Genomic DNA, 281,754 nt, shown 5'->3' on the forward strand with positions numbered 1-281,754 from the left:
GTGAGAAGTGATGATCCTGTTTTTATCTATCTCTATGTGTAATTAAACATTGTTTCAAATATTATTAACAATTCTGAGTGGTAAACATGCATTTGAGTCATATAAGCTAGTCTGGACATGACACCATGACTTCAGCTCTTTATAGAACATGCTGAAACCGACAGTAGGCCTGTACTTCCATCTACGAACATCCAGTCCTTTGCTCTGGGATTGACTCTTAGCTAAGCATGTATGCATGCAGTTTCTACTGATAATTGTGACAGACTTACCAGTTGGAATTTGTTGTACTTTTGAAGACAATGGGTGTTAAATTTTGGACAGAAAAAAAAAATGAGCAGTTGCTCATTTTTAATCAGTAACTGATTTAATTAGCAGCTGGCAAGCTAGCTAGTTAACATTTTCTCTAAGTTGGTTGTTGACATTGTCTCTAGTTGAGTTTTTGTTGTTAACTCATATGAAACCTTGCAAGGGTCCTGTTTGCATGTGTGCATTGATATGGATTCAGGAAGACATTAGACAGCAAACCTGATATCATTGTAGTGGATGCTGGCAGCGGCGAGCGCCAACCAGCGACGGTTACAGTACACAGCGTTGCCGTCCAAATTTAAAATACAAAAAGCTATTAATAGAATAAGTGATAAGTGCATAAAACAATATTGTATAATATGTTTGAATCCATTTCTTTAAAGGACCTTTTTGTAAGAAAAGTTGATTTTTGAGTCTCATTCCCCAACTGGTCAAAAACTGACGCTGTGGGATTATAGGTCGGGTCAGCCGCCATCCAAGAGAGACACTTTTTTACAAATTGAGTGAGACTTAAAAATCATATATATTTTTTTTACAAATAAAAAATGTAAAAAATAACACATCTCCACAGAAACATATTACAATGCCTGTTTTATTTTGCAGTTGAACGCTTTAGTCACACTATTTGTCTTTCATGTACCGTCCAGAAGGTGTTGTCTCTCTGTCCTACTGAATATATTACTCCATGTTTCTTAGCATCCTGTTGGTCCTCGCATGTTTCTATATTTCCTCTTTTTAATTGAGAAATTTGGCAGTGCACGATAGGAGACGTGTACTAGAGTAATAAGAGCAAAATTTAGACAGGCCACACCACAGGCCGCTATAACACATCTTTGTGAAACCAGAGCCAGGAGCTAGTTTATTGTCAATGCCTTAATAGCATCAATAGCCTACAGTGTGCCGAAGAAATCATTTTTCAGGTGATGAAAATTATACGTTGAATGGTAGTTCAAGAGTTCTGCTCTACAAGTGCCATAAAGGTCTATATTGTTATTTTCATGCGCTGCATTTACAGTAGATTGCAACATCCTGAAAATAAGAGGATTGATTGGCTGGTTTGATTTCTAAGCGTGTGTGTTGATGTAGTCAGACAAGATATTAAAAAGTGAGGAGAGAGAGCAGACACTGTGAGGGACGGAGTTATCCTTCACAGGAACAGCACGTTTTTTAACCATGATGGATAATGTTTCTCAAATAAGAATGTTTTTTCTTTCAGGTTTAAATGAAACAAATAACCACAGATTTACTCTCTTCTTCCTCACTTTACTGTGTTACTGTGTGATTTTGCTGGTAAATATTTCTGTTATTGTGATCATCATCATGGATAAAAACCTGCATGAACCAATGTATATTTTACTATGTACTTTTTGCATGAATGGACTTTATGGGACAACAGGTTTCTACCCCAAGCTTCTCTGGGATCTTCTTTCTCCTGTTCATGTTATCTCTTATTCTGGATGCCTTGTTCAGGCTCAAGTAATTAATTCATTCGCCTGCACTGATCTGTCTATTCTTTCAGTCATGGCATATGACAGATATGTTGCTATATGTCGACCACTGCAGTACCACTCTGTCATGTCAAAGCAGAGACTCGTTATATTAGTCTGGTTCTCTTGGCTTACGCCTTTTTTCATCATTGCCGCAAATATTTTTCTAACATCTAGATTAAAGTTATGCAGCCCATATATCACCAGATTTTTTTGTCTGAATTGGACGATTGTTAAACTCGCTTGTTTCCCAGCTGAAACTGTTGTTCACAACATAGTTGCATACATAACGATAATCATTTATTTATTTCATGGTATATTCATAGTTCTTTCCTACATGTATCTCATGAAAACGTGTGCAGATTCTATAGAAAACAGGGCAAAGTTCATGCAAACATGTGTGCCACATTTGATCTCCTTACTCATTTTTCTTGTAACTATACTTTTTAATGCAGTTATTATGCGATTTGGTTCAAAAGATTTCCCTCAAGCCTTTAAAAACTTTGTTGAAATGGAAATTGTCATACCTCCCTTAATGAATCCATTAATTTATGGTTTCAAATTGACCAAAATTCGAAACAGGATTCTGGTTGTTCTTACGTTAAAAACTAAATGACTTCTGTGTTATATATTAAGGAAACTTAAAGTCCTATGTCTAATGTTCTTCATTATATTTGCACTGTTCAACCAGGTGTTTGCTGTGGCTGTTGGAGTTACATGTAATATCCTCAAGAGTGTTTGCACATTTAGCAAAAGTGAGCTTGTTAATCCTTGAAGAATATCTTTTTAGCTGAACGTTTTAATTTCATTTAACTGAAATTAGCATTGATTTTTGGGGATTGGATTTTTTTTTAGATTTAGAGTGTTGAATCATATGTATCGGTCTTATTTGGAGACACTCTTAAAATGATCATGATTCGATGTTGTGCTCTTTATTAGCTTTATTTTGAATATCCACATTATTCACATTTAGCCAATGGTCTACTCAGTTGTATAGTGATTGCTGTTGTTGAACATGTGTGTGCACATCTCAGGTAATTCATGCAAAAACTTTAATATGTCATTATTAAATTGTCATTCATCATGCTGTACTGTGTGCAATGATGTGTCTACATGTATTTATACTGCAATACAAAAACAATCCTGCTCCTTTACTTCAAAGTCTTCATAATTACATGGATCACCAACTGATGACGATGCTGAGCTTTTGCAAAAGACATCAATACTTTATAGCCTCAGTCTTTTAACATGATGTCATGTATGTAGCAAATGCACTTTCAAGACATTTTCTTCATCGAGAACTTTTTTTTTTTAACAGGGAAGTCATTTCAAACAAAAAGTCACCTTGACACAGTTTCCAACTATTAAGAAATGGTCTACTTAGCAAGCAAGCTACAATAAAATCTGTCAATGGCAAAAGCAACAAGTCATCTGAACTGGCTGTAAACTGACGATCACTGGTGAGAAGTGAGGATCCTGTTTATATTCATCTCTGTGTCTAATTAAACATTGTTTCAAATATTATTAACAATTCTGAGTGGCAAACCTGCATTTGAGTTACATAAGCTAATCTGGACATGACGCCATGACTTGAGCTCTTTATAGAACACGCTGATGCCGACTCAGTAGGCCTATACTTCCAGAAACGAAAAGAAACGAAAGTAGGAAGCGCAAAAAAAATACCACACTCAAGGTTCAACATCACACACAGTTGAGTTTTTGTTGTTGACTCATATGAAACCTTGCAAGGGTCTCTTATGCATGTGTGCATTATCATGGATTCAGGAAGACGTTAGACAGTGTAGTGTCTGAGTGTTTCTTATACCTTCTGAGCTCTGAGTGACAGGACAGGATGGGACAGGATCAAATGCTTTCCTTTAAGTATATTTGGGAAGGAGACAATGTAGAGGTCTTATGTTCAGGATAACAACACATTAGTTCTGTAGTGTGCTTCAGAGAATAGCTAAAGGAAGAGGCCCACACCAAGGACTGACTAATTCAGAGGTTCAATGTATACATTTCCATCTAAGGATAGGAAGAGGACTCAGGGTTGATTTAATGTACACATTTCCATTTAAGTATATAGAGACTAACATCAACATAGTCATGCACACACCTCCATGTACACATATTCCCTTGAGAGAGAGATGTTATGCAGACCCATCCTTTTCTAATAGGATAGATGGGCCCTCAGTTCCCCAAAAAGGAAACAATTAGAGAAACAGGCGGGCCTGAGCGAATAGACTCTAAAAAGACACACACACCAGAGAACGGGGGTGATTTTGGTTGATCTCCTAAGACTGAGGGTCTGAGAGGAGTTCTGATAGAGCAGAGGGCAAAGTATTTTGGGCATCACTTTGCCAAGATTTGAGAATACCAGGGAGTGGCCACACTCTGGTTCGGACGCTGGCTTGAAATCTGTTTCAATAAAGATTGCTCTGTCAAATCCATCCCAGCCTTGCCTCCGTAGAATCTTTACCAACATACTACACGCCGACACCTTTCGAGGACGACAGCCCATACACTTCAACAGCAAACCTGATATCATTGTTGTGGATGAGAGCAGAGCAGTAAAATTAAGTGGGGCCGGCAGCGACGACTGGGAACAGTTACCGTCCAAAGTTAAAATACAGAAAGCTATTAATAGAATAATTGCATGAATAATATTATATAATTTTTCTTTAATCCATTCTTTTTAAAGGACCTGTTCATAAGGAAAGTAGGTTTTTGATTTTATTTCTCATTCCCAACTCGTCATAAACTGACGCTGTGGGATTGTAGGACAGGTCGGCCAGTTGGTACTAGCGTGTTTCTATATTTCCTCTTTGGATTTTAGAATTCTGCAGTATACAATAGGAGACATATCTGGACTAATAAGAGCAAAATTAAGAGTGGCCACACAACTGGCCGCTCTAAAACATATTTGTGAAATTGAAGCAAGGAACTAGTTTGTTGTGAATGCCTTAATAGCATTATAGCCTACAGTGTGCAGAAGAAATCATTTTCCAAGTGAGGAAAATTATACATTTGATTGTTCTCTAAGAATTCAGCTTTACAAGTGCCATAAAGTTCTATATTGTTATTTTCACGCACTGCATTTACAGTAGATTGCAACATCTTGAAAATACGAGGATTGATTGGCTGGTTTGATTTGTAAGCGTGTGTGTCGATGTAGTCAGACAAGATATTTAAAAGTGAGGAGACAGAGCAGACACTGTGAGGGACAGAGTTACCCTTCACAGGAACAACAAGTTTTCTAACCGTGATGGATAATTTTTCTCAAATAACAATGTTTTTTCTTTTAGGTTTAAATGAAACAAATAACCACAGATTTACTCTCTTCTTTCTCACTTTACTGTGTTACTGTGTGATTTTTCTGGTAAATATTTCTGTTATTGGGACCATCATCATGGATAAAAACCTGCATGAACCAATGTATATTTTAGTATGTACTTTTTGCATGAATGGACTTTATGGGACAGCAGGTTTCTACCCAAAGTTTCTCTGGGATCTGCTTTCTCCTGTTCATGTTATCTCTTATTCTGGATGCCTTGTTCAGGCTCAAGTAATTGCCTCATTTGCCTTCAGTGATCTGTCTATTCTTTCAGTCATGGCATATGACAGATATGTGGCTATATGTCGACCCCTGGAGTACCACTCTGTCATGTCAAAGCAAAGACTCACTGCATTAGTCTGTTTCTCTTTGATGACACCTTTTTGCATGGTGGGTATAAATGTGTTTCTAACATCTAGATTAAAGTTATGCAGCCCATATATCGCCAGATTGTATTGCATGAATTGGATGATTGTTAAACTCGCTTGTTTCCCAGCTGAAACTGTTGTTCACAACATCGTTACATATATAACAATAATCTTTTACTTATTTCATGGTTTATTCATAGTTCTATCCTACATGTTTCTCATTAAAACATGTGCAGATTCCATTGAAAACAGGGCAAAGTTCATGCAAACATGTGTTCCACATTTAACCTCCTTACTCATTTTTCTTGAAAGTATACTTTTTGATGTCATGTTTATGCGATTTGGTTCAAAAGATTTTCCTCAAGCCTTTAAAAACGTTGGTGCAATAGAAATTCTTGTCATACCTCCCTTAATAAATCTATTAATTTACGGTTTCAAATTGTCCAAAATTCGAAACAGAATTTTGGTTGTTCTAACGTCAAAAACTAAATGACTTCTGTCTTATGTATTAAGGAAACTTAAAGTCCTATGTCTAATGTTCTTATTTAAATTTGCACTGTTTAACCAGCTGTTTGCTGTGGCTGTTAGAGCTACATGTAATATCCTCAAGAGTTTTTGCACATCTAGCAAACGTGAGCTTGTTAATCCTTAAAGAATGTCTTTTTAGCTGAAAGTTTTCATTTAATTTAAATAAAACTTGCATTGATTTTTGGAAATAGGACGTTTTTTTAGATTAAGGGTGCTGAATCATATGTATTGCTATCTCATTTGGTGACGCTCTTAAAATGATGATGATAAGGTGCTGTGCTCTTTATTAGCTTCATTTTGAATATTCACATTATTCACATTTAGACAATGGTCTACTCAGTTGTATAGTGATTCCTGTTGTAGAACATGTGTGTGCACGTCTCAGGTAATTCATGCAAAAAGTTTGTTATGACATTATTAAATTGTCATTCATCATGCTGTACTGTGCGCAATGATGTGTCTACATGTATTCAAACTGCAATACAAAAACAATCCTGCTCCTTTACTTCCAAGTCTTCATAATTACATGGATCATCAACTGATGAGGATGCTGACTATTTTTCAAAGGACATGAAGGTTTATAGCCTCAGTCTTTCAGCATGATATCATGTATGTAGCAAATGAACCTTCAAGACATTTTCTCCATGAAGAAGTTTTTTTTGAACAGAGAGGTCATTTAAAATAAAAAGTCACCTTGACACAGTTTTCAACTATTAAGAAATGGGCTACTTAGCAAATTAACTACAATAAAATCTGTTAACGGCGACAAGTCATCTGAACTGGCTGTAAACTGACAATCACTGGCAAGAAGTAAGGATCCTGTTTTTATTTATCTCTGTGTGTAATTAAGCATTGTTTCAAATATTATTAACAATTCTGAGTGGTACACCTGCATTTGAGTCACATAAGCTAGTCTGGACGTGACACCATGACTTCAGCTCTTTATAGAACATGCTGATGCCGACTCAGTAGGCCTATACTTCCATCTACGAACATCAAGTTCTTTGCTCTAGGATTGACTGCTAGCTAAGCATGTATGCATACAGTTTCCACTGATAATTGTGACAAACTTACCAGTCCGAATCTGTTGTACTTTTGAAGACAATGGGTGTTAAACTTTGGACAAAAAAAAAAAAAGAATGAGCAGTTGCAAATTTTTAATCAACAACTGATTTTATTTGTAGCTAGCTAACATTAACTCTTAGTTGGTTGATGATATAATCTCTAGTTGACCAATATGAAAACTTGAAAGAGTCTTGTATGCATGTGTGCACTGATATGGATTCAGACAGTCGTCAGACAGCAAACCCGATATTATCGTAGTGGATGAGAGCAGAACATTGTATGATGTTTTAATCCAGTCGTTTTTAAAGGACCTATTTGTAAGATGAATTGATTTTTGAGTCTCATTCCCAACTGGTCAAAAACTGACCCTGCGGGAGTGTAGGACGAGTGGGCCGCCATCCCAAAGCATCAGTTTTTTTACAAATTGAGAGTAAGACTTAGAAAATCATATTTTCTTTTTACAAATACAACCTTTAAAAAATAACAAGTCACCACAGCAACATATTACCATGCCTGTTTAATTTTTCAGTTGAACAACATAGTCACACTATTTGTTTTTCATGTACTATCCAGAAGGTGTTGTCCCTCTGTCCTTACCATCCTGTCACAGTTTTCTGTAAGTCAGGCCACACCACAGGCAGCTCTAAAACATCTTTGTGAAACCGGAGCAAATTGCCAGTTTATGGTCAATGCCTTAATAGCATAAGTAGCCTGTACTGTCCTTAAGGGTTAAAATGTTAAAATGTTGAAGTTCATAAGTTAATAATTAAGCAGGTCTAAAAAGTATATGTTCTTTGGTTCAGAGAAACCGCATCAGAGTGAGTGCTCGGTTCATCAAGTCCAGCTATGCTGTGTTTTTCCGTTGCATGCTCAGTACTCATGCTCAGGTGAGAAAAGTGAGCACAGACAGCTAAACAGACTGCTGAAATCATATTGTTGGAGTTTTTCTACGCTTTGCCTCGGAGAATATTTATCTGTAAGTATTATATGTGAACAGTGTTACATGATTGTGTATTTTTGTGGTGAAGGCCTAATTAGTTATGTTTTCAGTGAATATACGCTACTAGCTTTCAGTAGATGCTAACTCTTCATTTTGTGGATTGATGGATGCTAATTGAAATGTACTCATACAATGCTACTTGTACAGTGTTTAAGTAAATTGTGTTTCTATCTCTGTAATAATTTTCAGTTTTACGGAGAAGTTGAAAAAATAGAGGACTTCATTAAAGGACAAGAAAAGTCAAGCCTTGTGGTTTTTTGAAGGACTTCATCCGTTATCTGACTGTCTAGCTCTGCATAAGCACACACACTGCGAGGACAGTACATAGCCTACAGTGAGCCGAAGAAATCATTTTCCAAGTGATTTGGACTAATGAGAGCAAAAATAAGAGTGTCCACACAACTGCCTTAATAGCAAGCATACAGTGTGTTGAATAAATCATTTTCCAATTGATGAAAATTATACATTTAATGGCAGCTCAAGAGTTCTGCTCTACAAGTGCCATAGAGGTCTACATTGTTATTTTCTTGCACTGCATTTACAGTAGATTGCATCATCCTGAAAATAAGAGGATTGATTGGCTGGTTTGATTTCTAAGCGTGTGTCTATGTAGTCAGACAAGATATTAAAAAGTGGGGAGAGAGAGCAGACACTGTGAGGGACAGAGTTACCCTTCACAGGAACAACAAGTTTTCTAACCATGATGGATCAATGTTTCTCAAATAACAATGTTTTTTCTTTCAGGTTTAAATGAAACAAATAACCACAGATTTACTCTCTTCTTTCTCACTTTACTGTGTTACTGTGTGATTTTGCTGGTAAATATTTCTGTTATTGTGATCATCATCATGGATAAAAACCTGCATGAACCAATGTATATTTTACTATGTACTTTTTGCATGAATGGACTTTATGGGACAACAGGTTTGTACCCCAAGTTTCTTTGGGATCTTCTTTCTCCTGTTCATGTTATCTCTTATTCTGGATGTCTTGTTCAGACTCAAATAATTGCCTCATTTGCCCTCAGTGAACTCTCTATTCTTGCAGTCATGTCATATGACAGATATGTGGCTATATGTCGACCACTGGAGTACCACTCTGTCATGTCAAAGCAAAGACTCACTGCGTTAGTGTGTTACTCTTGGATGACACCTTTTTGCATGATGGGTATAAATGTGTTTTTAACATCTAGATTAAAGTTATGCAGCCCATATATCGCCAAATTTTATTGTATGAATTGGATGATTGTTAAACTCGCTTGTTTCCCAGCTGAAACTGTTGTTCACAACATAGTTACATACATAACAACAATCATTTATGTATTTCATGGTTTATTCATAGTTCTGTCCTACATGTATCTCATGAAAACATGTGGAAATTCTATAGAAAACAGGGCAAAGTTCATGCAAACATGTGTTCCACATTTAACCTCCTTACTCATTTTTCTTGTAACTATACTTTCTGATGTAATTATTATGAGATATGGTTCAAAAGATTTCCCTCAAGCCTTTAAAAACGTTGTTGCGATAGAAACTCTTGTCATACCTCCCTTAATAAATCCATTAATTTACGGTTTCAAATTGTCTAAAATTCGAAACAGAATTCTGGTTGTTCTTACTTTAAAACATAAATGACTTCTGTCTGATATATTGAGGAAACTTAAAGTCCTATATCTGATGTTCTTCATTATATTTGCACTGTTTAACCAGTTGTTTGCTGTGGCTGTTGGAGTTACATGTAATATCCTCAAGAGTTGTTGCACATCTAGCAAACGTGAGCTTATTAATCCTTGAAGAATGTCTTTTTAGCTGAAAGTTTCATTTCATTTAACTGAAATTTGCATACATTTTCGGGAACAGGAAGTATTTTTAGATTTAGGGTGCTGAATCATATGTATCGCTATCTCATGTGGTGACACTTTTAAAATGATGATCTTTATTAGCTTCATTTTGAATGTTCAAATTATTCACATTTAGTCAGTGGTCTACACAAAAAAAAATTGATATGACATTGCAAGCCACACTGTGCAGTCAGTTCACTTTTTGCCTTCATGTATTTAACAACAAAATAGATGGAATAAAACCCAAAAATGTATTTAATCCTTTTTTGCAGGATACTTCTCAATGACCTGTTCGTGATTTAACACAAATAAATTGAAGGCACAGTGTGTCAGATTTAATCACATCTAGAGGTGATGTTGCACATTGCAACCATTTTAAGGTTAAAATACAATAATGAAAGCATAATTATGAAGATTATATTACATTTTTGCCAATATATCCCCACTGAGTCTACACACAGGACCTTTGGTCTGGATGACTGAGGCCAAGATTTCAAAAAAGTCTCTAAGAACAGCTCCCCTTCAAAATAACAAATGACCACTAAACCTGTGAAACTAAGATCCAAAGCTTTAAGAAAATACAGTTTGGAAAAGGAAAATGTATAAACCTAGCCCTACCCTCTAACCTTAAAGTTACACAGGCAGAATGTGGGGGCACTTTTTAATCTGCCAACGGAGGCAATAACGAAGTTGTAACAGGCTGGGGTGGTGTTATGCCAGCGTTGCTGGGTTCAGTTTAAAAAAACAAATACACTATTGTAGAATCTCTGTGTAAAAGAGGCTCATGATAAAATAAATATCAGTTGACAGGAGACGTCCTGAAATAACGGTAGAAGTTTTTATCACACTTCTGTCTCATTATCCCTTGTCTGCAGTGCAACATAACTAAAAATGTGTTCATCTTATCCACTCCCCCATATATATTAGTATAAATAGCCTACTACAAAGTGCCTGTTTTACCACTGCTTAAGAACTAATGTAGATCTGGTTTACACTCCATCAACCCCAGCTCACTGTGATCCAAGTGTCCTTTGATAATAAATGTGATGTGTACGGCAGATGAATTGCATAAAATATTATATGTTTTAATCCAAGCAGCACAGCGGCGTAGTGGTGAGCGCTGTTGTTCCTATTTGTTGTTCCTGTGGCATCCAGAAGGTGTTGTCCCTCTGTCCTACTGCATATATTACTCCACATTTCTTAGCATCTTGTTGGTCCTCACATTTTTCTGTACTTCCTCTTTTGAATTTTAAATTCTGCAGTGCATGATAGGAGACGTGTATTAGACTAATAAGAGCAAAATTAAGACAGGCCACAACACAGGTCACTCTAAAACATCTTTGTGAAACCAGAGCCAGGAGCTAGTTTATTGTCAATGCCTTAATAACATAAATCGCCTACAGCGTGCCGAAGAAATCATTTTCCAAGTGAGGAATATTATACATTTAATGGTAGTTCAAGAATTCTGCTCTCCAAGTGCCATAAAGTTCTATATTGTTATTTTCATGCGCTGCATTTACAGTAGATTGCATCATCCTGAAAATAAGAGGATTGATTGGCTGGTTGGATTTCTAAACGTGTCGATGTAGTCAGACAAGATATTAAAAAGTGAGGAGAGAGCAGACACTGTTAGGGACAGTTACCCTTCACAGGAACAACAAGTTTTCTAACCATGATGGATAATGTTTCTCAAATAAGAATGTTTTTTCTTTCAGGTTTAGATGAAACAAATAACCACAGATTTACTCTCTTCTTTCTCACTTTACTGTGTTACTGTGTGATTTTGCTGGTAAATATTTCTGTTATTGTGACCATCATCATGGATAAAAACCTGCATGAACCAATGTATATTTTACTATGTACTTTTTGCATGAATGGACTTTATGGGACAACAGGTTTCTACCCCAAGCTTCTCTGGGATCTGCTTTCTCCTGTTCATGTTATCTCTTATTCTGGATGCCTTGTTCAGGCTCAAGTAGGTGGCTCATTTGCCTTCAGTGATCTGATAATTCTTTCAGTCATGGCATATGACAGATATGTGGCTATATGTCGACCCCTGGAGTACCACTCTGTCATGTCAAAGCGAAGACTCATTATGTTAGTGTGTTACTCTTGGATGACACCTTTTTGCATCATTGGTATAAGTACGTTTCTAACATCTAGATTAAGGTTATGCAGCACATATATCTGGAAATTTTTTTGTGTGAATTGGATGATTGTTAAACTCGCTTGTTTCCCAGCACAAACAACAGTTAATGGCATAGTTGTATACATAATTATCATCATTTATTTAATTCATGGTTTATTCATAGTTCTATCCTACATGTATCTCATTAAAACATGTGCAAATTCTATAGAAAACAAGGCAAAGTTCATGCAAACATGTGTGCCACATTTAACCTCCTTACTCATTTTTCTTGTAACTCTGCTTTTTGAAATAATGATTATGCGTTTCGATCCAAAAGATTTCCCTCAAGCCTTTAAAAACTTTGTTGCAATAGGAACTATTGTAATACCCCCCTTAATGAATCCATTAATTTATGGTTTCAAATTGATCAAAATTCGCAACAGTATTATGGTTGTTCTGACTTTAAAAAATAAATGACTTCTATCTTCTATACAGTATTACAGAAACTTAAAGTCCTATGTCTGATGTTCTTTATTATATTTGCACTGTTTAACCAGCTGTTTGCTGTGGCTGTTGGAGTTACATGTAACATCCTCAAAAGTTTTTGTACATTTAGCAAAAGTGAGCTTGTTAATCCTTGAAGAATGTATTTTTAGCTGAAAGTTTTCATTTAATTTAACTGAAATTAGCATTGATTTTTGGGAATTGGATGTTTTTTAGATTTAGAGTGTTAAATCATATGTATCAGTCTTATTTAGAGACACTCTTAAAATGATGATGATTCAATGTTGTGCTCTTTATTAGCTTCATTTTGAATTTCCACATTATTCACATTTAGCCAATGGTCTACTCAGTTGTACAGTGATTCCTGTTGTTGAACATGTGTGTGTACGTCTCAGGTAATCATGCAAAAACTTTAATATGTCATTATTAAATTGTCATTCATCATGCTGTACTGTGTGCAATGATGTGTCTACATGTATTTATACTGCGATACAAAAACAATCCTGCTCCTTTACTTCCAAGTCTTCATAATTACATGGATCATCAACTGGTGAGGATGCTGACTATTTTTCAAAAGACATGAATACTTTATAACCTCAGTCTTTTAACATGATATCATGTATGTAGCAAATGAACCTTCAAGACATTTTCTTTATCAAGAACTTTTTTTTAACAGGGAAGTTATTTCAAACAAAAAGTCACCTTGACACAGTTTCCAACTATTAAGAAATGGTCTACTTAGCGAGCAAGCTACAATAAAATCTGTTAACTGCAAAAGCGACAAGTCATCTGAACTGGCTGTAAACTGACGATCACTTGTGAGAAGTGAGGATCCTGTTTTTATCTATTTCTGTGTGTAATTAAGCATTGTTTCAAATGTTATTAACAATTCTGAGTGGTAAACCTGCCTTTGAGTTACATAAGCTAATCTGGACATGACACCATCACTTCAGCTCTTTATAGAACATGCTGATGCCGACTCAGTAGGCCTATACTTCCAGAAACGAAAAGAAACAAAAGCAGGAAGCGCAAAAAAAATACCACAGTCAAGGTTCAACATCACACACAGTTGAGTTTTTGGTGTTGACTCATATGAAACCTTGCAAGGGTCTCGTATGCATGTGTGCATTGTCATGGATTCAGGAAGACGTTAGACAGCAAACCTGATATCATTGTTGTGGATGAGAGCAGAGCGGTAAAATTAAGTGGGGCCGGCAGCGACGACTGGGAACAGTTACAGTACACAGCATTACTGTCCAAAGTTAAAATATAGAAAGCTATTAATAGAATAATTGCATAAAATAATATTATATAATATGCTTTAATCCATTCTTTTTAAAGGACCTGTTCACAAGGAAAGTAGGTTTTTGATTTTATTTCTCATTCCCAACTCGACAAAAACTGACGCTGTGGGATTTTAGGACAGGTCGGCCAGTTGGTACTCGCGTGTTTCTATATTTCCTCTTTGGACTTTAAAATTCTGCAGTATACAATAGGAGACATATTTGGACTAATAAGAGCAAAAATAAGAGTGTCCACACAACTGGCCGCTCTAAAACATATTTGTAAAATTGAAGGAAGGAACTAGTTTGTTGTGAATGCCTTAATAGCATAAATAGCATACAGTGTGCTGAATAAATAATTTTCCAAGTGATGAAAATTATACATTTAATGGCAGCTCAAGAGTTCTGCTCTACAAGTGCCATAGAGGTCTATATTGTTATTTTCTTGCACTGCATTTACAGTAGATTACATCATCCTGAAAATAAGAGGATTGATTGGCTGGTTTGATTTCTAAGCGTGTGTGTCGATGTAGTCAGACAAGATATTAAAAAGTGAGGAGAGAGCAGACACTGTGAGGGACAGAGTTACCCTTCACGGGAACAACAAGTTTTCTAACCATGATGGATAATGTTTCTCAAATAAGATTTTTCTTTCTTTCAGGTTTAAATGAAACAAATAACCTCATATGTATTGTCTTCTTTCTCACTTTACTGTGTTACTGTGTGATTTTGCTGCTAAATACTTCTGTTATTGTGACCATCATCATGGATAAAAACCTGCATGAACCAATGTATATTTTAGTATGTACTTTTTGCATGAATGGACTTTATGGGACAACAGGTTTCTACCCCAAGTTTCTCTGGGATCTGCTTTCTCCTGTTCATGTCATCTCTTATTTTGGATGCCTTGTTCAGGCTCAAGTAATAAATTCATTTGTCGGCAGTGATCTGTCTATTCTTGCAGTCATGGCATATGACAGATATGTGGCTATATGTCGACCCCTGGAGTACCACTCTGTCATGTCAAAGCAAAGACTCATTACATTAATCTGTTATTCTGGGCTAATGCCTTTTTTCATCATCACTGCAAATATTTTTCTAGCATCTAGATTAAAGTTATGCAGCCCATATATAGACAGATTCTTTTGTCTGAATTGGACGATTGTTAAACTTGCTTGTTTCCCAGCTGAAACTGCTGTTCACAACATAGTTGCATACATTACAATAATCATTTATGTATTTCATGGTTTATTCATAGTTCTATCCTACATGTATCTCATGAAAACATGTGCAGATTCCATTGAAAAAAGGGCAAAGTTCATGCAAACATGTGTGCCACATTTGATCTCATTACTCGTTTTTCTGGCAACTCTGCTTTTAAATGTAGTTATTATACGATTTGGTTCAAAAGATTTCCCTCAAGCTTTTAAAAACTTTGTTGAAATAGAATTTCTTGTCATACCTCCCTTAATAAATCCATTAATTTACGGCTTCAAATTGACCAAAATTCGAAACAGAATTATGGTTGTTCTTACTTTAAAAAATGAATGAATTCTGTCTGATATACAGTGTTAAAGGAACTTAAAGTCCCATGTCTAATGTTCTTCCTTAAATTTGCACTGTTTAACCAGCTGTTTGTTGTGGCTGTTGGAGTTACATGTAATATCCTCAAGAGTTTTTGCACATTTAGCAAACGTGAGCTTATTAATCCTTGAAGAATGTCTTTTTAGCTGAAAGTTTCATTTCATTTAACTGAAATTTGCATACATTTTTGTGAATAGGAAGTTTTTTTAGATTTAGGGTGCTGAATCATATGTATCGCTATCTCATGTGGTGACGCTTTTAAAATTATGATCTTTATTAGTTTCATTTTGAATATTCACATTATTCACATTTAGTCAGTGGTCTACACAGTTGTATAGTGATTCCTGTTGTTGAACATGTGTGTGCACGTCTCAGGTAATTCATGCAAAAAGTTTGAAATGACATTAAATTGTCATTGATCATGCTGTACTGTGTGCAATGATGTGTCTACATGTATTTTAAACTGCAGTACAAAAACAATCCTGCTCCTTTATTTCCAAGTCTTCATAATTACATGGATCATCAACTGATGAGGATGCTGAATATTTTTCAAAGGACATGAAGCTTTATAGCCTCAGTCTTTCAGCATGATATCATATATGTAGCAAATGCACCTTCAAGACATTTTCTCCATCAAGAACCTTTTTTGAACAAAGAAGTTATTTCAAACAAAAAGTCACCTTGACACAGTTTTCAACTAATAAGAAATGGGCTACTTAGCAAGCTAACTACAATAAAATCTGTGAACAGCGACAAGTCATCTGAACTGGCTGTAAATTGACGATCACTTGCGAGAAGTGACGATCCTGTTCTTTTTTTATCTCTGTGTGTAATTAAACATTGTTTCAAATATTATTAACAATTCTGAGTGGTAAACATGCATTTGAGTCACATAAGCTAGTCTGGACATGACACCATGACTTCAGCTCCTCATAGAACATGCTGATGCTGACTCAGTAGGCCTATACTTCCATCTACGTACTTCAAGTACTTTGCTCTGGGATTGATTGTTAGTTAAGCATGTATACATGCAGTTTCCACTGATAATTGTGACAGACTTACCAGTCCGAATCTGTTGTACTTTTGAAGACAATGGGTGTTCAACTTTGGACAGAAAAAAACATGAGCAGTTGCTCATTTTTAGTCAGTAACTGATTTTATTAACATTTTCTCTAAGTTGGTTGATGACATTGTCTCTAGTTGAGTTTTTGTTGTTGACTCATATAACCTTGCAAGGGTCCTGTACGCATGTGTGCATTGATATGGATTCAGACAGACGTTAGACAGCAAAACTGACATCATTGGCGTGGACGAGAGCAGAACAGTAAAATTAGGTGAGGCTGGCAACGGCGGCCGGTGACGGTTACGGTGGAGGGCGTTGCCATCGAAATTTAGATTAGAAAAACCTATTAATGAAATAATTGCATAAAATAATATTATATAATATAATTTTATCCATTTTTTTAAAGGGCCTATTTGTAAGAAACGTAGATTTTTGAGTCTCATTCCAGACTGGTCAAAAACTTACGCCGTGGGATTTTAGGACGGGTCGGCCGCCATTTCAAAGTTTCACTTCTTGATGCATTGACAGTGAGACTGAAAAAGTGTATTTTTTGTGACAAATACATCCTTCAAAGAATACGATGACACCACTGCAACATATTACCATGCCTGTTTTCTTTTTTTTTTTTTTTTTTTACAATGGATCGATTTTGTCAAACTATTTGCTTTTCCTGTTCCATCCAGCAGGTGCTGTCCCTCTGTCCTACTGATTATATTACCTTTTAGCATCCTTTTGGTCCTCACATTTTTCTGTATTTCCTCTTTTAATTTTGAAATTCTGCAGAGTACGATAGGAGACGTGTATTAGACTTAAAGGGGAAAATTTAGACAGGCCACTCTAAAACATCTTTGTGAAACCGGAGCAAACAGCTAATTTATTGTCAATGCCCTAATAGCATAAATAGCCTACAGTGTGCCGAAAAAATCATTTTCCAGCTGATGAAAATTATACGTTTAATGGTAGTTCAAGAATTCGGCTCTCCAAGTGCCATAAAGGTCTATATTGTTATTTTCATGCGCTGCATTTACAGTAGATTGCAACATCTTGAAAATAAGAGGATTGATTGGCTGGTTTGATTTCTAAGCGTGTGTGTCGATGTAGTCAGACAAGATATTAAAAAGTGAGGAGAGAGAGCAGACACTGTGAGGGACAGAGTTACCCTTCACAGGACCAACAAGTTTTCTAACCATGATGGATAATGTTTCTCAAATAAGATTTTTTTTTCTTTCAGGTTTAAATGAAACAAATAACCACAGATTTACTCTCTTCTTTCTCACTTTACTGTGTTACTGTGTGATTTTACTGGTAAATATTTCTGTTATTGTGACCATCATCATGGATAAAAACCTGCATGAACCAATGTATATTTTAGTATGTACTTTTTGCATGAATGCACTTTATGGGACAACAGGTTTCTACCCCAAGCTTCTCTGGGATCTGCTTTCTCCTGTTCATGTTATCTCTTATTCTGGATGCCTTGTTCAGGCTCAAGTAGGTGGCTCATTTGTCTGCGCTGATCTGTCTATTCTTTCAGTCATGTCATATGACAGATATGTGGCTATATGTCGACCACTGGAGTACCACTCTGTCATGTCAAAGCAACGACTCATCATGTTAGTGTGTTACTCTTGGATGACACCTTTTTGCGTTATGGGCATAAATGTTTTTCTAACATTTAGATTGGAGTTATGCAGCCCATATGTTGCCAAATTGTTTTGTTTGAATTGGATGATTATTAAACTTGCTTGTTTCCCAGCACAAACAACTGTTAATGGCATAGTTATATACATAAATATCATCATTTATTTAATTCATGCTTTATTCATAGTCCTATCCTACATGTATCTCATTAAAACATGTGCAAATTCTATAGAAAAAAGGGCAAAGTTTATGCAAACATGTGTGCCACATTTAACCTCCTTACTCATTTTTCTTGTAACTACACTTTTTGAAATAATGATTATGCGTTTCGAGTCAAAAGATTTCCCTCAAACCTTTAAAAACTTTGTTGCAATAGAAACCATTGTCATACATCCCTTAATAAATCCATTAATTTACGGTTTCAAATTGACCAAAATTCGAAAGAGAATTATGGTTGCTCTTACTTTAAAAAAATAAATTAGTTCTGTCTCATATACAGTATTAAAGAAACTCAAAGTCCTGTCAAACGTTCTTCCTTAAATTTGCACAGTTTAACCAGCTGTTTGCTGTGGCTGTTGAAGTTACATGTAATATCCTCAAGAGTTTTTGCACATTTAGCAAACATGGGCTTGTTAATCCTTGAAGAATGATTTCAATTCATTTAACTGATATTTGCATTATTTTTGGGGAATGGGAATTTTTTTTACATGTAGCATGCTGAATCATATATATCGCTGTCCCATTTGGTGATGCTCTTAAAATGATGATGATTAGGTGTTGTGCTTTTTATTAGCTTCATTTTGAATATCCACATTATTCACATTTAGCCAATGGTCTACTCAGTTGAATAGTGTCTCCTGTTGTTGAACATGTGTGTGCACATCTCAGGTAATTCATGCAAAAAGGTCTAATATAACATTATTGCACACCACACCGTTCAGTCACTTCACTGTTTGCCTTCATGTATTTCAGAATAAAATAGATGAAATGAACAATCAAATGTATATAGTCATTTTTTGTAGTGTATTTGTCAATGAACTGCTAGTGATTTAACACGAATGATTTCAAGGCCCAGTGTGTCAGATTTAGTCACATCTAGAGGTGAGGTCGCACAATCTAACCATTCTTAGGTCATTATACACAAACGAAAGCATAATTATGAATTATATATATATATATATACATTCCATTTCTGCCAAAAGATCCCCATAAATCTTCCACACTGGACCTTTAACACAGAAAAATAAAATAAAAACTGGATGACTGAGGCCAAGATTTAGAAAAGACAATAGCTTCAGTCTTCTAGCATGATATCATGTACGTAGCAAATGCATTTTCAAGACATAAATTACCAGTTTAAAACATCAATGCATTTCTTCCCAAAAGACAATATCATTTTAAACTAATCAATTTAGCCCTTTTCTTCCAAAACTCCCTAACCTCTCCCTCATCCATACCACACTTTGCACAGTTCCCCAGGAACTTGACCATAAAAGCATTCTGAACAGCCGAGGACTGTTTTGGTAGTTCCTGGGTCCAAATCTGAGGAAGGCCAGGTACCATTTCCTTGTACCTGTTATGATCCAGTTCAAAAAAAGTACCTGATGTATGCCTGTGTTTGTGTGTAAAAAGATGAATATGTTATGAAATATGAATTTGAGGTAATAACTTTTATAATAAGATATAGAAATGTGGTCAATGTGTGTATATATATTATGTATACTGTATTATAAGCTATGTATGTATGTGTGAGGGTATGTACGTAGATGTGTGTGCATATAGGTATGTAAATGTACATGTGTTCAGCACATATGCATATATGGGTGTTTATGTAAATATATTTATATATAATATGAGATTCATGAATTGTACATATACACAAGATGGCAGTCGTAGAGAAAGAGAGCTAAGGCCTGCCCTCTTCCAGGTCACGACGGTGGAGAGGAGGTCGTGTGGCTCGGGCACCACTTGGCGATGCCTTGGCCTGCTCAGTCGTCTCCTGGAACCACACACTTTACATATATTATAATTTGTATCAGATATTCTGTCAATGCAACTTGTAAACTGTGATTTTGTTGTTCTTTTCTGTACATGCGACATCTATTGCATGTCTGTCCATCCTTGGAGAGGGATCCCTCCTCTTTGGCTCTTCCTGAGGTTTCTTCCATCTCCTTTTTTTCCCCGTTAAAAGTTTTTTTTTCCATCAACATGGCAAGTTTTTCCTCACTCGAATCGAGGATCTAAGGAAAGAGGATGTCGTGCACTGTACAGATTGTAAAGCCCATTGAGGCAATGTGATTGTGATTTTGGGCTACATAAATAAAATTGATTTGATTTGATTTGATTTGAAATATGCGGCTCTCAGGTACCTATAGTACTCTTTGGGAGGCTCATGCTTCTTTTGCATGATGGCTAAGACAGAAAGGGTGGCAGAGGCAGGGTCGGTGTACAATGAATACTTATCCCACAGAGCATGACAAAGGGCAGAATAGTTGTCTCAGGTTCCTGGTGGGAGTGTCTCCATGAAGACATGGATGCTCCTGGCTGTAGTCTTCCAGACCAGCTATAGTTTCTCACGTGTTGGGCGTGAGGAAGATTGAAGAGACAATGCTCGAGCTCTCGAAGATGATCAACAATGTTTGACTCTGGGTTAAAGCGTTCTATGTCTCTTGTGAGGGACTCAATCTGACGAATGCGCATGCCATTTTCCAAGGCTGGACTTGTGTCATCTGAGTCTTCTGAACTGCTAGAGTCCCTCATATTGCTAAAGATAAGAGAAGATAAGATAAGATGTTCCTTTATTGATCCCCCTTGGGAGAAATTTGCAGGTAACAAAGCAGTACAGAGAGAAATAACAAGTAGCAGCACAAGAGTAAGTCTCAAAAAATAGAGACAATAAAAAAGAGAATATTTGAAAAATAAAATAATTTGAATAGAAAATATAATAAAAACTCTTAGAATAAAGATAAACATACTATATACAGTAACTGTCCTTGTATGTACATAACTTGTGCAATATATGATAAGTGTGCCTGTGCAAATGTGAAATGTGCAGGGTTCCTGAGATAATAAATAACAACAATGTGCAATGTGCAGGGTTCCTGAGATAATAAGAAACACCAGAACAGAAAACAGTCAGTCTTTGTGACATAAAGTGTATGGTTGAGTCCTTAGTCAGTGGAGAAAGGAGGTGTTGGGAGCTGTGGTGGTGGTGTTGTGTAGTCTGATCACTGACGGTATGAAAGAGGCCCCCAAGCGCTTTGAGGCACGTGGTTGGATGAGTCTGTGGCTGAACGTGCTCCTGAGTTGCCTCAGCTCGGCGTAGAGAGGGTGAGAGGGATTGTCCATTATAGCTTGCAGCTTTCCTCTCATCCTCCTCTCTGTCACCGCCTCCACACTGTCCAGTTTCATCCCCACCACAGAGCTGGCTTTCCTCACCAGTTAGTTCAGCTTGAAGGCACCACCGCTTCCGATGCCACCTCCCCCAGCACACTGCAAAGAATATGACACTCGCTACCACAGACTGGTAGAACATTCGTAGCAGCCTAGTGTACATGTTGAAAGACCTGAGCCTCCTCAGAAAGAACAGCCTGTTCTGTCCCTTCCTGTAGAGGGCCTCAGTGTTGTCTGACCAGTCCAGTTTATTGTTCAGATGCACCCCAAGGAACCTGTAGGTGTCCACCATCTCCACCCCCTCCCCCTTTACGGAAACAGGTGTTGGGGGGCTCTTCCTGTGGCAGAAGTCCACCACAAGCTCCTTGGTTTTCCCGATGTTGAGCCGAAGGTGGTTCCTGCCACACCATCCCACAAAGTTCTCGTCTAGTTCCCTGTATTCCTCCTCCTTATTGTCTGTGACACATCCAACATTGGAGGAGTCGTCAGAGAACTTCTGCAGGTGGCATGTCCGGGAGTTCTAGCAAAAGTCAGAGGTGTAGAGGGTGGACAAAAATGGTGAAAGAACAGTTCCCTGGGGTGTGCCAGTGTTGCTCGTCATCACATCTGACAGGCAGTGTCGCTGCCTGGCATACTGTGGCCTGTCCATGAGGTAGTCTGTAATACATGCCAACAGGTCCTAATCAACCTGCATTACTGAGAGCTTCTCAGCCAGCCGGACTGGCTGGACCGTGTCAGAAGCACTAGAGAAGTCAAAGAACGTGATCCTAACCATGCTTTGTGGCCTCTCCAGGTGCGTGTAAGCTCTGTGAAGCAGGTAGATGATGGCATCCTCCACGCCGATGTCAGTCTGGTATGCAAACTGCAATAGGTCCAGGCAGCCGTGCACCAGGGGCCTGAGATACTGCAGGACCAGCATCTCAAAGGTTTTCATGATGTGACGTTAGAGCCACAGGTCTGAAGTCATTTGGAGCATGGGGGGTCCCTTCTTTGGCACCGGGACAATGCAGGATGTCTTCCAGAGCGTTGGCACCTTTTTCAGCCTCAGGGAGAAGCCAAAAAGATCCGTGATCACACCTGCCAGCTGCTCCGCACAGACCTTGAGCACCCTCAGGCTGATGTTGTCCGGTCCTCTGGCCTTGTTGGTCCTGGTCCTGGCTAGCTGCCGTCTTACGTGGCTGGTTTTGATGGTTGGGATAGTTGTTGTTGTTGGAGGGGGGGTGTCGTGGATGTGGTGAGGGGATGACTGTCCTCTGGTCTGGACAGAGACCTGAGAGAGGGAGAGGCTGGTGGTGTTGGGAGGGGAGGTGCAGAAGCTGTCATGCCCGGGTCATGTGACGCAGCAGAGAGGTGGGCAGTGCGGGAGGGGGAAGGGTGTGTAAGCCTGGCCCCAGGTGGTGAGTCAAATCTGTTAAAAAACAGGTTTAGCTTGTCAGCACGTTCCTTTGTCCCCTCCACTGCTCCTCCCTCCCTTTTCATGCCTGTGATGCTTCTCACCTCCGCCCACACCACTCAAGGGTTCTTCTGCTGCAGCTTCCCCTCAATCCTCTTCTTGTAGCAGGCTTTAGCCCTCCTCAGTTCCCTCCTCAGCTCTTTCTGAATTCCCTTCTGTGTGTCCTCATTGTCCTCTGCCATGAAAGCTCTCCTCTTTCGGTTCAACAGGACTTTGACGTCCCTGTTGATCCATGGTTTGCTATCGGGGAAGCAGCAAACCTTCCTGGTGGGAACAACACTCTCCTCACAGAACTTTAGGTAATCGGTGACACACTGAATGAGACACACACAATGTCGTCACCGTAGTCCTCTTGAAACATCTCCCAGTCAGTTATCCTGTAACACTCAACGAACAAAGCGATCAGAATGATGGTCCCCCCTTCACGGTGGGGACGAAGTCTGTTCAAGAAGCAGGCGTGAGCCACAATGTGCATGCAGCTCGCCCGTGAATGGGGGTCCAGAACCAGTTATGCTGTTCCAGACATGGTGGTAACCTTGCTCCCTTTGGGGTGTGGTTACAGTGTCACAGCATACGGTGGTGTGGCTGAGAATGGACTCGCGCACCCTATGCTGGAGTGGGGCACCTGTGTCCACCAAACGGGCCAATGGTGGCGCTGGATAGCCATCAAGTGTCATGGGGTCAGGGGCAACACCACTGGGAGCAGCTGTGATCCCTAAGTTGACTGGGGTTGCCTGGATCTGTGTATTGGAGTTTATCTGTCTGTTGGACTCCAAACTGTTCTTCCCGTGTGTGGGAGGTCTCATCTTTCCCGGCCTGGACTTCCTGTCACAGGTGGGAGTTGTCACGCTGCACAGCGTGGTAGCTGTTCTACAGCTGGGCAAGTCGTTCTTAGTTCACTACGGCTTGCAGCTGAGCTTTGCAGTGGGATAGTAGCACTATTTGACCAAGCACCTCTGGTATGGTGTATTGCAGTTTTCCAGCTGGGTCATTAACATAGCTTATTAGCTCCTGTAATTTGTCATTGCAGGTGCTAATGTTATAGCTATTTCAGTGGCCTCTGTACTTTATGGAGAGGCGAAGGAGACCAGCGGCCGCATCCTGCAGGGCTGGGTCGTCTGGCTCGTGGGGAGCTCTGGCTCCTATCACACTGGGGTTTTGTCTACTCATTTTACTGAAGTAGTGGCAGGAGCCAGTGGGTTCAATAACTTATATGATTGCTGCCACTGATGCTGATGCACAGATGAGAGGCTTTACCTGTGACTTACAATCCTTCCTGTTAGTAGATGTTATGCTAATTACTCTCATGCAACCTATCCTGTTAGGATGTTAATGAGGTGACTTCAGCACCTCTGGGGGAGTAATAGCCAAGTTAAAAGTATTAGTGACCTCAGAATTGAAAAAGCATGTCAACTGTTTAGGACTAAAAGAAAACTAATTACTAATACACTACAGCAATCTACATCTACCTCACACGGGGCACCATGGTTGGGATTGATGGTAGGGCAGATGTAGTTATCAGAAATTAAAAAATATTGATAGTAATTATTCAAATTAAATTAATCAAAGTTAATAAAAATTAAGAATCAAATCATTAAAATGGGGAACCACCCTGGAATCAGGGAATAATAACCAGACCAAAAACAAACTCAAAAGAAGGGTTTACTTAAAATGTAAATATTTGTAAAATATTTAGAATTAAAGGAACAGTGAAGGAAATGAATCCGAGCACTGACCATCACAACCAGTAATTACCACAAAACAAATACACAAAATAATCACAGAAAACTGCTCTATACAATATAATAGAATTTATTAATGTTAGCAAATATGTCAAATCAATAATACTTCAATCAACAAAAATCCATCATTCAACTACAGCAGCTAAACTATGAAACTAAAACAATAAGACAAAATCAAGCAACAAATAACAAACAAGCATGCGGTGTGTGTGTGTGTGTGTGTGTGTGTGTGTGTGTGTGTGTGTGTATGCACACAAGGAAAGAGCCAAGATGGTGGTCATAGAGAAAGAGAGCCAAGATGGCCGACACGATCTCTTGGAAGATGATGTCACAGAGTGTTCAAGCATGCACGAGGCTTGAACAAACCATGGCAGAACACCGTTCTCTCACATGCTCTTTTGAATACACACAAGATTCTTCCACAAAGCTAGCTGTGCTACCACTCGAAAACAGTATCTAATGTTATGGTGGTCATACATCGAGACACACGTATCTAATGTTATAGCGATGTCATTAACCATAAGTCTCCAACAAGTCACTCATAAGATTATGTGTATGTGTCACTCGGAATGTATGTGTGTACGTGTACATGTGGGTTAGTTGAGAGAGAGAGGGGGAAGACAAAGACAAAAAAAGCTAATGCTAAAGCGGAAAACTAACAGCAAATAAAAAGGACTCGGCAGTCCACAAACTCACAAACATTGTAGCTTAGAAGCATACAATACACACTAACTTCTAGTATCTGCCCAGACACTAATTAAGCCTCAGTCGTAGTCTTCTAGTCTAGTCTTCTTTAATCCAGCTCACTTGCTCACCGTGGATTAAAGGCGTTGCAGGATCCTGTGGTGGCTGTTTAAACAGTGGAGTCGACGTGGTCATTAAGAAAACAGGTCAAAGTGGACATTTTCTGAGGGGAAATTCTCCTTCTGCAGGGATATGAGAGACGTTGCGCCACTCTTCTCTTGATCCAGAACGTGTTTGCTAAACACAGGGCAGTTTTGGCTCGTCCAGCGAGATGAAAGACTGCAGCCTAGGCGGGTAAAATCCAAACATTTGTGTGCTACCTTTTAGCAACAGTTGCGCAGACGAAAGCTGATGCTTCCAGCAACACGTTATGATGGGCCTGGCAATGAAACTACCATGCATCTTCTATGTGTATCTGGTCACTGCAGAACTGAAGATGCGTTCAGGTGCACTCTCAGACAATGGGAGATGGGAGTTGTCAAACCTGGTGGGACTGTGACAAGCAGGCGCCACCGACTGGACACTAGGGTCGGTGCACTTTATTTTGCTTACCAGGCTTTATTAGTGCAATGAGGCCGCTTTTAAGCTTTGGTCTACATGCAGGCCGCTCTATTGTTGGAACCATGGGGTGAGGGTCCCAACAATGTCGAATAGTATATAGTTAGATGGGAACATACGAAGCTACAGAGGTCAGGAATGGAAGTAAATTGATTATGATTAATTACTGAGTTGTGGAGAAGGGGTAAGATTAACTAAGTGTATACCCCTTCCTACTCCATTCCGGGCATGTCAATGCTTGTTAATGGAATATACTTTGTATCATGCTTTTCATTTTATTATGCTTATTTGTCGAACTAATTTAACTTTCTGGTTTGTTTTGTTTTGTTTTCACATGTCCGAAATAAATTTGCATTCATTCAGTCTGGAGGATAGGTGAGAAAACAAAAGATTAACTAAAAATAAAGATATTTAAACACTTCATCTTGTCAGATGTTTCTTTTGAATATGATGTGTTTTTTGTGACTCTGGAAGTAATGCCAAGCAACTTAACATATCACAACCATTAAGGTTTCACAGCTTCATGTTCATTAATCACCAAACACCTCAGCCACCTGGCGGCTAGATGGTAGGATTCAAGTAACCAAGTGTTGTATGATGATGTGTGATGTTTGATGCTTTACCAGTCAGCAAAGGAATTAGTCGGATGGACCAAACCGCATGAAGGTCTCAAACATCCTGGCCAGGTTGGAAAAACTTGCCTCTGGGGAAGTGGTTGTGTCCACTATGGGCTGGAAACCTTCCTAAAAAGCTCCCTCTGTGGCACCCTTTTCTGTGCTAGGCTCCACTTGCTGCTGCTGCTGTTGCTGACATCACTGCTGGCCTTTTGGCAACATCTTAAACTATCCTTTACTTCTGACACCACATGTAAGGTTGGTCCAGGGTTGAAGGCAACAATGAGTTAACAGTTAACTGTTTAGCAGTTACTTTAATTTCCCTTTTCAGCAGCGGAAGTGTGTAGCATATTTACACTGGTGATCAGCTTGACCCAAACCAATGGAAAAAAAAATATCATGACTTTCAAATAGGAAAATGAGGAAAACCAGCCAATTACCAGCCAATCTCCCCTTGAATTTGGGGCCCCTTCAGCTCTGGACCCTGCAGCCTGTTCAGCTGCATTCACTGACTCCTGCGCCTTATAAGCAGAAAGTCTTCCTACTGCAGGAGATGACAGTTAGCCAACCAATTAACTAACCATCAGCTAATATCAGTTCTTTGTCTATCATCTGATAGAAAACATCTATAGATTTCCAGCAACAACAATAACAACAAAAACAACAATACATTTCTTCCCAAAAGACAACATTATTGTAAAATAATCAATTAAGCCCTTTTCTGTAAGTTGAATGCAGAACTCCCTAACCTCCCCCTCATCCATACCACACTTGGCACATTCCCCCAGGAACTTGACCATAACAGGATTCTGATCAGGTGAGGATTGTTTTGGTAGTTCCGGGGTCTAAATCAGAGGAAGGCCAGGTGCAGTCTGGAGGAAAGGTGAGGAAACAAAAGATTAACCAAAAAAAATCAAGATGTTAAAATACTTAATCTTGTCAGAGGTTTCTTTTGAATATGCTGTGTTTTTGAGACTGTATTGACATACACCTTAACATAACACAACCATTGAGGTTTCAGAGCTTCATGTTCATTAATCACCAAACACCTCAGCCACCTGCTGGCTAGTTTGTAGAATTAAAGTGACTGAGTGTTGTATGATGTTGTGTGATGTGTGTTATACTAAAAGGTTATGAGGTATCCCCATGATAGACCTATTTGTAAGGAAAGTTGATTTTTATGTCTCATTCCCAACTGGTCAAAAACTGACGCTGTGGGACTGTAAGACATGTCGGCCACCATCACAAAGCGTCAGTTTTTTATATTACCATGCATGTTTTATTTTTCAGTTGAACGATTTTGTCAGACTATTTGTTTTTCATGTACCGTCCAGAAGGTGATGTCCCTCTGTCCTACTGCATATATTATCCCTTGTTTCTAAGCATCCTGATGGTCCTCGCATGCTTCTGTATTTCCTCTTTTAAAACTGAAATTCAGGAGTGCACGATAGGAGACATGTACTAGACTAATAAGAGCAAAATTTAGAAAGGCCACACCACAGGCCACTCTAAAACATCTTTATGAAACCGGAGCAAGGAGCTAGTTTATTGTCAATGCCTTAATGGCATAAGTAGCCTACGGTGTGCCGAAGAAATTATTTTCCAAGTGATGAAAATTATACATTTAATGGTAGTTCAAGAATTCTGCTCTCCAAGTGCCATAAAGTTCTATATTGTTATTTTCATGCACTGCATTTACAGTAGATTGCATCATCCTGAAAATAAGAGGATTGATTGGCTGGTTTGATTTCTAAGCGTGTGTGTCGATGTAGTCAGACAAGATATTAAAAAGTGAGGAGAGAGAGCAGACACTGTGAGGGACGGAGTTACCCTTCACAGGAACAACAAGTTTTCTAACCATGATGAATAATGTTTCTCAAATAACAATGTTTTTTCTTTCAGGTTTAAATGAAACAAATAACCACAGATTTACTCTCTTCTTTCTCACTTTACTGTGTTACTGTGTGATTTTGCTGCTAAATATTTCTGTTATTGTGACCATCATCATGGATAAAAACCTGCATGAACCAATGTATATTTTAGTGTGTACCTTTTGCATGAATGCACTCTATGGGACAACAGGTTTCTACCCCAAGTTTCTCTGGGATCTGCTTTCTCCTGTTCATGTTATGTCTTATTCTGGATGTCTTGTTCAGGCTCAAGTAATTATCTCATTTGCTTTCAGTGATCTGTCTATTCTTTCCGTCATGGCATATGACAGATATGTGGCTATATGTCGACCACTGGAGTACCACTCTGTCATGGCAAAGCAAAAACTCACTGCGTTAGTCTGTTTCTCTTGGATGACACCTTTTTGCATGGTGGGTATAAATGTGTTTCTAACATCTCGATTAAAGTTATGCAGCCCATATATCTCCAGATTGTTTTGTATGAATTGGATGATTGTTAAACTTGCTTGTTTCCCAGCTGAAACTGCTGTTAATAACATAGTTACATACATTACAATAATCTTTTACTTATTTCATGGTATATTCATAGTTCTATCCTACATGTATCTCATTAAAACATGTGCACATTCTATAGAAAATCAGGCAAAGTTCATGCAAACATGTGTTCCACATTTAACCTCCTTACTCATTTTTCTTGTAACTATACTTTCTGATGTAATTATTATGAGATATGGTTCAAAAGATTTACCTCAAGCCTTTAAAAACTTTGTTGCAATAGAAATTCTTGTCATACCTCCCTTAATGAATCCATTAATTTACGGTTTCAAATTGACCAAAATTCGAAACAGAATTCTGGTTGTTCTTACTTTAAAAAATCAATGACTTTTGTCTTATATACAGCATTAAAGAAACTTACAGTCCTATGTCTAATGTTCTTCATTATATTTGCAATGTTTAACCAGCTGTTTGCTGCGGCTGTTAGAGTTAAATGTAATATCCTCAAGAGTTTTTGCACTGTTAGCAAACATGACCTTGTTAATCCTTGAAGAATGTCTTTTTAACTGAAAGTTTTAATTTTGTTAAACTGAAATTTGTGTTTCATTTCATCACTTGGGGGAGGAGGAAATAGATAGCCGGCAATACTGCAATACTGTGTCACTGTGCAATAACTTATTTATCTATTTATCTATTTATTCACATACATACCTGGACACTCTTACTTTCGTGCAATAATTTCTGTACAATAACACATATACAGTCCTCTACATTTATATTTATTTTATTTTATTTTATTTATCCTATTTTATTTCATTTTATTTTATTTTATTTTTATTGTATTCTATTGTATTTTGTTCTATTCCTATCTTTATTTTCTATTTTTAGCTAAGAGTTTATTGTGAACTGTATGCTGCTGGAAATTCAATTTCCCTGAGGGAGTCATCCCAACGGGATCAATAAAGTGAAGTCTAAGTCTAAGTCTAAGTCTGTGAATGTTGTTCTTTCTTTCTTAAGATTTAGGGTTGCTGAATCATATGTATTGCTTGATATTCGGTGTCATTTTTTAAATGATGATGATTACGTGTTGTTACTCTAAAATATGTGCTCTCAATTTGCATGTTCATATTCATGTTCACAAAAAAATATATTATTTTCACAAACTCTGTGCGGTCAAGTATACTGTTTGCTGTCTTGTACTTAGATATAAAATAGATTGAATAAAAACTTGAAATGTATATCGTACTCTTTTTGTAGCATATTTGTCAATGACCTGCAAGTGATAATTTCAAGATCCAGTGTGTAGGATTTAGTGGCATCTGGCATTGAGATTGCAGATTGCACCCAACAAGAAGCGATTACATACTAGTGAAAACAGCTCCCCTTAATACAACAAATAACCACTGAACCTGTGGAACTAAGACCCAGAGCTTAAGAAAAGAAATAAGACTGTATGAAAAAGGAAAATGTGTTGAAGTTTATTAAAGAGGTCAAAAAAATAAAAATAAATTATGCTCAGCTTTAAACGTAAAAAGTTGTATGGTCAGCCCTTGGACCAACTTGCCATTGAAGGCAAGGTCAGCCATTAAAGCGAAAATGTATTTAGAGGTATCTAAAAACTAACGTGTCAACTGCAGAATTTGTTTTTTCCGTGAACACTTACAAGGACTCAGCCTGCTAGCACAACCCAGAAGTATTTATTACATTTACAATAAAATACGTGCTGAAAATATATCCGATATGAAAGTTATTATGAAGATATCATAGCTTGTCTGTCCATTTCCTGTGTTCCTACTGCATATATTACTCCATGTTTCTTAGCATCCTGTTGGTCTTAGCATGTTTCTGTGTTTCCTCTTTTAAATGTAAATTTCTGCAGTAGACGATAGGAAATGTGTATTAGACTAATAAAAGTAAAATTTAGACAGGCCACACAACAGCCATCTTGACACAGTTTTCAACTATTAAGAAATGGGCTACTTAGCGAAGTAGCTACACTAAAATCTGTTAACGGCCAAAGTGACAAGTCATCTGCACTGGCTATGAATTGACGATCATTGGCGAGAAGTGACGATCCTGTTCTTTTTTATCTCAGTGTGTAATTAAGCATTGTTTCAAATATTAATAACAATTCTGAGTGGTAAACCTGAATTTGAGTTTATATAAGCTAGTTTGGACGTGACACCATGACTTCAGCTCTTTATAGAACATGCTGGTGCCGACTCAGTAGGCCTATACTTCCATCTACAAACATCCAGTACTTTGCTCTGGGATTGACTGTTAGCTAAGCATGTATACATGCAGTTTCCACTGATAATTGTGACAGACTTACCAGCTGGAATTTGTTGTACTTTTGAAGACAATGGTTGTTAAACTTTGGACACAAAAAAACATGAGCAGTTGCTCGTTTTCTAATCAGTAATTGATTTTGTTAGCAGCTAGCAAGCTAGCTAACATTAACTCTAAGTTGGTTGATAAAATGATCTCTAGTTGACTCATATCAAACCTTACAATGGTCTTGTATGCACGAATGGATTGATATAGATTCAGGCTGATGGTGGATAGCCAAACTGATATCATTGTAGTGGATGAGAGCAAAACGGTAAAATTAGGTGAGGCCGGCATGATGGCCAGCAAAGGTAACGGTAGACAACGTTGCTGTCCAAAATTAAAATACAAAAAGCTATTAAAAGAATAATTGCATGAAATAATATGATGTCATATGTTTTAATCCATCCTTTTTAAAGACCTATTTGTCAGAAAAGTAGATTTTCTAGTCTCGTTCCCAACTGGTCAAAAACTGACGGGTAGGTCGCCATCCCAAAGCTTCACTTCTTGACGTATTAAGAGTGAGACTTAAAAATCTTTTTTTTACAAATACGAACTTTAAAACATACGACGTCACCACTGCAACATATTAAAATGCCTGTGTTATTTTGCAGTTGAGCGATTTTGTCCTACTACTTGTTTTTCATGTACCGTCCAGAAGGTGTTGTCCCTCTGTCCTACTGCATATATTACTCCATGTTTCTTAGCATCCTGTGGGTCTTCACATTTTTCTGTATTTCCGATTTTAAATTTAGAAATTTTGCAGTGCACGATAGGAGACGTGTATTAGACTAATAAGAGCAAAATTTAGACAGGCCGCACAACAGGTCGCTCTAACACACCTTTGTGAAACCGGATTGAGGCGCTAGTTTATTGTCAAAGCCTTCATAGCATGAATAGCCTACAGTGTGCCAAATAAATCATTTTCCAAGTGATGAAAATTATACATTTGAACATTGTTGGAGAATTCTGCTTTCCAAGTGCCATAAAGTTCTACATTGTTATTTTCATGCGCTGCTTTTACAGTAGATTGCACCATTCTGAAAATGAGAGGATTGATTGGCTGGTTTGACTTCTAAGTGTGTGTGCTTATGTAGTCAGACAAGATATTAAAAACCGAGGAGACAGAGCAGACACTGTGAGGGACAGAGTTACCTTTCACAGGAACAACACATTTTCTAACCATGATGGATAATGTTTCTCAAATAACAATGTTTTTTCTTTCAGGTTTAAATGAAACAAATAACCACAGATTTACTCTCTTCTTTCTCACTTTACTGTGTTACTGTTCGATTTTGCTGGTAAATATTTCTGTTATTGTGATCATCATCATGGATAAAAACCTGCATGAACCAATGTATATATTAGTATGTAATTTTTGCATGAATGGACTTTATGGGACAACAGGTTTCTACCCCAAGTTTCTCTGGGATCTGCTTTCTCCTGTTCATGTTATCTCTTATTCTGGATGCCTTGTTCAGGCACAAGTAGGTGGCTCATTTGTCGCTGGTGAGCTATCTGTTCTTTCAGTCATGGCATATGACAGATATGTGGCTATATGTCGACCACTGGAGTACCACTCTGTCATGTCAAAGCAAAGACTCATTATGTTAGTGTGTTACTCTTGGATGACACCTTTTTGCATGATGGGTATTAATATGTTTCTAACATCTAGATTAAAGTTATGCAGCCCGTATATCGCCAGATTTCATTGTGTGAATTGGATTATTGTAAAACTTGCTTGTTTCCCAGCTGAAACTGCTGTTAATAACATAGTTGCATACATAATGATAATTATTTGTTTATTTCATGGTTTATTCATAGTTCTTTCCTACATGTATCTTTTTAAAACATGTGCAAATTCCATAGTAAAAAGGGCAAAGTTCATGCAATCATGTGTGCCACATTTGACCGCCTTACTCATATTTCTTGTGAGTATACTTTTGGAAATAATGATTATGCGATTTGGTTCAAAAGATTTACCTCAAACCCTTCAAAACTTTTTTTCAATAGAATTTCTTGTCATACCTCCCTTAATGAATCCTCTCGTTTACGGTTTCAAATTGACCAAAATTCGAAACAGAATTATGGTTGTTCTTACTTTAAAACATAAATGACTTCTGTCTTATATACAGTGTTAAAGAAACTTAAAGTCCTATGTCTAATGTTCTTCCTTAAATTTGCACTGTTTAACCAGCTGTTTGCTGTGGCTGTTGGAGTTACATGTAATATCCTCAAGAGTTTTTACACATTTAGCAAACGTGAGCTTGTTAATTTTATTGAACTGAAATTTGCAATAATTTTTGGGAATAGGATTTTTTTTAGATTCAGGGTGCTGAATCATATATATTGTTATCTTATTTTGAGACGCTCCTAAATGATGATGATGAGGTGCTGTGCTCTTTATTAGCTTCATTTTGAATATCCACATTATTCACATTTAGTCAGTGGTCTACTCAGTTGTATAGTGATTCCTGTTGTTGAACATGTGTGTGCACATCTCAGGTAATTCATGCAAAAAGTTTGAAATGACATTATTAAATTGTCATTCATCATGCTGTACTGTGCGCAATGATGTGTCTACATGTATTTAAACTGCAATACAAAAATAATCCTGCTCCTTTATTTCCAAGTCTTCATAATTACATGGATCATCAACTGATGAGGATGCTGAATATTTTTCAAAGGACATGAAGATTCATAGCCTCAGTCTTTTAGCATGATATCATGTATGTAGCAAATGAACTTTCAAGACATTTTCTCCATGAAGAACTTTTGTTGAACAGGGAAGTCATTTCAAACAAAATCACCTTGACACAGTTTTCCACTATTAAGAAATGGCCTACTTAGCGAACAATAACATCTGTTAACAGCAACAAGTCCTCTGAACTCGCTGTAAATTGATGATCACTGGTGAGAAGTGATGATCCTGTCTTTATCTATCTCTGTGTGTAATTAAGCATTGTTTCAAATATTATTAACAATTCTGAGTGGTAAACATGCATTTGAGTCATATAAGCTAGTCTGGACATGACACCATGACTTCAGCTCTTTATAGAACATGCTGATGCCGACTCAGTAGACCTATACTTCCATCTACAAACATCCAGTTCTTTGCTCTGGGATTGACTTGTGACAGACTTACCAGTTGGAATTTGTTGCACTTTTGAAGACAATGGGTGTTAAACTTTGGACAGAAAAAAACATGAGCAGTTTTAATCAGTTACTGATTTTATTAGCAGCTAGCTAGCTAACTAACATTTACTCTAAGTTGGTTAAAAACATTGTATCTAGTTGAGTTTTTGTTGTTGACTCATATGAAACCTTGCACGGGTCTTGTACACATGTGTGCATTAATATGGATTAAGACAGACGTTTGACAGCAAACATGATATCATTGTAATGGATGAGAGCAGAGTGGTAAAATAAGGTGAGGCCAGCAGCGACGACCAGCAAATTTAAAATACAAAACGCTATTAATAGAATAATTGCATAAAATGATATAATATAATACAGTATGTTTTAATCCATTCTTTATGAAGGAACTTTTTGTAAGGAAAGTTGATTTTTGAGTCTCATTCCCAACTGGTCAAAAACTGATGCTGTGGGACTGTAGGACGGGTCGGCCACCATCCCAAAGTGTTAGTTTTTTACAAATTGAGAGTGAGACTTAAAAATCTCTCTTTTTTTTGTTTTACAAATACGACCTTTAGAATATAACACGTCACCACAGCAACATATCACCATGTCTTTTTTTTTTTCAGTTGAACAATTTATTCAGACTATTTGTTTTTCATGTACCATCCAGAATGTGTTGTCCGTCTTTCCTACTGCATATATTACTCCATGTTTTTGGCATCCTGTTGCATGTTTCTGTATTTCCTCTTTTAAATTAAAAAATTCTGCAGTGCACGATAGGAGACATGTATTAGACTAATAAGAGCAAAATTTAGACAGGCCGCTCTCAAACATCTTTGTGAAACCGGAGCAAGGGGCTACTTTATTGTCAAAGCCTTTACAGCATGAACAGCATACAGTGTGCCGAATAAATCATTTTCCAAGTGATGAAAATTATACATTTAATGGTAGTTCAAGAATTCTGCTCTCCAAGCACCATAAAGGTCTATATTGTTATTTTCATGTGCTGCATTTACAGTACATAGCAACATCTTGAAAATAAGAGGATTGATTGGCTGGTTTGATTTCTAAGCGCGTGTGTTGATGTAGTCAGACAAGATATTAAAAAGTGAGGAGAGAGAGCAGACACTGTGAGGGACAGAGTTACCCTTCACAGGAACAACACATTTTCTAACCATGATGGATAATGTTTCTCAAATAACAATGTTTTTTCTTTCAGGTTTAAATGAAACAAATAACCACAGATTTACTCTCTTCTTTCTCACTTTACTGTGTTACTGTGTGATTTTGCTGGTAAATATTTCTGTTATTGTGACCATCATCATGGATAAAAACCTGCATGAACCAATGTATATCTTGGTATGTACTTTTTGCATGAATGCACTTTATGGGACAACAGGTGTCTACCCCAAGTTTCTCTGGGATCTGCTTTCTCCTGTTCATGTTATCTCTTATTATGGATGCCTTGTTCAGGCTCAAGTAGTTATCTCATTTGCTTTCAGTGATCTATCTATTCTTTCTGTCATGGCATATGACAGATATGTGGCTATATGTCGACCACTGGAGTACCACTCTGTCATGTCAAAGCAAAGACTCACTGCATTAGTCTGTTTCTCTTGGATGACACCTTTTTGCATGGTGGGTATAAATGTGTTTCTAACATCTCGATTAAAGTTATGCAGCCCATATATCTCCAGATTTTATTGTGTGAACTGGATTATTGTTAAACTTGCTTGTTTTCCAGCTGAAACTGCTGTTAACAGCATAGTTGCATACATTACGATAATCATTTATTTGTTTCATGGTATATTCATAGTTCTTTCCTACGTGTATCTCATTAAAACATGTGCAGATTCTATAGAAAATCAGACAAAGTTCATGCAAACATGTGTGCCACATTTAACCTCCTTACTCACTTTTCTTGTAACTATACTTTTTAATGTAATTATTATGCGATTTGGTTCAAAAGATTTCCCTCAAACCTTTAAAAACTTTGTTGCAATTGAAATTTTTGTCGTACCTCCCTTAATAAATCCATTAATTTACGGTTTCAAATTGTCCAAAATTCGAAACAGAATTATGGTTGTTCTTACTTTAAAACATAAATGACTTCTGTCTTATATACAGTGTTAAAGAAACTTACAGTCCTATGTCTAATGTTCTTCCTTAAATTTGCACTGTTTAACCAGCTGTTTGCTGTGGCTGTTGGAGTTACATGTAATATCCTCAAGAGTTTTTGCACATTGAGCAAACGTGAGCTTGTTAATCCTTGAAGAATATCTTTTTAGCTGAAAGTTTCATTTCATTTAACTGAAATCGGCATTCATTTTCGGGATTAGGATTTTTTTTAGATTCAGGATGCTGAATCATATATATTGCTATCTTATTTGTAGACGCTCTTAAAATGATGATGATTAGATGTTGTGCTCTTTATTAGCTTTATTTTGAATATCCAAATTATTCACATTTAGACAATGGTCTACTCAGTTGTACGGTGATTACTCTTGTTGAACATGTGTTTGCACATCTCAGGTAATTCATGCAAAATGTTTAATATGTCATTATTAAATTGTCATTCATCATGCTGTACTGTGTGCAATGATATGTCTACATGTATTTATACTGCAATACAAAAACAATCCTGCTCTTTTATTTCAAAGTCTTTACAATTACATGGATCATCAACTGATGAGGATGCTGACTATTTTTCAAAGGACATGAATACTTTATAACCTCAGTCCTTTAGCATGATGTCACCTATGTAGCAAATTCCCTTTCAAGACATTTTTTTCCATCAAGAACTTTGTTTTTAACAGAGAAGTCATTTCAAATAAAAAGTCACCTTGACACAGTTTTCAACTATTAAGAAATGGGCTACTTAGCGAATTAACTACAATAAAATCTGTGAACAGCAACAAGTCATCTGAACTGACTGTAAATTGACGAACTTCACTGGCGAGAAGTGACGATCCTGTTCTTTTTTATCTCTGTGTGTAATTAAACATTGTTTCAAATATTATTAACAATTCTGAGTGGTAAACATGCATTTGAGTCACATAAGCTAGTCTGGACATGACACCATGACTTCAGCTCCTTATAGAACATGCTGATGCGAACTCAGTAGGCCTATACTTCCATCTACGAACACCCAGTCCTTTGCTCTGGGATTGATTGTTAGTTAAGCATGTATGCATACAGTTTCCACTGATAATTGTGACAGACTTACCAGTCCGAATCTGTTGTACTTTTGAAGACAATGGGTGTTAAACTTTGGACAGAAAAAAACATGAGCAGTTGCTCATTTTTAGTCAGTAACTGATTTTATTAGCAGCTAGGAAGCTAGCTAGTTAACATTTTCTCTAAGTTGGTTGCTGACATTGTCTCTAGTTGAGTTTTTGTTGTTGACTATATAACCTTGCAAGGGTCTTGTTGATATGGATTCAGACAGACGTTAGACAGCAAACCTGATATCATTGTTGTGGACGAGAGCAGAACAGTAAAATTAGGTGAGGCTGGCAGCTACGACCAGTGACGGTTACGGTGGAGGTCGTTGCCATTGAAATTTAGATTACAAAAACCTATTAATAGAATGATTGCATAAAATAATATTATATAATATAATTTCATCCATTCATTTTAAAGGACCTATTTGTAAGAAAGGTAGATTTTTGATTCTCATTCCCAACTGGTCAAAAACCAACGCTGTGTGATTTTAGGACGGGTCGGCCGCCATTCCAAAGTTTGTTTTGTGACAAATACGTCCTTCAAAAAATACGATGACACCGCTGCAACATATTACCATGCCTGATTTCTTTTTTTTTTACACTGGATCAATTTTGTCGAACTATTTGTTTTTCCCGTTCATCCAACAGGTGCTGTCCCTCTGTCCTACTGAATATATTACTTTTTAGAATCCCGTTGGTCCTCACATTTTTCTGTATTTCCTCTTTTAAATTTGAAATTCTGCAGAGTACGATAGGAGACGTGTATTAGAGTCAAAGGGGAAAATTTAGACAAGCCACTCTAAAACATCTTTGTGAAACCAGAGTGGGGAGCTAGTTTATTCTGGATGCCTTGTTCAGGTTCAAGTAATTGCCTCATTTGCCCTAAGTGAACTCTCTATTCTTGCAGTCATGTCATATGACAGATATGTGGCTATATGTCGACCACTGGAGTACCACTCTGTCATGTCAAAGCAAAGACTCACTGCATTAGTCTGTTTCTCTTGGATGACACCTTCTTGCATTTCGGGTATAAATGTGTTTTTAACATCTAGATTAAAGTTATGCAGCCCATATATCGCCAAATTTTATTGTATGAATTGGATGATTGTTAAACTCGCTTGTTTCCCAGCTGAAACTGTTGTTCACAAAATAGTTACATACATAACAACAATCATTTATGTATTTCATGCTTTATTCATAGTTCTATCCTACATGTATCTAGTTAAAACATGTGCAAATTCTATAGAAAACAGGGCAAAGTTCATGCAAACATGTGTTCCACATTTAACCTCCTTACTCATTTTTCTTGTAAGTTTACTTTTTGATGTCATGTTTATGCGGTTTGGTTCAAAAGACTTCCCTCAAGCCTTTAAAAACTTTGTTGCGATAGAAACTCTTGTCATACCTCCCTTAATGAATCCATTAATTTACGGCTTCAAATTGTCTAAAATTCGAAACAATATTCTGGTTGTTCTTACTTTAAAACATAAATGACTTCTGTCTTACATATTAAGGAAACTTAAAGTCCTATGTCTGATTTTCTTCCCTTAAATTTGCTCTGTTCAACCAGCTGTTTGCTGTGGCTTGTGGAGTTACATGTAATATCCTCAAGAGTTTTTGCACATTTAGCAAACGTGAGCTTGTTAATCCTTGCAGAATATCTTTTTAGCTGAGAGTTTTCATTTCATTTAACTGAAATTTGCATAATTTTTAGGAATTGGAATTTTCTTAGATTTAGGGTGCTGAATCATATGTAATATCGAATATATTGAATATACAAATATTCACATTTAGACAATGGTCTACTCAGTTGTATACTGATTACTGTTGTTGAACATGTGTGTGCACATCTCAGGTAATTCATGCAAAAAAAGTTTGATATGACATTATTGCACGCCGCACTGTGCAGTCAGTTCACTTTTTGCCTTCATGTGTTTAAGAACAAAATAGATGGAATAAAACCCAAAAATGTATTTAATCCTTTTTTGTAGGATACTACTGCTCATGATTTAACACAAATAAGTTCAATGCACAGTGTGTCAGGTTTAGTCACATCTAGAGGTGATGTTGCACATTTCAACCATTTAAGGTTAAAATACAATAATGAAAGCATAATTATGAAGATTATATTCAATTTTTGCCAATATATCCCTACTGAGTCTACACACAGGACCGTTGGTCTGGATGACTGAGTCAAAAAAGTCTCTAAGAACACCTCCCCTTCAAATTAACAAATTACCACTAAACCTGTGAAACTAGGATCCAAAGCTTTAAGAAAATACCGTTTGGAAAAGGAAAATGTATAACCTAGCCCTACCCTCTAACCTTAAAGTTACACAGGCAGAATGTGGGGACACTTTTTGGTCTGCCAACGAAGGAAATAACCAGGTTGTAACATGCTGGGTCGGTGTTATGCCAGCGCTGCTTGGTTCAGTTTAAAAAAACAAATGCACTATTGTAGAATCTCTGTGTAAAAGAGGCTCATGATAAATTAAATATCAGTTGACAGGAGACATCCTGAAATAACAGTAGAAGTTTTTATCACACTTATGTCTCATTATCCCTTGTCTACAGGGCAACATAACTAAAAATATGTTCATCTTATCAACTCCCTCATATACATTAGTATAAAAAGCCTACTACGAAGCGCCTGTTTTACCACTGCTTAAGAACTACTGGTTTACACTCCATCAACCCCAGCTCACTGTGAGCCAAGATAGTGTTAGGTTTGCTACAACACATTTGTTATTTTAATTAATTTTTACTTGTGTTGAAATGTTGAAATTAGCGTTGTAACAATACCAAAAGCTCACGGTATGATATTTATCACAATATTTAAAAAAAAGAAAAAGATGACTTGAACAGTGTCCTTTGATAATAAATGTGATGTGTACAGCTGTTCATGTTATCTCTTACTCTTGATGCCTTGTTCAAACTGTAATAATGTACTCATGTGCCTTCAGTGATCTGTCAATGCTTGCAGTCATGGCTAAGACAGATATGTGGCTATATGTCGACCCCTGGAGTACCACTCTGTCATGGCAAAGCAAACATTCATCACGTTAGTCTGTTTCTCTTGGATAACACCTTTCTGCGTGAAGGGTATGAATGTGTTTCTAACATCTAGATTAAAGTTATGCAGCCCATATATCACCAGATTTTTTTGTATGAATTGGATGATTGTTAAACTTACTTGTTTCCCAGCTGAAACTGTTGTTCACAACATCATTACATACATAACAACAATCATTTATGTATTTCATGGTTTATTCATAGTTCTATCCTACATGTATCTCATGAAAACATGTGCAGATTCCATTGAAAACAGGGCAAAGTTCATGCAAACTTGTGTGCCACATTTAACCTCCTTACTCATTGTTCTTGTAACTATACTTTCTGATGTAATTATTATGAGATATGGTTCAAAAGATTTCCCTCAAGCCTTTAAAAACTTTGTTGCAATTGAAATTTTTGTCGTACCTCCCTTAATAAATCCATTAATTTATGGTTTCAAATTGTCCAAAATTCGAAACAGAATTATGGTTGTTCTTACTTTAAAACATAAATGACTTCTGTCTTATTTACAGTATTAAAGAAACTCCTATGTTGACCACCAGCAACAGTTACGGTAGACAGCGTTGCTGTTCCCAAGTTATAATACAAAAGGTATTCAGAGATTAATTGCATAAAATAATGCACACAAAATAATATTATATGTTTTAATCCGAGCAGTACGGTGGCACAGTGGTTAGCGCTGTTGTTCCTATTTGTTGTTCCTGTGGCATCCAGAAAGTGTTGTCCCTCTGTCCTGCACTGCTTATATTACTCCATGTTTCTTATTATCCTGTTGGTCCTAGCGCGTTTCTGTATTTCTGCTTTTAAATGTAAAATTCTGCAGTGAACGATAGGAGACATGTATTAACTAAAAGGACCAAAATTTAGACTGTCTACACAACAGGCCGCTCTCAAACATCTTTATGAAACCTGAGCGAGGAGCTTGTTTATTGTCAAAGACTTAATAGCATAAATAGCCTACAGTGTGCCGAATAAATCATTTTCCAAGTTTAATTTTTCCAAAATTAGACATTTAATGGTAGTTCAAGAATTCTGCGCTACAAGTGCCATAAAGTTCTATATTGTTATGTTCATGTGCTGCATTTACAGTAGATTGCATCATCCTGAAAATAAGGGGATTGATTGGCTGGTTTGATTTCTAAGTGTGTGTGTTGATGTAGTCAGACACGATATTAAAAAGTGAGGAGAGAGAGCAGACACTGTGAGGGACAGAGTTACCCTTCACATAAACAACAAGATTTCTAACCATGATGGATAATGTTTCTCAAATAACAATGTTTTTTCTTTCAGGTTTAAATGAAACAAATAACTACAGATTTACTCTCTTCTTTCTCACTTTACTGTGCTACTGTGTGATTTTGCTGGTAAATATTTCTGTTATTGTGACCATCATCATGGATAAAAACCTGCATGAACCAATGTATATTTTAGTGTGTACCTTTTGCATGAATGGACTTTATGGGACAACAGGTTTCTACCCCAAGTTTCTCTGGGATCTGCTTTCTCCTGTTCATGTTATCTCTTATTCTGGATGCCTTGTTCAGGCTCAAGTAATTATCTCATTTGCCTTCAGTGATCTGATAATTCTTTCAGTCATGGCATATGACAGATATGTGGCTATATGTCGACCCCTGGAGTACCACTCTGTCATGTCAAAGCGAAGACTCATTATGTTAGTGTGTTACTCTTGGATGACACCTTTTTGCATAATTGGTATAAGTACGTTTCTAACATCTAGATTAAGGTTATGCAGCCCATATATCGGCAAATTTTTTTGTGTGAATTGGATGATTGTTAAACTCGCTTGTTTCCCAGCACAAACAACAGTTAATGGCATAGTTATACATATAAATATCATCATTCATTTAATTCATGCTTTATTCATAGTTCTATCCTACATGTATCTCATGAAAACATGTGCAGATTCCATTGAAAAAAGGGCAAAGTTCATGCAAACATGTGTGCCACATTTAACCTCCTTACTCATTTTTCTTGTAAGTATACTTTTTGATGCAATGACTATGCGATATGGTTCAAAAGATTTCCCTCAAGTCTTTAAAAACTTTGTTGAAATAGAAATTCTTGTCGTACCTCCCTTAATAAATCCATTAATTTACGGTTTCAAATTGACCAAAATTCGAAACAGAATTATGGTTGTTCTTACTTTAAAAAATAAATGACTTCTGTCTTATATACATTAACGAAACTTAAAGTCCTATGTCTAATGTTCTTTATTAGATTTGCCCTGGTTAACCAGCTGTTTGCTGTGGCTGTTGGAGTTACATGTAATATCCTCAAGGGTTCTTGCACATTAAGCAAATGTGAACTTGTGAATCCTTGAAGAATGTCTTTTTAGCTGAAAGTTTCAATTTATTTCACTGAAATTTGCATTGATCTTTTGGAATGGGAATTTTTTTAGATTTAGGGTGCTGAATCATATGTATTGCTATCTTATTTGGAGAAGCTCTTAAAATGATGATGATTAGGTGTTGTGCTCTTTATGAGCTTCAGTTTGAATATCCACATTATTCACATTTAGAAAATGGTCTACTCAGTTGTATAGTGATTGCTGTTGAACATGTGTGAGCACATCTCAGGAAATTCATGCAAAAAAGTTTAAGATGACAATATTGCACACCACACTGTGCAGTCAGTTTAAAAAGTTTAAAGTTGGTTCAGTTTAAAAAAACAAATACACTATTGTAGAATCTCTGTGTAAAAGAGGCTTATGATAGATTCAATATCAGTTGACAGGAGACGTCCTGAAATAACGGTAGACGTTTTTATCACACTTCCGTCTCATTATCCCCTGTCTGCAGGGCAACATAACTAAAATGTTGTTCATCTTATCCACTCACCATTATATATTAGTATAAATAGCCTACTACAAAGTGCCTGTTTTACCACTGCTTAAGGACAACTGGTTTACGCTCCATCAACCCCAGCTCACTGTGATTCAAAATAGCGTTAGGTTTGCTACAACACATTTGTTAGTTTAATTCATTTTCACTTGTGTGGAAATGTTGAAATGAGGGTTGTAACAATACCAAAAGCTCACGGTATGATATTTATCATGATATTTTAAAATAAAGGAAAAGATGACTTGGACAGTGTCCTTTGATAATAAATGTGATGTGTGCAGCTGTTCATGTTATCTCTTATTCTGGATGCTTTGTTTAAACTGTAATAATGTACTCATATACCTTCAATGATCTGTCTATTCTTTTAGTCATGGCATATGACAGATATGTGGCTGTATGTTGACCACTGGAGTACCACTCTGTCATGTTAAAGCAAACTTTCATGAAGTTAGTGTGTTTCTCTTGGATGACACCTTTTTGCATGATGGGTATATATATGCTTCTAACATCTAGATTGAATGTATGCAGCCCATACATCACCAGGCTTTTTTCTGAGAATTGGATTATTGTTAAACTTGCTTGTTTTCCAGCTGAAACTGCTGTTAACAACATAGTTGGATATATATAAAAGGTCATTTACTTATTTCATGTTTTATTCATAGTTTAGTTCTACATGTATCTCATTAAAACATGTGTGAATTCTGTAGAAAACAGGGCAAAGTTCATGCAAACGTGTGTGCCACATTTAACCTGATCAGAAACCTGGTAACCAGTGGAAACCAGTGATCCATTCTTGGAGTAATCATCCATTAGCTTGCTAACACTGGGTTTGCCTATGAGAAAGGGCATCGCTTGCTGTTCATTGTCAATGGCCACCTGTTTGTTATAATATACAACTCCATCTGACAAATAATAGAGTACCATTATATCACCCTATGTTGGAGTTGAAGGTTTCACCACTCGATGTCACTGTTGGTACTTTGCACTAGCTGTAGATTAAGGTTGTATACCTCAATCACTGGTTGGTTGGTTGGTTGGTTGGTTGGTTGGTTGGTTGGTTGGTTTGAATTCCCAGCTCATGTGCTGTTGTACTCAGTCAACATATTAATAACAGGGAGATGAGGGAACAGAGACTGGGTTAAGCATGGGGGTGCATGACAAAGAGAAAAAGTGCACAGCTTTCTAACAGTGATGGATAATGTCTCTCTTATAACAACTTTTTTTCTTTCAGGTTTACATGAAACAATGAACTACCGACTGGCTCTCTTCTCTTTCACTTTACTGTGTTACTGTTTGACTTTGCTGATTAATGTAACTGTTATTGTGGCCATCATCTTGGATAAAAACCTGCATGAACCCATGTATATTCTACTGTGCACTTTTTGCATTAATGCACTTTATGGGACAACAGGTTTCTACCCCAAGTTTCTCTGGGATCTGCTTTCTCCTGTTCATGTTATCTCTTATTCTGGATGCCTTGTTCAGGCTTACGTAATATACACATTTGCCTGCGCTGATCTGTCTATTCTTTCAGTCATGGCATATGACAGATATGTGGCTATATGTCGACCACTGGAGTACCACTCTGTCATGTCAAAGCAAAGACTCATCAAGTTAGTGTGTTACTCTTGGATAACACCTTTTTGCATCATAGGCACAAATATTTTTCTAACATCGAGATTAAAGTTATGCAGCCCATATATCACCAGGCTTTTTTGTGTGAATTGGATTATTGTTAAACTTGCTTGTTTCCCAGCTGAAACTACAGTTAACAACATAGTTGCATACATAACCATAATCATTTATGTCTTTCATGGATTTTTTATAGTTTGGTCCTACATGTATCTCATTAAAACATGTGTGAATTCAATAGAAAACAGGGCAAAGTTCATGCAAACATGTGTGCCACACTTAACCTCCTTACTCATTTTTCTTGTGACTATACTTCTTGATATAATGCTTATTCGATATGGTTCAAAAGATTTACCTCAAGCCTTTCGAAATTTTACTGCAATAGAATTTCTTGTCATACCTCCTCTTGTTAATCCTCTTATTTATTGTTTTAAATTGTCAAAAATTCGAAAGAGAATTTTCTATGTTGTCACTATCAAACCTACTTAATATGTATATACATTGTATATTCTTTTGCAAATTAAGGAACCTGCGTCTCTGCTCTTAGAGAGAGTCAGAGTCCCATCATTGCCAAAAGTCTTGGCTATAATATCCATGTCATGTAAAAGCCTGAGTGTATATTTTGAAGTTGTATGCACAATGAATTCTGCATATATTGATGCCAGCAAATGTTTCACTTCTGTGTTTTTCTCTCTTTCTTCAAGATTTAAACTGATGCACTAAATGCCTTTTTGGGGTGTGTGTAATACTGTACTGCTAATGGTCTGGCAAAATGCGGTTATTCCTACTGTTTAAAATGTATAATGATATAACACAGACATTGCATCGAACATGTTTTTGCTGTTTAATCTTTATCTGTATTTTAATCGTTTTATTTGTGTTTTATACATTACGAAAAACATTGACTTTTGTAATGTACCTTAATCATAACCTTAATCTTAAAAAGATTAAGGTTATGCAGCCCAGATAAATTGGCAAAACATTTTTTGTGTGAATTGGATGATTGTTAAACTTGCTTGTTTCCCAGCACAAACAAAAGTTAATGGCATTGCTGTATACATAAATATCGGCATTTATTTAATTCATGCTTTATTCATAGTTCTATCCTACAAGTATCTCATTAAAACATGTGCAAATTCTATAGAAAACAGGGCAAAGTTCATGCAAACATGTGTTCCACATTTAACCTCCTTACTCATTTTTCTTGTAACTCTGCTTTTTGAAATAATGATTACGCGTTTCGATACAAAAGATTTCCCTCAAGCCTTTAAAAACTTTGTTGCGATAGAAACTCTTGCCATACCTCCCTTAATAAATCCATTAATTTATGGTTTCAAATTGACCAAAATTCGAAACAGAATTCTGGATGTTCTTACTTTAAAAACTAAATGACTTCTGTCTTATGTATTAAGGAAACTTAAAGTCCTATGTCTGATTTTCTTCCTTAAATTTGCTCTGTTCAACCAGCTGTTGGCTGTGGCTGTTGGAGTTACATGTAATATCCTCAAGAGTTTTTGCACATTTAGCAAATGTGAGCTTGTTAATCCTTGCAGAATATCTTTTTAGCTGAAAGTTTTCATTTCATTTAACTGAAATTTACATACATTTTTAGGAATTGGAATTTTCTTAGATTTAGGGTGCTGAATCATATGTAATATCGAATATATTGAATATACAAATATTCACATTTAGACAATGGTCTACTCAGTTGTATACTGATTACTGTTGTTGAACATGTGTGTGCACATCTCAGGTAATTCATGCAAAAAAAGTTTGATATGACATTATTGCACGCCACACTGTGCAGTCAGTTCACTTTTTGCCTTCATGTATTTAAGAACAAAATAGATGGAATAAAACCCAAAAATGTATTTAATCCTTTTTTGTACTATACTTCTCAGTGACCTGCTCATGATTTAACACAAATAAGTTCAAGGCACAGTGTGTCAGGTTTAGTCACATCTAGAGGTGATGTTGCACATTTCAACCATTTAAGGTTAAAATACAATAATGAAAGCATAATTATGAAGATTATATTCAATTTTTGCCAATATATCCCCACTGAGTCTACACACAGGACCTTTGGTCTGGATGACTGAGTCAAAAAAGTCTCTAAGAACACCTCCCCTTCAAATTAACAAATTACCACTAAACCTGTGAAACTAAGATCCAAAGTTTTAAGAAAATACAGTTTGGAAAAGGACAATGTATAACCTAGCCCTACCCTCTAACCTTAAAGTTACACAGGCAGAATATGGGGACACTTTTTGGTCTGCCAAAGGAGGCAATAACCAAGTGGTAACATGCTGGGTCGGTTTTATGCCAGCACTGCTTGGTTCAGTTTAAAAAAACAAATGCACTATTGTAGAATCTCTGTGTAAAAGAGGCTCATGATAAATTAAATATCAGTTGACAGGAGACATCCTGAAATAACGGTAGAAGTTTTTATCACACTTCTGTCTCATTATCCCTTGTCTGCAGTGCAACATAACTAAAAATGTGTTCATCTTATCCACTCCCCCATATATATTAGTATAAATAGCCTACTACGAAGCACCTGTTTTACCACTGCTTAAGAACTAATGTAGATCTGGTTTACACTCCATCAATCTCAGCTCACTGTGATCCAAAATAGCCTTAGGTTTGCTACAACATTTGTTAGTTTAATTAATTTTTACTTGTGTGGAAATGTTGAAATTAGCGTTGTAACAATACCAAAAGCTTACGGTATGATATTTATCATGATATTTTAAAATAAAGGAAAAGATGACTTGGACAGTGTCCTTTGACAATAAATGTGATGTGTGCAGCTGTTCATGTTATCTCTTATTCTGGATGCTTTGTTCAAACTGTAATAATGTACTCATATGCCTTCAGTGATCTGTCTATTCTTTTAGTCATGGCGTATGACAGATATGTGGCTGTATGTTGACCACTGGAGTACCACTCTGTCATGTTAAAGCAAACTTTCATGAAGTAAGTGTGTTTCTCTTGGATGACACCTTTTTGCATGATGGGTATATATATGCTTCTAACATCTAGATTGAATGTATGCAGCCCATACATCACCAGGCTTTGGAGTAATCATCCATTAGCTTGCTAACACTGGGTTTGCCTATGAGAAAGGGCATCGCTTGCTGTTCATTGTCAATGGCCACCTGTTTGTTATAATGTACAACTCCATCTGCCAAATAATAGAGTAACATTATATCACCCTATGTTGGAGTTGAAGGTTTCACCACTCGATGTCACTGTTGGTACTTTGCACTAGCTGTAGATTAAGGTTGTATATCTCAATCACTGGTTGGTTGGTTGGTTTGAATTCCCAGTTCCTGTGCTTCTGTACTCAGTCAACATATTAATAACAACGAGATGAGGGAACAGAGACTGGGTTAAGCATGGGGGTACATGACAAAGCGAAAAAGTGCACAGCTTTCTAACAGTGATGGATAATGTCTCTCTTATAACAACTTTTTTTCTTTCAGGTTTACATGAAACAATGACCTACCGACTGGCTCTCTTCTCTCTCACTTTACTGTGTTACTGTTTGACTTTGCTGATTAATGTAACTGTTATTGTGGCCATCATCTTGGATAAAAACCTGCATGAACCCATGTATATTCTACTGTGCACTTTTTGCATGAATGCACTTTATGGGACAACAGGTTTCTACCCCAACTTTCTCTGGGATCTGCTTTCTCCTGTTCATGTTATCTCTTATTCTGGATGTCTTGTTCAGGCTTACGTAATATACTCATTTGCCTGCGCTGATATGTCTATTCTTTCAGTCATGGCATATGACAGATATGTGGCTATATGTCGACCACTGGAGTACCACTCTGTCATGTCAAAGCAAAGACTCATCAAGTTAGTGTGTTACTCTTGGATAACACCTTTTTGCATCATGGGCACAAATATTTTTCTAACATCGAGATTAAAGCTATGCAGCCCATATATCGCCAGGCTTTTTTGTGTGAATTGGATTATTGTTAAACTTGCTTGTTTCCCATCTGAAACTACAGTTAACAACATAGTTGCATACATAACGATAATCATTTATGTCTTTCATGGATTTTTTATAGTTTGGTCCTACATGTATCTCATTAAAACATGTGTGAATTCAATAGAAAACAGGGCAAAGTTCATGCAAACATGTGTGCCACACTTAACCTCCTTACTCAGTTTTCTTGTGACTATACTTCTTGATATAATGCTTATTCGATATGGTTCAAAAGATTTACCTCAAGCCTTTCGAAATTTTACTGCAATAGAATTTCTTGTCATACCTCCTCTTGTTAATCCTCTTATTTATTGTTTTAAATTGTCAAAAATTCGAAAGAGAATTTTCTATGTTGTCACTATCAAACCTACTTAATATGTATATACATTGTATATTCTTTTGCAAATTAAGGAACCTGTGTCTCTGCTCTTAGAGAGAGTCAGAGTCCCATCATTGCCAAAAGTCTTGGCTATAATATCCATGTCATGTAAAAGCCTGAGTGTATATTTTGAAGTTGTATGCACCATGAATTCTGCATATATTGATGCCAGCAAATGTTTCACTTCTGTGTTTTTCTCTCTTTCTTCAAGATTTAAAGTGATGCACTAAATGCCTTTTTGGGGTGTGTGTAATACTGTACTGCTAATGGTCTGGCAAAATGCGGTTATTCCTACTGTTTAAAATGTATAATGATATAACACAGACATTGCATCGAACATGTTTTTGCTGTTTAATCTTTATCTGTATTTTAATCGTTTTATTTGTGTTTTATACATTACGAAAAACATTGACTTTTGTAATGTACCTTAATCATAACCTTAATCTTAAAAAGATTAAGGTTATGCAGCCCAGATAAATTGGCAAAACATTTTTTGTGTGAATTGGATGATTGTTAAACTTGCTTGTTTCCCAGCACAAACAAAAGTTAATGGCATTGCTGTATACATAAATATCGGCATTTATTTAATTCATGCTTTATTCATAGTTCTATCCTACAAGTATCTCATTAAAACATGTGCAAATTCTATAGAAAACAGGGCAAAGTTCATGCAAACATGTGTTCCACATTTAACCTCCTTACTCATTTTTCTTGTAACTCTGCTTTTTGAAATAATGATTACGCGTTTCGATACAAAAGATTTCCCTCAAGCCTTTAAAAACTTTGTTGCGATAGAAACTCTTGCCATACCTCCCTTAATAAATCCATTAATTTATGGTTTCAAATTGACCAAAATTCGAAACAGAATTCTGGATGTTCTTACTTTAAAAACTAAATGACTTCTGTCTTATGTATTAAGGAAACTTAAAGTCCTATGTCTGATTTTCTTCCTTAAATTTGCTCTGTTCAACCAGCTGTTGGCTGTGGCTGTTGGAGTTACATGTAATATCCTCAAGAGTTTTTGCACATTTAGCAAATGTGAGCTTGTTAATCCTTGCAGAATATCTTTTTAGCTGAAAGTTTTCATTTCATTTAACTGAAATTTACATACATTTTTAGGAATTGGAATTTTCTTAGATTTAGGGTGCTGAATCATATGTAATATCGAATATATTGAATATACAAATTATTCACATTTCGACAATGGTCTACTCAGTTGTATGCTGATTACTGTTGTTGAACATGTGTGTGCACATCTCAGGTAATTCATGCAAAAAAGTTTAATATGACAATATTGCACACCACACTGTGCAGTCAGTTTAAAAAGTTTAAAGTTGGTTCAGTTTAAAAAAACAAATGCACTATTGTAGAATCTCTGTGTAAAAGAGGCTCATGATAGATTCAATATCAGTTGACAGGAGACGTCCTGAAATAACAGTAGAAGTTTTTATCACACTTCTGTCTCATTATCCCCTGTCTGCAGGGCAACATAACTAAAATGTTGTTCATCTTATCCACTCACCATTATATATTAGTATAAATAGCCTACTACAAAGTGCCTGTTTTACCACTGCTTAAGGACAACTGGTTTACGCTCCATCAACCCCAGCTCACTGTGATCCAAAATAGCGTTAGGTTTGCTACAACACATTTTTTAGTTTAATTCATTTTTACTTGTGTGGAAATGTTGAAATGAGGGTTGTAACAATACCAAAAGCTCACGGTATGATATTTATCATGATATTTTAAAATAAAGGAAAAGATGACTTGGACAGTGTCCTTTGATAATAAATGTGATGTGTGCAGCTGTTCATGTTATCTCTTATTCTGGATGCTTTGTTCAAACTGTAATAATGTACTCATATGCCTTCAGTGATCTGTCTATTATTTTAGTCATGGCATATGACAGATATGTGGCTGTATGTTGACCACTGGAGTACCACTCTGTCATGTTAAAGCAAACTTTCATGAAGTTAGTGTGTTTCTCTTGGATGACACCTTTTTGCATGATGGGTATATATATGCTTCTAACATCTAGATTGAATGTATGCAGCCCATACATCACCAGGCTTTTTTGTGATAATTGGATTATTGTTAAACTTGCTTGTTTTCCAGCTGAAACTGCTGTTAACAACATAGTTGGATATATATAAAAGGTCATTTACTTATTTCATGTTTTATTCATAGTTTAGTTCTACATGTATCTCATTAAACATGTCTGAATTCTATAGAAAACAGGGCAAAGTTCATGCAAATGTGTGTGCCACATTTAACCTGATCGAAAACCTGGTAACCAGTGGAAACCAGTGATCCATTCTTGGAGTAATCATCCATTAGCTTGCTAACACTGGGTTTGCCTATGAGAAGGGGCATCACTTGGTGTTTATTGTCATTGGACAACTGTTTGTTATAATGTACAACTCCATCTGCCAAATAATAGAGTACCATTATATCACCCTATGTTGGAGTTGAAGGTTTCACCACTCGATGTCACTGTTGGTACTTTGCACTAGCTGTAGATTAAGGTTGTATACCTCAATCACTGGTTGGTTGGTTGGTTGGTTGGTTGGTTGGTTGGTTGGTTGGTTTGAATTCCCAGCTCATGTGCTGTTGTACTCAGTCAACATATTAATAACAGGGAGATGAGGGAACAGAGACTGGGTTAAGCATGGGGGTGCATGACAAAGAGAAAAAGTGCACAGCTTTCTAACAGTGATGGATAATGTCTCTCTTATAACAACTTTTTTTCTTTCAGGTTTACATGAAACAATGAACTACCGACTGGCTCTCTTCTCTCTCACTTTACTGTGCTACTGTTTGACTTTGCTGATTAATGTAACTGTTATTGTGGCCATCATCTTGGATAAAAACCTGCATGAACCCATGTATATTCTACTGTGCACTTTTTGCATGAATGCACTTTATGGGACAACAGGTTTCTACCCCAACTTTCTCTGGGATCTGCTTTCTCCTGTTCATGTTATCTCTTATTCTGGATGTCTTGTTCAGGCTTACGTAATATACACATTTGCCTGCGCTGATCTGTCTATTCTTTCAGTCATGGCATATGACAGATATGTGGCTATATGTCGACCACTGGAGTACCACTCTGTCATGTCAAAGCAAAGACTCATCAAGTTAGTGTGTTACTCTTGGATAACACCTTTTTGCATCATAGGCACAAATATTTTTCTAACATCGAGATTAAAGTTATGCAGCCCATATATCGCCAGGCTTTTTTGTGTGAATTGGATTATTGTTAAACTTGCTTGTTTCCCAGCTGAAACTACAGTTAACAACATAGTTGCATACATAACGATAATCATTTATGTCTTTCATGGATTTTTTATAGTTTGGTCCTACATGTATCTCATTAAAACATGTGTGAATTCAATAGAAAACAGGGCAAAGTTCATGCAAACATGTGTGCCACACTTAACCTCCTTACTCATTTTTCTTGTGACTATACTTCTTGATATAATGCTTATTCGATATGGTTCAAAAGATTTACCTCAAGCCTTTCGAAATTTTACTGCAATAGAATTTCTTGTCATACCTCCTCTTGTTAATCCTCTTATTTATTGTTTTAAATTGTCAAAAATTCGAAAGAGAATTTTCTATGTTGTCACTTTCAAACCTACTTAATATGTAGTCTGGGCAATTATACTGTATTCATGTCATTTAAAAGCCTAAGTGTATATTCTGATTTTGTATGCAGAATTAATTCTGCATATATTGATGCCAGCAAATGTTTCACTTCTTTGTTTTTTCTCTCTTTCTTCAAGATTCAAACTGATGCACTAAATGCCTTTTTGGGGTGTGTGTAATACTGTACTGCTAATGGTCTGGCAAACTGCGGTTATTCCTACTGTTTAAAACGTGTGATAATCTAACGCAGTGGTCGCATTGAACATGTTTTTGCTGTTTAATCTTTATCTGTCTTTTAATCGTTTTATTTGTATGTTTTAAACATTACGAAGAAAAGAAATAACTGCAGTTTAAAAAACACAGGGAAAGCTTTTGTTTCATTTTGTAACAGATTTTGTTGGTATGGTCTTGATCCGTCTTGATCGCATCATTACCTTTCTTAACCATGTTAAGTCTTTAATGCCAGTGGTGGAGGAATCCTCCACCAATACCGCAAAGTAAAAATAATCTGTTCTAAATAAGATTTCCTGCCTTGAAAATGTTACATAATGTCCCCTAATGACATGTTTTAGTTGATCTATGCACTCAAATATGATTTTGATCAACCAGAAAGCAAAAAAATGATCCCATGACACACTTTGATTCACAGCCCCCTCATTAGAATAATGAAGCAGAAAATCATGGAGATGTGAAATGATAATACAGAAATAAATAAGTTTGTTCAAGATTCAATTCAAGACTCAATTCAATCACTCGTAATGTCACTCGTTGTTGTACAGTACACTTGTGTGAAATTATTAGCAGAGACACTAGAAATAGAAATTGTAATAGGTAGATATAATGTATAAATAATAAAAACTGTATACGTCATTGGTTACTTTCACTGCTATTATACTCAGCTTCTATTACTTTATATATATGTATTGTTACTCAGGAATCTCTGTGGCTTTAAACTTGCGATATACAGTATATTGATTGTTACTCAGGAATTTCACACAAGTACACAAATTGTGGTTGAGACACTCAATACAGAAATAGTAATAAGTAAATATAATGTATAAAGACATAGAAACAAGGTGTAATAGCAGTAAAAGTAAGCAATGAAATGCATAAGTATAATGCATATGTATATATGTATACATATGTATGTATGTATGTGTATATATATGTTTATATATATATATATATATATATATATATATATATATATATATATATATATATATATATATATATATATATATATATATAAACACACACACAAAACATCTATACATAAATTGGGGAAATTCTAAGGAAAAATCAAAATAACTAATAACTAACTAAAATAAATACGTAAATATTAACATTTAAAAATGAATACGTTAATAAAAGTGATTAAATAGGAGAAATAATGCAAAGGCAGATATTTACAGAGGCAAATGTAACCAGAAATATCAATTTATGTCACATTTTGTAAATTAATTAATGCCTGTATTTATTGTTACTGTTATTTTTTGTGAATTTATGGGTACATACATTTTTTACTGAGACATTTATTATTACTCGTGTGATTTTGCGAGCTTCAGTCCTCCAAAGCCATTCATTCAGTCGGTCGATAACCGAGGCCGACTGCACTGACTCCACCACACCACTCGGGGGCGGTAATGCGCCATTTTCTTCGCCGAGCGCGGCCGAGTGTGGAGAAGAAGAGGGCCGACGGCAGACTGTGTACACTGCAGTACATGCGACCGTACAGCCGCTCTCTCAGCCTGGGCTCGTTTCTTTTTTTTTTTTTTTTTAAATTCCTCCAACGCCAGCGACGACACGGAGGACAACAGACATTTGCGTGTTGAAGTGAAGTGCCGGAGAAGATTTCAGCGTCCTCGGGAATCCTAACTTTCAACACGAACCGTGAGTAAGGCTGTTAGCGTGTTATTTTGGGGGCTGCGGAGGATGAAACAAACGGCGCTGCTAATATGATTTGGGTTCCGGTTGTGTTTATGTAATATTAGGCTTGTAATCCTCCACAGCAGCGCAGACGAGCGGGACACACCGCTCAAAATCACGTCGCTGGTTAACCTAAATATCCACTTAAACATTTGTACGCGTTGTGGAAATACATTGTGTGTATGCAGCGCGACAGTGGGATTTATGGCTGTCATCTTACCTCAGCTTTACCCTGTCAGTGGTGCCTGTTAAGGTCTACCCGGGAGACCGCATCATGTACTCTTCACACAGATACAGTAATATTAACGCTATGCTAGCTGCTGCATCCCATTAAAGTGTTATGCAGTTGTGCGTTGCAGTGTTAGAAATAGCCCTGTAACACTGTAGGCTGCATTTACATCCTGCACACAGCATCATGGTATTTACAAGTGCCTCTTTTCAGGCAGTGCAGGCTATTCAGGATGTAATTCCTGTCTGGAGGTGTAGCAACTGCTTTATTATATTATTATTATTATTAATTTAATTATTGTTATTATTCAAAGGCAGCTATTCTCTGTTCATTAAAGGGTTGCTCCATGCAAACCCACCCTGAATTCAGAACTTTCCCCAGTTCATGTCATTCATTTGGTCTGTAAACATCAATATTTGGTTGCAGGACAGTGAAATGGAAATGAAAGATTCTTCGTTAGGGCATGAAATTATGATTTTTGTTATACATTTAATTAAAGGAGCACTATTTAGTTTTGGAGAAGGAATTCAAACTCAGAATTTAAATATTTACAGTGTTAACGAGGTGATAATACAAGCTCTAATTGAATAAACAAGCTGCTCTCAGAGGAAAATAAGGTCCCCAGAACACTGTTAGAAGCTAGAATGGTGGCAGGGTCCGCCACATATAAACAAAGTTAAACAGTCTGAAATTGTCCTTTTTAAGGTCAGTTTGTTTATTCAGTCATGAAAACAAAGCATGTGTGTTTCTTTCGTTTGTTTAGGCATAAAAAAATCAGCCAATTAAAATTTCTTCCCCAAAACTACATAGTGCGCCTTTAATACCAAACATTCCAGTACAGCTACACTACTCAAAATGAGATCGGGATATTGGGATATTTTAGTGTTTCACTTGATTGTTTACTCTGTGACATATCTGAATTCTTATTTTGTGTTTTGTGAATATTTTTGGCCCCCAAAAAATAATGCGACACATTTCATTTGACTTTTTTGCATATCCAAGCACAAGCGTATATGCACCAATATCAGTAACTAATTTTGAGCAGCGTGTTTAAAGGCATGTTGCAGATCGTCCCTCGGGTTTCTTGGCTTGTCAGTAAAAATTTAAAACAAATCCAGACAGGAGTCAGCAGTTGGCAAAGCTCGACTTTTAATAAATATTTAGCTCTGAGGGCCAAATTTTCAAAAATCCTAACAAAATAAAGATAATGAAGAAGAAGAGTTGTTATTTATCACACACAGTCATGCAATGTACAATGTAGTGAGACTCTCTGCATTTAACCCATCTCACAGGAGCAGCAATTGCACCCCCTTTCCTTGTTATCCACCTTATTCTAGCCCCGGAGTGTCGCGTGGCGTTTTCCTTAGTTACAGGATGCTAATGCTTTTTCTTAGACCTGAGATATTCTTGCTTTTAACAACGCGTTCGGGTACCCATGAAGCCTGGCTCGTGTGTCCTGCGTCTGTTCGGAGCATCGGTTGTGCACGTCCACAGTAATTAACGCTATGTGTACGCAAGATGCAATATGCACATGAACGGTAGGAGCAGTGTAGCGCTGGTATGGGGATGTGACAGGGTCAAGAGTCAGTTAGCAAATCAGCAGCAGCAGGAACAACAATGGGACAACAAGCTAAATCAAGTACGTGAACAACTACGTTCACCGTGCAGCCGGTTGTCTACCCGAACATGTGGTACAACGGCAAGTACATCTCCGGGCCTAGAGTGATTGGAATGGCGAATCATTTATTCATGAAGCGACGTTATTGAGTGAATACTACTTAGCCTACTAGTAATGTTTTGCCCTCTTAGATAACGCATGTAGAGCTTTGAAAGTGCCGCTGCCGCATCAGTTATTATGATATTTTTTTGGCACCGAGCACCGGAAGTATCAGCCATAACAGTTTCCCCAGGAAACTCATGGATACAGAACGGTGAGGCGGAAGACGGCGCAGCATTCCCCACCTTGAATAGACTGTGTAAAAAGAGCCTGTGTCTCATATACTCAAACAGGGCCTTTTCCTGTAACACACTCTCGCAGACTCGCATTCAACAAGGCTTTAAGTGTTTATCCTGAATCCACAGATGCCTGTTAGCCACAGCTTAAACAGGATTTTCATAAAAAAAAAAAGTCTCAATGTTTATTCCTGGAACTGCTGCAAAGATGGAGTTCATTTTCAGACACTTACTCTCTCTGTGGCTTTAATCTTGGGATTTTGAAGGAGGCAGGAATCATGCTAATTATTGCAACTAACCAGCATGTGTTAATTAACTGGACTAGAGTCACATCACTGAAAAGCCAGGTAGCACTGCACAGTTGTTTGTGTGTGTGTGTGTGTGTGTGTGTGTGTGTCTCTGTGTGTTTGTGGTTATTCTTGTGTCACAAATGCCCTGAAGAAAGACAGTTGGAAATAATGAATGAGTGTAATGTGATGGTACCAATATTTACTCTTTGTTTCCCTTTGAAGCTACCCCATTCCCAAAGCTAACCTCCCTTCCAAGTTCGTGGTGGGGTGTGAGATTTGGCCTAAACAAGTGAAAAAGACTCACATTTTCCTTGAAACAATGCAGCGTAGTTAGATTATTTTACAGAAAAACAATGCAGGAGAATTATCTAGCTGACAAACACTTGATTTTGTTGTAAAGAAATGATGCAGGATGATTGAATCTATAATAGTTTGGGGAAAGCAATTTTGCTGATTTGCTGAGTTTAAGGAGGTAATTGAGGTTTTTGCAAAGTCCAGTAGTGGTAGTCAGCTAAAACAAAGCACTGTAGGGGGCCACTCTTCGCAACAACAGTGATCAAAGCTGAGTTAAAGGGCCAGCTACGCTCAACCTTCCTTTTATATTTCATAAAACTGCTGCAGTACTGCTCCACTTGCTGAGGTGACAAGTTTAAAGAGGAGAAAACAGCTTAGGCCAGGCACTGAGTGTGTCATGCCAAACTGCCTGTGTGTGGCAATGTGTGTGTGAGCGAGTAAAGTTCACTCAGCTCTGCTGCATTGTGCCATCTCAGGAAAGCTGCATGCAGCTGAGATGCTGCACTGGCTCTGTGTTAGCGGTCCCATGCAGCAGCAGCAGCAGCAGCAGCAGCAGCAGGAGGAGAAGAGAAGTGACGACTGCTGCTACTCATGTTAATAGATTGTTACTGGCTGTCAAAGGAAAGGGAACCCTTCTCTCCTTCAGTGCTCCTGTAATGCATAACTGGAGGCGACACAAATCGTAGCCATCACCTTCACACAGCCCCATGTGGACATAGCAGCTTCTGCCATTGATCCATATGTTCCCTGCCCCGAGGACAATGTTGTTTGAGCTCTGATGAACACGCCGTTGCTACATCGCGGGGGTTAAGGCACTATAAAAAGACAATGCATTACCTCAGGATTTGCGGGCTGATGGGTGCTGATCAGGGCTCACATTTGAAGTAGAGTCATTGTCAGTTGTTATGTGCTAAGCTGCTGGACACACATTCTTTTATTCTGTTACTGTCGTGCAAGTGTAGCTCACGTTCACCAAATATAGGCCTCCATATAATACATGATTGATGGCCTTAACGTGACCTCTAAAACTGATAATCAACCTTCAGAGACTGAGCGCGTCGTGTTGGACAGTTTGTGTAACTTCTCATTGTCTGCAGCAGCTAGTGTTGGTGTTTTAATGACTGCCACACTGTCAGGAATTCTGGTGTTTGCAAAGCAAATGAATACCTGCCAAGCACCGAATTTGGGCAAATTGTCCCTTTGGCGCGAGGAGCACCTGCTAGACTGGCCAGTAATTGTTTGCAAGCACAATATTTGTGTGCATAGGTTGGATGAAATGAAATTGCTCTGGCTACTTCCACTCTGGATGCCTTCCTGAGCATATTTGCTTCCCCCAGCAAGTTGGTGTTCGTGCTGCGAAAAAGAAATGCCAGTCTAGTCTTATCACAAGGATGGTAGAAACAAGTTTAGTTGATTTACCTTCCCTTACTAAAAAATGATTAAACAAAGTGTCATGAACAATTTGATGAATAGAAATGTGGCTGAAAAACAGGCTGCCTGTCTGCAGGGATGCATGCCACTCCAATTAACATTTCTTTGATTTTTTTTTTATTAACAGCACTCTCACACAGTTTTAAATAAATACATTTCTTAACAGAGTGGCTCTCTCTTGACTTCCCCCTGTGCTCCTTATCAGTGGACACTTACATTCCACTTTTGGCTTACAACTATTCATCCTTTGTCCCGTCTACTTTTCCTGAGACACACCAGGCATCCTGTTTTCTTCTCTCTCACTTAGTTATTGATTTAGGTGAACAGCAGCTAGTATTTCTTGGCATTGCGTCAACCAGTCAGTCCTGTGTGACACTCAGCAGTCTCCCTACATTCCTGTCTCCGCTTTTTCCTCTTAATATGAGGAAAGTTCTTGTTGTCATCAGACTCAGCTTTAAGAGGAAGGGCTGCGGGGCTCATTGGAAAAAGGAAGCGGTTGCTCTTGTCATCAGTTTAAAGATTAAAAAAGCCTTTAGCACTAAATGACAGGCGGGACAGTGTCAGCTAAGTGTGGTCCCAGTCTGTGTGCAACCAAATTGCGAGAACAGATGTCGGCAGTGTATGTTTCTGCAAGCCATGTATATGTTGAAACAACTTTACGTTTCTTTAGGTTCAATTTTTAATTTTATCTTTTCACAACTCCGTGCTTATTCTCTGGTTATGTTCAAAAACACCTCATTTCTTAAAGCTGCACTCCACTACATGGAAATTTGTGGTATTGACCTGTTAAGTTAACAAGTGCTTACAGCAAAGATGATATGTAGCCTCATTCGAATCCCTTAGCTCGCCATTTTCTCCTGCTTTAAACCCAAAATATTGCCAAAAGTCCTCCATGTCTGCATGTTTAAGCGCTGCGTGCATGCTGCCACATCAGGCTAATTAACCTGTATTAAACCTCCATATATCGCTGCGCATTGCCTCTGTTGCCACAACAGCTCAGTTAACTGCTGTCACTGGCTTGGCAGCCTTCTCGCCTTTAACTCCACCACCATCCCCTCCACCTCCTGATATGACAGTCAGATAATAAACATGTAATATGATGCGTAATATGACGATGATGAAGTTGTTTTTAATGGAAATGTCATATGGTATGTAGCCTTTGACATGTACAAATCAGTGATTTGCTTAAACGTTAAGTACCAACATTTTATCCTGGAGACTGGGCAGCCTTGTGAGAAGATACGTTGGGTTTGTTGTGGAGGACACAGAGGAGTGGTGAAACTGGTAGATCCAGCTGTACCTCTGAGTTGGTTGGGGCATGCAGAGCAATTTCTAAGTCAACCAGAAAAGCTTTAGAATAAATCCCCAGTTTGAGTCAATTCTAAAACTCTGATCTGGCAGTAACAATGGAAGTGAATGCAAGTATAATTGTTTAAAGTTGAACCAGTATGAAGTCTTGAAAGATATACTGTACACACTACATGCACATTTAATATCATTTAATGAATATTTAATAACTAGTTTAAGCAGAATCTGACAGTTGGTGGCTTGTTGTGTCACTTGCTGTTAATCAGATCTGATGTAACCACACCCAGCATCCTGAGAAAGTAGCTTAGATCAGTTTTTAGTATGAAATTCTTAAGAAATAATAGCTAAAGATGTTTTCCAACTTTGGAGTGTGGCTAATTAACAGTAGTCATAAATACTTAATGTTATAGAGAAATACTCGAGGCCAAGTTTTCAGGGGCATTACATAATGCGGTCGAACTGTCAAGTTATTTAAAATCTGTTGCTGTGCATCCAGCAGTCATGAGCCCTGATATTTCTGTGCAGAGAATAAATGAATAAATAAAGAAATCAATTTCCTTTGATCACGCTTCGATCTGTTATTCTTTTATAGGAATTCAGAAGTGACGTGCGTGGATGTGTGGGTGATTGAGAGGCTTTGTAAAGCCTACTGGGCTTGAAAAGCACAATTTAAATACAGTCCGTGCACCCTGCCGTCCACGTGAGTTTCACATCTTATCCACAAAATAATGAGGCTCCAGATGACCTTACTGTTTGACGTTTCACTGCGACTTTCAAAGGTCATCCTACAATGCTGTTGTTCCCGACCCAGTTCAAATTAGAAATGAGATTGATTTTTGACTTAATTATACATGAGTGGCCAGTTTCAATCAATTAATCAGTCTGTGTAAAACATACTGTAATAGACACTGTTTGCCCAAGGCTACTGTTAATAACTAGCTACAGTCTGGTGTCAAAGTGACCCTTGGAGAGGCATGAAGTAGGTGTGTGTCACGCAGACTCACAGCTGTGTACAGGATATATAAAAGATGCATATAATGATAGTTTAGAGTATTATAAGACTGTTAGGCAGTCATGGTTGCCTTTATTAATTTGAATTACAGATTGTTTTGCTGAACCACTGGAAAGTAAAGGGTCGAGGGTATACATTTATTTATGGTGTATTGCACAGGTATAATGATGGTTTGAACAAAGCTGTCTCCAAGGCTTTGTGCTCCCATCATATTGTAGAATCATTAGCTGCAGCTTTGTTAAGGACCAGATATTGTTTGCTATTGTGAAGTTGTAGAGCATGGCACTATACATATAAAGTATATTGCGTCTTGGATGTTGTGACATGGCATAAGTGTTTTCACCTCCTGGTTTTAAAGGCTACATTACAGTAAAGTGATTGAATTTTCTGAACTTACCAGACTGTTCTACTTGTTATACTTGCATTTACCCACTCAGTCATTGTCCACATTAATGATGATTATTTTATTAAAAATCTCATTGTGTTAATATTTTGTGAAAGTACCAACAGACAATGGAGACCAGACTTATGTTTTAAAGAGGTCATATTATGCTAATTTTCAGGTTTATACTTATAATTGGGAGTCCTAGTAGAATAGGTTTACATACTTTAATTTTCAAAAAACACATTATTTATTGCTGCAGTATCCTTTTTCAAACTGTGTCTTGAACGCTCTATTTAGGCTATAGAGTGAGACATCTTGCCTCTGTTCAATCTTTGGTGAGAGTTGCACATGCACATTACTTAACGGGCAGGATGTAGCCAATCAGAGGCAGAGGCAGAGTCGGCCTGCATGTCACTCACTTGCAACAAAGGCAGTGTATCCAAAAACCCTTAAATCAGAGTCAGTTATTTCATATCAAGCAGAAAAAAAAGCTGCAGCAGGACGTGTTCATTTGCAACATTGCACATCCTGTGATGGCACTATCATGCGTGTGGACATTGCAGTGTTGATGCTGAAATTATATATCATGCAGCCCCTAATTCATACAATATCATCGCAATATTAATATTGAGTTATTTGGTCAAAAATATTTGTTGCCCAGTCCGAGCATTAATGAAGTGCTTTTGAGGAGATTTCAAAATATTGTATGTGAGGTGTATATCATGTATCACAATATAACCTAGAAATATTATGATAAAATTTTAAGGCCATACCGCCCAGCCCTAGTTTGGTGTAATTACCAAACCGCCTTTCTTAATTCTTTCACTAATCGCTGTATGTGTATCTGTTTGTGAAGTTATTTTTGCCTGAAACACCACCAGGAGATTGTGTTTGTGAATGTGTCAAGGGTGAAAATCTGACATAGCGGTGATGTACATAAAATGTATTAAGTACATTTGTGCACAATTTTGGTACCACTCGTGAAACCCTTTCAGAAGCCACTTAGTATGAATACCTTTTGAAAGAAACGGCACTAAGCCTAGAACAAGACAGTTTTTTTATTCACCATCATTTCCAGTAAAAGTTAACTTTGTATTGAAAGGAAGAAAGTCAGCCGATATCTCCCGAGAACCTTTGCATTTTGCAGACTATCTGTCGTGCCATTTGTCAGCAACTCATTTCTTCCTTAAAGTTCCCCTTGACCTGCAGGGCATGCCATGATAAGTGCACTTTGAATTTCAACCCAACAAAAGGCAGAAATAAAAAAAGAAACCTTCCATGTGCAGATGCATTTACCCCTTCCACCTTGCAGTCTTATGCACTCTCAGCATCTGTGGATCACATGGGAATCAGACCTCTTTTCTTCAAGCTGCACTCCACTATATTGGGCTGCAAACTAGGCAGAGTAGGTACTGACTCTCTGCTAAAGCAGGACTATAAGATACAGAATCAGAAGCCCAAACAGAGGGATTTTCTCTATGAGAATCACACTTCACTTCAGGACAACAGGCTGTAATTTTGGAGGATGATGGTGCTGGGTAGGGGGTTAGTACAAATAAAGCAGCTTGACCCCGGCTTGCTTGACTGAGACATTCTGCACTTCCCTGAGGGGGGCCGCATCAATGCCGCCCCATCACCCCTGTCACCAGATTTGGGTGAGCAGAAAAGCCTCAAGGTTGTGACCATTATTCATGCAGTATACATTAAGATTGTGACACACGTGCGAGTCACTCTTTAGGTGCTGGGGTAAGGACAGGATTTTGTCACTGATCAAGAATTATTGGAGCTTCTTCTCACTTTTACTCAAGATGAGCTCTCAGTGAAAACAGAGGGAAGGGCTAATGCACATGCCAGACGAGGTTAGCATGAATGTGACACAAGTCAAAGCCGTACACGTGTGTGTTAACACTACAAAGGGCAGGACAAGGCGTCTATGAAACCACCAGGACTACACTTATATGTTTTTATTACGTTTTGTAAAAAGTGCTAGAAATAGTCAGTCAATGGGAAAAGATTTGCAGGGTTTAGGTGTTGCTGTAGGAAGAAAAAGCATATGGCACGGTGAGAAAATGCTTCAGTCACTCTGGTTTGAGAATAGCGTTCCTGCTGTGTTGAAAATCATGTGTGTGCTCCTTATGAGAGCATTCTTGTTTGGGTGTGTCACTGTTTTGCCATTACCGTGTTGCCATTTTTGGAGTCTCACACTGACTGCAGTTATGAAGCAACATTGAAAGGAGTCACTGCTTTTAGACCACGTGAATGAAAGAATGTAGTTTCATTTAAAAATGCAGCAGGACCAGTGCTTCATATTATGCAATAATATCATGCAATAATCGTAGAAGGGCCAACATGTTTATTTATGTTCTCTAACCTTTGCTGGTTGAGGCTTGTCTAGCTGAATATTTATGTCTACTTCACATTTAATGGTTGCACTCATTCATAACTGCAGGCTCCCCACTCCAACCACGACTTTGTGGCCATATAGCTGCTCCACGGGAGTAGGCGGGGGTTGTATGCAATGGTGTAAGGTATCTAATTGGTACTTTGTGAGGTTGGGAGGCATTTCAGTCATGGTAAAGGTTGATATTGGTAAATAGCTCTAAGGAGTCTTTGCTGCTGGTTATTGACATTTTTATTTTCTATTAAGAGTCTGACTTGGCATATATTTATTTCCTTAAGCGTGCTTTGCCTGAGGCAGTATAGGAAACCCCAATTTCTTCCAACACATTACACCTTTTGGATGATGATTTAAGTCGGCCCTACTTGTAAGATCATCATGCCGTGACAACATCTGGTCTACTCTAGTTTATCAGACCAATATTGACAATTTGGTGAAAAATAAAAGTGTTTCTTTTGTTACGCAGGAATAAGAGGAGACTTGCTTCTCTCAGCATTTTGTTTGATTTTAATAGCTGAATTAATAACCTTACACGGTGCATATACTCAAGTGTTGCCAGGACCATGAACATGCAGGCTGTCAGTGGATATTAGTTAAACTCATTAGGGACATTGAAAACTTATGAAAACTTAGATAGTCCAACAGAGATTGCTAATTATTGTTGCACTGTTTTCCCAAAGTTAATATCTACCTTTATTTTGTGCACAGTAAGCTTTCTACGCCAAGCTCAATGTGAAAATAGCAACTTAAAACCTGCCGAACCAGCTGAAAATGATAAAACCATGAATAAGAGAGGCAAAATCAGCATACTGTAAGTTAAACTAAATTTCTGATCAGCCAGATATAAATCATGCAACATTTAAACATCAGAAATACTATATATAAATTATTAAAATCTATTGTTGTATTACTACCTCACACACAGAATGACACAACATGTCCTCGTACCTAAATGACTGAATAGGTCGACTGCCAGTGGCTCCCAATATATATGTCCACATTTCCCACAACAACATGACCATTGCGACGTACCAGCAACAGGCATACTGGACCTTCTTTGTACACTCACAGTTAGGTTTGGGCCCAGAAGACACCTTTTATGTTGCCTGTGTCTCGGCCAAAAAAGCTGCACTTGACTACAGTTGACGGCCAATTAGGTTGTACGTTCTGCGCCTGGGTGAGAGGAAAAAACTTTCAACACCACCAGCTAGTGGTAGTCTGTATTCATTATTCAAAAAGGGAAACTGGAAGACTCAGGACTGTGGACAGACAAAGTGTTGTTATGTTAAAGCAGCGACTGCTCTTGTGGTCTTATAAAAAGTTACAGAAGATGCTGGGAAAGAGGCAGAGGCGAAAAATAAGTAGAAACTGTGCTAAATAGGTGACATCATGGCTATTACAGTGACAGGCTCAGGGGGCTTTCCCTTTCTTTTTCTGTCTCCTTTCTTGTGCACTAATTCTCTTTGCTGAACAGCCTATCAGAGTGATTTCTGTCACCGACGGGCTCCACCACAGATTCTACACAAAATTTGGTCAAAAAGCTGCCGACAAGGACTGACTAGTGCCAACAACAGTGCTTGACAAACCACAACAACTGCTAGGTGCTAATCGACGGCCCTGACATTGGCTGACTGGTGTGTTAGGGCCTTTAGATTTATGCAAGAAAACTACTTGGTTTGGTGAAGGAAAACATTCAGAGTTAAAATAAGTTAAGTCAAGATAAAATAACTGCTTTATTTATGTAACTTGCGTTACCAACCTACGTCGGTTACATATGTAACTTAAGTTACGTCATGTACGTGACTTATTTATACTTACATAATAGTAAAATAACTGACTGTTAAATTTTGGTCCTGCTCGGGACACAAACAACTTCTTCTAGCTGAAAACCTGTGCTTGCTTTACCCATCTGTCCTATGCAGACTTTTTTGCTCTTTATACTACTTCGCCTGACTTCCTCCTTTTCTTCTGTAATAATTAGTGAAGCCTCTAGAGGTCAAACGTAAATATGGGTCTCCTTAATAAAATGCTTTCACAGTCGACCTATACAGTTGTTTTTTTTCATTTTTCAGATGAGGACGTTTTGCCCTTTCACAACACATAACATGTAAAAGGCCACCCATGGTCCCTTTTAGAAGTATTTCGTCTTGCATCCACGCAGTCCATTGACTATTGTTGAAAGTTGAAAATATAATATGTATAATATGTATGGAAAGCTTTACATACAGTACATCCCTTTGAACCTGTGGGAGGTTACTCCTGCTCCATCCTCATCTCTCCCAGATGTACTTTTACTTAAGACCGAAGTGTACCTGTCATTGCCTATACATGAGCATGCAGTAGATCTCCAGCATACTGGAGTAAAAGCCACATTGCCCCAGGGTATGGCTATAGTGGGCTGCTGCAATGTCACTCAATATAGCCACTGTGTGCCTTTCCAACACTGTTTCAGGCAGGCTTTGTGAACATATGCACAAGAACAGATCCTCACATCATAGGAGTTTGCTGTGTGTATCACCCCAGAAAACATGGATTGTGTCATGATGTGGCAGTGCATGTATTCATAGTGGATTAGGCTAAGCCCATCAATAATGCAGTCCACATGGAATAGCTGTGAAAACGCTCTTTTCTTGTTTTATAAGCTCTACTCTGCGTCCTGGCCTTTAACAGAAGGTACAGTCAGACAGGAAATCCTCTGCCTGCGAATTGTTCTTTAAACTTTTGAATGTCTGAACAGAGTCTGCAGCTGGATAAATGAATGAAGTAAGACTCTTCACCCCTGTCTTGTCCTTTTCATATTCATCAACCTTCTCTGTTTCCTTCTCGTCCTCCATATTCTATGGAGCTCTGCACAGAGCCCTTGGTGATATGGCTATATATAGAAGGAAAAGGAGGAGCAAGATTAAGAAAAATGTGAGTGCCTTTTAGTGTGCTGTCCTGGAGAGCTCGCTTCAACACTCCTGTTTGAAAGGGTTAATGAAGCTCAGATTTAGCCAGGAGATTGTTTTTGCCTGTCCTAGAGTGACTCAGGGTGAAGAGGTCAAACCCCGGCAGTCTCAGATAGACTTCCTCAATTAACCACAATACCTTCTGGCTAAATGCCCTTCGTGAAAGAACAGCCTTTCCAGTTCCTAGCTTCCTTTGTTATTATGGATATGAAGTTTCAGAACTGAGCAAAACCTGTTTTGTCATAGAGCCCATTATTGATATTAATGCGTCAAGCATTTGATGGTGTATTTCTGTCTCTACCGTGGCTGACAGAGGACTCCCTCAAGGCCTCTTTGATGTCCCTGAACACCACAAGTGAAGTACCTGCATCTGTTATCAGCTTAGCACCTAGCAGCCATTTCTATACCAGCGGTTTTACATGTAATATATGTAACCGTCAACCAGATCCACTTTGCAGTGATTCGGTGCAAGATACAGTTTTTTAATACTCATGTTGAATGGTAAGTTTTGTCGGCTCTACCACCTACTTTACTTGCTTATAAGTCTTCCATTCTTCTATGGCATGTATGCAGTTTAGGGTGATAATGATGGCATATTTACTGCTCTAAATTCTTAGTCATTTTTGATCTTCGATTTCAAGACAAAAGAGTTGCAGTTGTGTAAAGCCAGTGATGAAGTCACTGACATTGACATTCGGCTAAACTCCATTAGCATCCATAATTAGCTTCCACACTGTGTGGAAATGCCACCAGTGGAAGCTCTAGTTCTTAGTCACAATGTTCTTCTTGGAAGCAAGAAATGTAGAAAGTAAGTTAGTTAGCTGGACATGCCGATGATTGCACCCGAGGTCGGAACAAATTAACACATTTTTTAAAAATGTGCTTGCCATGCTGATCTGTGGGTAAGGAATTTAGTTTCTGTGGGTAAGGAATTTAGTTTCTCTCTCTCTGGGCAGGTGTTTTTTCAACCGATAGAGATGCTTTGAATCTAAACATGATTCAGAGAAATGGGGGGGATTGCTGGGAGCAGAGCGTAGCAGGTGCTACTGGCCCATGGGGGCATATTTGTGTACTCTGCTCACTCAGTGGGAACATTTTAATTTGATCCCTTTGTTTCTATAAAACAGGTCAGGATTTGTTCTACCCCTGGGCAATTTGTGTCAGCACTTGTGCAGAAACGACTGTAGTGATGCAGGAGCGGTGCAGCCCCGTCTGTTTTCAGAAACAGTCGTCAAAACACGTGCAGGGCTTTTTGAACTTTCTGAATGAAGTGCTCTGTGTAATTGAATAAGTTTGGTCACCTAGTTCTATATGTCTTCAAAGTTTCCATTTAGGCTTCACAAGATCACACGCTGTCTGTCAGAAGCAGGCAGTAGTTGGCTCTGACTTACCTGGAATATTTAAAACATGAAACCATGCCATCCAAAAAAAATGATGCTTGGCTGATCATGATATTAATCTGGTGTACGTGCGCTCATTCATTCATTTTGAGAATAGCTAAACATTATTTCAAATTGTGGAATTTTTTTCAGCATGCAAAAGATAATGACAGTATTGTTTTTTCAGTCGTGGAAAATTGAAGTAGGCCACATTGGAATGTTCTGTTTTCTGTCTCTACGTGCCTGAAGTTGCAGGTCATTTGCTCTGCAAAAGAAAATCACCACAACAAAATATTACATTTTATTCTTCAATATCACAGTATGGGTTTGAATTAATAATTTAAAAAGAAAGTAAAAGTGAAGTGTGGTTTGCATTTCAGCAATTTAATGCAAGATTGATCATATTATTTTTGAAGGAACTGTCATGTTGGATTAGGTCTGATTTATCTGCAGCTTTTGTTATGCAAACAGTTCCTCTGCTCTTTTCTTTCACTGACATGGAGGGCTAACATTTTCTTTCCAATCAGCTGATCCTTTGCCGATGTAGTCATCACAGGAACACTTGAGGAAACCTGCAAAATCTTTCGTGTTTTAGCATTTTTGATTCAACCCATGTTCTTTTTCATTCTTTTACATGTTAATTATTTAATTTTGTACTTTTTTAATTTCTAGGGATGTTAGTGTTGGTTGATCTCTAGGTCCACCACTTCTTTCCAAACAGAAACTGACTCCTAGAATCAATATCTGATTGTGAAATTCCCAAAGATTTGTGCTGGTAGTTCTTTACTTCCTTTGCACAGCTCCTGTGTGCACTCTGCAGACTGTCTCTGTGTGTAGGAGAGTTAGCTTTGTTTTTCCAGGTTATGTCAATTTTGGCCCAGGTCTGGTGTGCTGTAAGATCAGGCTTCTGTTCTGGCTTGTTGTCGTTTGTTCAATACCACAACCACAAATTTACAGTATACCCTAGTGTTTGATATATGTATCTTGATATATTTATAGCCACTTCATTGCTTGTATCCAAATCATGTGTGACACATCTGCTCATGGTAAAAGAAGAATCTTCCTAAAGTTCCAGTGTGAGACTCTCAGTGTTGCCTTGCTGTTAGTAGTTTTGGGTGAACACTCGCCATGTTGTCAGTTCAACTCTGGCTCTCAGCCTTTGACTGCTCATCTGACAAGTGTGTCAGTAGTAGGATCACATCAAGGTTCACCACTTGCAGCCAAATGAGACTCTTTACACTGATGATCCTCTCTATTTCCTGTGTTGATGCTTCCTCAGCCAAGCTGATGGTTCGAAATGAAAGGTTCTATATTATTTGTGTATCACATGAATCATCTGTGTTTTATTTCTCTGGTAGGAGCCTTCTGTAGTGTCACTTTGGGTTTTTCCTTCTGTCAGTTTTTCAGCTGCCTGTATGCCTAAGAGACATCTCTCCATGGACAAACGCACACACACTCACAGACGCACATGCTCCGTGTTATTCCCAGGGTTGAGGATTTTTCTCTCCAGGCAACACACTCTCTCACTCAGACCGAGTGGTGATGAAAGATGTGCCTAAATTAGGATGTTCTGCTGTACCAGAGGCAGGTGTGAGTTTTTAGCACCTCTTCCAAATCTTACACTTTTCAAATGTGCACTGCATGATGCTGAACTTTTCATTAGCAGCCTTTTTTTTTTTTTTTTTTTTGCTATAAGAGGCTTACATTTCCATCAACACCTTGAAACTCAGTATGTAATTTAGCCTGCAAGTGTGTCCTTTGTGAGGGTTTGCACAAAGCTTTTGTTTTTCATAAGTGAAAATGAAAGTTTCCTTGGGAGTATTAGTGATTATTAAATTAAAGTCTTATTCCACAGGCTCGACCCATAAAGTCAGCAGTCTGTTTATTGATATCATGAAGTGGAAAGGTAGACTTGTCCTGATGGCCAGAATCAAACAAGAGTTTGGATACTTGGATACTTCTGCTTTGATGTAGCTGAAGGTAGGGCTGGGCAATATATTGGTATTCTATCATTACGTGATATCAGGCTATATATGGTATAACACTTTCTGCTAATTTGATTTCACATTGAAATATACCAACCTACCAGTTAATACTAGGCTTTTAATCAGAAAAATCAGAACTGTTGAGTTTCATTGACGGCAGCTTAACTTTTAATAAAGAAAAACAGCAAAGTAAAATCACAGTTATTTTCTGTTTAAAACAGCAGCAGTATGGCCTAACCCATCTTATTACTGCTTTAGTAAACAACAAAAGAGAAAACCTTCAACTCAGTCAAGCCTTATGTGTATGGCAAGGCATAACTAATATTATGTAATCCCTGTTGTGCTAAAAACGGTTACTGCTGCAGACAAAATGCACTTATGAGGATGATTGTCTTTCAGTTAGGTGAAACGATTGATCTGTGTTGTAACTCAACCGGATGACCTAAATAGACACAGTGGAGGAGTGCTGTCAGGCAGACAGTGACCCACACACACATGCATAATACTGTTGCGCTGCCTTTAAATGGCAGTGTAACAGCAAGGGGCATTTGAAAGTCTGGGAACAACACTTTCAGTAACACTCTAGTTTGTTTGGGATTAGCAGGGCAGATGGCTGCTTCTCTTTACACTGCCATTTAAATTACATTTTTGGCAGTTTGCTGATCCACTTGTCTGAAGAGCCTCACAATGACAACAGTAGTAAAATAAACAACCTTTACTTAAGTGAGCAGCGGTCAAAGCCACAGCAGAGTATTTTAGTCAAATACTCCTCTGTTGCTTAAATTGTAAAAAAGAGAAGGGCGGTGGAAAAGAATTGGAGTAAACAGGCTTCAAATATGCCGTGATTATACATCTGCCACTCACTTCAGAAAGGAGTGCTTAGTCTCAAGTAAAGGAATGTGTGCCACTCGGATTGTTGGCAGTTATGTTTTTGTTGTTTCTGTGCTGTGAGTAGCTTTTGTTGCAACTTGTTCCTTTTGCCTGTTGAACACAAAGCTTTTTGTATTGCTTTGACGGTCAGCCGCTGTATACTTCACATCCACAGCTGTGTGACCTTATCTGCTCACCTCTCACGGACAAAGGCTCATTTTATGTCTGGTTTTTCACCCATTTTTCAGTCATTAGATTTTCCATCATATTACTCTTTGCAAAGAAACCATGAGGCCACAGAAGAGTCCATAAATGCACCAGTTATCACTTCGGGGAAAGCTGTGCGGCTTTCTAGACTTATGCAACAATTAATTGATTAATATATCAGTCCATTAACACAAAAAAATTAGTTGCAACTATACTTTGATTCATTGATAGCGTTGAAGGCAATTTTTTTCAAGAAAAAACATCCAGTCACCTGAACAAAATGTTGTCAGTTAAGGTTTCCGCAAACCATTGAAGCCTCTTTATTTGTACATGTCATTAGCTTCGTACCATATTGACATTTCTACACGTGTCACATCGTGTTCACATTACATGTTTATGACCTGACCTTCATATCAGGAGGTGGAGGGCCGTGTTCGTAGCAACAAAGTTCTGATATTTTTGAGTGAAAGTCAGGACATCTCCAACTGTATTTGTGGCACCCCAAAGCAGGTATTTTGAGCCAAAACATGATCTTTTCCTAAACCTGACTCAGTGGTTTTGGTGCCTAAACCCAACCAAACCATAAGCAGAGCATTTTCACAACATACAATTGTAAAATTAACCGGCAAACATACATGGCCAACATTAACTCTTGGTTTGAAAAATGCCAAACATTCCTGTTTACAGCATCTCAGATTTAATGATCCTTTATGTTTAGGTTTTGGCCTTTTGTTTGAGTAAAACAAGCAATTTAAAGTAAATTGTAAGCAATTTGTAATGGGAGTTTTTCACTCTTTTCTGTCAGTTTATACACAAAGTGATTGATGATAATCATTTATGAAAATAATTATTGTTGCAGCTCCTTTTGTTTATCACCACTATTAGTGTCTATACTTGACATGTTTTTGTTTGATTTACAAAAGCATGACTGATAGCAAGAGTATTTTAACACACATTTAAACGTAGGACTGGCCCTGACGTGTTCAATTCATTTTTGGTTTATTGTTTGATAAATATACAACTCACAGCCAACATATTTTTTAATCAAGTAACTGCTTCTAAACTGTTTGACATTTTTAGAGAAATTTGGCTAATGCTATGACGAGGTCTAATGCTATGACGTGTAAGGTGAGTATAGACAAAGTGATAAAAGATCGGCTCAAACAATCATTACCATCAATTTCAAACTAATTTCCAAACCATATCTGTTTATATGTTAGCCGTAGTATGATGTGTTATAACCGGTGCATACTCTCTGTGTCTATAAAAAGGTTGCTGAGCACCCATAAGCCCCGACCTAGTGGTACACACAGAGTCTGTGCAGTAAAAAGACCTCTTAATATTCATTAGAAGCATGTCGCATTAATTCTGGCTGCTACATTCACCAGCCCATATGAAGGAGGTGTTTGTATCCCACAGAGGAGCTTTGCGTCCTCACAGTTTGCTACAGGCTGCAGAGCAGTGTGTTGCAGACTCTAGTTGAATGCGTCAGCAGGCAGGCAGGCAGGCAGGCAGGCGGGCAGGCAGGCAGCGCTCGTGGTTTTTGGAAGGAAGATGTAGCAGTCATATAATTCACCTCTGTAGCAGGGATAGTGCTGCGTTGTGCCTCCCAGGGGTTCTGTTCAATCATTGGCGCACACTTTATTACCTTGTTCTGTGGAGGTGTGTGTGTGTACTTGCTGCAGAGCCCTCTGCTCTTAACTTATGTCTTACACAGGGATTTGCTTTTTGGGTTCACAGTAGCGTTTGCGTTATTTGTGATGCACTTTTGTACGCATCCACCTCAGAAAATGCTCCTCTGTGTTTTAAATAAATAGCTGCGTCTTCCACCAGTCATATATGCATGTCAGGCTTCATCCTCCTCCGACACCAGCGCTGTGAAGATGCTGCTGCAGCTTTCTTGCTGCATTCGCCACAGATGTTGTTATGACCCCAGTGGACAAAACAGGTTTTCCCCCTAATTATTTGAACAACATCTGGGCACAAGGCGGAGAGGAGGTGGAGGAGGACGTTCGTCCTAGAGGGCGGTAGGCCGTAATCGAACCGTAAATAAGACATGGCTCAGGGGATGTGGGATGCTTGTGCAAGCAAGCGTGGGTTTGTGTGTGGGAGAGAGGCCATTTCAATAGAGTGCGTAGCAGGGCAGGGGGAGGGGAGGAGGTGGAATCTGCCATATGGATGAGAGAGAAAGACAAAGGGAGAAATGGAAGGGAGGAGAGGAGCAAGGAGAAAAGGGGGAGACTCAGCGGCCCACGTCAACTCACTTAATGCTCCCTGCTGGCCCCGGGGATGCTGACAGCACAGTTTTGTTGATTCATTCCCCCTCTCTCCAACTAGTTCACCCGTCTTTTGCAGTCAGTCTCTATTCCAGTTGCCCTTGTGCTGCTCTATTTGTGATGCTCCCCGGTCTGTGTCCTTGTCCTCTAGTATGACCTTGTGAATCTGAAGTCTTCCCTATCTGATTGTCAGGTCTGCTGATGCATATGCTGAATGTCAGACAGTGTCTGTATCCTCAGAGTTAAAACTTTGTGCAGTGAGTAATCTTCCCCACAGGCTTGGAGGTGAAGGGTGAAGTCTGTGTGCCATGGGGATGGGTTACAAAAAGCTGACAGATGGATGTGACTGCTCTATGTATAAAGTGTGCTTTCTTGCAGGCTGTGCTCCCACATTTAACACCAGGACTGGCTGGATTTCATATATTAAAAAAGCAGTGCTTTTTTAAGCATCCCATATGATTAATGGTTCATTATTAAGTACAAAGAAATCTTTAATGAATTGGTTTTATCTTGAAATCTTTTAATAAGTCCTGGTTTAATTCCAATATCCTCAGCCCCTCTGAAACTTGGTGATTCTGATATATCGATATGTAAAATATAAGATGATGATCTGACCTAAACCTCTCATTAATCCTGACTTTACTCATTTTCAAAGTCAATAAAAATCATGTTAAGAAATAATCTTATTCGCCCGCTTTCCTCGTCTCCATGTGGATCTTGTTTGCTTGAGATGCTGCATTCTCCGTATGTCAATTAGGTCTAATGAGCTCATGAGCCTATAAATAGCATTATATGCTAGAATAGTTTGCATGCTATTTCAATCCAAATCTACATCCAGTACAGTATTGTAGTCTCCTGTCATTAAAAGATTCTTAACGTGTAGCCTTTTTTTCACCCAAAATATTAGAAATGTCTTCAAAATACAAATTCTAGACTATGTATTGTATAATAAACCTACCTGTGTGGTGTGTTATTGTATTTAGCACAATATTTATTTCCCTTTTATACACTAATTATGTTTTAGAATTTGAAACTAACGTAAAACAAACAATATTCTATATATCAGTATTTTGTAATATTTAGCTCTAAGCCGGATAACAATGTCTCCCTGTTTTTCTTTTCTCAGCCTAAACATTTAGCCTGAAGCTTGAAATTAACAACCTAAACATATTACGTACTCAATAGATTCTCAGATTTCTTATTAATAAATACAAAATAATAATAATAAGATTGTATTATATGTTGACACTTGCAAATGAGAAGAGAAGAAAAATGAACACAAAAAAACTAATATCAAAAATGTCGATTTAACAAAAAATGTGAATATTTGACATTTGAGCCTGATCGATATGTCGACTGACTGATATCATTGGCCGATATTGGTCTATTACAGTTATTGGTATTGGCCTATATGTTGTTTGATATGCACCGATATGAAAGCAAATTTTTCGACATAATACTGCAGAAAACGATGCTTTGGGTGATTTATAATGATTCAATTTCCAGTGACGTTTACTGTTTCAGTGCACTGATGTCAAGAAAGCGTATTGTTGAACTGTATACGGCCTCCATTACATACAGCTCCTATTCACATGTTCAGGATCATTGCAAAAAACAGTGCGTTTATAAGCTTATCAGGTGATATATCATTATGGGAAATTTTTCACTCCTTAATATCGGCATCGGCCCCAAAAATTGAGTAATGGTTGGGCTTTGAAATTACTTCAATACTTATTTTCGCAGTATCGATACAGCGGTACTAGGTGTGCTTCCTCGTTCTGCTCTCAGACAGCGATTTGACACACACACTGCTGCAGTGCCCACACAGGCCCGACCTCCTCCGGAAATGAATTAATTTAGGTTATTTTGTGCTTTACTCACAGCACTCAAGTCCTGTCATATTCAACTTTTAATAAAAATCTAGTCAGTCCTTTAAGGTTACTAAAATATTACACTGTTCATTAAATAAGGAGCCTTGCCATTTCAATACATTTCTTGTATAAACAAAGGGTACCAGGTAGGCTCAAAAATATCTGTCTGTTGGCTAATTGTGAGGAAATAAAGTGACTCTTTTGGAAAACAAGTGAGGGTTTTGCTCTTGTTCACAAGTAGACAAAGACTCTGACCCCATTTTCATGGAATGGCAGAGGTCAAATGCCTTCCGGCTTTTATTGAAGCTTCGTATGTCGTCCATTAAGGACTGTGTGGAAAATAAAATGCCCAGTTTTACAGATGTTGATGATGATGGAAATTGAGTACTTCTGTTAACAGATGGCTTCAGTGCAATGTGGTTTTGTCAAAAAGTAGCTGCAAAACAAGAAGCCGCCTTTACTAAGGTCAGATGTGTTGCATTCTGGATGGCTCCAGACGAATGGAAACAGTCAAAACTACCAAAGGCAACTTGCCTAATGGGAGCATTCATGTAGTAAACAAGAATGGGGTTTGATGGTGCCAGTGTTATATTTGGGGAGGGTTTTGGCCTCGCGGACTGAAAGTGGATTTAGGGAACTAGACTACCAGCTGTGGAATAAAGACTAGCTATAACCCTTTACGACTTTGTTGAGTTTTGATTGTAGCCTCTCGTCACCGTCTTGGCTCAGTGTAATAAATGCAGAACTTTCCAAATGTTGGAAAGGTTGGAGCAAATGTTTGGACATTTTATGTAGGGAAAGACAGTTTTTTAATGCTGAAAGTATCTATTAGGAGTTGGCAGCAGAGGAAAATCCCCTCTCAAGGTCATAAAAGGATTCCAGTTGTAGAAGGATAATAACAAGACAACCCCCCGCCAAAGTCTTTGATATCAGGCTTCTCTTTCCTTTGATGATTTTTCCTTTTATTTGTTTCCTTTATCATTTTCTTACAGTGATTCTAGATCTAGACAGAGGATCCATGGATCACACTTGCTACTCAAAACAAGCTTACAAGGGTGACTTCACTCACGTTTTCTCAACTGGAAAAGAGCATGTATGCATACACCAAAGCACAGACCAATTAGCAGCAGGGCCAATGTTTGAGCACGTATGGCAGGAGGCATAAAGTCAAAGTGACTCTCTGTAAGTCACTTCACCGAACATAAGCTGAAGCTTTATTTAGTCCATATCCCACTTTGATTTATCAATTAAAAAAAGCAGCATGCAGGAAGCAGGCAGACGCATACCTATAACAACCAGAGGATTTTTTTTATATGTGTATTAACTTACAAGGTCCTGTCCTGTTTTCTGAATATTTGCCTGAGCCAATTGAAACTCACCATTTTAATTCATCTCTATAAGTGAGCACCAGCCTTTCGGTGATTGAAGGACACTTGCCTTTTGAAGTCTAGAAAAAAAAAGGGAAAGACATTTCGGGGGACTTACTTTGTGTCATTGAGTATCAAGTGTTGTTGCTTCAGCAGCATCTCTCAGGGCTTTAAGAACTGCAAATTATGGTTCTGACTACAAGTAAATCAGAGCTGTCTTATGGTACTTAGAGACGACATGAGGCAAAGAAGCACTTGATATTTCTAAACACTTGTTTGGATTAACTACCACTCGCCAGAGAGCTGAGCTTTGATAAGTGTTTATTACTGATAGGAGTGGGTTCCGATAGCTGGTTTCATTTTGAAGGCACACCATGCAGGTGTGTAAACACCAGGTGCAGGAAGGGACTCTGGAGAAAGATAGTTGCTTGTTGAGTCTCATTACCAAGGTCGTCAAGTACCACCACCCCAGCTACAGTCTGTTCACCCTGCTACCATCTGGAAAGCAATACAGAAGTATCCGCTTCCGTACCGCCAGACTACTGAGCAGTTTCTTTCCTCATCCTCTGCCACCCAACATATAAAAAGCTTATTTGTATGACTTAGTATTTATTAATCCATCTCTTAATTTCTGTTTTTGTGAGTAACATTTAGGGACAACAAATGAATCTTGAATCATCTTATTTATGGCCAGTGCTGACAGGTGCTTTCATCAGTTAAAATAAATAAGTGATTTGCACAGATGCTGTAGAATGTTTTTTTTATTGTGTATTCTCTCTTAAATCCTGACTAGTGGAGCTATGAGTACTTACATCATGTTGTATTACATTTGTTTATTGTCAGCGTTGTTGTAAAATGTGTGTTAAGGTGGTTGTCTTGTCTTTTACTGCAAACAAAATCTACCTACGGGTACAAAAAAGTAACCTGAACCTGAACCTGAACCTGAAATGACCACCCAGTGGTAAATTATGTAGATAATTAATGTAGATTTTGTAAAAGCTACACTGAAACTCTTGTCTGCTAGTTAATGTACTCTAAACTGTTGACTGAGTTGTGTTTTTGTATCTTAACATACGGTAGTATCACATTTAATTTTGATGGGCTTACATTCCTGATGCTGTGTTGGAGCTCTCAAAATTATTATATGCAGAGGAAGCAGCGGATACAGTCCTGTTCATGCAGTCCCCTCCATGCTTGAATGTCCTGAGTTGGCTGGGCTGAGACCACGTAATCCCTCCAGAATTTTGGAATTAATCTGTAGGTGATATCCTGCTCAGGCGCTGCTCGTGTAGAGAGTCAGGTCCCTTGTAGAAAGTGTCTCCTTCACTGCCAACTGCTCATATGTCAAGTGTTGGAAATTGTTGTCGCTACAAAGGAACGGCTGAGGATGATTTGTACAATAATATGTGAAAAGGATATTTAAATATATAGAGAGTATACCATGGAAAAAATATGCATTTGTAATAGCAGCATGGAGTCTAGTAAAATGGATGCTTATTAAGGGTTTAGATGAGTCAACGAGCCATAGCCATGTTAATCAGACTGGATAGCCATTTAATTTCACTAATTTGATGCGTAATCTTGTTAGCGGATTAATATTGTTTAAGGGTTGTTATTTTTCTCTATTTAGTCCATTAGAGGCTGTCTGTCTTCTTGCTCAAGTTTTCTTAATTTGACACCAAAGTTTATGGAGCAGTTTCTGGGATCAGTTAATTTAACATTACAGTGCCATTATTGGCAGATTTTTGGGTTGTCCATCCGTCCCTCCCAGTCTTGTGAACACGATATCTCAAGAATGCTATCAGGAAATTTCTTTAAATTTGGCACAAACATCAGCTTAGACTCAATAATGAACTGATTAGCTTTTGGTGACCAAAGGTCAAAGGTCAAGGTCACTGTGACCTCACAAAACACATAACTCTTGGCCATAACTCAAGAATTCTTGATAATTATGAAAACATTTTTACACTAATGTCTAATAGGATAAAATGGTGAAGTTATGGCATTTTATATCCAAAAGGTCAAAGGTCAACTTCACTGTGACATCATAAAATGCTGCAAAAAATGTTCTGGCCATTACCGTAGGAACAGCAACTTGACTTGTGATTTTGACTTTGATTATTCTAGTTCACTGATGTATCTAGGTAGATAGGTATGTAGGAAGACATCATTATAATTGTTAACCTGGCCAACAAAGCTCTGATTGGTCGACTGTTTTGGTGGGGAAAAATCACCAATCAGCAAAATACCAAAGTGCTGAAAAGATTCTGGTGAGTCAGAGGCCTAAAAAAAGCCTCAATTACCCAAATCAAACACAGATTTGTCTCCATGTTTGATAGCATGTGCTCTCTCTTCATATGTCTTGTTATCTAAATCAAGTTAAAAGTTTTGGCTTTGACAGTGAGCCCTTCTCTGTGCTCTGTAGGGTTTAAAAAAAATCCCATTTAATCCCATTCTGTCTAGAAATCAAAGGTTCCCTTTGCGATCCAAAAATTAGATTAAATTAACTAGTGTTTGTAATCAAAATGCTTTAAACCTTATGAACCATTTAAGCATTTTTAACATCTGCACCTTGATATTACCCTGCAGTCATTGTCCCTGTAAAAATAGGTCAGTGAGGAAAAACCAGCCCAAGGATACAAAGACAAGTTGTTGCAAAAGAAAGCTTATGCTTGTAGCTTCCTGATTGTGTGCTGAAGGAACATTCATTTAAATGTCAGTGCTAATTAATTACCAAATTAAGTCTAACTGTCACAGGAGCTGCTGAGGTTTCTGTTCGACGGTTTGAGTAAATAAGGGTTGAAATGACAAACTCAAGCTGTTTTGTGGGGCTTTTAAAGAAGACAGCGTACACAAAGTTGGTGAATTTAAAACACCTCAGTTCAGCTGCTCGCAGAGCTGTTTGAAGGATTAATGGGGGTCACAAATTTAATTTCCTTCTTTTTGTTTTTCCTCCCCGATCCCAGTATTCATTCCTCATCATTACTAATAGTGCTTATTTAAAAGTACTAATCACATTGGTCTTCTGATAATTAAAGTCCTGTCTGTGCATGTGAATATTTCCTGTTATTTCCGTCATTTATTCACTGAATCTCAGTTATGTGCACAATTGAGTTATGTGAAACTTGATGGATATGAAGCCGTTTACGTCAACATACAGCCCTACATGGAAGCCGAAACTGTAAAGGTAAATAAAGGAAAGAAAAAGAAAAGCCATTCAGGGAACGGAAATATGCAAGATCATCAAATGGGCTTTGGTAGTGTCAGATACAGCTCATGCAAGGCTGTAGTCAGCGTTCCTGTAGCTGATTTTATGTGCAGCAGGCTGGGGAATTTCTTGTCTGTTATGAAGCATCTTTTGCTTTTCTGCACTGGCTATTTAGCTTCCAAATTGCTACCACATTGCTAATGATTTATCACCTCATCTTCTACTAAATGTTTATTGTAAACAGCGCTTTTCATTTTCAGTTTTAAGGGGAAACACTGATGCGGCCTTGCAAGCCCAAACACACGCTTCCCCCACCCACTAAATGAGACTTTACTGGCGAATTCCTTGGCATTCATCAATTTGGTGTTGACTCATTGTACAATCACTTGGAAGTGCGCTCTTCACCCTCGAGGGCTTCGCTGTCTGTCTGAGAATGCTGTAATTCAAATACTTGTATTTAGTATTTACGTCCGTTCTGAGTGATCCGATCACAAGTGGACAGCTTTAAGTACGTCTGTTCACACCTGGCATTAACATGAGGCACGAGTAACCACTTATAAGATCTCACTTCCCCGCTCTAAATGCAAACAAACACATACTGGTGATCACTGGAACAAACGGATACGATGTTTTTACATGAAGAGGAAATGTCTTCATGTAACGCTTGCCAAATTCAAAATAAGGCCCAAGTAGTTAAGAATTTGTTGTAGGCAGTGTTTCACAGAGTTTATTAAATTTCTCATAACTCTTAAACTATCAAATTTGAGCGTTTTTTGAAGGGAGTCTGGGCACTTTCCTCATGGGTGTCAAAGCAATGGTCTATTTTGGTTACTATTTACCATATTTACTAAATTTGACATGTTTACCATGAATAAGAAATGTCATCTTCACTCATACATTTAGTGGAAATGCTAAACTGCTTATTGTTGGTAGGTAAGATGCACTTGAAGCCATTTGTACTCCATTTGACCCTATCGTCTTTGCTCAGCTTCACCCAACTGAGTAGTCAGAGAGACCTTATTATTACATGGAGGATGACTCCTGATATAGATGTCAAGGTCACAGCGTTATTGCTTAACCTGCGCCTACGGCAGGCCTTACTCATCTTGTTCCTTTTCCATCTCTTCCATTTGCTTCAATAGTTCAACATCGTGACTTTGTGCAGTTCTGGAGGACAGACTTTGCTTTTCAATACCACCCCCACAGGATTTGTAATAGATATTTTTGTCAGATGAACTGATGGGAGGAATTAATTTTCTCTTACTGCAGATGCACTGTTATTGAGGAATTGTGCTTGTTTGTGGTATTTATGTTTGATTTGATTTAATTTGAGGAGACGTTTCTGATAGACAAAAGCTGCTGCATCTACTGCCTGCGCTGTTAAATGAGGAAGGTTGGAGTAGAGCTCAGAACAGATTTGTGGCCATCACTTCGAACAGATCACTCAGGTATAACAGTATTAAATCATGACCGCACACGTAAAGATGTATGGTAAGACAGTGTGGTTCTGTCTTGACTAACATGAAGCCTCACCTGGGAGTGCCCTCTTAGTTTTTCTCTTTTCTGAAAAGTCGTGAAGAAAAAGAAAAGGAAGAAAAACACCTACGCCTGATTCGTGCATCGTGCAGTCCACTCAATCGTTCATAACCTTGAATGAACCCTGAATCAGGATTTTTTCTTGTTTGGATACATGCACACTGCAGTCTGTTGTTAGCATAAGGAAGCCCAAATAATCATGTATATAAGCAGTAATCCTTATCCTTAATCCATGTGCAAACAATCTACTGTGGAAAGAATTCATCAGAATAAAGAGAAAAAATGGTCTCCCGTTATGACGGTGAGATTACATCACTCAGGTCAGAGATATCCCTGAGGACAAGCTGGTGAATGTTGCAGAGGAAAAGGTCATGTTGGCTGCCCTGCTTCTGCACGACCATGACTGGGATGAACTACTGCTGCACATTTTTTTTAAATAACTAATATTTCGTGGAACCGTTCGCCCCAGAGAATCTAAGAGCCTGGCAGAGAAAGTGTGTCACTCATCTGTGCATATGAATGTGTCATGAATAAGGCACACTGACTAATTCTCAGATTAACTAGACAAGGAAGTGGTCCTCAATAACATTTAAAAAATGTTGTAGTCTATAGATCAATAAAGATGGACTTTCTTTTCAGAGTCAATAAATAGAGTTTTGTATTTTGACTTTAGACCTCTGATGTGATGTCTGAATGGAGGGGAGCTCTTCTGTATCGGTGAAACAACCACAGAGGATGAAATATTTATCTCAGTGACGCTGGCTGAGGTCTGAATCGTGCCCATAGCTCAATGACTCTTATAATATTAATTTTCCTTCCACTCGTTTGTAGTCTGTGGGCAGCTAACAGGAGCACAGACAATGATGACAGCTTTTATGATTTATGAGGCCAGTGTTTGATCGCTCTGTGGCAGAGATAAATGGGATTGTGGTTAGTCTGCCAATGAACTGGGCTCAGTATATGTGTGTGTGAGTGATTGTGTATGTGTGAATGATTTTTTGTGTGTGTGTGTGTGTGTATGTGAATGTATCCCCCCTCCATTTAAACATGACCCTTTCAGTGTAGCCATCATAAACTCCAAGACAAAAGCTTTTGATTGATTACTGAATGACAGTATTATGTCCTCTGTCATCAGTGAACAGGCTATTGCCTGGTGATTGATTATTTTTATGCCAACCAATGAATCAGAGAGGTGCTGCCGAGCATCTGTGGTCCTGAGACTGGTGTGATGTTTATGTCCTTCTGGCAAATTTTTGAGAAAACACAGATTTATTTACATTTGGTATGGTCACGCATGCTGTGAGGGTGAAAGAAAAACCATATTGTATTTTTTTCTAAAAAGCTACAAGAAACTGGTTTCCATTAAGGGCGGTTTTACACCTGTATTTCGTTTGCTCTGATTTGAGTCAGTGTCAGTAAACGTCTTGCGTTTTGTCCTTGGTTCAGTTTGTTTTTCCAACACTGAAAGGAATTCAACATACTTTTGGTGATAGTCCAGGTCAGACCTCAATTTATTTATCTTACCTTAATGTGGAAACACGAAGTATAATGTTAACATAAAGTGAGTGAGTGAGTGAGTTAACTGTCGGTCATGTTGTTTTTTTAGCCCACATTCTTGTAATCTAGCCGAATTAGCTATTACTAGGTCCGGTTTGCTGTGTATTCATAGATGTGACAGCTATCACCTAAAAATGTGATGCTTTTAAGGAAAGTTCTAAAGTTATGAGGAGAGTCTTTAGTCTTTGATTTCTAAGCTGATTTGTGACGTTCATCCATAGTTGTTGTAGTTCTGTGGGCTACGTTGTTTTTTTGGCCTACAATCTAGCAAATTTGTAACATTCAAAGTATGCTGAATTAGGTATTAGTAGTCTCTGTTTGCAATGTACCCATGGATGTACAGACATCTATTACTGAATTACTTTGATCCTGTAGGAATCTTAAAAACTTGATGATTCTAAGGCAAGTTCTGAAGTTATGAGAAGTGTCTTTTCTTCAGACATTTCTAAGCTGATTCTTGATGTCTGTCCACGATGCACATTAGATATAATGGTATCCTCAGAAAGTGTAAGTCACTCAGTCAAAAATGATGTGTGTGTTGGTCTTATTAGAGTAATGACTTTAAAAACTAGTATCATTTCTGATGCCATTGCAACAATCTTGCGCTAATGTTTTTAAGTACCTTCATGAGCAGCAACTGGATGCAGCACCGGCTGCTCACCATTGTGATAACAGCCCAAATCAATGTGTAAAACTACAATAAGTAACTTCCTGTTGTTTTTAGGACACCTACATGCACCTGTCTTTCTCACCGCACAGTTTCTTTGCGTCACATGTACTGTACATTTGCCTCTGCTGTAATTCAGAACAAGAAACGAGGGGGGTTGATTCTGTGATCACAAATCACCACCATGGCTGCAATATTTTATGCTGCGATGTTTTCAGTTCAGTGAGGTATTTATAGTAGTAGGGAAGATGTAAATAAGAACAGCCTCAGTTCACTTCATTTGTATGCAGTGCTGCTAATGAAGAGCTAATAATAAAGTCTGCATTTAATGTGTTTTCTGCCACTGAACTGGAAATATTAGTTAAGGAAACGATATACAAACGTATGTAGATGGTTCATTTGTTATACAATTAACATGACGTGCTGTAAGCTGCAGACTGTCAGAAAAAACAAGTGAAAGGCAGCAAAAAAACAATGCTGTTGTGCATTTCTGCATGTGTGCCATGTTTTCTGTAGTCTCAGTCCTGCACGTCCCACACATCTCTTAATTTGCAACGGTTTTGTAGATTTAAATGTCTTACAGATTTTTCTAAAATATTAAAGACGTGAAAGGCCAATGTTGTCTAATCTGTCTCTCTCTTGCCGTGTCTGACTGTCCTCTGTGTGCGCCCGATGAAGCAGTCTTCAACAGAGCGGCAAATTTCACACCTGCTTCTCCCAGATGTTGATTCACAGATGCAGATTCATTTTGCCGCAGTGGTCAATCTGCAATTATAAATCGGGTCCAGTGGCCATGTCTATAAATATTCGCTCATATAGCAAACGAACCGTCCACATTACATACTCGAGTCATCTTTAGTTACAGCTTTACTGTTATTATGCTAGCCTAACACCTCTGTGTAGCTAAATAGTTTATACTGAAAAACATAGTCTGGCCCTGAATTTGTGGTGCGGGCGCACATCCAGGAGCCCAATTTGGTGTTTTGTGTTGGAATACCCTCTTAACTACGCCACTTGTAATGGCTCAGGACGAAACAATAGGCAGCCAAGTGCAGCTTGAATTTGAATTGTCCTCTGAGATTCTCATTTACCCAGACATAGCCTATAGACTTCGCTCATGATTCCCTGCAGCCTAATCCAAATAGCTACAGTTTATTGATACTGTTAACGGGTATGTTTAACATGTTCTTTAATGTAGCTCAGAGGAGAAATGTTGCTTTGAGGTACAAATTCAAGTTGTGTATGTGATTAGCTCCTGGCTGAGGGTGTACAGTTCTTTTCACTAATTGATATGAATTGATTTAATTATCATGTTTGTGTTTACACTCAAGGCACTACACAATGTTGGATAGTAATTCCGATTGAAGGTTTGTCCGTGTGTCACCAATCCCACAGCTGGGGAATGTGCCTTGATTATGGTTGCAGGACATAAATGACAAGTAGTGCTTGGTGCTGCAGTGGTGTGTTTTTCCTCTGAGGGCTCAGTCACTTGTGGTTTCACTTGTCTTTCTTCTCTTTGCCTCTTCTGCATGTCAAACTTTCATCTTCCTTCTCACAGTCGGTTTTATTGTAATCCCATGTTACACCCCCCTAACCCTAACCCCGCTAACCTTTTTTTTTTTTTTTTTTACTGTTGTGATTTTTAAAAAATGGAACAACGTTGTATTCTTTTGTTTGCATGTATTTGACCTGTTCTCTTATTATACCCCTTTTTGACCAACAACAAACCGGGGGTTATTGTGACTTGGGACCAACACACACCGCTAATGACCACTATTTTTAAGTAACAGACCAAGTGTAGTGTCTTCTGATTTATCCACAGGAGAATAAACAAAAGATTTTCACTATGGATGCCAAATTGAAGTAACAGTGGTCCAAGGACCAGTCATGTTTGGATGCCAATGTAGGCATGTAAAGTCAGGAGCAACGCTTGTAAAGAGTCAGTGCAGTCCACCATAGTTGCTCCTAGCAAAGCTGGAACGTATACAGTGACTAGATTATGTAACTCTACGGTGGCTCTCATGCCTGTGGTAAAGCAAACCCATTCTTAAAAGGTTTGCAGGTTGAAGAAGCAGCACTTGGTTAGCTTTGGTTCAAAGGGGGTAGCAGACCCCTCTCACACTGGACAAAAATCCACCAACACCCACTAACATCTGGCTTTTTTGTCTTTAGTGGGAAAGCGTATAATGCATGGCCATTTGTTCAAATGACCATGCAGTAGTAACAGGTATTTAACTGCTCCAGCTCAGGTCAGCAGTGATGGAAACATGACATCCTGGTGGACATGCTAATATTTGCCCCTTTCCTGGACAATGTTATGACGCAACTTGTTTGTGTGTAAATCCTTTTATATCTGCTTAAACATCGATCAGTCGGCATTGAGTTTGAAAGAGAGACTTAAGTAAAAGATACAAAACAGTAACCACTGTAACATTGTCACTGCTTGTTCAATTACTCGCACAGACTGTATAAAACTACTCTGACATCTTTCAAACTGACTTGCTTAAAAAAAAAAGCTGAAAGTGACCGTTGTTTTGCTCTGTAGATGCATTTTTGATGAACAATAGCGTTGCTAAACTCACTGAACAATGTATTTCCTGTGACAAGCCTACTAGCCTACTGCTCGGGCAGTAGTAAAGGTTGGTTTTGCTTTGACAATAAATTAATATGCCACTTTACAGATAGTGAGCGTCTTTTCTTGTAAAATGCCTGGTGTACCCGGTAACACTGGTGTTGTCATAATCTTATTAGTCGGTGAGAAACTAATGTGGAAATGCGCTATTTTTGGTGTAAAAATGGTGTTATTGATGATATTTTAATTAAACCCTTCAAGGGATTGAGCGCTATTTTCTTCCACTCTGTCCTGGCATTCTGGCCTAAGGGTGCTCTCCATTGTTTTTCCATGTGTCACAAGTGATATCTCCAACACGGCTGACTGGACTTTGAAAGCACTTGGAGGAGTGATGCATTTTATCGTTGCATGTTGAGATTCAAGCCTGTGGCCATAATTGGTGAAGTGTTTGAAACATTCTTACACCATGTGCATGCTCTTTTTCAGCTCCCTTCATCCTATAGTGTACTTTCAATGTCATATAGAGCCACTTAGTAGAAGAAAAATGACTTTCCCTGCTCTCAAACGCTCCGCTGTAGCAGTTAGTGTGAAGTATTCCATGTAAGGGCACCAAGGCGTTGCTGATTGACCTTTCTAATCTGATTTTTGTGCTTGTCTTGAGACTCTGACTAATGGTTGTGAGCCAGCTTGACTTAATTTATTGCTGCTTGCTCTTTGACTAAACTTTGAAGAATGTTGTAATTATAGGTAAGGAGTTTGTATCATTCTCAGAGCCAGAATTACCGGGACTACCTGTGTTAGATCACAAGCAACTTGTTTTTATTGACATAAACAGACATGAACCTGGCAAGCTGAGAGCTTTATCGTCTCCATCCAGATGACTTAAATTTCCATTGACTGTTTTGCAAAAGCTTTTTTTAGTTTCACAAACTGCCACCAATTTAACTCTGCTTTTTAATGGCAGGGGATGAAAATGAGTGCACATATGGTACATCAACCATAACGATGACAACAAACAAAACCGTGGCTGCTTGGGAATGACTAAATGCTCAGACAGAAGGGGCTCCGTTTAACAGGTTTCTGAGTTCAGGCACCAAAGGATGCAAAATTTGGGGTAAACAATCTAAAAATAAACGCTACCTTGGCGAAGGCGGGAGATGCCTGTTTGTCTCTGCACATACAGTCAACCAGTGAAATACTTAATAACCAGACTAGTAGAAGAACTCTGTGAGACACTTTCTCATTTGAGGAAAGTAGTTAAAAACGATTAATCTGCCTTGAATATAGAGTCTTAAATGAGGTGTCAGTTTGCCTTTATATTTCCGTGTTCTCCATTTGATGCTCTACTGCATTGAAAATGGAGCACACCACATAAGCGTGCAAGGTAAGAAGTCATGTGACCTGTTTCTGGAGGGGTTGGAAAAACACTTTGTTTTGCGTTGGAAAAATTAGTGACATTCCCCTTTAAGCTATTGAGTCATCAACACCCGTTGCTGAATCACTGTGTTCCCATTCATGGGTAGCAAAATATAGCTGAGTAGAGTACCGCACTCAGTTACAGAATTGTAATTCAGTACCACAATGGATTAGATGTAGAAAATCTTCCCTCAGCAGCTGGTGACTTTGATATCATGCACCAAATTATACTGTTAAAAAATGCACACACACACACACACACACACACATAGGGAAACACTTAAGCACAGTGAACAAGGAAAGCTTTCTCTGCTATGTGAATGAGTAGCTATGGCTGAATGGTTGAGTGTGTCCTCTGTCTCTGTGAGGTCGACAGCCCAGGGAAGATTAGGAAGAAGCGCATCAAATGAATGAGAAAGGAAGAAAGAAGAGAGGAGAGGGAGAGGGGCTGTGGGGCTGATGGCTCAGGAAAACCCACTGCATTACACTTGCTTTAAGGGAATTATCTCTTTGAGAATTCTGCAGGGTCTGAGAGTGGACATGGGTACACACACACACACACACACACACACACATTAAATATCTCTGGGTTTAAATCTCTCATTTAATCTACATCAGTCTGATCGGCTCCAATCATTTCTTGTTTTTCCTCGTGGTTACTGTTTTTGTTTCAATTCCACCTTCCAACCCCTGTACCCAGAGTACACATTCACATTAGTCAAACCTCCGCCAAGGAAAACAATTCTGTTTGATTTTCAGCAGGAATATGGAAAAACTACTTTTTATTACATTTGGTGGAAGGGTGTGGCATGGGCCAAAGAAGAATCCTTTAAAATTTGGAGCGGTCCCGAGTCACAGGCAAGATAGACTTTGGCCTTGGTCCAACAAATGCATACCTACATCATAAAATCCAGTAGATTGTATTAAAATTAAATATTGACAAAACCTAGCCAATTGACCCTTCTTATGTCCCGCTCATTTTCGCCCTGTGGTCCAATAACATTTGAGCAAGCTTAGTACCCGGAAGTACCTCGGTCAACTTTCCCGTTTTCCCTCAATTTTCTCAAACTAAGGTGTTTATACAGAAACGTAAATACACACATCATGCAACCAATTATACTATTCCTTACATCCAAATGGGAATTGTGAACTGTCTGTAATAAACTCCATGATAAAATATATCCACACATATAGTGGCTGCGCTTGCAGTTCACAGAAGTGTTGACTACTGGACTTTGCGGAGGTCTCCGCTCTCAGAGGGCCTTTGTAGTTGTTAATGTGTTTCTGTATTATTCATTACTAGCCACGGTCTTGCCTGTGGCATGCTTCATGGGTGGCTTACATGCACAGCTTAGATGCAAAATACTTTTGCTGTTTTGTATCCTGACAGATTTTGGTGTAACACTTCTATAGCTGCTAGTTGTGAAATTGCAGTAGAGCTGTTAATAATGACAAAGGGTCTGTTGTTGACTGGGTGCGGGACCCTAGTCAAGAGAGTCTGTGTCGCTGACTGGTGGCGAGTGCGCTTGGCAAGGAAGTCAAGGGCGGGGCTGCATTGTAAATAGAAGCTGCTTGAAAATAGTCAGTCTCCCAGACATGCGTCACCACAGCCAGGCCACAACACAGCTTCCTGCCCCTTATCCCATACTGGTTCCATATGTTCGGTTGGCAGCATGCGCTACACTGTCACACAGCTCTCAGTTCCTCGTGTAGATGACAAGAAATTCCCTCTCAGTGCCTTGATATGCGAGCAAATGTTTTATAATACAAACTTATTTTGCCATAATCAGTTGTTTGTCAACACGAAGAAACAGTTTCTAACATGGTTATGCTACCATGTTGGTCCGTGATGATTTTTTTTATCTCAACAACTATCAAATGGATTGCCAAGAAATGTGGTACACACATGTAGATATACACCACATCCGGGATAAATTGTTCTGTGGTGCTACTCTAACTTTCCATCTAAAACCATCATCAGGTCCATTTGTTGAATACAAATGCCTGAAAAAATTGTGGCAATCCCATCAGCCCCCTTAACTAAATGGTAGCATGCTAACACATTAAGCTTAGATGGTAAACATGGTAAACAATAGCTTGATGTCAGAGATGCACTAGCATGGCTGTAGACTCTTGGTTTTGTTGTCAGATTTAACCTGAACCTTAAATGATGGTACCGTGTCAATAGAAAGTGCCGACTGACAGAATAAGCTGCTGTTCTAAAGCTTTCTTGACTGTAGTATACAATCAGTGGTGAGAGAACGTGCCTGACTAGTGATGGCTTGGGTGGTCCATGTGGGGATGAGATTGATGATTGTTACCATGGTTAGATTTTCAAATGATGCTTAACGCCCTACATTATAATTTTCCATATACGCTTCTGTATCTGCCACTGGAATAGTTCGCATTATGGATAGTAAAGACTTATTAATTCATCGTTTTTTCAGTCACAAAATAGGTTTTTAAACTTGCCATTGTCAGACCGTCCCTGTTTGAAAAGAACAGCAAACCCTATTCCCTCTCCTCTGACATTTGTGCTGACCTATAACTTTAGTAAACAGTTCAATCCCAGCTGATGCTCTTGGCATTTGGCAGCCACCCAAAGTCGAGCATTTAGAAAAAGCCATTGACAATAAAAGTAACTACTGTGCATTTGTTATTAAGTATATTAAAGGGCACTCTTGCTTCATTTAAGTGGACGTGGAGGTTGCTGGGGTCATGTTCACAAACAGGTACGCACAGTTATGAGATGGAATTACTGTGCATATATAGACATTTGATGTTCTACATAAAGAAAGAAAAAAGAAGTGTGCTTCAGGTGGTTTTACAGCTTGAATGCAGTATGGAAGCATTATTTCTCACAGTCTTAAAGCACGTACCTCTGCAGCTTCACCCCTTTTGGTATACCTGTCGTCGTGCCCCGTCCTTTTCTGACAGTCGAATTGGGAAGTGCCTCCGTCTCCGCTCTCTGGATAACATCTTTTTGACACTTTTTCTGAGGTTAGCTCACCTGTTCAGCACAAAGTACACTCAGCAAATATCTAGCCTGAAGCACTCAGTCCACTGCTGTCACACATCATGACATGAGTAATGGACACTCTGGAGAGTTGTGTCATCTGAAAAAAAAATGTCTCTATACAAGAGCCATGCTAAATGGATTTCAGCCGTTCAACTTCCGACGTGTTTGTATTGTACTGACCAGACTTTATCTACGGCTTATTTATTTACGTTTGTATTCTTGGTTTTGTTCGCTATTAAGTTAATGTTTTCTCTGACACAATAATAAATTGAGCCCAGATCTGAACCTGATTAGTCTGTTTTATATTTGATTTAGGTCGGGACCTCATTTGTCTGTGTTTACATGTGGTGCCGGTGCAGGAAGAGTGAGTGCTAAACCCTCCGGGCCACGGAGGATGTTGGCTAACTGAACCCATCTGTTGCATTCGCCAAGTGTATACCATGCTAATCAGAAACTTGTTCACTTTGAGTCGGAACAAATTTCAGTATTTATAGTTTCAGAGTGAAGATACAAGTTTACTGCTACAGTTTTTACCTCTCATAGAGTGATGGGAATGTCAGTTGGTTGGTCCACACTTAATGTATATGTATATATGTATTTCAACTGACTTTAAAGCCACCAATTTATCAGAATGTTCACTTATCCACTAAAATATCTCAACAACTATTGGATGGATCGAAATTTAGCGCAGACAATGATGGTTGCCAGAAGATGACTCCTCAAAACGTTCTGGTTCCTTCACGATTCCTCATCATCGTATCAAAATTTTCCCCGACAGCCAACATGGCTATGGACTCTTAATATCAAGAGCCTGCATAGACTGATTATTGGCCTGGCTCATTATCAGGGCCGAAAAAAAGAGCTACCAACAGATCAAAATGTTCACTTATCTCAAAAATACCTCACAAACTTTTGGGTGGATTGGAATTTTGTGCAGTCATGGTCCCCACAGGATGAATCCTTAAAACTTTGCTGAACTTTTCCTCATCATCACATTAAAAACTTCACAGAGCTGGCTGCATGGAAGAGTTAAAATACACTCTGATAATTCTAAAGTTACTTGAGATTGACAGATTATTAGGCTGGCCTATTATTGTGGCTGATATTCAGTATATTTTGCAATTATCAGTATCAGTGGTTTTTGTGTCTGATTGGCGATAACAGAAATGTGTTACTTTGGCTCTAATGCAGCATCTTTCTTCTGTTTGTAGCAATCAATCTTTGGTCTCAATCAATATCCCGCCCACAAGATTATCTGATTGGTTACACATCACAAGTAATAACCTTTCAACAATGAATAATCTGAATCTGCAATGTAACTATTAACTAAATTAGATAATAAATGTAGCTAAATGTCAGCTGCAAATAAACCACATCGGTCAATCCCTAAAAGTTACCATCAACATGACTGGACTGGCAGCAGCACCTCAAACAAAAACAAACTTATTTTACAAATTATGCAGTAATGTAGAACAACTTAACCTGAATGAACACTTACATTTTCATATCTTTTTACATCAGATCATGTGCAGGGTCCTCTAATTTGAATTGTTTATATTACACAGTGATTGAGTGCAGTTCTCGGTCACAAATTTATCTGAAGTGGATGTCTGTGTTTTGTGTGTTTGTGTGTTCATGCCTCGCTAGCAGCTCACTGTTGCCTGTAGTGTAGCATCAAGTCACGGCTCAGACAAATTAAAACCGCTGCGCCTGCCGACTCTGCAGTGATCACAGAGGGACAAAACCACAGCACGTACCTGACTACTGAAACCCAGATATTTTTGAAAAGTTTACGTCCTGCACGGAAAGCAAAATACAGGGGTCCTGTCCGTGCCATTAAAAGTTAACAGATGCATACACGCAGTCACACACAAAGATGCGCACACAGTTTTGCCCGTGGTGACACCTTGGGATCACAATGTATGTGATGGAGTCAGTCAACCGAGGGTGACCTCTTTTAATGCAGCTGCTCTGTTTAGTCCCCCTCTAATGAGTGGTTGTGACTCATAATCTATACTGTGGACTAAAGCCTGAGGGTTGATCAGCCTGATGGTGTGTCATTGCATTTGTGTGTACAATATGTAAAGCCCATGTCATACTATGTTATGCAAAGTGGCTCTGAGACGTAATTTGTCTTGATGGGGGTGACAATTATTTATGAAGCCTATGTGTTTCCTCTAAGCGAACAGCATGTAGCCTTTTGAGCAAATGGCAAGAGTTGCGCTATAGTGTGGAGGTGTGCCAAAAGATGTAATAAACAGTTGTGTGTTTTTTTGGCCATTGGTTAAAATAGGCTAGGTGTGTTGACAGAGTAATAGGTTTGGGCTGATATTAGATTATATATCGAATATTGCGATATTTCTCACCTTGCTGGCCCTCTAGAGTTTAGAGGGAGGGGGACCGGAGACAGACTAGATGCATCTTATATTGTAGGCTATTCCATTATGTTTGAAATTCATTCTCTGCACTGAAGCTCTTATTAAAAAGTACTTACTTAATCTTATTTAGTTATTCATAAGTGTTGTATGTGTTTCTGTAAACGGAAAGGTAAAGACATGAACAGCACATCAACCTCTCGGTCCTATGTTTATTCACACTATTCATACTGTTAATTAATCACAGGTCAATGGAAAATACTAAAACAAAGTGTAACAGTAGCACAAGTATAGAAGATTTATAACGTCATCTCAATAGTGTCTAACAGTTAAGATCATTACACCGCACATAACCTGTGTTAGAAGTTTGTTAACATGAGCTAACATCCATTAAGATAAGCTACAGGCCGCACTAAATAAGGGTTTCCTTTCTCCTTACACCATTCACCCTATTACTAGACACTGTACCATCAAAATGATTTTGAATGTTATTTTAAAGTAAAAAAAGTTTTGTTGCTTTGAATCAGGCTTAATTATGTGACTCTTTCTCTTTAAAATTAGTTATGAAAGGGGAATTTTTAGGACGTTTTCCTTTTTTTTTTAATCAGATAATAAAATAGTTTATATAGTTCATTATTAGCTGGGATTGTGCCTTATTTGAAAATATTGTTCATGCCTTCAGCTCTTGGCCCTAAATATAGTTAATGCCTTCTTTTGGCGTTTAGTCAGGGTTCAGCTGAAACTGAACCCACTGTAGCGCCTTGTGGGAGTTGGCCTGAAATGTGTCTTTTGCTGTCTTGTGCACTGGCAAGATGCACCAAGCTGTCAACAGAGGTGTCAAAAGAGTCAAAAGTTTCTGTGAGCAAGCAAGAAAAGCAGATGGGTCGGGGAAAAAACAAAGGATGCGGTTTCTCCTCGGAAAAGAGGAAGAAATAGGATATGCATTAGAGAGCTAACTGAACATGTTTAAAAAACATGCATTAGAGCTTTTAATCCCTCATTTATTTTAGCCTCAGGATGGTTCATTCTCGTAAAAAAAAATAATTGGCTTATTGCTTTGTTGTTCTTTAAGTATTTCATTATGACTCTCACTTGACACATCAACTTTCAGTCTAGTGTTGCATCAGAAATGTGTTCATGTCACATTTTGACATTAACAGGGCAGCTTTGATCACATGCCTTCTACTTCTAAAGACTGATGGGTGCTTCCTGTTACAATTCTCTCAAAAACTTTATTAACGAGGCTAAGTTTGCTGATCTCTGCTGCCTGTACAATTCACACTCACGCAGCCACTTTATAGCTCTTTGCTATTGGCTGCTGAGCAGCTCCATTAGATCGCCTAAATGTTCATTCCCTAAAGATACCTTTGCGGCGGCATTTTGAGTAAGTGTGAATGAGTCATTCACTTCTCCCTCACAAACTTAGACAGTATGTGACTTCCATCCTAATCCCTGACTTCAGTTTTCAGAAGTTAAGGCTTTTTGGCAGCTAACAGGCTCAAACAGCCATCAGCTGTCACACCATCTGCATAATGATGCAGAAGTGTGCTGAAGTTTATTGCAGTTATATTTTACCGCCGCAGCATCATCTGGCCTGTCGGGTTTACCTGCAGAGATGTGTCATGCTTTTCAAACAGAATTTTTAAAAAAGGTCACTGATTTAGATGCAGAATCCTGATGTAGTTTGTAGCTTATTGATCCAGTGAAGAATCAAATGAGCCTCTTTCAGAGATGTGAGGGCAAAACAAACTGAGACACAGAAGTGCTACGACAGATAAAACAAACAAGTACATCTAAACAGTGAATAATTGTCAGTGGAACCAGGAGGTCATGTTAAACTAAAGTATATTTATATTTGCCAACTTACATCATCAGTCATCGTTAATTTTAATTGATGGCGGCTTTTTGTTCACTTACGCGCTCCACAATTCACTTTCTATCTTAATGACACCATAGGGCACTTTCTGATTAATAAACCAACTACCCAGTTGCCAGAATAAATGTTTGCAATGTATGTTTCTGCAAACCGCTTTACATTTCTTTAGGTTCTGTTTTATGTTTTATGTTGTGAAAACTCTGTGCTTATGGGTTTGTTAGGTTAAGGCACAACAACCACTTGGTTAGGGTTAGGAAAATATCATGTTTTAGCTTAAAATTCCTGTTCTGATTTCCACAAACACAGCTGGAAACGCCGTGGTCCCTCATCAGACATATCCAGTGGTTTCACGCTTATAAATATTGAAACACAGTCTTGAACTGTGGTCACTGGCTTAGCAGCCTTTTCGCCTGTAATTCCACCACCATGCCCTCCATCTCCCGATACGACAGTCTGGTCATAAACATCTCATGTGAATGTGATATGACATGTTTTGTGGAATGTCAATATGATACATACGTAGGTCTGTAAAACGTACAAATGTGATTGTTATCTGTTGTTTGCAGAAATGTTAACTGCTTACATTTCATCCTGGTGACTGGGCTGAAAAAAAAAAAAGATCAGAAATAAATCTGGCTTTACAGAACCAACACCAATTAGTTAGAAATGTCATGAATAGCCCCACAAAAAATATTGATTGTCACAGATGACATGCTTTTCTTACAATTTGTGTGGCACTTTGTGACAAATTACCATTTTTCGTTCTGGAACATCTGTGGACATCGGGGCATAGCCTTGAAGCACATCTCTGTTTCCCTTCAAGTTCTGACTAATGCTCTTGTGTTCTCATTTCTATGATTTTCAGCAACTTTGACAAAAGGGTAAGAATACTTTCCAATGTTACTGGATACATATGAATGAGATAAAGGGAATACTTCAGGGACAATGGAATTCTTCCTTCACTGCATTGTACTGTCAAAATGACAGTCAGGACAGTCAGGGGAGAGGAGTGTAACACTGACTGCATTTTTTATCAGTTTGGTCTACAAACTTTTCTGTAAATATGCAGCATTAAATTCAAAGGTCTCGGTAAGGTATTGACTTTCTGTTCTGTTTTCCGTTTTATTTTTTCAGTCTCACAGAAAAAGAAATGTGAGTTGCTTAATCATATAGTCTGAGCTGAGAATGCAGGTGATTTGAGGATGTATGATCAGCCCAATGATGAACCAATATTACTGTTTTGTTTTCTTATTGGTAGCAAGCAACAGCATCTCTCCTTAAAGGGGAATTTTGTAGGTTTTCAACCAGCTTTGTATATTGGTAGTATATGCAAATGAACAATGGTGTACTTCTCCCCATTTTCCCAGCACCAAGAGCCCCCACTCTTTTGTCGGCTGAAATCCCTGAGGTAAGAGGTCCCCAAACTTCCTCCTTTGGAGGGCCAAAACTGAACTTAACGGCAGGATCAGGGCCAAAAGCAAACATCTATTGTATAGCATTTCTAAGGGGCAAACTGTTTTTAGGATCACACTCACCCTGTCCACCATTATCAGATTGCAAAAATGACAAATTAAATTGCGATGCTAGATATTTAAAGAACATCTTTTCTTGCAAAAATAAACAGAAATTTATATCAAAAGTATTTAAAGGTGCAATCTGGTGCAATCTGGAATTTGCTGCCTGTCTCATTCATAATTACAACAAATAGGACAGAGCATATCACCAGAGTAAGCGCTAAATGCTGCTAACAGTAGCTACCATTAGCTAGTTTACTTAGGTAGTAGTGGAGCTGGTGGTCCGGACTGAGCTTGGAACGAGGGCTAGCTGGTTAGCTTGCTAACTTCAGTAGATAGCTTGTCAACATAATACTTCACATATGGTTGATAATTTTAGTTTACTTTTGAATGTTCCCAACTAGAATTCTTATGCCCCTTTAAATATGTATTTTTATTCTCTAGAAACATCGGGTAGGCCAATGTGAACCTAATGGCAGGCCAACTTTGGCCCACAGACCCCACTTTGGGCAGCCAAAGAGATAGAGAAAGTTGTCACTTTCTTTGTTGAACTTGATCGAGTGAGAGGCGTCGCACCAACCCCTGATAAAACTTTTAAAACTAGGCTTTTTTCTAGTAAAATGTTTGTCAGAAACATATAAGTCTACTGTTTGGCTGCAATAAAACCAGAAATCATTGCAATATAGCTCCTGTTCTGTGAAAAACTATATAGGTGTAATACAATACTGTTTGTTACCAGCTAGACGCCGTGCTGTTTTCTGTTTCAAAAACCAAGCATTGTCCAACTCGCAATACATCTCCCAACAGCAGGAGTGTTTATTGTTCTGATGTGGCACAGAGCATTGTGGTTGTTGTGGGTTTTCTACCTTTTTGTGCAAAAGGTTATAACACAGCAGCTTTTTCTCAGTTTTCTCTGGTCACGTAGCACCAATTTCAAAAATATTTGCGCCTTTCTACTGCATAAACAGCCAAGTTTTAGTCAAGGTTTTTATGCAGTGTTGAAATACCTCTTTAACCAAGTGAAAGGGAGAACCACAGATCATTGAACACTGTTTTGGCTTTCTGCCTCTGGTAAATGTTATGTCAGAAATGCAAGTGAACTTTTTTCTCCCTCTATGAAAACGGGGTTAATTGCGCTGCGTTGAAAGTTTGGATCAGCTTAGGGCCGGCTCCATTAACGGCATGAGAAAGTCGCCGCATGAGAAAGTTTTTTTTTTTTTTTCACAAATTAAGGAGCGACATGACGTGCAAAAGCTCATTTAAGAACCAGAAACCTAAGCATTTTGTTCCTGCTTCATTAACGCTAAATTGCTTACCAGTTGTTGTCTTTAATGTATCACGATTGACATCTGCCAACGTGTTCGGCTGCCTACTTGGAACTGCAGTGTTAGTTGCTAAGAATGCAGAGTCTGTGCAAAAACCACTGAATCAGGAGCTGTATTCAGTAAGACTTGCAGCTGCTGAGGATTTTGAGACAGACTTAGCATCACAGTGAAAGCCAATGTCAGGCTGAAGCACATAATGCAGATTTTTTTGCTACTGCTGGGGGGAAATAAGGGTCATCTCTCTGATGCAAGTTATTCCCCTCCATTTCAGCAAACTAGTGATTCTTCATGCAGCGTTATAATGAGATTTCTTTGTTAGAGGCTTTGGTTTCACTACAGACGTCCTCATAGTTTCAGAGCAAGCAACCTTCCACCTCTGCTGTCACCATCATATTTTTAATCCACTGCTCTCGATATGTAGCGGAGGAGGCACGACTGAGGCCCCACAGCAGATAGTAGTCGTGGCTGAATATTCTTAAACTCAAATTGATGTGTTCATTACTGCTAAATTAGCAGTAGTGCCCTTAGAGATGAGGCTGCTCAAGTGCTAGCGTAGCCTTTCCTCCTCTTCTGTTGCATTACGCTGTCACAAGACACAAGAGAGAGAAAACACACAAGGTGAGTCATAGCAACTCACAGCCGACTTATGTAACAAATCTTACACCGTATTAACAAAAAGCAACCGAGGCCCTTGTTCATGCAGTACACAGATGATCCGGATCCATTGTTTTGTTGCTCTTTTGTCCAACATTGCTGCATTGTGCTCATGTCAAGCCATACAACTGGAGAATAATGAGAAAGGGGTTGGTAAATGTAACGAGACCATGTCAAGGACATTCTTAATTTAATAGTATTATGGATTCACATTATCCTTCCGAGGTTTTTCACGTAGAACAACCAGTTTTTTCTTTATTGAATTAACGCTGGAGCTTTCGGGTCAGAAACAGCTGAGTTATATGAGTGTAGAAAACTGTTTCCTGAAATAGTGTGTTTGAATTTAGGCATGTATTCAGTAGGCACAACATGAAACTACTTGCAGGGGTGGTGTTTGAATTTATGATTTATACAAGTGTGTTGAGTTATGCCGTTGGTATGGAAACAGCGCTGACCTACAGTATTTAGGCGTTTAGGGTGATATAACCTGAGCTGTGGGCTCCCTACGCATAAATATGTAAGACTCCTAATGCGTTTGGTCACTCTTCCTGAACTTGGTTCTAACACTGAAAGTCATATATGTGTTGTGACATGAACAGGCACATGGCATGGCAAAATATGTAAATTCAGGCTAACTTTGAGGAAGGTGACTCCTGGGTAAGGAATCCTCGTGGCAGCTCAGAGAGGTGTAGAGCACCTTGGTGGATGTCTTGAATACCGATGATGGACACACACACACACACACACACATACTATATCCACAGGACATTGGAGGATGTGTAAGACGGAGTGTTTTTTTTCAAGCAAGTTGCCCGTATGCCCAACCAGATAACATATGGTCTGATACACTCACCCCCACAAGCCTTTTTTTTTTTTTAAAGGGACAAGCAGTGCGGAGCTGCTCTGTTAGAATAAGATATGAGGCTTTGAGCTCAAAGAACTTAATTTGTTTGGGTAGGATAATGAAGTTTGGCAGAGTATATATGATAATAAAGGTATACGATCTTGCAATTGTCATGTAGTATGTTACCTGGTATCGATGCATTACATGTACTTATGATAAAAGTCTTGTGATGCCTGAACTTGTATCTTTTGCTCTTTTCTCTGTCACTGTTGAAGGGCAGCGGTTGGTTAGTTTGGACAGGATGAGATAGGGCTGGGTTTAAAAAATTAATTTTCTGATTCAAATCAATCTTCATTTGAATGATCTAATGCCGGCTTTTTCAGGACTGATACTGATAACGATTATTAGAAATCAAGGAGACTGAAAAACGATGTTTGGGACCGATATTCATTTGCAGTAAAACTGAAAATCTTTATTTTATTGGCAATCTGACAGAATCACTGGATTCAATTCGATCGATATAGAACCAAACCTTGTGATTGGGAACATCAGTGGCAATAGCCAGCTCTAGTGTGAGACAAGTAACCTGATTTAAATTGTTCTAGAAGTCTGCGTCTCAGTTTCAGTCGATGCTAAACCTTGCCAGAGTCACATCCATGTTTTGTTTCCCAGTTAGGTCTTCTTGTGCCTGCAACAGTGGAATCTCTGTCTCTAATGTGATTGGACAATGGGGCAGCATCTGCTCCCTTTTCCCGACGCCTCCGTGGATGTCTTGGCTGTTTACTGCCACTCTGTTTTAAGTGCTGTTTTGAAATGTTTTTGCTGTAGTTGGTGCCAGTTAGAGTCAAGTTGCTTGGAGCAGGGTCAGGAGGGTGCTGACAGGCGGTTTCTTCTTATATCCCGGTGATCTGTGACGTTCCACCGACTGCCTGAAGAGAGATCCGTGGCCTTGTTTCTTTTTATTGCTCCTTTTAAGAAATGTCGCACCCTGCACGTGACCCTCGTCGAGCCATATTTCAGCACTACGGTTAAAGCAGGACCTCCCTATTGATGGGATTTTATGCGGGATCACTCTGGACCAGATTCATTTATTAAATATTTGATGAGAAATCCGATAATCTCAAATATCTCTTCTCTTTTTTAATATTTATTTTGAAGATATTAACATAGCAGAGCATACATTATAGTGTATGAACCAGTCCAGAATACTTGATGTATAGAGCCTCAACACACATATCTAATCATTTTCCTTTTTTTCCTGCAGGAGCTGTGTGTGGCGTTTGTGGACTGCAAAGGATTGGAAAAAAGACACAGCTTTCCTCTTGACTACTCAGTGGAACGGTGAGTCCAGAACTGATATTTCTCGCATATAGCTGGCCCGACACAGGTGCAACAGTGGTCTTTCCAGATGACGAACATCTAAGATAAATCCTAAGGTGGAAATTTTCTGAGAGGATGATCGGATAAGAGAGAAGCGCAAAAAGAGAACAAAAAAAATCATTAAAAAATAGGTTTTTGAAGAGATTTTTGAGTGACGTTGTTGCAGATACACTGTGTGCGCTTGACAGCATGACAACCCACTCCTGGTTGTCCTCTTTGATCAACAGAATCGAGCCGTGACATTGATATCTCGTATGCAAAACAAATTCGTGTCTAAGCTACGGCGTGCTGACAGCATGAATGTTTCAACCCTGGAGTTACTCCAATGACCGGTGTGCCAAATGAGGAGTAACGTTACCAATCAGCCAGAAATTAATAGGGCTCATATTCTGTACGAGACAGAGTTCATAAACAGTGGTGTAACTTATACCTGTAGCTGTTGCCAACTCAGCTCACCCCTCCTGTTTCACCTTTACATCGAAAAGAAAAACATGCAGTTTTTGCTCTCTTTCTTTCTGCCTTTTGTTCTCGGAGGGCTTTGAGGAGTACAATTCATATCTCTGCTCCAGTGCTGCTATTTTTAGAATGGCTCAAATATCAGGGGATCCTCGACTCTTCCTCCATCTCTTTTAGTCTCTCACTGCCTGTCTCCTCCACTCACCTCTGTTCGATTCAGTCTCAAAACCCTTGCTTTGTTGTGTACAGATGATCAATCGTAGGCCACGGAAATGCATTTATGTATGTCCACAAACCACTTGTGTCCCTTCATGTTGTGGTGACTCATTCACTCTAGATCGGTTTACTCATCACTGGAAGCACTACTCAGCCTGCAAAAAAAAAAAAAAAAATGGTTCTATAATAATGTCTGTGGCTCTCCAGGAGCTTTCTCAAGTCTGAAAACAATAACTCAGATGATGTCATAGTGATGTCATAAGGTTTACTCTACCTTGGGCTTGAGATTTTACATTTTCAACTGAAAGCTTTCCGTACGAACTCTGATTGTAGAGTTTGAAAGACTCCCTCGGGGTGTGAGGGTATTTAACAAAAGAAACTAATCTAGTTGCATTGTGGGAAGTGTAGGATCTAGTGTTTTTAGAGCTTCAGCTAGAGACTAAAAGTCAGCATATCCTCCGAATCAATTTTGACATTGCTTTATAAAATGTTGTCTCTTACAAGTCCCTCAACTTTATGGAAGTGCAGTATTTTCTATTTTTTATGCCATGGTGCAGTTATTGTTCATGGAGAGTCAGAGACAGCTCTGACACTGCTGGTGTTACTGACAAGAGGAGACATTTACAGCCCCCCATGCACTCCTCTTAAATTGTCTCCATTTTCCTGCTGGGCGCTGGGGGGGTTGAACTGTCAGGTAGAGAAGGAGGGCCGCCTTTAGAAGATGCTGATCAACGCATGCTGCTACATGGGGGTTGTGCCCGTGAGCGTTCAGGTGATGGCACCTTGCTGCCTTTGTAAGGACTTCCTTATAGATTAAAGGTGTTGAAAAGTTTAAGAAATGCATAAAACAATGCTGTCAGCTCTGCCTGTCTCTGTAACATACTGACTCCCTCATCCTCCACTCCCATAGGGAGAAGATGCTCCTAAACTGCACACAACATGACCAGCTTCTGTATCAGACTCAACAAGCACACACATATTTTGCATTCGCCGATGTAAGCACATATTTGTTTGCTTACATCGTCAGACTGCAAAACAGCCCTTTGCATGTAGACATGTGAGCTAGAGCTGCTGTTAATTTGCGGTAGTTTTAAAGCTGAATTTTTAGATATTGTTCTCTGTGCGTTCAGACATTTCTGTGTATTACATTCCTGTAATACAACCTGTGGCAGCCTGCCTCCACCTCACCTCCATTATTGTAATAGATATTTAGCGCAGTTTTGGCAGGATAGCCAACACTCATACAGTTACAGTGTGTCATGTTGCTGCTGGGTAGCAGAGTAAGACGGCCATTTGAGAAGCTTGTGACAACCCAGTTGCATATTTTTACATGCCATTCAGTGAGTTTCTGATGCTTCTGATCTCATTGTGACTTATAACAAAGATATGCAACGGAGGCAGGATATTTCACTGGTTAAAAATAAACTTTGTTGTTCAAAATTACATCAGTACACTGAGTCAGTAAACCTTCTCTAGGAATCTAACAATTATAAATCACCCCAAGCATCCTTTTCTGTATTGAAATCACTTTAAAAAAAAATTCTACCGATATATGCACCTACAGTGCCACCATGAATACATGAATCAGCTAGCAAATCTGGAGAGGGAAACTGACAAAAGACTTTACAATCCCCACTTTATAAATGGACTGTAAAACATCATGTATGCATCCCTCAGTACATTCTGTATTCTGCTTGATGCCCATGATACACGATACAGTGTCAGGTCCTCACTGAATGATGGAAGATGAGAGCTGTGTGTGATGATAACACACCTCATTTAATCATTTTTTCTTCTTGTTGCTACAAAGGTGTCTGGCTCAGATGATTTAATCTTCATACCACCAGGAACTGGGCCACAATAACTCATCGGTGTCATGAGCACCATAGTTTCCACGTGCATCTAAGCTGTGCACCACTGAAATGAAATGGGAACTGCTGCAAGAATGACCTTTGGTCTTGCAGCTGGGACTTGTAATGAATGAATTTTGTGCGTTATGTATGGAGCTCAGCATCTGCAAGGTGGCTAAATCAGAATCCTGATTTGAGTTTATCCCTTTATTTTTTCTCTGTATGAAGACATGCACATTGACACAAACACACACAAAGATATGGAAATACATCCACTCACACTCTATTTACCATATGCGTAGCTGCTCATGTTAAGAACCCAAGGTTTTTTGCTCAATCAGCAGAAACCAGGAGCATTGCTAAGATTTCAGGCTAATGTCGGTCTCCCACTTCAGTTCAAGCATTTCAAGTCAGAGCATTTTGAAATACTGCACTAGAGAAATCATCATCATATATATTTAATACCTCTGCTAACCGTGTGCACAGAAATATGTAGATTCTGTTGAAATTTTGATAGCAAACCTGCTGGGCTGACCCACATTAGTGAAGGACCATTAAAACTGCTCTCAACATTATTGAGTTCCAGCCCGCTGAAATGATTAAAGGAATTAAATCATTTTCAGTAACAAATGATTTTACCCTCCGCCAGGATTTTTTTATATATTTGCCAATTAATGAATACCTGCATTAATGTCCCACACCAGGGGCTTTCAAAGTCAGGACACAATGGGCCCCCTGGAGACAGAAACAAGCATGTATTTGTTTAAATGTTGGACCATTAAAAGCCTGCTCAATTAACCTTAGCAGGTTTATAGGGCTGTTTATTTGTGATAGACAAATGGGATAATGGTGTCCTTGGAAAGTGTAAGTCTTACTGAATCTAGAACAGTGTGTCAGACCTATGTGATTAGATTTGACTGAGTTATGACTCTAAGAGGAGTACAATCTTTGATGAAGATTTGGGTTTTGAAGGGTTGTAAAGTAGAGCCCGACCGATACTTGATTTTTAGGGCGTAAAAGGTTATATGAGCCAATAAATGCACATTTTTTGCAATGATCCTTCATTTATGTTATCTGATTGTCCATCCCAGTCGTGTGAACCTGATAATCTCAAGAACGCCTTGAGGGAATTTCTTTCAAATTCGGTACAAATGTCCACCTGGACTGAGAGATTTTGGTGGCCAAAGGTCAAAGGTCAAGGCCACTGTGACTTCACAAAACACATTTTTGGCCATAACTCAAGAATTCATACGATAATTCTGATCAAATTTGACACACAAATGTCTAAAAGGATATAATTATTAAGTTAGGACATTTGATATCCAGAAGGCTCGAGGTTAAATGCACTGTGACATCATAATATTCAGCAAAAAATGTTCTTGACATTATTCAACACCACAGCCCTGGAGTAGCAACTTGACTGGTCCGTGGAGTCCATTCCCATTCCTGGGAATGTTTTATCTACAGATTATCCCGAGCATCTTTTTCTGCATTATCATCTGTAAAAAAGAGGATTTCATATTGTTGCATATAGGACAACATATATGCTGACAAGATATATCTGTGATAGGCCAATATCAACTGATAATATCAACCAACCAATATATCAGTCTGTGTTCACTACCATTATTAACTTCCCCTTTTTTTCACCTCCAACACCTGCATGCACATGTCCCTTTCACGCAGTATCTTTGCCTCACAACTCTCCCTCTCATCTCATAGTTTGCAAACTTCTGTCCCACACCAGTCCAAAGGTGCGCTGACCCTTCTGGCTTAGGCTGGATGTAACAGATGGTCGTGTGTTTTTTAGGTCCCCAAATTACAAACAGGCAGCAAGCGTGGTCTGGGTTGTTCAGTTGCATATGAGATTGATCGAGTCTGGAAATTGTCCCCAGGAGTCCGAGCTTTGCCGACAAGGTTAGAATAAAGTGGGAGATATTTTTACATTTTGTGTTTTTGCCCTTACTCAGAGCAGCTTGTGAGGTGTGCTTTAGTAGATTATGCCGATTAGAAAAATCCAGGGAAACAAAGGGAACAGGTTCAAGAGTCAAAAGGTCAAGGTTGAAATAAAGCTGCTTTAGTTTTATTTGTACTTTAGAGACGTGAATGTCTTAATCTGGCTTCTGTTCAAAAGACCTTTCTAACATCTGTCCTCTTTTCTTATATTCTAGTCCACATAAATCATTTCCTTCTAATGTTGCTTTTGGATAGTGAGTGATTTTGCGTCTTTCCTGTTGAACACATTCACACGGTCTAATGAGAAAATCAACATCAGCATCCTAAAATAGCTTAAAGTAAACCTTGCGTTATATTTTAATATAATTATGTTGCTGTATTTGCATTCTCTCTCCTCAGATGCTCCGTCACCATATGTTCTGTATGGTCCAGTGGCTCACAACACTGCATCACACTGATTAGCATGTATTTATATGTGAAGAATCCATCTGCAGAGTACCTGCGGGCTATCACACACTGCACCCACACTCTGCTGATCTATTTCTCACTCTCACAGTTCTTTGTTGCCCTCGCTAGCTGTCGTACAAAAGAAAATCGTACACGTACACTGGTTTCCATCTGTGCCTGTGACCAACAGGAGACGGATGGATCCGGTATCAAAGGCCCCATTTGTTTTGGAACCTGGAAGTGGAAGCGGTGAACAGATGTGAAAACAATGTAGTCACTGAGGCGAAGCCGTAACAGAGGTTGCTATCACTGATCGTGTAGATTCGACCCAGCAGAGTCAGTCTGCTTACTGTCTCGGTGACATCTGTTTTGCACTGTACAAAGTACAGATGGGACCTACTGCATCTGGATCACTGATTAAACTTCATAATACTTCAGTGGCAGCGGTTTGTTTACATGACTTAAATGTAACAGCACTTCTATGTACTTCTTGTATAAATGATTTACCCTAGGTGTTATTACTTGGTGACATGTTGTGTACATCATCTGTATTAGTATGTTTATTCATTGGTGGCATTTTGATTATGTGAAAATCAGAGTGTCCAGTTTCCAAGTGCCTGATACAGTATGTAACTCAGCCCATACCAAAGTCAATTGAAGAATAATTTTACCATATATATACGTATTGGGTAAATTTACACACACAGGACAGAAATTCAAACATATGCACCAACAGGACCTATACATATGCATTAATCTATGGAGAGGTGTCAGAGCAAAGGGGACTGCCCCACATCAGGCGTCCTGAGCAGTTTTTGGGGTTGGTGCCTTGCTCATCTCTTCAGCTACCAGTCCAAACTACCTGCTGACTGGTCCCTACAGCTACAGCTACTGCTGCCCCATATTTTGAATATGAAGCTACCAATTTTCCTATATTCATTTTTTAATACAAAAGCTGTACTATAATACTACAGAAATAGCCAATCTTTGCATATGTAGGCCACGTAGAGGCATCAGTATTAACTTGACACTGTTTCATACGGCCCGTCCTCATCAGAAAAACTACCATACCAGTCTACTGAGAGAGCAGCTTATTAAAGCCCATATTTATGTTTCTTGTTAGATGGCCACTTTTAGTGGCTATAGTAATTATTATTGCAGCAAAGAAGGAAGTCAAGTGAAGTAGTATAAAGAGCGACAAAGTTTGCACAGGGAGGAGGTCGAGGACAGATGTGTGGGTCCAGCAAGCACTTGACTTTCAGGAGACTGCTTTTTGGGTCCAGTGTGACAGCGAAGGTCAAGTCAGACAGTGAAGTTATATACGTAACATAGTTATTTTAACCCAAACCACAATGTTTTCCTAAACCTAACCTAAGTGTGAGCGTTTTATGAAGGCCTGTCGCTGGTGTGCTGCAACGGTCATGTTATCTTGGGAGCGGTGATATATGTCGTTTTCAGAATCACTGGTTGCAATCGCTCCATTCATTCATTTAGATATGAGGATGTGTTGGTTTCATAACCAGTTAGAAAGTTTCTTGTAGTACTTAAGTTTATCACTGCAGAACTGACCTCTCCCCAAAACAGCTATTTCTCCAAATGCTGAAGTGTTGCGTTATGTAGAAAAAAAAAAAAAAATACTGGTTCTATGAAGAGTTTAGAGGGACGTGTTTTGTTTTCCAAAACCCAAACTGCAGTTAACACATTTGCAGAACTTATAGCAAAACTGCAAGCAGTCTATGAAATGCAAGGAAACCAGAAGCATTCCCGACTAACTAGCTTACTACAGCAGTCACGCTAACGTGGTACTTACAAGTAGTTAACTCCCAGTTCAGGACTGTAAATAAACTATTTCGCTTCTACTGCCTTTGAGCAGGTCCTGAATGCAAAATACTTGATTGGGACATCCCTAATTCCTAGTCTTCTTCTGTATCTGGTGTAAAGTTGAGCTGCTCAATATTAAAATGGTAAACACTCGTATGCAGATTTGTTCACATGTTCGAGTTTTAAAAGGACGTATTGTTGCCAATTAACACCATCTTGGGTAGATGATTACAGTTGAGTCTACCACTAATCTGGCACTTTCACACAATGGTTACGCACATGCACACAGATAAAACAGTACAGTGCTACTTACGGAAGCAGCCATTATTAATAGAAATCATCACACATGTCTACATTAGTTATCTGCCGGTATAATCACACACAGAGCACAGAGAGATGTGTGCACAGAGAGCTACAGAAGTTTTATTCATCTATTCATTGAGGTGAAGATTGGACAGAAGTTTGATACTGTAGGTAGACAACCATTCCTCGTTGGTTACGTTACAGTCTAACAATACAAGCAGTTTTAAATTAATAAAAAGCAATTTAGCAGCCACAATGGCCTCCAGACACCAGAGATAGCTTTATTTACACACATGCTTGTACTTTGCTCCACTAATCAGCCACCATACCAAGTCAAATCAGATTGTTTTGGTCTAAATCAATTTTCCTTACAACCTCACCGCTGTCGCCACCATTACTGAACCCCCCGTAAAGCCTAGCAGGACAGAAAGGCTGTGATTTGATCTTCCTCACCTTGATCAGATTACACACTGGAATTAGTATAATTACAGCTGTCGCTGATTAATGGGAAAGCTATAATTAGCTCTTTGGATATAGGGAGATAGTAAGTGTGTGTGTGTGTGTGTGTGTGTGTGTGTGTGTGTGTGTGTGTGTGTGTGTGTGTGTGTGTGTGTGTGTGATAAAGAAAGAATGGTTGTGGTTTGTTAAAGTGTTTGTGTGTGTGTGCATGTGCTCTCTAATGTTTCTGTGTGTGTAAACTGCCGTGTTAACAACAATAGAGAAGACGTAGTTCAACTGGTGTAAGTGTAATTGGCTGAGGCCTAAAAAATAATAATACTCAACTCATTATGACTGAAATCATCAGAGAATGAGTGTGCGAGCATAGAGAAGAAAATGAGTTTTGTACACACCAGGGTGAGTTTTACTCACACTGAAATTTTTACTCTTTTATTAACTTTACTGAAATGACACACAGGAGTGTAGCTCACACAGGCGTGTTTGTTGAAGCTTACATGAATGTGCAATAACCTCACTGTTAATCTCATTAACCTTTCAGCCCTACCTACAAAATCAATCTTCATTCATTACGATCAGCTGTTCACATGGAGTGTGCTGTCTCTGGCATAGCTCTACATCAATTGATTTCTATAGGAAATTATTTATTTATTGAGCACAATTAATATCCAAAGGCTGTTTAATCTTTGCACAGCACTTAGAAGAACTGAAGTTCAAAAGTATGGTGGATAATGGTGAGTTCTGGTGAGATTCAGTCAAAGGTTGAGAAGAATAGAATAATTTTAAGCTTGCTTTAAAACCAACTAAAGTAAATGCTGCTTCTTCACGTTTGTTTTGGACTGAGGACGAGATGATCAGAGGGCCAATAGGGTTCATACTGTCTTAAACCTAAGACCTGCGCTGAAATATTGATTGATTAGCTTATACTTTGTATACACATCAAGCCAAATGTGCCCAGTTACAGGGACGCAGAAAAAAACTGCCCCGACAAATATTTATAATATACTGCAGAAACAACAAAAGGAATTTGACGGACATGACTTGTGTTTTAAAAAACCTACTTTATAGTTTGGGGTTTGTACTAAATTGGATTGACATGAAGGGCAGCGTTTTAAAATATGTATTTCACAGCCTGTACATATTTCCACTCCTCACCAAACACATTATTGTTGGTTCTCTGATGGATTGAGGCTTGTCAGTTGAGTTTGACAACACACTCGCTTTTGTAACAGTTTGTGGATGATTGATTCTGAGATGGGAATAAGTATTTCAATTGTTGTGTGCCTGCATCTGCTGCCAAAACACAGTGTCATTAAGATTTGCTGGTTCCACTTCTCTTGTGCTACAAACCAACTTTGCCACCAACTGGCAGCAGTTGCTTTCTCTCCAGTGACCAGCTTGTTTGCATCCTTTTCATTCAGTTCTAACCTGAGGAGGAGAGGTCATTTGGCTGTAGTAAAAATATGACTTATTACAGGATTACACCCTGACCTTAGTTATGTAGTTGTAGTACAGTATCCAGGGGGTTAGCTGCTAACCCCCTGGATTATAAATTTGTCCTAAATAGGCTTGAGAACGCATTTTGCAACCAGAGATGATGACAGATTCTAAAATTTCCACTTTCCACTTATATGAATCTCTGAGTAGCTCCTGTCCCACTGGGGGGCCAGTCCATACAAACAAGATGGATGGTATAGAGCTGCTCTTTTAGCAGCAAAAGGACGGGATAAAGGGAGGGATAAGAGATTGAACTGCAGGATTTCAAATATTAATAGTGATGGAGTGTGTGTATCAGACATTGTGCATGCATGAGCCATTTGTGTGCACTCCAGGTTTTCAACAAGCTTAGCACCCCCTACCGCCACACAGCAAACTGCTCAGTCAGTAAGCAAGGCTATCCAAGCAGAATGGAAGAGCAGGCAGATGGACCCAGTAGCTAAAAGAGATCACGGAGATGCTACAGCTACCTCTGTTGCAGAGCTAAAGTGGTAAACTGAATCCATCTCAACTTCTCTGTCACATTCCCAAAAGAGCTGTAACGTATCGGAGATGGACCTCCCTCTTTATGTACTATCTTTAAAAATCCCAAATTGAACATGAGTACAGTACAGTATGTGGCTTTTATTATGAATTCTGTGTTTTACCAATACTTCAACTGTGATATTATAGTACTATACAAAGCCTGTAAAGAAGTTAGCATTTTTGCACAAAGTTGATGGAATTTTTTGGTGAATGCCTGAAATAATGTCTGTGGTTAACAAGAGTTTTGTTTTTGTCTTTTAAAAGGTGGTTGCTAACAAGTAGCTCAATAAGACTACAAAATTGTCTGGGATATTAAGCGTCATTACGCCAAACACAGAGACTCATCTACTCACTAGTCCGTCTTTACAGTTGCAAACTATACTAACTCTTAGCTTTAGAATTTGTGTATTGACTAGTTTATAGTTAAGTGTTTGTATAGTATAGTGTAGTAAGACGCTTAGTGTTGTAACGTTGAAGTCATGCGATCGCGATGTAGTTCGTTTACAGCCTAACATTAGCTAGTCAGGAAGATAGTCTTCCTGAATAAACAATTAGGTATCATAAACTTGTGTTTGCCACAGATCTTATTTTCTGCAATAATACAAAATCTAATTTAAAAATCCCAGAGCCCTTATGACAAGGTGGCACCGACACCGGGGCAATGCTAACTTTTTCTTTTTTTTTAACAATTTACAAAAATGAAACTATTTTTTCCACATTTAGCCGCCCTAGATTTTGGCTGGCAGGGAAAAACCCCAGCCTAACACCACAGCAGATTGCTCTCCATAGGTGATGTTGAAACATACAGCGCCCCAAACCACATGATTCACTCCCCGACCCGTCTCTCTGACACAGAAACACAGTACTTCCTGCAGTACTGCTGGTGTTGATTAGAAAACAAATTCCCCAATGTTATGTATTTGCACTGACCAGGTTTTAATTTTATAATCGAAAGATAATGCCAAAACCAACATCAAAAGTGTTATTTTGTTTTTTGAGATGAAATACAACAAATAAACAAGCATCAGATGGGAATACAGATCGTAATGTATTGTATATGCTGTCCCTTCAATATTGTTTGTAACTTTAAAAACTAAAACAGAATAATCCCTCTGACTGAAACACAATCAAAGCGAAGGCTTGGATAGAAACAAGCACAGATGAATAAGCTTGTAAAAGACCTTTCTAAAGACCCATTTGTTGTTTCAGTAGTCTGCTTAGGGAGTGTTTCAAGTGTTTTTTATTGGATCCATTCAGTGAGTAACATTTGATCTGTAGTGATGCTGTTGTCTCCCTGCAGCAGTAGGCACTTCCAACCTGACTGCGTCATGACATGAGTTTGCTGTCACATTTATCTGAAATGATCTCTATTATATAAGGACTGAAATAAGTGGAAGAGCTATGTCAAATCGACACAGCGCTACACGCATATGCACACACATATGCACACACATATTTCCAAATGCTCCAGCTGGTTGGCTGGCACTGAAGTCGGAGCCATACTGCTGGGACAAGACGTTTACCAATATGTCAAGTTTCTAATAGCAAAGTTCATTGACTCCGTTTACATGTACAAAATATTCCAGTTTTTGCCCTTTTTTCTAAAAAGACAATATTCTTGCGAAGCTGTTCACACAAGTGTCGTTGTCCACAAAACATTTCTGGAGCTTCACAGCAAAACAGCGGTAAAGCACTCTCTTAAACAACTGAAGTAGATAGGGACTTGTTTTAAAACATAAAAAAACACCTGAAAAAAAAAACGTAAAATTGCTTCAGTAGCCCTGAGATCCCAAACAGATAATGAAAAGACATTATTTACAACCTTGACACGCAGTCGAGCTTGTGCACCCGCTAACACTTTTAGCTTAGCAGCTTTAGTGAAGATTTCAGGTTTAAAAAGGGTGTAAATAACGTCTTTTCAAATTTATTTGGGATCTCAAAACCTGTTGATATCCAAGTCTTTCTAATTGTTTAAAAGTAGGTGTGCACGCATCTCTACCCCAGCCTGTCAAACTGTGGGCTAGGCAACGCACAGAGCGGACCTTAAACAGGTGAGAGCCCAAGTGAGACTCGTATTCTGAATGGCTGTATACATGTCCAAAGAATGCCTGTATAATATCGCCATATCCCATATGTCTTGATTGGAAAATGCAATTACATTTGTAATGAGCCTGGAATGAATTTTAATAAGCTAACTTGAGCTAAATCAGATATTACAGCCAGACCAATATATGATTTTTGAGTCAGATGCTGATACCGATATTATGGAAATTGCATTTTAATCTTTAACTGTTTGTCATATTGGCACAAATCAGGCAACATATTCCCAGATACCGATATATCTGTGATATATACTGTATATATATCATATGTACTTGGGCGTTGACATTTCAGTGCACACACATCACGGCAGCTCCTTGACAATGTGACCGTGCCTGTGTTAAGCTTCATGCTGTTCACGCATTCTGCCATAGCAAGGTTTCTTCAAGCCTGTGAAGTTCGCTGATAAAATTAGCACAGCAAATTAGCACTGATGAATCACTCATTATCAGCTTTGTATATGTTGGCAGGATTGGATGTTGTGGGCTGCTTTGCTTGCTCAGGTCTTCTATTTACAGGAAAGCAAATGGTGTAAACAAAGAAGATATATGTGTGAAAATTCAGTTTGTTTTCATGATGAACAGAAGGTATGTGGTAATGATTTTTTTCACAGCTTTCAACATCAAGTTGTCCATTTATCAAAGGCAAATTCAGGATATTGCTGAAATCTTGCTGACATCTGGAGAAACAAAATTATTTTTTAACTTTTTTTTAGTTGTCATTAAGTTGTTTTTTTTTTTTTAGGTAAAGGCAATTTCTTCTACTTTTGATTTCCCATTTATAGAAGATATAATACAGCTGAGTAGCTCTGAGTTAAAAAAAAAATACACCCAGCTTTACTCTTATGGTTTCCCATAGTGTTTTGTATTGTGTCCATAGAGAGAGGAGTGTCAGTCTGAAAGTGTTGTTGCATGAAGGACTGGATACAATTTCAAACAACAGCAGCACTTTAGAGGCACGCTGCATCTAAAAAGCTGACTGAAATGAAGGCAAACACAGCGAAGCAACAATTTTGTTACTCAAAGCAGCTCTGCTTACTTTGCTGCTTGTGGTTATCATTTATTGAAAGTGCCTCCTGCAGTTTATTTGTTCGTGTCACGCCGCACTTGCAGTGCTGCACATTAGGAAATTGTTCCAGGGTTTTGAACAGAGCACTATGGGGCAGATTTGACAAGCAGTTTTACCCAGAGCCCACTTGGTTACAATAAACATTGGATCAAGAGGAGTCAGGCTTTATGGAGCTCCTACAGTTTCATTAAAATACCTCAATCAGCCCTGATATTGATTTTGCAGATTGGCTCAAGACACCTCTATGAAAACATGACCACTTGTGTCCAGATTTCAATGTCAGGAGTAGATTGACCTTCAGAGGACAGAGCTTAAAGGGGACCTATGATTCCAACGGCTTTTTCTTCTTGCCCAACAATTTGTCATCAGTTTGTCATCAGCTCGTTTGTTGTTCAATCTGCCCCAAGCACAGCACCACAGCAAAGTGCAAGGATGCAACCATCCAGCTGCTCAGTTGGTCTACTCATACCGATGTGACTGGATGGATGGATTGGATGTAGTGCTGGGCAATATTTACAATATATATTGTTAGCGTGATTTAAGACTGTACCGTCTGAGATTTTGGATCTGTTGTCTTTTCCTTGTTTTAAAGGCTGTGTTACAGTAAAGTGTTGCTGAAAGTAATTGCTAACTGCTGCTAATTGTAATGTTAGCTTAGTTAGCCATGCAGTTAGCGGTCTTACTGGTCGACTCCACACGCTGGGTGGACTCCACCGTCCCCAAAGCTAATGTGCTAGAGGTACTACAAGCTTCCAGTCCAGACAGAGTCAACTGATAGGAACGCTAGCTGCACAGCTAACTGAGCTAACTAGCTAAGCAACTAGTAAAGTGATCTGTCGATCAGGAAATCACTGAGTTATTTTCTTCATAAAATATGATCTGGTTTTACCAAAATCAGTGAATAAAGTTATAAAGTTGTGTTTCTGTAGAGTGTGCCCGGCCTCATCCATTTCAGTGCCCCGTATTACTATGCTGTCATACACACCAGCAGGAGGATGAGGCGATGCTCTGAAGCAGTGGGTGCTGCCCCTCGGTAGGCTTCTTGAAGTTTCATTTCTAAAGAAAGTGGGATTTTATGAAGGGGGGCCTTAATGTATTGTGCTGTTTTATTTATGTACTGTGTTGTTCTATGTAGTGTACTTGCCGTTCTGTGTTTTTTGCTTACCTGCCCAGGGACAACAGATGCAAATCAGCTGCTAGCTAACTCTGGTGCAATTACTTTTAATTGTGCGCTGTCCTGGTAAAAATAAACAATACCAAAAATAAATAAATGAATAAACAATCAAATGAGGAGAAAAGAGCTCACATGGCTTGTTTTTGAAAGAGGATGAAGTAAGAGGGTACAAGATGGGCCAGTATTAGACAAATAAGGATTTCCTTCAATTGTAAATCATGCTAAGCTACTCAAGTGGAGCCCCAGAATAAAAACATAGATCTGGAAATGATCATAATAATTCTCCTTACAGAAGAAAATGTCTTTCTTTTTCTGCCCCATTTTTTAGTAATAACAGATTGGCAGAGCATTCTGCCCTCCCTTGCCACTATACTTCTCTGGCTTCTTCAAAACATATGTACTGTACCTTACTTAACGTCGTGATGTGGTTGAATGCCAGGCCATTTGTGACTGCTCAGTCAATATATGAAAAATTGATGTGATAGAATGACAAATGGCCCCTTCTTGAATGTTGCATGCAGGAAATGACAGAAATTTGCTGGCATGTTTTAGTGCACTTCTAAGCAGTCAGATGACATTATGTCCCGTTGGCTGGCTGTTGATGTAAACACAATCATAATGCTTATATAACGACAGAGTTGATCTTCTGTGTTTGACTTTGCAAACTGCTCACTGGATAGGTTTGCATTAGTTTCAGTGGATGGAATCACCTCTCTGCTCCCTCCATACACAGTGGATATGACTGCATCTTCTCTTTTGAGCCTCCCTCCTGCCCCCATTTTTGCATCTCCCCTAGGCCAGTGCTGGTGTGTTTTTGACTGTGCATTGCTCCATGTTATATGGAGTGAACATCATAACCTCGGTGTCCCTTTGGGTGAAAGCCGAATGAGTCGAGGGACATTGAAAACAAGTCTCCACATCCTGGAGTAAGCCATTATCATTAAGGCTAAAGCTATGCTGCGGATGGGTTCAGGCAAAGGCCCTGGGTGAGCAGTAACAAGAACCACAACAACAAAAAACAGCCTTGGCAGCCCATGACCTCATTGTCTGCTCATGTCAAAAATGCTGCTGCCAACGGTCTGTTTGCATCTGCTTGCTTCTGCCACTGCCCACCTTTTAGATGATAGTTTGTCCCATTATGTCGTTTCATTTTAACTCTGCTCCCCGCTCCCCTCTCTCACCCTTTTGTAATTACAAGCACCATTTGTGTGTGGTGATCTCAACAGTGTATCGTGCCCACTCTTCTGGCCTGAGGACATTTATGCTAAAAATCATACCTTTTTCAGCTGGTCAGCATATTAACTACACTTAATTTCTCTTTTCCTCTTTGCCTCTTGTTCTATTGTGGCATAATTGCAGCGTGAGTGTGACCCGTTCTCATGTTAGGAAACTAGTTACATAAACATGGCCTCGAGCATTTTACCACACCAGTTCCAGCCTGTGACTACTAGCCTGACAAAGTGCACGGGGTGTACACAGAATAACCTCCCTGTCAGTTTTGTTCAAAATCTCGGATTTTGAGTGTAAGTTAATGAATGAGTACACACCGAACTTTATTTCTGAAAGGAGACATATTATGCTCATTTTCAGGTTCATCATTTTTTTTCGGGGTTACTACTAGAATAGGTTTACATGCTTTAATGTTTTTAAAAACACATCAGTTTACTCATACTGTCCAGTGCTGCAGCTCTGTTTTCCCCTTCTGTCTGAAACACTCTATTTTAGCGCCTGTCTCTTTAAGACCCCCCTCCTGAATACCCAGTCTGCTCCGATTGGTCAGCTCACACACGCCTGAGCCAGCACCGCAAACAACAATAAAAATAAATACATTTTTACATGCCAAACTAGCCGATGGACGCAAATTACGCAAATGTGTGACTCTGTGATGTTGTCTGATGTCACAAAGTCACAGAATTAAAGGCGGGACTACTGACGAGGCGTTTCAGGAGTAGTGTTTTTTGTGGGAGAGAGGAGCTTCTGTTTGCTGCTGACTTCCACCCTTTTAACTTTCGAGATCTTTTACACGCACAATAACCTACTGTATATAAAACACTGAAGGAAAGGAAAAAGGAGAAAAGGCACAACAGGTCTCCTTTAACTAATTTTAAACATCAAACCTGTGAGTGCTTTGCAAGTGAGCCAGTTTTTCTGCGACAAAGCTTTCTTTTCTGCCTCCGTAAAGGTGAATCTGATGATCACACAAAAAATGTGTCCCAGAAGGTCAAGGCTATAGCTAGAAAACAAACTGTGTGTGTGTGTCTCTCTCTCTCTCTCTGTGTGTGTGTGTGTGTGTGTGTGTGTGTGTGTCAGGAGAGAACAGATCATTGTGTCATTGAAGTCCACTCAAGTTCAATGACAGCAAATTTACCCATAATGCTTTGTAACACATCAGAGAGCGTCTCTCTGGGCTCCAAATTACCTCTCACATCTGCTGTTGCTCTGTGCCAGGAATACCCCGACACCACACACACACACACACACACACACACTCACTCACACAGTTATACTTGCACGCATACACATGGGCACCAAAAGCCATGAGAGGGCCTGTTTGAATTGATTAGACTGTCATAAGTGAAGTGATGATGTGCTTAAATAGAGATGATGGACGAAGTCTCTGTAACTGATTGTTCTGTCAATCCGGTGAATCTGGCTTGCATGCAAATTGGGCTAAAATTACAACGCATTTTTCAGTGGAAGCAGTTTGCTGTCATGTTCACTTTGAGAGATAGAGACAGGTTATTTGACAAATGTACAGTATTTTACTGTATAGAAACTCAGAAACTCCTAACTGAAATACTTAAATGTTAGTAACTGGAAGTCATGTCATATCATATGTGATGCCAGGACCAGATCATGTTGTACCAAAGCAGACAAAGGGTTGAGCATAGGTGAGTCCAAGAAAACAGTTTGCATTTTACTCTGAAGTACTAAGTACTAAGCGTCCATGCCTGACAAAAGAAGTTGGAGCAAATGGGACGAATCTCCAGACGCGCTGACAAGAAGGGTGAACCTATCCATTGCAGCTCTAATGTAGCCTTTAGGTTGTAATTTGCAGTTTTCAAAACATGAATTTGCTGTTTGTGTTGAGCAGGCTCCACTAAAGAAGATGATGATTCAGTGTGGATTTGTTGAGGCATTATGACAGTTCCATTTTTCATGTTTTCACTGCCGTCAAGCATTTGGCTTAGAGGAGTGTTAATCAGATGTCTTCTGCCAGCTTCTAATTTTGCAGATGAAAAACTATTTTTAATCCCTCCCATGTCCAAACATACACACATTAACACACACATCCTTTGCTGCATAGAATGAATTTGCAATTTTGTGTAAAATTAATACAAAACTAAACTCAAAATGCAAAAATGTCAAATCAAAAATACCACAGGATGCATTTTCTGAAGTTCTGTCTTAGTAGTTCATACCTATACTGAACAATTTCACTGTCATAGCGTGGTCTATAATGTTTGGAGCAGTCTGGGTTCATTGTCTTTTCTTTTATGTGATAGTTCTTCCAGAACTTCTCCCTGCTTTACTCTTGTGCGCAGTATTACCAAACACAGCATCTATCAGCTAATTTTAAGAAGGGTCTGTTTTTTTAAAAAGGTAAAGTGCCAAGAGGCCAAACATTTACGTCATCAGTGTCTGACCTTTACATCCAAGAAATTAAATGTGTTAGCACAATGCACTTCTTATTTTTTTCTCCTTGTTGTTCATTAGTTTTCACAATTGAAAAAGAAACCCTATATATTCAAAAGTACAGGGGAAAAAAACAAAAAAAACAAGGTTTTCAGTTTGATTCTGGTAAATTTCTCTGCTTAAATGACCTCTGTTCAAACTTTTAAATAAAGTATGAGTATTTTTTTGCTTACAACAGACATAGCTAATGAACAGGCTAATTATCCTACTAACAAATTGATCAAAGAGCCAAAATTAGGTAATTCAAGGTTCACATCCGGCCTCGGGCTGCCAGTTAAATATATCTGCTGGGGAGTTTTTGGTCTCTAGTAGAGTTATTATTGAATGTTTAATGTGTTAGGACCGGCGTGCAGCAGGACATGTGATACACATTCCTTACTGTAGGTTTCACGCTGTTCCACTTATTGTTAGTTGGTGGCAGCAACCAAGGATGAGGTCACTAAGCTCGCAAACATCCCATAGATGTTCACTATGAACAATTTGAAATCCCACAGATCCGCATCGGATTGGGATCTAAGGAATTTGGAGGCCAGGTCGAGACTTTGAGCTCTTTGTCAAATTTTCGGCCATTCCTAAACAGTTTTTGTGGTGTGGCTGGGTGCATTGTCCTGCTTGGGGGGGCCAGTGCCACCGTGGAGTGCCATTGCCACAAGGAGGTGTACTTTGTCTGCAACGCTATTTGGATGGGTGGTGTGTGTCAAGTGCCATTCACATGAATGCCAGGACCCAAGTTTTCCCAGCAGAACATTTGACTGTAATGAGATGATCCATGTTACCTACTTCACCTGTCAGTGGTTTTAATGCTCTGATCTGATCGGTGTATATATTGGCCGATGTACACGCATTTTTTGCATTGATCCTTCAAATGTGGATATCACTTAACACTTGTGAGATAGAGACAATATGTAACGGAGTCAGAATATTTTACAGTTTCACAATAAACTTGTCTAAAATGTCACCAGTGCACTGAAGCAGTAAACTATACAGGTAATGTAAGAATTATAAATTACTCCTTGCATCATTTTCTGCAGTTTAAAGTTGTCTGTCGGTGCATATTGGATAACATAAACGCCATAACCAATATATCTGTGACAGGCCAATATCTGCAGATGATATGTATTGGTTTGGCTCTACTGCACAGAGCATGTTATGTTGGCATGTCTTCTGAAATCTCTGAAGAAAGGTTACCTCCTGCTTTTCACAACAGACTGTTTTTGTGTCTTCAGTATCAAGGGCCACTTTGTTTGGTCATTGAACCTAACAGTATAGATGTTGTAAACCTGCATTTTAATGATCTAATTGTACCCACTGCTTTTCAGTCCCACTCTTTATAGTAAACAAAGTGAATTAAAAAGGTCAGAAGAATAAGAATGCAGTAAATTGTTCTTCAGTTTGTTTATCTCTCTCTCGCTGCATCAACAAAGCACTTAATTTTACATTTACCTTTGCTGCTATAGTGCCATTTCCTCTCTATCAAAAGCGCTCTGGCTCATTGTCTTCAGTGTTTATCTGCCCCCCTTGTTCTCTCTCTATTTCGGTCCCTGGTTTACCTTGAGTGACCCAACGGCCAAATGACTTTGAAACCCTCCTGAGTCAGCATGTTCGCATCACATTGAATCATTAGTCCTCCGGTCCACAGCATAACTTTCCACCAAAGCAAATGAAAATGCCTTACAGTTATTAATTAAGGAGTAAGGCTGTTTTCCAGAAGTACAGCATGCTTATTAAAACAATAAAGTATAACACAAAATTATAAAACAAAAAAACAAAACTTGAATATTGTCTCTCAGCAGTTTTTTAGGGGTACTGTAAAACTGGCCATTAGGGATGCTGCACTGGCAGAAATCTGTTCGGTCCTTCCATCAGAGGCATGTGAGTTACCAAACTAAAATAGTAACACTTATGTAACTGTGGCCTTTGCCCGGTGAAAGGAGATGTCAAATACAGTCCTGCAGCATAATGGCTAAAAATCTTTCTCAGAGTGCAACCACTATACAAACAGATAACAGAAAATGAGAGGTCATTTTTAGATGACAGTAGTCTTGGGAATATATTAAAATATTATCCTAATGAAGAGGGACTGAGTATGAAATCTTGAAGCGGTTTGATTCCAAGAACTTGTTCCTGAATAATTTGGATAGTTAGATGAAAGGATGGCACAGTGCTGACATCATATTGTCATCTTTTTCCCTTGAAAATTCTGGCAGTGATTCATTAAAACATTGTGTATTTTATTCGTAATTCTGCAGAGCTCTTCTCTTTCTCTCAAAAGAATTCCTTCAGCCTCTTGTGTTTTTTGGAAATTTCCAACATCATAGAGTTTGAATTCTCCAAGGCTACAGGCTGTCACACTGTCTGCAATAAAATAAATAAAATGTAGACATGAAGACGGATAGAAAGCAGCCCAGCGAGCAAGGAAGACCAGCTTTGTTCACTGGTCCATAGTAGGACAGGCCTAAGGCAGCTATGGCCACATGGTAATCCCAGAGAGATGTTCCACTGCTCCTTTGTATTAATACTGACTCGCTGTTGTAGCCCAGTGTGTTTTAACTGGTCTGAATACTACATCTTCTGAAACAGCCCAGTCGCCACGATACAATGTTTGCAGTTAACGTGTCTGCAAACCACAGATACATCCAAGGTTGACATGAGTACTAAATGTGGCATATCAGACTTATTATCCATCTTTCACATGGGGAGTGGGTTGGGACAGATGTGCGATTATTACAGCAAACTAGGCTGGCAAACAGCTGATTGCAGTTCGAGAGACACCAGTGGATATTTGGAAGGACACCTGGGGATATTTCCATCTGTTTTTGTCTTGTCGAAAGCGACAAGAGAGCTGTGAACATTTCCAGCGGATATTGTTGCTTCAAAACTGGGTGTTTTTTAAGGAGACCTTGCGGACGTCTCCATCTGGGATCTTGGCGACCAAAATGTTTTACTTATCCTGACCAAGTGGTTTTTGTGCCTAAACCTAAGCAGAGCATAAGCACAGTGTTGTGACAAGACATAAATAGAAAATTCAACCTAAACAGGCATAAAGAAACGTTAATATTAACTTGCAGAAACGCACTTAGCTAATATACAGTATATTCTGGTAATTGGGTTGTCTGTAATGGGCAGCCTTGTCTTTCTTCTAACATTTATCAATGGGGGAAATCACTTGAGATACAACAACATACTCTCTCACCTGATACACTTACTGCACATACATTTACGGCTGGTGCAGCCATAGTCTTCTGCTGTCGGCCACAGGGAGCAAAACATTCAATAATTTAAGGCTTTAACACTCAGCAGTAAAAGGAAACAACCATGTTTGCGTTGGCGTGTGTCAGGCAGTCAGAAGAAGACTTTAAGAAAGAGAGGAAAAAACAAAGAGCGGAAAATGAAGGAGTAGGGGGGGAGGGGAGGCCTGACAGAGGGACGGAGGCCCCAGAGCCACAGGCACATCTGCCCATGCCCCAATTCCCCCTCTGTGGTTTTCTGGCCTGGCACATTGACACCAACAACAGCGTGCCAAGAGGCTGTCACATGTTTTTGTTGCTTTCCCAAGACCATTCTACCATCGCTGATTGCTTCTTATGCAAAAGCTTGATTTTCTCTTTTTTTTTTTTTTTTTTTAACTCAGTCTGCTCCACATTGACTCAAGGGAACTGTCCAGTGCCTGAAGAAGCCGTGTTGGGCAGACTTAGTGTAGCAGTTGGTTGGGTTAAATAGGCCTAACTCAGTGACATCTCAGTGGTTTTAATCCTGAGAGGGGAGACTGTTAGAGTTGTTGTTGAGCTGACTGCACCACTAAATCTGTCTAGTAGCCATATTGTCACAGATCACGCTTCATTTATTCCCCAGATATGGATGGAAAAGTCTGAAGGCTACTTTAGTTCGAATTGGGGGTCATTCATGCAAGCCGGTCCCTTTCCAGGAAAACCGGCTGGAGGTCAGATACAGATAGAGTCCTTTTACTGGACTTTAGCTCATTCTTCTTTGGAGCTTCATTTCTCTGAGGCAATTTGTCTGGGATTACCTGATAAAGGCCATGGTAGTTATAAAAGATCTTGTAAGCGTTTTAATACATTTTTCCATTTGTGCTTCTGCACTTTCTTACTGAAAACTGGCTGCTTTCACAGAGCACTCTCTACCTTTTCCAGGCAGTTGTTCCAGTCTCACCTGGAAATTCTGAATCTCTCCTGTTAATTGATTTTACAGACAAGCTAAGACAAGTCCATGAAAGAGGCTATAATCTGTTTTGAGACCATTTATTGGGTTAAGAAACTGAATGGAGCACTTATGTCCTAAGTGTGTGTGTTTGTGTATACTCACATGCATTTGCTGGTCCTCTAAAAACAGGCCTTTACCGATAACGGCTTCCCACAAAAGGTTCTCATTTTACCAGGTGTAAGCTTTAGCCTACTTCACTGGATACCCGGACTTTAATGTTGTGTCATCTCATACACTCACAATGTACGGGCACACACACAGAAATGTGAACTCAACATGTGGTGGCCTACTTTTCCAGCACCTCTGTTGTAATCCTATCTGCGACCACTGAATTGAAGAGGTGTGGGAAAGCCTAAACCGCCATTGTGCGACAGAGAGGCTGAAAGAAAAGGAGGTTGGAGAGGTTCTGCAGCCGGGATTTGGTCTCCATCTTGAAAGTGGCTGATTAGCTTTAACACCACATTCCTGTTCAATGAAAATGAACCCAGAGTCGAAGGTTCATGCTCATTTATGCAAACATACATAAACACACAAACACACATTCCCCTATAATTGCAGTCAGAGTGGTTCTCAAGCATTTTGCTCTTGCACATGCACTCACAAAGCCCACCCTGTTCACTCCTCGACTCCCAGAGAACATAATGAGGGCTCAGGTGGCAGTGTTGACGCTTGCTTTGGGCGGTGGCAGTTGCAGATGTTACCTGGTAGTGGCTCTGTGCTGTCCTGTGTGTGTGTGGGTGCGTGTGTGTTTGCTGGCCAGCTGTGATGCCCACTTTACCAAGGCCTTGGCAACTGCCCAGATGGTTGACCCAGATAGACAGAGCAGAGGAGGAGAGGAACGTGCACACATGCACTCTCTTTGATACACACACGCTGATGTACACCTGCGTGGGCACCCTTCGCGCAGAGAGGCTCATGTAGTCCCATCAGAGCAGGTGAGGGAGGAAAGTAAGGGTTTTTATGGCTTTATTTTTGGGATGACCTCAAACTTTCCTGAGGCAGCAAAGTTTCATTTTGTTCAAAGGTGTAGCAGTCATCAGAAATTATGAGTTTGCTCAGTGACCTTCAAGTCTCGCAACAGTTTGCATACAGGGGATAACCGGTAATGGTTATTCAACGCTGAATCCAGTAAATATAAACTTCTGTTACGTCACGTAAACAAACATATGTATCCATCACCTGTGCGCTGGAGATCAGGCTGGAGAGGTAACCACTCAAGTAAAAGATGGGTGAGTTTCCTCTGATAGCTTATCTTCTTATGTTATGTACTTTTTAAAAACAAAACACAGGTTTTATATTGTGATATTTTGATGTATCTTTACTGGAAATGACAGTTTCTAACCCTAACCCAAATAATGAAAAAGGTTGGTTGTCAAGTTAAGTCCTCCCCAAGCTGTAATAGTCAGCATGATAATTAATTACTCTGTATGGCTCAGTGAGAGGCCTGTCCTCGTGAAATGCGTGGAATGTAAACATTAATGGCATCCTCCTCAGCTGAACTGTAACATAAGCTAGCTTAGTTAGCTCAGTTAGTTAGCGTCTTGTACATCAGGTGATGCACACTTCCTTCTGCGCAGCGATACAGATGACAGGTGTAGTTCGGTAGAAAAAAATGGCTCCTACATGAAACTGCTCATAACAAGGTCCATAGATTATCTTATTGTTGAGTTTTTCAGATAGTGCCATTTAGCTCCATTATATTCTAGAGCGAACAACCCAAGCCAATATCTCTAAAACTCTGCAACTCATAAAAAATCCGGATGGATAAATAGCACTAAAGGTAAGAGTAAAACTACATATTTTAGATTTTGGGCTGAACTGTCCCTTTTTAAATTAAAGGTGAAACAATCGTCCATCAGCATCAGTAACTCACTGTCTCACCGTCTATGACTCGTTTTCAATGTAATTTGTCTTCTCCGGAGAAACAACAGAAGTTTGTTCAGTCTATACAAATGAGCTGTTTGCCAGACAAGCTACCTTTAGTCATGTTACATCAATAAAACATAGCATATCAAAATTTGCAATGGATGGATGTGTGGATTTCAACTATACACGTTGAAATGAGGTAACTGTTAAAAACAGCAACTCTCGAATTGGCTTCTTATAATGGAAATGCTGCTCCTAGCAGCCATTACTGCAGCTTCTGTGTTGAATGAAAATGACCACTTATCTGTTTGAACAAACAAACAAGATACTGGCCACCAGGATAACAGCGTCAGGCTAAATTAAATACATGAAATGGGAATTCAGTCATATTCAGGGTTGAAAGATCAGAAAACACCGATGTAAGTCATTCTGAAAATTGCCGTCTGGGTCATTTTTGAAGGCAATGTCAGCAACCTTTTTTTGCCCTTTGGGTGGGAGTACTTTTGCTAATTGACAGTCTTAATGAGCGTCAGCAAAAGTCTGCTGCAGTCCCCGACACTCACCTGTCACGACCTCCTCCTTGTTCCTCCATGTAGTCCAATAACAAATGACCCCACAAAGCTTTTTAACTGAGTATTTCCTTTTAATCCGTGGAGGACCGTGTCTGCTCACCTTGACATCCCCCCTGTGTATTCACGGGTGTTTTTCTGCAGTCACATGTGTGTGTCTGTGTGTACGGGTGTGTGCGTGAGTGCAGTCATTATCCTCAATGTCACACCGCATTGCAGTGCAGTAAAACCTTTTGAGTAAGTGTGTGTGTGTGTGTGTGTGTGTGTGTGTGTGTGTGTGTGTGTGTGTGTGTGAGTGAGTGGGTGAGTCAATCCAACACTTTCAGGGCAAGCTTCCATCGGCTTTTCCATCTACTGAAATTAAAGTGAGCTGATTATTGAGTTTGGATTTTGTAGCATCTTTAATATTTCTTTAAACACATTTTACCGTGCTATCAGGGTGTCCCAGTCTTATTTCTCTGTCCATCTGGCTCTACCTCAGCACATCTATCCTTGCCCTGTTAATGAGATACCCCCTTTTCCCATCTGCACCCAGATTCATTTCTTTCCCCGTGACCTCAAGTCCTCCTCTTCTCCGCTGTAACACAGGAAATGGAAGGTTGTGCCATCAACAAGGACACACAGCAGGCTAGAAAAGATAAATTGGCTGAGAAGAGAGGCTCATTCGTCATAGGGAAAAATGCTGACATCTATGTTGTAACATATAATAAAGAGGGGGAGGACTATTAAAGGTGTGGAGAAATGTACCGTGTTTCAGCATGACGGGGAGCAGGAGAGAAATTCTGTTGTAGATTATGAGCAACTCATAATAAACACACAGTATGCTGGGATACTGCCAGTCCCACTGCGTTTATCACAACATCAGTTTACTATTAAAACCTCCTCAAGCATCCTTGAAAGAAAACACTGCTCATTGTCAGCTGCTCTGAATAACAATGTCAGGTAATTTGTGTTGACGTGTTCTGGCTCAGGAATGTGTCACTTTCACACTCTAACAGACACAATCTCAGTTATTGTTTTCCCTGAACCTGTGACCTGATTTATTAGCCAAAAATCAAAATAAAAAGTTATATATCCAAATTCACATCCTGCAACTGGAACGTGAAAGCCCAGCTCGGATGGATTTTGACCGTGTTGCCATGGCGATGTGCAAACCTTGAAGGATTTCCCTGAGATCGTTGTCAAAATGTTGCTCGCTGGAGCTCCACTGAGCCAGAGTTGACACGAGGAAAATCCTGACAAGTGAATTCATACAATATCAAAATAACTCAGCTTGATTTGTATTCAGGAGAGCACCTCCAGTTGTTCAAAGGAAATTCAAAGCAGACTGAAGAAGCACACTGTTGGAGTTAGAGGGGATCTGATGCCTGGAGGTCTGTGTATAGACAAATCTTGCCGCTTTATATTGCTAATGTAGGTTAAACTACAGCTGGGTGATATGGCCTTAAAATAATATTGCGGTATATTTAGGCTATATTGTGATGCACAAAATGTATCTTGATATTTCCTCAAAAATACTTCTTAAATACTAGGACTTGGCAACGCAGTCAAATATTACAATATCTATGACCAAATACCCCTATGCCTCATTTTCGAGTGCCCCTCAGAACAAAGATACAAGAGGTAGTGTTTTAAATCTCCCCCTATGAAACGGGGCAGCCCTTCAGGAACCTTGCACATCCTCAGTTGTCATAAATGGCATTTATGTAAACAGACTCAACCATCTTCAGCTGTGTTTATTTCTCATGTGTTACTGTGGCAATCCAGGTATTATCACAATGCCATTTATCTGCTGCAGGACAGAAGTGTACTTTCGGGCTTCATATGCTATCAAAGGGCGGTAATACAACATTGAAATATGTCAAAATGTAGGACTGTCATGCACAAATCAGCAACATTAGCCAGCTTGTTAGCTACTGAGACATCAGCAAAGCAAGGATGTTACAGTAACACCTGGATACAGCATCGGAGGACTTTCCAGATATAAAATGACTCGTGTTATGGGGCCCATAGAGCAGGCGCACTAAAGCCAGCTACTTCTGGTGTAGTGTCTGGCTAACTTGAATAGAAATTATTATTTAAGATTTTATTGGACCCAGTGGCTCAACTTATGACAGTGAAACGAGTCATTTCGCAGGGTTGTAATGCTCAGAAAATGTATCCACCATTTTACAGCCACTTCTTTTTACAGTGTAAGCTCATGGGAAAAAGTCTTCTTGGGTCCAAGTGCATCACGTGACGTTGTAATTACATGGTTTTGTCACTAAGAAAGCTGGTTTCAAAGCCTGCCGCTCTTCCTGGGGGCTTGTATCAAACTAGTAGTGTTTGTTTTATCCTTGATATAGAGAAAAGGACCATAATACACTGAAACAACAGAGAGGTCTCTTAACCCTTGGTTTGACCTCCATGTAGCCCTAACACTTCACCCTGCCTCTCTATCCCAACACGAATCATGACCCCCTCACCTTGGATAAGTGGTAGGGGCAAGGGGGTGCATTGGGATTGGGCCTCAGTGGGTAAAGGCAATTATTAGGACAAGTACAACAGTCCAGTAGGTTCAGAAAATTACATCACTTTACTGTAATGCAGCCATTAAACCAGGAAAAGACAACACTTGACGGTGTCTAAAATCTAAGACCATATAAAGTCTTGTATCACAGTAACAAAAATAATACTGATACATTGCCAAGCCCGCAGTGAAACCATATCACTTAACTATATCACTTCATAAACAATCATAAGGACCTGCAGTGTGGCTCAAAGTCTGCTGCCCTTACTTTATTACAGCCTCTTGGCATTGCCCTTCAGGTGTGTATCTTGCCAGACGGGCTAACACAGAGCCGTCCATTGTTCTCTTCAGGCTTACGTTGCACATGCACAAAGGCATATACGTACACACACATAACTGGTGGTCAAGGCCCAGCCAAGAACCCAAAGCCACAAGCAGCGGAGCAGATCTGTCCCAGGCGGAGAGCCGGCGGCTCGTTAAGGAGTGGACCACACCCAGTAGTGGGAGCCGATGGTCGGCTTGGGAACTTAAGGGAACTCCCATAGGAAGAATTAAGTCATTCCTATTTACAGGCCGTCTTATAGAGAACAGAAGCAGGCTCCTGTTTAGAGAAACAGTAAAATGTAGCAGCAGTGAGGTTTCTAAAAAAAGTGGATAATCAGATTTTTTTTTAAGCTGTTAGAAGTCACTAGAGTATTTTGGCAGTCTGATGTGTTTATAGATAGTTCTTGGATGGTTGTGTGTCCGTGTGTTTTCCCTCACATTAGGCTGTTTTTGTGGTGAAGGCAACCCCCGTCTTGTTTGGCCTTGGCTTCAGTGACAGTGAGTGCTGTTCGCATCCTCACAATATTTATGTTCGTCCATAACACCACATAGAATACACTACAGCTCGGTGCTATCTGGCAAATGTCTGTGCTCACATTTTGGCAGAAGAAGTTTAGTTATACTCTCGACATTTCCCCTATTCTCTCCCTTGATTCGGAAAGGATGTTTCACATGCAATGCAGTTTTTGTCACTGCTACCTCTCACTGTTGGCGAGGGTGTCGAGGCCATGTGGCTCCTGTGATACATGTGGAGCCACCAGCTGCTTCTTCACCTGCCAGTAGGAAGCTTCATCAGGAGGGCATGAGGTTCACATTGTCCCCTGCAGATTCCAGCCCCTTCTGCATGGCCCCAATCAACAGTAGGCGTCTTTATTGCAGTTTCAAGGGCACAATCCCTCACTGGCTGCCCACATTGACAATAGTGTTTAAGCCAATTGCTAAACCTTGAAATGTATCATTGTAAGGTTAAACAAATTACCTTATAAAATATTGATGGAGCTTTTGGATCTGAAAACCGAAGCTGATGTGGAAGTGCCTAAAACTGGCATTCTTTCTAATAGCCAGCAGGGGGCGACTCCACTGGTTTCAAAAATATGTCTGAATGTTTATGAGAAAATGACCCTACTTCTCACATTACTTATTACCACAGTAAACAGATTCCTAATGAAATTATGATCTAAATTGCTAGTTTCAAGTCTTCTTCAATGCAGCATGATTTTTATTTTGTAAATAATGCTGCCATTTAGAGTAAAATGAACGATAAAGCAGGGTCTACTACAGGCCGTCGCTACCACAGCGTGTCCTCTGGTCCTTAGCCAGACCCTATCAGGATGTCCTACCCAGCTCCAGCCTCTCTCCAATATGGTCTCTTCTTATTCCAAAAAAACAAGATGGGTGACGGCCGTAATGCTGAACTCGAGGCTTCAAAACAGTAATCCACAAACCAGTGGGTGATGTCGTGGTGGGTTGTAGTAGCATTGTCAAAAATATCAATTTATTGATAAACATACTGGAGATTGTGAAAATTTGAAACTGTTTCAATGCTCATTTTCCAAAGTATCGATACACCTGTACCAACTGCACTAACAATCTAAAATTTTATGCCCTCAATGTTGTCTCAAATACCTGTGGTATTGAAATTATATTCTTCATGGTGTAGTATCGAAGCTAGAAATTCCCAGTATTGTGACAACACTAGTTTTTAGAGACCATGCCCCTCCTTACACCTCATGCAACCAAAATTCTTTTGGCAACCCACAAAACTGCAAATATGACAAGAAACCTATAGCCACTTCTGGTCATTGTAAATTCTACCCATCGCCTCAAAGCTTTCAGCACTGAAAAATGCATCATAGACTTCTCAGGATGTCTCAATTCAGCATCACAATGTTTTCCCTGAAAATTGTGCACAGAACATGGATCTGAATACAGAAAAGTTCTGCAGGGAAACCACAGAGCCACACTGGAAATACAGCCAAATACCTTCGAACAAACCCTTGAAGGTATCAGATTTTAGTAAAATCTTTGCTTATATCCTGTTAAAAATATTCCAGACAGGAGACGGCTCACTTCAGTTAACTCACAGTTTATTACATTGAGTTTGAGGGTAGGTGTTTGGCTTATTTCAAAGATAAGACTGCCTGCACAGTGTGAAGTTTTTAGAGCGCTGGCAGCCGTTCTAAAACCCTTTCGCTCTCTTCATCTTAGGCTGTAGAGTTTTGTGACGAGAGTGCTTGATCGGATGTGTCCTCTTTGTCACCACCTTTGCTCTCACTTATGCCTACTTAACTAATTTTTACACTTTTCACAAATTCACACGTCGGAGCCGGACAAAGCACACAGCATCGACACAGACATTCAGATCCGAACTTCATCGAGATCCAAGGATGGGGCAGAATAACACATGTGAGCAAGTTACAGCACTATACTTGGAATTGAATTGGAAGTATGCAGGCAAAATGAAAAACACTCACTCACTCTGCACATACTGCATATAATGTTTGATCAGCTCGTGGCGGTGCTGCCCTCTGCTGGACGAGTGTCGGTACAACAAAAACACTGCCAGACATTCACAGGGTTGCATGGGGGAAAGAACAATACACACACACACAGACACACACACACGCTCAATAAATCACAGCACTATCACACACACACACACACACACACACACACACACACACACGCTCAATAAATCACAGCACAATCACACACACACTTTTAATTAAATGATGGATTAATTAAAATTGTGCCCCTTTGTGTGTGTGTATGTATGTGTGAGAGAAAGCTAGGTCACGGGGAGGGGTGGCATTTAATGTCTATCAGGACCCTGGCTCGCCTGTGTGTGTGTGTGTGTGTGCGTGTGGAGTGTGTGTGTGGCCAGTGGTTACCGAGCCACTGGCCTAGTTTTTGGCTTAAGGCGAGGGTTACAGTCACGCACTCCTCTTTTCATGCGCAGTTGACTGGATGTCTGTCTCTTTCATAATCCTTCTCTTTCATAATCAACCACTCTGAATTAATTTTTTGTCCGGCCTGGTCTCAGATGGCTTTTTACTCTCTCTGCTGGTCACTTCGAGTTAACCAAAGCCCCCTGCATCTCTCTCCATCCACACTCTGCACCCTACTCCAGCCTTCAAAGACCTGAGAGGAGGTCCGCCGCTATTAAACGCTAATATGACCACACCACACACACACTACACTTACATTCAACTCCCAAAAGCTCTCAGAGGCTCTCCCCTTCTGTCTCAACTAATCTCTCACACACAATCACTCCCTCCCTCCCTCTCTCTCTCCTGCCAAACTCTGTGCACAAGATGAGGTTCAGTGGGTGTTGCTTTAGGAACGTGGCTTCCTCACAAGGCAATGAAACTCTTCTCCCGCCTGGACATTTTTCATCTGCCTTCATGTTAAGGTATTCAGGCATCGCAGGACACGTCAACATGCAAGGTCTGTAGGTGTTTCTCCACTGAGATAACTGCTCTGACATGCAGCTGAAGCAACATCCTGAGGTTCGCTTCCTTGTTTGTATATTCCTCTCCAGATGTTCGTTAGTTCTTCAGCTTGTTAGTTTTGTTTTTGCTTCGAAATAGCCTGTTAGATGGATAGATTTTGGTTTGTGTTACTTGATTTTAATGAGGGCTCCTTTTAAATACTAATGAGCACTGAGCGCTGTGTAGCTGAAGGGTCTTGTTTGCGCATTGTAAAAGTGAGAGCGTCAACATATCGGTTTAATGAGGCTGCCTTATTTGACACCTGACCCCTTTTGAAGTGTCTCCTATTGCTGCAGTTTGGTTATACATTATTACAGTATTATTACAGAGAGTATTTCCCTCAATATTTTTGTGGTAGTTGAACAATATTAGGAGGTAAAGTCTCCTGTCACTACTAGTGAGCATGATTGAGCTGCAGCCTTTTCATTGGCTGCCCTCGGGCCACATCTGGCCCAGAAGCATCCCAGGGTGGCCCAGCATACAGACAGTAAATCTGATATATGGCGTTTCACACACACACACATCTATAGATCTGATGTGTATATAAGTCACTATATCCTCATATCATATACCTCATCAGACTGGATCCAGAAGACATTAAAATAATGAAAATTGATGTTAGGCTGCGCACATAGGCCAACATAACTGCTGAAACCATCGGGTTAACCATTTGGCTCCATTTTGGTGATTTTGAAAAAATTCAATATCCAGATCTTTTTTGTAGAGCTCGACCTTTTATAGGCTGGCCGATATTATCAGCCGATATTGGCCTATCACAGTTATATCGGTATGGGCTCATATGTTGTTCGAGATGCTATTTTTACACATAATAATGCAGAAAAATATGCTTGTGGTAATTTATAATTAATAAATGTGAAGTCTGCTCTTTCAGCGCACTCATGCCATTTAGGACAATAAAGGTTATTGTAGGCTACTGTAAAATATCTGTCATCTGTTACGTATCTTTCTCACAAATGTTTGATAACAACATTTGAGGGATCATTGGGATCAAAACATGTGCTTTCATGTATATATTCTGTGTATGTTTAAGAATATCGACCGATGTATCAATATGGAATTTTTCACCCCCTGATATCGGCATCGGCCCTGATAAATCGAGTATTAGTTGGACTCGGAAAAGAGCGAACAAACCACAAAGTCTGTCACTGTCCCAGGTCGTTTCTTGACTTTTCCAGCTTTTTAATTCCTTTATCATTAATTTCTCCTTTCTTCTATATCTTCCTCCTGTATCCTGTCCATCTCTTTGCCCAACCAGTAAATCAAAAATTAGCAACAAAATCTGACATTTTTAAACAATTTGTTCGGCACAATAATACTGATGTAATGTCCAGGTGTGTGTTTATAGACTATATTACAACAAATCTAAATTCGTAAACAAAATGCCAAGCTTTTTGGAGCTGGCTGTTTATATCAAACATTATTTTTTTCTATATCTGTATGTACTTTAAACACGTGACCTTTGTAAGCTTTACAGGGTTTTTATTTGAATCCTTTTGTTTTAGTCTTTTCTACAACCTGATCAGTAACACATCATTTTTTTTTCCAGAGCTAATGATGGAAGTAGCTAACAAGTGTAGCCATCTCACTTCCTTCTCATCTCTGTTGACACATGTGCGTGTGCAGCACTGATCAAGATGTATGGGTCAGGTGTCTATCACAAATCCATGTTTTCTCATGTGAAGCAGTTCTGACATCGCTTAGTAGCTTTTCAAAACATCTGGCACTGTGACACTCACAAATGCTACGCTTGATAAATCTCTCTGTCAACACTGAAATATAGACTTGACAATGAAAACCTTTTCAAATAGGCTGCTGAACATATCTGGCCCATCTACGTTCTCGGTTTTAAAATCTGGTCCAGTTGAATTTGTAATTGAATAACTCTGATGTAGCTCTTGGAAGTCTGCATCCCTGGAACTGACGTAAATATTCACATGAACAGCTTTGGAAAGGCTTGAAAAAAAAGAAAGAATAAAAACTGTTCCACTGAGTCTATTTTTAGAGCTTTGTGCTTTTTAGTTGACTGTGAGTACATCTACCGTATGAGCCAACAGATGGGCTCACCGCAGTAGCCTGGATTGCCTTTCTGCGAAACTGTGTAAGAGGTTGTTTTTGTCAATGGTTGTGTTTCTCTGTCAAAACCGCTGCAAAAGGCCACCAGGAGTTGAGGCTGTTATTTCGGAGTCTGGAACGACTTTAAATTCAGGCTGGATGACCACAAAGTATTGGCTCGGCGACCGCAGCTCTCTTTACTGTTGTCCAGTCAGTATGTGTTGAAAATGCCAAGAGAGAGAAAGCAGTGGAACAAAATGTGCCTCTGATGGGGCACGCACCGACTCTATTCTCCCACGTCTGCAGCTCGTGCAGTCTCTATAAATTAGAATACGGAGGGAAGTGGACTGAGTCGTCTCCCCTTCAGCAAACAAAGCAAAACAAATAGCGGTCACCCAGCCAAGGCAGTTGTGGTGAGACTTGGCCAGCTGGAGTTATCGTTGGCTTGTACACAGAAGCATGAATGAATTTGCGTCTGGATTTTATTTCAGTTCATCATCTCCGTTCTCAGGCTGACGTCTGCGCCCCACAACTCTTATCCTGAATCTTTTGGCTGGCTCTCTTTTTCATTCCACGGTTTTTATTTTTTTATTTTTCTCCCTGTGCGACTGCCTCTCGGTTGTTGTCTTGTTTTCTTTCTGTTGCAACATCTTTCTCTCTCTTATTCTGCTCAGTTTAACTTTGTGTGCTTGATCGGCAAACTTCTACTCCAAATCCTTTTGATTTGCTATTTAGGAACATTTTACATTAGAGCTGCAACTAATGATTATTTTCACGATTAAACAACTAATTGTTTAGTCTATAAAATGTCAAGAGATTTTGAAAATGCTCATCACAAGTTCCTAGAGCCCAAAGTGACGTCTTCAAATCGTTTCGCCCTGAGTCCAAAGACTCTTCATTTACTAAGAGAAGCAGCAAAGCCTCACATTTAAGAAGCTGTAACCAGCAAATGTTTGACTTTGTTGCCTAAAAATGACTGAAACAATTAATTGCTTACTAAAATCAGCAAATTTTCTTTAGCCCACTCGCCAGAATAAATTGTTCGTGTTTCACATTTCCTCAAACCACTGATCCGTCCACATTTGTACGTGTCATAGGCTATGTACCATGTTGATATCACTACAAAACGTGTCATATCACGTTTGCATTACATGTTTGTAACCTGACTTTCATATCGGGTGGTGGAGGGGATTGCAGTGGAGCAATGCCAGAAGGGCTGCCAAGCCATTGACCACAGTAAGAGCTTGTGTTTCAATATTTGTAAGCGTGAAACCACAGGGAGACCTCTGAGAATTTTTGTGAATACAAAAAACAGACATATTTGACAAGAAGTGGGGACATCTTCAGCTGTGTTTCTGATGCTCAAAGCAGGTATTTTACAGTGTAAGCCAAAACATGATCTTTTCCCAACACTAACCAAGTGTTTTATGTGCCTAAACCTAACCAGGCCATAAACACAGCGTTTTCACAACTTAAAAATGAAAAATGGAATCCAAAGAAACATGTTGCAACATAAAGAAATGTGAAGTTTTAACATAAACGTTTTTTGCAGAAACATTGTCAACATGTATTCGGCAGTTAGGTTGATATCGTTACAGCTCAGATTTTCATCGAGCATCAGGAGGAAGCGGTTGAGGAGCCTCGTTGACCTTAAGAGACCCCAAATGTTACAGATCCTTCTTTTGGATTATAACAGCTCTTCAGTTTTATTTTGCCCAACTCGTCACCTCATCTTACCTTTCCTCACTTCATACAACTTCATCTCCCACTCTTCATTACCACATCTCTGGCCTGTTTTCGCCTCATCCTTTATCTTACTCTCTCACTCAGGGGTTTTTCTCTATATCCTCCCTCACACTTCCTTTACTCTTCCCAAGCTTTTATGGCTCTATTTCTTCTCTCCCTCCTCGTCTCTTATTCCTTTACTATCATCTCTATCCCCAGCAGCTGTATCTACCGCAGAGAGCTGTGGAGCTTTAAGGGATTTTGTTTTATTTTATTTATTTCACATCGGCCTGTAGATTAACTGTTATATCTAGTTGGCATTTTTTGGGCTTCAAGTAGTTTTTCACTTGCCACCTCTTGAATTTTGGAGACTTCTTGTGGAAAAGTGTAATAGACTTTGCTCCACTATACATTACAGTGAGTCAACTGTGTTTCTTACTTATTCATTTGTTCATGGTCACTGATGCTTCTGAAGTTGGTGTGTTGATTATAACAGAACAGAAACAGTGACCGGTGCTTTAAAAACACTTTGGTTGCCGCAGTGTGGATAAAGACACCTTCTTCTACTATCCTTAATGTTTCCAAAACTCCTAGTCATGGTTTCATTTAAAATCCAGATTGCTAAAGCAAAGCCAAAGCAAGGAAAACTTGTCACCGTTGACATACGATACGAGTACGATGAGAATACGAGGGGATTGCGCAGGATATACAGAAAATGTACACAAGTATGCACCACCCAAACATGTTGAGTAAAGGTGCTGGACAGAATCACAGCTGAAAAATAGAGTCTGCACGCTAGTAAATGCTCCAGTGAACATTTATTACCTTCATGTGACGTTGCGGTAAGAGGCCCTTCATCAGTGGAGACGCACACATTACAAGCACCTGTACAGATTGGTCACCTGACAGGTCATGTGCCTACAAATGAGAAAAAATAAAGAGCACAGGTGTAGGCAGGTAAAAACCAAAAATGAGCTTTGATGAAAGCTTATGTCCAAAATACAAAAATACAAGCAACATAAGGCAGGCGAAAAGGCCGCTAACAAAAACGTGAGTAATCCACAAGCAAAAACTAAATTAAGTACAAACCAAAAAGCTAAAGGACCGAACCAGTCAAACAGGAGGACTCCGGCAGCAAACACAGGTGAAACAGGACAGGAAGACACGACAGAAATACAAAGAAGAGTGAGGGGAAAACACAGGCTTCAATACACAGGAACACAGGCAGGAAGTGGAAAGAAATCATGACACATGAGGATGAATATACCAAAATAAAACAGGAAACAACTAAACCAAAAACCAGAGCCATGACACCATCAGGTAAAAAAAATATAAATTGAGGGGAAGCATGCAAGAAGACAACAGAAAGAAAATGTGACCCAACTAGTTCAGAAGACATTCAGGATATTCAACCCACAAAATTTACTTTCATCACCATTATTGCTTCATGTCACAGATTGTGGTGCTTTCAATCAAGTCCATAAACATGTTTTCTGCTCTTCTGAGACATATACAACGTGGGTTATACTGTATGTTTGAGACCTTTTGTTAACCTTCAGCCTGTTTATTTTCCAGGAAACACATTTTAGTCACATTTAGTCATATGTTTTTTAATAATAGTAATTTCTTAATAAGAGTCTTGTGTTTTCCAAATGCAGTGCCCACGGGGAAGCACAGAAACACTCAAATTATATGGCAATGAATTAATTAAAATCAGAAATAATTATTTTCCAGCTAAATGAATGGATCCAGTCTCCCACAGTGGAAAGACCTGAATTCAATTACTGCAAACAACAGCTCTGACCGTCAAGCAATACAAGTGTTTTCAGACAGTTGCCTGGTTTCCTGATGTGGAAACCTGGCTGGATAACCAATACTAATGGAACATGAATCTAGTGTGTGCACCTTCACTTCATCTGTGTCTAACCACTAACTCACATCGACGTTAACTGTCAGTGCTCCAGATCTTTTACAGGCAGCCAGAATCTCTGCTGTTTACTTACTTGGAACATCTTCTTCTTCTCTTGGTCTCCATCAGGTTTTTCCGATCACAGACATCCCACCCGAGCCAAAGGTGAGTTTTTTTTTCCCTCTACTTTTTCCATTTCTGTTGTTTTGGTCACTTTTCTTTTCCCCTTTGTCCTCCTGTCTTTGTCCTCTGGCCTCATATAGACTTTTTTTGGATACCATTTGAAATATAACTTTCAACTTGGATCATCAACATCATTTTAATCATAAGTGGGCCCTCGGTGCTTGGAAGATGTTTTTTTGGGACCTTCAGAGATGTAATTACAAAAGATTACCACTAGAGGAAGGCAGAGGGTTTCTTTCTGAGTTGGCTCTCATCTTTACACTCCTGAGCATCTTCTAGGTATAGAGGGAAGAAGAAACAAGAAATGTAAATGTTGATTTTAGAGTTAAACTACGCACAACAAGAACATTTATTTGCTCTGAAATAAGCTTTATCAGCATGTTTGAATATTGTGTGTGAGAGAGCATATTGAAGTTGTATTTAGTGCACACGTTTGTTTTCACTGATGGAATTCTGAGGATGTTTTTGCTTCTTGGAGACGTCCGTTTATTTGAGAGAGGATTAAAGTGTTTGAGTAGTTTAATTCACAAACATATGAAAGAGTCTCTCTCCTCCGCTAGTCCCCTCCTTCTTTTTTTCCCCACTACACGCCATCGCCTCTCCTCCCCGACTACTGATAGGGTGGAGATGGAGTCAACAGAGGAGAGAAACAGCGAGAGGAGGAGGAGGAAAGGGAGGGAGGGAAAGAGAGTTCGGATACAAGGGACGGACTAAAGTAGAAACAAAGAAACGCTGCAGGTGTGTGGAGTTGTGAATATCATTAGCTCGGCAGCACAGACGGGACAAGCGTGAGAGCGTTGGCAGGCAGGTGACAGACAGGTAGACCATGTGTTGCTGAAGTTTTATCAGGTGCAGGTTAGTCTAGTGTTGTTAGAGAGCTGTTTTAGCTGTTTTCACAACAGTGTTAGTCAGTCGTGACCAAGTCATGGCCCTTCTGACCAACGGCGCACAGAACGTGGGCTCCTATTACTGCCTGATCCGACGCAGGTTCAAGAGGAGGCGCAAGAAACGCTCCGAACGCAAAGGTAAACCCTCACAGCAGCAGTTCATACACAGAGTGATGCTGAGCTGGCTCGTTGTAGACTTTGTAATGTTCAGGAGAGGAAGAGCGGAGCTGAGCAGCAGCTGTAATAAACCGTTTGTTTTTCCTTGTCTGTCAAGTTTGAAGTTGTTAACAGCGTCAGCAGACTGCTGTGGAATCTGTTCTTGTTTCGGTGTACAAACACAGATGGTGCCGTACAGTTACAGTGTTAAATTCTTCACAGTATGAAATTTGAGGCTATTAAACCTATACAGAATGTTTTAAATGAGCAAATGGTGTAGTTTATATTCTGTTTTTTAGTTGTTTTACTTGCAGAGAAGTTTCATTCATTGCATTTCGAAGTTGTTTTTATTTTAAAATCAAATGCACTTCTTCTTCCTCTTGCACATCCAACAAAATGTGCCTTAATCAACATTGTATCAAATAATAATGTGCAGCAGCAGTTGTTACAGAAGACGACATACTTGACCAGAGTAACTGCTAATCCAAAAAAAAGTTAGCATGTGGCTTAAATTATTGTTCTTGTTAATGATAAATAATCCTGTAATACTAGTGTTTCATCTGAGAAATGTTTTGTGTCTAAATTTCTTGTATTTATGTTTTTGTTTGAAAAAATTACCAAAGAAAGATACATTTTGCAAATATTAAAAATATACTGTATACAAGCAAGGGTATTTAGACCTCTGTTACTTGACAGTCCGATCACTAAATAATTCATTTGTATGTTCACTTGAGTTTTAAGCCTCATATCCAGCATATTACAAAAAAGCTAAAACTATTATTTGGATTTTACTACAGAAACAAGTCTTGCTTTTCTTTCTGTGTTAAAAAGAAATCGGTGAAGGTTACCCTTTTTTGCCTGTTATTGATTATGAAGAAGTTGTGTATGAATGCTTCTGCTCATTGTCCTCATGGGGCTCTGAGATTCATTACAACGATTCATACTGTTGTTCTCTTGTGTGTTATACTTGTAAGTGAATTAGTCTGCTTCAGGTGCACAGCGCCTCAGTCACAGGTACGTTTTTATTTATAAAGCCATTCTTGGCAAACCTCTTATTTACTTATCTTCTGTTTTAAACTTGAAATATGGAAATCCCAGTCTTCGTTCTCTTGACATTTCATGCATGAAGTCCAAACTGAATGGGGAAGGAAAGCTTTAAGGTTTTCGGCACCAACTAAAGAAAGAAGTTAAACTTAATAGAATGTTATACCACTGAACAATTTTAATACTACGGTGAAATCCATTGAGTCCAGTCCAATTGTTATAACTCTGTGTTGCTGACATTCTTGGCCAGGTCTCCCTCGTAAAAGAGATTTGTGATCTCAGTGGGACGAACCTGGTTGAATAAAGACTAAATTAAACGAAAAATAACTGTAGTCACCTATAATTAAAGTTATAGATTATAATCTAGCATTTTATTTCTCTTATATTATCATGACTAAACATAAAGATCTAATTTACTGATATGTTTAGAAACATTTCTGATGTAAACAAACCAGAAACACCATCTTTTTTTTTTTTTTCACACATTTTGGCCTTTATTGACATGAAACATCCAACTGTGAACATTACAGTTACTGTATGTATATGCATCTTAACCTGTAGGCTTTAAGACTCCATGCATGAAAGGGTTAATTCGTAGACTTATGTATATGCATCTATGTAGATGCTCTTTAAATGTATGTAAGATCTTGCATCCTTCCTACAAAGTATTAAAAAAACCCTGTAGGCTAGTGGGATGCATCGTCAGAAAACATTAAGAACTTCACTCTTGTTTGAGCGTAATAAAAAAAAATTTAATTAACTTAAGAGAGACCAGCTCACAAATCTGTCTTCTGCATTTTCATTACGGGACTCTCGCTCATATTTCAGCAACTCATTTTTATTCACATTAAATGCTTGATGGAAGCACTAAAAAGTTCTTAAAATAATAAAATAATAATCAGATATGCCCAATCTGCTTTGCCCTCCTCTCAGGAAGTTTTTCAAGTATCAGAATTATTTATCTGTTGAATATAGAGTCAAATAAATGCAATGATCTCTTCTTCCCCTCTCTCTCTGAGTGAGACAGGTCCATGTCTCCATGCGATTGAAGTCGGGTGACGGGAGCCCCACAGTGAAATACTCTAAGCTTTTCTCTCCTGAGTTTGCTGCTCTGCTCTGGGGATTAGCCTAACAGCAAAGGTAGTAATTACTTAGGTGGCCACAGCTCACTGGCAGTATTAGCCATGTCTCAGCCACTTGCTTTGACACCCACCGCCCTCCACTCTCCCCCCCACACCTTCCTCGACGAGCCGAGTCCATTCATCCAAGTAAATCCACGGCTGCTGATGCTGCATTTCTAGCCCCCCGATTCGCACTTGAGCCCCGCTCACTCAGAGACTGACTACGTCCATCAGCATTACACAGGTCTGTTTCCGGCCCTTTCACTCTCCCTTATCAACATGGGAATGAAAGTGGCACTTTTTCAACCATATTGAGAGAAGCGATGACTAAGCAGGACTTTGGGCCAATGTTGATCTACTCGCTCTCTCAGTCAGCTTTAATGCTCCACGCTGGAAGCCTCCTGATAAGTTGCTTAGCACTTTAGCTTTAGTGCCTGGTGCGCTAGCACCTAATGCTAGCTGTGAGAGACGAGGTCACATGCTTACTTAAGACAATCATCAGAGGAATAATGTGACACTGACTCAACAAAATCTCTTTGCTCGCTTCCTTGTGAGTGAGGGCAGTGTCAGCTGAAGCACAGACCGGGTAGACCATGAAGTGTGGATAAGTGTTTTCCACAAGGACACTTCAGCATGTCGATACAGGGGTCAACCAGGGTCAACCATTAATTCAAACTGCAGTGCTGAACACAAACATGTGTTTGTGCTTCTTTAGAAAGACAATTTTAAACACAAAGGGGACAATACGCTTTGTGCACATTTGGATCATACTAAGACTTTCACGTAACTTTAAGTAATTACCTGAATATTTTTAATGAAGCACCTGAATAATTTGACTGAAGTACATCGCTACTTAGCTGATGAGATGACGTAGGGCTTACAGTTAATGTAAATGTGACCCTTTTAAACCCTATTAATCGTCTATGTCTCAGACTTAAGCTGCTGTTTTAACTTACATCACGGATTTAAGTCAGACCTTGATCTCCTGCCTTAATAGTTCCCATCCAGATGTTTTGTACTTGTCCCCCAATTTGTGCTTTGTTGAACCAGGTTGGCTGTTACAGCTTGATAGGTTAGGTTAGGTTCAAATCAGGGGTTGATGGAGCTTTTTCTCTTATGGTGCCTAACATGTAGTATTGCACAATTGTGGAATTAGTATTCAGTATTTTTTACTCAAACTTACTCCAAGGAACTTTTTACTGGTCATGAACCAGTCTCAATATAATACTGAGGCCTCTTTATGACCTGCATATACAAACAAGACCATCAGCGAAAAGATTGGCTGTTTCTGAGTAGTTATTATAGTTGATATCAAAGGTAGGAAGTTGTTTGTTGAGTCTCAATCCCAGTTTGTCATATACTGGCGTTTTGGGTTGGTAGATATTAATACTGTGACAATATTGTTGGGATGACTATACCTTCACAAAATATTAACACATTGAGATTTATGAACTGGTAAGTTAAAATTTACTCTAAATTACATCACTTTACTGTAATGCAGCCTTCAAAACCAGGAAAAGACACGATTTATGCCAAATCACAATCTAGCAATATCCAAAACCACAGTATATCCTCCTCTGTATAGAGTCTCTGGTTTGCCTTGTCCTAATATTTTCATACCTTCCTTTTTGATTAATCTTATAGTTTTGTTTTGTTTGGGGTTTTTTTTATAAAAAAGTTATTTACATAGCTTTAAATAAAATGTGCTATTATTATCTTTAGTTTCATCTGCAGCTCTGTGGTACAAACCTGTAGTTGTACATGCTGTATCGATGGTGTGTAGCTGATCATAATTTATAAGTGAATTATCTTACGCTGCACATTCACTTACAAAATGCTGAACTTAAGCATATCTTCCAAATGATAAGTTCTTCAATGCATCTCTCATAAATGTGCCAAGCCATGACACTCGCAGACGATGCTTTCCAATGGGCCGTATATGAAATATGGAAAATGGGGAACAGAGGCCTTTTCTGCCATGCCAGCAGAATCTCCAAAATGAGCTTTTGTAACTTGAATAGGGGGGCAGAGAGGGGGATCTGCACCACCTGACGCTTACAATCCATCGCCCTGGAAGAGACTTTGCCTACAACGAGACTCTGTTTTCACATTTTCTCCTCTCAGATAACCTCACATCCTTCCTCTCTTTCACACATCTTCCCTCTTTCCTCCCTTCCAAACCCTCCTTTTCATTTCTTTCCTTCATTTACATCTTCAATTACTCACTTATTTGCGTATTCACACAACAAAGAAATCATAATTTCCATACTTTATATACTTTCTAAATTGATTTTGCTGTTTTCCGTCCCTTCATTATAATGTAAGCTGCTGCTTGTGTCGACACAAAATATTGGTTTACAGCCTCTTTAAAAGCTCAGACAGACCGATTAAAATTTAACAACAGCAACAATGACAATCAAATAGAAAACATGTTCGCATTCATTTACCTAACAGCAAAGAAGCTGTTGATTATAAGCGGTGTTTTATTTAGTGGTGCAAAATTTCCATGCACCACAAACACAGCAGCAATGCCTCTTGATAAGAAATGAGTTGTGTCTGCCTGTCTCAATGTAATTAGCCTTGATTAGCACGCCACTAATGACTGTAACAGACTGACAGAGGGGAAAAAAACCATTGTAGCGAGAACGCACAAACCACCGAGGTGTGTTTAGCTGGCGGAGAGACACTTCATGGCCCTGGAGATGTATGCAGGGATTTGTGTCGGTTCCTTTTATCACCGCAGAGATAAACCTCATTAGTATAGATTCATGTGGGTGTAGACTCGAGTGGATATGGATATTAAAATGTTTTGCTGTTGCAGCTAGTTACTCCACCGCTTTCATGTTAGTGGTGGAGGGGAATTTCTTTCGAGGTAATAGTACAGGACGTGGAGATGAAAATCAGATTCTCCCAACCAAATTTGTTGCGTGCAAATCCTTGGATACAGATTCTTTTCAACTTTTGAATCTTACCAAGGAAAGATTCAATCACAGTTCTTATTGCTTTTTTGTAAGATAGTGTAGCCCTCACTGTTATTCTGCTCCGTCTTGAACTGTTCGTCTGTCCTCCCACATCATCTCCACTCCCACCTCTGACATTTGTCTTCTTGGGGTGTATGAACACTTTCTCCCTCCCTCTGTCAGCCGTCTCGACCTTTTTTATCCGGTGGAGGTTCCTCGCTTTGTCCTCACCCTGCTGTCCATCAACTGTTCCTCTCTGCCTGACAATAGCGGAGCCACAAGGTGTGAAATTCAGCTCCGAGATGACAGTGTCACAGGTGCAGGCGCACACAAATCTACATTCATGTCCTTGCACAGCATTTATTTTCAGACTTCCCCCACCCCCATACATACGCACACAAAAAACGTTCGAGCATGTGCACATCCCTCTCATTGCGGAGCAGGATCCCAGTGCGGCTAACCCGGCCTTGAATGTGACAAACGGTGTAAGCTGTGAGCACCCGGGGCACTGAGGCGAGGAGAACAGGAGGACGGAGGGGAGGATTGTGTGCTGGGTTAGATGGACAGAGGAAGGCAGAGGGAAAGAACTGACAAAAACACTTTCAAATTTAAGTAAACAGCTACATTGAAAGAAAAAGAGCACAGCAGGAGGTTACAAATGCTCGGTAGCATACTTTCAAACTCCTGTAAAAAATTTGCTACACTAGATGGTGTTATGTAAAAAGGGACTCAACCACAGGACACAATACAACAGGGATAGAATAGCAAAAGGTAACTTCAATAAACTTAACAGAAGTGAAACAGAAAGAACACAAATAACTAAAGGCGGCCGGGAAGTCCAGGTGAAAACAAGTCCAACAAAGAATAATCCAAGAAAACTCAAGATAAATCCAAAAGGCAACGAAAGAAAACTAGGAGCGAGCAGTAGTACAGGGAGAAGTACAAACACGGGGGAATACACAGAACTGCTACAAGGACCAGAACATTACTGCATTACATTACATACTGCGTTTAGTCCCACTTCACGAGTTCGGAAGTTGTTCTTCCAACTTCGTTGTGTTCATGTGCGTCAAGTCGGAATGTGGGAGACACATGGCAAGGCAAGGCAAGGCAAGGCAAGGCAAGTTTATTTGTATAGCACAATTCAGACACAAGGCAACTCAAAGTGCTTTACAGGTGCATACAATTACAGTAAAAGCATTTAAAAAAACATTAAAACAAAACATTAAAACAAGTTAAGAAATAAAAAACATTAAAACAAAACATTAAAACAAGTTAAGAAATAGGAAAGTATGCTAAAATAGAATAGGTTTCCTGCTGGATTTACCTCCCATTGTTCTACTTGTCACTCATTCCAGTGCACTTTATAATTATCCTTAAGACCCGGTCGTCACCGCGAATTCAGTTTGTTTACGCTACAAATTCTGAAAAAGCAGCCAACCAGCGGTGATAACCTTAAGAGACCCCTTGTCTCCACTTGGTTCCACTCGGCCCTGGACATGGACGATGTTTTGCATTTTATTGCTCAGAGCATTTAAACATCACGTTGACTGACCATGTATGCCATGAAATATATGTATGCCATGAAATATATTTCTCAAACATGCATGTTACCATCAACCCAGTGTTTACTTTTGTCTGCCATGTTTCAGCGTCATATGACTTCAACTCGGCGACTCGTGTATCAAAATTTCCTCGGACTTTCCAAAGTGTTGTTCCGACTTGAGGGGGGCGTTCATGTGAATTTTCACAGTCAAAAATATGTTTTGTACCAGGGAAAGAAAGTGTTTTATTGAGCAGTCGACTAATCGAGCCCATCCTTAACAACAACACAACTGTAATGGACACTGATTAGCTCTTTGGAAGGTTTTTTACAAACTACAGTAGAAATGTAGCTATAAGGGGACTGAAAATCGGCTCAATCATGAAACTTTAACATCATATGAAATTTTATGTTGTGAGACTGCTTCCAAGTTGGCATAGCTCTTAATGCTACTTCAGCATGTGCGTGCATGAGATCACGGGTGTATCTGGATATATATGTGCACATGCGGGTCTTCAGGAGTTTCCTACCTGCGTGCTCTGTTGGGTGCTTGAGCATTGAGCACAGCAGTGGTGGTCCTCTGTGGGCCGGGCATGCTCACAGCGACCCACACTCGCACATTCACACACTTCCAAACACACTCAAACATACTCGCTTTTCCCCCCACAGGCGCCCGGTGCCTATGTTGTGTCATAAATCAGAGCTGTCAAATAGATTTTACAGCTCCTAGTGAAAAGAGGAGAGGCAGCCACCCAACAACCTTGAAAAAGATGGAAGAAAGCAAAAGTAGAGGAGTTTTATTATTATTAAAGCTGAAACCTGCACCTAAGGAATCTATAAAGAATGGAGGGGACAGTTTTTCACTGCACAGAGCAAGAGTGTACATGAGAGACAAAGCCAGTCCATGCATACAATCCTTGGTTCAGAATGAGTATGACAGGATTTTTGGCGATCTTTTTTAGGATTGTTGCGAGGTTGAATGCAATAAGAGACTTAAGAATCAGCAGGAAATCGACAGAAAAGGAGGAAGAAGCAAAAAGCGCTTCTTTAGATTCAACAGCCATCCTCAAAACGTATCTATATGCACAGTGATAAGTCTTCATCATGAATAAGACCAATGTGTTGTTTCCGGTACTCTTGTCAGCTAGCCTACAGATCAACATTTGCATATTATTCGATGCTGTATAACATTTTAAATAAATGCAGTATAGCTTTGTCACTGTCAGATATGATGCAAGATTGAGCACAGTATGCATGGCAGAGCTGAGGTAAACAACACCCAGTCAGCAGCATTTGACTGATAAAAATTCCTGAGGAACTGGTTGCCAAGTATTTTACTGCCCATGTTTAAAACTAAGGCTGTGGTATTTATTTAATTATTTATATTTGAAAATAAAAATTAAGGAAAATCCTAATTGTGACGTAATGGAATTTTATCAAATAGGCCTTGAATCAGAGTGTATTTTGTCCTAAAACAAGCGTCTGTTGTTAGTTTTATAGAAAGTATTGATTGGGGACTTTTTTGCTAAATCCAGGCCCATATGTTTAACTGTCCATAGCAAACTTAAATATCCAGTGTGTGTCTATCTATCTAAATTAAAATCACATAGTATTGATAATTTGCTTCATTAATGACCAGAAACGGGGTTGGCCATTAGTTTTGAAATGACTCCTATACAGCCTAAAATTCTGGATCAGTTATTGGCAAGTACACGAGTCTGTTCACGGATCTGATACCATATAATTTATATTTTAGAAACGGGACCCTGCTTCTTCCCAGCAGCTTCCTGTACAGCTGTTTGCAGCTTAGGAGGTTTTTTACTCCACAAGTAGCCAACATCCATCAATAACATGCGTATGTTCATACTCAAAAGATCACACCACCCAACAGAATCCTTACATCTGCATGGATGAGTGAAGAGTGACCTTATGTGGACCCTTAGCAAGTATTGTGGGACTGGTAAGGGTTAAATATTCCCCGTGCAGGACAGGAAGTGGCTTTCCGAATTGGTCTGGCACAATACAGTGTTCTCACTTGTAATGATAATGCCTCCTATCCTCGATCAAGCTTCAATAAATGTTTCAGCACACATCCAGGTTTCGAGTTGAGCAGTTCTCAAGAATTCCTTCACAGTTAGTAGTCTGCAGCAGTTATTTATTTATTTTTGGCAGACTTCAGGTATCAGAATCATTATTTGGAAGAAGAAAATGGAGTCGGAACATCTCTAGTTTTAGCCAAGAGCCAGTGTTTTCTGTGCTCATTATTGTGGGAGAAAAGCTGTTTGATGATGAAACAAATCATATTTTTAATGCCATTTTTGCATTCTGTGACATAAACCACACATCTATGAAGTGGATGTTTGATTCTTAGATACAAATCACGTAGACTGTTTGTTCTAAGAGGGGGGGTACCGTACTCCTAGTGCTTCAAACACCCCGTTTTTATCAAGCGTTTGTTGTCTCAGATGCCTTCCTCATCCGAGCTCATCTAGCTAACTTCGCTGATTGGACGAGGCTTATTGGCTGTCAGCGTGTGAATGGCTGCCTCTTAATATGCAGAGTGGAGAAAAGCATGTACGTCCAGCAGTAGGGCTCAGAAGGCAAATCGCTTCTGGCAGCCTAATTCGCTGGTCATTAGAAGGGCCAAATTGAATAATGGACTCTGAGGTAGGCGTGTGTGTGTGTTCATGTGTGTGTCTGTTTGATGAGACAGGGAGGGCCATGTTGGGTGGCCGTACTCTGTGGCCCTCTTACCTTGGCCCATCAGTTTCAATCAGGCAGCCCGACAGGCACTCCCCTTTCTGCCACGACCCCTCTCCATTAGGCCACCGGCGCCCACACGTGTACTCCATTACGGTGCATTACCTGGTCAGTGCCTGGAGACATCACCTGAGGAAGCAGCATGGAGGGAGAGAGATGAGGAAGGGTTTGAGTTCACACGAAAAAAAAAAAGCCCTGATCCCATTTCTATTAAGATTCTTCCTCTCTCTCGATTTCTTGAGGTAATCACTGGACTGCCAAAGCTTTATTGGGAAAGTAATGGGATTGTGGGATGGCGACAGTAGCACTCACTTACCTGACCGCATACATGGACAGTTTACAATGGTCTCCGTATTCCTCCTTGTACCCCTCTCTGTCTTTATTTTCTATTCCACTCCCTCCTGCTTAACTTATAAGTCTCTTTGCTGCACCTGCAGTATTCACCCATCTACTTATTGTTCGTCTTTAATAGGAAAATCCCTGCACTCTTTTACTATTGTGCAGATCATATACGTAGACAGTTACATCTGAAATTGTCCTGATCATCTCTGCACACACAGGATTATCAGACGCATGCTTTTTGAAAGGGAGAGAACGGAGTCAAAATGTAGTAATTTTAGCACTTTGAGTGTTTTATGATCTAAATAAAGTGTAATCTCTATAAACAGATATCTGCATATGAATACAGAATCTGTAGTCAAGGGACAAGATTTGGTTATTGGAAGCGTGCTGGTTTCCTTTTGAAGTCCAAGAAATGTTGACCAATTACGTTTGATCTGGTTTTGCTTGCATACGGGTAAACAATCCATGTGGAGAGCAAAAGAGGTGGAACCCATTGGCTTTTGTTTGATGGGTATTATTGGCTTATTTAAATGTATATGTATTTATATGCAGATAAATTAAGAGTAATGTCTCAACTCCAACTCCATTCTTGCGTCTCAAGTTGCTAATAGGACCGGAAGAGAAAGTCTTGCCTGGATTTCCGCTGGCTATACCAGAAGCTGTGAAACATTGGCCATTGCCCCTGGAGGCTAAATTGTCATCAGGCGATAGCCTACGGGTTCCGAGATTGATAAAAGACCTAAACTTTGTCAGAATAACTCAAAATACTGATTGGAGTCAGTCTAAGGAGTGAATAGAGAACAATGCAGCAATGTTTGGTACCTGTGCTTGTCTTTTTGTGGAAGCCAGAAAGCAAGAAATCCTCATAATTTGGTGTCACGCTAGTGTTTCCCACACATAGACTTTACCTGAACAGGCTGTGCAGGTATATTAACTGATTAACTGCTGCCCAAGTATATCTGACGACCCATTTTATCATTTTATGCTTTAATTTTGCTTTGCTTTGCAGGCAGAGAGACAGACACTCTCTGGTATTAGACCACTTGTCCTTACTTGTAAGTGCATCCTGCTGTTGCAACATCGTTCGGTGCAAGTTGGTTTTGATCGCCTACGTAATTGACAACAAGCTTTATCCACACGGGAATCATAGGTGGACAAAAACCTGAATGTGTGGTTTTTAGGCTACTTTATTAAATGTATTGCTAATGAAGAAAGCAGATAACGTTGCTGGGAGAGAGAAAACAGAAAGGAGAGAGAAACAGCAAAGGCCAGTGCGTGCATTAAGTCAGACAATTAAAGCAACACTGTAATGTAGGCAAACTCTTAAAGTGATTCTGACACAGCCATTCTGTGGGAAACACTGCACACCAAGTTCAACAGATGAGATCGCATTGGGAAATTTTTTTAATTAAAATGTTTTAATGATTCTTAAATGCCCCCCAGGAGCTCAATTTTAAATACAACTGTAATAATAAAATGAAACTACTCACAATAAAGAACAAACAGGCCTAGAGCGTTCATGCTTTCAGAGATACGATATTGTTTTAATACCACATTTTTTTGTGTTAGCTAGGCCTGATATGGCTTTAAATGTGATTTTTTCTTTCTTAGAATAAGGGAAGAATCAGACAGAAATGGAATAGACCGGAGCGGTACAGTGCAGCCCGGTGGGCCTATCAGTCTGTGTTAGGGCTGCTGAGAGGGCTGTCTCATAGGCGGGCTCTCCTGCACCAGCCATTTCCCATGGCCATTTGTCTCTGTCCACTTTCTTTCCCTTTCCTTGCCCCCTCTTTTTTCCTCTCATCTCCTCCTCCTCCTCATCTTCGATTCCTCATTTTGGACTCTCAGTCTCGTTCGATCTGTTTCTCCCTTCTTACTCCGGCTCGCTTGATTTTTTTTTTGTAACCAACACAACTCTTCTGTTTGTCTTTTTTCCCAAACTTTTCTAACAAACAAGTTGTTCTTCCTCCAGCAATTTAAAGTAGTACATTAGTTTCATTAAAGACTTGTTTAAGCTGTCATTAGCTACTTAAGCATTTCTCTTCATTTGTTATTTCTGAGTGAGAGATGCTGTAGCAACTCTCCAGAAAGCTAAAGTGTCAGTTTTTTCTGGAAATAAACTATTTCATGAGATGACTTGAGTTGTCAAACTGAGCTTAACAGAGCAAACGCTAGTTATTGGGAGCTTGAATCTTTAATAATCAATAATAAAGGTTATGTTAAGCTCTGATAAAGGTGCCTGATATAAGTATCCCATATGGCTTGTAGACACACAACCCATTCCTTATTATTTTTGATAAACACCAACTGTTGTCTGTCATTGCCAGCTTTGAAATTGCCACTATTACAGTGTTCAGAACAATTTTATAGCCACTTGCTGTGTCTGTTTCATTATATTAGCCTGATAATCAACCTGAATCACCGTTTTGTTTCACTTTATTGATTCAGTTTAACATCATCTTCGTTTACTGATTATTTTTTATTTGTTTTGTCCTGAACAATTAGTAGAGACTGACAAATCCATTCAGCTGTCAGTTGAACAACAGTGCATGTAGGGATCAGTTAGTACAGTGGTTCCCAAACTTTTTCTGCAGGGCCCCCCGCTTTAGTCGATAATAATATTTTTACGCCCCCCTATCACAGTCACACATAAATACATCTTTTGCTTTCAAACTCTTATAGAATTAATTTTAAATATGGTCTGTGATTAATACAGAACTACAACTTACTGAAAAAAATAAATAAGGAACAAGTCACCTTTATGGTGGAAGCATTGAAAGTTCATCATGAATTTTCTCTACATCTTTAGTCTATAACAGCATTCATTGTTCGCTACAGATTTTCTCAAAATTGCCTGTCTGCACCAAAATGGCAACTTTCTGGGAACAAAACTAGTGAACCGAGGGCAAAGTAGTAGTTGGTATGTTTGGTGTAGACTGATCATCTCCTTGTCGTTTACCTGAGAGTCCTGTCACAAACTTGTTGTTGTTTTGCAAGCTGTGCAGAACGATGCTCATTCATTTAGCCTCACCCTGTTCCCTGTGTTACAACCACGGGCCCCGCCTTGAGGTTGCTTTGGGAACCACTGAGTTAGCTTAACATTTATTTACAACAGTCCAAGAAATATGTTGATGTAAGAGTTGATTTTTCTGTAAGTCGACTTGCATCAACTCGTACAGCTGCATGAGTTTTCATGAATGTAGCTCGTTGAGAAGCTTTATAGGAAGTATGCCAAGCTTTAACAGTTCAGGTTGGAAATTTGGGTGTGTTATGCTAGTAGTGGCTGGTAGTGATAAATTATCATACATGTAATTTTCAGGTTAATGTGTAGTGTTTTTTTTTTGTCAGTTTAGCTTTGTTCTCTTTTATATCAAACAACAGGCAAGATAAATGAGGCACAAAGTAACACACGTAACACAGAAGCTCTGTAGTTATTACACAAATAAATCATACTAAGCCGAAAAATATAGTCCAGAGTAAACTCCTCCTCTGATAACTGTTTTGTAAGGACTTAAAATGGAGGAAATGTAACCCCCAAATCATCAGGGTTCAGGCCTGAGTTAATAAACCTTATATTGTTTGCACTCTGGTGTGAATACCATACAGTATGAGTAGTTTTCAGAGAAACAGCACATGTACTCAAAACACTTTCAAATATGTTCCTGTGATAGTCTCCCACCAGGCAAAAACACAGTTATCTAATCTTTCTGGTATTCACTTTACTATGTGTCAAACTCCACACTATTTGCAACTGCACAGCTTACAGACCATATAAAGCCACAACAGGCAGATGTTTACCTCTGGTTTCCTTGGAGGTGGGAGATGTCGGTCCCTACCTCATTTTCCAGCTCAACCTATCCGTACACTGTGTTTGTTATTTTAAATAGAGTGGAAGAAAATGGATGTTTAAGAGAATAACTGACAGACAGACATCGATGTGCATATGGTAGGTGGGTGGCAATAAAAGTGTGGTTTTCAAAAATTAAATTGTATGTGGGAAGCAAAGTCAGGAGGTGTATTTGTGTATGCAAGCGTGTACATGCAAGGCTTGTGTTTTCTATTTTTTAAATTGTGTGTAGGAGTTGGGTTAGGAGCAAAAGTATCTTGGAAAGTTTGTACAAACAAAAAATGATCATTTTCAAAAACAAGTAAAGTTAAACCTGCTTCCCATAATTGACTCCACAGATTTTGAGATTATACAGTTGACATTGTTGATCACCCTGTGGTGACATGTGAAAACCATAAGCAGTTTGCAACAGGTCAACAACAAATTGTTTGTCCATATTGAAGTGTTTTCTTCCAGTTACAGATCAGTATTAAAAAAAATTGTATTTTTTATGATGTGGCAAAGCTTTAGTTACTGTTTGGTAAGGTTTAGGTAAAGATTGTAGTCTGGGTTAAGGTGACTGCTTCATTAAGGTAAGGGGAGCTTCATTACAATATTAAACATGGTTTAGATAATGAAACGATCTTGGTCATATTTTACAGAAACCAACATTGACTGTACACCAATATGGGTGTTCTTTGGATCTTTTTTGAAAGATTAATTTATATTTTTGGGTATTATTTTGCCACGCCACAAAGGGGCCAGTAACATGTTGGTGATGGTGATTCATTAGGAATCTACTTTATAAAATTACAAAAAGTCGCAACGTTTAAGCAGAAGATCTTGGATTCGGTTCCTGGCGGGGGCAGGGCCTTTCTGCGTGGAGTTCAAGGTATATTGGGTTAATTCAGTCATTGCCTTCGGTCAAGGTGCTGATATGGAACAGGTCCCCAGGCTCTGTAGGATGGCAGCCCAACCCATCCTCAGATTCTTCTCTTCTCTTATTGCTAACAAAGCCCAGATAAGTCGACTGACCCTGAAAATTAGATCAAAAGAGAGAAAAATCTGATGAACTAGTTTTTCTTACCCTGCTATGCATTGCAGAAGTGTTTCATGTGTTGTTTACCTCCATCAGCAACTATCTTTTTATTTTATTTTTGCCTGGCTTCCTCTTCTTTGGGTTCATGTGTGTGTTTGTGTGTGTTTTTGAGTCCATCTAAAGGGGATTATTCAGACCATTACATGTGTTTCTGTCACTGATGTTGGCGGTCTGTGATGTGAGGCTGAGCAGTCGCTCGTTCTGGCCTCGGCAGACACAGGAAGCGAGGGCAGCCATTTAGCTGCAGCCTCCTCGCCGGCCCACCGGCCCTGTGCTCCACCCTCCAACCCTCATCCCCTTCTCCCCCCCGGCTCTGCTGGAGCTGGAGGAATCATAGCCACTCACTCTGATGATTTATGACCACACCTGAAGCCAGTCCAAGAAGTTTGAGTGTGTTTGTGTGTGTACAGTTTTTTGTGTGAGGGAGAAAAACAAAAAGGCAACAAATAGTCTGTACTGTATGTGTGTGAGAGAGAAAAATAGGTGTGTGTGGGTTTAGAGAAACAAAAGGTGGAAAATGCGTGACGGGAGTTTTCAAGCAGAATGATAAAAATTTGAGGCGCTTTGTTTTTATGCTTTTGATTTAATGCACATACAGTGGGGATAGTGTGTAGCATGTTGCAAACAGAAGTGTTAGTGTGCGTTCTTCATGTGTATGGACACCATTATTTCTCGCTCGGCCTTTATGACTTGGCCTCTCTCTCTCTCTATCTCTCTCTTTCCTCTCACTCTTCCATGAACCTTGACTCTGCCAGCCTTCCGAAATGCAATCTCCCATAAAACCCATCAAATAAAAAATTCATATTGATACTCTCTGCCTCTGCTTTCTCCACCTTCCCCTTCCCTCACCATCAGCGGTCCATGATGATAAACGACCGGCTGTCAGATATTAAAGTCTGGAACACAATAAAAGACCGATTCTCGCCTCTTTCCACACCTCTCCATCCCTGCAGTTCAGTTAGTCAGTTTTGACTAATTTTTTATGTTTGAGGGAAAATATTAGTCCATTACGTTTGAGTCGTAGGCATTTAGCCAAGCTTTAAGAATGTAAAATTTTCTAATAAGCTAGTAAACTTGATCAGCTTCATGTTTAACATCCATTTTGAAATTGTCAGAGTTAAAATGATTGATCAGTTGATTCAACTTGAACTTTGGGTTTTGGATTATTGGTCAGAAAAAATAAAAGGAAGAAAAAATATATTTAGAGAGAAATATTGTTAAGAAGTTGTTGGAGTTTGTATTTCATCGTAAGGTAAAAACACCCACCAACACTAAAACCAAGCATTGCACCTCTGAATTAGCTGTGCCGTAGGGGCTCAAGTCATAGCTTGCGTGCGAGGGCATTTTTCCCTCTTAACTCCCAGCTGAGCCTCCGTACTGGTCCATTAACCAGCAAGTCCTGGCAGTCCTGGCATACTGTGAGCCACGATACCACCCAAGAGAGCCTGTCGGACCGAGCGGTCAGTTAAGCAACCAAGTCGTCCGCTGAAAATGACCGAGGACTTGACGTTGTGGATGCGATAATGACTGACACTTAGCGTTTTTCAGCATAGTGTTTTCACCTTGTTAATATTACCTTGTTATTAACAGCAGCGTAGTTTATTTGTTGTTGCATAGCTTTCTGTTTTTTTTCTAGCAGTTCTAACAAAACTGTACACTCACAAAGTAGGTTTAGTCAATTTAGCAATTTTAGCTCAAGAAGGCTTTCATACACTTTTTAACAGCAGTCATAAATTATCATTCTACAAGCAAATTCATATGAGCTCACATCATGTTGAACGGTAACACTTTACTTAAGTGCCCGTATTTAAGCAGCGTATAAATGTTTAATACATTGTTGTATTGTCTATAATGTAGTTGTACACAGTTTACAGTTGTACTGCATTTACAGGCATCCACAGGAGGAGTTTTAGTTGTGACAAATACATCATTAAAGATTTATATCTGATACATGTAAAAATATTCATTGATGCACATAAACATTTTTTGTAATGACATTGCTATTGTCAAAAAGCAGCAAACATTTTCCACCAGTATCCTAAACAACACAGGCTGCTGGTTTAACAAAGGTACCAGATAACGTTGCTGGTTAGAATTCAGCATCACTCCCCTCTCTGCCTCCACACAGCAAACATGAACTAGGAACGACTGATGTCACTGACTCTGTTAAAAACCTCTCTGCAGTTCAAGAAATGCAAACTTAAGTAAATAAAAAATTAAATAAATACATTGGTGAAATGACTGAATATATATTCAGAAGGCATTTCCTTTTTTAAAGAAGTTGCTTTTCAAAGTAGGGTTTTCAAAAGTCATGCCAGATCAGATTTAGCTGTCTGTACTGAGAATCTCCTCTTTTAATTATGACTTTCACAAGAATTCGGGCTCGATAACAGACTGGATTTTAAATTTCCTCTGCTCACTGTGACTGTGAATTTTAAAAACAATATTTATCAGGATTTTTTATTGCAACTTCTACATTAGTATCACACTCTACACCCCTGCATTTAGCATTCAAAGATGTTATTTAAACAAAACAAACAAACTTGACTCTCAGACTACCTTTTCATGATATGTTTTTCAAGCTTAGCATTTTATAAGTTTGGGTCAAACTGTACTTAAACTTTACTAACTTTAACATTTTTAAATTTCAACAAAAAATATAAATTTTAGGACTCTATTTTACCAAGGTTTTCTCACTACTGTTATTTCTTTTTCTTCGCTTTTTCAGAGAATAGGATTGGAAGCAAAAGTTATTGTGCATCCATACAATAATCAGCCGTATAAGATCAAAAAGGTTCCCTTAAAAACAACTAGATAAGGTAATAGCTTTGAGAGCAAGTGACAAAACTGAATAATCTAAGTTAAAGGGCAAATACAGGTAAAGCTAGCAGGACTAGCTGATTTACAGAACAGAAAATAAATCACAAAGGTAACAAGAAAGTCATCCAGGTCCAGAATACTACACTCAGATTCCTGGAATAAGGGAGTTTATGTTTTGGTGCCTTCGGCAGCATGAAGAGGAACATTTAGATCACAGAGATAAGTACGTACACGACTGTGTTTGTACAACGATGCTTGTTTAGCTTTTTCCTCTGTTTTTGACAGGAGTTAAGTGGGGGCTGTTTTTAGAGTCTATCTTGGTCGTGTCAGCATACTGACACGTCAGGCTACTGAAAGTTTGAAGGAGGAGGCTTTTGTCTTTAATATGCTGTTAATGTAGTCTGGGTGACAGTATTAGATTGCCGAGCTGGGCCCAAGCATTAGTTGGTGTCACTGACGACACTGCAGACTGAAAAATTACGAGGCAAGAAGTGCTGAATGAATTGCACACAAGTAATTTCATGGATAAAGTAAGATGCAAGTGATTTATTTTCATTAGAGTTAAATAGGTCTGTCTGCATTTTTACTATAGAGTTCTAACTTTAAATGACAAGCATGCATTGCATTTGTGGCCTTTTCTTGGAAGAAGTTTGTTTTCAGTTACAGTGGACCACATGCGGCTTGAGTGAAAGATGTAATACTAAAGTTAAAGTAAAGGAGCTAAGTGTTTTCAAAGCACAAGTGCCCTCTCAAGTCTCTGTAATCACACCAAAGAGCAAACCTTTTATGTGTCACGACACTGGAAACTTTACTGTCAGACCAATCAGAGGCTATTATCTTGTCATGGGACCAATTAGAAGCCATCATTCCATCAGTGGGCCAACAGCCATGTCATCGTTGATACAAATTACAACTGTGTGCACTTGTGTCCCTTTTTGTGGTATTGCTTCCTATAACTGAAGTACGTCGACTTTTATACTTTTTTTTATACAAAGCCGAAGCTGTTGCTCAGTCAGTTGACATAGAAACTCGCGATGCCCACGTAAACGTTAGTTATAAAGGGCAAAGAACAAACTGACGAGAAGAAGGGGAAGGTATTCCTGAAGTACAGATCAGTTTAAACCTGAAACAAAAAAGCAGGCGCAGAACTCAGCGGTGCATTTTGGACTTTTCTCATCAGTCAGACGTGATATAGAATCAGGCTTGTCAAAAGCAATTGCCTGAAATGGTAGATAATGCAATAGCTAAGGAAAATGGAGGGACGAATAGAAGGTGTGGACAAAGGGGCCTCCCTAAAAAAGTGGTATTTCGCAAGGGGCGGCATCACACAGTGTTGTGTGCCTGATGCACGTTCTCATCGGCTTACATCTGGTGTCTTGTCACTTGTAACTACAGAGATTTTATTTTTTTATTTTGTCTGATCATCACTGTTCGTGTGAAATCAAAAGTGAACAGTGACTTATTATTTTAATCCAAACCATGATCTTTTCCTAAACCTAACCAAGTAGTTTTGTTGCCTAAACCTAACAAACCTGTGACTGAAAACTGAAAATATTCTGTTAAAATACCTAAAAACAATATGCACACCAAGTTTAAATGTAAAAATCAAAAGCCTCCACCCACACATGGGACATTAACCGTCCCCATGGAAGACATGCGAGATCTTTTCATCCAACACGATTGTGAAATTGTGTCCATCTTTATACCATATCAACTGACTTCCTAAAGGCTTTCTGGCAGAATACATTTCAGAAAACGGTCTCACATGGCAGACTATCACTTTTCATGCACATAGATGTGAGTTCAAATACACAAATTATCGAAAAACAGCATGCACTCAAAGCAAGTATAAATTAGGGTGCAGCAGAAAGGGGAAATGGAATGTTCGAAAAGCAAGGGCAAAAACCACACCACTCATTTTAAAGACAGCGTGTTGCAAAATGGAAACATAACGGGGGTGCTCAAAGAACAAACAGAAACAAAAGTGGGACAAGCAACTGTCAGCAAGAGTAGTGGCACTAAGCATAGTGAAGGAACATTGTATTTGATCACAGCACCAACACCATCCCAGAGGATGGTAAGTTTGATGACACTGAGATAGATAAAAGCAAGATCAGTTGTATTGGAGAAATTGTACCTTGCAACAAGTTACTGAGAAAAACACATCCTAGGCTACAAAATAAAATAAACCGAGTGCTGAATAAAATATAGGGACAGTGTAAAGCTATTTGGTGTTATGAAAGCCATTACCCACTTTCCCCTATGCAGATCAATAAAGTATTTTTGATTCTGGTTCTGAGAACACTAAGCTACCAGTGACCATAGCAGTGATGTGGATTGGGTTGAAACAGGCCTCACAAGTTCAAGCTTACTGGCTACTAAATAAAAAAGAAGAACCTACAATCTAAAGCAGTACAGGAGACTGAAAAGAGGTACTATGTTATTAAGAGTTAAGGTACAAACTCTGTAAAAGCCACCCTCCCAGTCGAGGCAGATCCACGTCCCGAGCATTTTAAGAGTCATCCCTTACCATTTGCAGTGAAAGGTCAGGTACTGTATATAAGGTCCTACAGAGACTAGACAAAGCAGGCATTACCTTAATTATTCCATAACTGTATGCCATTGAGTCGGTAAATTATATCCTTTTCTAAAGTCTAAAGAGCTGCCACTGCCTCAACATGTGAGACGCAATTAGGAGAGGTTAAAAAACAAAGAGTGCAACTGCAGTTTTCTGTCCCAACAGGCTGCCCTCCGGCTCTGGACATACATTACGGTCCTTAAGATATTCACGTTGTTAATCACCTATAACAACTTGGAGAGAGTTGCACAGAGAAATCTATGTAAATTCAGTAAAACTAAAGATCCAGTGCCTCGCACAGTTCAAGGGAAAATGATGCCCCTTTGCTCAGACATAGCTACAGTGCTAATGCATTTTGCATCTTTGCACCGGTGGACCTTTAAGCTCAATGTTTTTTGCTTTACGCTTCAAGGTTTTTGCTTTATAACAATCCAGTTGCAGAGACACAGTAGCTACTAATGTGGTGCATGCCCAAATATATTTTGATGTTTTCAGATTTTTTTGAATTAGTAAAGGTTATCCCTTCATGTAAGCAAGAATAGATATTTAATTAATTATTCGTTTGGCTTTAATTTTTTTTCTTTAAGGTCTGAAGTTGGTCTGAAATTATTTTGATGCAACATTTGACTTCCTCCACGAGCTTTCATGGGCAGTTTGTTTTAGACAGTTTGAGTCCCACAGCCTGCCAAGGGCAGACCTTTCCATCGCCTTCTGTTTTAGTGGAGATAATGATTCTCTTTTACTTGGAATAGGATTGCATTTTCTATCTCTCTCATCCTCTATTCTTCCCTCACCTTTACCTTTCCATCCCTCGCTCCACCCCGCCTCCTCCCGTCAGTTGGCCACTGCTCCCTCCATGGTGGCGATGCTCTATCGCTCCGTCACAGCGCAAGCGAGGGATGAGAGACAAATCAAAACCACCTTATTTCCCCTCAGTCCCTCTCACCGTGCCAGATTGAATTTGAGGTTTTTCATCTTCTTTCTCATCTTTCTCTTTTCCCTGCCTCCCTTAGCGTCCACTCAGAATTACCTGGAACCGAGCCGTCTCACAACTTGATGACGCGGTATCATTTATGCATATGGAGGGAGGCAGTCGGCAGCCCTCACTGTTGGTTCTTTTGACTCACTTTAAATCAATCTCTTTCAAAAAAAAAATGAAAATCTATCAAGAATCCTGCTTTGCTTTTACCAGAGTCTTATAAATCTCCAATGCGTGCAAATGTCTAACTTAGTTTTGCAGACTTTAATGTTCAGAAATCACCGATCTTAAACGAGAAATGCTCAAGTGCCTTTTGAAACTGGAGAGATTTCCCTAAAAAGTCAAACGAAATGCTGGTAGTAGAATATGTGCTTTTGAAGTAAAAGGTATATGCATACATCAACTCAGTCAGACTTTTTTTTTTGGTTCTGAAATGATTCATTTAAACAAAGCAGCTTGTATACCTTTGAATAGTTTTTCAGTTTTCTTAATGTAATACCTAGGGGGAATCAGTTAATGGACCTTATTAAGGATAACTTGATATATTTAGCCCAGCTCTAAATTACTCGAATATGTCACTTTTGTTCAGTATTTGACTGAACTTGATCTGGATGATCTTGTTCAAAGGGAGAATATTCACATACACATATACATCCACACAACACATTGTACGTGAAGCACAGCACTAATCTTTCTGAACAGTTATGTGTCTCCGTTTCTGAGAATTGAGAGTGCACCAATTTCTGTATTGACATGGTGTGTTTTGAAGAGTTATAGAATGATTTTTAATAAGGATCATTAATCTCACTCAACACAAAAATATGAGCTTTCATTTTAGGTGACAGATCTTCATGATCAACACTGTGGAGCAAAGGTTCTAAATTCAAAGTTTAAAACAAACAAACCAGTTTTTTTATCAGCGTTGATAAATCTCACAGGTTCAAAACCAGCATGCTCATGCACATCAGGGCCATTTGCATTCAGAAACCATATTATAAGGCAACAAATCATCCCTTTACCGAGCTATCTCCAGCCACTGGGCAGGCGGATAAAAACCCCCTGGGTGGACAGGAAATCTAAGTGTACAGCTTTCTTTCGGTTGTTAAGTCAAAACCATGGAATAAATCCAGCGATATCTGTTTTGGGATCGGTACCTACTCAGAAGCCACTCTGTAAAAATGCACTCCCTGTGGAGCGCAATGCAAGATGAGCCATGTTACATTTTCAAAGACCTGTCACAGATGTCTTTTAAAGATTTTGACACCAATTACTAATTACTAATTGTTTAATTATTAATCAAAGAAAACACAGAGCATATGTGGATGTTGAGATTGTTTGATGCATGCTGTGGCACTCGCAATGCTTTCTATTTTCACTCTTCCTGTTCCCCCAAAGGATACAGTGCGTAAGCTTGATCAGAGCTGTACTCATTAGTAGTTGGCAGTGATCCCTCAAATGTGGTTCTCAAACACTTGGGACAAAGGCAGGATATTTTACAGTTTAACAATAACCATTATTGCATAAAATGACACCAAATCACTGAAACAATATACTTCACTGTCCCAACTATCTTTTCTGCATTATAATTTCATAAAGAAAAGTCTTCATATCGGTGTATATTGAGCCACATATACGCAGCACCGATATATCTGTGGTAGGGCAATATCTACCAACCAATATATTGGTCGGGCTCTAGTGCTTATATGTTGATTAACGAGGGCCCAGGTTATTTCTGAGGCACAGTGCCCTTTAGGACTGCATAGCCATTCACCTCCAGATTTACTTCTCAAAACACACACAAATACGCACACTCCTTTTATGAATTCTTCGTGGGCTGCTCCCCAATGATTGCACCTGATTTCAGGAATGGTTACAGATTTATGACCAAGGCGGTCTCGTCTGAAAATCAAAACTGACAGGCACATTTGCATCGGGTGCTGATTAAAACATCACAGCGCAGCACAGTGCAGGAGGATGGAGAAGTATGTGAATAAAACCCACCGTCTTGTTTAGTTTTTATTTTTACACTTAGATATACTCAACGCAGTTCATCTACCCACAATAACTCAATTCCACATTTAGCCACATTAAAATGAAGAAGCGATGGAATTAATTTGAAAGAGTGACACCAAATTAAGATGCCAACAAATAAAACACAATGATTTAGATTTGTCTGGAAACAAAACCGTACAGCATAATGCACTGCAGCAGTAACAACTTGTAAATAGTGCAACTAGTCGTGCGTGTCGATGTGGTTTTGGGTTGCTGGATGAGTGTGTTGGGGGGTCCGGGGGGCACCTGGCTCCCACTACCCTGAGAGAAATTACTCTCATCTTCCACTCTGTTGGACCTACTCCCACCCATCCTCCCTTCACCCCACCTTTTCATTTTCAATTATGGGTTGGAATATGAATCTTTAATAGGGTGATAATTGTGCTAGCATATTTGCTGTCACCCACCATTAGCCCAGATTAATTAGCCCATTTAGTTTAGCTTAAGAAGTGTCTGGCTGAGGAATGGGGGCACTGATGGAAGACGGGTGGAGGGAGAGTAGAATCAGCACAATCTGTTCTATATCACAATGCCATCTTTCTCCTGCTTTCTCTCTGTCTCTCTGTGTCCGCTCGCCTCTCTCCCTTCTCCCTCTTCGCTGCTTTAACTCTCTCTTTCTCTCATCTAACTTACTCTGTTAGTCTGTTTCATCAGTCTGCACTCATCTGCCCTGCCCTCAGCAACATTTTTTTTGTCGCACTATGACTTTTTCAAGTGTTTGGTGGTGGGTTGAAACTTTTTGTAGAACTATTATTTCTGTAATGAGCGGTTCAGCATGAGCCGGTGCCGCAACTTTTCCCAAAGGATATTTTTGGGAGATCATTAAGTTGATGTCAGCAGGGTGTAATGATTATAAAAAGTTAACCTTATGGTTGACACGAATCATCAATAAAAATTTGTGATCCAAACAATCTGTTAAAGGTGAAATTGAGTCCTATTTTAGTTTTGTTGTAGTGCTGTCAACTGAAGCTACAACAATTAATCAATAAGTTGTCAACTATTAAATTACTGCAAATATTTTGATAATTGATTAATCATTCTCTGATTCCAGCTTAAATGTGGATATTTTGTGGTTTCTTTACTCCTCTCTGACAGTAAACTGAATATCTTTGGGTTGTGGACGAACAAGAGAAGTCATCTTGGGCTTTGGGGAAGGCAGATCAATATTTTTCACCATTTTCTGACTTTTTATAGACCAAACAACTAATTGATTAATCGAGAGAATAATTGATGGATTCATTTACACAGATATTATGTTAGTTACAGCCCAACTGTCAACTATTTTGCAGGGGGTTTTTTTGTAAAGTGATGAAAAAATTCTCGGTAACAAATGAAAGAGACTTGTTAACAGGTCTTGGGCAGTGCTGAAAGTTTTCAAAAGCATTTTGTGCGAAGAAGAGGAATGTGTGAAATAAACCTAGATGATATCAATACATATGATTTATATTTTATATTAATATACTACTTTTAAGTGGTTGTTGAAGGTCCTATTTGGAAGAAAAGTAGATTTTTGAGTCTCATTCCCAACTCGTCACAAACTGACGCTTCGGGATGGCGACCAACCTGACCTACAATCCCAAAGCGTCAGTACTTGACGAGTTGGGAATGAGACTCAAAAATCTCCACATCTGCAGGATGTGGAATGGGCAACTGTTCCTACAACTTTATACTGTGAGAGTAAGTCTGTGTTATATTTATTATAGATTGTTCCCTTGCCCCTCAACTGGCAAAAAAAATGTCATTTTGAAAGTTAGGTCATGACACATTTGGTTTAGACTGCTTGGCGTTTGACATCCAGAGAGATACAACCAAGTTGAAATTCCTATCCCCCATTCATATTATTGTTGGCTTATACCAGATCACATACTGTCCAGAAGCCTGAGGCAAGAAAGCTGGAGAAAAAAAAGGCTTTGCTAAATGTTTGGCTTTCTTAATGAGCCGCTCATTTGCTGCTTTGGATTCAACAATTTAAAGTCTCAGTGTTGGGTGTTCTTTGTCAGTGTAATTGGGACCCAGAGCGAACATTTCAAATTGCATGAAATCATTTGATTCTATGTTAGTGTGAAAAATATTGCTTAATGGAGCTTTAATCGCACTCTCCACCTTGGGATAAGTCGTGTGTGTAGCAACGGAGTAACTTGGCCATGTCACTGGCTGTATATCTCTCAGCAGGCAGTGGGAAATGAGGTCTAATCGGAGGGATATTAAAGTCACAATAGACTGCTCCTGCTATTAAGGCCTGTCAGCCCTGGCCTCCTCTCTCACCTTGATATCTCTCAGTCTCTGAATATTTATATGCCTACATCGCCAGCTACTTCCACACTGCAAAATGTGCACTTTCCTTTGTGTGTGCGTGCTGGAGCATCAAGAAATTTATCATCGCTGTAGCCACTCAAGGTCTTGGAATGTGTTTATGTGCACGAGTATCACCGTCCATACTTATGCAGTCCACCTTCATGTCTTGTGATCCCCAGGTGCAGTGGGGGCGAGGCTGCTCTCAGGTCAGAACAAACCCGTCACCATGGATGTGGATGAGGAGGAGAATATGAGTGAGTCGACTCTGGTTTTTCCTCATTTCTCAGTCTGAGCAATAGCTGCTCTTTACTTTCAAATGCCCGCCTGTATTTTTGTTTCCCTCTTTTCTGCCCGCATGCCTTCCCTTGTATGTCTTCTTCCTCTCCTGCTCTGATGTGTAATCAGTGTGAAAACACATGTATACTCGCTTATATTTCCAAGTATGAGTATGCTTCGCCTACATTTTATAAAACAACGTGAAATACAATACAACATTAAACTAATCAAACTAAGGCAAATGTGGCCTTTACATACTTTTTAAGAAAAGAAAAATAAAGCAAGACAGTGGAATTAAAAAATCAGATAAAATGAAGACTATGTTCACTCTATACACCTTTTACATACACAGTTTAGTTGCACAGGGTATAAATCACCACCCACTGGATTTTTTGGACAACGATGCCATAATGTTAAAAAGTCTGCCATGATATGATCTTGATTCGATTCAATTGAAGGGGCTGCGATCGATATGAGACAGTATCCTATGTCCATTTAACAGTTAGCAAAAAAGAAGCTGCCAACACTTTCTTTTCTGCTTTTGGCCATAAAGAAAATAGCAATATATAAATAATTGTAAATAATTGTAAGCAGCTAAGTGCAGTAAAATTTACTTTAAAACTCTGGCACATAACAGCAAGAACAGTGAGCAAGAGTATAAAATTTCGTTCAGTAACGGTCAGGGAGACAAAACTATAAGATAATCCTTTATTGATCCCCTGAGGGGAAATTTAAGTTTTGCAGCAGCACAAAGACAAAGTAGCAAGTAGGTAAATGCGAATAAAAATTGAAATAGAATAGATGATCCTATGAGATGAGTAAATATCCTCCTCGTCTTGCTGCTTGCCATTACTTCCTTGCACTAGCACTGTTTGCATGTTGAGGAAGGAGGTGCACTTGGACATAAAAGGTGACACAGACGTGCCAGGGGAATTTCAAAATAAAAAATATATAAAGGATATTATGTCTATTGGATCATGTATACAGACTGATATCAACTAGTTCATATCATATAGTAACATAAATGATATGATAATACACAGTATAAGTATGAATATTGTGTAATTCTATCATATGTACACACATATATATTTATAGTTATATACATATTTATTTGTCATGTCAGAAAAGATTATATCTGTTGTTTTGCTAATCATATTCTCGTTTAGTTTCTACTCCATGAGCGTGATGGAAGTTTTCGTTTGCCCTCACCTGAACCAAGACACAGAGCAGTTCATACACACACAAATACACACCACTGACTTTACCGAAACTTTTTAAGGAAGATCTAATAATTACATCTGAGAGGCATCAGGTCATATTAGAGATTCCCTCTACCCCCTTCTCTCTCTTTAGAAAATCCTCTCTACTTCAGCTTATTGAACTTTAATTAGACATTTTGGTTTGAACCCAGCAACTAAGCCTTAGAAGTTACAGAAAGTCATGATTCAATGTGTGTTTGCCCACACCTTAACAATTTTTGAGCTACATTAAAAGAGAGAACTGTCATCCTAGCAGTGCACCAACCCACAATACAAAATAACAGGCCTCATTGTAGTGTCGTACTCAGTGTTTTTGCTCTGTGAAGAAGCATGTTGTAAAGTCAAATGAGCATGCCTCCAAAATAATCTTTGTTGTCTTTCAAAGCCTCCGGAGCCTCAGAAGAAATATCTGAAGATAAAACACAGTCCAAGCTCACACAAGCCTATTTCTTAAATACCAAGGGAACACCAGAGCAAAAACATGAAACAATGTTTTAACTTTTATGTGACAACCTTAGCAGTTCTTGAAATTCTTTAATCACTCGAGTCATTCCAAAATCAAAAGCCCGACAAACAAGTTACCCTTAAAATGAAGTTGTGATAAAAGATGTTTTCGTCTGCGATATTTGGGTTATGCAACCCCCACAGGGGATCTACGCTCTGAAAGATCCAAGCATATTGGATCCTTTGTCTTTGCATAACTAATGGTTGCTGATTACACAGATGCTGGCATGATAATGACCACAACTGCATGTAGGTGTGCCATAATTCAGTGCATGGTGTCATGGCTGTTGCTCTATGGCTTTTGTCCGCTGATCTGATCTGAGGCTCTAGAGTATTACTGGATATCCATCGTCCTGCAAAAAGCTAAAATACCATAAAATGAATGGTATCAATCTTAACTTTTAATGTGTTGAATGGTACATTCTGAAACGGAGAAAGAGAGCTCCAGTTTTGTTTTGTTTTTTCTGCGTGCAATGATATTCTCTGTATTTGTCTGTGCAGCATGCTCAAGTTGTCAGTATGTGATTACATTTTTTGATTGGCAAATTGGTTCCACTACCCCACAAACACAACTGTTTAGGAGAGGTATTGGTTATTGCTACATATTGTATTCAAGTATATCATGCATTGAATCCAATGGAAATTCACCATTTTTCCAGTAGTATTCTAAATAATTAATTTAGAATGGGAGTCTAAATGGCTGACTACATTGAACACATAACATGCGGGCTGTTTGCAGAGCGGCTAAATTAAAATGGCTACACCAGGCGTGAGAGCAGTGTGTAAGTGCTGCATAGGTGCCACGGAGATCCACTCTACGTGTGCAAAAATAGACCAGTCTTCTATTTGTATTTTTTACACAGGCCATGTTCACGGCCCTCCCATACAGAAATGGGTAATAAATTCTGAGCATTCTGTTAAATTAAATTACCGTCATACAGAAAATGACACTAGCTGGCACTTTGGTTTGGAAAGTTACTATTATTGTTTATTGTTTCCGGTCACCTGTGTGATAATAGCTGATGAGAGCAGACTGAATGAATCAAATAATAAAAGTAATGATAAAAGTTTTTGTAATCTGGCTGACAAACCAACGAACCAACGGACACAGGCGAAAACATAACCTCCTTGGGGAAGATAAAAACAAAAAATAAAAGTTGAGCAAACAGAGCTTAGACCAAACGGGGCTTCCACTTTGGGGTCTTGATCACCTATCTGCATTTAAGTAGCAGCTGGTGGTTGCTTAGTAACTTTATCAGGTTTACTGTAGTCTGTAGATGTTAACTTGCAGATTGACAGCGATGCTGGGTCCAAAAACTGAAGACACAATCCCAAAAACAAGCTCACCGTCTTGTTTTGCACACTGCAGGTGTAGCCAGTTTAAAGATATGTTCTGCTGCACATTCGAGCGGTCTGCATTCATTATGTGTTCAATGTTGCTATAAGTCCTTATTTAACTTTCATCATTTTCCACCACAGCTAAAAGTCTTACACATGTTACAGTATCTATGGTGGTTAAATGGTTGTTTGCTGAGATTATGTCCCTGTCAAACACAAATATCACCTATCACCATTATGATAGGTGATAGCTCTTCTTGGCTACTAGTCTGCACAGTTGTGCTCTCCCTTCTTTCCCTTGTTTATTTGCAAAACCAGTTTGCAGAATGCACGCACACACCAAGACATATTGCATGTTTTGAGCGCAGATATGCTCATAAATTGAAGGATATGCAGTTTGTGTTCTTGATCTAAGAAATAAGCGTCCATTTTTCTTGCCTTTAGACATGTCAGTTGTAGTATGCAGATGGTAACTGCATGTCATTACATTTTGCAACCTGAAACACTGTGTTCTCTGACAAGCTCCATGGGGGGGATCTCAGAGGCGCAGGGTCTTATGAATGGCACCTCATTAGAAACAGATTTTGAATTCAGATTTTCCTCATTTTAAATACGACAGTCATCCTTTTCAAAAATCTCATGTAAAACGGGTAAACAGCATTTTAACCTCCTACCGTGTCACCAGTCAAGCCTTTAGGATCCTGCAGTAGGTGGAGTCTTCTCCTTCTGCCTCTTTGATGTATTCTCCTGTTTGCCTGGTCCTCAGCTCCTCCCCCTGCACTCCTCCCTGCACTCCCTCAACCCAACCTACAAACCCACTCATGCACACTGCGGCCTCTCTTTCTCCTGAGTACCGCAAGGAGTAACCTATCAAGCCTTTGCTGAAGGATGTTATAAATGAAAATTTTTGCCAATATTCCATCCACTTTGCTAACTGGATTCAGTGATATGTGTTCCCCAGTACAGTATATTTCAGAGCCTGGAGTTGAAAACTGAACACTTAAAATGTACCTAATTTCTCTGGAGGCACTCAAGCGATTAAAAATTGATAGAGTGGATGAGAAACAGCTCTGTGTGCGTGAAAGCGTCTATGTTGACTGTTGATATGTGAGCTCGTATTTGTGTGCATTTATGTTTGAGACCCATGACACTGTGCAACCTGAAAAATGAAAAATATATATTTCTCACACTTTACCTTGTCCATTAGAATAACAAACCTTCATAACTATAATTATATTAACGAATATGTAAATTGTAAATATGTAAAGTAGTTAATTTCATAGTTAAATACTATATAGCAAAAGAAGTAGTCAAAAAATTCCTTACACTGTTATGAATGTTAACCAGGGTACATCTCTGAGAACTCGGCATATCTTCATGAACAGTAGATGTACCAATGGTGTCCACTATTTTTAATAATATTGATAGACTATAGATTAATATGTTCCATCAAATGAAAAGCCAGCTTCTCTTGCTTTGATTAAGGAACACAAATCATTGGTTCAGTTCCAAAGAGTGATAAAGGAATCTATAAATTTTGCATTTACAAGATCCTGCAACGAAGGCGTTGTAAGTTACTCTTTCTGGGCACCGCAGGTTCGAGCAGCACCGATGTTAAGGAAAACCGAAACCTGGACAACGTGTCCTGCAAGGACGGGGTGGGAGTGGCTGAACAGCTCCCCAATGGAAGCGGCCTGGGCAGTCGAAAGCGTCCCCTAGAAGAGGGGAACAATGGACACGCACATTCAAAGTTCCGGGCCAAGAAGCGCAAGAAAACGCCCGGGCCAGTCCTGCCCAAGAATGCTCTGATGCAGTTGAACGAAATCAAACCGGGTCTACAGTACAAACTGCTGTCTCAGACAGGACCAGTCCATGCTCCTGTTTTTGTCATGACTGTGGAGGTCAATGGACAGATGTTTGAGGGCATGGGCCCCACTAAGAAGAAGGCAAAACTAAATGCAGCAGAGAAAGCACTGCGTTCCTTCGTCCAGTTCCCCAATGCCTCTGAGGCACACCTGGCCATGGGTCGAACATTGACGGTGAACACAGACTTTACATCTGACCAAGCTGACTTCCCAGATATGCTCTTCAATGGCTTTGAGACACCAGCCGCACCTGAAGAATCCTTCTATCTAGGCTCTAATGGTAGCAGCTCCTTAAACTCACTAGGGGAGTACCCACTGCCCACACCACCTGGCAGCAACCTTGCCCAGGCCCCATTGCCCCCTCCATCAGCATTCAGCTCGCCCTCCAGTGGCAAAAACCCAGTCATGATCCTCAATGAGCTCAGGCCAGGCCTCAAATATGACTTTGTCTCAGAGAGCGGGGAGAGTCATGCCAAGAATTTTGTGATGTCAGTAACGGTGGATGCACAGACGTTTGAAGGCTCAGGGCGCAACAAGAAGTTGGCTAAAGCCCGGGCAGCGCAGGCCGCCCTCTCAGCTCTCTTCAACATGCAGCTAGACCAGACGCCATCCCGGCAACCCATACCAAGAGAGGGATTGCAGCTTCACCTACCCCAGGTAAGATGTTTATTTTCCTTATAGACTGTTATACTTGTATACCCCCTTTCAACCAAAGCAAACCAAGTGCTGGTTCTGGGCTGGTGTGGGTGCTGGTTCGGAGGTAGTTCAACCTGCGAAAACCTTTTAAGAACAGATTTGCTTTTCCATGAGCATGAGTGCCACTGTAGGGTCACGTCATTCAGTCACTGTATACGTCTCCAAATTCCCAGCATTGCTATGAACAACTATGTCAGAGTACATCAACTCTTTACAAGTGTTGCTCCTGGCTTTACATGCTTACATTGGCATCCAAATATGAATGATCCTCGAACTACTGTTGCTCCAATTTGGCATCCTCAGTGAAAATCTTTTGTTTGCTCTCCCGTGGATAAGACAGAATACACTACACTAGCTCTGGTTTTTTAAAATGGCGGTCATAAGCGGTTTTAGTTCTCCTTAGTCCTTGGTCATGATAACCCCACCCACGGCCCCTGACGTAAGCAATTCTTTGTTCTAGACCAGCAAAGCGTTGGTGCCGCTCTGGAACCAGTTTTACTGATAGAGAGCCAGTTCTTTGGCTGTCGAAATGCAAAGAACTGGTTCCTGAGTAGGCGCTGGCTCCAAACCAGCACCTGAACCGCCTCGGTCGAAATGGGGTAGTAAAGATTCTGACCAAATCAGAGCAGAAACTCAGCCACTGAATTAATTTCAACAAGATGTTCAGCAACTGGGACCACACTAAAGTATAGGCAGTTACCTTTCAAATCCACTTTTTATTTATAAAAGTAAGTATGCAGGGTTGACCCAACATCAGACCCGTAAGGTATGAGTTATTGTGAATGACCACATTTTTTTTATGAATCCAAAGAGCCAAAATAAATGTGAACTTGAGTTACAACATGTGTCAGCCTTTCTAAAAAAGCACCATGTCTGTACAATGCCTGACAATAGTTACTTACAGTAGCTTGTTAGAGTACCCTCACCATTAAAGCAAAAATGTGCACAATCCCACTTTGCTTTGCTTTGAAAGTTAGCTCTGTTGAACTGTTTCATGATACATAAAGATTCTCAAAGCACTTGTGCATTTATTTTCAATATGGGCGAATGAAACTGTAGATACAATGCAAGACTTCTCATTTAGAAGACATTCAATAGTCAATAAGGGACACACTGAAACAACCTTTCTAGACACCAAAATCACTGGAAATGACAAGAGAACCAAGATTTGTTCTGAGTTTGTGGAGTGACAGATCTACTTTCTTCTATTTTTTTTTTACCTTGCTTTTTAAAAGAATGCAATGACATATCTGTCACATAATTTTTCAAATTTCATTAAAGCTGTCATTGGATCATTGACTTGACCTTGTCAATCATAAGTAGGTTTGAAACACTAATCAGAATTTAAGAAGAGAGATGAAAATGACAGAACTTGAAATCACAAAGACTGAAGAGTTTTAGAAGCGTGTGGAGCTGAAAAGCATTTTTAACACTACCATTCCCTTGATTATGTTTATTTTTCATCTTGGCAAAGCACAAAATCTTCTCTATAATGAGTGTATTCCAAAACGAGCGGCTGATTATATCATCATCATAAAGTTCGGTCAGTAACTCCTCAGGGATTTTACAGGAGATGTGGCCACCTAAGAGGAAATAAACATCGATTTGATTTTGGAGTTGCATAGAAGGTTACTCCAAACTGCTCACCCCCATCAAACTCTGCTGTTCTAGTTGGTTATCGTTAAAGCCTCATTCGCATCAGGTGTGCAGGGACTAAGGGCATGTGGTTGCTTTTGATGCCACTGTAGAGGTGACTGTCAGAGCCATGCCAGTGTGTGAGGGGAGATAACACTGTCGGCAAAGCTAATCAGCACAACACACTGTCAACAGTCCCCTCCCCAAAGCCTTTTTTCCCCTTTACTCACTCTCTCCACTTGTCAACTGATTTATTCGACAAGAACCCCATTTTAATGATAGCGCCCCCACTAATTGCTCTATTAATTCTCTGTCGCTTGGTATTTAATTTCTGCCGCCTGTTTCCATCTGGCAAGGAACTAATGGGGAAAAATGGTTGGAGTCCACTGCTAGTGCAAAAAACATGTTAACTTTAGTTTTGTGTTTTGAGGTTGGAGTTGGTTTTGTTGACACTCAAACCATCAAACACTGAGAAAAACAAGTCTTCTTTTATTCAGTCCCAATAGGAAGTATTTTTGAACATGTCTTTTTTTGTCTGAATGTTAGGCACTTCAACTTTTTTGGACCCGTAGAGATTAACAGTCATTTCCACACCATAGACGACCTTGACATTCGAAAGTCAAATGATCTGGCTACGAGTGGGTGACTCCAAAGTAGCAGGGAAGTAATATTGGACTAATCTCTTTAATTTGTGGTCATCCAGCCATCGTCTCTCCTCTTTCCATCACATTAGCAGTGGATAAAGAGCCAGCGAGAGGAGGTGGCTGTCCAAGAACAAAAGATGTATGAAGTTCACTTCAGGTTCCCCCAGAGCTTAGAGTTGAGTTTCAAGCCGCGTAGAACGTCAAACAAACACTTTGTTCACATCTGTTGCTCAGGTTTATTTGTTTGGCTTTTGCTTTTTGTGATTCACTGTCAGCAGAGAGAGGTAAATTATAACCGTCATGCCAAACTCAAACAGTGTTGCTTGAAAGACGGTTAGGTATACCTCAGGGGGTCAACCTAGTTTCACTTGTTGCCGTTTCAACGCTCTGACTCTTGTTTGGAGCTGAATGCGAGCACTGTGACAGGTACATGGTGCTCCAGGGGAGGATAACATCAGACGCGCTTTGTAAGCTGACATATCTGACACAAGCTCGTGTTTGTGTGGCGGTGCGCATGTATGTGTGTGCGTGTGTGTGTGTGTGTGTGTGTGTAATTCCAGGTTCTGGCTGATGCCGTCTCTCGCCTGGTGGTGGATAAGTTCAGTGAGCTGACAGACAACTTCACCTCCCCCCATGCACGACGGAAAGTCCTAGCGGGAGTCGTCATGACAACAGGTAGATATGGGATGCTTTCCCGCTCACAACATATGGTGCTGACAGTCAATTTTCAAGTGTTATCCAAAGGAAAATTCAGGTGCCAAGGCTCATGGAGAAAAGGTTGACAATGTTAAGTGTTAGATTTATGCAAGTTAATGTAAATTAATGGCCTGATTAGCAGCTTATGCAACAACAACAACATTTATGAGTTAAACACCCACAGGTTTTGTTTTTTGTCTCATAACCAGTGCTGGAGTGCAGCTAAAAAAACATTTACTGTAGATATCTGTACATAACTTGAGCATTTCCATTCTTTGCCATCTCTCAACTCTGGACCTGACATGTACATTTAATTAAGATTTCACACACATACAGAACATATGATGATCTTACAGATATGATGCAATGTTGTAGATTAAACAATCCAACAATCAATATCTAAAATAAATAAACATATTCAGATCTACAGATGTCTTTTTTGACTTAAAATACTTATTTATTGCTCACTGAGAAAGTCACAGTCTTTAGATATGGATTTCTTTTTTTACTTTTACTGCACAACATCTCCTACTCTAACTGAAAAGTAAATTCTCAGAGTCTGCTTCCACAGATTTGGATTACGCCCTACAAGCTGTTTTGTTTGTTTGTTTGTTTGTTGGTTGGTTGTTTTTTGTCCCTGGATGTTTTTTGACATTTTAAAACAGATCCCCAGCTGCTTCAGTTTTTTAGGAGACTAATGCAACGCTGTTTTGCTGTGAAGCTCCAGATATGTTTTATGGACTCTAAAACTTCACCCTACTTTCCATCAGCATGGGCGGGAGTAGATAATGATTGAATTTTCATTTTTTGGTGTACTTATCCTTTAAAAACAATAAACTAACCAGAGTTTTAAAGCAGTGCTGTGCTTTTGTGACCCATTGTGTTCCTAACAGTAAAGCTTAAACATCTAAGTGAAGTAACAGTAAGCAATTACACATTTTTGAGTGGAGGGGGGCTGTAAAATTAACTCCATATTGATCAACCACACAGAAAAATACTACTCACACGTATGTATAGGTGCTAGTTATCTAATAACAGAATAAACAATAGTATAACACTCATACGGAGAATGTTTCTGTTTCCTTAAGTTCCCTTTTATATAGTTTACAGCAACTTGCCATCTCTCTGCAGGGTTAGACGAGGACAAAAGTTAAAGGATTATTTCTGTCCTATCCACATCATTAAAACACTACCACCTACTGTGTATAGTATGTATTTTAAGGTTGTGTATCCATTGACTTATATGTCTTTGTTTCCTCTACCCTCAACAGGCACAGATGTGAAGGAAGCACAGGTCATTTGTGTCTCCACGGGAACCAAATGCATCAACGGTGAGTACATGAGCGACCGCGGCCTGGCACTCAATGACTGCCACGCTGAGATAATCGCCCGACGCTCGCTCATCAGGTACCTCTACACTCAGCTGGAGTTCTTCCTCAGGTCAGTGGACGGTGTCGCAATTACATATATTCACACTGCCCTTTGCTGTATCTCATTCCTTTCATTTAAGTGAGCTATAATTGAAAAATGCGCCGTTTGTAAGCCTCGTATTAAATCTGCCATTTGTTCGTCCTCGTAGCAACAACAAGGAGGAGCACCAGAAGTCGATATTTGTGCATTGTGAAAAGGGAGGCTACAGGTTAAAGGACAACGTTCAGTTCCACCTCTACATCAGCACTTCGCCCTGTGGAGACGCCAGGATCTTTTCCCCGCACGAGGCCGGCGTGGAAGGTACCGCTGCCTCACACCAGCCTCATTTCTCCTCCTCAGCTCAGCCGACATTGTGTTTTTAATTTGTTCACAATTCAGTTTCATCAACAGTGTTTTTCATGTAATCAAATTTGTAGGTTTTCCTCTTACTCATGCTTGGTTTCATTTAATTAGAATTTTACTCCGATGTCCAAATACGCATTACAGACACATTTAAACAAGGCTCCAGTAATTAGAGCTTTTTGTCATTCGCTGTCTGTCTCTATCAGTCTTCCTCCCGCCCAGCTCACCCACACTGTCTGTCTGATTAACCTCCCTCTTACTCTTGTCAAAGTGTTTTCCGTTGCACATGGCAGACTGAATAGAAAACAGCCACATTCAATTAGTCACAGAATGGATGGCGCCTGCTGGTGGAACAGCAGAACACATTGATAACGTAATAATAAATAATAGGTTATGCTTTTGTGGAATCCGTTTTTTTGCTTTCATTTTTTTCTCTGTTTTCTCATGTTTAGGAAGTATTTGCACACTGATGGGGATCCAAAATGTACAGCACAGTAGTCCTTTATATCAGTCCATAGCTTTTATGCTTTTATTTATGCATCTCTTTCTATCATCTTCTTTCCGCACTGTCTCACTCAGACCAAGGAGATAGACATCCCAACCGGAAAGCACGAGGACAGTTGAGGACGAAAATCGAGTCGGGAGAGGGCACCATCCCTGTGAGGTCCAGCAACACCATCCAGACCTGGGACGGGGTGCTGCAGGGGGAGAGGTTACTCACCATGTCCTGCAGTGACAAGATCGCAAGGTAATTTAGGTCATTTAGAGCCTTTACAAAGTCTTACTGCAGACATTTGGGGATTTATGTCAGAGTTAATATTGTTGATTATTTTGACAGGTTTTTTCATGATTGCAATGTGCTTCACCATTAGTGAGAATGATCATGTTTAATTTTCACTGAAAAAACTGATGAAAATGATGTGACATTTGTTGGGGGTTGAAAAAACATCTTTTTTCTTTATTCTTACATCTGGAGAACAAAAAAGGCCAGGGCATCTCTGCAGCTCTACAGTACTTCATTAAAAAGCTGATTTGTCACATGTTTCGCCTTCATCAAAAAGTTGCAACTTCTGCGATTTGGATATTGCGCTTGGCCGTGTTGCGATTTCATAAATATTTCAATTAATTGGGCAGCCCCGGTTAATATTCATTATGACTAGAAGCTGTTTTGTTGCTTTGTTGTTCTCTGTTGTTTCTTTACTTCAGAGAAAACAATTAAAGGAATACTTTGAGATTTTGGGAAATGTGTTTGTTTCTTCCTTGCAGAGAGTTAGACGAGACAATTGATACCACTTCTGTGTTTGTATTATTATTATTTTATTATTTGCCTTCATTTAAACTCTGAAAAAGAAAACGACTAAAACAGGTCTGCGAATACTGAATGAAACAAAATACAAGTTATAAAAACAATCAATTAAAACAGCTACAAACAAAGAGAGAGTATGACTTTTGATCAGGTCTCTGAGACAGATGAACATTTATATAAAATGCTAACTGTGAAGCTACAGCCTGCAGCCAATTGGCTTAGATTTGCATAAAAACTGGAGACAAGGTAGCCTGGCTGTGTTCAAAAGTAAATCCATCTACCAGCAAGAAACACATTGTTTCTTATATCAGTACACAAATGTCCGACACTAGAGCGTCCTATGTACAGATGCTGCAGCGGCCAAGGGTTTGAATCTTTGTTGCATGTCAACTCACTCTCTCTCATCCCTTTTCTTTCACTCTTGAGCTGTACTTTCAAATAAAGCCATGAAAAATGTTTTTTATATAAAAAAAATTCTAAATGATAATAATCTGAAACTCTTGGTAAAATGTACTGCCCAAAATGCTGACCTTTGTCTCAGGTAACTATGTTTCACTCTCTTTTTGTAACCTTATGCTGAAGCTTTCATGATGTTCTTTTTGTGTGTTTTATTTACTCGTGCTGCGATGAATGGCATTTTATCCTCGCTTTGTCAGTTCAAGTCTATCATTTCCAGGGACAGCTGAATTGATGGGTCCTTGGGACATTTTTGCAGGCAGATCATATCGTATTTAGTCTCTGTCCATGTTCAAGGCAACACTGTGCCTCCCTTGTGATGAACGATAAAAATTCTCCATAACTCTCCTCTTCCTCCTCTTCCTCCTCCGTCCAGCGTCGTAATACCTTGCCTGAACGCTCCGAGTGATTGAACGCTGTGTGTGTATTTGATGAGGGAGATGTCGACTGTGTCGCGGACGCTGTTTGCACCGTGTGAGAAGTCTTGTTGCCCTTTCAGCGTGTCAGCGGCGGTACTAGTGATTCAGAATTTGTGTGGTTGTCCAAAGTGGAGCGATCCAAGTCAGTAGAGGGCAAAATAGGTTGGAGGCCGTACATTTAGTCATGTGGGTTTTTTCTGGCCAAGCTTTACAAGATAACAAGGAAAAACATGATATATTTTAACACAGCGATGATACAGAAAATTAACCCTCTGTGGTTAAGATTAGGGATTGTGTCAGCGACGAAAAGACTGTGAAAGGCTTCTCTCTCTGCCCTCTCATGTCACAGCTATTAGCCAGGTGAGAGATGTGCTGCCCACCTGCTTCTGTCCCCCTGTGAGTGATTGTTAGCCGCAGGGATGATATTTAATACAGCACCTGAGCAGCACACTTTGCCCGTAATGTTCCCTCCTTACATGTTGTTTCTCTTCTCTCATTCTCCCTTTGATTACATGCCCAGCCCCACGGCTTCAGCGAGAGCGAGCAGCACTCTTCCTCAGTATCTGTTGTTCGCTGCTATTTGAATGAGCTCATTAGCAAACACGGAAAGCTCTTAGTTTGTCCTCTTTCCTCCTGTCGTTCTGTCTTTAACAGCTGATTATATTGGCCTTCTGACCCTGTTTTCTCGGTGTGTGTTGTGTGTGCACAGAGCATGATATTGAATAAAATAAGACGGCGAAGAAATACAGAAAAGTTTGACAGGATTTAAATTGAATGCCTCTGAAGACATGGCTCATAATGCGCGTGTGCTCGCTTGTTTTTGGTGTGTGTCCTTTCAGGTGTATTTGCGAAACCCCCGTTGTTATGTTGACAAAATGTGTGTGCGCACACGGCACTGAATATTACGAGGCTGTTTGACTGCGCTGAATGTGTGCTTCACCGCTCGCAGCTAAGAGATTTCATTTTGCCCTCCCTCAGTTTCACACACATTTATACACAGAGAATATTGCATATGGAAACAATGGTCCCTCTTACTAGCCTCGGGTCTTGTGCTTGCATATTTCTTATTGTTCTGGGTCTATGTTGGTAATTTCACACACTCTCAAACAGACTGCCTGAAGTGAAAGAAAAAGAGAATCATCACACTGTCACTTTCTGGTTTTTGAGAATTTGGAGGGTTATTAATGGTTTAGGGGTTAGTGTTAACACCGACAATTACAACAAAAGTACCAAAACCAACGAGAATTGATGTAGCAGAAGTCTATATAGTTTAGAGTTCTTTAATGTTAAAAGCACAACAGTGCAACACTGTGTTTACAGATAAAGCATACTTAAAAAAATATCTGGAACAAAATCTAATCAGAATCAAAGATTTAGCAGCTAATATATAGGAATAAAATATAATTTTAAATTAAACTAGAATGGCACAGCACGCATACCTTCACCAAGGCCCAACAGTCCCTTTTAATTCCATCAAGACAACCTATCACTCTAAATTTTAAACTACCCATACCCGATTAACATCCAGATTCACATTGTACTGACTTTTTTCATCAAGAAAAATTAATAGAAATGTTGAAAAACGTCCAATCTCGCATGCTAAAGGAAGTGTGAAAAATTCCTGCATCCGTCCCTTTGTCCCGATCAGAGTTAATGGGGTCTATTCTGGGCAGAGACCCAGCCTCCATCCAAGTTTCATGGAAATCCGTTTTGTAGTTTTTGTGTAATCCTGCTGACGAACCAACCAACTAACAAATAGACACAGGTGAAAACATAACCAGTAAATGTGCACCTCTGCCAGCGGGCCATCACAGTAAGAGTAGGCATTATAATTCTGTCTTGTTCTAGATTCCACTTGATGTTCTCAGTTAGTTGGAGAAAGATATGTGCCCAGTTGGAAGCTGGGCTTTTATATCATCACATCATCATATAGGAATGAGCAAACAGGTGCTCCACATCTGGCTGTTACTGCAATCGGCTTCCTCTGGCAACCTCAGAGAGAGACAGGTAGAGGGTGTCAATAACAAACCCACACAACACTCATAAACAGCAGCAGGGGTCGTCACAATATTGGTATCTGCGCCTGCACACGGCGGCCATTTTCCTCTGATATCACGCTCGGGAGAGGGAAAGCTCAAATATAGTTGTGTTCCTGGATGCCATTCATATAAACACAGGGAATCTGGAGGGACATCGGGCCATATTCCCACGTGCAACAACCCATTAGCTTCTGTTAGACAACAGCTTTGTTCAGCATTCAACCACTTCCTACCTTTCATTACTGTTTGACAGTGTTACGTGATGTGATAAGACCGGCTTGAATTAACTCCAAACAGTGCCCAGCTGTTTGAGGAAATAATTGATTATGTTTTTTAAAGATTTACATCCCGGGGATGAATGGGCTTGGCTCCAGAGAGAGAGAGACTGAATAATATTTTTTTTCATCAAATTTGTTGGCATAAAGAAATATCCTCGCTTCATCTATTCTCTTAATTTCCTTCCCCCTCGTATCCTCTCTATTTTCTCATCCCTCCCCTTCTCACTGTGTCCCTCTGCATCCCTCTTTCTTGTCTGTTTCTACCCTCTCTCCCTCTCTCTCAGACGATGCTTCGCAGAGCATGTCAATGGGAAAATGACTGGGGAGAGATGGCTAATGACACAGCGTAGAAATACACAGAAGTTTGTAGAAAATGAAATTGGATACCTCAGAGTGTACACAAGTGTAGGATTGTGGGTGATCATGTGTGGTATATAGCATCGGCTGGTTATGTACTAATATATTTTGCTTGTGGGGTTGTGTGTGTGTCACTTGTCACTGTGTGTGAAACGTACCAGTTGTCATTTTTCTTTGTAGATTCAGTTTCTGAACTTTTTTAATGCTGAAGAAACACAGAACACAGCTCTTAAGCTCCAAACACAGTCACTTTTTAGGCTGACTGCAATCATCTCTACATGTCATTTTTGCAGAGCATACATTAATGGTTGAGACACTGAGGAGATGACAGTTTCTAATTAAAAATTACAGCGAGAAATTTAGAAATTAATGGTAGAAAATATTGTGTTTTCTGTTGCTTTAATACTGTGTAAGTGTTTAACCGTTGATTCACCGGCTCTGCTTGCTCTTTATGGTAGTTAATGGTTGCTATGGAGTCATGATGTGCATCACGCGACTCATTTGAATGTTTTAATCAGTGTTTTGGGGTAACGTGCTACAGAAGTAACCTGTTACAGTAATATATTACTTTAAGCAGCAACAAAGTAATATAGCGCTTTTCTAATAGGATTTGTGGAAATATTATTACAGTTACTAAGTGTATTACAACTCATGAAATTAAGACTCACTTGTCGCTTGCAACCCTTTTAAGCTCGTTCAAAGAGGCTCATAACGATATTAATGTTTTAACTTTTGTCAGTATGGTTAGTTTGGTTAAATTCTCCACATTTCAGTTGTTCAGTCCATTTAACAGAAACCATGAGAACTTATTTCTTTCAAATGATGGTAACTAGTAACATGTAATACATTACGTTTTAGAAGTAGATTGCCGAACACAGGTTTTAATTATTTTTTTTAACCTTTTTTTTACCAAGGCAGGTCATTCTTATTTACAATGGCAGCTTGGCAATGTAATTGTTTTTTTTATATATTTATGAATGTGAATGAGGTGGTGAACCAATGTATTGACTGTTTGACTGACCTTAACTAACGGATGCTGAAAGTTAGGTCTCAAAATAGAAGTGCATTTTAAGGTTAACATTATTCAGACAATTTTTCTCCATAATCACCCAAAAATGTAGCTCCAGTTCCAGGTTTTCTAATGTGTGTGTGTGTGTGTGTTTTCCCTCTGCAGGTGGAATGTGGTGGGCATTCAGGGGTCTTTGATGAGCTACTTCACAGAGCCAATCTACTTCTCCAGCATCATCCTTGGCAGCCTTTACCATGCCGACCACCTCTCCAGGGCCATGTACCAGCGCATCGCAGATATCGAGGACCTGCCTCAGCAGTTCACCCTCAACAGGCCTCTGCTCAGCGGTCAGTGATGTGGAAATAAGAATCTGATAAGAGTTCTGCTGAAATTTTAACTTGAGCCGTGATTATGTTCACATTTTCATGTTTTGAGGACACCGTCTTATTAATCTTTGCAAATCAAACTGAAGCTGTCAAAATATCAAAGAGGAAGATGGTAATCCTCAGCAGTAAACACATTCATCCACCTCACTGGTCAGTCCACAGCAGGAAGACAGTTATTGCTTTTCTCCTGTGTTTGATCTGAGCTGACATTTGCCTAGTTCCTGTGGAATTTGAATAGCTTCATCGTTTTTTGTAAATTTTCAGCATCAGCTTGACCTTTTAAAAAGGCCATATAGACCAAGACTCCTGCAGCCTTTTTTTCTTTTTTTTCCCCTGACTTTCCATTTTTAGACGAAGCATTCAGTATTCGTCTTCCGGTCGGTCAGAGGACTTTGTGAAACAATAGCATGTACAGAAACACACAAACCAGTGGGTTCTTTATTGTCATTTAGTCTCCTGTCATAGACCCTCCTTCTTTCTTCTAATTTTAAGAAAAATGTTATTTCTTAACATAGAGAAATGTTTCAATCCCTCTCTTTTCCATATAAAACAGTACGATATAAAGTACTGCACACTTACTTCAAGCATTGACCTCAACAGACAAGAAGTCTACACAACCATCCGACCATACAGCCTTCAGTGACAAGTTACCGTTTCCAAGCTGTGATTGGACAATTGTGATTTTTGGTGAAATGTTTATTGAATCAACATTTTTCTACAAATAAGTATAAACTAAACCTAAACAAAACAGGTCACAACAAAAACTGAAATCCAGACAGGTGAAGTGACGCTGTGGTCATTTTCTTTTAGATCCTCTGGGATGACAGAGGGCATCATATCACATGGTGTGGAGCTAAATGCAGCTCCCCCTGCTCCTCCTCTCTGGTTGCTCTCTAAATGGCGGGTAAAGGAGATAATAGTTGGGGGTTATTAACCTTTTCCGCTTTAGAGAGTTTTTAGCGGTGAAGCACTGTGGCGTTAGAGCACTAAGGATTTCATCCCCTTTAAATCATCTTCTGCCACAAGTGCTGCCAAATGGAACCAAGGAGCGTTACACACACACACATACACACACAGAGTAAGACACCAGGATTTATGGCATCCATATATCTCCCATTTACGCTTCAAATACAGTGGAGGCCGATGCCCCGTAGTGTGCTGGAAGAGAGCAGGCTCTGACCTCAGAGTCCCCCTGGGTGGATGATATTTTGTCTCCACTCAGTAGGACAACAACAAAATAAAAAGCGAGGAAAAAAACTTGATATTTCAAGGTATTAGAGCTGTGGGAGCAGCTGTCATTTGAAGGAATGGGCTGCCAGGTTTGGATACCTCATCCTTTAATATGTTCCTGTGGGTCTCCCACAGAAGCTTTGGAGGAAGGAGAAAGAAAATAATTATCTTATTTCTGACACAGTTCTGCTTGAGAGCTTGGAGATATTTTTTTTTCTTGTGTTGAGGGTCTTAACATAATGTGAACAGAGCCGCTAAAGGAAAAATATTTAATTCAGCATTTTATTTAGTCTGTTTTAGAATATTGTCCTGTGTTAACCTCCAAAACGAAAACATTCTGGCTTCATGAAGATGCTTTTTGTCAAGTTTTTGAGTTTTTACATGTTAAATACATCTTGAGATGTAGCAGGATTTACTTCATATTCAATAAATCATTCAATAAGGAGATGGACAGATACAATATTTGTTCAGGTGTGCCACTCTTTAGTGTTTGACCTTCATTTGTTGTTTTTGATTCCAGGTATAAGTAATGCAGAGGCCAGGCAGCCGGGCAAGGCCCCCAACTTCAGTGTGAACTGGACAGTGGGTGACCAGGCTCTGGAGGTGATCAATGCAACCACAGGCAAGGACGACATGGGTCGAGCCTCACGTCTCTGCAAGAACGCCCTCTACAACCGCTGGGTGCGCCTACACTCCAAGGTAAACATACTGAACTCTGTTGCTCTTAAGCATTTCAGGCCGTACAAAGGAGAAGTTTGATACCCGGCCCTCCTCGCCGGTAGTGTGCGCTGCTTTCTGTTTCTATTGTTTTGGTCACATTTTGTGTTTTTAATCTTACTTCGTACTTGTATGACATCACTTAAGCTACAACTAAAATGTTTTCAATATTGTCCCACATTATCTTATATGTTGTAAGCTGGTTTATTTACGTACTTGTCTCTCTTTCTCTCTCCCTTTTAGTTGTCGTCCATCCTGTGGATCAAGGTGCTCAGGCCCAGCTCCTACCATGAAGCCAAGCAGGCAGCCACAGAGTACCACTCTGCCAAGCAGGCGCTCATCAAGGCCTTCCACAAGGCCGGCCTGGGTGCTTGGGTCAAAAAGCCCATTGAGCAAGACCAGTTCACCCTGAGCTCCTGAGGGAGTCAAGGGACCAAGGGATTTCCTTAACCCCCCACTCCTCCTCCCCCCCGACCCAGGCCTGAAAGCAAGAGCGCCCCCTATTAACGACCAGCCCACAGAGACACTTACCTCCGTCCCATGTGTCTGCACGCACGTGCACTTTGTACTTGTGGAAATAAACGTGCGTAAATTCACAAACCATCCATAGCTCATCATTCTCATTCCTCAGAAGACCTCACCGTGTCTCTCCTCATTCACGTTGATTTTTGTCCTTTTATTCTGATTTTAAAGGATGATGTTTTTTTTCATCTACTTGTTTTCTGTTTTAAAACTGGAATCCATGGTTTTTGTGTTTCCGAGAGATGTTTTTATGCCGTAGATGTGGAGTTGAAAGTTTTGTCTGTTGTCTTGATCGATGAGTGTAGCAAGTTTAGGGTGAAATGTAGCCTAGAAACAGGATCTTTGTTAACTAAAACCAACGTGTATGGACCTAAAACAAAAAAAAATATGACTATGAGGAATTTTAATTTAAAGATGCATAAATCTTCAGGATGTAAATCTAGTACCGAAAAGAAGGAACATGCAATAGTTATGTAACATTTAACGTGTGTTATCTGGTCCATTCCTTAGATGAGACTACATGTTCATAGCCCCTGTATTAAAGATGGTAATGTAACAACATGTTGTGGTCCTGTTTGATTCTCTGACTGGAAAGAAAACGCAGGCCAGGTGTCGCAGCGGTTTTTCTTGATTTTTATGTCTTCATTAATTCATCTTTAAGTTATTTTACGTCACTATCATTCCATACTTGAAACATCATGGCGGGGTCATGTTGAGAGCATCGCAGCCCCCCTACTCCTCCTCCTCCTCCCGACTCTTCCTCCTCCTCCCCTCGCCTGGGTCTTGGGACAAGCTTTGGGAGGTGCTGCACGTTGTATTTTTCCTTGATCTAAGCCATGGCTTTGCATGGGAACTGAACTGGGAGGCCTACAGAGCAGAAAACACGTGGTGGAGAGCTTCCATCAGTGAATGATTTTTGAATGAATGCCAGCATCTTCCTCCACAGGCAGCTTTGAATCTTTGTCTCTATTTTCTAGATTTCTTGTGATTGTTTGTTTGTTTGTTTGTTTCGGGGGGAGGGACAGGGACAGTTTTTTTGTTTGTTGTTGTTTTTCTTAAAGATTGGGCATTTAGGGATCGGGGGATAATCCTGCAGTGAAAACAGTGATAGCATACACAGACCTCTCAGATCTTGTAACTTTGTGGCAGGGATCCATGATAGCTGTCAGTAGAAGGCTCGGTCTACGTCCAGTAAGTTACATTGTGCCGGCCTGTAGTTATAGTCTGAAATGCAAAGATGTTGTATCCCTCCACAACAGTGAAGTAACATGCAGTCCCTGTACGAACAGATGCAACGTGTGCTAATGTCTGACAAACTCTACCGGTAGGTTACAACCAAATGTGTCACAGTGTGATGTCATCTCCGTCGTCCTATCTTCTTCATCTACAGAAACAAACGTTAGCTGCATAGTCCAAGAAGACCTTTGTGATCCGACCTGCCACCTTTACACCCTGAGTGCGTAAAAACATCCTCGAGTTTTAAAATCCGTACACGAGGACACATTTCCAAGTAACTGCAGTGAATTCCCAGCTGTAGGAAATGTATGTGAGCGTGCGTGTGTGTGTGTGTGTGTGTGTGTGTGTGTGTGTGTGTGCGTGCGTGTGTGTGCAATATATGTGTGTGCTCAGACATACTCTGTGGAATCTTCACCAAAGATGATGATGTCCATGTGTGGTTCTTCAATATCCCTCACTTTTCTTTTATAAATCGACCCTTTACTGTTTGTTTTTTGTACACTCACTTAACAATGTACTTTTGATTTTTAAGAAGAAAAAAAAACTGTGTAATCCATTCAGTTTTTGGGGGAAAATGAATTGTCAGGCTTCTTTAGTGCATCTGTAGCTCTCCGTGGGCACTTGTATATTGTGACCTGCAATCATTGTTGCTGCAGTATAAGTAGTTCTGTGTAAATAAGGAACAACAAAAATGACTAAATCTGTTCCCTGTACGATCCGTTCATCCCGCCCTTACAAACTGTTCTCCCTGTTGCTGGGATTGTGAAGATGTTAATGTACCTAAGTAAGTATTAGTGGCTCTCTGTGACTCACTGGGCACCATAAAGCATGGCACTAACACTGCCGGGGTTAACAGGCTTCATCCCCATTGTAGCCACCAATGTTTAAAAAAAAAAAAAATATGCACTGTAAGGTGCCTCAGCTAAAAGTGGCATCCACCAGCTGGCACGTGTGATGTCATATATGTAACTTTTTTACTTCTATTTGGTTGTTTTATGAGTCCGTGTTAGAAAAGCAGGAAAAGGGAATCAACCAGAGTCGACTTTAAGGTCCAGTGTGTAGGATTTAGGCAACACATCCTCAATTACCAAAACAACATCACTGCTGTGGTGTGACAGTGTGGTTTGGCTTAAAATAACTACGTCAATTATGCAACTTCAGTTTCTAAATGTACATGACGTAACTCAATGTTAGTAAGATAAGATTTTGGCGTGAATTTCACTCTCACACAGTCAGCGCGAAAGCCCTGTTGTTTGACCTGAACATCTGTACCTGACCTCCCACTTTCTCGCTCTTTAGACTCCTTCCCCTGATGTCCTCCTTTGCTGCTGTCATAATTACTATGGCCTATAGAGGTCGTGGCCCAATTGGACTGGATGTAGGGGCAGAAATGGAATATAATATTCATAATTACTGTTTCTGTTAGTGTATAATCACCTGAAACTAAGCATTGTGTTTTTGTTACCTACAGAGAAAGTTTGTCCTCTTCCACGACATCTACTATGTTGCACCGCCATGTTTTTACAGTAGCCCAGATCGGACAAACCAAACGCTGGCTCTAGAAAAGTCATCACATCCTCATACTTAAAAGACTGAATAGGTTTATTGTCAGTGTCTCCCAAAACGACATATATCACCATTCCCAAAACAACATGACCTTTGCAACGTAACAGCGACACGGTTAGGTTAGGTTTCTGTGCATGTTTAATCAATCCATCCATCCCATGCTTCCTCCCTCCAATATAAAGACTTCACTCTTTATACTACTTCTCCTCACGTCCTCCTTTTCAGCTGTGATAATTACTTTAGCCACCAGAGGTTGCCGCCTAATGACCAACTTAAATATGGGCCGTTATAACCTGCGTCGTTTTTTCTGCTGAGGACAGGCTCAGTCAGGGCATTTTGCGTCTTTCACAATTTTAGCATAGGGTGAGGCGAGGGGTGTTCAGTTGGTTGCGATCTGCAACCTCACCACTAGATGCCACTAATCCTACACAGCGGACCTTTAAAAGTATAAACCTAGAAATTGGGTTAAAAAAAAAAAAAAAGAAGAAAACTGTGGGATCCAGTGCCCCCCCTGACAAATCCAAACAGACCCAGACCAAAGTCACAAGCAATACTCCTGATGTCTCCTTTAATGTCACCCCATCGCAAACAGGAGTCTGAATGACGTTTCCTTCCCGTACTCCTCCTCCTCTTCCTCTTCTGTCCTCTCTCTACAAAGCTGTCTGAGGATTTTTTTTGTATATTTCCCCTCTAAAGAGACTGCCTGCTTCTAGAGTTTTGTTCTTCTTATGTCTGCACTAAAGATGTCAACTGATGATGTCATGATATAAAACCGTCCCCGTTTATGGATTGGATGGCAACTATCACAGCAAGAACTGAACTGCTTCTGCTTAACCCTTTGTGAGTCCTCGATGATGATTGATGCGCCCCCCCACCACCCGACCCCTGCAGCTGCATCTGTATTTGGGGGTTTTTTCTTTGTTTTTGTTCTTTTTTGTGTGTGGGGGGGGCGTGACTCCAGAGTGGTCAGTGTTTGTCCACTCGATATTCTTCCCGTTCTCCCTCTCCTCCAGTCGTCCGATGTGTGAAAAACCTCCACCAACAGAAAAACCCACAACCTTGCATGTACTACCAACACTGAAGCTGCACCTAGCATGATGACAAACTTTTAAAGGACTCGAGTAGAAAAAAAAATAAAATAAAAAGCTAAAGATAGATATATAAAATGAACAAAAAAGAATAAAAGAGTTCTTAGTTTACTTTTGCACATGGTTGGCATTCTTTCTTATGGTTTTTTTCTGAGTGTCTGTCTCTGTTTGTCCACTGGAGAGTTCATTTGAGGCGCTCTAAATCAAACTTCTGGCTGTCAGTCGTTGAAGAAGACTGAAATTAATTGCATCATCATTTTGAGGTTTCAGGGCACAAAGAACATTTATAGTGTGATAAATAATTTATGAGAATCATCACACGGAAAAAATACGTTTGTCTCCAAACAGATTGCTTTGCTGAGCTCGCTGTGATTAAACGAGGACGGTGATGTAAGTACTGTCAGACCTCCAGAGTCTGATAAAACAATTTGAAAATAGTAGAAGTCATGCATCATGCATCCAAAATCCTGTTTAGTCGAATAGGTTAGTCTAGTGTCCCTGATTCATAGATTCTTTATCTGAGTTTGGCAGATACGAATCTGTGACCATGACTCTGAAATATCAGACGCCTAACTGTGCTGTGTTTTGACAAATCCATGGCGCTGTCCATGGTGCTGTAATGGGGGACAGTTTATTTGCAGCTCTTTCTCTGAGTCCCACCTTGATTTCAGTTTCATCTTGGATATATAATATTCTCTAAACTTTATACTATAAATAATTACTTCTATAATATGACTGTACCCTATATAACATGTTTCTGAGGGTCAAAACGCTATGAGATTTCACAAAAAACAACAATTGAGAAACGACTTTATAGGAAAACCGCAGGCAGCAGCGTGCCTCAACGATCCTCTCGCACTGCCACAACTACATATTGCTACTTGTATCTTTAATCATGATGGTGACACCACTCTATAGAGTATATAGTACGGTGGCCCTGAGGGTCAAAACTTAACATTTCAGAAAACAACAATATTAGAGGAATACTACTGGAAAGCAGTGTGCCTCTAGGATCCTCTCGGTCTTCTGCGACTACACATTACTTATTTTCCCTTTGATCATGAAGGTGTCAGTACCCTGTGGAGTATATAATACCCTGTAGAGCAGATCTACTCAACTACTTTTTTAGAATGGCCAGATTTGAAAAAAAAAAGTAAAGTGCCAAGGCTTTATCTTTAAAACTAGACAACTTTAAAAACAACGTACCTTTTTTAAAAAATACTTTTTTCAATTGAAATAGGATTGTTATACAAAAGAGCAAGACAGGAACTCTGCTTAAACAGTCAGGGCCAACACTTTTTTAAAAAATGAGAGTATTTTTGTGCTTAGAAGCAGACAAAGGGCCAGAAGGAGGATGTTGAATGGCTGCATTTGGCCCGTGGGCTGCCAGCTGAATAGGTCTGCTGTAGAGGTCATACACAGTACGGTGGCCCTGAGGGTCAAAACACAGCAACACTTCACAAATCTCAACAATTCTGAAAACGGAAAAACATTTTAGAAAACACAGCATTTCACAAAAGACAACTGAAATGTTTTTGTGTTTTCTGAAATCTTATTTTTTTGGAGAAATGTTGTCTTTTGACTCTCAGGGCCACCGTACTGTCTTCCATATAGAGAAGTGTCACCTTCATGATCAAAGTGTCAAGTGGCAACGTATACTTACACAAGAGTGAAGGGGTCATAGAGGCACACTTCTGCCTGAATCATTTAGTATCATCTGTGCTGTTAAAACACACCCTCAGACCTGCTGTTTGGTCCCTTCTATGAAAAACTAACAAATCACCAGCAGGTTGTACATTAAGGTAAGACAGATCATAGGACCTTAATTCAACAATACTATACCTGGAAATTTAAATCATACATTAGTCAGCATATTTTACCTGTCACACCATTCGACTGAAGTTATCCATCCAGAGAAGCCAGCTGGTGAACATCTGCTTTTGCAATTCAATAAAGAAACTATCTGCATCATTAATACACCATCTTTAGAATCACCACAGGATCTCACATCTTTTAAGTAAACAGTTTGTTCTTTAATTAAGAATCCACCTGAGATTGTTTGAAATACATACACGTTGTGAATACATGACTGGTGGTTTAACTCGAACTCCACGTCCAGGAGCTCGTTTCGCTCGCTGAGAGGAACATTTCAGCAGAAGCAAATTCCAAACGCGTTTGGTGTCAATCAGACTCAAGGTGAGGCTGGATTAGTCAGACGGAGGTGTCTCATGCATTTACTGCTGTTTTAATCTCCGACTCACACAGGGAGTCGAGTCAGGTCACCAAGTGGTAGGTTTACAGTACTTTTTAAGTTCTGCTCATTTCACACTGAAACTGGTGATAGACGAGTTTATTGTTTTAAGGTGTCATTATGTGGTAAACATTGATTGGTTCCACATAAACCTCGCTTTCATATTAGATTTTGTGCGCCACAATCTCCCAGAAAAATGAAGGCAGACTTGTGATCCAGTTATCTGTTGCCACTTCATTGTTAAATATTAGATGTGATCACCAACATTTTTAAAATGATCTTTAATTGTGTATTATCCTGAGAGAGATCAAAATTTGTTCTAACTTAGGAAGGAAAGTCTGATATTTTGAACAGAAAATGGTAGAAATCACGAGGTCACCCAGTGAATGGAGAGTAGCACGCTGCGTGTCTGTGTCTGTTCAGTCTCCCAGCAGATACTGCCATCAGATCAATAATAAATCACACATCAAGCTTTGCTTTTAAACGCTGGGGCCCCTGTGCTCACAACTCCATTGACATGATGAAAGCTCAGATTCAAACAGTAATAAAAGGCGAACGCAGCTCGGACCGAAACATGTTAGAAAAAGTCTCAACTCTTCAATAATTCAGAGGCCATCTGCTGAATCTTAACAGCCCCACCGCTGTTTACATAAACACTCATTTTATCACATCTATCAGGATGCAAGTGCTGCATTTTACAGCAGATCAGCTTTAACAATAGTCAGAAGACACGTCAGATGTGCTGTGGGTGACGTATTAGGGTCAAATGTTTTACTATGTTTAATGTCAGCTGAGTGGAGATTAGCAGCAAGTTTAAAACCTAAAACTTTAAAACCACAGGAGAATATTAAAGTCAATGTTAAACTTCCTTGAATCAGAATTATTCTGATGATGTACTTGAGTCGACCCTGGTCCGTAGCACTTAATGAATGCAGTCGACTGTGCAGTTTTGTTGATAATCTGTCAGCCTGTGAAACATATTTTAATGAGAATGTTTGAATAAATATTTAAAGCTTATTTACTAGAAGCCTCCTGACAAATTTCTATAATTCATCAGCACTATGTTCAAGCTTTAGTCGTCATGAGTTTGAGTTAAACAGAAACCACATACAATACAGTTACGGAGCTGTAACACGCACACAGTACAGTGGAGGACGGTGAGGCTGCCCGGGCCCTCTGGTGCAGTACGAGTGTGAGAGCGAGGGCAGCAGCTTGTGCCCCTGAGAGAAATGACAAATCATTAGCTCTGGTCCAGAGGTAAATGGGAGCCACACTCTTTCAAGGCCCACATTTCCATTTCAATTTTCTGCTCAACAGAGTTGATGTATGTGGCGAATCACATGGCAAGACCGCTTCTCCGCCGCGGCCGGCTCCAGCCTCCTGTTATTCACCGGCTAGAGTACCTCTGTGACCTTGTGTCTGTGTGTGTGAGGGAGGGTTTTATACACTGAGAGCGTCGAAGCCATTGTCACTGAGTCCAAGACAAAGACACAAGTGAGGGGCGTATTTAGGCAGAAGTGTAGAAAAATACAAATATTTTTCTAGTTTTCGTTGCCTAACTAGAAAGTAAACACAGGTATAAAGGTAGCAACTATAAAATAATATGCTGGTCTCCATTTACTGCATCTGCTTCTTCAAATGCTACGATCAGTGCAGTGATGGAGAAGCTTGTAGAGAGCTACAGCTGTATAAACTCTTCTCTGAAAGTTTGGTGATTAATAAAAGTGAGAAATACTTAATGAAATAGAAAAATGTGCGTCAAATCAATGTCACATAATGTGGTCTGATCACAGACGGATGCTGCCTGCCTGCCTGCCTGCCTGCCTGCCTGCCTGCCACGGAGCGACAGAGGGACATAATGAGCTGCAGTGGGACGGACTGCTGCAGCTTCTGGCCCGAGGTCCCAACAATCAAACGGACATAAAACAGCATTTTGTTGGCAGTTTTTTCCTTCAGTACACACAGGAAGCTACGCTTTGATAAAGAGTGATTCTGAAACTTTTTATGATCACAAGAAAAAAGAGGTTACACTTTATAATAACCATCATAATTTTAGTTAACAGCAAGCAACATTATTTAGAAACTGAGATTTTATTTGATGTGGCGCCCCCCACAGTGTCATAAACACAAATCCCAGGTCTGTCAGATGTAATGTAGGTGCTGACTTCAAACAAAACTCATGCCGTCATTACAATGTGATGTGTTGAAAACTCATATCTTGATGTAACGCTGTGATCCTCCCCTCTCACTGAAGTTACATAGTGCAGAAACAAGTGACAGAGACACAACTCACCCTGTTACAACACACTGTATCATCAACATGATTTTAAAGCTGTTACTTTAAGGTAAAAAAAGTTACATAATGTTGCTTTAACTCTAAATATACAATCTATAAATGATGGTTGTTATAAAGTATAAAGTGAGGGTTAGGTTTTCTACGAGGAATGCGTTTTAAGATTCTCTTAGTTTTTATGATTTTTGCTTCATTAAAAAGAAAAAAAGATTCTTAATCCTCCTGTGTTATTTTTCTGCTGAAGGACACTGCATTTTTGCACTAAGAATCCTTTTCAGTTTTCACCAGGTATTTCGTATTCATTATACACCATGTTAAAAGTTTAGATATTTCGTTCAAAAGGAAATGAAAAATAATTCATGCTGTGCTGTGGCCTTCGTGTGAAAGCGTCAAATTAAAATATCTGTTAAACAAACGAGAATTGAAAATATTTTTAATGCCACGAAATTCCTTCTTTTCTTTTTAAAGGGAAAAAGCACAATGTTCGCAGAGCATCGAGCACAGAACATCCTTCATGTCGAAGTTCTTTGTGCAGAATAATTGAGGGCAGATCAATGTGCTGGTTCTGGCTCCATCCTACGCAGCATGAACCAATAATACTGGACTTTAATCTTACATCTCCTGAGTTTTCAGAATCAGCTAACAGGGAGCAGTGTAAATTAATTGAGTCACCATCCCACAGCCAGCTGGTAATTGCAGAACCATCTCTTTTGGCAGCGTGCTCTTACTGATACATTGTAATTTACTTTGAGGTAATGCTGTCGCTGTGTGTGTGAGAGGAGTGTAGATAGGCTAAGTATAGAGAAGAAAGTGTCAAGAGGAGACGCAGATTGAGCTTATCTGTGAGCTCAGGCCTTCCTTTGTCAGAGCGGCTCCTTTTCTGATGAAGACTCTTTGAACCTGACAGAATAATTAAAACGGAAAGGAGGATGGAAAAGCTGACATTTGCATTTTGACCTTTTTGATTTACATGGCGAAAATTGCTCCCGGTTTCCCCCAGAAACACATTATAATATCAGTCTGCCCTTGTGTTTGTGTGTGAGGAGTGTGTGTGTGTGTGTGCGTTTAAGTTTGTGTTTAAGATATGCGTGGGTGTACATAATGGTGCCGTATGCGGTACGGGCAGTGTGTATTTATGAGTGTGTGGGAAGAATAAAAGAATACATTTATGGCATATTACCCGGCCACCTCTTCATTAAGGAGCTGTTTTCCAGTAAGCGGGCTCTATTTGAATAGCTAAATTGTCCAAGCAGTGTGCAAACGAGGACTAATAGCCCGGTGCCCTTGTCGCTGCCAAAGTCAAACTGAAAAAGTGAGTAAGTGTGTGTGTGTGTGTGTGTGTGGCAGCATGTTCAGCAACAGCATCTTGCAAATTCAAGGGTTCCTGCTTTGTGTGTAATGTACAGTTTGGTGTGTTTCCCTTAGGTAAAGTGGTCCAAGTACAACTTTTGCAAGTCAGAGCTCTCCATGCTAATGTTAGCTCCATGATACCGAGCTTTTTGAAAAAATAAATGACATGGAAACCCGACCTGTCACACCTTCAGCATCTCCTGTTAAAGACATGACGCCTTCCCTCTACAACCGGAGGATTGAAGGAGCTGAAGAAGTCAAAATAACTCACCGCTGCCTTTTGGTTTCACACCGGACACAATCAGCAGTCTCAGGGGTGGAGGTCCTGTGCCTATTAAACCCGAACACTGTCGCCGACCTCCTCTCTACATGACCTTTCCCGCTCTTCATACTACTTCTCCTGACTTCCTCCTAATTACTACGACCTCTATGATCGGCTTCCTTATGAGGGATTGGAGAAGTGACCTTGGATACTGGTGAAAAACTAAATTAGCCTCGCAGCAGCTCCATCAGAAGATAAAAGTTTCATTCTGTTCCCTATGCAGAGTTTTCCTGTCAAGTTTACGACTGAACCTTTTTGTTTTGCTGCCTAAATGTGCCACAGTATTTGCTACAGTGACATTACTCTGTGCATGGAAGTTTTAAATAACTGAAAGCAGCCTCTCAAGACTAACACGCCCAGGGGCACACATGTGGGCGCAAGTACATTTGCTATTTATACAACATGGGTGCTGGCAACTGCATCGGTCTGAAATTGTGATTTGATTAACTGTTCACACTGAACAAAACTACCAAATCCAATAAAATCTACTTTTTAAAAGGGTAGCATCGGCATTCATTCCCACACAGGTGTTATTTGGCTCCGATCAACAGTGTTGGAAACATGACAGCCGGGTGGACACGCTAATGTTTGCCCCTTTTTGCAGCGTGATACCGTAATGGACATTGAAGTTAAAGACGTAGGCACGTAGTTTTCCATCCAGCTCAAAAACAAAAATAGGTCAAACATTGTTCAGTATTCAAGTTCAGTGAGTTTGAAAAAGAGATTGAAGTTAAAGATATAAACAAGTAACCATAGTAACACTGTCAGCGGCCTCCATGTTTGTGACAAAGTCAAACTCATCTCCTGGCTGTAGGAAAGGAGCCAATCGACCAAATTAGTTTTGGTGTTGAACATAAACCAAAAACAAAAAGGACTGTGCCTTTGGAAAGGTTTCATGGGAATCCAAATAACTTGGATCCTCTTCTTTACACAACTAGTTCAGCATTTTGGGAAACAAGTTGCTGCTTCTTGCCAAGAAATAATCCGACACACAACCTGCTGTAAAACCACACTGAGTCATTTCTGCACAGTGTTTGTACAATTAGACTAATAAGATATAATACAGCATGTAAAGCAGTGTACTCACTCACTATGTCCCTGTGTTTTAGTCTATATTCTGAGCTAGTGGACAGAAACAAAAGCTGTGTTGATTTTCCACCCAAAATCCTGCAAGAAGGCAAAAAAAAACTATCAATTTAATATATTTAACCAACTTCATGTGTTTTTATTTTCACATCACATCACACTGTCCTTCAGTGTGTGTGTGTGTGTGTGTGTGTGTGTGTCTGAAGAAACTTTCTCTTAAAATGCTGTCTCCCTGAGTCATTTCTTCAAGGCCCGGGACTGAAAACAGGAGAATGGAGCACTGGCAAAGAATTTCATAAAAAAAAAACAAAAAAAAAACTAGACAAACATTTTCTTATTTAGGAAGGTCTTCAATTATCTGTAAATACGTTTCATTCGGTTTTGATTCCACTTACATCCAGATGTTTGTATTTTTTGTCAAGTAAAGGTGGACGTGCTTCATATTCTTAAGCAATATGACAGTTTTTTGGAGGCATGAAGTGTTGGAAAGGGTTTTGGAGGCGATGTTTCCTTCACAGAGCAGCAATGAGCCAGACAGGGAATTGTCAGGCCCTGGGTATAGGAAAGTCTGAGTAGAAAACACATTTTATTATGAACCCAAGAGTGTAAGCCTATGAAACCTATTCTCGAGAAACAGCAGCAGAAGGAAAATAGTTGGAAGTTTCTGAAGAATCATCTTGGGTCCATCTGAAAGACAGAAATCTGAAAAACATCAGAGGAGGGAACACAATTGCTTCAGATGTCAGCGCTGAGCAACAAAAGAAGCAACGGCAGTGTGAATAATTTAATCACTTCTCAGTGATCACTTCCTTCAGTAGATGTTAAAGAAAAATAATATTGAGGAAGTAAAACTTACTGACCCATTTACAATCTCTGTTTTCCTGCTTTTCTCCAATTTCAAAGAAAATAACTGGGTTTTCAGGATGCATCTCATTAGCTCTAACAAGGTTCTGAGTGTGCGTTTGTTGACGCTGCTGCACGTTTGCAGAGCCGTCACCCCTGCTGATAAATGTCTGTAGCAGTCTGCTTCACTTTTCCTTCAAAAGGTGAAGCCATAACAATTAAAAACTCCTCATTAATCCTGGTGATGACAGCAGAAAACTGCATCTGGGCTATTTACAGCAGCGCAGCATGGACCCATTATGTCGGGGAATGCTGTTTTTGCAGCTGTCTTGGTGGGCTGTTAAAAAAGAGATGCACAATGAGACCTAATGCACATGTTAGGAGAATTGTCAAGGAAGAACTGTGGATAAAATCATGACTATTAATGACTGTAAAAGCTTTAAGAAGAGAGAATAGATAGATACTCTCTTCTAGAAAATACACTAAAGGGTGATAAACTGTCTCTAGTATATGTGGTGTATACCTGTTTACCTGGGCTTATGCTCTAAGTATGATCAACTTTATCAAGGAATAATCTAATTATCATGAATAATAATTAGTACAATTATGATTTCAGTGGACAGAGTCACAGGAGCTTGGATTTCTATATTATGCTGCCACCTTGTGGTTAAAACACAGAACGGTCTGTGAGATGTTATTCAGTTTTCTGGTTAATATCCACAGAGATTGTGTTCATTATGTTCCTTTTATTTTATTGTGACTTGCAACTGATGTTTATACAGACTAGTATATAATTAAAATTGTAATCCTGTTAGTAATCCCACTTTTTTTTATACTGAATGTATCTTTACTGGACCTTTTTTTTTAATATCCTGATTATGTAATCCTGTCACATGTATTCAGTGACTCCCCAAGAAACTGTAAGTTTTATTATTGTTGGTTATTATGAAGTGTTACCTCAAAATACATTTCTAGAGTATCTGCTGCCATTTTAACTGGTTCATTGTGTTCTTCCTGTTTTCAAAATGTCCACTCTTGAATATCAGTAACAAAGGGTAACTGAATGAAGAAAGGGGGACGTGTTTAATTCATGAACAACTCTTAAAATGTTTAAAAGAAGTTTGCTTTATAAATGTATTTCCCCAAATGTCAAACTATTCCTTTAATAGCTAAATATTATCATAAACAATAGTATGTTAATGTGCCACAGCTGAATGAGCATGCAAGCTTTAATAACCCAACATTATATGCCACAATTACACAGAAACTCTCCTTTCTTTCTGTTCATTTGGCTTTATTAAGGTCTGACCAACATGTAAACATTTCAGTGCTGAACACTGAGCAGGACGCCCAGCGTGACTGGAAGATGGAGGGAAGTCAGATGGCAGCTTGAGCCTGTTAGAGTTCAAGGTGCATCTGGACTCTGGCTCTCTGCATGTTGTTGGCCACTGTTGAGGAAAATAAGAATAAAGACCATGAATCACATTTACACGAAATTGGTGCATTAATTATTTATATATTTTGACCAAAGCATCCATTTAAGTTGTTAATCAACTATTACTACAAATATCATTACATTATTTAGGTTTTGATCAGACACCTGTCCTAAGTTGACAAAAAATGAATCAATAAAATGAATAAAAAATGTATAAAACGTTGAGGAAAGCACAACAATAGTGTAAAACTGAACAGCAACACTAAGCTACTCATGTTTTATGCTCAAGTTTAAGGTTTGTTTGTCTGTAAACACAGGAATAAAAAGTGGACAAACTAACAAAAAATGCATATTTCTGAACCATAGGTCGAGCAGAAGTGAAACCACTTTACATTTACTGCAAGAAGAAAAGAACTAAGAAAAGTTGATTTTTGAGTCCCAACTCGTTCAACACTCTGCTTTGGGATGGAAAAGAAGTTTTTGACGAGTTGGGAATGAGACTCAAAAATAATTTTTTCTTGCTAATAGCACCTTGTTTTGTGACTTCTAGACGACCCGCTCTACCTCCTGACCTACAGCCACTAACACTTTTTTCAACAAATTGGACACAGTGATTTGTTATGAAACTACACAGTATCTACAAAAGCAGTTAGACCTTTCAGCACCCTCCTGCTGGAACCTAAAACCTGCAAAAGTCCGTTATTAACACCCACATGAAGCCCAAAAGTTTGTCATCTGTCAAAATATGGAGGTAATGAGAAAACACAATGTGATCCCAGTCTGTCTTCACATTCCTGACAGGTAAGGTGTGCAGCACTCTCCTCCCCCCCAAACATGTCATCAGAGAGGGTGGACGGTCACTCACAGTGTTCTAAGTCAGCGGGCTCGTAGGCGTAGAGGTGGTCCCTGTGCTTTCCTTGAATGTCTGTGCGCACAGTCATGGACGGATCTGCAGAAAGAGATGCCACACAGCTGAGGAGAGCGAGCAACATGATCTGATTACTGCCATTACTGCTGTCCATCGTCTTATCTACCTTTGTTTCTGTAGTTACAGTCATTAAAAGCAACTTGTAGTGAAAATATGAAGGGAAAACAACCAGTGAAAGTGAAAATAGATAGAGAAAGACACAAACAGATGACAGGAGTCAGTCTCAGCGAGGAAACAGCCGAATAAATTGTTATATAGGGCTGAGAGAAAGGAAGAATCTCCAGTCCCAGTTTCTCCGACACTTCCCACACTATCATTAAGAATACATAACTACTCAGTCGGTTAGCCTTTATTCCTTTCCTCCTCATCAGCGCCACGTCTGCCATCTGTTAGGTTTGACTCATTATTCTGCTAAAAGGGCTTAAAAAGTACTGTGAGATTCTGAGAGAGTCTCAAAGTTAGTCAAGAAACTCGGAGGAGAGTGAGTTTGATGAGGGAAATAAATTTTTCAACTGACTTAGGCTATAAAGTGACTATAAAGTGATGATTGCTATATTATGATAAAAGGTGTAACTATTTACCAACAAAGAGGATTCTGGGAACATAGTAGCCATCAGGGGCCAGATTCTTGTCCTCAGTCTCTTCCTGTAAAAATAAACAAAATAATATAAACAGAAGAAATTAGTCAACGATGAGGCCAAAGACAGTGTGTATGTAAAGACGGTTCCTGCTAGATGCTGTTCTTCTTTGCACGCTACTTTTAACTTTTAATTATGCCTGATATTTTTACAGTGTCCATGATTCACTTTAAGATACTTGAATAATTTAGATTATTATCCATTTTATTGTATTTCTTTGTGATCATTTTTATCTTTCCTTTTACTTACATCATCTGTTTTTATAATCTTTTTTTCACTTTATTAAAGTCTGCAGTCGTTCTGTCTTTAAACTGCACTAACCTGTATGAAAGGTGCTATACAAATAAAGTTTGATTGATTAATTTCAATTGTGTTCACTGTTTAACACCAAAACAATGTTTTAAATATATGATCAATGTACTCACCACCAAGTTGACCATGATGAAACCCTCTCTGGCCACTTTCATGATGGACTTATTAGCAACAAACGCCTTCTTCAGTGCTGTAATAGAATTGTTTAGCTTAGAGCTTTGATTTGAAAAAAATAAAAAATAAAACTTTAATTTTAAAGTCAGCAAAACTTCATGGGGCTGCACCACACCAATACAAATTTTAAAAAAAGCAACATGAGTGCGAGCAGAAATGATTAATGTGGTCTGGTATTTTCAGTTATCACAGACTGTGTTCATAAACTTCTGGCACATAAACTTAACTGTGTCGCTCTTTGACAGACACAGAGGGTGTTAGGAGGTTAGGAACAGGTTCTGCAGGTGGGACCTACTGAACATCCATGTCGCTTGTCTACTTCTTGCCAGTGGTAACGCAAGGTAATGAGACCCAACCCACTTAAACCTAACGTTAGGTTTTCACAATCAAATGCACTGGTATGTTCAGGCGTTCAAATACAGGCTGTAAAATATTTTACTTTTTTCCCTCAAATCTGACAGAAGTCAGAAGTAGAAGCCAGACTTTGCCCTGCAGGTGGTATTTATTGTTTATGTGTTAAGAAACGCCAGTAGAGACTTCCATTGAGCTCACTTCCTGGCAAGCAGCTGTGTGATTAATGACTATAATTCTTAACTATTTTCACTGCCTGTTTGGCTGGTATTAAGGAATGCACCCACTGTGTTCCCCATGAACCAAGCCCCAGCTCTGGGTTAGAAGGACAGCGCGGGATGTGCAATGTTTTTACAGTCAACATTTCTTTTTTAGCTGTAATAAACCAAAGTGGCAGCAGTACCTTGACTGTAGGGGCAGTCTTCTTTATGATGGATGACCATCAGAGGCTTCTGACTGTGAGAGCAAAACCACAGAGAAACAACTCAACACATTCCTCAAACACAATGAACACAATGATGGGCGTGACGCAGTCATGCAAAACATAATCCTCATGTCAGATTTTAAAAGAAAAATGACAAACAAAATGCTATTTTTTAAGAATCTCTTAATATGTTTTCTGGCATTATAGGTATCTGTTATTAGAAAGTAGAATTAGAGGACAAGTCTCCTGCTTTCTTGGTCAATATTAAAGGGTAACTCCACCAATTTTACACATTAAGGTCTTTAGTCTTTTGTGTCTCCATAGGAAGCTGCATGTAATCCAATAAATTTCCTCCAGTGATGTCACTCATATCCTTAGTTGCATTGTAGGTTTTGAAAATAAAGAAAAATGCGTGGGATTAAGAAAGCGTTATCTCAGGGTCTGCCGTTTCGATTTTCAGCATTTGTTGTGAAGCTGCTCATTATGAATCTAAAGTGTGATAGAAGTACAATGCTAGACCAGTGAACTGCTTTTCAAAACATGGCGCCAATATTACCCACGATGCAATTAAGCTGCAGAGTGACATCACTGGAGGCAGTTTATCAGATCACATGCCACTTCCTCTGGAGCCACAAAACACTTTACACAGTTTTTTCACACATGCAGTCGTACTCCTCAAGACCTGTGAATACACGTTAGGGATAGGTGTAAAATAGATGGAGTTACCCTTTAATTCATATGCATACCATCTGTGTTGCCCCGAGCTTTAGGATGCAGCTATATTAAGGAATTAAAGGGTGCAAATTGCACTTTCAAAACCAAACTGAAACATTAAATATTCAAAATTGTCATCAAGGTGTAGAGTCTTACCTTCTGACCATCTTTTCCAGGCCCTCTGCATAAGTCTTGACCCATTTAATACTGGTACCCCATCCTGTAGGACACAACAGCAGTGCAGTCAACAGTAATGAACATGTCACACAATGCTCCATCAACTGAATCACTTCAATAAATTCAAATTCTGGACTTTATTTGAGTGCCTTGTGATGTAAACTAACACCGTGCATGCTTGAAAAAAAGGAAGGTCACCCACCTCTCGACAAGTCAGGAGCCTTGCTTTTGCCTGCTTGTTTTTGTTTCTGTTCTCCGGCACTGGCACAGATGCCGAAGAACAAAGCGAACAAGACCCAGCGAAGCATCACTTCCCGTCCTTTGAGAGAACTGCAATGACAGACCGGCTACTGGATTAGAGTGAAATTCTGTCAGATGTTTATTTCAAAGACAATTTCATTCGTGACACTCTGTGATCAAGGGATTTGCAAAGAGGGCACGTGTTTTCCTGTGAAAGGCCAACTCGCCAAACAAGCTCGACAAAGCTGAGATTCAAATTGCAGCACATACACCAGCAACGTCAATGAGGCAGGTCAGAAAGACTTCCTGAAATCTCAGCTTCATCTACAATCTACACTTTAATTACAGGAAAAGCTCTGTCTGCTCCCATGTTGTAATATTTATTTTGTGAGCGGCATTTGCTAGAAACCCCTAGTTTTTTTTTGTAATGACATTAAAGAAGCGTTTTCTGCACTGTTTCCGATTCTGTGCATTATTTGATCAAACAGTGACACAATAAATCACTACACTGCTACTAGAACTGTAAAGAAGGATTAAAACAATCACTTGAAGTCTCACAAATCCTCAATCATACACATTTTAGTGACACGCATTTAACTACGGGAAGTATCTGGCTAATATAAAAAGTTATGTAAATTTTGATGGAAAAGTAATTCATAATTCAAGTATTTCTATCTTCTGAAGATGCACATAGGAGTAGGTGTCTTACCTTGACAGCATGGAGCAACAGGCATCTGTGCTCGGCCTCCTATATACCTGCCCTTTTGTCAGATGGGCTTGCTTTTAACTGAACTCACCAAACAGGTATGTCAAAGGAGTGTACTATAAATAATGTCATGGGGAGGGTGGCTGGTTCAGCGTGTGAGTCGAGTTAGGCTCACCAATCAAGTTACACTAGCGACACTCAGCAGTATACTGTTGCACAAATCTTATACACCCATGTGACAGCTCTTTAACCCTACAATAAACTGCGGGTTTCCTCTGATTACTGGCTTTATCACGTTGTGACAGTCCTCTGAAGGGTTTAGAAAAATGTATAGCAGAGGGCAGTGGTTCCCAGGTGGTGTGGCGAGGCACACAGGTGTTGCCATGAGGTAAGTCAAGGTGTGACATTTTAATTTACTACCCTTTGTTGTACACATCCACTTCCTACTACAGAGGCAAAATCCTTTTAAAACCCTCCAGGGAGCCTAAAAATTTATTTTTTTTTAATTTTAAGATCCCTTCTAATCCCACAATGGGGAAATTCTATTTTTCACTCACATTACACACACAGTGTATAGAGGAGATGAGTGAAGGGGCTGCCACATGCACGGCGCCCAAGAGCAGTGATAGGGGTGCCTTGCTCATGGCACCTCAGCAATGCCCAGGATGTGAACTAGCATTCTCCATTACTAGTCCACATCACACTTTTTCTGGTCCAAGTGGGACTTGAACTGGCCACCTTTCAGTCCCCAAGCCAAGTCCCTATGGACTGAGCTATTGCCGCCCCAAACTAAAATAAACATGTACAAAGTAGATAACACATGTTGTAAAGGCTATTTTGCACGGATATGAATACAGGTGTGTCTTGAGATGTTGGCCTGCCCTTTGGTGTGTCTTCCTGCCTGTCTGTCTTCCTGTCTGTCTGTCTGCCTGTCTTCCTGCCTGTCTTCCTGTCTGTCTGCTGTCTGTCTATTGCCTGTCTGCCTGTCTTCCTGCCTGTCTGTCTTCCTGTCTGTCTGTCTGCCTGTCTTCCTGCCTGTCTTCCTGTCTGTCTGCTGTCTGTCTATTGCCTGCCTGCCTGTCTGTCTGCCTGTCTTCCTGCCTGCCTGTCTGTCTGTCTTCCTGCCTGCCTGCCTGTCTGTCTGTCTGTTGCCTGTCTGTCTGCCTGCCTGTCTGTCTGTCTGTCTGTTGCGTTGTTGCAGATTGTTAGCTGTTGCTATGGTCACAAGCACTACTTAGCAACCGTAAGGCCCTAGCGCATGCGCAGTGTTCGTTAGTGGTGCACTCTGGGATTGCAGAATATTGACATAGCAACCGGGCGGCAGAGCCACCAACTTATCTTCTCCCCGTATTAGTTTTTGCTGTCTCTTTTTGCGTTTCGACTACTTGGCTTTGCTCTCGCCTGCTGCCATGAATGGCACGGTGGTGAAAAAGACCCAGGACACGCTGGGTAAAGTGATTAAGAAACCGCCTCTCACGGAGAAACTGCTAAGCAAGCCGCCGTTTCGATACCTCCACGACATCTTCAGTGAGGTGAGACTGATATGCTAACACTACGATAATGTTAGCAAGCTGGCGTTTGTTTAACTAGTACCATCAATCTATTGTGCCCATGTTCATGAAAAGACCAGCGCCAACCGACCTGTGTTATATTAAAACACAGACAAATTAGCTGGCTAATACACCAACATTAGCATGAACTAAGCTAACCAAGTAAGTTAGCTGTCATTAACTTCGCAGTTATAACGTTTCTGCCTCCGTAGCTTTTCTAAAGCCATCGGATTATCTGCCATCGTACGGATAAGGTTGGTTCAACAGTTAAACCATTAACGTTAATTATTAATCAAAGAAAGAGTTGCTATCGTTCATCAGTAATCCAATGTTACGTTGCCGATTAAGTTAATATAGTGGGCTAGCTAGCTTACGCTAGTTAGCTAGGTAGCAAAGTCTGTAGCGTCGTTTAGTTGCTAGGCACGACCAGAGCCCCGGCAGGGATCAACAAACCAATTCGTCCACTATTAACTAACTAGAGTCAGACGATTTTGAGTATTAAGTTGGTTAAATGCGTCCGGTTCTACGAAGCAGTCACGTTGAGATCAAGACTGCTGAGCAGCTTATCGCAGCTGTTTGATAATACTAAGGGTTAGCTTAACGTTGTGCTGTAATTAATCACTGCTTGTGAAACACTGCAACCATACTCGGATTATTTGTTTGTCAAACAACAGGGGGGTACACATATGTGAGTAAGTGTCAGATTCTGGGTGCTTATGGAAAGGCTGAGAGGCATATTGATGAACAAGCTCCTCTCAGGTGAAGAGACGGTCAGGTGCAAACTAGGGCCAGCTATCAACCTCGTAAATGTATAATCTGTGTACAACATAGATGGGTTATACCACTTGGGAAGTGACAGAGTTCGATGGCATGAAGAAAGTAGTTATTCACAGATAAATAATATAGATAAAATATACTTGATGTACGTACCCTTATTTATTAGGAAGCCTCAGTCAGGGGAGGTGAGGTTACTTAGTTTAATTTCAAACCATTAGTCAATAGAAATATATGATGCAGGTACAAAATCTATTCAGATCTTCATTATGAAACAGTTTTATCTCGACTACATTTAATTTCTTTTCATTACTAACCTGTTAACACACACACTTAGACTGTCACAAGTATGTTACACAAAGTGTCAAGCACAGTCAAATCTGTTTCACTTCTCTAAACGGAGGTGAGATCTCGTTCCACTGTCCACCTGTTAAATAGTCTAATATTTCACTTAGATTCATGTATAATTAATAAAGCGAAGTGTGGAGCCATGTGTGACTTCTTTCCCTGTGATTAGCGATATATTTGACTGCAGGAATGAGATTTCAAACAACTGAAGTTTCATCTTAGATAGCTACTTTAAACCGATGCTGTAGCATAACTGCATTATCATGGTCTACAGTATGTAAGTCTTGGGTATGAAACACCAAATATTGTAAATTACCACTTAGTTTGACATGTTTATTTCTCCCCATTTTCAGGTGATAAGGACCACAGGCTTTATGAAAGGCCTGTTTGGAGAAAATGAAATGAAGTCAGATAATGTTAAGGTAAGTTGACCACTCAGGTGAAATTGTTCTTCTAGTAACCTTTGGCCTCTGCGCTATTCTTTCGTTAAGAGTCTTCTTTTCATATATTCACGCGTCTCTGTTAATGTGCTTCTTTGTGTGAAGAATATGTAATTTAGTTCTAAGCAGCAGCCTCAGTTTTATCTGAGGTCACCTGTGCGTTACATGGGACAGTCTGAGGCTGTCGGTGCGTGGGGGTAACCCTACACGCTGCCTCTGCGACACAGTGAGTGAGAGGACCTGGCAGGACATGACTTAGAGGGCCAGCCAAGGTGTCAGAACTCAAGTCTGCTGTTTGAGAGCTGACCCCGAATCAATAATGGGCAGGAAGATGATAGGCTTTGATAAATGTTGGTGCTAGAAACTGGATACCTTTACAACAGCAAGTTACTGTAACTGGATAATTTTAATTTGTCATTTGGTTTAAAATGTAATGCTTTGATATCATCAGATGTGAATTAAATTTGTTTGAAAAGCAGACATTTTGTTCTGTAAATTATATTCTTACTGAGAATGCTGCCCTGGACTCTTGCATTTGATAGACTACAGGCTATGAACTTCTTGTTGAAATACAAAAATGTCAAATATATCGGAAATGTATTGGTTATCTTATCAGTATAGCTTTCATAATCTCAGTTGTAATACTGCTCAATTGTGACCACAGAATGTGAATGGTTGCAGTAAGAGTAAGTTTTTATAACAGTATGTCTATTTATGTATCTTATCAACTGTTTAGAGAGGACGTGTGCATGTTGCGCAGTAGAAATGTCATACATACGGGGATCAACACTGCAAAGGCTAGCCTGTTGTCAGATGTTACACAGAGTGGCCTGGTGGTTGCACCAGCGACAAGTCCTTATGTTACACAGTTGGCAGACCTCTCAGGTGCAGCAGGCTGATAGACTAAAAGCACCGCTTATCCGGGCCATTTGTTTGGAGAAGGACGTGTTTTTCTACATTCACACAACAATGTAAGAATTGCACTGTCAGACTTGTGTGTCAGGACAGATTGGACTGAGACTTTTAGAAGTGTAGCACAATAGGAACAACTTGTGTTGAACCCAGCAAAGACATCTCAAGGGTTCAATCATTGGGAACTGTGTTGGAAAATAACTCCCATTGGAGTTGTCACAACCGCATCCTATCTCTTGTCTCTCCTGTGCACTCTCCTTTTCATCACAGCACCTTTTTTTTCCTTCTCTCTAGGATAAGGACGCTAAGATAGTCTACCTCCAGAAAGCAATAGATGTTGTGATGCTGGTGAGTGGCGAGCCCCTGGCGGCAAAGCCGGCACGCATTGTTGCCGGCCATGAACCTGAGAAAACCAATGAGCTGCTGCAGGCCATTGCCAAGTGCTGCCTCAACAAGGTCTGTGTTGTTTGGAGACACACACACTCACACACACACACACACTCTGAAAAGCTAAATGGTAAATTGAAAACACTTACTCTCAGATACTCCAATGTCTCCAGTTCATTCATTGATCATATTTTCTGTTTACCTGCTGGAGAAACAAATAAAGTTATGGCACTGCATAAAAAGAAAATTCAGTGTTTGTTTTTTTTCAAAGTCAAAATGTTATACTGTTGGGAAAACTGTCTAGCTACCTCAGGGAGTACTTTGAAATACTTTAATTGAACCCTGGAGGTGGAGTGTAAACATCTGATGCCTGGGGGATAGATGTTCTTTCAACAGTGATTTGATATCATGTCATTAAGACAACTCTTGGCAATTTAAATGTATTCCTCTCAGACGTTATTCGGTATTTTCCCTGAGATCTGCCCACAACTGTAATAGAAGTAGCTCTAAATATAATTGAATTGGACAAGGTGACTGGTCAAACACGTGCATCCTGCTTGCTGTTAAAACCAATTAAATGCCAAAATTTGAATTTGTTGCTGAGCTTTTTGGCATATCTTTGTCCTTTTTAGATAGTGTATCTATCTTTTTTATGTGAAAAATGTTTATCACTGGTAAATAAAGCTTCAGTGTTATGTGGTGCTGCACTATTCAACCCTTTTGTATGTCCCTTCCACAAAGAAGTCAATGTCAGCCACAGAATAGCCTCCTCATGTTTTGCTTAAGGACACATAAGAAAATGCTTTCCAACGTCATTTGTACCCAGGCCATCTATTTGAAGGACGCTTCTCTGCACATTCCTTTTGACAGCTATTATCACTCGCTGGTTAATATTGCTGTATAAAACTGAAATATTCTCCTACGCTTGATCTGCAGATGTCCAGTGAGGATGCAGTGAAGAGAGTGCTTGCAGGAGAAAAGGTGGACATAAAAAACAAGGCCAGCACCTCCAGGTCCCAGGACAAGGAAAATAGGGAAGGACGTGAACGTCATCTGGATAGAGAGGTGAGAGCTTATAGCCCACTCCAATCACGGTTTTTATCACACACTGCTGTTTGCTTGTTAGCTTTTAACCCTGCAAGCTGCAGCTTTCTTTGAAAATTCAATGAGATGATCATACGATGAGTTTCCCATTATTCAGCCGTGGCTGGCATTAAATGGTCACCTTTGAACTATTCCAGGAGAGGAAAAAGATCACAGAGCGCAGCGGGAGCCGGGACCAGAAGGACCCAGACCAGCCCAAAGAGCAGGAGAGCAGACGCAGAGATGGGGAGAAGGAGCACCACCGTGACAGGGAGCGCTCGGACAAGCACCACCGCAGTGACCAGGACCGCCAAACCAAAGACCGTGACAAAGACAAGAGCCGCGACCGGGAGCGAGACAAGGATAAAGACAAGGGAAGAACCAAAGACAGGGACAAGGAGAAGGACAGAGAGAGGGAAAAGGACAAGGAGAGAGACAAAGACAGAGAAAAGACAAGAGAAAGGGATTCTCACAGAGACCGAGAAAGAGACAAGGAGAAACGAAGGGACAAAGAGCGACACAAAGAGGGGGAAGAGAGGAACAAAAGTGGAGAGAGTGGCAACAGCAAGGTATGCCACTTAACCCCACACACATTTGAAATATTAGCAATAAATGTCATTATTTACATTCTGTGTGTTTGTGCTTAGGCCAGAGTATCAGAGGAACCACAGCAAAAACCAAGCCCTGAAGAGCTGGGCAAAACAGCCAAACCTGTGCCAGCGGTAAGTTCACCTTTTGGCAGAATATTCACATGTAATGCGGTGTCTACCATTTGATCATTGACCATTTGATTTTCTCATCTGCGTTCATGGTGTGGCAGAGTTTCCTGTATGTTATGTCAGCCAACTTGAGAAAAGTAGAATTGGTCACTGATTTTAGATGTTAAATACTCTATGCACCGTTTTTGATTTAGTACAAATTTATTTCCTAATGTTGTGCCTCTTATTCTCGCAAGGAACCTGAACCAGTTGAAGAGGTATTCAACCTTGCACAAACAATCAGTAGCAAATTAGACCTGTAAATTGCCAACACTTGAGTGTTAGAATTTAGTGACTACTGCAGTGGCTTTGGGGGTGGCTGGCTGCTTGATATAGTCCTAGTTTGGGCTATAGTTCATAACAGGTCTTCCTCTTACAATCTGTATAATAATAAATGTGACTATTAAGTGCACAGTGTAATGCTGTGTTCTTTGCCTGTGCAGCCTGCAGAAGCAGTTGACAACCAGGTAAGAATTTACTCTGAATAAAGTACATTTAGGGCATTTAGCAGATGCTTTTGTCCAAAGCGACTTACAATAAGTACATTTGTCACAAGAAAGAAACCACAAAGTAGTATGATCTTAAACCACAAAGTATGATCTTATTTCAGCAGAGACGGCTCAAATATCACTTTTGCAATGCTAAACCACTCTGGCTAGTGTGTGGTGAGACATATTAATGACAAAGGAAATACTGTATGTTTGAGCTCCATAAGTCAGCTGTAAAACGACTAGGGTCACTTACCTTTTTGCTCAGATGTGGGATGGGGTTTAAATGTTGGTTTGACAGTGTGTAGTTGAGCTCGAGATGTTCAGTTAAGTATAAAACCAGCCAGTTTGGTGGAGAGCAGTTGGTTACCCAGCAGAGTTATTCACAATTTTCTCCACTACTAGCTCTTCTTCATTGCATCTTTGAATGTTTTTTTTTCTGGCACACTTGTCTGCTTTGGCTCTTGTTCAATGTCATTCCTTTGAGTGATGCTGCTGAAGCTATTGGCCAAAATCCCAATGTTTTTGTATTTACAGTATGATACTTCAGGATATATTTGTTGACAGTTTAAATCATATTTTTTCAATATCTGATCCAGTATGATTGACTGTTATTGGACTTAAACAATGCAGTATATTGAACATAAAACACTTACTTCCTCTTGCTTTGTATTTTGCATGGAAATCTCTGTCTGTTCGGGCTTTGCAATATGGCCTTAAGATAAGACTTTATTGTCTTAAAGTTATATCTTTTTCTTGTCCTTCCTCCTCCCACAGTCTGACAGTCCAGCTAGAATACCTCGGCCTTCATCCGCCAAAGGGCAGAGGCGGCGACCCAAACTTGGAGGTCAAGGTAACTCCCCCCTTTCCCTGATCACCCTATTTTAATTATCTATACCAATGAGGCATATCTTACATAGTTAATGCAAGTCGCTTAAATAGCTGCACTTTAATTATTCACAGAATGGCTTTTTTAGTACGCCAAAATTGATTTTACAGTTGATTGCTTTCTATTTACACTCCACCTGCTTAATAAAATGACTAGTTTCCTACAGTGGGAGGTAGGTGTGACTCATCAGGATCACTGTTGAAAGACGCAATAAAAGAAAGAAAAAAGTTTTCCAAAAAGAAGATATACGGCCTATTTGTTAATCTGTTTTTCATACTTGACGTGTCGCATTGCTCTATAATAATTTTCAAAGTTGTGTTAGACAGGAAACTAATGATGCCGTGTCTTTTTCTGCTCTCAACAGAGGAATCTGACAGCGAGGGGGGTAAGTGTTCTCTGTCTCATCTCTCTTGTGGAGTTGCATGTGAAAAGAGTACAAAGGTTTTAAACATTCACAGGAACATTTTTCATGTGGAAACGGGGACAACATGTCAGGAGAGTTGGTGCGCTCGATCTAAATGCATTTGAAGAATGTTATGATAAGTTTCAATAATGCAGAGGGAGAGTGTTGCAATCTATCACTCCCATAAATAAACAAAGCAACCCATATTTGGTTATGACATTTAACTTGGTTCCCTGCTACCTCTGTGCTGAAGGCACAAGGCATGAAATCAGTGATCTTCTTATCTGACTCAAAGAAGTGCTCCCCCCAAAATGTCAGAGTGCTCTTTCGGCTCCAGGCTCCACGTTGAGTCACAGAGGGAGTGCAATCTGCCATTGAGTGACACACTCAGTCATTAATGGCAAAGATATTCTTTGTTAATGTATCCAAGCAAGTCAGTCAGGTTCATTTATAAAGCCCAGTATCAGATACAATGCATGCACGGGCTTTAAAGACCTATAGTAGCAACGATTCGCGACCCAGCCCAAACTCTCCTGGAAGGCAAAGAAAAACTTCTCAACTAAACCCTCAGCACAGAAGGAAAAAAGAAAAAGGATGGAATCTCAGGAGAGACAACAAAGAGACACAAAGATATTAGCAGAAATAATCAGAAAGTTATCAAGAGTTGAAATTCCAGAAAGTCCAAAATGAAAAAAATCCATTAATGCATCCAATAGCCAGTCTTCACACCAATCCCATTTCTACTGCTGAGATCTTGAAATACCTGAAGGTGAGGTTATATGGCTGAACTAACCTATCAGTGTTTAAAATAGCTATAGCCTTGTCAGAGTGTTAAGAACATTGGAATGTAGTTGTTATAAAGGTGTGTCAAGTGTCAGCATCTATCATGCAAAGCACAGGTACACTCCTTGCTATATTAAACTGAGCTAACTGCAAGTCACTGTTTTTCCTCTCACAGACGGAGATGCTCAGTTAGCTCAGAGACCTTCCCCTCTGGAAAACGGAGATGCTCCAGGCTCCTCAGTACCATCAGACATGGCCTCCAGGTCTGTACAGTCAACACTGAACTTCACTCATTGTGTCACTCATAGAGTAAACACTCTAAACAACAGATCATCACAGCTCCCATTATGTTTCGGCTAAAAAAACATCTCATGTCCACTACTGCTCTTACATCTGTCAAAAATGTACATACACATGAATGTTTTCCAGGCTGGACACAAGATAATTAAAACATGAATAAGATATAATGTAATTTTGTACAATAGTCATTTAATTAATAGTAGTTTTATAACATTAATGACTTTTTGTGAAGAATGTTGAGATGTTAATTCAGTCATGTGGTAATTCTTGCATTGCATTGTGTTGTATTACTTTATTTATTTACTTAAAATTTTGGGTAGTTTTGCTTTTGAAACTTTGCTTTGTTCCTAGGCCTGATCCAGGATCAGTTCTGGTACATTACACAGCTGAATAATTGCCTTTATTTTTGATAATTACCAATGTTTTGTTCTTGCTGACTAATCGGTTATGATTGAATGTCTGGGAAGCTGTGTTATAGCAGTTTTACTCATATTATTGTTGTGAATGTTTATTGCTCCAGGCAACAGTTATCATCTCAAAATCTGAATGACTCAGCGAAGCTGTCACGAAGTGGACTTTTGACAAATCCCAGAGAGCTGTTAACAGAGAATTTGGCTTGTAAAAGAAGTCCAGAAGAAAACATAGCTTGTGAAATAAAACGGAAATTACTTGTGTAAATACAAATATTTTAGTTCTAAAAACATTCATTTAAGAGCTTATTAAGTTATATGCATAATCTTTTCAACCTACACCAGGCGAATACCACGGCCCAGCAGTGCTCGCCCAGCACCTCCTCGAGTCAAGAGACAGGAAAGTGGCACCGACGTGGCCCCAGCTGAGAGGTGACTTCACCACACAAATTCACTAATGTCATAAGTCATAACTGTTACTGGCAAGGATGATGACCTCATTTGTTGTGAATACATGTCTTGTTCCTGCCAGTAGGAGAGATGAAGCACTACTCGTATAATGAAATCAAAAGCAGTGAACATGCTGAATGAACTCTGTAATATTGGAGCAAGTCTAACAGGTCAACAATTATATTTTTAATAAAGGTGTTGTCAGGCTGCCACATCTCACACTGTATATTCTGTATAATTTCTCAGTTAGAAATGAGTCACGCTGTTTGCATGTCTTTCAGGCTGTCCAGTGCCAAGCCCTCAGCTCCAGTCATCATGGATGGTAAGAAACTGTCTGAGGATGAGGAGGATGATGAGCAATTTGTCGTCGAAGAGGCGGTTCCTCCACCGTCAGATGCTCCTGAGATGGAGATGGTAAGTGACTTGATCATCAAGTTGTTTAAAAACAGATAACATAAAGCCTTGGATAGTTATCTACTATTTTTTTCTATTACAGGTGCCTGCACAAGAACTCGACAGTGAAGACAAACATGGTACAGTTGAATTTGTTTTGATTTTTCTAGTTTGAAGGATATACCGTCACATTTTCTCCAGATTTTCTTCTTGCTGAGTTAAGCCACCTGGATCTTCTTTCACTTTTCCTCTCATTGTTTCTCTCACTGTAGGTGGCCTTGTGAAAAAGATCCTTGAGACCAAGAAAGACTATGAATTGTCCCCATCCTCCCCTAAATCTAAAGAACAGGTATGTACAGTTGTTTCTGTAGTGCTCTTCTCCACTAGAGGGCAGTATCAGCCCAGTTCTCACCAACTGATTTTCATCAGTGACTCAGAGCTCGCCATCAACTCTATCAGCCATTCTTTCTGGAAAGTTTGCTCCCCAGGGCAAGTGTTGAAACCACAGTGAAATGCCCACTGCAACGCTGGTTATTATCAAAAGAAAGACATAAACAAATGGAGCGCAGAGGTGTAATTGCACCGCCTTGCAACCACAAAAATGTTCCCCTTCAGTGAAGCTGAAGGGCTAATAACCAGACAAGCAAGTATGGCCCCTAACAGACCACACATACTACACACACATCAAGATGTCTGGAGCAAAATGAGCTTGTTTTTAGGGGCTGCTGCTCAATATCAGCAAAATATGCTCACATTTTTTGATTACAGACTTCTCTGTTCTGTGTACAGTTTAAGGGTATCTGCCATCTTGGAAACTGGCTTTTAGACAAATTATGACTCTTCACACTCCTTCTCCATATGTTGACTTCTTTCACTTATTGTGGAGGTTATTCCAGGAAACGGACAATGCACAACAAGTTTTTCAGTCACTTAAGACCCCCTCGACACATGTTTTAAGGTATAGAATAAAATTCTCTAATATGTGTCCTTGAAAATCCTTAAAATGGCACCTGCTCCTTCCCACTCATTAAAAGACAGAACATATAAATACGAAAATATTGTTGGTTCCACAATTTTAACTGCTGGACACAAGATGTCTCCTACTTCACTATGAAGTCCATTCTCAGGGTTTGTGCACTGGAGGCTTCAAGTTTCTACATCACACTTGTGTACACTAAATACTGGACCATGATTGGCTTTGAAACTATCTGTGATGTCAGAAGTCATGCTTGTAGGCCGGCTTCTTTGAACCAGATTTTCAGTGAGCACAGAGAAAACTTTGAAAACAGCCTTCTAGTGTCAAACGTACATCTTTTTACACAGTGACGTTTAAACATTCAACTGTAGGAACAAGAAGAAAAGCACATTTTTGACTAGAGGAGGACATTTAGGTATTCAAGACTGCTGTTTCTCAAGAAGTTTTGCTTCTCATAATGTCTTTGATTTGGATGAATAAACAGGCTTTTTAGGTGACGCATTGCTGCTGTTGGTCATGCATTCCCCCGTCAGCTTATTTATCAGCCAGAAAGAGAGAGAAACATCTTTCATCATTATTTGTAGTGTGAGTCAGTGTGAAGCTTACAGTTTGGTCTGTACTCCATGGCGTGAGGTGGCGTACGCTGTCTGCTTTGGGTGGTCCTCTTCACCGAAGCGTGCTCTCCCCCAGCATCCCTTCCCTAGCTGACCACCCTGACTCTGATGGATGCACTGTTTTGGCCTGTCACTCATGCAGAGAGGCCCCCGATCTATCCCCTCCTAACTGCGGCCTCAGATATCATCCCTCGTGAAGTTTACCTGAAGTTGTCTCAGTTAAACCACCAGTAAACTGAAGTAGCTTGACAGAATCTGTATTTTAAAGTTAGTTAAATTCAAAATACAGTTACCACTCTGTTTCTGTTACTGAAAGGATTTCCACAAAACCTGGATGGAGGATGGGACTCAGATCAGGATAAAGTGACGAATTCAGGACGTTATTTTACAGTTTTGGTAATTTCCCAGAGAATAATGCATGGATCTTGTGAAAAAAATCAGCCATATTTAGGTGGCTGGTATCTATGAGTGGGTACGATTTGATGCAGGTTAAAACAGACGTCTGTGTCTAGCAGGTTTAAATGTTTTATTAGACATTGGATTAGGCTCGATTGAGTTAAAGAGGGAAGTTGGGCCTTGGCGGAGGTATGCACTCTATGATTACCACTCTAGCTTTATATAGAACTTGGTGCAAAACCAACATTTTTCAAGTCTAACCAAACATACATAAACAGGTAAAACATCCAAAACAGCAGAGCTCTTTGTGTAACACGATGAGCACAGCCTTGTAGAGTTTATCCTAATTTTCTTAATGCAGCCTCCTCAGCTTTCAAGCCTTCATTTCAGAGTGTCCTGTTCTGCACATAGGAACCGTTCAGTCCACCCCTCCATCATTATTGGCCTTGCCTCGTCAGCTGTATAAAGAACTATAATGACTTCCTTCCAGACATGAAAGGGTGGAGAGGTCAGCTTAATGGAGTCGTTTTTTTCTTTTTTTCCCTGGTAATCACGGTAAAACACGCAGGGTCAAAAATGTAAATATTGAGCTTCCTCATTCTATGTGGTGTGACGGGTTTGAAATTTCAGCTGCCGCAATTCATTTTCTTAAACACCAAAGTTTATCAAAACACCGTGTCCGAATGAGTCACAACCCATCCAACATCATGTCCAGTTCATAAGTGTTGGCCTTTAGACCATTTTGTATATTTGGTGAAAATCCCACCTATATGTTATTGTCCCCATTAATTCATGTGCTTTGTCATTTGAATTAATTTTGCTATTGTTAATGCCAGTGACGAGGTGCTCCATGGCTGTGCTGATGTAAATAAAGGGAATTCTCAAACAGTCAGATGATTGTATTTTGCCATGTCCCGCCGCAGTGTGTGTGACCGAAGAATTTGCTGTATATTTATGGGGATGACCTTCCTCACGACCCCTCGGCGGTATTGTATATTATTCCAAGATACTTCTCTTTTTATTTAGACAGAATCCGCCCCTTGCAGCAGCTGCGTTTTCATAAGAATTTTTGTGTACTCTTCCCCCCCGTTTCTTTACCCCCATCAAATTAGCCTTGATGAAGGTTTGTAATGTATAAATAAACCCTGTGGCATACAAATGGATGGCTGTTGAGTGAGAGTCACGGAGGAGAAGGGCCAGAATACTCTCTGCAGGATTGTCAAGAAAATAAATACTCCTCTCTGCAGACCTCTGTGTCTTCATAAACATCCAGCGTTTTTTGTGGAAACAAGGAAACGGCCCTGTGGCATTCCATTAGTCATATTACTTTTGCAGAAGACATATTGGAATTTGGTCAGGTTTATGAGGATTACCTACCTGAAGCACCTACAAACTGCTATCAGACCTCAGCCTTGACAAATCACAAATCATATCGACAAACCCTTAAGAATATCTTTTTGTCTCCATGAGAATGTTTGAATGATAAACCACCTTTTTAAGGCACAGTTTCCATTTTCAGTCACTTCAGTGTAGCTCCCTTTTGGAAGTTTCCTTTCAGTCAGCCCAGGGTGGTGATCTCAGTTGTCTCCCCAGTGACCTTGCAACAACATCCTGTAACCTCACTGGCCGTAAGCTTTTCTCTTCACCTCACTGACTCCAAGCTATTTTTATGATCTAGCTAGACTTTTGAATGGCCTTCTATGAAAAATGGCGAGGAAACCCATAAACAACATCCAGAGCCAAATCTCATCCTCCCCTGCCTCCATGACTCACCTCTCAGATCTCCTACTGGAACACATTGTAGAAAACCATCAGGATGTGCATCAGTGTCTTCAAATGGTCTCCAGTAGCCATTAGAATTGTTCCCAGAAGCTCCAGAGTTGTTATGTGGGCTTCAATGATCATCTGTGGTCTTCAATGGTGTAACCACTATAAACTGGACTTGATTCAACTTGATTGTGGGCAGTGCAGCTCTAATGAGAGGTTTGTCCTCTCTCATCCTCCTGTCTTGAAGTGAAGCTAATTAATGAACAGTAATGAATGAATAAATAAATGAAGCTTCTCTCCTCATGAGGGAAGCTGATCCCTCGACATCAACTACTCAACTAGTGTCTAAATGACTGTTTTCCCAGCTAATGATACCCTAGAGGTTGATCTGCCGCTGACAGGTTCTATACATGCTCACCATTTTTCTTGTCAGAGAATACTTTGAAGAATGTTTTCCTCTCGCCTCAGAAAGCCTCTATAAGCAGTCCATAAATCACATTCTTGCACGCACTTCCTAATTAAGTTGATTAGGTGTGTGATTACTGGGTCAATTTCATGTTGTGTTGTACCTTGGAGTGTTAAGAACGTCCCTGAGAGTTTCTCTTTGAAGGAGATCCAAGCAGAAAGTTTGTTGTCATAAACATAAATGCTGATGAGAAGAAGTATTTATTTTGAGTAACTAAACCCCCAAACCACTTTTTTCAGCTGAAAACCAATGTATATGGGTATTTAGTTGTGTTTTTTATTGATTCAGGTTCAAATCTTGACATTTTAGACATTTTAAAAATGCATAGCGACTGCCCTGAAAAAGGGTGAAACCTGGCTATTGTTATTGAATTTTGCTATCACCTGAACTGGAGGCAGCTTTTGCCACCAACCAGCCCTCCATCCAACCCCCCTCTTATAAAACCTACTTCTCCCAACTCTGCAGACTGCAGCTAGTGGTGTTTGTTAGCACCCCTCCCAGCCCTGTCCATGTTCGCGTATTTTCACATTGCAGAGGCGGTTTTTTTTTTTTATTTCAAGAGTAGAGGCCATCCAGCCAAAACTCTGGGGTTAAGTTAGTTCAGCCAAATGTTTTTTACAGGGCTGATACCGACTATTAGTAATCAAGGAAACCAATAAATCACATTTGTGTGATTGTGTGTGTAAAATTTGATTATAATAATAATCTATTATTCTTCCACAACACAATGGAGATTATGATTCCATTTGCATTGTTTTGTCATCCTCGTGGTTGGCTGTTACAGATCTGGTGATCTTAAATTATGGTTAAGCTGTTATGGGTGGCTCAAAGTGGAGAATGATACTGATGATGCTATTAAGTTTGACATTAGATGAGGTTTGATTTAAGTAAAATGCACTGCTAGGCCTTGGCGAAGGTATGCACTCTACTGACTGCCATTCTAGTTAATTTAATCTGACAAAAAAATGGACATAATCGGAAAAATGCTGAATATCTTACCTGATAATCTGTCTATCCCTTATTTATCTATGTACTTTAGCGACATATCAGTCTACCTCTTACGTCCACCTGCACTTTCCAGCACCACCCAGAGGCTGTGTCTTCCCCATTGCCTCCGGCTTTCATCACCGTCTGAGATAATGGGAAAACCTGCCCCCCCTCCTTCCTCCCCTCTCACCTCCTACTCCTCTGCGGTCACCACGTCTAAATATTGTTCTGTGATCTGGGTGAGAAAAAGGAAAACTAGGAGCACACAGGACTCGTAGACCCCGACAGAGACCTCCATAAAGCTGTGATTTATATCCACCCGGACAGAGTGCGCACGAACCAGGGGTCATGTTTTCACGCCAAGTTTTTTATTTTCCAACAGAGAAGGGGAGGGGCGGTCGAGGTAGCAAGGGGACGGCAAATAGACTGAAGCCATAGGTCCTGTCTGGGCCGTGCAGACCAAACCACAGCCAGGCAGGCCGAATGAGCCGTAGAGTGTTTGTCTAGCTGCAGGGTTCACAGCACCCAGTGGAAAGCCACCCACCATGTTAGGGGACCGCTGGGCCAAGGCGTTTCAAGCCTCACACTCCTAAACCACCACAAACGGGTAACAAAGAGCGAGGCTGTCAGAAATTTGTACTTGCTTCCCGAAAAGAAATGACGGCGAACAATGATGCTTGATGTAATTTCTGCAGTGTGGTCTCGTCCAGTCAAGCTGCCTTCGCAAATTATAATCACTGAGCTGTTTGGTTTGTTTTCAGAGATGGCTCGATAAGGCCAATGCTATGCGCTCCGGCTAAGCCGAGCATATGTGGCCGACTAACCGAGCGGGCTCCGTGACAGATTGTGTGTTTTGAAGAGGAAGCTGTCATTTAGTTTGCAGTCGCAAACACGATTCCTGCTGCCTCATGAAGGCAGGTGCTCCCATCTGTGGAGCCAAACAGCAGAAATTGGGCCAAGAGTTGAACTTGAAAGGAGGCATAAGTGTAGTAGTTGTTACTCAATACTGTAGTAAAATAACCCCACTGCCACAGCCTGTTACTAAAATAAACAGGACTTTAAGACTGAGAGTGCGGGTGGGGGCTGCGTGTGTCCACTGTATGCTTCGCCTGAACCTCTGCCTGTTTGTGTGTGTGTGTGGCTGAGTGCTTTCGCATCACACACGAACACTCAGAGGCCAGCTGAGCAAACATCCTTGGGTTTGCTCCCTGCCAAGGGAGGTCCTTCCCTGATACCTTCCCCTCCTTGCCATCGAGGGACTGAGTGTAATTGGGATATAGTGAACCCCCCCCTCCCCCAACCGCACACCATACACTGGAGGCCTTCATCAACCAGTCCCCCTACTTTGGCCAACACAATTCAGCCGCACGTTTGATCTTTATATATACAGCTAGGTTGGTAGAATTCCTGCCTAACATTTTTAGCCTTGAAATCCTAAACCACTAAATGCAGCCTTGCTCTGGTTCTGGGCATCTGAGACTTTTCTGGCAAAGGTAGAATTCCTAAAGAGGGTTTATTATGTTTTGGTCTGGGGACACACAAGTGATTTTTGTGCGTGTTCATACAGCTGTTTGATACAGTGTTTAGTTTCAATCATGCATATGATACCAACTTAGTTTCTTTCTTAGACTTTGATATCGAAGAACCTGCTCATGAAATTCAATAAATCAGCTCTCAAGAACCAACATACACGCTCCTCGAACTTTAATTCTTGTTTATAGATCAAAAAATTGAATCCCCTAAACCTCACTCATTATATTCACCAACTCCACTTCCAGAACGTGGTGTCTGAAGCAGCGCGGAAGAAAGAGCGGGACATGGTGACACGGGAGATCGAGCGACTCCGCTCATCCATCCAGACGGTGTGCCGCAGCACCCTGCCTTTGGGTAAGATCATGGATTACATACAGGAGGACATGGACGCCATGCAGGCTGAACTGAACACCTGGCGGCGGGAGAACAAAGAGCACGCACAGGCCCTGCTGCAGGAGCAGAGGTACGGTTGGCACCTACACAATATGCCTTACGTTATGTGTTGATGAATATAATTTATTGTCAGCACCTGTTAATATACAGACTCACTTTCTCAATGCGTGGGTGCTACCTTTTTACATTGATTGATTCCAGTACTTCACATCCAATTTCTGTTAAACTTGTGTTTTGTTAATGTATTGCTCGTCCCTGTGGTCAATTTCTTGACATATTTTTAATTTGATTGCATGTAAGCAATTAATCATCCCTTCTGTGTTTTGTTTTATGTGCCACAGAGCGACAGACAAAGCTGTGGAGCCTCTTAAGGTAGAGCTAGCTGAGCTGGAGCAGCTGATCAAGGACCAACAGGACAAGATTTGTGCTGTGAGATCCAACATACTGAAGAATGAAGAAAAGATCCAGAAGATGGTGACTGGAATCAACTTCTCCTCCAGAACCTGAAATGAGAACCAAGGTGTACGATGACAAAACTTTGCTAAAAATGCACTGAAGATCTGTGGATGTTTCTCGTTCAGAATTATGGCAAGACCATTTTCCATGGAGGTGATCAGGGACGGGACCAAACGCTGCACTTTTAAAGGAGATGGGCCCAGACATGTCAGACTCAGCCAGTCAGATGTTGGTAAATAAAAGCTCCATTTGATGGTTTAGAGATCTGACTCACTATTCTCCCTATTCTCACATCTGCTGACTGACAGATGAATAAATATCTTCCTGCTCTGCACACTAACCTTACCCCATCTTTTACCCCTTTTCTGTAACGGTGCCTTTGTGGAGTGAGCCGACGTAGAGCTCATGACTTGGAAGTTAGACTAGATAGTTGTATTTAATGCTGGATCCGCTAATCAAAACCCCTATATATTTTCAAAAAACAACATGAAAGTTTGACTCTGCAGTCACTGGACCAAATAATGACAGTAATTTAAAACCTATTTCTTTGTTTTTTATTAACTTAGTTTTGTTTCATGGCCTCACTTCTTATTTTTCCTGGTTGTGCAGACTTTGGCCTCTGCTTTACACAGGACGTGCAGTTTGATTGCAGTAGTAAACGGCCTTGCGATCTGGTTCCTTTTATGTTTTCCGTAATGATAATTATTTCCCTAAAAATAAAAAAAAAAGAAGAATAAGACTGTTTTGAGCAGCCTGTTCCTATGCTTACAAGAACCTTCTCACATCCGGCAGTCTTTAATGTTATTTCACTGTTCTGTTTTTGAAGCACCGCTGCACTTTGATAGGAGTGATTAGGGGAGGTACCTTCAAGTCTCTTGGAGAAAAAGCAGTGTTACATTCTTTCTTCCATCTCTTATAAAATATAACATAGGTACCCCAGTTTGCTGTACTTTCAGGGAAACATGAGCATGTATCGATTGTTCTTGCAGGATAGCTGCCATCATGGAGGTCCCTCCATTCTGTTCGTACCCTTGGATTTGCCAAAGTGTATCTTTTATGGGATGGAGAAAATGTTTGGTCTGATAGCAACTCTACGTTTCAGTTCTTTATATAAAAAAAGTAGTAAGACATTATTTTATGCGCTCCTTTTGTGACTTTTAAGAAATGTGCTTTACAGATGTAGCTAAATATGAAAATATGAAGCAATACAAGACTGTGGTAGCAGGTTGGATGGTAGACGTGGAGACATGAGACGGTCCCTGTTTTCCTGAAAATTCCAATAATGCCATCTCACTGTAATCTGTGTGTGAATGAAAGAGAAATAACAAAAAAAAGAGCGGACTAGTCAGCCTTCTTGATCCTTTGCATAGTGGCCTATCTCACCCTGAATGCAAATGCAGTTACCAGTAGAAGTAGAAGTACCAGTGTAGTTTTAAATAGCTGTTACTACTTTTTTAAGTGCAGTTGCTACCTCTACTAGTTGTCCTGCATATTTGGCTACCAGAAGATGTACTGTAGACTGCCAGTGTTGACAGGAAATTATTCAAAAATACTTTCTGTGACATCCTGGTTGGATTGATGAATGTAAACCACAATTTTGAACTTGTTTTTGTGTAGTTGTATCAAAATATGGGTTTCTGCTTCCATTGCCTCTTCACAGTGATGGGTTACCAATATGATATAATATGGAATATGGATCAGTTCTGTGACATTACTAATGTAAGACCACAACATATTTAATTTACACAACAATTTGTGAAATGGTACTACAAACTACAGTCCAACCAATACTGGAGTTTTGGGGCAGATACAGGGCAAAAATATTCAGGGATCGTTATTCTCATATGCACAGAATATATAGATAAACACAAGTGTCCAGAATGACATCAGGGCACTAAAACAGTAAACTTCAGTGGGAATTTTATGATAATAAATTACCCAAAGATTTTTTTTCTGCATTGCATTCTCTAAAAAAATGTTTTCTTATCGGTTCATATCTGACAACATATACGCCGATGCAAATATACTGTATCTGTGATAGGCCAATATCGGCCAACGGATACATCGGTCGGGTTCAACTAAAAACCAGATTTCTCTTTGGCAATGGAGCAAAAATGTACCGCTGTCCTCTGGTAAATCTTGTCTGTTTAGGCTGTTGTAGACATGAGCATCAGTGACTACAAGAAAAAAAGGCTTGGGAAAAAGAAAAGGAGCACATTGGTTTAAGGGAAAATATCTTTATTAATGCTTTTGACTTGTCTTTTTAATACTCCTCTGAGGATTCAGCATTCAAAACGAACTGTCATTTAATCTGATTTTACTCCATTTTCATCTCAGTATTATATTTAGTCCATCAAATATACTGTAACCTATTTGAAAGTCAAATTTAAAACTCTTACAAGCCTGGAAAAGCGAGAACCTGTGTGTTCACATGTCTTATATGAAAGGTATATTTACACTGTAAACTATTTGTATGATATTCTCTGTTTCTTTTTAAACTGTACATTATGTATATGTGGAGATTGTATCATAGTTCAAATAATTATATAATTTTGTAGTGGAGTGAAATAAATGGTTACGTTGCAATAAATATTAGACGTTTTGTTCTTGTTTTTCAGTGTCAGTGCAGAGTCGTGACTGCTGCTATGAGAAAGGTTAAAAGTCAAGTTAGCCAATAATGAAGACTTAAGGAGAGGTCTGGATTGCAATATGAGTAAAAATGATAAATGACCCTGGTTTGTGATTTTGACAAGTTCATGTGAAGTCCTTATGGCGTCTGGCTCGGCCAAGTCACACTCTCATCGAGACGTGTTTCTTTTGAAGCTCGGGCCGACATCACAAAAGTGAAACATTTAACTTCCATTTTAAGACCCTCGAGTAACATTAGCAGCAACTTTTCTCTGGCAAGCCACGAAACAGCTGCAACACACTCAAAGCTTATTAGGAAGGAGCCCTTTAAAAGCTACTAAGTGAGATTTGGACAGAGCATTTGTGATGAGATTTAGCTGAAGGCCCCGTGCAGGAGGGAGGGACACCTGCTTTCAGCAAAGACGCTGGCCCCAGTCTCAACAGGTGGATTAAAAACCAGCACAGTCCAAGGAAAGGACAGCTCCATTGTCCATCTTTGGTTCCCTTATGACTGGAGTTGCTCACAGAAGAAGTGACTTTAGACATGACATGGCTCTTCACATTGATTTTGCAGCCAATGGATCAGGCTGCTAATGAGGGACCACACCTTTCATTTTCACTTTTGTTGCCTTTAGTTACCCCTTAATCCTTATGTTAGGCCAAACTGAAGTGTCCAATCACTTTTTTTAGCTAAATCTTGAACATTAACTTCACTTTGTGTAGATAAAACAGATGGCAGGGGTCTGGAGTCGTCCAATAACCTCTCCAATCTGACTTTGGTAATATTCTGCTTAAATTAAAGTACTATTCCTGACTGTGTGATGGGAGCAGAATCCCTTCATAAATGTAATTAAATCAGTACGTTGAATTTCAGAATGGTTTTTCATTTTCCTTGTCTGTTAGCAACCTGTCCACTCATGGGGACACACGGCACTGTTGACCAGTCCATTTATTTTTAGATCACCGCCGGTGCCTCAGTGCCGAGGTTCATCTGTCATTAGGCAGCATAGAGCCATGGCTGCATTCCTCTCTGGTGTACGTTACCCACCCAAAAATGTTTTTACTGTAGGTATGCATTTAATAGTTACCCAGCCTGACTACATGCAACCAGCAGCTGAGCAGAATGTCTACTCCTTGTGTCCAAAGAAACATGGGAATACTGCATGTAGGAGTCCAAACGTCTTTGCTTGGATCATGAAACCTTTTGGTGAAGTTCCTTGACCTTTAAAATGACCCTCGAGGAGGTGGCCTGCACTCACAGTGCTACCACTTATAAATCTGAGCCACATTATGTGTTTTTATAATAGATATTTAGGACAGTGTCGAGTGCAACTTCCCCGTGTTTAAATTGAATTTAGTGTCTGTACCTGAGTTTATTGTGTATATTATTACTACATAACTGCCACAATACTTTATTTAAAGGGCACCATGTAGTTTTGGAGAAGAAATTCAAACTTAGAATTATAATATTTACAATATTAATGAGGTAATAAAACAAACTCAGAAATATTTATTTTTTAATAATAATAAGGTCCCCAGAACACTGTTCGAAGCAAGAAAGGTGGCCCGGTCCGCCATATATAGACAAATTAAGACAGTATGAAACTGTGTTGTCCTTTAAGGTCCGTTTGTTTATTTAGTTTATCTGGTTATGAAAACAAAGAGAGTTTGTTTATGTAGTTTGTTTAGGCATAATACAAAAAAAATCATTAAATGAAGATTATTCTCTTCTGATTAATAGTCTTCCCCAAAACTACAGAGTGCACCTTTAATAAAGATACTTTTTTTTTTTTTTTTACATGTTTCTCCATTATTTATTTAACCACTTTTTCAAATATGTGTCATTATTTTGTTTATCTTTTAAACACAGGTCAGAGGATGATCATGTGTCCACACTGCTTCAGACATTAAAAAGGGAAGCTTCTCCTTTAAATCGTCCAGCTGAGCGCAGTCAGGAAGTAGCGCAGAGAGCTGAGCGTCATCAACACACTCACGTTTGTTTATTTTCACGTCCCTCGTCTGATTTCAGATCGTGAGGGGTTTCCTGTTGTTTTCAGGGAAAGCGATCTCTCCTGGTTTCAGGTTGACGGTGTGACATTTTCAGGAGCATGGCCGACGGTCCAGAAGCTGATGCGGACGACCCGCCCAGTGCCCCTTTCCCCCCGCTCATCACTGTGTCGGATCTGCCCGGGGCCACCGCTGCAGGTAACCACGACCGGACGCACTGTGATCCCTGTGGTCCTGTCAGGTGGGAGCAGGGATCTTCCGTGTGCAGTGTGTGTACAGGAGGGTTCAGTGTTCAGTGACAACAACAAGACAGATGCTGTTGTTGTGGGTGACTCCTATGTGATAAGGTGTGGCCCACATCTACAGTGTGACTGCAGCTACAGAGGTATTAAACATCTGCAGTCGTGCCAACACTGCATCTGCATTTTGTTGTCATATAGATTACAAATAAGAGAGAGCTGAAATGGATGCATGTGGACCTGATGGTGACCAGTAGCATCTTTGGTACAAGAGGTGGACACAATAACAACAACACCTGCACAATGAAATGCAATGAAACAAGCAGTGGAGGAAATATTCAGATATTTTAATGCCACCCTGGAAAGTCACCGTTACAAGTCAAATGCTACTTAAAGATATCATATGTAAGAATTTTGCATCAAAATGTCTAAAAATAACTAGACCTTTGTTGAGTTGTGTACTTATGTTATCCCAAATGTTTACAACAATGTTTACTCAAGGTAACATTATCTCGTTCCTGAACATGCCTGAGTCATGTCTGATTTTCATCAGCAATGGTGTATACATCACCAGCGAAGCGAGTTTGACCCCCGTTTAATTTAATGTTTATTCGCCCAAAACAGCCAGATTACTTTACTGTACATTAGTCGTAAGCTAACGCACACAGCGAGGGTGTGTGTCTGTGTTTTTGCATTCAGGTCAATCACTGACCTCAGCACTCACCAGAGATGCTGGTTCTTTCTCTACTTTTCCCCTCTCCTCTCTGTAAAACTACTTAAATGAAGTAAAGTATATTTCCCCTCCAGCTCCAGTCAGCAGTCAGCGTTACAGTACACAAGCACCCGACAATGGAGGTCAACGAGGCGGATTGCTGCTGCAGTCAGGTTGATAAACAGGAGTGAAGATAAATCCACTTTTTAATCCAGAAAGCTGAAAAAGTAATACAGTCAGCAAACGCCTTTTGTTTTGTTTTGATAGTTTTGATATTTGGCCTCTAATGTAAAAACGTTTTGACTAGTTTATATAGGACTGCAGCTAATGATTATTCTCATTATTAATCTGCTGACTATTTTCTACTATAATCTATTGTTTGGTTTGTAACAAAAGGTGAAAAGGAGGTGCAGCAAATCTTCGCATTTCACTTTGTAAAGGTGCCTAAACCTGTCAGTAACTGTAGGAGCCCAGCGACCACCAGCTGTCCACGAGCGTTTCAGGAGCTGCCTATGAACATGGGGAGTAATTATATTCTGGGACACTTGTACAGTTATGTAACAAAATCAGATGCAGCGAGAAAATACCTCTAAAACGCTGTATTCTCAAATAAGATCTGTGCCAAGGGAGCTGAAAAAAACGATTATACAGGCAGAGCATACATCAGCTTTTTTTTAAAGATGTGTTGATATTACTTTGTACATTTGATGACCGTAGCTGTATTATCTGCGTGTCCTCCGCAGGGCGTAACCTAAAGGAATGGCTCCAGGAGCAGTTCTGCGACAAACCTCTGGAGCAGGACGACATGCGGCTCCACAACGCAGCCTACGTCGGAGATCTGGACACTCTGAGGAACCTGCTGCAGGAAGACGACTTCAAACGGTGGGAGGGATCGATAACATTAATACAATAAGATCTGGTGGATTCGGTTGAAGCTGGAGAGATGGGAGTAATGGATGACGTTTCAACTTCTCTGCGTCTAGTTTTTCTTAGATTACTATGTGTCAGACAAAATGGGTTTCACGAGAAGTTATTTTCATTCATGTACGCCTGTACTTCTGACACAACAACAATATTTTGCACCATGTATTGTTGTTACAGAAGAATAGCCTTTGTCCCTCAGCGGTGGCTGTGGGCTCCATGTCACTGCAGAACTGGCTGCTTTTGTCCAGAACGTTCATGAGTGGCACTCAGTGGTTTGTGGTTTCTGTGCTGTGTGGGTTTGCTGAGTGACAGCCTGAGAAACACACACGCCGTGCAGAATATGTCCCAGCACATCTTTAGCATAAAACAGTCTTGCACTACATAACACACGCCATATGCTGTGTACTTTTATCACCATTGCCTCAAAGTGCTATAACTAAATGTGTGTTTTTAATCAACGTGTGCAACATGGATTAGTTTTGGGAATCAAACACTTCACTAGGACACAACTGATAACCACTCCCTTCTCTCCTTTGGTACCAGACGCATCAATGAGAAGTCGGTGTGGTGTTGCGGCTGTCTGCCCTGCACCCCTCTGAGGATCGCAGCCACAGCAGGACACGCCGCCTGCGTGGCCTACCTGATCGCCCAGGGAGCCGAGGTGGACCTAGTCGATGTAAAAGGTCAAACGGCTCTCTACGTAGCTGTTGTTAACGGTCACCTGGACTGTGTCCGGATCCTCCTCGAAGCCGGAGCCGATCCCAACGGAAGTCGGCACCACCGCAGCACCCCGCTGTACCACACTGCACGGGTGGGAAGGCTGGATATACTGCAGGAGCTCATCAGGTGAGGATCAGTCTGAAACCTGGCTGTTTTCACCTCAGCACACTGGCAATAAGATGTGTTTTATGTCCTCTCTTACTACTGAAAACTCCTACTGAGGAAGGTGGTGCTGTCCACACCAAACCAGGCCATACTTCTTTTTTTTATTATTCGTGAACACAGTGGAAGCATTTTGATCTACCGCTGGCTTTGTGATGCAATGTGTTTCACTGCTTCAGGCAGCAGTTCAGTTATTTCCTGATCGGCTTCTTTCATCTCTCCCTGAATGCACAAAAACATTTTTTTCCTCCACAGGTCAACAACAGCAACCCCAATGGGATGGCAGTCAAATTCACGCAGTAATATTTTACAAGAAAAACACTCTGAGCCGGCTGAAAACGGAAAGGTTTTGATCTAGACCAGAGGTTTTCAAAGTGTAAGGCAGGGGCTCTTAAAAGTTTCAGGGGAGGTTCAGTAGAGGGAAGTGAAGAACATTTCATTAGTTATTACATCAGTTATCAAAGGCAGAGCTCTAAGAATATCCAAAATATATCATTTGGTTAGAGAGGTTTGGTGAGTTTGGGGGAATTCTACAGTTTTTCACACTTTCCCAGAGTCAGAAACTATTAAATGCCTTAGAACAGACCTTTTTGTAGTCTCGAGCAACATTAGGGTGTGTTGGCTCAATTATTGAGTGTCTGTGGGATCAAATAACATTATTATGATCCCAGAGGCATCCAGTAATTGAGCAAAACTAAGCAAATAAACTAAGGAGAATGAGGGGAAAATGCAGAAAATGCTCAGCTCAAAGGGATCTGTGAACTGAGCAACTGTTCATCACTTCACAGGCAGATGACTAGATTACCCATCAGTCATTGCGCTCAAACAGGGGAGCTCACAAAGGAGTTTATTGATCGTATTGTCATTGTGACTAACATTATCATTACTGATAAGTACCTAAAAACAACAATGCTCATTTAATATTTATTATTTATATTTATTTATTATTTATCTATGTAATTTAATATTTCTCTAGTATTTCTAGGGGAATGAGCTAGGCCTATTGTTTCTCTTAACTACTCTTTAACTACTTTTTTAATGTTCACTCTGCAACAGAACGCTGCTGTAGACTTTAAAAACCCATGATCGAGACACATACCATCTTTGCACAATTTATTGGCTAAACTTGGTCCATAAACGTGTCGTAAAGGATGTCTTCTGAAATGATATTATTTCATTTTATAATTGTCCCTGCAGTCAACAAGTATATGTAGTTTATATGTAGATTCCTCATGGTTTCCTTTGTCCAGGTTCAATGCCGATGTCGACATGGACCACCAGCTGGGTCCGCGGCTCCTCTTAAGCGCTCGTACCCTCAACACTCTGGTGGTGTGTCCGCTCTACATCAGCGCGGCCTACCACCACCTCCACTGTTTCCGGCTGCTGCTCCAGGCCGGCGCTCAGCCCGATTTCAACTACACTGGGCCTGTCTGCCAGGAGGCTCTGACCCGCGGCCTGGCCTCCTGCCTGCTGGATGCCGTGCTGCGACATGGATGTGAGGTGGCCTTCATCTACCTGCTCCTGGACCACGGGGCCAACCCGGCCCTCGTGCCCTGGGACGAGTCGGAGCTGGAGGCTCCTAACCGGAGGAAGGTGGATCCGGAGGCGCTCAAGGTCTTCTTGGAGGCGAAGAGTGAGTAAAAACATCGACAGTAGTTGTTTAGAGAAGCACGTTAGTACTTGTCGACTTCTCCAGTTTATTGCCAGTTGGTTCAAGGTTATAAATAACGTAGGATATAAAAGTACTGACCAACATTAGCTTTATTATGTGTGATCAATGAACTGTACCCTGTATTCATGGTTTACCTGAATCTGTTGTATGATTCTGCTGCAGCTGCCTTCTCTTTGTCTCCTCTCAGGATGCCCTCGTAGGCTGACACACATATGTCGCATCAGGATCCGCAAAGCGATGGGCAAACATCGTCTGAACCATATACCCACGTTACCACTACCACAACCCATCAAGAACTTCCTGCTTCACCAAAACTGACAACCATCCACCTCTACTCATCCAACCCAAACCTCAGTCAACCCCATATCAATCCCGAAGATAAAGCATTTTTGTGAACACACAATTTGCTAATTGCTTATGATTTTCTAATATTAAACAGTTATTGATATTTTTTTCAAAAGTTTTAAATTATGTGTCACTCCTACCTTCCATTTACTGTAACGATTTATTGAAATGCTTCTTAACTTATCAGAGAAGCCTTAGAGTGACTTGTGGAAACTATGTGTGCATCCTTAACGTTTGCCTGGTGACTTCCCAAATCACCGGGATGTGTTCAGGTCCTGCTTCAGTAGCACTTTTCAGCTTAGAACCACAGTGAGAACGTCATTTGGTTTGAAGCAATCACTTATAAAGCCATGTTTTAAAATGTCCTGTTCAGAGGCAGAGGAATATTACTCAGATCCGGCTCCTTGAATTGCTCATTCAGCTGTTTCATTGGATTTTTAGGCCTTTTACCAACTCTCAGCCGGAGTGAATGCAGAGTGAAGCAACACAGTCTTAAGTGTAAACCCACTGTGACGTCACCCATTGGTTTGTGGGCTACAGTTATGAAGCCTTGAGTTTGGCATTACGGCCGTTGCCATGTTGTTTTTTTGGAGCCGAAAGCGACCATATTTGGACGAGAGGTTCATGATATCCTGATTGAAATGCTGTGGTAGCAACTAGTTAATCACAAGGTAGCCACGCCCTAAAGCATACCCTGCTTTATCATCCATTTTACTCTAAATGGGACCATAATTTACAAAATGAACCTTACACTTTGTTAAAGAAGATTTGAAACTAGAGAGCGAGACCATAAACTCATTAGGAAACTGTTTACTGAGGTCATAAATCAAGTGAGAAGTAGGTTTATTTTCTCATAAGCTCACATAGAATCAGACTTCTTTTTGAAACCAGTAGAATGCCCCTCCCCCCCCTTGTGGCCATTAGAAAGAATGCAGGATTAAAGCACATTTTAACTGGCTACAACTTTCAGACCAGAAAGCTGGCCATACTTTTTTTTACAGTTAGTGGTTTATAATGTAGGTCACTTCCTGTATATTATGAGTAATCAAGTGTCAAGTGAAAGGATAAAAAAGTGCCCTAGACCAGACTGGTAACGTATGGGCTGGACTGTGGGTTAGCAGACTTCCAACACTGTTGTTCTGTGTTTAAATTTCTCTTTTAGCCATAGATTCTTCTGTAACCGTATGCCTTAACAGTGAGTTTTGGAAAAAGGCCTCAGAGATTGATCAGACTAGAAATACTAAAGATAAAATAATAGGTAGATAGGAAAATTGAAGCTGAAAATGAGCAATTAAAGATCACGGATCTTGACTGAAACACTGGAGATGGAGAAACATTTAAAGGAGCAATATGTCAGAATTTGAGTATACAAATTCAAATAGAGGCCTGGTCAGAGCTGCTGTAAATCACCTCTGTATTACCTGTTGTCAGACTGGCCGGTCCGGCTGTGTTCACTGGGAGGCTGCTGAGGCCAGTTCTGTCTGGTTGCTTGGTTTCTGGCACCGGTTCCATTGGCAAATTCTGGCGTTGCTCCCCGCCAGCATTCCACACTGTGTCCCCACCGCCCCGGGCCTGAAATCTTACTCCTCCCTGCAGTCCAACACTCAAAGCTCAAAGCTCAAAGCTCCCGGTCCCGGCAGAGTTAGCTAATAGGATTACTAACTACATAGCTAACTAGCCAACAACAACTACAGTTAGCAGCAGCTAGTGGTTACTTTGATGATATGCTGCCCCCAATTTGTTTGGAGTGTGAATTAGACAGGTGGCCACTTCTTACCTATTGCACCTTTTAAGGTTTGGTTATAATTACTGATGTAAATACCACCTTAAAAAAAAACTATGAAGGAGATTTTGTAGAAACGTGTACTGATTATTTAAGAATACTCTGTGACTGAAATGTATTTATGATGAATAGTAATTACCAAGAAAGCTGCCTTCTCTGTGAGTCTACTGTGCATGTCTCTTGCAGACTTTTGTTTTTGTTGTGAACTGGTCAACATGAATTATCTGTGCATTTTGCATCGTATATCTTTATTTGCGTACAGTAAAAGTGCAATACTTCTATATCCTCTCTTGTATGTTTTTTTTTTAATCATCTAAAGCTACACAGGAGTGCTTCCATATCACCAGAAAGCAGAGCAATTCTTTAAAAGTAAGATCACTTTCCATGCTTCCTGTTCTGTTAGTCATCTTCAGCGACCATGAGAGAATTGTTCCTCACAACCTCTTCCAACATCTGTTCTCGTCCAAATGATCCGAGCCAATGTCATGGGCAGAATCTCTGGAGTTTAGGTTTGGTTAAATCTAATGAAAGAAAATCACCCCTCATCCACATTACATTATCTATCCTTTACACAGGTTTATAGCCAGGGAAATTTAAGTGGTTGTTTACTGCCACTGGGGATACATATAATTTGCCATTGGGACCTGGATTTAATCATCCAAGATTTGTTTTTTCCTGTTTCCAAAAGCGTGTCCTTGAAATGTTGAATAAAACAGAAACCGCTAAGTTGAGCAGACTTCTCCATTATGAATATTAAGGAAGAGTGGCTCATTGTTTAACGCCGGTGGTGGACAGTTGAGTGTAGATATTCCTGGTTAAATGATCACCCAGTACAAGTGAAAGTACTATAACTCAAGTAAAAAATTGAGTACTTGTTCATAATAAATTATGTGTTCTCTGGCTTCGTGGCTCTGCAGACCGAAGTTGGACTCACACGTAATCCCCCTCACATGATCTCATGGGGAAGCAGACGTAAACAAAATGGAGATTAGTGTTGTGCAGCAACTTGCGTACTAATATGTAACAGTGAGAAAAAAACAAAAGCAGAAGATTAAACGAGTCTGGACGAGTGGGGACAGACAGTCAACACAGTTTTCCTACTCTTAAGCAAGAACCGGAGGTGAGATTTTGTTTCTGTGAACAGCAGTATGCTAGCTAACGTTAGCCTCAAGGGCTAGAATGTTTTTACCATTGCTTGGCAGGACTCCGGGATGCCTCTCTGATTGGTTGTTGTGGTCCAGCTTGGAAAGTGCTCTGTGCAGTTCAGGAGGCTTTAGACTGAACACTTTCAATACCACGGTAACTCAACAAGTAGCATACAGTTATGTTTTTCAGCCCATCTGATATGGACACTGATAACAGCCTCAATGCCTTCCACTCTACATTGATCTCTCTTCTCACAGGCCTGCAGTCTTGTCATGTTGTCAAATTCCCCCTCTTTGTGTTATGATTTGTAATATCCTCCAGAGAGAGTCGTACAATTTAATATAAGGGTGATGGAGTGCTGGATTGGGACATTTATTATCGTTGTGAAACTGATGAATGAGTCAAGATGTCATGAAGTTTGAGAAAACCACAATTTGGTGAAAACCCAACTGGTCCCGTGGATAATGCTGAGCCTGGGAACCCCCGAATGGAAGCAGCAGGGAGCACGAGGACCGAGGGAGAGGAGGGGTCTCGATCCAAAAAGTTCTGCTAAAGATTCAAGAACAAGGAGTGGGTTTGTGCTCTGAAGAAGGAAGAATTTAGGATTTCCTGCAGACATGTTTCAAACATGTCTCTTTTCAGGGCAGAGAAGCCTCTCAAACAAGATTTAAAATGCACAATCAAAACATATTTTTTGTGGAGACTTTATTATTAACAACATAAAAGGCATGCTTGGAAGCTTACTTAAGATTTCTTTCAGTACTTACTTCCACTCCACTCCATCTCAGAAGCAAATATTGTACTTTTTACTCCACTACATTGACAGATTTATAGTTACCAGTTACCTTTCAGATTATGATTGATCATACCCTTCCTGTCCAGTAAAAAAAACAATGTATCTCTTAATGTAATCATTTTGAATTTTAGTGTTTGTGATAACCAATAAAGGAACACGTCATCATTCAGTTTGAGAAAATTCTACTAATATGCAAAATAAACGATTTCAAAACTGTCTTGAAAGTTTTGAAATCTTTTACTTTTTACTCGACTACATTTATTTGATAACTTTAGTTACTAGTTACTTTGCAGATTGCATCCTGCATCAGAGCCAGAGTAGCACATTTTAAATGAATGATTCTGATAATAAGAAAAGGCAAGTCAACCCTAAGTATACAGTTTATACATACATAAAAATGTATGTTTCATTTACATTTACTTGTACGTTTGATACTTAAGTACATTAATGCCTAAAAGTACTATTCATATGGGTGACGTTCACTTCTCACAAAGTTATATTTTAACATGATATCAAGTGTGAATTTTGGGTATTTCTTTTATAAAGTAGTTAAAATGAGCTCAACATTAAACATCTGCAGTAATAAAATTCAACACACACACTCATGCAGCAGCAGTAGCTTAGAAGAGACACGTTTGTGTGCATGCTGGTGCACAACCCTCACACGAGGTCTCTAGATGGCACTGTCTTCCTTTTAAGCATGGCAAACATCTCCACGTCTCCCACTATCTTTCTCGTTTCTCTCTCTTTCCCATCTCTGCTTTTGTCTCCCTCTTTCTCTCCTTTACCTCTTCTTTTCCCTTCTTCCCATTTCTCTCCATCTATCCTCTGTGAGCCGACAGAAGACTCAGCTGTGGACCTCAGCATGTGTCCTCAAGAGCCTCATCCTTTTTAGCAGAGATGGGACAGTTTGGTGAACCACGATCTTCCTTTGGGGAGTTTTCATTGCGAAAGACTTCTCTTTCAAGTCCAACTTATTTTATGTTACATTTTATTTAAGATTGTACCCTGCTATTTTCAACATGGATTCATTAGAGTAGTTAATGGAGAGCTAATGAAGACACAGTACACTGACTCAATGCGAAACATCAGAGGATTATGTTTTACTGGCGACTGCTTTGCACATGAAAACTTCAGATCATGATCAGCATTAACAGGGTTTAAGCACTAACGGGACTTCCTCTGGCTGTGCCGTCACAACAAAGCAGAAACAGAGACGATAAACGGTTTATTTCTTCAGAAATCAGTGTTAAAGTGGAAAAGCTGAATGATGTTGTTCATTCCCGAGTTTATTTGCGCCACAAAGTGCAATCAAAATCTCAGCAGCCTCTGCTAATATCACCGCAGTGTTCCGCTTCAACTGGGGACCAGCATGCAAAGGGATGTTTAAAGCAGTGCAGCCTGCTTCACGAGGCGACCGCAGCGTTTAGACGTGGATTAAAGGTTGTTTCCATGGATCTGGTGTTTTCGTATTAAAACGGTGGCGTGTGTGTGTGCACATGAATATCTTAGTGGTGTTTACTTAACAAATATAGAGCCTGGTTGCGTAAAAGAGACAGTAAAATGTGTGTGTTTGGATCAAAACTCACCTGTAAGCTGTTAGGCAGCTCCGACCACAATCACTCTGTGTGTCTGCCTCTTTATCAGGCCTCCCGCTCTCCTGCACTTGCACTGGCGAGTAGCCTGTTAGCGCTCGGTAATTGCCACGCGCTTTAATTTGAATGATCTCACTCCTCAGGCGCTCCGGAACTCTTAGTTTCCTCCAATGACCACATCACAGTGCGTTTACCGCCACACACACACACACACACACACACACACACACACACACACACTCTGACACGCAGGTACACTGACCCGAGCCAGGCGAGATTTATCGAGTTTCAAGCTTCACCTCACAGGCAGAGAAGTGAACTTTGTCCAAACATAATGCACTTTAACGTGACTCACAGAGATGACGTGCAAATGAGTTTGTCTCTTAACGGTCTAAGAAAAACGGCCCTTTTTTCCGTTTCAGCTCACGACTGATCAGGAGAGCTTGGGCATGGATGAAGCATTCTGAAAATATTGATCATTTCTCATGTTTGTGTCACACTCTATAACGCAGCACATGTGCATTACAACTGCACGTCCGGAAGCACTTTTCCTCCATTAAGACCGTCTTGCTCTATAAAGCACTCAATCAGCTTTTGAGCGCAACACACGCAGGGGCTTTATTGATATAATTAAGGAGTATATGGTTGGAAATATTGGAAGAATGTGAATGAATGTAAAAGTGTGTTTTAATTGGAGACCTCAGAGGGGCTTAATGAGTCTTAATTTGACTGTTTTCCAAAGGAGCCCCGGTAGTCGTGAAATGTGGCAAGACGCAGGAAGGATGTAAAGTGATTGCTTCTGTAATTACTGTCACAGTCTGTAACTTGGCTCTTACACTAGACTTAATTAGTTCCCTCTCATTTGAGAGATGTTTCATTATGGCGTGAGTGCTGCAGCTTTTTCTCATAAGGTCGGACTTTTCGAGAACAACGAAGCTGTAGAAACTGAGGGGCGAGGTTGCAGAGAGTAAAGTTTAACAGGTGTCTTGGACCGAAGAAGTTGGGTTTTAACATGAAAATAATACTAACCATGTTCAGTCATTATGATGGGGAATGAGCTGGTGGACTGTGAGCCTGGTGTTAAAACAGACCAGTTTGATTGTCTGGCTCTGTTCTCGCTGCTTCACTTCAGGTATACTGTAGCTTATCAGGCTTTATAAAGCATCGGCAGAGCAAAGTTTACTAGTCAGTGGATGAAAAATGTGCTGGTTCAACACCCAATCAGGTAATAAGACACTCTTAGCAAGGATGGCAAGACATAGTCTGGATTGTCATTGAATTTAACCCCTGTAAGCGTTTACCAGTGGGCTGGTTCATCCAGTCGGTACCACACATGATGATATAGATATTTACACTTGTGTGAATATGGGCATGTTGTACCTTGTTAGATAGGTTAGATTATCCACAGTTGGGTCATATAATTCATTTTAGGGAAACCATGACCACCAAATTATAATTCATTCTGATTTACCAGCAAAGTAAATAGAAGAGACGGGAAAAAAGTGGCGTCTCCCTACCTTTGAAGCGGTCCTAAGGTCTGACTACGTGTCCATGGCTTGATAATTTACATTATTTTATTCCGTTAGGGTCCAGTGATAAAAAAAATAACCATAAATTAATCCGAGTTGTGAGTATTGTCCTGTGAAGTCCATTGCTCTTTGTCTGGAAACTTTATTTGCAAAACAAAAACAAATCCGCTTTCGAGAGGAGACATGTTTTCTCTTCTTCCTGACCGGAGCTGTTGGGTATGTTTGTTTTTGTTATGTTGCTGCCTACAACATGAACGTGACCCCGTCCCTTTCTGTTTATTTTTCACCCCAGGGCAGCCCCTGGAGGCCAGCAAGCGCTCCTAGCTTAAAAGGGCAATGTGCTCTGGTTTTACCCAAATCGTGATCTTTTGCTAAACAAAACCGAGCAGTTTAGATGCTGTAAATGTAAAACCTATTCTTAAAATACTAACTCAACAATTGAGGATTGTGCCCCATGTGTATTGAACACTCAGGGGGGTAAAAGTCCTGTACTTAACCTATTCAACCACCAGAACCGGCTCCCATTGTGGCTTTTTGCTGGGTTGCAATGATGATTCTGGGGAAACATTAATTATGATGTTGTTGTAACGACACCAGCACAACAATATCAAATCATATATCATTTAAACCGCCCAGCACAGATTCAACACATTCAAACAACAAGACTGTCTGCATCTCATCCTCTGAAATAAACAGATGTAATAAACCTGCTAACAATCTAAATACTGCAACCCCACATTCAGCTGAACATGAAATAATGACTTGTTGTTCCTCAGCTTCATGTCAAAGCAGAAAGTTTAGGAACAAACAGTCTTCTTTTGGATAATTAGTGCTGACTCTATGCTTTGTATGCGAGTTTGTGAGTCTGGGGATCAGTTAATGGCAGCATGACAATGTCCATTACACCAAACTACCCATGTTTAATTACTTCCGTAGAGCCGGACGGCTCATGGGAAGGATTTTCCGCCTCTGAGAAGATCCCGTGGTCGGAGTGGGAGGGGGTGTCTTGGATGTGGAACAAAGCCGTGGAGCTGTCGTGGACGGTGGGGTTGGAGGGCTGCGGGTCTCCTCCTCGTTCCCCTCACAAAAACGAACCAGGAACCATCGGGCAGCTTCCCAAACCGCTGCCTGACAACAACATGGGCAGAAAGAAACTCCAGTTAAACAGAAGAGGGGAGAAGAGGAAGAGAGTCATTCGGTGGCCACCACTGTGGGAATGTTGTAAACTGTGCTTTCCTGAGGCCTTGGGAATCCCACACCAGAGCTGGAACCTGCGGGCATGGAAAACGGGGCCTGCCTCCCCCGAGAGTGGAGATGTCAGATGCAGAACAACATCACTTGATCACTTGGTGTGGGGGAGCTGGCAGTGACGCACTCTCTCTACCGTCTACTGTGCATCAGGGGGGCAGTTTGACAGGACAGAGAGTCTAAATATTACAATGCTGAGGACAAAAGATTCAAGATGTTTATTGTGTCATGGGTAAGGGTTGTACAAGTACACTCGTGTGAAATTCTGTGAAGGCTCTGTTACAGAAAACAGTAAAAAAGAAAAAGAAACAAACATACACATAGAGCACGGAAATAAAGAAAATAAAAGAAATGATATTGCACTTGTTATTTATTAAGCACGACCTGGGTAAAAAAGCTGTTCCTCAGTCTGCTGGTGTGTATCTCCAGCTGGGAGAACAGGTTGTTGTGTGGACATCAATAAAGAACTAGAATGGCACTCATTAGAGCGTATACCTCCGCCAAAACCCAACAGTCCCCTTTAATTCAATCAAGCCTGACGCAACATCAAATAAAACATTTCAATCTGCGAGATCCTGATTTTTATTTGGATCGGCATTAAATTGTACTCACTACGGAAGCCCTGAGGGACAAGTTAAGAAATTATTTTTCCCTGGTGATCCATTTTCTGAGTGTGATCTGATCTGTTTTCTCTCCTGTTTTATGACTTGAGAACTGGTGGGAAAAATAGAAAGAATATCCTGGCAAAACCTAAGTTCCTTACTTTTTTTTTGCCATCTGTGCAAACATGTTTTTTCCAGGGGATTTTTTTTTTTTTCCATTTGTGAAACTGAGTGAAAAAAAAAAGTTTTGGCATTGTTTTTTCATGTGTGAAAGTGAATTAATTTTCTTCATTTTCCAGGAAATTTGTTTTTTTTTCTCATGTGTGAAACCGAATGAAAAAAAAATCAGGAGACATTTTTTTTTCTTCTCATGTATGAAAAATAAAAAGTTTTGCCAGGGGAGACAAATTTTCCAGGAGAATTCTCAATGAAAGTGAATGATTTCTTTTTTTCTTTTTCAAGTAGAAATTTTGTTTTGTTTTGTTTTTGAGTGAAATAAAAAGTTTTGGCAAAAAAGGGAGACGACATTTTTTTTCATGTATGAAATAGAGTGGAAAAAAATATTTTGGCAGGGGAGCCAAATTTTTAGGAGAAATGTTTTCCTTCATGTGTGAAAGTGTGAAAAAAGATTCTGGAGAAATTTTGTTTTTCATGTGTGAAAAAAAGTTTTGGCAGAAAAACCAAATTTTTCAGGATATTTTTTTTATGTGTGAAACCGAGCGAAAAAAAGTTTTGGAGGGGGAGCCAGAGTTTGGACAGGAAATTGTATTTTCTTCATTTGTGAAACTGAGTGAAATAAAAAGTTTTGGCAGGAGAACCAAATTTTTCAGGAGAATTCTCATGTGTGAAAGTGAATGATTTTTTTTGTCTTTGTCAAGTAGAAATTGTTTGTTTCATGTGTGAAATCAACTGGAATTTTTTTTCTCAAGGATATTTTTTGTTCTTATGCGTGAAACTGAATGAAAAAAAGAAAATTAGGAGAAAATTTTTCTTCATGTATGAAATTTAATGAAATAAAAAGTTTTGGCAGGAGAACCAAATTTTCCAGGAAAATGTTTTTTCTTGATGTGAAAAAAAGAAGTTTTGGCATCATTTTTTCATGAGTGAAAACATGAAAAAAAAAAATTCCATGTGTGAAAGTGAATTTATTTTCTTAATTTTGTTGTTTTCTAATGCATGCACTCAAAACAAAATTTCTACTGTGAGAAAAATATTCTCCTGAAATTTTTTTCTATTGTGAAACCGAGTGAAAAATAAAGTTTTGGAGAATTTTCATGTATGAAAGTGAATGATGATGATTCTTTTTTTCTTTTTCAAGTAGAAATTTTGTTTTGTTTTGTTTTTGAATGAAATAAAAAGTTTTGGCAGAACAAATTTTTTCCAGGAAATTGTATTTTCTTCATTTGTGAAACTGAATTTTTTTCCCCACTCAAAACAAAATATCTCCTGGGAAAGAAAAAAATTCTACCAAAATTAGTTTTTCATGCATGAAACTGAATGGAAAAAAAGTTTTGGCAGGTGAACCAAATTTTTCTGAATTTTCATGTATGAAAGTGAATAATTTTGTTTTTCTTCATCAAGTAGAAATTGTTTTTTCACACGTGAAACCAACTGAAATTTTTTTTTTCCGTTTTTTTTTTTTCTTATGCGTTAAATCGAATGAAAAAAATAAATCAGGAGAAATGTGTGAGACAGAGTGAAAAATAAAGTTTTGGCAGTTCCTACCGTTTTCAGGAGAATTGTTTTTCTTTACGTCTGAAACTGAGTAAAAAAAATCATTTTCAGGAGATTTTTTCCCCACCTTGTTTCACACATGAAAAACAAAAAATCTCCATTTTCATGTGTGAAAGTGAATGATTTTATTTTATTTTCAGGGAGAAATTTAGTTTTTTTCCATGTGTAAAAATTCAGGAATATTTGGTTTTTCTTATACGTGAAACTGAGTGAGAAAAAAAAATCTTCATGTATGAAACTGAGTGAAAAAAAAAAAAAATCTTCATGTATGAAATTGAGTGAAATAAAAAGCTTTGGCAGGGGGGCGAAATTTTCCAGGAAATTGTTTTTTTTTTCTCATGCGTGAAACCAAATTAAAAAAAAAATCAGGATAAATGTTTTTTTCTCGTGTGTGAAACCGAGCGAAAAGAAAAGTTTTGGCAGGGGAGCCAAATTTACAGGAGAATTTTCATGTATCAGAGTAAATGATTTCTTCTCTTTCAAGTAGAAATTTTGTTTTGTATTGTTCTTGTTTCACACATGAAAAACAAAAAAATCTTCGTTTTCATGTGTGAAAGTGAATGATTTTAGGGAGAAATTTTGTTTTTTTCATTGTTCAGGATTGTTTTGCTTTTTCTTATGCGTGAAACCAAATGAATTTTTTTTTTTTTTTTTAATTCCTTTTCATGCGTGAAATTGAGTGAAAAAAAGCTTTGGAAGTGGAGCCAAACTTTTCAGGAGAAGGTTTTTTTTTCTCCCCTAGGAGAGATCAGTTCCTGCTGTTTTCAAGAGATTTTTTCTATATTCATGTGTGAAACTTTTTTTCCCACTTAGTTTCACACATGAGAAGAAAAAATTCCACTCGTTTTGGGGGAATAAAAGTCTCAAGCCATAAAGTCAGGAGAGAAAACAATTAAGATCAGACTTAGACAATGGATCACCAGTAGGGATGGGTACCGAAATTCGGTACTTTTTTGGTACCGACCGAAATGGGCCCGAAGTACCGAGTATCGATTCACGTGAAGTCAATCGGTACTACGTTTCGGTACCTAAACGCCCGTTTTTTGTTTTTTTTTGCACTTGAACGCACCTTTACGTCTTGCGTGTGGCCACGGTAAGCGTAATTACGTCAGTTGTAGCTGATCAGTGAACATGGCGGACCGCAAGCGCTCCAAAGTATGGCTCCATTTCACAAGGATTGACGCAGACAGTGCACGCTGCAACATTTGCGATGCCAAGTGCAAAGCCGGCCATGGAAACACCACCAACCTGAGGAAGCACTTGGTGAAACACAAAATTCTCATGAACGCGGACGAGTGCACCATTTTCGAAAGCCGAAAGCAGGCTGCTACCGCTCGCCCAGCAGCTACAGTCACCGCCGCAGCAGCAGCCGGCGGTTCCGCACCTGCAGCTGCCGGCATCGAGGGAGAAGAATCAGGGTAAAAAATCGACGACGACGACGACAACGATTCAATAATAATAATAAAGTGTCATACTGTATGGTTCTTGATGATTGTTCTTGATTTTGTTTGTTATAGGTTCTAATGTTTAAAAAAAGTACAGTGTACAGTAATTTATTTTGAATTTATTTATTTTTTGAGTTACCTACTTTCTTACACACATTTTTGTCAAGTTCTTCCACATGTTATTGAGAAATAAATGTTCTAAATTTGAAGTTTTAACTATTTATTAAAACAACTTTAATTACATATGCAAAAAAGAACCGAAAACTGGTACCGAAAAATACCGGTATCGATTTGCAGGTACCGAGTATCGGTACCGTATCGGTTCAGATGTGAAAGGTACCCATCCCTAATCACCAGAACCAACACTGTAACCTTCTCTGACTCTTGGCTGCATTACCAACTGTGTAAAGAAGAAGAATCTTTATCACACAAAATGTTCATGCAGTAAAACTTGTTCTCTGCATTTAGCTGATCCCTGAGGAGCAGTGGGCAGCTGATGTACAGCACCCAGGGACCAACTCCAGATCTGAGCCGGTGTCTGTCAGAGGAAGTGACCGGAGAATTAACCCAACATATACTGTGTATATGTTCTGATGGTGGGAGAAACCCACGCAAGCATGGAGAGAACATGCAAACGCCACACTGAAAGCAGCAGTGCTAACTACTGTGGACAACTACCCAGGAGCCCCGGACTATTACGGGCCCTGGAGGCACCTGATTCACGGTGCGGGGCAACTAGTGTATGGCTAGTTGGTCAGTTGCAGTTTTGTTTGGTCGTATGCAGAAAGAAAAAATGTTGAAACTGAAATGATGAGGGCCTTATGGTGATTTTAATAGTTGTTTCAGTAAAAATGATACAAAAAAATGATCATTCCCACTAAATGTGAATCATTTATCTGTCAAAATCATCTCAGTCTGATGATTTTCCACCATGTCGTGCAGCCCTGCAGCGTACTGTACGAGCTTGTTTGTCCCTCTGTACAGTTTCAGCTGCGCGGCCGCAGTGGAACACCACATCAAATCGACCATTTCCTCCACTGATAAGCAGCTTCCCCAGATCTGTTAGAAAGAGCAAGAAGAGTTAAAAAAGACATGTAGGGAAATGGTTTTGGCAGCAGTAAAACTGAGCGCTGCACACTTTCAGTAAATAAGCCCTTCACTCTGTTGCTGAAACATCAAATCTGGTTTTACTTAAAGAAGTGAAACCATCTTCATATGGTGGAGACATTTTCACTTTGGTGTTTTGTGAACTTCCCTGAAGCAAATGACAGTTTCTTGAAAAGGTGTTTGTCAGATCAAACTTCTGTTTAAAGGTACAATGTCACTAAAAACACTCATTTAACTGTGACTTCTCCTGCTGTCATTTCAATTCTTTCTCTAAGAAATAACCTTGGTTTCACAGTAATTGTTTTTTTGTGTGTTCAGTTGTATGAGGTGAAAAACAGGAAACTAAACGACACTGACATTGCTAATTATAGAATATACCAGAAAACAGAGGCAGTATTGTTTAGCAGACTGCATTTCTGCAGACACGGCTGCACGGTGATTACCCTCACCTATAATGCAGATCGCAGTAACGAGGTCTTGACCTGTTCTGGCAGTGTTCAGCGCTCGATACAGATACACGATGATATAATGTGTAATGGGAATAAAGAGTGCAGGCTGGGGATCAGTGCAGCATTGCGTGACCGTGAAGCCAACATCCTGTCCTCAGTGAATTCCATGGAGGAGTGTGCGGTTCCTTTGGTTTCCGATGCTTTTTCTAGAGTCCTAGCAAACGTGTGTGTGTGTGTGAGTGTGTGTGTGAGTGTTTGTGTGTGTGAGTGAGAGAGAGTGACTTGATTTACGTTTCTAGAAGTCATCTTTTGCAATGCGGCATTCCACTGAGACTATAAAGTGAGAGGGTATTTCAGTGTTTGGCACTGCAGAGAAAGCATGGACAGCATTTTTACTGATACACAGAAACTGTTGAACTGTCCCGACTGCAGTTGGATCTGATTTTACATCGAAGACAGACAGATGAGTGAAAGCACGACATCTAGCCCCGCTAATCACAGGTATTTAAATCTGACCCCTATAATGACAACAGAAGTCACTCACTTAGCACATAATCAGATTAAACTGCAGTGTTTTTTTAAATCACTACAATAAAAAAGCTGCACTGTAACAGCACTGATAAATCAGCATCTTATGGGCCTTTTTCGCAGAAGACATTTTGAAATGTCACAGCAGGTAACACGCAGGTGGAAATAGTAAAAGTGATTGATGGCTGCATTCCATTTAGCTGCTTCAGGGACCCTTTTCACAGAACATATGTCGACTCGTCGTAGCAGGAAACACATACAGTAGTAGTGATGGGAATTACGGCTCCTTGAAGGGAGCTAGATCTTGTTCTTTTTTCTGTTTAACCCGGGGGGTTCCCAGGTTTCTTTGCGATGTAGTCACTGGGATAATGATCGGGGAAGATTTGGATCAGACTAAAACTTAGACATTCCTTTAGGAGCACTGAATAACTGATCTGCATCAGCATTACAACAAGGTGACACCATATCCCTCTGCCTGACCAGTGACTTTACCCTGTGTATACAAATGTGTTACACTTAATATTCTCACTGTTTAAAGGGAACTATTTTTTAAGTAAAACTGATTTTTTGAGCCTCACTTCCAACTCATCAAAACTGATGCTTTGTCCTACAATCCCATAGCATCACTTTTTGACAAGATGGGAGACCCAGAGCATCGTTATTTGATACGTTGGGAATAAGACTCAAAAATCAGCTTTTCTTACAAATAGGACCGTTAAGTGAAGGGGAGTGGATTCAGTGCAGAAAGTGAAATTTGGCTGCAACAATAAAAAAATAAAAAACTCAACAAATGTGATTGTTTCCTTCGTTTGTACCAGAATCGAACAACATGTTACAGTGAACTTTCCAGATGTGCGAGGTGACTTTGGAATCAGAAAAGTGACTTTATATTGATCTGACACAAAAACACATGAACACACTGTGACTGGAGTCAGTTCAACAGCACAGTGCTTTAGTTTTAGTTTGTTCAGGAATACCACAACACCATGTACTTGTGGTATACATGCTTACACTAAAATAAAAATGCATAGTAGTCACACATATTCAGGGACGGGGCCGGATCTATAAAAGGTGAAAACATGGGATTTTTTTTTTTTTTTCACAAAAATCAATCAAATAAAAATATGTTTCTGCCATTAATAATTGGATTTTTTTAAAGAATCACCCTCTCGAGCTGATTGACCTGAACGTATCTGCTGACTGTATATCTGAGGGAAGACCGAGCCCGAAACAGTCCTTAAAGACAGATTTAGACAACGCTGTGCTCCTCTCTGGGCTGACTTATCTCTGATCTGTGTCCTCTCCTGTGGTCTGAGCGCCAGGCAGCCATTAGCACAACCCATCTCTTTAATCAAGCCACTGGAGGAGGTACCGAAGGACGCTCTGCTGACCGCAGTATGCCTCCTCTCTTATTTTCTCACCCACTGGCACGCCCGCTCTGTGGGAGAGTCCTGAGGTTTGTTGAAGCCTCAGTGAGTCAGTGACAGGTGGACAGGTGGTCGTTCAAGAGCACAAGTGGGAGCCTCGAGGGCCTCGCGGCTGCTGCGGGACCCAAAGTATGTTGGGAGCCGCCACCGAACGGAAAACAGAAAAGCACGTCAAAGGATGGAAAATGTAAACAGCTGCATCTATGATCTTTAGCTTGAAACAATGTTTTTGCATCAATATTAACCCTTTCTTTTGGTTTGATATGCTGCTGCTGATTTCAGCCTATGAGTGGATATCACTCATGGCGCACGTAACAAGATGGAACCATCTTTGTGGTGCGTTTAAGAACAGCTTGGACAAATCTCACTGACGCTACCTTTGAGTTTAATACGTGAGGTTTAGTTAGTTTTGCGCAGAAATGGCTGTAGAAACATGTCTTGGTGAGAGCAGAGAGAGGAGGACCCATTCGCAGGACACAGCAGGCAGGAAGTGCAATGGATGAAGATTTATTGAGAATCACAAGGAACAGGAAAACAGAGCAGATGACTTGTCAAAGACTGAACTACAGACTGGACTTAAATAAAACTAAACAAACAGGGGGATGAGGTGCAGGTGGAGAGAGGTGGAGAGACACAGGTGAGGGGAATGAGTGGAAAAAAACTGGGAAGAGACCCGACAAAAACCCAGAAAACACATAAAACACAAATACAATGAAACGGACCATGACAAAATGTCCTTCAGAGGGACACTTTTTACTTACCCTGAGTACGTTTCAGAGCCTGTACTTTCTGACTTTAACTTGAGTAAGTTGAATCAGTACTTCTTCCAAGTCTTTTTTTATCTGTACTTCTACTTCTGCCATTTCTTTTCTTTCTTTTTTTTAACATTGACTTCATTGTATCTTTGCTCGTAAAATAGAAATCTGACAATGTCGAAATAAGTTTGTGGCCGACTGCTGTCAACTGCTGTGCAAGATGTTTTTCACTCTTTACAAGAATAAATGCGGGCAAACAAGAGGGACAGAAACGAGCCCTGGTCTGCGGCTGGTCGGACATAGACACCAGCAGGATATTGAACATTGCAACAGTGGTGCTCTTCGAGGCTGCTGCAGGTGTTCAAGTGTGTGTGTGCATGAACAATAATCAGCCCTCCCTCATGAGTTGCTGCTGATTGTTTTTGTGTATTTAATTGGGTCTTTGTTGGAAGAGGGAGGTAGGAAGCAGGCCGGCTCTGGTTTGTTTTTTTAAAAACACACCACATAAACATTTCAGATTCTGATCCGTTTTATTTATCACAGCTCACATCCACATCCTATGGTAATGGTCGCCACATTTTCTAGGATGAAAGGGCACGATGTGTTTGCATGTGCCAGGGACCGATAGAGGGAATGTGTGTATAGATATGAAGCAGTTCAGTCGGAGTGTGTGGGTCCATATAGATTGTTTGTAGGGGTGTGAGCGTCTTGTATGTTTTGATCCGTGTGTGTGGGTGTTTCACATGCAACGTGGCGGGCTCTTTTTATTTTTTTTGCGTGTTTGACGGACAGTAGTCCTGCCAAGCATGTGTATGTTTGAGTGTGTGCCTGAATGTACTTGTGTGTGTTTACTCTTTCAAATGTGTCCCACATGTGGGTGCAGGTCTAAGCTCATACACACTTCCTCTCCACTAATGCCTGCCACCATCACACTTGACTGAAATGGTGTTTGCCAAACACATTTTGAGATGATTGGGGTTCCACATGGATAAAACTTTCACACGGACGTAATTAAATATTTGCTCTGACATGGGAAGTGATAGCTTGGCATAATTTGTGTCTGAGTGTAATAATGTGTTCTATGCTGTCGTTAGCTCCTCATTTTGAAAGTGAAGTGGAAATAGACGGCCGTTTAACTTTCCCACCTCCTGGCATTTCCCTGTGGTATTACTGTCGGCACTGCTGTCACAAAGACAGCATTAGCAGCCTGGCTACTGTCCAAAGCTAGAAAAAAACGTAAGAATCTCAATTTGACCTAGAAACCTTTATAAACACCTGGTTGTATTAATATGTAGGCAGGTTTTGATGCTCACTCATCTAGTAGAAAGAATGCCGGTTTTTAACCGTCTCAAGTCCCGGTGGTGAGAGGAGACACAAATCTTCACGGGAGCAGACTTTGACGCAACACTGGCGCGCTCTCCATCGAGTAAAAGCTTGTTTGTTCGCGTTTGTGTTACCTCACTTTCTATTGCTATCTCTTCACCTTCTTTTCACAGTTATTCCAGTTGTTCCACCATCACCTGGGGATAGCGACCGGGTAAAACGATGCCTCTTCCTGTTTTGATTGCACGACGGCAGACTCGCTTTCTTTGTGCCGTAATTCGACCTTCATTTCCTGGGAAAAAAATCTATACGTGGATGATGTCATTTTTCTACAGCTATTACACAGTGCAATCAGTTTTTACAGTTTAATAGATGAAATAATTCTCTGTAATGGCGTTATAGTAGTAACATGTAAAATCAATGGGTTTTGTATCGCTTCATACCAGTCAAACACTCTCCTCTGTGTGTAAGTGATACTGGGGTACTCACAGGGCAGTATACTGGCTCATTTGCTTTTCTTTCTTCAGGATCTTCCATGTATATGTCAATATTCAGGTTGTCTACATACTGTCTACTACTTCATACACATTTACTGTGTGAATAAGTACATTGCTGCTAGATAAAACAAATTCACTTCTTCAAACGTATCACCAAATAAAAAAAAAAAAAACATCTCTGCGAATAAAGCAACAAAAAGACCTTCATGGAAAACAAAACTGCACCACAGAGCATGGCAAAACAGCCATCACTGCTCATCATGGCCGTAAAACCTCATTTAGTTGTGGCTTGCCGTTTTATACTAGCCGTCCTGTTTGTACCCATTCCAGTGCGTTTCACCAGAGAAGGAATCAAGCAACCACCTCATGTCAACAAACATATTTGGGGTCTTTGTTGACAATAGTTTCATTTCATGTCCCCGGGGCCCCTTCATGCTGAGAGATTTTCTCAGAGACGAGACCCGCGGCCTCATTCTTGTTCTATCTGTGAAGTTTTTGCATTTAGGAAACAAGCTCATCTTTGCGAGGTTATAAACTGCGATGTTTGGGTGCCTGGTCAGTGTGATGAGCAAACAAGCTGAGGGAGTTTCTTGACATGTGATAGCACATAATCTGTATTAAAGGACGGACATTTCGATGCTGTACGTGTCTTCATCAGAGACTCAGATCCTACTAATAACTTCCTCTTGTTAGGACCTGATCCAGCACAGGCTGGAGGGAAAATCAACAATAATACATGCAAATACCACATTTATGGAAAGACTTACATCCAACTTTCCTTAATAAGGGCCTTAAACAGAACAGGCTGGATTAGGCCCCAATGAGAGGAGGTTATTTAAGTCTGACTCTGATGAAGATGTGCAGGGCGTTTAAATGTTAGTCCTTTAATTGAAGTTTTTTTTGCACCCTAGTAGACTTCATGGTACATTTCTGAAGTCTCTCCTGAATCTAGATTGACTGTCAGCTCCACGTGAAGCAGTTGATGCGCATTAAACTTCTCCACCACGTATCTATCTATCACTATTTGTATCAGTACAAGTCTGCAGTCCTGTATCTTTTCATCTTTAAATCAGGACAGACGCATATTAGCTCGAGCCAGTATAAATCATCCCGGTTGAACCGAGACACTGAACGGTCCAGTGCTCTTCACAGTGTCGTAAAGCACGGTCTCATGAAAAGATCAGTGCTCAGTCTGAGTTTGAAAAGAGATGTAGTGTCTTGTAAATACTGCATTTTACATTAAAGTAGGAAGCTCTTTGCCGAGGTTGTCTAGAAAGCTCACCTCAATATCTCTTAAAAAACTACAAGGAGAGAGAGATCAACTAAATAGATTAAATATTCACCTGCACCCAAGAGGAATCCTGTCCACGCTGGAAGGATAAATAAGACTTGGGATGACTATGTGCTGTGTATATGCATTATGTGTAACTGCATGAGTAAGATTTATTAACATACTATATGACACACAATACTTGCACTCCACAAACAACCCAGCTGGTCACCAACATCGTTAGACATCCATATTTGATTGAATGTAGGTCGAGAAGTCAGGTGACCAAAATTCAACGTCAGTCCAACGTTGTAAAGTTAAAAGTCAAGCCAGCTCTGGGTTTTTCATTTCCAACAAAAATTTAACATGTTGGAAGATTTCCAATTAAAATGTCCAACATCTTTCTGACGTCTGGTGCCAGCCAGGTTGTTCCCAACTAAAACCTGAAGTTGCGATAGTCTTTTCTTCTATCAACGTTTGCTTCCCACTTCAATTCTGACAAAAACGCAGCTACAGGTGGGCCAGTGCAGACTGCCTCCACAGACACAACATTTAAAAACACACACACATGAATGTACCATATTGTCACATTGAAATCTTGTTTCATTCACCGACTGATGCATAACATTTCTTCTTTAAAATGTCTAAAGAACAACTATACCTTTCTTTTACATGTTGTTGTGTCCTTACATTACGCCAAATGTTCGCAATTATGAAAATTATTCAACGCAATGGTGCATTTTATTGGTTGCCTCTCGCTCAAACTTTGACTAATTATACTGAAACTCTGAGTCTGAGTCACATCAGGTAGATATTCAATGGCTATGGAGGTTGTTTAACAATAAAGACATCAACTCCCATGATCCCACAGTACTTAATGACATCATCAACGTACATCTTCTGTTTTGTTCAACAGCAGAACAACTGTTAATTTTCTTTGATTATTTCTGGAGGATGTCTGAATAGACTGAGGCAGAAAGGCCTAAAGACAGAAACAGGCCCACTCATTATATAAGTGGACCAGCAGATATTAACAAATACACCTTGAGGCAATTTATTTGATGCTTAAAGTACGCAGAGAACTCGGTACAACTTGATCAAATGACAACAAAGAAGAGACGGCAGAAAATGATTATCACTGGATTCCTTGCAAGCTGACTCCTCACCTCTCCGAACCGCCAGGTGCCTCCTGAGGTCTCGACATGAGCATCACTCCCTCCTCGCTCCTCTCCCTACCTCCCTACCTCCTCTCCTCTCCCCTCCTACCATCCCATCCTCTGGCCTAATTCAAAGCATCTTGTGGGGTGACTGCAGCCGAGAGAAGGATGTGGCTGAGGCAAATGAAAGAATCATAACAACAGGATCAAAGCGGTCCTGCAAATCTATTCCTTCTGGACATGGCGGCTTTTGCATGAAACAAAGAGTCAAAGACAAGACAGACAGGGCGATGCACAGAAAGGGAAGAGAGGGATAAAAGGGAAAGAAAGACGGAGTCATGAACTCTGTATCTCACGGAGACGGCCATCGCACGTGCTGTTGTGTGATTGATGCTTTGCTCGTCTGTTCCAGCTTCTCCGTGTCTCTCACTCTTCCGTATGTTCGTCAGACCAGTCTGCTTTCTACAGCTGTGTCAAGACTTACTCTCACTAGTCGTACTGCCTTTTATATTCTTTCTTCACGCATCAGTTTACTGGTTTTTCTGGTTGATGGAGAGAACACAAACCAGACCAGTTAGCCATGAGTGGAAGGAGGTTGCTGCATCAAATCTTGAGTGTTTAATCTCAGTTCAGTCAGTCTATTGTCATGTCACTGACATAACCTTACAGATATAATAATCATTTATTGTCTATTCTGCCCTGTGTACACGCGTCTGTGTGTGCATGTTCACATTTTTAAGGTGTAACTGTAGCTACTGTATCTGCAGGTGTAGGTGTACAAAACATGTCTGAGACAGAACTAATAGTTAGTTGGGAACCTTTTTTTTAACGATCTGTAATTATAATTAAGTTTTTACTCATTCTATGCATTGATTTGTTTTGTTAATGTCCTTATAATAAACTTTTTTCAGCAGAAAACGAAAATGTCTTCCTTTCTTTATGCACTTTGCAAGAAATCACTACTCTGCTTCTTCAAAGTATAAAGCTGACAGAAACCCAAAATACAAGAAAAATGAGACAGGCACCTATAAAAAAATTAATATTTAGTTGTAACACTTCAAGGTGGAAAAAAAATAGCTGTAATATATATTTACATGTAATGTGATTTTTACTATTTACTCATTTTCACTGTGTATGTATACCCATTGTACATTTCAGTTTCATTTTTGTTTTCATTTTGTTTCATGTGGTGTCTTTTACTGTTTCCCTCCTGTTTTCTTGCCCTCCACACCTGCCTTGCCTCTCCTTCATTAGCCCTGTTCCTCTTATTCCCCTCACCTGTGTTTCTCCACCTCTCTCCACCTGCACTTCATCCCCTTGTTGGTTTAGTTTGTATTTCATTCCAGTCTTCAGTTCTGTCTTTGTCGAGTCGTCTGTTGTGTTTGCTTGTTCCTTATGTTGCTGTGATTCTGAATAAATCCTTATCCATTTTACTTCCTGCCTGCCGTCTCCTGCATTTGGGTCCACCTTCTCTGCTCATCATCAAAACACTTTAAAGCCCCAGATCAACACTTTCAACTGTTTTTCTCAGCTCATCTCTACATGATATATTATTAAAGTTATAGCAGATAAATGGGGTTGGGTAGAATCAGTGCAAATAAACATAACATTTTTGGATTTAACTTAATAAAATGAATCATTTTTTTTATTTAAAAGGACTTTACAGTGGCATGGTGTGTTCTTATTTGTCAAATATTACACATCTGGCACTGAAACAGAATTTACCAAATCATGATTCAGTATTTGTTACGTCAGAAGGGTCTTGTTTACCATCTATTGTTTATTGTAGTCTTTTAATATGATCTGCCTGTGTGGTCTTTTATTTTGCACTTTTCCCCTCAGAGAGTCTTAGTCCTCGCTTTAAAGCATCGCTGTCTGGCCTCATTGAATGCAAATGAGATTAAGAAAATTAAAGACACAGAAGTTTGCAGAATCATGGGCTCATCAGCATGACATGTCTGCATTTTATAAGCTTGAAATGAACACTACTCTATGACTATAAATCTCAAATGTTGTGCTGAATATTCCAGCGCTGTTATTCTTTCCTTGTGCTCCTCCCTCTGTCATATCCCTCAAGCTGGAACAGAGATTTCTGCTTAAAAAAAAACACCTCCTGAGGAAGCCAAATCTGCACTCTGCACGAACTGCATATTTAGATCATGATGCATCCGTCCTCATAATTCACATGGTTCTGTCATTTTACACTCAATTTACAATATGTTACAGCTCGGGAATCCACAACGCATTTTGTCAGACATAAAAGACGAAAAGGAAATTATGGAAGACACGCGGGCAAAAATCAAACCAGCGTATAGCTGCTCAGAGCGGGCACTGTCGCTTGGACTGCCCCCTCTGTTTCGAAACACATCAAAGAAAATCAGGATTTTGCCTTAAAAACCACAACATGACGAGAATCCCCCCCTCCCCGCTCCCCCGGTCTTGAACTTCCCTGGAGGAAAGGAAAATGTGGATTCTCAGAAGTATTATTCCAAAAAAATATACACACTATGAACAAGAGTGAGAAATACATATTCCAGATCCACCAGTAAAAAACCCTCATGTTTGGATCCAGAGCTTTTTGTTTGACTCTGCTCAGATGCCAGGGGGTCCGGAGGGATTGGCAGGTTTACAGTTTGGGGGTGTTTGCTGAGTAAAGAGCCACCTCCTGAAAGTCTTTGTGAAACAAAGAAGTTGCTGTGTGACAGTTCAGTGGAAGCTTCCCAGTCACTGTATGGGCCTTTGTAATCACCACAAAAGAACATACCAGCAGAGTAAGTCCATAACTCATCCACACAAACAAACTCTGATGTCGGTAAATGAGGCCGAACTCCAACCCCTGAAGGGTGAGACATGGCTTTTGCGGCGTGGCTTGATGAAGGCAAACAATGCAGCTCTATGCTGACGAGAGGACGGGACGGGAGACTGGAAAGTGGTAAGACGTTTCGTCCAGGCTCGACAACGCTGCCGTGAAACTTCCCATCAACGCTTCATCGACATCTTGATAAATTCACTTTATGGTGAATTTTACTGGTCATGTCTCATTTGTGCTGCTGGGTGTTTGTGCTTCACTTTGCTGTAACTGAACGGTGATGACAAAAGTTTGGGATGATTGTCAGACCGAAAGCTGCTGGATGTTATTTTTGACCACTTGTCCTAATTATAGGTATGTCTATAGAAACAATCTGTTAAAGGGCAACTCCACCGATTTTCCATATGATAGTGTGCTTTGAGTACTGATGCATATGTGAAAAAAGTAGTATAAAGCCTTTTGTGGCTCCAGACGAAGCTGCATGTAATCTGTAAATTGTCTCCAGTGATGTCACTCAGAGGCTAAGATGCATTGTGGCTAAGTTTCTGCAAAAACACAGATAAGTTACAACCTTACTTTTCCTTATAGCCCCTTTCACACATGCACTGTAACTCTGGATTTACCCAGTTTACCCTGAGGAGCTGTATGCGTGAACACGAATGTCTGCATTATTTGTCCTGGACTTTACCCTGCCAGCTCCCGTGTCCTAACTCCGCATGAGCCACATGTGTGAATAGAGCAGACAATCGTCCAGCGAGTGGGCATGTCGATGATGTGCAACCTCCGTGTTAGCGCTCGCTTGATCAGCTGTAACACATATTCAAACGTACACCGGGAATTGCAAAAACTGTGTTTAAACTGCTCATTGTCAAAATTCTGCAAAACATCTGCCCAGAATATTTCCCCGCTCGGTCTCTCACGCTTCCATATGTGCCATGGAGATCTTCGTGCATGGACAGTTGCTGCTTCGTGCTCTTCTCTGCTGGCCTGTGTATTACTTTCCACTCTTTCGTTGCTATTGTGGATACATCCAGTACACATATTATTGATATCAACACAAAAACAGTCACCATTACCAAGAAGTCCGTAGCCTCCTACCCTGGCACCACATGGACAATCTCCTGTTGTGTGCTGCATGCGTGAACAAGCAAATGTGGACAATATCCTGATCTGATTCTCTGGATATTGTCCAGAGTACATATGTGAAAGGAGCTTATGTTGCAACTTTACGTTTGTGTATGTTCAATTTTCAGTTTTTCTCTTGTCACAACTCTGTGCTCATGTTCTGGTTAGGTTTAGGCACAAAGACCACTTAGTTAGCGATAGGAAAACATCATGTCTTGGCCTAAAATACCTGTTTTGGTTGCCACAAAAATGTCTGCGGATGTCCCGACTTCCCGTAAAAATATCCAGTGTTTGTTACCACATACACGTCTGGAAATTACCCAGAGGTGTCACACTTTAACATGCTGAAACGCAATTTTGAACCTCGGTCAGTGGTCAGTCTTAACTCCACCACCATCCCCTCCATCTCCCAATATGAAAGTCAGGTGAAAAATGTGACATGAAACGTTATGTAGACATGTCAGTACGGTAACTAACCTATGATGAGTACAAATTTTAACGTAGCTATCATTTGCAGAATCATGCTAACACGTGGCGAATGGGCCACGGTAAACACAGTTCGTTTGCAAATGACTGCATTCTGTTTTTATTAGTTTTATGCAGCCTCCTAACGTTGTTGGAATTGAGATTGTATACATCTGAGACATATAAGCTATCAAACACTTCAGCTTGCTCTGTGACTCACTCCTAACACACTGACAGCAGTGCTTGGGTGGCCGACGTCAGGGCTCAGCTGAATCTTTATGCTGATGTTGTCAAAATCCCCCTTCTGTTTTTCGGTCTAAACTTATCAGTGTATGGTTTGACGTGAGACCTCACAGACTGCACTTGTAATGGCTGAGGCTTGAGGAAAACCTCGGCCAAGGCCATCCGTGACAGCTGGCACACCGCACGCCCTAAAACAATACACAATATGTCCCTCCTGACGGCCATCGGTACACACTCGTGCAGTCACGGCAGGGGAAGAACACACGCTCGCCCTGACATCTCCAGACAGCGAAAAATAAACGGACACATGGAAAAAGAAGATGCATAATGAATACCAGTGGTCTGGGAGAAAGGAAAACTGATCATCATACAGAGTGATGTCTACACGCCGGGTGTCATTGTGTAATAAAGATCTTGCAAGCCCTTTTTCACTCGAGACCCGTCCATGTGCAGCCTCCCTAAGTGTCATTGGAGAGTTAGCGCCAGCACCATGAAAGCGCTCGCCGCAGGTCATTAAAATACCTCTGAGAATATGGGATGCTTATCAAATAATATGAACCACATTGCTCCACTTTTCCCCCTGTGTAAATGGGGAGTGGATGTGGGGCTGGGGTTGATATCTCTACCTTTTCAAGTGCTCTTTGAAGTATCGAAACAAGCGCCTGGGAAAGTGGAAAACTTTATACACAAGTGCAGCAGAGTGCTGGCTTCTGTAGGGGTCACGACCCGGCTGTGTCTTGTCTCCCCTTCAGAAAAAAAAACAGTTGAGTTGGTGTGAATTGAACCAATGTCGGTAATGTTTATGTTCCTGCGAGAAAACAGCTGTGACCACATTATGCAGCTTCAAATCTTTCCTCTTTGTCATCTTTCTTCAGTTTGGTTTCAGGCGCAGTAAGGCCCGCAGCTGAAATCACTGACCTTAAAGAACACAATTGGATGCCCTGTAAAAATACCAATCATCGTCTCCTCAAGCAAAGAAATAGACGTTCAGATTTTTCCATCATCGCCTTTTTTCCAAAGCTTCAAATGTCCATTTGATTTAACAAGACGAGAATAGAGGAACAGAGCGTGAGTGTGGAATCTGCCAAAGTCACTTATAACTGCCGTTAAATCAAACACGGCACACAACTGGTTATTTCCCTTTGTCCCTTAAATTAGTCCTTTTTTCAAAGAGTTACATGACACGTGGTCCTTTTGAAACTAGAGACAAAGCAGTGCCAGATTGCTCTGTTGTTAGCAATAACCTTCCATACCCTGATAGAGGCACAGTGGTGAAAACTGTGGGAGATTTAAGCACAAGAATTGGCAGCGTGGGGATACAGAGAGCTGGACGAAGGCCCTCACTATTTCATGATGTTATTTTGATAGCAGAACGTTTGACTGATTTCACGGAAGAGATTAAAATGGCAGCTACATGCAACGAAGCACGTCTTAATCCATTTACACCTCAAAGAGGGAAAACTAAAATGCAAGAAATCAACACTGAATTTGAGGAGAAAATGACTGAATACTGAAATGATCTACTACTACTACTACTTAACTATTGAAATAATAAGTGTTCAAAGGTTTAAAATAAGTGGGAAATGCTGTTTTTTTAGATCATTATTTGAGATCAGACCTACTACAGCAGAGTTATAAGTGAAAGGCATTCTTAGTTTCAGCACAACGAATGAAAATGAAGGAAAAGAAACAATTAAAAAAAGTATCATTTAAAAAAAATGTGAGAATGGTATTTAGCTTCACAGTATCAAATGCAGCTTCTTTTAAGAGTTCCTGACTAATTGAGGCAGAATAAACATATTGATGATCAATTTAGGAGACACGTCCTCATACATAAAGGACTAAATAAGGTTTCAAAGTACCTACAGTACCTTCAACTTCAGTCACATAAAGTAATGTGATGTAACTTTACTACATTAGTGAGACTTTCTGCTCATTACACTTCACCTGACTTCCTTCTTTGCTGCCGTAATACTTACTACAGCCACAAGAGGGCACCGCCTAGCAAGAAACCTAAATATGGGATGTAACAAACTGTGTTATTGTATTGTGTTCTGTTGATGATGGACTGATTTAAGAATACATCATGAATTCAAAGATATTTACAAATAAATAACTTTTTTCAAATATTTTGGAGAAGATTTAAACCTTGGCATGCACAGAACTGCATACTACTAAATACTATCTACCACGAAAATGCCTGTTTTGTGATTCATTCATGCTCCACCAACATCGTCTTATTCATCAGCTGCTTGGCTACCGTCTGACCAATAGTGTCTGATCATACCGATATAGGATCCTCTGTGGTGAACTTCCAGTGGAGAAAATGTGATGCAGGTGGTGCCAACACAGCTGGTGCCCTTTCTATCTTTCTGCCCGTGCCCCTCAGACAGCCTGAGTCCACCACTGAGCCCCCTGATTACTGTTTTATACACTACCAGCTTTAAAAGAGGATCATCTTACCCATAAATATAATTGAATTTTGTGGGTCACAGAGGAAAAGTTGCATTCTATCAAGAAACGTTGTGAAATTAAGAAAGTATGTCGATTACATAATATATTCCAAAAGGTGGTTTTCAAATAAAATTGTCCCCCTTGACATTTCTGCGCTGCACATTAGTGACTTAATGCCTGTCGTTTGACTCATGCTCCGCTCTGGATGTTGAATTCCTTCATGGTGCAGTTTAATCAGATATTGAGTAAACAGGTCCGGGGTACAGCAGCAGCCTGACGCCGCTGTCTGTCTTTGACATTTCCCCCTGACGTTCTCAGTCACCCCGCCTTGGAATTCCTCCTGCATGGCTCACAGTCCTCTGCTTCAGGCCAAGCTGGTTCCCCTGAGGCCCATCTTCAGGAGGAAATTATTTTTCATTGCCCCCAAAACACTGCGACTCTTGCCAGTTTGGCCTCGTCCCCCTCGTGCTAGGCTCCAGGTTGTAAGGCCGAGCTTCCTCCTGCCCGTGAGGGGGCAGCTGTGAGGTCAGGCCTTTCAAGAAAAAGCAGGTCACAACCTGGGCTACAGTCCCCCCACCACCCTGCAGCTCCTCTGCCTTTGTTCCCTCCATTGAACAAGGCTCGGTTATATATTATCTTAAATGTACTCGCCGGACTTCTGTAAAAACAGTAGGAGCTTCCAATCTATCTTCACTGGGTCCCTGCAGGACCTCTTGCCAAGCTTGTTACTTTGGTTATATTTCAAGCGAGAGACGCAGTGGTTTTATTGTCAAACAAGGGTTTCATGTTGTATTATTAAACTTTGTGTTTTCAGCGGTTAGCTTTTAGGACTGGGAAACCCTTACCAAAAATATTTCACTTCAAATAATCTGGAGTGACTGAAAATAAATTTTTGTTGTTGTTGTTGTGGTTTCCCCTATGAGCCACACATAACATTTAAAAAGTTTGTTTCTGACCATTTTTGCTGTCGCGAACTTATATTTCTTTGTGATGTTAATCCAATAATTGGGAGGTCTGGGTATCCGCTCTAATTCACTGTGTGACAGGTCATGACTAGAGCTCCAAGAATGCAGTGACTCATCAAATTGGCTAGATGGCTCCAGTGATTCAGGTGACTCAGCAGGAAATCCACTGACACTATTGATTACAGCGGCTTTGCTGTAAAAATGTTTTGCTCGTTTCCACAAAAAGACACTGGGAATTACATTTCTCCCACAAGACGGAAGGAGGAGACAAGGGGCTTAGTGGAGCTTCTGTCATTGTAATAATAGCATGTTATAAGGTTATTATAGCATCAACTCGGTATTATGTTAAATGTTAAACTATTTATTTTTGGAGTTGTATCTAAAGTGCTTAGACTGAACCTTGCCTGGCCATGGGAAATGCTTACGCTTTAAAGGAAAAGTTCTAAAATATAACAAACACTTTCAATTTCTTGCTGAGAGTTGGATGAGAAGTTTGATACCGCTCTCATATTTATCAATTTAAGATGAAGCCTGCTGATGATTAGCTTAGCTTAGCACAAAGACTGCAAACAGGTGGAAACAGCCAGCCTGGCTCACGAGTTAACATGTTTTATCTTTTTTGTCTAATCTATACAAAACCCAAAGTGTAAAAATATCTAGTTTTTGTTTTATGAGAGTTGCGCCACAATAGTCCTTTTCCATAAACATCCGCTGGCTCGGCTTGACTCGGTTTGACTCGATACGGCAGGAATTTGCATCTCCATTACAACAGGGTTTCCTGTTTGAAGGTGTCTTTTAATGATGACGCACTTGTCCTGAGTCGCTGACATTTGAAAGCAGCTTTGTGACTGTAGGTCAAGTCGGCCACCATCCCGAAGCATCTGTATTTGACGAGTTGGGAATGAGACTCAAAATTAACTATGTTAGAAATATGACCGTTAAACCAAACCACAATGTTTTCCTAAACCTAACCAAGAAGTATAAGTGTCTAAAACCTAGACTACCAAATTGCGAGTGTACAGAGAAGGTCTGGTACGCCGGTTGTTGGGATCCTGCAAAAGGCATGTTGTCTGCCGGTGATAACAGCAGCACTGCATGTTCACTTTATATTCAGACTGATGATTGTGAAACAAAGATAAAAGGTGTTGGACCTCGGCCCTGTAAACATGCTGTATAGACAAACAGCTCCATTGCCGATGAATACGAAGGCCGTGTGAGGCTCATTGTAATGTACATCAAGATAGCCCTGCAGTGAAGTCCAGAGTCTGTCATGTTGCACTACAGTAGCCCAGAATGTACAAACTAAACACTGACTCTAGAGAGTGCATTTTGTAGTTTCCACAGCCACCTTAGTGAAGGGTAAGAGGAGTGTGTTCAGTTGGTTGCAATCTGCAATCTCAACACTAGATGCCACTAAATCCTACAGACTGGACCTTTAGGTATCATCCAACCAGGGAAATATCTTTACTGGTTAACAAGGAAATACACAGAAAGAATTGTGAGCTTAAAGGTCCAATTTGGCAGATAATTGATGGTTAAGTTTCAGTCGCAACTCGTCAAATAGTGAAAAATACTGATTCTTATGCTTAGAATATAGTTTTCAATCTGTTTCACTTGACTAGTTTTTCTTTGACCTTAACTCCCTTTTCAGAGTGTGTATGACACCTGTTAATATTACTTGTCAGGCTTAATCTTCAGCTGCCATGGGGAGACCTTTTGGGGAAATCGGGGTGGCAAGCTTGGCCTCTGTGCTGGTGTGGTAGCTCAGGGGGTGAAGGAGAGAGACTGTGGTGGAGTGCCTTTCTGTGAAGCCAGGACAGAAGCTCCTGTGGTATCTGACAGACCAGGAAACAAGCCTCGGAGTGTTTCTTCCATTTCTGATTCTTTCCTTCCTGTGTCCTCCTCCTCCCACTTTGTGTTCTCTTTGTCTTTTCTTTTTGTTTCCTTCTCCATTTCATTGTTTCTAATGTATCCCTTTCTCTCTTTTCTTCCTCCAACTGTGGCAGGCGAAACGCAATGATTCATTGATACTAATTTCTCTCTCATGGATGCATTTTCCAGCTCCTGGGAATCTAATTTCCTGTTTCGGCTCCTGTCAACTGATTGGTGTTTATGTTTAGCAATCTGTTTCTTATAACCTTTTTTGTTGTTTTCCAGCCTTTATCATTCTCTCCTCCACCCCACCTCTATCTTTCTGTCTTTGTTTCAGTTTTGCTATTGTCCGCATGAAATGTTGGGACTACTCAAGGATGAGAGGTTTTAAGTCTTTGGCAGCAGTTGAACCAGTTTGGATTGGATTGAGTGGCTCATGTTGTAGGTGTTGCCGTCATCAAACGTCCAAAGTGGGGAAGTGGGGCGTGTATGTGTCTCAAATGGAAAAGAACGCATCACTCCCAGATGAAGTCAACATCTTCTTCACACTGGAGATCGCAAGCTTGAGTGGATGAACTGTTTTTAATTTAGATGTCACAAAAATCCCTCTCTGATCTGCGCTCTTTATCCCCGTTTGACATTGGAAAAGCGGAGTAAATAAATTTAATGAGGCACAAAACAGAACCATCTTCAGGTCATGATGTGCTGGTTTGCAGTGGAACAATAGAGCACCGTGCAACACACAGTAATACATCAATGTATTTTCATGTACGTTTTGAAGTATCGCATTAGAAAAGGTTGTCTCAGATTTTGCAAAAACTTTTTCAAAGTTTTTCTAGGTTTGTCTTTGCCCTGTTTTCAAAAGAGTTACTGTGCTCAGTGGGAGATGGAAAAGTTCTGAACATTTAACTCGCACGACTGATCAGCTGTTTCTGCTCGACTGAAGAGACAAAAACTACCAGCAGTCTCCTCATCGCTCCGGACCGATCTGAACATGAAACAAACAGATGTCATATTTCCACCATGTTTTCTACATTGTTTTTTCACCATTTGTGGTTTGACTGCCGCTCTGATGGTGCTTTGATAATGTCATTTTGTTGCGCCCCACTACTTATCTCAATGAACAACACATCCTCATACCTAAACGACTGAATAGGTTAACTGACAGAATCTCCCAAAAAAACTCATCATCGTTCTCAAAACAACAAGACAATCGCGGCGTAACAGAAGCAGCGTAGCAAAGACCACCGTACGGTCATACAGTCGCAGTTTGGTTAGGTTTAGGATAACATTGTGGTTTCTCCTTAAGTTTGGGTTTCACGCTGGTCACAAACAGCAGTTTCAGAGTTTTCACTAATTATGCAACTTTCTCCTTTGCAGCTGCAATCTTTTCTATGGCCATCCAACAACAAATGTGTTTATGGGTCGTAATAAGCTGCTTTCAGAATCAAACTATATGGTGGTTTTCTGGTGAGGACAGGCTACGATGAACCACCTCCTAATAATCACATGATGATAGCGGATGATAACTTTCATTCATTTTCATTTTCTTCATTGCTCTTTTTTCTTGAAATTTGATTCAAATTTCCAGTTGATTTGGATGGACACCTGGCTTATTTTGGTGACTTTCCTTAATTCTGAGGAAAAAGGTCGACCTCTGTGGAATCTGTTGAAACTGGACCACAATCCAATTAAACCTCAACAAGTGACATTTACATTATTATTTAAAAAATCCCCTAGCTCAACCAAGCTCAATTAAAGCTCAATAATTAATAATCCTATCTGTAAGAAAGCTAATTTTTGAGTCTCAGTCCCACCTCTGTGCGTTTCCCAAATTGTCAAATTATTTCTTCGTCTATCAAACAAATTAGGGAATATAAACTCAATCCCAGGCATCCAAACTCCCACCCTCAAAGCGTCACTCTTTGGTGCCATTTTGGAGTAAACATGGGGTCTTTGAGGTGGTGCCACAGGGGAGGGAGCATTTCTGTACCAGCAAGGAATGTGCCTCTCGCGTCTGCAAATGGATCGGAACATTTGCAGTGTTGCTGCTCTTATTTTCAACTCTTGTTTTCTTTGACTTTGTGATTTAAAATCGCTCAGGCCTCATTGCTAATGCTTGTTGTCTGGTGGTATTATTTGGTTCAGGCAGTGGGGCGCTCGGGGGGGGGTGAGCTCTCTCCCCCCACTGCAACTGTCAACTGGCAAATCAGCCTCTCATGGAAACCAGACGTTTAATTGTTCTCAGATGCTAAAGCTTGTGGTGTGAGCTGCAATGTGTGACTTTGCTCTGTTCTAACGTTGGATTAATTCACCGCCGTTGATCAAAAATGCTTGCGTGCCTCGCACGCTCGAGGTCTGAATGGATGGGAGTGCAGATCAGGCCGAGGTCAAATAGTTGTAACAAAGATGGGAAAGAATTACTGAGATCTGTTTGTACATATGAAGTAAACTGAGGAGTTGTTTTCGTTTGTTTGAGAAGCTGTCAATCACACTGAAGAATGCTTAATGGGCTTTCAAATATTTGCATGTTATTGTGAGTCACTCATCTGCTGCATGTAGGATAAATGAAACCAACAGTGGAAATAGTTGTAGCAGACGCTCGGTGAATATTTGATATTTATAGAGCTGAAAAGCTGCAGGACGAGGGACCCATCACATAGTGATTTCTGTTGCAGTTCTGATACGGTGGTTTAGCAGTTTGAGTCAGGCAGAGAGAAAGCAACCAACAAAGCCAACCAATCACAAGCGGAGTAGGGCGGGTCTTGCGAGAACTGCAGTGTGATCCATTAAAAGAAACCTTGGGAAGAACCAGGGTCTCTGGGGGGCCCATCCTCCTGAGGGCTGTGGGACCTCCTACTGCTCCTGGCCACGGGGCGTCTGTCGTCCATCCTGTACTGGTCCTCATGGTCATCCATCGTTGACTTCCATGTTCAACATCTGCTGTCTCAGTGACTTGTGTAATGGTAATCTTGATGAATGCTGTCTCAGATGTAGTGTCCTAACAGGAGAGAGATCGTTGTTAACACATATAATATTGAGAAGGGTGTTGATGGTAGTGGTTGTCTGCTTTACACGTTTACCGACACCTGTGTTTAATTCTTTCCTGATAATTCGTCCCTTGATGACTCTCAGCTCCATTATGAGTTGCTCAGGCATTTCACGCAACACCACAAAGCCTCCAGATAGATCAGATGAAGCTCAGCCAAAATCAAATCATATTCTCATATTTCTGGTGATGGCGGACGCTCAGGAAAGAACCAATTGTCTTCAAATATGTCTTTTGGTTTCCTTTCCAAAAACTCATCAAATGAAGGGTCTTCAAACGGCATCCTCATAATCTCCATTTCGCTGAGGCTAATCTATAGTAAGGAGATGATATTATGTTACAGGCTTTGAACACAGAAATAGTAGTTTATGTCCTAACGGACAGTGAAAGCAGCATTAAATAAGTGTCGTTAGCAAATCCCAGATTCCTCTCTTGCAACCGTAGCAAACAATAGGTTTCTCTGTTAGGAAGAAAACAAAGTCTCATGTTCAGTGATGCAAAGACAGACGAATAAACTTTAATTAATCATCTTACAGATTTATCTTGTGACCCACAAACATGACTATAGAAAATAAAACATGTATTCTAAATGAAGTGTCTTAACTTTCCTCACTTCCGATATCCTCTTTCCAATTAATTTCTTTCTTCTGAGAGTAAAAAGAAAAACAAAATAATGAGTAAACTATGTCAAACATAATTTTAGTAAAATATAATTGTCTGCCACAAAAACCTCGACCGGTGTTTGTTTGAATTGAGTTAAACATTGACAAAAAAAAAAGTTTGTATAATCTGAATGCATTATGAGTAAACTATGTCTCCTAGAATGTGGTGGACGAAAGTAAACACTGGGTTGATGGTAAAAAAAACATTTATCAAAATCATGTATTGCATATAAAGTTTTGTCTCACATGTAATCTGTAATGTAGTATTTTAGGTTGTAAAGATTAAACACTCTGAGCGATGAAATGTCTAAAAACGTCTTTTTGGCGTCAGTGTTGCTTCCACATTTTGACTTGATGCACGAGAAAACACCAAATTCAGACGAACAACTTCCCAACTCGGAAAGTGGGACCATCTGAGGAGCAAGTGAATGCAGCGTTATAATTTGATAAGGTCTTCCAAATATGTAAAATAACCAGCAGGAGAACACAACTCCAGCAAACACTTTCTCATCAGATACATTAGAGAGACACTGGCCATTGAACAGCTGCTTAGATAATGATTTCCACTGACAACTGCTGTTCAGAGATTCAGGGAAGAACACCTTTCCAGAAAACCATTTGGTTATATAAAAATGGTCTCCAGGTGCAGCATCTCGCATTGAAAGTGACTGTAGCTCACGTAAGTCTGAAGACTTTGATATGTCAGATGAGAATCAATCATGAGCTTCATGTCTCGTCTTCTGCTGCAATATGAAACTCTATCATCAGCCCCGTGTCTCTACAGCATTTGGTGGATGACTCAAGAACTCAGTCAATCATTTCTTGATTGTTCCCTCGTCCTTTCCTACTTTTACCTTTCGAGCTGCTGTGGACTTCTCACGTTACAAACTCTGACTCCTGACTGACCAGTTTTATCTCTTCTGTGCAGTTGTGATTCCTCTCCAGCATGCAGGATTGGCTCTGTCGTTCCAATAACTTGGGGAAAAATAATAGAGCCGTCATTATTCTTTCAGATGGGACCTGTTTTTAAAAAAAAAAAACGCTCTATATGTTTAACAGCCTTCGTGCACCCACTCTCTTTCCTTTCTCTATACCTTTGGCAAGAGAAGGGTTTCCTCTTGGTTGAGATGTTTTTGTCATATGTCAGTCGAATCTGCAACCCTCTGCCTCTTTGGCACACATGATGGCTTTCCTGGACTATATATCTTCTAACGCTACATTGGTGGAAGAATACAAATTCAAATATTCCTTTCTTGTGGACATATACACATTCTTCGGTCAGTAAGGGTGTTGTCACCAACTCATTTTTCTTTTTCTCCAAAATGATTAAAATGTTCTCAAGCTTTTTCTCAATGGGTGTTCTGTGGTGGTGGCAAATGTGCAAAAACCTGATTAAAAAGCAGTGAATTCTTGCTGATGTTCTTCAAGTATTCAGACAACAACACATTCTTTGATGGTTTGCAATCCTTTTATTTTGGATGTGAAATGATGCAACGGAGGGTTTGGTTCTGGTGGAGTGAAAGTTTGGCTCTTTGAAACAGACTTCTGTTGAGCTAAGCGTTCCTTCTCTCTTCACCCATGCAGGTCGTAAACTAATGAAATCTTGTTTTTGTTTTTGGAGATGACTGCAGCGTAGTCAGTGTATGACGCTCAAGCATATGTCACCGTTTATTACTGATATAAATCGAGTTTAAATATTTCTTTTAAAATCCAGACTCACATCACACTTTTGTGTGACATGTTTTTTAATGTTTTTAAGCCAAACTGAAATTGAAATTGTAAAATCAATTCAATAAAGAAAAGATGAAGTTCTTATTGCTTCGAGAAGTTTGATATTTTGACTAGCTATCATGCTAACTAGTTATCCAAGACCAAAGTGAATGCCAGCAGCAAAGGCACTTGTCACTTTCTCCTCTCATTGAGGGAAGGATCAGTCCCATCATAGACGTCTGTCAGCATCTGTATTCATTCATCTGAACAGAAGAAAAGAGATAATTGGATTATCAGATAATCACCATTTAACCATAGACCGACATAAGGGATGCTCCCTGTTTGCATTCTTTGTTTTGTCTCCCTCGTCTCTGAGCATTCAACAACATTTCCACCTCTGAGTCCAGTGTGCTCTACCCCATCTTCTTTTGCTTTAGACACCCTACCCTGTCCGCTACTCAACCTGTGAACAGAGGACTGGCCGAAGTGTGAGTGTCCGAAAGCGACAGCGTTTCCTTTCAGCTCTAAATCAAGTCCACTTGAACCCTGAACAGAAAAAAAAGCTTCTTTCATTTTCTTTTTATCAAGATGTGAAAACACCTCGCTGACCTGAACAACAGGGCCAGGACAAAGAGACGTGAAGACAACTGGAGCACGACAAAGCTAGCAGCTGGTCTTTAGGGGCAGTGTGTCCACCGGTATGTCTCTTCAGTGACCTAAGACGCCCTCCAGCCTGTTAAGACCATCTCCTGAGTATCAGGCCTGTGTGTGTGTGTGTGTGTGTGTGTGTGTGTGTGTGTGTGTGTGTCTCGGTGGACCCGGTAGTGTTTTGTTCCAAAGAAGCTGGAGTTGCAGGAGGAGCATACTCACATCTGGTTTCAGCAGGAGTGTCCCAATAAATGATACGTACAAGCTTCACAACAAAGTCATCACGGCTGGAAATCATCCATCTGCTGGTCCATCACTATCACAGCTACATGTTGAGACAGGTTTGATAAGGTTAGGCTCCACAGTGGACCAATAACTCTCCACTGAGAGTTATTTTGATTGGAAATAACTGTATTGCGACATGCGATTGATATTAAATGAAAGAATAAATCAGTGCAACATGTTGTTCAAGTGTTCAGTTGACTTGTTTGGGGTTTCTTGCTCCACTCAAACATTTAAAACAACTTTTAATCCGCTAAATTTACAGGTTGTTCTTCTGAGAAACTAACCTCGATGTTTAAATCAGGGTTGTCAGAAAAATGTGGGTATATGGAGTTTGAAAGATGTTGGTATTTATGGGACAAGGATGATCTAATGCAATGGTTTTCTGAGACTATGATTGTCCTATGATTAGTTTACTTGCTTAGTTTGGCTCAACTCATGGACGCCTATGGGATCATGATCATGTTATTTGATCCCATAGATACCTCAGACTACACCAAACACCTAAAAAAAAGGCATTTATTAGTTTCTGATTCAGAAGAAGTGGGAAAAACTGTAAATTGTATGCACCTCTGAACTATCTCGTTAACCAGATCACTCACATTTAGTCTCATTTTGATAACTAGCGTCATTTTATTTCCACTTCCATTTACTGACCCTGCTCCCACTTTGAAAACCTCAAATGAAAGACGTTGCATTGTGGGAAATGTATAGGCTACTTATACTTCAGGTACCCTTAATTCTAAAATTTTTGTACTTAAAGGGATAGTTCAGGTCTTTTGATGTGGGGTTGCATGAGGTACTTATCCCTAGTCAGTGTATTAGCAGCAGTAGATGACCGTCAGCTCTTCCTCCGTGTGGAGAGGCAGTGTGTAGCGCCAGCAGAAAGAAGATCCTAGTACTGCTGTTAACCCTACCAGCAGCAAGACGTATTTTAGCTTCCAAAAATATCCAAATATATATGTATATATATCTGTTTAAGTGCAGTGCTATGTAGTGCCAAAGAAAAAGGCTGTTCGACTGCAACGTAAAGTGGCAAAAAAGTTCAAAACATAGCGTACACATGTTTTTTAGGTGGGACTTATTTTAGATGGCTAAAATACAACTTGCTGCTGGTTCGGTTTGCAGCAGTACAATGCTCTACTGCAGGTAATACACTGGTTAGGGATAAGTACCTTATACAAACCCACATCAAAAGACCCGAACTATCCCTTTAAGTAAAATAGGCTGGGTTCTTCCACGTCAGTGAAAATGCACAATAAGAATGACAACAACACTGAGCTGGTTGTGACGTAGTAGACATTTTAGAAATGTGGCTTTTAAATCTCCTGTTTGAGACTTGAAATGTGTTTTTCTCTCACAAACACGTCAGATTCATCGTGTGTGGTGCTTTGATTCACTGACATGCGGGCTACACCGCGGCCCAAACCCTCAGACGGTGGTGCTGTAAAATCCAGTCCAGGGTTTTTTTAGCCCAGAGGACGGGGCAGCGTGGAGGAGTCAAGTGCGCCTTGGACGGTACGCCAGGCCACATGCTCACAATTAGGACTGTGGTTTTGAAGCTGTGTCCCACCTGGGTGTTACAGTACTGTGTGGAAAACAAGGAAGTTAATCAAACTGTGAATCAAACGCACATTAGAACTGATCCACCTGCTCTTTCATGTCCTTCATAATATTATGATGTTTAATCAGAGACATATTTCAGGGGGTTAAGTGGACACTGATAGCTCACACAGCGCTTGTGTCATTTCCTACAAATCAGTGAGATGTGTTGCTTAACTGAAGCTTTCAGAATCGGTGCCAAAAGGCTTTACATTAATGCTTTCTGTCTCTTTCACAATTTCTCTCTAACACTTTCAGAATGTCTGCCCCCCTCTCTCTCACAGTGAAAGTTGTGACCAGCAGATATAAGATAGTCCATCATCCATGAATGCAACAGCAAAAAGAAAAGATTAACATTTCAGGGTTCTGTTCAGTGACGCACATCTTGTTTGTTTGGGTATGAGGCCGATAAACATCTCGGCCCTGGAAGCCTCTGGGATCTGTCTTGGCTGCTATGAGAGAATGGCACAGCAGCCAAGTGTAATCTTCAGCCTCGGCCACAAACTGCTCTTTGATCCGCTGCTGGGACTGAGCCATTACAGTGTCACGGCACACTGAAGCGATAGCTCAGAGCAGAAGTTACCCTTGACCACAGATCAGGATTGAGATAGCCTCGGGCCTTTACCTTTAAAGGTAAGCTACAATCAGCATTAATGCAATGAGCAGTATGTGCGCAGCATCAAAGGGCACACGCCAGTCAACTGGAGGAACATAATGCAGGAAATGCCTCGACTGATTGCATGCAAACCTCTCCTGCATGTCAAGTATTTGTGGATTTGGGTAACAACACATAACTGCGGTGTGATCCCGTACTGTGCCACCAACACAAACTCAGATACTTCAACAAAAAACCTGCCAAAGGAATTAATCTGATTCGGATTCTTAAAGTTGAGGAGCAGCTCACTGGCTCCGAGCCCATTCCTGTCTGCGTTTCAGGCCCAGGTCTGGTCTGGAAAAAGCATCATGGTCGTAAAATGGGCCTTAAGCAAACATCCCTCCGGGGGCACCACCCCTCTCCGTGGACCAGCGAGAGCCTGAGGCTGGATCTGAGCCCCCGGTTTGATATAAACACATCGGTTCTGCAGTTTGGGTGTGTATACACTGCATGACAACAGGTGGTATTTAGATAATATAACTTTATATTGGCGCACGTGTGTACAGCACATCATAACCTTCCCCTTTACTCCCCTATTATATTCATTAATCTCAATCTGTGCATCCATTTTGAGACTGTGCACATATTCCAGAGAGACGCACACAGAGCCCGTGAGACAGGACTGATCTGCAGGAATGCGTAGACTCCAATCGTCTGTGGTGACACCTGCAGAGTAACAGATGTCAGTTTGACTTACTTCACCTGACTGCAAAGGATGGATTTTGTTGTCAAAAAAAGGACTTTTTTCTTTATTTGAAATTATAAACTGTGTCTAAGCATGTTTCCAGAGCTCGAGGACACTCTGCCCATAAAAAGGGCCATTTTAACTTTCAGGTCCAATCAGAAAAATGAGAAGTTATTTCCATGACAGCAACAATATTTTGGAGATGTAGACAAAGTTCAATAGGCCTTTTTCCAACTGTGTGGGTACTCAGTAATATCAACAGTGTGAAGGATTTAGTAGTATCTACGTAGCTGCGAGGTTGCAGATTGCAGCCAACTACGCCCCTCGTCTCACCTTCCCCTACAGTAGCTGCTAAAAACATGAAAAGTACATTAGAGCCAGTGTTGTTTATAAGAGGTCTATAACCTCTTGAGGTCGGGAATGGCTCGGACAAGAAGACAGAATAGATATCTCTGCAACATAATACATAAACAACGGTGACATAACGGCCAAACTGTTATTTCTTAATATTCTGTCCAACGTTTCAAACAAAAATTCTTACATATTGCACCTTTAAAATTGAATATAAACATTGAAATAAAGTTTAAGAGCACAGATTCTTTTACATTTTTGTATTTTGAAAACATTTTAAAATATATGTTAAAAAATGGCTAAAGTAGGCAGTTGCTCTCTCCTCTTTCTGGCCCCCTAGTGGCAGAAAATTGCCAAATCTTACCCAGATTGCATTGCTTAATGTTGTATTATTAAAGCAAATCTGCAACATAACTAGTTCATAAAGTGGTCAAATAAGTGTAGTGGAGTAAAAAGTACAATATCTGCCAGAGTATTGTAGTTGAGTAGTGGCAGAAAGCCTCGAAACGGTCCTTTGTTTCTCTCCATCGCTGCTTCTTCCTTAGTTTATTTTACATTATCTCAAGTGTTGCTATCGTTCGTTTCTCTTCAAACCCTTCAGCCCTCTTGAATTGTTCTATCAACAATAAGGCGGATCTGAATGTGACAGGCGCGTCTCTTCAGCTCGGATCAAACCCAACCAGGACCGTCAGCTGGGGGAGAGATGCCGCTGGCAGCCCGGCAGAAGGTCCTGACAGGATCCGCACCTCTCACCACAGGCTGTCTGCTCTTCTTCAGTAATTAGGAAGCCAAGCAAACACACGGTGAACTGCTGAGCCGGGCGGGATGTGTCTCAACACTGATCTGTTTTTATGGAAAGAGATGATTTTGGGTTCATTTTACGCAGGGTCTTCAAGTTTTAAAATGTGACTGATTTTTGTTATATTCCAGAAAATATGATTTCAGTTCAAATGTTTGTAGTTTAAGCGTTAAACCAGAGCTCACACACTTAATATTACGCTTTCATTTTAGGCCAAGCGGTCCAGTTTATAGCCAGCATGTTCTCCTTCATTCGGGGGTGCTGAGAGGTCAGTCCATATAATGACGTCATAATAAATGGTGCGTGACATTAATTTCAATAAAAACAATTTATTAAAAACAATTTACAACAACTGCTTGAACGACAATGTCCTTCATGTCAAAGCAGCCACAGCAACTACACGGCCAACAGCAAGGAGGTGAAGAGGGGGAAGAATTCCCCAGACTCCCTTAAAAAATCGCTTAATTTTGTGAGTTTTTGACTTAAAAGAAACTTTAACATCATCGGGAAAGGCTATCTTTCAAATATTTATACTTATTAGGCCCTTCTTGCAAATTCGGCACATGTTTTACATTAAGTTCTTGCTTCCTTTCTTTGTCCCAGTGATGCACATGTTAATTTACATGCAGATCACCGGGACGCTGCCTCTTTCTCTCTCTTTGTCTAATGCAAATGTTTTTTTTAATTGATGGCGTTTTAAATGCCTCATTTTTACTTTACACACAGATTCCAGTGTCCATGCTTTCAGTCCAAACACAGTTTAAACCAGTAGACTGTGTTACCTCCATTAGACGATTAAATCCTCAACAATTAAAGAGGACATCCTGGATCGCAGATGTAAAAGAAAGTGAACTTCATGACGCGTTAATGCACAATTTTCTCGGTCGTGCCTAATTTACACTGCAAACTGCACTTTTATTGACTTAGTTGAAACGGGATTACAATGCGCCCATTAATCAGGATGTTGTCCTTACAAATGCACCAGCCTCGTGGGTTAATTGAACTGCGCGGTGGGAAACGGTTAGAGCAACATGGGTTCATTAACTATTGTAACTCAATCCTTTGGAAAATAGCTGCAACTTTTGATGTGTTTCCTGAAACAAATACTGAAGGTCCCTGCAGGGAAATCAAACTCACTGAAGAAGAATGCAGAGACGATTGTTGTCCTTGAAATTTAAGCAAACAACTTGTGCGTCATCCTCTAAAAACTCCTTTCCCCCTTGAAACTAGGAGGAATAAATTATTTCCAAGCCTTATTAATCTCGGATAAAACTAACATGGCGCGACCAAAATGCCAGAAAATGTGCCTTTTTGATGGAGTAAACGATCGAAAATTAATTCTTCTAGCAGATTTAATTATAATCCATGTGTTTATAGTGTCACCATCACCTGCCTCGGTGTTAGTCGTCCGGATCATTCTGGTTAAATCAGCTGCTGCAGCGAGAGGCCTCACGTCGCCTGTGTTTTCCTGCAACAAACACATCTCTTCCCCCCTCTTTCAATTTAAATTAGCATCCTGGAGGACTTTGTCAAATCAAAACCACGTGTCAGCAAACATACATGCAGCCTTCTTGAATTAAAGTTCATCCCTGAAGCTGCCCTCCATCCAACCTCGAAGAAAAGAGCTCGCTTATTTGATTAACCCTCGGAGTAATTACAGCGCGCGTCCTCTCCACTGGTTTCACATTTAGTCACTCGTATCATTTGCAAATTAGGCATCTTATTAATGTGGCGACTCGACTCAAATTATGTGGGAGCAGTTGTGGTGACACTGCTGGAATATTTTACATGGTGTAAGGTCTGTTTGGTATCTGACTTCAGTGCGTAAAAATATGTCTAGACCAGAATAAACCCGAAGGCAAGACAGAAAAAGGGGAGAAGAAAAAAAATGCAGCTCTCCCCCATTGAGATCTCGTTACATTTAGTGCAAACAAAGAGCTTTCATGTGTTTCTGACAGTGTTGTCAGCTGAGCCTTAATAGATAAAACAATCCCATTCAGAGGCCACCGGGTTTGCGTGGCCTGCTGCGCCATAATGCCCCCGCACAAGACCCTCCAATAGCTGCTAAACACTCAGTGTGTTTTTTGTCAATATTAGCGGGACTACTTGGGAGGAAGTTTATAATTGGACACGTGTTTCGCCCCCCTGCTTTTTTTGTCGTTCGGAGATCAACTGATTCCTTTTGTAATTCGTTTTTAAAGCAATGAGCGATCCACAAGGAGGGCTAAAGTGTTCTTAAGAGGCTCCCTTTCAGTCTTTAGAAATGGCCACAGCGACCCGCCGAGAAACATGGAGGCCCTGGAAGTATTTAATCCAGGAGATGTGCCCATGAGGCTGTCACACAGCACAGATTCAGACACAGGCAGGTAGCCAGTTTATCAACGCAAACCTGCGTTCTTGTCTCCTCTTGACAGTTTCATTTTCTACCTGTCCACCTGCCTTTTAGAATATGGAGGACATCCTTTTTGATTTCGACCAGGATGGCACAACAGATTTCGCATTTTGGGGACAGATGGACCAAAACTTCCAGCTTCAGACCCAGCTGGACACCTTCCTGCTGGACTACACAGCAGCCACAGGCCAGCTCTCTCCGTGGTCCTCTTTCGGCAGTCAGTCCATGTTCCCGGACTCACAGCTGACCTTCACCGACCTCGACGTGCAGTCACCAGGAGCGGGTATCTGCGCTGAGGGAGAAACCTCCTCCGTGGATGAACCGCTGGATGAGACCAAGCGCAGGGCGCGCCGGCTGGTGACCCATCACCCGTACAAGGTGCAGCGGCACGCTGCTAACATCCGGGAGAGGAAGAGGATGCTGAGCATCAACTCTGCCTTCGAGGAGCTGCGCTGTCACGTACCGACGTTTCCCTACGAGAAGCGGCTGTCCAAGATAGACACACTGAGGCTGGCCATCGCGTACATCGCCCTGCTGAGAGAGATCCTCATGTCAGGCTGCGACCCCAAATCATATGTGGACGAGTGCATGAAAAATGGGTACAAGAACCAGACCAACGCGATCTGGAACACAAGCGGTGAGCTGATCACTGTCATTAGTAGTTGTTGAGTCTGAAGCTGCAGATAAGATCAGAGTAATGTTGAGCCTGACTCCAGTGAAGCGTTGACAGGAACATCATCAGTTAAACATTATTTCAACATTTTGGAGCAGATAGAAAAGAGCTGCAACGATTAATCGATTAGTTGATCGGAAGAAAGTTTGTTGCTCAATATTTCAATAACCAATTAATCGTTTCATTCATTTTGCAAGCGACAATGTTAAATATTTGCTGGTTTTAGCTTCTTAAATGTGAAGATTTGCTGCTTTTCTCCATCATTTATGGCAGTAAATTAAGAGTTTGGGGGTTTTGGGACTGTTGGTTGGACAAAAGAAACAATGTGAAGATGTTTTTTGGGTTTTTTTTAACATTTTTTAGACATAAAAAGTAATCAATTAATCATATAAATCAGCAAATTCACTGATTCTAATCAATGATTGTTAGTTGCAGTCAGAATATATTATATAATTTCAAAAGATGTATTTACTTACCGCATAATATAATACATCTTTTTATTATCTTTTTACATGTATTTCCATTTAATCCACATGAAAAGAAGTCCAGATTTATGGAGCATTGTTTTGGTATAAAAGCAACAAAATACACCTGATTTTTAAAGCAACATTATGTAGGAATTGGTGTTTTGTGTGATTTTTGTGCAACACTACGGTCGTAAACACAAATCCCAGGTCTGTAACAATATCACAGATGTAATGTCAGATGAGTTTGTCTTAGTGCCATAAAGCATTACACACTCGTCCCAGGAGATCCTTCCCGCCCACCATAGTTACAAAGTGCAGAAACAAGCGATAGGGAGGTGGAGTGGGACTGAAAGAGACATCACTCACCCTATTACAAGTCTGTGTAGCATCAACATGATTCTGAAGCTGTTATTTTAAGGAACAAGTTGTTATATGTTGCCTTAAGTTTTCAGCCAAATACGTCTCATTAAAACGTTATGATAGAAACATAATCTCATACAGGACGAGCACCATGAACACACATGAAAATGATCCACTAGTTAGTCTGCATCGTTCCTACCATAAGACCTCCAGAGAGGCCTTCAATGCTTAATTGAAATCTAATTGTTTTCCTCAGTAATCCCAGTGCATTGACAGAAAGCAAATGTCATTTTAAGCAGCTTGTTGTGTTTGCAGCACACTTTTATCCCCAGGTGTGTTTCCCTCGGGCATTTGCTCTTAAATGAGCCTCATTTCCCCGAAACACAAGTACCTGTATTCTTACTGCCTCCGTGCACTTAACTAATTCTGTGGGAATCTGCTCTGAAGCCTCTTTGTGGGGCCTTTCAGCTGTAAGTGTGCCCCCATTCTTCAGCCCCAGACCTAGGACTTGTTAAACAGTCATTAAAATGTATCAAAACTTATGTGTTTGTCCTGCTTTTGTCTCCCTCTGCCCCCGTGCTCCCCCCCTGCACAGATCTGACAGCCCGCCTGTCGTGGATAAAGTGGGATTAACCGAGGAACACGGGGCACCCTGAGTGTGGAGGTTCAGGTTTGTTCCTCCCTCTTCTCTCTACATGTCAAAGACAGGCGGCCGGCCGGCGTGACTCCCCCGACCGACCGACATCTGCAGACTTCTCAGCGGGTCACACACCTCAGGCTTTCTCAACCCCATCCACTCGGTCCTCCTCGGTGGCTTTGAATATTCTAATTTATTGTTGACTGGTAATTGAGAGCCATTGTTTCTGGGCCTGGGGAGGGAGAGAGGGGTTGTTTGCCCAAATAGATGGCACTTGTCCCAGAGAGAGGGAGCGTGGGGCACACTGGCATGAGACTGAATGGACTCCCTATAAGGGCTCATACTTCTGCATGCGGCGCTGAAGTGTTTTCTCGACTCTCGCTCATTAGTCTGCGAGTCGATGTGTTAAAAAGAGCCTTGGTCATGTAAATGAGACAATGGCCGTGAGAAGCAGATCAGTGCAATGTGTTTTAGCATGTCAGGTGCTGTTTCCAGACTGGTAGTGAACTGTTTGTTTCATGTGAAACCTCGATCATCTGTTGTGTTATTTATTCATCTGTTTATTTATTTGTTTTTATTTATTGTGTATTTATGACAAAATACTTCTTTGACATGTATTTATACAAGCTGTGATTATTTATTGTCCTGGAACTCAACAGAGGACGATGTGTTCGTTGTGATTTACTCTACATATGAAGCCATTTTATTTTATGTATCGGTTAATAATGATCTGCAAGATCATATAGAGCAACCTGTCACGTCCCTCTCCACTTTCATTTGTGGAACCTCCCTTGATGTCTTTTTGGAGGTTTTTTTATCTGTAACCAACCAGAATAAATGTTGCAATGTACCTTTCTGCAAATCACAGATATGTTGAGACTTAACACTTCTTGATGTTGCAATTTTATGTTTCTTTAGGTTACATTTTACAAGTCTGTGCTTGAGGTCTGGTTAGGCGTAGACACAAAAAACATTTGCGTAGGGTCAGGAAAAATCATGTTTTGGCTAACCTGGTTCTGTTACACAAATCCTGACATCTCATCAAAAAAAATCTTTTTTTTTTTGTGGCACAAACAGAGATGGAAAGTCTCATTAAAAATGTTTAAACTACTAACACGTCTGGAAAATGTTCTGTCTTGTCAAAAATATCCGGTTTTGTTCCCACAAACATGGCTATAAATGGTCCTGACATCTAGTTAAGAATATCTGGTTTTGTTGCCACTAACAGGGCTCGAAAATGTCCTGATGTCTCATCAAAAAACAGCAGAAAACTACCCTGATGTCTCGTCTGTTATAACTGGTTTTGTTGCCACAACCACTGTTGAAAAATGGCCCGATTTGTTTTGTTGCCACTGACTTGGTGGGAAAATGTCCTGATGTCTGGTCAGAAATATTCGTTTTTTAGTCACTGACACAGCTTGAATATGTCCTGATGTCTTGTCAGATATAACCGTTTTTTGTTTCTATTGACTTCTGGCTTGTGAGCTGCTGTTACAGTGGTCAGTCAAGCTCTCTCTTTGACCCAGATTCCTGTTCGCTTTATAGATGATGCCTCAAAATGACCCTTAAATGTGGATGAATATCTCTGTTCTCTGAATATGTCTGTTCATACCAGAGGACTAAGCTTTGCCAATTTCTTCCTACACTCACCTCATAAATGTAGGCAACACTTTAGGACAGTGAGTCCAGGTGCTGCAGAGCTGTGCTCACCACATGACCTGGATCAGAGAAGAGGGTTGCAGGTGATATTCCTCGGGGTGAGCTGAGCCTACTGCTGTACCTGGAAGCATGATGGATGGACAGCTGGTGCTGGTGGAGCCAAACCTCAAAGTTGCTGTCAAACAGGACAAAGATTTCATGTAGAAGTTGAGAAGGTCAGTTTCCTTCTAACAGCCTGATTCCAATACTCAATGATAATTCTGTGTAGTATGGCATCATCTAGTGATATGGGATGCCTATTACTTTGCAGTGGCGTCACAAAAATGTTACAGTAACTGCTAATCTGGCGTCAAAAGTAAAAGCCACAATTTGTTTAAACATAAGGTAAGGTGTTTGTCTCTCCAGATAAAAATGGGAATGTACCAGATGGCTAAAATAAAGACATTCCCACTATGGATTGATGCAGAAACGATACAAAATGGTGCATAAAAAGATCTCCCGAATGCATCAAATGATGTGTTTGAGGATCAAAATATCCTTGGGGAGGATCCCTGCCTAATGTGTGTCCACAACAATATTGAAATGAAACCTACACCGTTGCCAGTTAGCGCCACCTGGCTAACAAAAAAAGATAGCAACATGAGAGTCAGGTATTTTACACCAGTGTTTTAAGCTAAATGCGTATATGACAGAGCTAACATGCTGTTTTAGCAGGTTACCATCACTAGCCTACTGCTCCTACTACTACAACAACTTTACTACTACTGCAGCTGTCAAGGTTGTTAGGCGACAAGAGCGGCGCTTTGTGAAGCAAGTATAACTTCAGGAAGAGCTGGTGACATAGGAAACCATCTTAACGCTCAGTTCAGCCTCTGTATAACGTGTCCTTTAAAGGATGTGGCCTCCAAATTGAGACACACCTCATGTTACGTTAGTATGCTAACATATATATATACGCAAAGTATAGATGAGATTCATGTGAATGCCACTAGTTTTGTTGGTATTTGCTCATAAACTAAAATGTTGAACAGATTAAAGTTTTGACTTGATGATGGTTCTGTAGAAGAAAAGTCAGAGGATCACCAAATAATGTAAACCCATAAATATGTAGTTTCGCCTCGCCTGAGCTTTCCTCTCATTAGTCCACAGACGGAGCTCAGAGTGTACCGGACAGATGTGTAAAACAGGCAGAGGGAGTCAACAACATGCCCATTCTTCTTTTACACGTGTGATTTTTAGTGCCACTAATGGAGCCCTGAGGAAACAATTAAGAAGAAACCCAGTTATGAGATCTACACTTAAGACGGAGCGTAGGGGTGATGTATAGCTGATGAATTTGTGCTTTGGGAGTTTTGGGCACAGTAAATTAGAAATGGGTCCCTGGTTATTCTGGAGACCAAATTAACGCGATTCAAAGCTGTTTTGTTTTGTTTTTTTCATGAAGTTACTTGAAAGTATGTGCTGGAACAACCTGACACTTAGCCCAAGATAGGTTGAAATAAATATCAGAGATCTTTTAGTAACCAGAAAAAGTGTAGAGAAACTGAACAAGTAGATTATCTTTGTATTTGGTAACATATGAATCATTTATTTCTACTTTGTCCCTCTGTGTGTGTGTGTGTGTGTGTGTGTGTGTGTCCAAGTACTTTAGTGATTTACTCCTCTTACAGGTGTCACAGATGTTGTCGTGACTTCAACACACTGCACACCTGTTTGATGTAAATGCACACAAGAGACCCAGGATTATGTAAGAAACAGGTTTATGTGGCTGTGCTGAAGAACATGATTTTACATGAAATAGCATTTAAAACTGAGCTTCAGCGTACAATTTGGACCTTTAAAAAGTGTTTTATTACCTTCTTGTGCAAATGACCTTTGTGGCACTTTGATGCTCAGTGACCCCTGGATCCCCCTGGTGGTGGTATTAGTTGGCTTTTAAGGAGTTAATTTAGTAGTTTTTGAAGTTTTTTGTGCTGCAATCAATAGTTTTTTGAGCTGATCTTTAAAAAGATTTAATCAATGTTACAATGTCTGATGTTTTAGACCCTCTTTCTGTAGTATTTCACTTATAGTCATCACATGAAACCGATTCAAAGCTGCAGCATTTATCAAATATTTGACAAAATAAGAGAAAGCAAACACAAATAATCATGTGTTGATGAAGCCAGTGAGATGTGGCTAAAAGCTCCAGATAAACCGAACCCAACCACGAGATCTTGACCCATCAAAAAACAGCTCTGAATACCATTCAGATGAGATCTGATTCAGCCAAACGGAAAGTTTTGGGGGCCAGAATGAGTAACGCTCTTCCAGTCTGTGGACTGCATCAGGTTCAGATAGTTTATTGATTTAACATCCGGCAGACATACACTGACAAACACTGTGCGGCTGTTCTGCCGTCGGCCGGCAGGTGTGTTTATCATGTTAGTGTAACTCTGGAGTCTGGGCATTGCACTTGTAAATATAATTAGTGCATCACATCCTGCTGGAACAATGGAGGTTTCTGGATGAAGGAGATCTAAAACAGCCATGTCGAAAGGTCAAAAATCTGTTGTTTGAATGTGGCTGATTTGCCAGTAATTCCTATGAAACAGGACTCAAAGGTTTATACGGAAATGTAAAAATAAAACTCTCGTGTGGTCTTTGAAATGGTTCACTTGGATGTTTTCGACACATCATCAGTTGAGGCTACACGTGTCTTAGGTTAAAAATGAGATATGATAAACCTTTGTTGATCCCTGGCCGTAAGTTTCAGATGTTGCAGCAGCACAGTGACAGAATAAGTACAGATAAGTATAGAAAGTAAGGTCAATAAATAATGGAGGCATATTAAACCGAATAAAGAAAAGACTATATAATACCAATATATATAAACTACTGCATACAAGAGCATTTAGAGACAACATAATAGGTGAAGTGACATTAATAGTGTATGTTAACAGTTATGATTTAGAAATGGACCCATGATTTAGCCTGTATTAATATAAAGCTGTAATAGAAGAAGAATATAGAATATAAAGCAAGTTAATGTAAGATTAACAAGGTATAGCAGAAAATAATATGCTTATTAATGATATACTGTGGGATATGAGATATAGCAAGTCAGAGTGTAGTGATACAGTATGACATAGCATATAATATAGTACAGTAATATAACTTATGGCGGTATATATTATATAATAAACGTGATATAAAGTATAATACAGCAAAATAAAATAGAAAAGAATAGACTATCAAATATAACATGCTGTAGTATGGGAATAGTGTAATAAATAGTCAAATATATTCAAAACTAGAGTGCACTAGACCCGGATATGTATTTAGATTCAGATCAAATTGTACTCAGCCACCTGAATATGATTATTTTCATCAAGATCTATGCATTATTTTTTGAGAAATGTACAAAAAATGATGAAAAAGCCCCCTATTCTCGCATTGTTAAAGAAAGTAGGAAAATCTCCTGGATCCGTCCCTTTATTTGGATCCGCACCTGAAGTTCATGGGGTGAGAACCATCCTGCATCTAAGCTTTGTGGAAATACGTTCAGTAGTTTTTGTGTAATCCTGCTGACAAACCAACAAAACACAAACGGACACGGGTGAAAACTAATTTTGAAAGTTTCAGCTGCAATCCAGCCTGATTTACACGTACAAGACATGACATCTTCAGACCGGGCGCAAAAGCGCTTTTAAATGCTCGGTGATGGATCTTTCTGTTTCCTAATCTGCCTTGCTCAATGTTCTGCATCTTAGATATGTAACAACACTCAAACAGTGTTTCACAAAGTGTTGTTTTGTGCAGAGGGATTGTCTCAGTACTGACAGTGTTCATCTGTGTCTTGTTGAATTGTCTGTCATGACGTTTGAACAAAGGTCTTCATGTACAAACATTATCTGCAACACATTTGTTCATACCAAACAGTGACAGTGCATGCTTCTAACAGCCACAGGCGACCATAAAAAGTGTTGTTTTCCTTTTCTAAGAAGAGACAGTGAGGCATCTTAAATTGTGCAACAGTGTTTATAACCTGCACACACAGCTCAAGCCTTTTTGTGCTGTTGTTGTTCCTCGAAGAAATATCTATTGTATAGTCAAGACTTATATACAGACTCAAATATGCAAGTAAAGAACAGTATTGTTGTGGAAAATGTTCAAAAGATCGTAACATATAAACTATTATTTGCCATGTTCCAGTGGATTTAAATCAACATGTACCTTTCAGAATCAGAACTTGTTCCGACACCTGATCCAATAAAGTGAGCAACATTTTTTTATATCATAAACCAAGCACATACATTATCCTGAAAAACAGACTGATGCAAATAACAAAAAAACAAACATCCACCCCTCTTTCAAAAAAGCAAAAATGCTGACTCCCCAGAAGCCTCGCACCCCGCGCTCGTCACCATGGTGACCCAGTGTGTTGGCACTTTAATAGCTGTGAAACTCTAGTTAAACCGCTCACCTGTTTTTCTCATTACAGCTCCTCTTCACAAGACCACGCTCCTAGCCTCAGAGCTAATAACTCAGATCAGAGTGTGTGTGAAGGAGAAATGTGGTGTCGTCTTATAATGTGTCCCGGGGGCCCGCACTCAAGGGCCCCGAACAGTGGGGGGCCTCGCATTTGAAGCCTTCTCAGATGAGCACTGGAACATTCAATAATATCCTCCTCGGATTAGAGCGGCAGCCCTCCTGGTGGTCAGAGTAAACACACTGCGAGGAGAGAAATAAACAGAGGGAGCTTTGCAGGCACTGAGGTGTTAGCAGTGTGAGCTAACAGAGCTATCAGGCTCAGTGAAGTAAAAGTCAATGGTTAAAGTCTCAAAGTCAATGTTTATTTTTGTATGGATTTCTGATTAGATGCCTGGAATAAGGTCTGTGGTGAACACAATCTTAACAAAATGTCACGTTTTGACATAAAATATATGAGTAAGTAAACCACTCGTGAATTTTGCAGCTTTCATTTGTCTTCAAAAAGGCGGTTGCTAACTAGAAGTTGCTAAATGAGAGTAAAGAGGTTGTTAACGCCATCATACGGAAGTGAAACCACTGGAGACCTGGGGACATTTCCGGGGGTGTTTTCAGCGACCAAAACTGGATAATTTTCACTGTAAGTTGGACCATCTCTAGCCATGTTTGTGGCAACAGACCCAGGTGTTTTTAAGGAGACCTCGGGACATTTCCAGCCATGTTTGACCATGATGTTTTCCTAATTATAACCAAGTGCTTTTGTGCCTAAACCTAACCAAAGCATATGCTCGGCGTTGTGACACGAGAGAAATAGAAAATGGAACCGAAACAAACATAAAGTTGCAACATAAAGAAACATACAGCTTGAACTCATCTGTGGTTTTGCTGAAACATACTTAGCTAACATTTATTCTGGTGATTTGAGTTGTATTTTCTGTAATAATCCAAAAACCAGGCAAAAAAATCACACAGGCTTTTGTTGAGAGAACCAGAGCGATGCTAACTGCGGGGTAAGCCTATAAAAATATTTCATCCCTGCAGCACTCTTAACACTCTATGTTACACATGGCAGTGATAAACACAGTAGAAGAAAAAGAAGACAAGGAGGAAGATGAAGATGAAGAA

The 281,754-nt window shown here is 39.8% G+C and overlaps 12 protein-coding genes across 13 annotated transcripts; 11 read left to right on the forward strand and 1 right to left on the reverse strand.

Annotated features, from left to right (window-relative positions):
* Positions 1–1,482: 1,482 nt before the first annotated feature.
* Positions 1,483–2,409, forward strand: LOC141001896 (olfactory receptor 4P4-like). The gene has a single exon (XM_073473053.1). It carries the CDS (start codon positions 1,483–1,485, stop codon positions 2,407–2,409), a length of 927 nt encoding a protein of 308 aa, XP_073329154.1.
* Positions 2,410–28,494: 26,085 nt separating this feature from the next.
* Positions 28,495–29,427, forward strand: LOC141001897 (olfactory receptor 4B13-like). Its single transcript, XM_073473054.1, has one exon. It carries the CDS (start codon positions 28,495–28,497, stop codon positions 29,425–29,427), a length of 933 nt encoding a protein of 310 aa, XP_073329155.1.
* Positions 29,428–32,552: 3,125 nt separating this feature from the next.
* On the forward strand, positions 32,553–33,485 carry LOC141002017 (olfactory receptor 4B13-like). Its single transcript, XM_073473181.1, has one exon. The coding sequence runs from the start codon at positions 32,553–32,555 to the stop codon at positions 33,483–33,485; it is 933 nt and encodes a 310-aa protein (XP_073329282.1).
* A 2,200-nt stretch (positions 33,486–35,685) lies between these two features.
* LOC141001949 (olfactory receptor 4M1-like) lies at positions 35,686–36,615 on the forward strand. The gene has a single exon (XM_073473113.1). It carries the CDS (start codon positions 35,686–35,688, stop codon positions 36,613–36,615), a length of 930 nt encoding a protein of 309 aa, XP_073329214.1.
* Positions 36,616–42,052: 5,437 nt separating this feature from the next.
* LOC141001943 (olfactory receptor 4B13-like) lies at positions 42,053–42,985 on the forward strand. Its single transcript, XM_073473108.1, has one exon. The coding sequence runs from the start codon at positions 42,053–42,055 to the stop codon at positions 42,983–42,985; it is 933 nt and encodes a 310-aa protein (XP_073329209.1).
* Positions 42,986–44,857: 1,872 nt separating this feature from the next.
* LOC141002018 (olfactory receptor 11H6-like) lies at positions 44,858–45,787 on the forward strand. The gene has a single exon (XM_073473183.1). It carries the CDS (start codon positions 44,858–44,860, stop codon positions 45,785–45,787), a length of 930 nt encoding a protein of 309 aa, XP_073329284.1.
* Positions 45,788–48,743: 2,956 nt separating this feature from the next.
* On the forward strand, positions 48,744–49,673 carry LOC141002019 (olfactory receptor 11H6-like). Its single transcript, XM_073473184.1, has one exon. It carries the CDS (start codon positions 48,744–48,746, stop codon positions 49,671–49,673), a length of 930 nt encoding a protein of 309 aa, XP_073329285.1.
* A 2,719-nt stretch (positions 49,674–52,392) lies between these two features.
* On the forward strand, positions 52,393–53,322 carry LOC141002020 (olfactory receptor 11H6-like). The gene has a single exon (XM_073473185.1). The coding sequence runs from the start codon at positions 52,393–52,395 to the stop codon at positions 53,320–53,322; it is 930 nt and encodes a 309-aa protein (XP_073329286.1).
* A 1,706-nt stretch (positions 53,323–55,028) lies between these two features.
* On the forward strand, positions 55,029–184,266 carry adarb1b (adenosine deaminase RNA specific B1b). Its single transcript, XM_073473386.1, has 12 exons — positions 55,029–55,218; positions 101,285–101,361; positions 137,782–137,817; positions 164,477–164,551; positions 169,274–170,199; positions 173,078–173,192; positions 174,485–174,653; positions 174,793–174,944; positions 175,566–175,734; positions 181,016–181,197; positions 182,987–183,165; positions 183,427–184,266. Exons 4-12 carry the CDS (start codon positions 164,524–164,526, stop codon positions 183,601–183,603), a joined length of 2,097 nt encoding a protein of 698 aa, XP_073329487.1. The 5' UTR covers positions 55,029–55,218; positions 101,285–101,361; positions 137,782–137,817; positions 164,477–164,523; the 3' UTR covers positions 183,604–184,266.
* A 12,857-nt stretch (positions 184,267–197,123) lies between these two features.
* Positions 197,124–201,201, reverse strand: LOC141002021 (anterior gradient protein 3-like). Its single transcript, XM_073473186.1, has 7 exons — positions 201,096–201,201; positions 200,873–200,936; positions 199,982–200,034; positions 199,167–199,243; positions 198,685–198,748; positions 198,041–198,124; positions 197,124–197,188 (listed from the first exon to the last, which is right to left on the reverse strand). Exons 1-7 carry the CDS (start codon positions 201,199–201,201, stop codon positions 197,139–197,141), a joined length of 498 nt encoding a protein of 165 aa, XP_073329287.1. The 3' UTR covers positions 197,124–197,138.
* A 1,918-nt stretch (positions 201,202–203,119) lies between these two features.
* traf3ip1 (TNF receptor-associated factor 3 interacting protein 1) lies at positions 203,120–222,385 on the forward strand. Of its 2 annotated transcripts, XM_073474179.1 has the most exons (16): positions 203,120–203,371; positions 204,865–204,933; positions 206,158–206,319; positions 207,187–207,315; positions 207,492–207,902; positions 207,981–208,055; positions 208,535–208,558; positions 209,357–209,432; positions 209,833–209,853; positions 210,830–210,917; positions 211,710–211,796; positions 212,096–212,228; positions 212,311–212,347; positions 212,480–212,556; positions 219,192–219,409; positions 219,681–222,385. In XM_073474179.1, the coding sequence occupies exons 1-16, from the start codon at positions 203,249–203,251 to the stop codon at positions 219,844–219,846; spliced, it is 1,896 nt and encodes a 631-aa protein (XP_073330280.1). In that variant the 5' UTR covers positions 203,120–203,248; the 3' UTR covers positions 219,847–222,385. The 2 variants fall into 2 exon arrangements, with proteins under 2 accessions (XP_073330280.1, XP_073330282.1); XM_073474181.1 differs by lacking the exon at positions 208,535–208,558.
* A 2,035-nt stretch (positions 222,386–224,420) lies between these two features.
* On the forward strand, positions 224,421–231,268 carry asb1 (ankyrin repeat and SOCS box containing 1). The gene is made up of 5 exons (XM_073474355.1): positions 224,421–224,628; positions 226,125–226,263; positions 226,849–227,151; positions 228,438–228,820; positions 229,047–231,268. Exons 1-5 carry the CDS (start codon positions 224,532–224,534, stop codon positions 229,175–229,177), a joined length of 1,053 nt encoding a protein of 350 aa, XP_073330456.1. The 5' UTR covers positions 224,421–224,531; the 3' UTR covers positions 229,178–231,268.
* Positions 231,269–281,754: the final 50,486 nt, after the last annotated feature.

The sequence above is a fragment of the Pagrus major genome, chromosome 9, assembly GCF_040436345.1.
Source record: "Pagrus major chromosome 9, Pma_NU_1.0".
Lineage (NCBI taxonomy): Eukaryota > Metazoa > Chordata > Actinopteri > Spariformes > Sparidae > Pagrus > Pagrus major.

Coding starts and splice junctions, on each gene's coding strand:
- LOC141002019 (XM_073473184.1), top strand. CDS start 48,744: ATGGATAATGTCTCTCTTATAACAACTTTTTTTCTTTCAGGTTTACAT.
- LOC141002018 (XM_073473183.1), top strand. CDS start 44,858: ATGGATAATGTCTCTCTTATAACAACTTTTTTTCTTTCAGGTTTACAT.
- LOC141002020 (XM_073473185.1), top strand. CDS start 52,393: ATGGATAATGTCTCTCTTATAACAACTTTTTTTCTTTCAGGTTTACAT.
- adarb1b (XM_073473386.1), top strand. CDS start 164,524: ATGGATGTGGATGAGGAGGAGAATATGA. Junction 174,945..175,565: donor GCACGAGGCCGGCGTGGAAG/GTACCGCTGCCT, acceptor TGTCTCACTCAG/ACCAAGGAGATAGACATCCC. Junction 183,166..183,426: donor GGGTGCGCCTACACTCCAAG/GTAAACATACTG, acceptor TCTCCCTTTTAG/TTGTCGTCCATCCTGTGGAT.
- LOC141001896 (XM_073473053.1), top strand. CDS start 1,483: ATGGATAATGTTTCTCAAATAAGAATGTTTTTTCTTTCAGGTTTAAAT.
- LOC141001897 (XM_073473054.1), top strand. CDS start 28,495: ATGATGAATAATGTTTCTCAAATAACAATGTTTTTTCTTTCAGGTTTA.
- LOC141002017 (XM_073473181.1), top strand. CDS start 32,553: ATGATGGATAATGTTTCTCAAATAACAATGTTTTTTCTTTCAGGTTTA.
- traf3ip1 (XM_073474179.1), top strand. CDS start 203,249: ATGAATGGCACGGTGGTGAAAAAGACCCAGGACACGCTGGGTAAAGTG. Junction 210,918..211,709: donor CCATCAGACATGGCCTCCAG/GTCTGTACAGTC, acceptor AACCTACACCAG/GCGAATACCACGGCCCAGCA. Junction 212,557..219,191: donor CCCCTAAATCTAAAGAACAG/GTATGTACAGTT, acceptor CTCCACTTCCAG/AACGTGGTGTCTGAAGCAGC.
- LOC141002021 (XM_073473186.1), bottom strand. CDS start 201,201: ATGCTTCGCTGGGTCTTGTTCGCTTTGTTCTTCGGCATCTGTGCCAGT. Junction 200,937..201,095: donor GGCTCCTGACTTGTCGAGAG/GTGGGTGACCTT, acceptor TGTGTCCTACAG/GATGGGGTACCAGTATTAAA. Junction 197,189..198,040: donor GCCCGCTGACTTAGAACACT/GTGAGTGACCGT, acceptor TTTCCTCAACAG/TGGCCAACAACATGCAGAGA.
- LOC141001943 (XM_073473108.1), top strand. CDS start 42,053: ATGATGGATAATGTTTCTCAAATAACAATGTTTTTTCTTTCAGGTTTA.
- asb1 (XM_073474355.1), top strand. CDS start 224,532: ATGGCCGACGGTCCAGAAGCTGATGCGGACGACCCGCCCAGTGCCCCT. Junction 224,629..226,124: donor GCCCGGGGCCACCGCTGCAG/GTAACCACGACC, acceptor TGTCCTCCGCAG/GGCGTAACCTAAAGGAATGG. Junction 227,152..228,437: donor ATACTGCAGGAGCTCATCAG/GTGAGGATCAGT, acceptor TCCTTTGTCCAG/GTTCAATGCCGATGTCGACA.
- LOC141001949 (XM_073473113.1), top strand. CDS start 35,686: ATGGATAATGTTTCTCAAATAACAATGTTTTTTCTTTCAGGTTTAAAT.